The sequence below is a fragment of the Ceratotherium simum genome, chromosome 6 (genome assembly GCF_057802395.1).
Source record: "Ceratotherium simum simum isolate JZ-2026a chromosome 6, ASM5780239v1, whole genome shotgun sequence".
Taxonomy (NCBI): domain Eukaryota; kingdom Metazoa; phylum Chordata; class Mammalia; order Perissodactyla; family Rhinocerotidae; genus Ceratotherium; species Ceratotherium simum.
Genome location: NC_141905.1, coordinates 7433253 through 7658335, shown reverse-complemented (window position 1 = coordinate 7658335; position 225083 = coordinate 7433253). Strand labels below are relative to the sequence as shown.

Genomic DNA, 225083 nt, shown 5'->3' with positions numbered 1-225083 from the left:
CACCACAAGGATCTCACCTGTGCTACCCCTTTACGATCACACCCACCTGCTGCCTGCTTGATCCCTAACCCCTGGCAACCACTAATCTGCTTTCCACATATACAATCTTATCACTTTGAGAAAGTTATATAAATAGAATCATACAGTTTCTGACCTTTTGAGATTGGCTTTTTTCTCTCAGCATAATACCCTTGAGATCCAGCTATGCTGTCACATGTATCAATAGTCTGTCCCTTTTTATCGCTGAGTAGGATTCCACAACATGGATGTACCACAGTCTGTTTAACTCTTCAACTGTTTAGCCACTTTGAATGCTTTCTGTTTGAGGCTATTACAAATATAGCTGCTTTAGGGAACCTCCCTTCACCCATTTTCACTCCACAGGGGTTGGTTGGAGTTGATTCCACCTCTTGGCAGCGGGATGGACACATGACCAAGGTCCTTCAGGTAGAATTACTCTCTGCCCTGGCCACAGTGATGTGTGCAGGACTGTGCGTGTGGCCCACAGTGGTCCAGTCAGAGACCGTCTCAAGTGTTTTGCTGGAACCATTAGGTTCATGTTCTTATAATGAAAAATGCCTTGAAAAATACACTCTGTCTCTCTGGGCATCATGGTCATCAGCTATGAAATAAGGATTTAAAAAATCCCTATGATGACAGGTTAGTATGTATTTGTTCATTCAACAAACTAAAAGTATTTATTAAGAGAGAATTTTAAAAAGAGGGAAAATCAGGTGCAAAGGCCCTGGGGCAGGAAAGGAGTTAAGTGACCAGAATGCCCAGAGCATGGTGCTGGAAGGTGGAGGAGAGTGGGGACAGGATGAAGTGGAGAAACAGGCAAGGACCCCTCAGTGAGGACCGTCTAAGATCTGGAGGGCAGTTTGGACTTGAGACTTGCATGATGGGAAGTCATTGAAATGTTTTAAGCAGGGAAATGGCATGCTCCAATTTACCTTTCACTGCTCAGGGAGAATGACATGAGGAAAATGGAGCATGTGTGGAAGCCAGTGAGGAAGTTCCTGTATAAGGCCAGGCAAGAATCGGTGGCCTGTCTAGGGTGATAATAGTGGGGATGGAGAGAAAAGGATGGATTTGGGATATATCTTGGAAATAAAAGTAATTGTAAGACTTACTCATGGAATGGGTCAGAAGGTAAAATCAAAAGTGACCTTTAGGTTTTTTGCTTAAAGTTAGTGTGGGCAGTAATATTTACGACATGGAGAAGAGGAACATGGAGAAGCTTGGGACAGCTTGGGGCACCAGTTTGGGACATGTTATGTTGGAGATGCCAACCAGTGAGGGTAAGGGGCAGTCAGAAAAGGAAGCCTGTAGCTTAGGGGCGAGACCCAGTCTGAAGATACCAATTTGGGACTCATCAGATGACATTTAAAAACTGCAGAAATGGATAAGGTGACCTGGAAGAGTGTGCACGAGAGAAAGGGCTCAGGCCCAAGCCCTAGAGACCTCCAGCACTTAGAAATCTGAATAGAGCACAGAGAACCCATTTCTCTGAGCCCCTTCAAAGTCGAACCTGGAAGAAAAAATAACCATCGTCACAAGCGACCTTTTCCTTAACTTCTTCAGCTGATGCTCAGTTAATGAGTTTTCAACCATTTTTGTTTCCCAGTGTACACATTTAACACCGTAAATCCTTTGAGGCACTGTGTTAGCTGTCTTTGGGAAGTTTTGAAATGTGTTCTTTGTGTTGCATTCAATTCTAAATATTTTGTCATTTCCATTCCAGTATCTCGAGACATAAATTAACAATGTTTTTCAGTGTTTAAATGTATGTCCTTTATTTTTAGCTATCTTTTCTGCTATTGATGTCTAATTTTACTGCGTTAAGATTAGAGAACCTTGAACACTATCGATTCTTTACCATTCATTGGTTGCATCCTCCTTTCTGACACTTCGTGCTCACGATACGTGCTCAGTTTCTATGAACATTCCATGGGCAAAGGTTTCTATGTCCATCTATTATACCAAGCTCACTCATTGTGTTGTTTAAAATCTTTGTTTCTCTACTAATTTTTTCTTGTTGTTTTGCTTGTTCTATCAGTTTCTGAGAGTGTTATAAAATTTTCACTAAAATTGTGAATTTATCTTCTCATTATGTCACAGGTTTGTGTTTGCTTGTTTTCTTCTTTTCAAGCTTTGTTATTAGGTGTTTATAGGTTCAAGACTTTTTTTCTCTGTGAAGTGTTCCTTTTATCATCTTGTAACAACAATCTTTATCCTCAATAAAGCTTTTTCCTCAGTCTATCTGATCTCATATTAATATTATGACACTACGCCAGTTTTATTTTAGCTGCTATTTGGCTGGTACATTTTTCCAGTCACTTGTTTTCAATATTTCCATGATGTTATGTTTTACATATATCTCTTGGCAAACAGCTATAATTTGATTTTTTTAAAAACTCAACCTAAGTGACTCTCTATCTGTTAATATGTGAGCTTAATCTGTTTATATTTACTATGATTACGGATATATTTATACCTATTTGTACCTTCTTCTTTTGTGTTTCTGTTTACCATGATTTTTCTTTTATGTTTTTCCCTTCTTTTCTTCCTTCTGTTGAATTTATCAAGTATTTTTTTGGTCTTTATCTTCCCCTACTGGTTTGGAAGTTATGCATTCTACTTCTCTTCTTTACTTGTTACTCTTACATTTTTAACACGAGCGCTTGACTGTAAAAAGTCTGGTGCTGCTCTGTGCGATACAGCAGGGCCACTGGCCATGCATGAGCATTTGAAATGGGATGAGCTGAACAATTACATTTTTTATTTTAATTAATTTTAATTTAAAAATTGATATGCAATACAGTTATTGAAAAGCTTTTACATAAGTTTGGAACAATTCGGGTCAGTGAATCTTCTTTTCCAACTCTAAATTTTGTGAAATCTAAATATAGATCAAATATTTCCAATGGAAATTTAGCATACAAGTTGAGAGGTACTGTAAATGTAAAATACACACCAGATTTGAAACATAAAAAGAATATGAAATGCTTTGATAATAATATTTATATTGATTGTATGTTGAAATGATAATATTTTGCATACATTGAGTTAAATAAAATATATTATTAAACTAATTTCACTTGCTTCTTTTTTAATGTGGCAACTGGGGACATTTTCATTGCGTGTGTGGCTCACGTCGTGTCTCCACTGGAGCATGCTCACCTAGCGTTGACGCCCCAAACACCCGGAGTCTGAGGCTCTGTTCTCCGCCCTTCTCGTCCACGTTGCTGTCTTATTAGCTACCCCACCGTCTGCAGCGGCAGGTCCCCCTTGTTCTTCCCGCCCCCACCTTAGCCGTTACTCCATCTCTTTTATACACAGTGACGACTAGATTTACCAAAATGGGTGCCGATGCTCCATCCGCCGCACTCGCCTCCCACACCTTCGTCACAGTCCGCTCCCCTCCCCCGGCTTCCCGCCGCGCCGCCGCTGCTGGCTGGCTCGGCGTCCCCAGCGTCACCGGGCCCAGGCCGCGGGTGGAGACGCCGGGCCGCCCCCTCCCCGCGGCAGGCCGCCGAGCCCGGGCCGCAGACGCGAGGGGCTCCGGGCGGGCCTCTGCTCGGCTCCCACGCCTGCCGCCTCCATGCGCCCGGCCGCCACATTCATGCCACCCTCTGGCATTGGGGCGGGGTGGCCGCTGGTCCATTCCTCTGCATCGCCTCCCGGAAGGGACATCGGATTATTCTGGCCGCACCCTCTGGAGCAGACTGAAGGCCTCAGTGCCCCTGCTAGGTGGGCCCTACCTGACCAGGGCCCTGGTCGAAGCATCTTCCTCTCTCCTAAGGCCTCAGGGGCCATTCCCGGTGCCCACGCCGCTCCGCACAGACACATCCAGCCCAGGAGCCCAGGCCCGGACTAGGGGGAGGCAAGCCAGGCACTCATTGCCTCTTTAAAATTTGCACCCTAGATGCCTCATCCCAGCCCTGAACCCCCCAGAAGTATGCGTTTCCCATGAGTGCCACGCAGGCGATCCCCCTGAGCCTCCTGAGGCCAACAGAGCTCGCTCTTCCCCTCCCCTTCGTCCTCCTCCTCGGAAGGGCCTCCTCAGACTGGAGACAGCGCAGGGCTGGAAAAACCCATTGACACCGTAAGCAGTGTGCTGAGAGCGCCGTCTTGTGGCCATAATTGCCAATTACAGTCAGGACTGCTCTGTACCACTGTTAATTAGTTCAGCGTTTCTTCTACCCAATGATGGGACGCTCTTTTCAAAAGAAGGGGGAACAATCCCTGGCTCCAGCACCGACCTACGTATTTACACACATAAAACAATATATAGCCTTCCAATACTTGTAACCTATAAGAGCTAGGAAAAACAAAACGACTTTGCTAGGTAAAAACAAAGAGTCCCCTAAGAATGCTTGATTAAGTGTGATCACAGTGTGGTCCCAGCTGAGTTTGTGGGTGCTGGGGTTCAGTGGCTCCTTGAGCAGAGGCCTCCAGAGGATCCTTGTGACCACCCTGACTTCTGGGGGCTTCCAGGCTCCCTGAGCTCTTACACAGGACCCTAATTTCACGGAAGCCAGTCGACCCACTGATGGCCACAGATTCTGGCTAAGGATGTGGGGCCCCACCCAGTCACCTGGGAGGCCCCAGAACAGGCTCCCAACAGGCAGCCATAATCTTGCTGCTGGCTCTCCCGGAGACCCACCTCACCAGGGCCCAACGTCCTAACATTACAGACAGATATGTTCTCTGCCACTTGCTGCCAATTCGATTTTACACACAAACGCAAACTCAGGCAGTGAAATCGGCTGGGAGTGATTATAAGGTGGTAATCCCCCCTTATAAAAATGGCCTGATTTTTATTTATCATGTAAATTAAAACACAGAATTTATTAAATTGTGCAGGAAACCCAGTCTGAGAACCAAACACTGCCTTAGCTAGCGCTGCTGACGATGGAAAAGGTAGAGGGAAGGGGCACTGATGGGGCCCCTGTGGAGTGCCACAGCATCGTGGCCAAGAAGACAAGCACGGGGCACTAAGCTGAGTTCTCTGCATGAGGTACCTCACTCAGTCCTCGCGTCAGACCACGTGCTGGGGTCAGCAGAATTATTATCCTCATTTTACAGGCGGGGAGTGGGGCTCAGAGTGGTGGTGTAACTTACCTAGTGACCCAGCTGAGAAGAGTGCAGAGCAGGAGTCAGACTCGCCTCTGCCTGACCCAACACTCTCATTCTTCCCACCGCAGCTCCCCCACCCTCCCAGCAGCCCTGCATGCACAGGGGAGGCCTGGTACACTGTTTTCCAGTCGACTCCCCACTAGCAGTGGGGACAGACAGGGTCCAAAAACACGACACTCCGCCTGGCTCCTGGGAAGCCCTGAGCTCTGGCCTTGCAGCAGGCCCTGGGCCTCCTCACCTGTGCCAGCAACTCCCCCCACCACAGCCCGCCCTGCCCTGCCCCACGCCTAGAGGCCTCCGAGAGCTGGAGGGAGGTTACCACCCACCCATTTAGGGTGGGTGACCGCCTGCCTCCCGGTCATCACCTCCCTGAGGCTGGACTGACTGAGCCTCTGTCCCAGCCCAGCTCTGCCCAGATGCCGTTCAGGCTTTCCAAGGCTACTGGTCGTTCCACGGTCAGGAAGGACAAGAGCGAGGGGCCACCTGAGCCCAGGTGAGGGGAGGCCGGCCCGCCCCTGGAGAAGGGAATTCTCTGCCCTCCAGAGCCCCACTGGAAGGCCAGGTCAGTGAAGGCCGCCTGCCTGCTTCTCTCCTTGGCCTTGGCTTTCAAGAGGTCTTGAATTAGCTGGCCTTGATTTCAGATCTCAGCAATGCCATTTATAATCCGTCCCCTTGGGAAATTCGCTGAACTTTTCTGACCTCAGTTTCCCAATCCATAAAGTGGGGAGATCCGAGTGATGCTGGATCCTTGCGAAGTGGCTCAGATCCCCCCTCTGCAACGTGAGGGCTCCTCCTCTGCTAAGGATTCCTCCAGCCCCAACTCCCTCCCGCATACTGACGACACGGGACTGGGCCAGCTGTGCAGAATTCGGCTGCTCTGAGGAAGACTCAGTGTAGAAAGCTCCACACACCGTGCCGGCCTCGCGTGACCCCAGGGAAGGTGACACCTTCCAGGTGAGGGTGGGGCGAGTCGGAGGTCAGGGATCCAGAGGCTGGGAGGGATGCGGAGATGCGGCAGCGGAAGCAGTGGGCCAGGGACGTGGGCAGTGGTCCTGCTGGTGCCCGCCAGGGGGCGCTCTGCACCAAGTCACCCCACCCCCCCCCAGGCCGGCGTCCGCGAGCCGCCCTGCCCCAGCCCTTCCTGGCAGAGGTCAGCCTCACCCGGGAAACGTTTCCCGAGCCCAGGCTGCTGCAGCCTCTGAGCAGGCCAAGGTCGGCCGTCAGCGCACCATCGCCGGAGGCGCCGAGGAGCCAGGGAGCCTGGAAATGACTGACGATGTTCAGCCGGGCAGCTTCCTCCTGTCCTGCCCACCCCCTGCCCGCTCAGTCACATGGCGGGCCGGGAGCAGGGCCAAGGCCACGGCAGGGCCACAGGGTGAGAGGAAGGGGCGGGGAGCCCGAGCGCGCCCCCAAGGCGGTGCCCTGTGGAAGGACCCCGGCGGGCTCCGGGCGGCGGAGACGGAGGTGTCGGGCTCCCAGGACCAGGTGAGCAGGCCCGGCGAGGCGACACCCGGGCAGCTTTCCTGGAAGCCTGGCCCACCCCTGCCTGCCGGGGCCCAGAGGCCCGCCGGGCCCCCACGCTCGCCGCCGGGCCCCGGGGAGATGAAGGAGGAGCCGTGGGTCAGCGCTGTGGCTGCCGGTCCAGGACAAGCGCGCCGTGTGTCCACACTGGAGGGGTGGGGCGGCAGAGCAGCCTGGGTTTGAATTCCCCCGCCTCGGCCGTGTTCACCTGCGTGCCTTAGGGGGACTCACGATTCCCCTGTACTGCTCACCCCACGGTGCTGCCAGGGTACTGTGTGGTCCACAGTTGGTGCCTAAGTGCTGGCTGTCATTGTTAACAATGCCTGCGGGGGTGATGCCCAGTGCATACTGGCCCGAGCCCGGGGAGACCTGGTGTCCCCAGCGCCGCCCGCACGGGAGCAGTTTGCTGAGTGGCTGGTGCCGGAGCTGCTCCCGGCTGAGTCATCCCCCAGCTGGCTCCCCACGGCTGCCCTTCACGGGGCTGCTCGGCCGACCCCGTACAGGTGACCCACCGGCCGAGCTCAGCTGCGGTGGGGCCTGCTGATGAGCACCCATGCCAGGAAAGCTGCGTGAGGCGAGGCAGGGCTGGGCGGGTGACTGGAGAACAGTCCTGTGCCCTCTGCCCTGAGCCCACTCTCCCGGGGCAGGCAAACAGAGCCCACCATACCTGCCCTCCCACCCGTGTCCTCCACAAGGCAGATGCCCACGCCCTGGGGCCTTGTGGTCTCCACTGCCTGCCGAGATCAGCGAAGGTCACTCCTTCAACCAGAGCCCTCCTGCCACAGTCATGCACCCCTACACACACACACACACACACACACACACACGTACAGATACAGCCCCCATGATGTAGACCAGGGCCAGTGAGGGCAGAGACCTGCCCACGGCACATGGCACGGCCAGGACAGAGGCGCAGCCAGCTGTCTCCCTTGGGCGCCTCTTTGCTTCGTGATAGCAGAGTTGAGGTTGGGTCATGACCTGGCCAGGAGCAGGGTAGGGGCTGGAAGAAGCTGGGAAAGAAAGGGCCATCAACGTGTCCAGGGGGGAGAACTAACCTTGTCACACACACCCCCAGGGGTCATTATATTAACCTTAGAGTGCCGTGCAGTGGGCATTGTATTTTCAAAACTCTTCTCCCCTCCCCTGGGGCACAGTGCCATGGCATCTAGTCTAGCATCTCCCTCTTTCCTATACCAGCCCAGGTGCCTTGTGGAAGCCAGCTCCACCCAGCTGCTGGGATAAGGCCAGGTTGCTTTAGCCAATCAGCACATCTCATTCCCCAGCCATCAGGACTGGTTCAAGGAGGGATTGGTGGCCCAATCAAAAGGCAATCATGAGGCAAGAGGAGATATTTGGGAGAGTAGGGAGGAGAAGCTGCCCAGCACTTCTGAGAAAGATACTGGAAGATAATGCTCTTTCTTCCTGTTAGATATGAAGGAGGAAGTATTAGCTCCTGAAGCTGGTGTCCAGAATTTTTAATAATAAGGCAACCTTGCTGAAGATGAAGCAGACACTTCAGGAAGCAAACAGGAGAACCAGAAAAAAAAAAAAGAAAGAAAGAAACAGACTTGGTTGGCATTGTCAAGCTGCTGGATCCAGCCATGCCTGAAGTCCATATTATAAGGATTTTCCCACTAAAGGAGCCAATAATTCCCCCCCTTATGTTTTAAGACAACTTTGTCTTTTTTGTTTCTAGCACCTGAAAGATTCTTACTTGATTATCCTCTTTTAACCAAAGACAAAATGGATACTCAGAAGGTATAAGTATAAGGTTGCCAGATAAAACACAAGACATTTAATTAAACCTGAATTTCAGATCAACAATGAATACCTTTTTAGTTGATGTTATGTCTCAGGCAATATTTGGAACACATTTAAACAAAAGAAGATAACTGATCATCGTGTATTTTTATTTGCTAAATCTGGTAACCCTATTTCAGGAGAATGTCCAAATTCACACCAATGGAAAAAGGAGAAACCTGGACACGGACCAAGAGCTTTTAATTCTAACGCCGCTATTACACCAGGTGATGGAATGGGCTGCTTCTTCTCACTCCCCAGTCCCCTCCGTCACCCTCCCAGTCCCATGTACTTAGAGAATACAGAGAAATGTCACTCTGGGTCCCTAAGGGATTCCGAGGTCTATCCCAGCTCCAAGGTTCTCGGGCTTGACGGTCTGCTCCCCCAGCTCCTTGGCTCTGGCTCCTTCTCTGCCTCTACTTCGGGACTCCATCTCTCTCCTCACTCTGCTCTTTGCACTGGCTTCCCTTTGCAAGCCCAGCCCCTGCTCGCTTGGGCCCGAGGACATGCCGACATCTCTGGTTCAGCCTTGCTGTGCTCTTCAAGCAGTTTAGCTCTCCCCGCTGGTTCCTTCTGCTCCCGGCTACCCCAGGTCACTCCCCAGAGGCCCAGCTTGGCCCCTCTGCTCCCTCGGAGCACACCAGCAGCAGGAGCTGTCCACAGGTCCCCAAGGCACGGAGCAAGATGACACTGCCCCAGTGCAGCCCACCGAGTGCCGGCTGCCTGAATCCCTGCTTCCCAGCAGCCCGGGGGCAGAAGGGATGCGCCCATGCTGAGCGTTGGCTATGCTTGTTTTATCTGTGTGACAGCGACTGGTTCTGTAACCACAACACGATTCAAGCTCCATACAGCAGAGGCAGGGGGCAAAGGAAACAGGAGGGATGGTGGGAAGGACACTCTGGTGCGTGTCCCCCGAGGAGTCACTCCTCTGCCTACGTGACCTCCGTATGTATTTAAATAAGATAACGCTGGGCCTGCCCCTTGCAGCTGACTTCCTCGTAGATTGCCAGGACCTCTAGTCAACGATGTTGTTGGCTGCATAAGTGTCACTTGGATGTTTCACCATCGAGATTTTTCTTTTTGATTTCCCACAACTGTAAATTATGCTATAATGTTGCTAAATGTCCAGAAATGGAACAGGAAGCCGCGCCGTTAGCAGCCAGAGCACCGGGTGAGAGTCTGCCACTGGGTCCTCCTGGGGCCTTGTCTATCCATCTGGGGGTGGGGAGCGTGTCCCCAGTCTCCCCACTACAGGACTGTTATGTGCACCAGATGAGGGTCAGAAGTAGCATCCTGGGAGTCAAGCTGCTCATTGGCACGTTGTTGTTTGTAGCTGTTTTTGAGGCTTTCTGGAAAACACAGCGCCTTTTAAATCCAAGTCAGCTGATTAAAAGATCACACATGGCATATGACCCATGTGGGGGGCTTTGCACCATCTCATTGATCCTCCGTTCTCCCAGAGGGGTGGTTGTCTTCATGGATCCCATTTCACAGACTTGAGGAACCAATACCTAGAGTCCCTGACTTTCCCAAGGCCATTCCAGGACCCCTGGGGACATTTGCATTTAAGGGACTAATTCCTCACAGTCAGCTTCTCGTTTGAAATCCAAGAAAACACGAGATAAAGGGCATTCTAAATATATTTCTTTTCTATAGACGCGGATCTCCTGTTGCTGGAAAACAGGAATTAGCTTGTCTGCTTGAGGATGTGGTTGGTTCTTTATAAAAAGGATGTACAAGAAATTTGCACATAGACTGCCGGCTTCATTATGCTGCCGACAGCTCCCAGCAAGAGGAGAACGTTTGCAGCCAGATATTTTGGTAAGAATTCTATTTTATTCTATGTGGAGTATGATTACCTTTACCCTTGGTTTCGTGCTGGACAGAGGGGGTCACCCAAGGCCATCCAAAGGAGCTGTCTTGGTCTCGTGGGCTGAGAGCACCTAGGGACGTCTGTGGTCGGGGCCCGGGCCCTGGCCGACGGCACGGCCCTCGCCCTGAGCTAGGCGCTGTCCCGCGTCTGCCTGGGAGACGGAGCCTTCAGCGTGCCCACGATCATCGGGGGCCTGGACCCCAGGGCCTCAGGGCTCTGACACATTCAGTCTGTGAGGACCGCTGTGTCCCCAGACTACGGGTGCACGAGGCAAGTCCTTCATGGGGAAGGCTGTGCATCCTGAGGCTGCCCTGCGTCCTGTTGGGAAAAAATTCAACCAAGCAGTTAATTCAGAAACAGTGAGGACGGCTCAGGAGCTCCCAGTTGAGTGTCCAGGAGCTGCCTTAGACGAAGTGGGATGCCCTCTGAATGGGCCACATGCAGGTGCTGTGTGGGTGGTTGTGCAGATGCTTGTGGGGTCACAGGTGCTGGCCGGGGGGTCTCAGGTGCTGGCCGGGGGGGGTGGTCACAGGTACTGGCTGGGGGGGTGGTCACAGGTGCTGGCTGGGGGGTCACAGGTGCTGGCTGGGGGCGGGTCACAGGTGCTGGCTGGGGGGTCACAGGTGCTGGCTGGGGGGTCACACAGGTGCTGGCTGGGAGGTTGTACAAGGAAACATTTTGTGTTCTCTGGACCTGGGAGCCTTCAGATGATGGCTGAAGCCCCAGACACCAGTGGGAGAAACGCAGTCAGTGGTCCTCAACCTGGCTGGATGTTAGAATCATGAGGGAGCTTTTAAAAATCCCCAGGTATTTTTAAACACTGGAGATTCGGGTTTAATTGGTCTGAGGTAGGTCCCAGACATCAGTATATTTTTTAATTCCCAGGTGAACCTAGTGTGCAGCCAGGGTCAGGAACCACCAGGCGGAGCCCAGGAGCCTCAGACTGCACACAGCAGCCTTCGCTGTGGTCTGAGCGGGCATCTGTAGGGATGAGGGGTCAAACTCTGTGTTCACAAAGCCGGGACTCCGGACCCGACTCTGGACTGCACCTGGGCTGCGGGACCCTTCTCGTGATGTTAACCCTCTGGTCTCCCTGTCTACAACGGGGTGGGGAGCGGCTGAGACTGGCCTTTCACTCTGGTCAGTCCTAATGCCTTGGGGGTCTGTAAAGTCTCTAGATGTTTTCCTCTGAGCTGGGTTTACATCATCATTTGGTTTGAAAGGAAAAGTCACCTGCTTTTGTGGAAGGTTCCAGCCATCAGATTTCCATGTCCCCCGGCTTCAGAGTATAGATGCTAATCCTTTGAGAAAAGGACAAATGAAATTTTGTGTGAGACGCCTGAGTTTAAAGAATTTGATGGGCTTAATTTTTATTGCAGTGAAATTCACGTAACGAAATCAACCATTTTAAAGTGAATAATTAATTCAGTAACAGTTCATACATTCACAATGCTGTGCAACCACCACCTCTTTCCAGTTCCAAATGTTTTCATGACCCAAGAGAAAACCCCATACCCGTTAAGCAGCTGCTCCCCACCTCCCGCAGCCCCAGCATCGCTAACCTTTCTGCCTTTATGGACTTACCTGTTCCGTGTAAGTGGAATCACACAACGTGTCCTTTTGTGACTGGCTTCTTTGACTTGGAGTAATATCCTTGAGGTTCCTCCACACTGTAGCGTGCATCAGCACTTCATCACTTTAGATTGAATTGATTTTTAATTCATTATCTGACCACAGACTGCGTGGTAGCTTTGTGAAAAAGGACCAGCAATGCCATTCTATGGAAGGCTTCAGAAAGGAAAGGAGAGTCCCCCAGCACAAGGGAAGCGATTTCTGCCCCTATCCTCGGTCTCTCGGGGTCGGCCCTTCTGTCTCTCCCCCCCTCTCTATTTCTCTCTCTCTGTGTCTCTGTCTGTCTCTGTCTGTCTTCTCTCCCCCACGTTCCCTCGCCTCTTACCCTGTGCCCTCTTCTTCTTCTTCCCTTTTCTCTCTCTCTCTCTCCCTATAGATTCTGAAGAAGGTTATTGGGGAACTGGAGCTTGCTTTCAACTGAAATTTTCAGGAAATTGGAGCAAATGAAAGATTCTTCAGGGTTAAGTTGTGCTGCTGCACTTCAGGTCTTCCCTTTGCCCGCAGTTTTGCTGAGCCAAGGACCTGCCGTGCAGCAGGAAGCCAGAGGCCGGCCGGTCCAGGTCTGGCTGTCTCATTCAGGGCCCTGTGCTAAAACTCTCACCCAGCCGTGGGCAGCACCCTGGGCTCTGCTGCTTGTAGGCTTTTCCTGTGGCACCATCCTTCCGGTTCAGACCAGCTGCGGCCTCCTTGCTCACCAGCTTCCCAGACTTCTGCTCACTAGCCTGCCTGGTTCTCTCCCAGGGACTAGTGGCTTCTCCCTGTAGCCAACCCTCCTGGGCATTCCCCACCAGGAGTAGCCACTGCACATCTGAATCATAGTGGGAAGAAAGATGGTGACCTCTGCCCATACTGGGCCGGGGAATCTAGAAAGGAGGAGGCAGCTCTGAATCCAGTCATCCTTCAGGTCCCCAGCTCCCTAACCCACAAGCTAACCTTCAGGACCAAGGCCAGGGGGCAGCTTGGAATGGGCATCCTCCATCACACCCCTCCCCGTGTCTTCCCAACTCTGTGGCTTTGCTCACTTGGCCTATCTCCGGAGCATACCCTCTCCCTGCCCTGCTGTGGATGGCAGGGATGTGAGGGGACCACGAGAAGCTAGGTAGGGAGACAAGAGTGTGTCCTGGGAGAAGAGGGGACTCAGAGAGAGGGGAACTGAAGTCATAGGAAGGGGAGTGGTGGGTGATAAGAGAGGAAAAGTAGGTTGATGTCATCTTGAGAAACTTGGACTCTTCTCTCGTGGGCAATAGGGAGCTATTGAAAGTCGTAAGCATAGGACTGATCTGGTCAGAATTGCTTATAGAAAGAATGACGTGGCAGCAGGATGTGAAGTCAGCTGTCACCTGGATTCTCACAAAGGCCTCCTCACTGGTCTTCCTGATTCTACCCATGGCCCTTCCATCACTTCTCAAAATCGCAGCTGGAGTAAGGCTCTTAACCCCTAAATCTGATGAGATCTGTCACTCACTCAACACACCCCAATGGATTCCCATGTCACTCCTCCACCTGGGCCACCGTTACCCACCACGTCATCTCCTCCTACATCATCCATGTGCTCAGCACCAGCAACACCGGCCTCCTTGCTATTCCTCAGACGTGCCAGGTCTTTGCATGTGCTCTACACTATCTCCGGAACACCCTTCCCCCTAAATATCCACATGGCTCACAAATTCACCTCCTTCAGACTTCTACCCACTGTCACCTTCTTTTGAGGCTTTCACTGGCTGCCTGCGTGTGTTGCAGCGGGACAGGTTATGTAGTAACTGGGTCATGGGTCACCTGCCCATCACTGTGACTCAAAGACCCAGGCTGATGGAACAACCGTTGTCTCAAGTGATGCTGCTTGCCAGGCCAGAGGGCAAAGGGAGAGACTGAGCTGTAGAAGGGTCTCGTGTCAGCAATGACATCCTCAGCCTGGAAGTCACACATGTCGCCCTCCACTCACAACTCATTGCCCCAGCTACCCACAAGGGCTCCAGGAAGTACAGTCCTACCACGTGCCTAGAAGGGGAGGATTGGAAGTACTGGGAAAACTGCACTAATGACTGTACAAACCGCAACCTCACCCTGACATTCCTATCCTTCCCTGCTTTATTTTTCTTTGTAGCATTGATCACTATCTCATAGATTTACGTATTTTAACAGCTTTATTAAGGTGTACGTTACATGTGATAAAATTCAAGTGTTCTAAGTGTGAAAGTCAAGAATTTTTAGTAAATTTGTAGAGTTGTACAAGCACCGCCATAATCCAGTTTTAGGACATTTCTATCACCCAGAAAATTTCCCTTGTGCCCATTTGCAATTAATCTCCCCTTCCATCCCTAGACCGAGGAAACCATTGATCTGCCTTCTGTCTATATAAATTTGCCTTTTCTAGACATTTTATGTAAGTGTAATAATATATTATGTAGTCTTTTGCATCAGGCTTCTTTCATTTAGTGTAAGATTTCTGAGGTTCGTTCATGTTCTTGTGTATCAGTAGTTTGTTCCTTTTTAGCTAAATAATACTCCATTGTATGGATGTGCATTTTGTTTATGCAGTCACCAGCTGATTTGTTGTTTTATGGCCTGGCATATGGTCTATCCCCATAAAGTTCTGGATGTACATGAAAATAGTGTATATTCTGCGGTCTCTGTGAGGAGTGTCCTATGCATATCAATTGGGTCAAATTGGTTGATAGTGTTTTCCAAGGCTTCTATATCATTGCTGATATTCTGTCTAGATATTCTATCAATTATTGAGATTGGCATATGGAAATCTCCAACTCTTACTATTCATTTGTCTGCTGCCAGTTTTTTCTTCGTGTATTTTAAGGCTCTCTTGTTAACTCTGTATATATTTATAATTGTTATAGCTTCCTGATGTATTCACCCTTTTATCATTGTGAAATGTGTCTCTTTGTTGTAATGTTTCTTGTGTAAAGTCTATTTTATCTTATACTGACATAGCCAGTTCCAGCTGTCTTATGGTTACTGTTACATGGCATATCTTTTTCCATCTTTTTACTTTCAACCAGTTTGTGTCATTGAATCTACAGTGTGTCTCTTATAGATAGCATATAATTGGATCTTGCTGTTTCACGAAGACAATCTTTGCCCTTTGACTGGGATATTTAGACCATTCACATTTAATGTAATTATTAATATGGTTAGACTTACATTTGCCGTTTTGTAATTTGTTTTTTATATGTCTTCTCTATTTTCATTCCTCTGTTCCTCCTTTACCACCTCCTTTGTATTAGATAGATATTTTCTAGTATACTCTTTAATTTTTTTTCCTTTTTGCTGAGGAAGATTAGCCCTGAGCTAACATCTGTGCCAGTCTTCCTCCACTTTATATATGGGTTGCCACCGCAGCATGGCTGACAAGTGGTGTAGGTCCATGCCCAGGATGCAAACCCGCAAACTCGGGCCACTGAAGTGGAGCACACTTAAGTTAACCACTATGCCATGGGGCTGGCCCCCCTGTTTAATTTTTTTATTGATTGTTTTTACTATATTTTTGTGTTATTTTCTTAGTGTTTTCTTTGGGATTACAATATGCATTTTACCTTAATCTACTTCAGATTATATTTCATTCCAGTTAAATATTTAAATTTTGCTCCAAGGTAGTTTCATTTCCTTCCTCCTCCTTTGTGTTATTATTGTCATGTATATATTACACCTATATATTATAAGCCCCAAAATATAGTGTTAGAATTATTGCTTTACACACTCTTATGTCTTTAAAAGATGTGAAGAGAAGAAATGAGAAAAAATAGATTTATAGAATATTCCATATTAAGCCACATATTTACCATTTCCTGTGTGCTTCATTTCTTCCTGCAGACCCAGGTTACTGCCTGGTGTCATTTCCTTTCAGCCTGAAGAACTTCCTTTACTGTTTCTTATAAGGCAGGTCTGCCAGCAAGGAATTCTCTCAGTCTTTGTTTATCTAGCAATGCCTTCACTTAGCTATTTGGATATAGAATTCTTGGTTAACAGTTTTTATTTTTCTTTCAGCACTGTGACTATGTGGTTACACTTCTAGCCTCCATTGTTTCAGGTGAGAAGTCAGCTGTTAATCATATTGATACTCCCCCTCCGTGTGATGAGTCATTTTTCTCTTACTGCTTTCAGGATTTTCTCTTTGTCTTTCAACAGTTTGACTGTAATGTGTTGAAGTGTAGATCTCTTTGTATTTTCCTATGGGGGATTTTTTGCGCTTGTTATATGTGACCACTAATATTTTACATCAAATTTCAGAAGTTTTCAGTCACTATTTTTCTCAAATGATTTTTCTCTCCCTTTCTCTCGGTCTCCTTCCAGGACTTGTGTTACACATATATTGGTATGCTTAATGTTGGTTTACAGGTCTCTGAGAGTCTGTTCTTTTTTCTTCAAGTGTTTTGTTCTATGTCTCTCTATGTTCTTCAGATTGGATCATTTCTATAGCTCTGTCTTCAAGATCACGTATTCTTTCTTCTACCATCTTAAATCTTCTGTTGAGCCCCTATAGTGAATTTTTCATTTCAGTTATAGAACTTTCAACTCAAGAAATTCCATTTGTTTTTTTATATTTTCTATATCATTGAGATTCTCTATTTGTTGCTTCATTATTGTCATATGTCCCTTTAATTCTTTAAACATGTTTCCTTTGGTGAGGAAGATTAGCCCTGAGCTAACAGCTGTTGCCAATCCTCCTCTTTTTGCTGAGGAAGATTGGCCCTGGGCTAAGATCCATGCCCATCTTCCTCCACTTTACATGTGGAATACCTGCCACAGTGTGGCTTGAGAAACAGTGCACAGGTCTGTGCCCAGGATCTGAACCCACAAACCCTGGGCCGCCAAAGCTGAGCACACAAACTTAACCACTACGCCATCAGACCGGCCCCCATAGTTTTTATTTTAAGTATTTGTCTGCTAAGTAAAAAATCTGGGAACACTCAGAGAGTTTCTGTTGACTTTTCTCCTGAGCGTGAATCACACTTTCCTTTTCCTTTGTACATCTCATAACTTTTTTGTTAAAAACTGGGCATTTTATATAACGTATTGTAGGAACTCTGGATTCTGATTTACCTATATAAATAACGTTGTTGTTATTGAATTATTTGTTTGGTAACTTGCGTGGGATAAATCTGTTAAATCTGTCCCCCAACACACACTATGCAGCCACTAATATCTCTGCTTATATTTGTTTTTTATTCTTCCTTCTGTTTTTAAGCCTGGCTTCCTAGGGGTCACCCCTGTTTCTGTGTAATTCAGTGATCAGCCAATGATTGGACAGATGTTATGCTCAAACCTTGAGCCAGTAAAGCTTCCATTCTCTGCCAACAGATCTGTGTGAAGTAGGGAAATGCTCTCAAAGTTCACGCTGTCTACCCTGGCTTCTACTTTCTGCTGGGCCCTTCACATTACCTCTGCACATGCCCACAGTCTTAGGGTTGGCAGGAGTGTGTGGAGACCCTGAGCCCTCTCTGGTATCCACTGCACATGCTGCAGCCTAAGCCAGCAACATGTTTGCCCCAACAATGACTGCACCCTCAGAGCATTGGTCCTCCCCATTCACCTGCTCCCAAGATTGTCTGTTCCACTGACAATGCTTCTGGGTGTGGGCATTGCCCACCACTCAAAGTTGAATGAAGCACTTTTGACTTCTTTATCAGCAAAGTTGCAGGTCCCCAAGATGTACCCCACCCTGGCAGAACCTCTGTGAGGACTGAGCTGGGGAAAGTGGCATAGGAGCAACCCTAGGCAAGAACACCACAGACTCCCACTGTTCTTACCTAAAGAGCAGCAGTTTTTCAAGCATTAAATGCTTACGAGATTGTTGCATGCCTTTGGTCAATTTCCAGAGTATGGAAATGGTTGTTTTTGTCAATTTTGCTCAGATTTACAGTTACATTTTGGAAAGGAGATTTGCTGACCTCATCAAAGTCTTGCCTCCTCCTTATTTATTTCATCTATTATCTATCTCCCCTCTCCTGTTAAGATATAGGCTCTATGTTGCAGGCTTTATTGCTGCCACCCCTTTGGTCACTGTTCAAACACCACTTAGAATAAGGAGAGGAAGGGGGAAGGTTAAGGTTAGAGCTGTTTTCACAGTGCCTAGAATGACGCCTGACACATAATATATCTTTAGTAACTGTTTGTTAAGTGAATGAATGAATGAATGCATAGCATAGAGAGAGGACTGATGGAGGCCAGGTAGCCTTCCTGAGGACTTGAGTCAATAAGAATATAGAGAGGACAGTACGTTCAAGAGATACTGGGGAGAAAAGATAGACAATGCTTGGCAGTGCTGGACAAGGGAGGCATTGAGGATGTCTCGGGTTTCCAGCCGGGTAAGCCTCCCAAGGAGGCTCCATGGGAAGGTGGGGCGATGGCAGGCCCAACTGCTGCTTCATACTGATGAAGTGAACCAGCTTATCAGCAACAATGTGTGTGTGCAGCAAAATGGCTGCTTCTTCCTTTCTGTTTCCCAAGAATCTCCCTGTGGCCCAGCCTAAAGGGAAACATACAAGAAAGGGAATCCTGGGAAGTTTCCTTCAGCCCAGCCAAACTCTGTTACAAAGCCATCATAGGTCCTTATTCTCTGGTTTTAGTTATGGGACCCAATGGAAGACGTAAGGCCATTTTGAGATTCCAGCAGAATGGCTCTGGGAGGGCTAGCTGACACACAGGGGGAGAACAGGCCGGGATAGGGAGAGCCATAAGGTAGGAGGCCATTTCAATAGTCCAGGGAAGGGCTGATAAGAAGCTAGGCCAAGATCGTGGTGGTGGAGACAGAACAGTCTAAGAAAGTGGGATGCACAATGCTTGGTGGCTGGCTGCAAGTGGAAGGGGTGGGAGGAAGGAGGAAAGTCGAGGCCTAGCCTTCTGGCTTGGGCAGGTGGGAGAGTAGAGGTGCCACTGTTGGGAGGGGTGCAGAGGGAGGGACAGGTACAGGAAGGACTGCTTGGTGCCCTTTCTGACCTGCCCTTCCAGCATACTCTGTTCTTTCATTATCCCATCTCACCAACACCAACGTCACCCACCCACCCACCCATGCGCCCTACGTCCCCTGTGGGCTGCTCTGGGCTGCAGCTCTGTGAGTGAAGAGTGAAACCCTGCCCAGCTTCACACAGCAACTGTCCGTGGCCCCTGACCCCCGCCCAACACCACAGACACTGCACTGGGGCCTGCCTGCACCTGCAGCCTCACAACTCCTGGGTGCCCAGGGCAGGGCCCTCTTGGCAGCATTCATCCAGAGACCAGATTGGCTTCTGGGGGGATCAGCTTCTTTGGAACTGATCTGATAGGGATGGTGGCAAAGTGTGTGTAGAGGGCAGCTTTTCTGACTGTCCTGCCCACCTGCTCGGGCCCTTTACGCTGGAGGAGCTCTCAGAATTAAGAGAAAGTCCCAGCCAACATGAGGCAGCCCCTTAGACCCCTGCCCACTGACACTCCATCCCGGCTCGTTGCCTTTAACCTTCACGTCCTGACTCTACCAGCAGCTCCATCCCTGGACCCCTGCTCCTGCCCCTTCTGACTTCCCTCCCAGCACTCTGGTATTGGCGTGCCAGCCACGGTTGACTTTGCCTGCCCACTCCACTGGCCTCTTGGCAGTTACCTCAAGTGACCACTCCCTGCTTGCCTCCCACTGTCCCACCAGGCGTGACCTAGCCAGAGGTCTACAAATGTTTATTGAGCCTGTACTATTGGCTGGCAGTCACTGTTCTAGATTCTTGAACATACATGTAGAAATACAGCCCCTTCTTTCAAGGAGATGTTGGTCTGCAGAAGGACAGGGCTCTGGTGGAGGCTGTACAAGGAGAGCAGGAGCAAGGAGGGGGGTCTTCATGCTGCCAGGGGGGTCAGGGTTGGGTCCCAGAGCAGGAAGCAGCTGAGTCAGCCCTTGGAGTGTGGGCGGGAGAGGCCAGGTAGGCAGACCACAGCGGTCATTCCTGGAAGAGAGCCAGGGCTGCACCAGGCGCTCTGAGGCCTCCACCCTGCTCATCCCAGGCTCCCTGCTCAAGCACCAAGCCCAGCCTGTGACATGCAGGCACACAGACAGCACCAACACGGGCTGGGCTGGGAAGACCCAGCCACCCCGGTGTCTCCTCCACACAGCGTCCTCTCAGTGACTTTATAGAAGCCCGCTGATAAACGCTGAAGCTGTTTGGGGAAGGCGGGGGAGAAGCAGTGTCAACCCCTTAGCGCCCGTTCCTCCCCAAGATGTTCACCTGCACCTGGCAGCAGAGGGCCCCTGGGAATGAGATGGCAGGTTGGGTTTTCTTCCTTTTTTTTTTTTTTTTTAAATGAAAAGAGCAATGAGGAAGGACCTAGTACTACCACCCAACTAAAAATAATAACAAGTAGTAGCATTGAGATCACCTGGCACAGTTTACAACTCACTTCAACACGGCGGTCTCATTTAACTCCTCGACCAGCCTGTGAGATATTTATGTTCCTATTTTGCAGATGAGGAAAGTGAAGTCGTTCCGTCCTGCTCCCCTAGCCAGGAAGTGGTAAAGCTATGTCCAAGTTTGGGTTCCCCAAAAGCAGAGCCTAAGACAAGGGCTTGGGTGCAGGCAGTTTATTTGGGAGGTGTTGCTAGGAAGCAGGAATGAGGGGCGGGGAGAGTGAGACAGGGAAGGAGGGAAGGCCAGCCAGCATAAGGGGCATTATCGTTATCAAGGCCGCTGCTGTCAACAACAGACTGACTTCCGCAGGAACTCTGGGGAGAGTGCGGAATGCCTCCGGCATGGTCCTGGAAAGATAGAGGCTCGCAAAGTATCCTGCTTCCTTTCTCTCTCACCTGAAGGCTGCCCCCAGGGCTGTGGAAGCCCAGCACTGCTGGACTTCGTTCACTTGCACAGGAGCTTTAAAGGAGGCACCTGAGGCTGAGAGCCCGGCGTGGGAACCCATCATCACACCTGTCACTGGAATCAGAGCTGCCACAGGGAAGAGACGTGGGCCCCCAAAGCTGTGCTACAAGCTGCAGCCTGTGCCCCCAGTAATTCTCTCTTCCCAAGCTGGGGGAGCGTGTGAGCTGCACGGGCCTGGGGAGACATGGAGTTGGGGTCCTGGGAGACCCAGCGCAGAGGTGCAGGGGTCCGGGTGGGGGCAATAAGAGACAGAGGGGCCAGGAACAAGATGAAGTGTCCTATTTCATGGTGGTCCCAGAGGGGTCCCTGCTTCCTAGGGCCCCCAGGGGAGCTGGAATTCTCTCCCTCGCGGTGAGGAGGAAGGGCAGGTGTGTCAGTCTGCTGGGGCTGCCATAACAGAGTTCCACAGGCTGGGGGGCTTAAACAACAGAAATTTATTTCCTCATAATTCTGGAGGCTTGAAGTCTAGGATCAAGGTGTTGGCAGGGTTGGTCTCTTCTGAGTCCTCCCTTGGCTTATAGACAGCCGTCTTCTCCCTGTGTCCTCACATGGTCTTCCCTCTGTGAGCTCCTGTGTCCAAATCTCTTCTTCTAAGGACACCAGTCATATTGGATTAGGACCCACCTTAGTAGCCTCATTTTAACTTAATCACCTCTTTAAAGACCCTGTGTCCAAATACAGTCACATTCTGAGGTACTAGGGGTCAGGACTGCAACATATGAATTTGGGGGGACACAATCCAGCCCATGACACCAGGGGAGAGCCTCTTGCTTTCCTGGGCTCTGAGCTGTCTGCCGTAAGCGACAGTGAGGTGTCTGTGCCCTGAGAACAAGGAGGCGGGGCAGAGCCCTCAGCGAGCATCTAGACAGAAGTGCTGCCAGACACACTGCCCTCCGGGGAGCGAAGCGGAAGCCCACACTCACCCACCCGCAGCGACCTAGCCAAAGAGGGGCTGATTCAGGGGTTTTCCTTAGGGAACCATCCTACGCTGATTTCTGTTCCTGCGCATCTGGGAGAAATGACTTGACCCTGAGAATGATTGCGAAATCGCAGCCGCAGTGAGGGCTCACAGTAGCTCTGCGTTCTGCAGCTCAGCCTCCCATGTGGTCTCATTTAACACTGTCCCAGCTCTGTGGGGGCGGAGTGGCCTCCCTGTGACCAGACAAGGAAGCTGAGACTCGGGAAGTTTACTGACTCCCAAGGGCACACAGCTAGTGTGCGGCAGAGGCAGGACTCAACCCAGACCTGAGCTGAGCCATCTCTACTGTGCATTCGTCACTGCACTTCTGCCTTTAGGGACATCAGCTGCACCCTTGGCCATAGCTGTGACATCTCCACCAAGGTCTGGAGTGTGTACCCATCTGGCTCCCCATGGCATGACTGGGTTAGTGGTACAAACAGGCATCTCTCAACATGTCAGACGACTGGCAGGTAAGAACACCAGCCAGTTACCATAGAAACAAGGATGGGAGGAAGCGGCATCCTGCTGGCCTAGGAGGAAGGTGAGGATGAACAGAGGGACATAGAAGCCATGGCATTGACTTTCAGATACCTGGCCTAAATGCCATCTAAGAGTCAGGGCATCCTGAAGCCCAGCTCAGCCCAGTGCTACGTTAGGAAAGGCTCCTCCCTCCTCTCCCCAGACCTCTGCTCCCTCCTCCTCTTGATCCAGTTCCTGTTAACTTTCCAGTGCACAGGGAAAGTCAACCCTCCCACTCTGCTGCTAACATCATTTTACCAGTTCTGAAAAGATAAAAATAGCCTTTAGAGAAATCCAGGTCTCCATGTAGATCCTAGTTCCACCACTTACTCCGTGGTCTTATTCAAGTGATATGATCTCTCCACTTGGGTTTCTCACTATAATAGGGAGATCATGATAAGCCATCTCTCACAGAACTGTTATAAGGATTATATATCTAATAAAAAACAGAGTTCAAGGAAGGACACAGGGTAATTCCTGAATGAATAGGAATTCCCTTCCAGACAAACCATTGGATCCTACTGTTAATCTCTGGCTGTGAACTGTTACCTTGGGGAATTTTTTTAAAAGAAAGTGGAATCCTGGGCTTGCTCCTGATGGAGCCTCTGTGTAGGGACACAGGGACCCTGTACTTGGAGCCAGGCACCCAGTCTTACTTCTCCAGTGTTCAGGGAATGCAAACCCAAGACCAGTCACCTGAGGGTCCCAGAGTGGACAGTCATAGAGATGAGAGCTAGCTGGGGCCATTAAAGGTGGCCAGGCCTGGGAATTTGACTCAGTGGTTCCCTAATGAAGGGTTAATGATTTATTCAGTCACTCAGCACACATTTGTTATGCCAGGCACTATTCAAGGCACTAGGTATATAGCAGATAACAAAACTGATAAAAATCCCTGCTTCCTGGCGTTCAGCTTCGTCACTTGTCATAACTTAATGGAGGGATCTGAAGGAAGTTGTTCTCTGAAGTCTTCCATGTGGGTCATGGGCCTCTGGGGGGTGAATCAGGATCTTCCAGGGGCTGGTGGGGCGCGAGGTGCAGTAGAAGATGTTCAAAAAAGAATAGTCTTAGGCAGCAGCTATAAAAATTTAAAAACCCCAGTTTCTAGTTTCATCTTTGACATGTAAAAAGCTTAGAAATTGTCGCTCCCAACGGTACAAAAAGAAAAAACATAAACAAACTTAAAATCTATGACTTTTCTTAGACCCATCAGAGAATTGAGGTCACAGGGCAAACCAACACCCCAAATCTAGAGACATAGGGAAATTCAGAAAATAACAGCCAAGATCAGCTTACCTGAGCAGAAGCCACTGGCACCATAAACTGGTAAAGACACTTAAATGGTAAATTTGACTAATTGCTGGAGGCTGAGTGCAGATTGGCTTGAGAGTGAGAACCCCCAGGGCTCAGTATTGCAGAGGAAGCCCCCACGCTTTCATGGGCTTTTCCCCCCAGGAACTCCACCAGATTCTCAAGATGAAGAATCAAGAAAAATCCCCATGTGTTTTGAGCAGAGGGAAGGGAAAATTAACCATTCTGGAATATGATCAGAGTGTTCTCCATAACAAAGGCCTGCCCCCCAAGTAAAGCAACTTATCAGAGCCTTAACTACCTGGCAGAAGGGAGTTAGCCAACTCCAGCTTCCTCTAGACTTCTCTCCCACCTAAGGAAAGGGAAAAAAAGGCTACTTCTGAGGGACCAGGGACTCAGGCCTAGAAAAAGACTGGTAATTGATTATAAGACTGTAAAATGCTTCCCCTCCTCATACCTTACCACCCCATCAGCAGGGCTATAGCAGCGGATTGCAACTGAAAGAGCTGTGAGGCACAGACTCTATTTAAGAAGGAGTCCTTAGGGAAACCCCAAGACAACAGAGGAGAAAAAAACAAGGATACTAGAGAACACTGAAGCCTCTGGCACCTACAGGCACAATAAACATTAAACACAGCATAGCTCCTAGCTGGATTAACATAAAACCTCAAACTAAGACCTATTTACCTCAGTTCCTATGACCTGATACATTATATATGGCTTCCAAAAAAGAATTATAAAACATGCTAAAAGGCAATAAAAAACACAGCCTGAAGAGATAAGCTAAGCATTAGACAGTTCTACTTATAAGGAGCTTGGAAGTCACCACTCCATCCTAACAACAAGTACAAAGCTGAGCAGACTGAAAAATCAACAACTCTTCTAAGATCCATGAGAGAGGGGGGGACACAGGGTAACTCAGTGCCCCCAAGATTGGAGGCAGACACGCACGTACAGGGTGTCACGACTCACTGGGGCAGACTCATGAGTGGGAACTACTGTGGGAACCAGTGCCGGGGAGGGAAATGTGAACTGTAGTTGACAGATTCCTGGAGGCTCAGTGTGGACAGCTCAGTCATGGGAGGCCCCCACAATATAGTGAGATTTATCTCCAGAAGCTCAACCATGTTCCCACAGTAAATATCAGAGAAAAATCCCCTCATGCTTCCAGCAGGAGGAGGGGAAAAGGAACCATTTTGAAATAAATCAGAGCACTCTGTTCTTCTTAACACGGCCTGCCCTCAGGGGAAACTAGTTAACCAGAGCCTAACCTGCTGGAGTATTGTCAGAGCCTAACTGACCTGGGGGAAGGGAAATACCCAACTCCAGCCTACTCTAGCCAAGCATCAGAACCAGGCTCAGTTTGGCAGAGATTTTGGAATTATCAGATAGAGAATCTAAACTAGCTGAGATTAGTATGTTAAAGACTCTGATAGAAAAAGTAAACAATATGCAAGAACAGATGGCTAATGTAAGCAGAGAGATGGAAACTCTAAGAAAGAATCAAAAGGAAATGCTAGAAATCAAAACTGGGAAGAATGGCTTTGATGGGCTCATCTGTAGACTGAACACAGCCGAGGAAAGAACCAGTGAACTTGAAGATATGTCAATAAAAAATTCCAAACTGAAATGCAAAGAGAAAAAACAACAAAAAAGCAGAACAGAAGAACTAAGAACTGTGGAATAATTTCAAAAGGTATAATAAACACATAATTGGAATACCAGAAGGAGGAGAAAGAGAGAAAAGAACTGAAGACATATTTGAAATAATAATAGCCAAGAATTTTCCAAAATTAGTGACTGTGAAGTAGAGAATTTAATCTTGCCCAGAAAGAGGGCTGGACTTTGCTCTTGGCTTCCAGGAGGTAATCTCTGTCATATCTGATAGAAGTGTCTTCATTCAGGGGAAGGGTTGGCTACATCAGATCTAGTGTTGCTAGAGTGTTGCTAACCGTGCCTGATAGTCTTGGAGTAGAGGCTGCCCAAGCCGGAAAGACCAACTGTATGATTTAAGATGGAAGCTTTAAGTCATGTAGTATCAGTCAACCTGGAGGCTGAGATGAACCAGGTGAACAATCAATCAATCAATCAAGCATGCCTATGTAATGGAGCCTAAATAAAAACTCTGAAAACTGAGGCTCCAGTGAGCAATTCCTGGTTGGGAATACTCTGTGCATATTGTCACACGTTGATGCTGGGTGGGTAATATGTCTTGACTCCATGGGAGAGGACAATGGAACCCTCCCAGACTCTGCCCTATGCATCTCTTCCTTGGCTGATTTTAATTTGTATCCTTTCCCTGTAATACACCATAACTGTGAGTATAATGGCTTTCAGTGAGTTCTATGAGTCCTTCTAGCAAATTATTGAGCCTGAGGGTGATTTTGGGTACACCTCCAAACTTGTGGTTGGTGTCAGAAGTGAGGGTGGTCTTGTGGAGGATTGTGTGCCCTCAAACTTGATAGCTGACTCTAAACTTTGCAGTTTGGCCAACTCCTGACAGGAAGCTCAGAGAACGCCATCTAGGATAAAATTGTGTGTGTGTGTGTGTGTATACATATGGCATATCATATTCATATATATGACATATCATATTCAAACTGCAGAAAGCAAAAGACAGAGAAAATCTTGAAAGAAACTGGGGGTGGGAGGGACCACCTTATCTTTAGAGGAACAGGGATAAGAATTACATCAGACTTCTCATCAGAAACATGTAAGCAGGAAGAGATTGGAGTGAAATATTTGAAGTGTTGGAAGAAAAATGCCCACCAATAAAGGATTCAATATCTAGTGAAATTATTCTTCAAAAGTGAAGGCTAGATAAAGACTTTCTTAGACAAACAAAAACTGAGGTTATTCATCACCAGTAGACCTGTCCAGCAAGAAATGTTAAAAGAAGTTCTTCAAAAAGAAAGAAAATGGTATAGGTCAGAAACTCAGATCTACATAAAGAAAGACTATCAGAGAAGGAATAAGTGAAGGTAAAATAAAACCTTTTCTTTTTCTTATTCTTAACTGATCTAGTAGATAACTGCTCAGGGTAGTAATAGTAACAATGTATTGGGTGATTATAGTATATGGATAGCTGAAATGAATGACAGCAATGTCAGAAAGAACAGAAAAGAGGAATTGTTATAAGGAACATGCACTATTTGTGAAGCAGTATAGTGTTATTTGAGAGTGGACTTAGATTAGCTATAAACAGATATTGCAAACTCTAGGGTAACCACAAAAAAGAATTTTTTAAGAAGTATAATTGATATACCAAGGAGAAATAGGTAATTTGAATAGGCCTATAACTATTAAAGAAGTTGAATCAATAATTAACAATTTTCAAGAAAACAAAGCACCAGGCCCATGGTTTCACTGATATATTCTATCACACATTTAAGGAAAAAATGATACCAATTCTCTACAATCTTTTCCAGAAAATAGAAGTAGAGGGAACACTTCCTAACTTATTCTATAAGGCTAGCATTACCCTTGGGGTACCCTAATACCCAAACCAGATAAAAACAAGAAAGGAAAGCTACAGACCAGTATCTTCTATGAACATAGATGCAAAAGCCCTCAACAAAGTATTAGCAAAATGAATCCAACAATGTATAAAAAGAATTATATACCACAGCCAAGTAGGACTTACTCTAGATGTGCAAGGATAGTTTAACATTCAAAAAACTATTAATGTAACCCACCACATCAACAGGCTAAAGAAGAAAAATCATATGATCAAATGGATTGATACAGAAAAAACATTTGACAAAAATTCAACACATATTCATAATAAAAACTATCAGCAAACTAAGAATAGAAGGAGACATCCTCAACTTGAAAAAGAACGTCTACAAAAAGCCTGCAGCTAGCATTATATTTAATGGTGAGAAGCTAGATATGTTCCCCCTATGTTGGGAACAAGGCAAAAATGTTCCCTCTCACCACTCCTATTCAGCATTGTACTAGAAGTCCTGGCTAATACAATAAGACAAGAAACGGAAATAAAAGTTATACAGATTGGGAAGAAAGAAACAAAACTGACTTTTTTCACAGATGACAGGATTGGCTATGCAGAAAATCCCAAGGAATCAACCAAAAAAAAAAAAGTCCTGGAACTAATAGGCAATTATCACAAAGTCACAGGATACAAGGTTAATATATAAAAGTCAGTTGCTTTCCTTTGTAATTGTTTAAAGTGAACAAGTGGAATTTGAAAATAAAAACACAATACTATTTTATTAGAATAAAAAATGAAATGCATATGTATAAATCTAACAAAATATATATAGGATAGATATGCAGAAAACTACAAAAGTCTAATGAAAGAAATCAAAGAGGATCTAAATAAATGGAAAAATATTCTGTGTTCATGGGTTGGAAGACTCGATATTGTTAAGATGTCAATTCTTCTCGACTTGATCTATAGATATAACACAATCTCAATCAAAATCCTGGCAAGTTATTTTATGGGTATCAACACACTGATTCTAAAGTTTATATGGAAAGGTAAATGACCTAGAGTAGCCAACACAGAACTGAAGAAGAACAACGTAGTTGGAGGAATCACACTTCCAAATTCAAGACTTACTTTAAAGTTATAGTAACAAAGATAGTGTGGTATTGGCAAAAGGATAGACACATAGATGATAGAATCAAATCGAGAGCCCAGAGGTGGACCTACACAAATACAGTCAACTGATCTTTGACAAAGAAGCAAAGGTAATTCAATGGAGAAAGGATAGTGCTTCTAACAACTGTTGCTGGAACAGCTTTATGTCCACATGTGAAAAAACATGAGCCTTGACGCAGACTTTGTCCCTTCAGCAAAAATTAACTCAAAGTGGATGATAAACCTAAATGTAAAACACAAAATATAATATTTATAGAAGAAAATCTAGGTGACCTTGGGTTAGCAATGAGTTTTTAGATCCAACACCAAAAGGATGTTCCATGAAAAAAAATAACTTTACTGAAATTCAAAATTTGTGCTCTGAGAAGGTCACTGTTAAGAGAATGAAAAGTCATGCTACAGACTGGGAGAAAATATTTGCAAAGAACATTTTTATTTTTGAGTTGTAGAGTTCTTTGTATATTCTAGACACAAGTCACTTATCAGATGTATGATTTGCACAAATTTTCTCTCATTCAGTAGATTGTCTTTTCACTTTCTTGAAAGTGTCATTTGAAGCATAGAAGTTTTTCATTTGATTATATCCAGTTTATCTATATTTTTTCTTATGCTGCTCATGCTTTTGATGCCCTATCTCAGAAACCATTGCCTAGTCCAAGGTTATGAAGATTTACGCCTATGTTTTCTTGTAAGAATTTTATAGCTTTAGCACTTTACATTTAGGTCTTTGATACATTTGAATTAATTTTTGTATCTGGTATGAAGGAGGGGCTCCAACTTCATTCTTTTGCAGATGGATATCGAGTTGTCCCAGTATCAGTTGTTGAAAGGACTGTTCTTCCCCCATTGAATTGTCTTCGCACCCTTGTTTGAAATCAGTTGATCATAAATGTGAGTGTTTATTTCTGAACTCTTGATTCTATTCCAGTCCTGAGGGGTTCCTCAGGGTGCAGGACTTTTGGTGCTAAAACCAGGATAATCTCAGGCAAACTAGAACCTTGGTCACCCTGCAGCTGGACAGGGCTTGACCACCAACCACTGCTCGTATTCCTCTCTCTAATTCTCCTAATTCTACATTTCACTGCTTCCCAACCCCTCAATTACTGGATCTGTGCTTCTTTTGAATTATCACTATAGAAGTTATTGCATGCTCAGGGGAAAAATTCAAACAGCGTAGAAAAGTGCAAAGCAGAAAGCAAAGGACTCCAAACTTCCATTCTCACTCTGCAGAGACAACCACTGTTATCTCCAAAAAATTTTGACACATATATGCATCTTTCCTTTTGATAAGAACACAGGTGGAACTGGAGCATGCACACAGTTTAACAACCAGCTCTTAAAGCTGTATAATGTCCACTATATGATTATAGCATCAGTTATTTCATAATACCCCATAGATCAGCCTTTAAGTGTGTTGAAGGCCGGGTCCCCTGGGAAGCTGACTCTGAAATGGAGATCTGCATGCAGTAAATTTACCAGGGAGAGAGCCCTGTGGGGAGTCAGGAAGCAGGACTGAGCAAAGGGAGAAGTTGGACGGTGATGCAGGCACAACGATGGCCTCCATCGGCTGCACACTCCGCTGAGACTGGGGTGGGCCTTCAGGGCTTTGCCAAGTTGGCAAAAAGCCCAGGCCTCTTTACCCCACAATGACCAGCCATTGCTGGAAGCTGTGCCCAAGAAGGGAGTGTACCTTGTGTGAGGAAATTTCCAGCAGAGGCAAAGGCTGAGGGCTACATGTCAGCAGCTGGGGGACTAGAACCTTCAGGCCTGGGGGCATCTGGGTGGCACAGCAGAGCCCACTGCAGATCATCTCTAGATTTTTACTGTTACAAACAAGGCTATGAATGCACCTTTCTCAGCAAGATGATGTATCTGCAAGATACGCCCCTGACTTGTTTGGTCGGGGGTGTGCACTGCGCTCCTCCCTCAGTCGTGGTAGTAGCCACCCCATCACCAGGCCGTGGCTGCCTCTGGAGGGTGGCATTCCTCTCTCTGCTCAGACCCCCTGGGTTGATGGATGGGAAGGCAAGCTGTATCCCTTCCCTGTAAAATTGCCCCACGTCCCACCTGCACCAAAGAAGGTAACTCCGAGGGCCCACGTGGAGAATGGGAAAGGGTTTAGGCCCGTTTTGTGATGAAATCTTGTTGGTTATGAATGTGCTTTAATATATATTACTGAGACCATGACTTGATGACTTTCAAAAAGTCCTTAGCCTTTAAGTTTGCTGACGGAGGCCACCAGGAGGAATCAAATGCCTTGAAAGCAAATTTCTAGGCCTATCAGTGATTTGGGGGTCTCGGGGATGGAAGGGTTAGCCGACAGAACAGGTAGGTCAGCTCCATCACGCAGGTACCATATGGTAGACACCTGTGCCCACGTCCTTGCTTTGGAAATGGACAGGAGCCACCTGCGGTAACACACCCCAGCAGGCTGAGGTTGAGATGCCAGCTTAGTCCCGCTAGCTGGTGACCTGGCACACATCACTCCCCACCTCTAAGCCTCACTTTCCTCTTAAAACAGGAATTACGGAAGCATCTTTGGGTGGTGATGTGTGTGAACCATGACGATGGGGCCTGGCACGTGGTGTATCTCAGCAAACGGTAACTGCTAAAGGCATGGTTGTAACAGCTACACTAAGGGAAGACACTGCCACCAGGGCACAGTGTGCTCCTTGCCACGTCAGGGCTGGTTCTGAGACCGTGTGAGTGCAGGGCTGGGAGAGCCAGGCCATCCTGAACAGAGAGGTGGCTGGTCAGGCAGCCTGGGGAGCTCCAAGGCCTGATTCACATGCCCACTGCAAGGAAGAGAAATAGGCCTGATATCAGTCCCCATGCTGGCACTTCTGGCCATTGCCCCCCTTTCTTTGAACCCTAGAGTACCGTGTTCTGGCCTTCGCCTTAGGACTGATTCTCCAGGCAACTCACAGTGCAGGGCCACAGCCCTGATTCTAGTGCCTCTCTGCAAATGACAAAGGTGCCCCTTCTTCCAGGCTGAGCCAGCCCCAGGCCCAGACCCTACAGCTTGTTGAACAGTGCACTGCCTGAATGAGGGCCCCCACGCCTCTTCAGTCAGCCACACTGTCGGCAGGGACCAAAATGCCCAGCCCCACCCAGGGTCCCTCACAGTCTGTGCCCAAACTGGGTTGAGATCTTTTGTAATATCCCATTTGGGATGTGGTGGAGACTAAAATTCAAAATTGAAAATTTGGAAAGAAGAGTAAGATGCCATGGGCACAGGACTGAGCTGTTCCCCAGTGCCCTGCCCTGGGACAGACTAGGGACCCTGCACAAACCCCTGTTCCCTGCCCTCTCCCAGACCCCCCTGGACATAGGCCCAGAAGGGAATACAACAGGCCCTGCTCTTGAGGGCTCACACCTAGAGTAGGGCAGACAGCCTTGGACATCTGTCTTACCCTCTCTGATCCTGTGACGCCAACTGGGTGCCCAACAATTCAATTCAATTCAGTTGTGACACCGGCCATCCAGAATTAAGGCAGACTCCACAGCTTAAGGGCTCAGTCTCACAGGGCTGCCCCCACTTCAGACACTAGTTCCAGCCCTCCTATCATGCCTCGCTCCTTCTGTACGCCAGCCCTCACCCTGAAGCTCTCCAGGGGCCTGCCAAGAGTCACCTCACTAGCACAGACTCAGCTACAACTGAAAGGGGCTTGTTATGAATAACTTAAGTAAAGACATTCCTACCACTCAGGAAATTCCAAGAGTTTTGGGAGCTCTGTGCCAGCAACCAGGGACAGAGACCAAATGTCTATTTCCCATTACACACACCCTCCGTGCGAGTGTCCTAGAGATGAGGACCGTGTCTCTCCCAGGTTGGACCCTTCCACAGAGCTCAGCCCTGGGCTTTGTGTAGCACTGGTTATTAAGACACATGTACAGAGAGGAAAGGATGGAATATCCGCCACTTTCCATGAAGGCCCGGTGACGTTGCCTTGGTTTGGAACAGAGCTTCAGTTCTGAAGGCAAAAACCTAACAAATGTCAATGTAGCAATTCCTAGCAGCCACCACTTATTGAAAACCTACTCAATTTCAGTACCACTTAGAAGCTTCCTCTATTTTTGACAAGTCTTCACAATGGCCCTGAGGTAGATATCGTTAGTCCTGATAAGGCTCTGAGAGGCTGAGATTCTGAGGGGGCATCAGGATTCAATCCCAACCTGTTACTTGCCAACACCCTGTGGGGTCTCCCTGCTGGGTTCCTGGGCTGAAATCAGGACGTGAGAAAGACAGAACCGAGAAGGCCTGGCTGGGTGAGTCTCTGGTATAACCGGATAGGATTTGGGGGTGGGGTGGGGTTGGCTATTGCAGGATAACAAACCACCTTAAAACTCAGCGGCTTCGAGTAGTCAGCTTGTTCTTGCCAGTGAGTCAGGCTCTCCTGGGCTCACACAGCCTTCTGTGCTTGGCTGGCGCATCCATGGGGGCTAGAGAGGAGGGTCTCACTCACGTTTATGATGGTTGCTAGGGCAAAAACTGGGTTGATGGAGCCACATGTCTCTCATGGATGCAGAGAGGGGTGAGGGATTCGGGAGATTTTTGCAACCGGTCTACCACAGGAGGGACACAACTGCTTTTAAGAATTGGAGGCTCCTTTGCCCAGGTCTCTCTTGGAGCTGGATTTCCTGGTGGTGAGCTAAGCTTTTGGGGAAGCACTTTCTGTTCTAGGTGACACGCTGTGCGTGTATGAATCCACTCCTTTACTGGGACCTGGGGTGGCTGAGTGGGGATGGGTGTGGAGCGGAGACTATCTCCGGGGAACCTCGAGGCTGAGACACCATCAGATCTTCCCTCCCCCTGGTTTGGCCTGGGCTGGAAGGGAAGCCCAGCAAAGCAGGTGTGTAAATGTGAGTGTTGGGGGGAAGCCCCTCCTTTGCAGAGAGGGGCAATTTGAGCACCATCTGGTCTAGTTCCTGCTAGAATCAACCGTCTTCAAGCTGAAGGAAAGTTAGGAAAGCACTTCGCTGTGGAAATGCGAGATAACAGCACTTGGAAGGAATGGCCCTTAACTGAGCATATTGTAAATATCAAGTGCATGTTTTTGAAGCCATTTCGTGCATTGCAGTGTGTCCTGGAGCAGTGTCGTGTTATGATTAGGATGTAAGTCCTGGAGACAAACGGACCTGAATTCAATTCCCAGCCCTGCCCTGACTCCCCCGTGACCTCCGTGAGGCTGCACGCCAGCCCCTCAGCCACATAGGAGGTCCTGATCACATCTAACTCAGAGATGTTTGAGCTAAATGACTTACAAGAGTGCCTGCTCCACAGTGTGTGTTCAATAAATGTGATTTGATAACAGCATAAATCTTCTTCCCTGCTGTTGAGAATGAGTCATGGGAAAGGAGCTCATTAGTAGGGACTTCCTCCATGACCCCTAACTTCCCAACAGCCCTGCGCGAATTGTGGTCCCCACTTTACATATGAGGGGGCTAGGCTCAGAAACAAGCCACTTCCCAAGTTCCCAGAGCTACACAGAGGCTGGCGAAGGATTTGAACTCAAGTCTCATGGGCCCCAGTGTCTAAGTGCCCTCCACGCGCCCCCCCAGACCTCTCTGGACTGACTCTCTCTAAAAGGCCCCCGGTCACCAGATACCAGAGGAGCATATGTCGCAAGGCATCACCATGTGCTTTGTGTAGATATTTCAACTACTCTGCACTCAACATTGTGGCTTAAGTGTCATTATCTAGAGAATCAACATTATTTTCAGAGAAGTGACAACTGTTGTGAGGAACAGGGCCTCCTGCTAGGGTTGGAACGTGGTGGAATCCCTTCACCCTAGCCAAGCTGCTCAACGTGCTTCTTTCTCGGTGACATAAGAACTCGTCTTTCTCAGAGTTGGCTCAAAATAGCTCTCTTTCTGTTGACCCAGTCATGTTCTCTCAGATCTGAAAAACGCCATGGAAGTTACCTTGTCCTATTCCCACATTTTCCAAAAAAGAAGCTGTTCTATAGAGGGGAAGTATCCTGGCTGGGTGGGACTCAGAACACTGGGACGGGGCCGAAATTTCAGGGACCAGGTATTTAACGCCTACATTTTCCTGGACTACCCAAAGAGGTGTGCGTACATCCTCTCTTTCAGTCCTCGCAACAATCCTTGTCAGATGTCCCCATTTTAAAGAAGAGGAAGCAGAGGCGTGGCGAGATTACCTGATTTGTCCAGGGTCAAGCTCCTCGTCAGTGGCCAAGCCGTGTGTGACTGCGGAGGCTGATGCCAGACGAGTAACTGAGAAATACACACACCGACCCCAGTATGAAAGAATTTTATTTCACATGGAGAAAAAAAGATTCTAACCACTAGTAATTTCAGGAAGTGGTAATTTGCCATCAATTTGACTTCCTGTTGAGAAATGTGAGAGCAAATGAGTCACAGTGCCCCTCTATGCCAGGTTCCTCTTTTTAGGATGTGCCCCCAAAACATTCTCGCTGTGGTAGTTTTGGTGTCAGCCCCAGGCCCTCCCTGGAGGTTGGACTTGGGCTCCTCTGAACCAGGAACTTGGTGATGGGTCCAGGTTTCTTTTGCAGCTGAGTCACTCCTTTGTTCCAAAGAGTTCTGAAGGATAGAGGTGTCCCCGGACCTGGACAAGTGAGGGACCTGGTGGGCTCTCTGTCATTCAGTCCACTTTATTGTGTTTGGGGCAGAAGTGACACACCTTCTCTCCACAACCACTCCCAATCCCAACTTTCAACCAAGGCACTGTTGCAGATGTGCCTAGACGGCCCAATCCTTCATTCCACAGATAGTTTTTAAGGTCCCTCAAGACAGAAAGCTGTACAAAGGATGATGTGTTTTCTGGAAGAACCAGTGGGAGAGTTAAGACATACTCACGGAGCTACAATCAAAACTGCTGTCATGCAGCCTTCCCTCACGTTGCCACACAGAGACCCCGGAATACTCTGGCCAGTGCTGGGTGACCAGCTGGGGCAGTAGAGAGCAGTGGGCACTTCTTGGGCCCCTGAGCAAAGAAGTGGCCAGGGCAGTCCACTGCAGGCTGGTTGAAGGCAGGAGGGGACGGCAGAGCTCGTCGTAGGAGGACCAGACAGACAGGACAGTTCCCAGAGGTGGCCAGGCTAGGTCGCCAGGCTGGTGGTCACGGGGGGGCCACAGAGGCACATTTTGTGAATGGCCACCCTAGGACCAGAGGCTTGTGCTCTTAAAGAGGAGGCTGACATGTTGACTAGACTTTACTATTGACCAGAGAAAAATATTATGAGAATAAATGTTGAGTATGAGGAGGAGCAGAGAGATGTGCCGCCCGGTGGTGCTGAGGGGCCCACCCCCCGTCGGCACAGCTCCCCACGTCGGGCAGCAGCAGACGGTGGCCGGGGAGTGGGGCTCATGGACAGCAGGGCTGGAGTGATTTCCCAGCCTTCATGGCCTGCCACTCTGTGACGGTGGGCATGTGTGTGTGAGGGCGAGCCTGTGAGTGTGTGTCAAACTTCACAGACACATGCATGTGTGGGTGGTGGAGCCACGTTCATGGGGGAATGTGAGCCCGTGTCTGAATCTGAGTGTGATCATGTGCCTGAGAAGGGCATGTGTGTGTGTGCTCGTGTGTCTGCCTCTCCTCTCTCACTAGATTATGGGCTCTTAAAAGCAGCAGCCCTGCTTCTCTGGTTTTCTGTTTAATAACTGGCTTAAAGGAAGGCACAGACCTGTGTTTTGTGGAAGGTCAAATATGTACCAAGCATCTTGCCATATGCGTTAAATTCCTGATTTCATTTAATCTCCACAGCAACCCTGGGAGGTGGCTATGACTGCCCCCATTCTACAGCTGGGGTGACTGAGGCACCAAGTGGTTTGTCCAATCCATTTCACCAGTGCATGGTGGTGCCAGATTTTGATCCCAGGCCTGTCTGATTCTAAAGCCCAGGCTCTGTGCATGCTATGACACTGCCTCCCATAATACAGCAAACAGAAACCAAGACAGACAAAAAGTTAATTAGATGGTAGAAGCTAATCAGAGCGTTTGGGTCTGCAGAGGTTGAGGGGAGGTGTGAGCCCTAGGCCTAACCTGCAACGGCTGCACATTGTGAGCAGCGGCACAGTGAGTGTGCCGCCATCTCACTTCCTCTGAAGTCACCTCCCACCTCTGCTCCCCGTTGTATTCACACCAAGAGACTGCCTGGTGAGTTACGCAAAGCTGTAAACAGAGAAGCAACGTTTGGAAAGGAATGAAATCATTGGCCAAAATAGAAGCCTCATGTGCCAAAGAGGACAGAGTTGCAAGCTAGGGAGCAGACGCTTCTGATGTGCATGCAACTGAGTCTTACCTTTATTGGTAAGGACACAGATTGCTTTACAGCTGTTCCTGAGGATGTGTAATACTGCAGAAATATCTCTTTACCTACTGGTATAACAGTACAGCTTTGTGGCCCAAAATCTTGGGAAAGAATGAACCAGTCGTGGTACTTCCCAGAGTTTATCAGGTGTCAGTGCACAGCGGGCTCCTGCTCCTCCTGAGCCGCGGAGTTGCATGCTTATCCACACTCTTGTACGTGTCCTTATATAGTGTTTGGCAGTTTGCAAAGAGCTTTCACATCCACAGCCTTCCCACCTTTGTGCCGCCCATTTGGGATAGGTAGGAGAGAAATTATCATCTCCAGTTGATGGATGGAGGAACAGGCTCAGAGGTGTTAGGGGACTTGCTCAAGGTAACTCAGATCAAGACTGGTGGAGCCAGGAGGCAGACTCAGGTCTCTTGCTCTTCATCCACTCAGCTTCCCACTGTGCAGTGCTCCAGAGCTGTTTTCACCTGGCCGTGGAAATCATTTCCATTTTGCTTCAGTTGGGGTCTCAATCATCTCTTGCCTAGACCATCCCAACCCTGCCATTCAATTCTCAGCCTCCAATACACCCGACAGAGCCACCTTGCACTGCTCAGGAGCCATGCTGGGGCATGAGCTGGGCTCTGGGATAGGAAGATGGATGAGCCCAGAGGCTGTGGGTGGAGAGAAGGAGTGTTGGTTCTCTCACGGAGGTAAAGAACAAAGTGGGTAGGGTGCAGAGTAGGGAGCCACCCCTCTGCCTACAGACAAAGACATTTAGGATCAAGTGTCATGTTGAAGTCAACATCCATGACAAGGCAGCTCCCAGTGCTCTGGCCAAAATCACCACTGTGCTGGGGCTTGATGTCCCAGGCTACATATTTTGGCTATTCTGGGTCCTTTGCAATTCCATATAAATTTTAAAATCAGCTTGTCAATTTATACAAACAAGTCATCTGGGATTCTGTTAGGGATTCTGTTAAATCTGTACATCATTGTGCGCAGTATTGCCATCTTAATGTTAAATGAACGTAGGATGTTTTGGCATTTATTTAGATCTTTTTAAATTTCTTTCAACAATGTTTTGTAGTTTTTAGAATATAAGTTTTACACTTGTTTTATTAAATTTATTCCTGTATATTTTATTCTATTTAATGCTATTGTGAATGGAATTGTTTCCTTTTTGATTTCATTTTCAGATTGTTCATAGCAAGTATGTAAAAATACAAATGATTTTTGTATAGTGATCTTGTACCCTGCACCTTGCTGAACTCATTTATTAATTCTAAAAGTTTTTGAGTGGATTCCTTAGAATTCTCTATATAGAAGATCATGTTGTCTGTGCACAGAGGTAGTTTTACTTTCCAATCTGGATGCCTTTATTTCTTTTTCTTGCCTAGTTGCCCTGGCTGGAACCTCCAGCACAATGTTGACTAGAAGTGATGGAGCAGATATCCTTTTAAATCTACTGAGACTTGTTTTGTGCCCTAGCATTTGGTCTGTCCTGGCGTGTGTTCATGTGCACTTGAGAAGAATATATGTTCTGCTCTTGTTAGGCAAAGTGTTCCGTAGCTGTCTGTTAGATCTAGTTGGTTTGTAGTATTGTACAAGTCCTCTATTTCCTTATTGATGTTCTATCCATTATTGAAAGTGGGATATTGAAGTTTCCATTACTATTGTTGCACTATTTCTCTCTCAAGTCTGTCTGTTTTTGTTTCATGGACTTTGGTGCTCTACTGTTAGGTAAATATGTTTATAATTGCTATATCTTGTTGACAGATTGACCCTTTTATTAATATATATTGTCCTTCTTTATCTCTTGTAATAATTTTGGTCTCAAAGTGTATTTTGTCTGATTTTAGTATAGCCACTCCAGCTCTCTCTTGATTACTGTTTACATGCAATATCATTTTTTGATCCTTTCACTTTCAATCTACCTGTGTCTTTGAATCTCAAGTAAGTCTCTTTAGACAGTGTATTGTTTTTATCCATTCAGCCCACCTCTGCCTTTTAATTGGAGAGTTTAATCCATTTACATTTAATGTAATTACTGATAACGAAGAACTTCTGCTGTTTTTCTATTTTTTTCTATGTGTCATATATCCTTTTTGTTCCTCAAATCTTCAATTACAGACTTCTTTTGTGTTAAATAGATATTTCCTGGAGTACTTTTTTCATTCCCTTGTCATTTCTTTTATTGTATATTTTTGGGTTATTTTCTTAGTGGTTGCCTTGGGGATTAATTTATAACAACCTAGTCTGGATTAATACCAACTTAATGTCAATAGTATATAAAAATTTTTCTTATATATCTGCATCCCTCCCAACTTATGTTGTTAACATCACCCATTACATCTTTATACACTGTGTGCTCCTCAACATAGATTTATCATTGTTGTTTTATGTAGTTATCTTTTAAATCAGATAAGAAAAAAGAAAAGTTACAAAGAAAAATACATTAATACTGTCTTAAATATATACCTAGATTGTTCCTTTTACTGGTGTTCTTTATTTCCTCATGTGGATTTGATTTACTGTCTCGTGTTCTTTCATTTTGGCCTGAAGGACTCCCTTTAACATTTCCTGTAGGGCAGATATGCCAGCAATTAACCGTCTCAATTTTTGTTTAACTGAGAATGTGTTAATTGCTCCTTCCTTTTTGAAGAATAGTTTTGCCAGATATTGACTTCTTGTTTGACAGTTTCTCTTCCAGCACTTTGAGTATGTCATCCCACTGCAGGCTGAAGTGAGGCAGTAAGTGTGCACTGGATTCTCACAAAGGGCAGCGGGGTACACCCAGACAGGAGCTGGACTTTGAAACAGATGAGGATAAAATAAAGACTGGAAGGAAAGAAGGGTTTGCCAGAGAGGGAGGGCCTTCTGGGTGAGCTGAGATTATTGTCCGTCGTGACCAACAAGAGCCTTACCCAGGAACTGTGATGACAGGCTGTGGAAGGCTGGAGCCATGGTCTGGAAGGGTCGCCTATAGTTTCTAGTCTGAGACCTGCAGGGATTACCTTAGAGGCATAACTGGGGAAATAGGAAGGAGATGCCATCTGTGAGAGAATGGACAAGTGGGAGACTGCACCATCTGTGCTGAGTTAGGAAGATTAGAAAATGAGAGAGAAGAGGAGTGTGAAACCATGGGCCAAGAGGCATGACATGGGCATCGGTCAGAATTCTGTGGGTTGCAAGTCACAGAAAGGCAACTCAAACCAGCTGAAGCCAGAAAAGGGAATTTAGTGGAAATATATCAGAGATTTACAAAATCTTTTGGGAGCTGGAGAACCAGGCTTGGAAAATAGACAAGAATGATAGTCGTTCCAGAGAACCTAAAAGCAAGAAGCACGAAGATCATCTTTTCGCAGGAATAGCGTGGTCAGGACACCCCCGCAGGGCACCTCCACTGTGTTGGAAGGCACTATGCTCGTGGCAGGACATTGCCACTGGCACCAATGCTGGGAAGTCCATTCTAACCATCCTTCAGTCTTTTCAGGACACACTTAAGATTAGATCAAACGCAAGCAGGGGCATCTGATGGGCAGAGCCTAGGTCACATCCGACTGCCTGCAGGGATAGAGCAGATCTCCTCATTGTGGCTTCCACAGAGGGAGATGGTGGGAAGTCCCTCCAAAACAGGAAGGGGCTAGATGTTGTAAAGCCAGAAACAAGTTCCATTCCACTACAACAAATGAGGTGAAGGGAGGGGGTAATTCTGAGAGGAGGGGAGACATGAGTGTGTCTGTCAACTTGGAGAAGAGAGCCAGTGATGGGGGGGAAGGATTAAAGATGCAAAGAGAGGGAAAATGATTGGAAGAGCAGATGGAGGTTGTGTGCCCAGGGGGGGACTGGTCGAGCAGGGGTGGAATCTTGACCTTGGGGAGAGGTGTGAGTTGAGAGAGAAGGTGAGAAGGTGTCTGGGAAAGTTCCGTTCTTTCTGTCTGCTCCAATCCCTGCCTTTCCACAACAAGCAGGTGTTTTCACGAGGGAGCAGACTTGTTTTTCAATAATGCAAAACCGACCAAGGTGGAGAGTCATCATTTTCTGAAATCTGACTCTTTGGGGAGGGGGAATCATGTCAGCATGGCTTCCTTGTTGGACCCGGGTGAGGACAGCAGTTGCCATTCGAGCCTGGGCAGGCTGATGCTGGCCATCACCCCACCGCAGGGTCCCCCGCCCCTGCTTCAGGGGAAGGGTGATAGCTCCTTGGAACCTCGGGACAGCGTGTTTCCAGGACCCAGAACCCCACTAGGGAAGTCACACTTCCCTCTTCCTCTCAGCCTCTGACGGCCAGAAGCAGGAACTCAGCAGGGGACACTGCCTGGCCCAGGGTGTCAGGCCCCGTGGGCTGGGGTTCTTCCTGCACCCCCCACAGTGCCCAGAGCCAACCCCACATGCTCACAGCAGGGCCTGGACCACTGTTGGCTCCACACACTTTCTAATAGAAGCTTTCCCTCCTGAGAAACCCAGTGAGACTGCAGCTGAATAGAATCTTTATCTGCAAGCCGCCCGATTAAATGGGGTCCTCACACAGTTGACCAAGTGGAGCAAGGGATCTTAGGTGAGTAGTATTTATCTGAATGTGTTTGCAGAGGCTTAAAAATGAGGTCTGCGAGCTCCATGGAACCCCCATGCGATAGACACAGCTGAGCTGTTTAGATTCCCCTTCGAGAAAGGACATTGCCCAGCTGCAGGAGTGGAGTCAGCTGACAGCCACCAGCTGTTAGCTCTTTTAGGGTCAGCCTCAGCCCTCGAGCCGACTTCATGCTCTTCTTGGGTGGCCCCCAGCCAATGACTGTGCAGTGGTGGCCGAGGTCACGCTCTTCTTGAGGAGGCCCCCAGCCAGTGAGTGCGAGAGGAAAAGTACACAGGCCTAACCACCTCCACCCAAAGCCAGACCCCTCTTCTGGGCCATCTGCTGGAGAACTCCCAGGGGGGCTGGCAGAGACACTGTCAGGTTTGCACACCCTCTGACACTCCCTCCTACCCGGGTCCTGCTTCCCCCTCTTTCCTGAGCAGGTGTTAATCCCTAATGAAACTCATCTCAGCATCTGCCACCAGAGAAGCCAGCTGGTACACCACTCCTTCATCCACTCAACACGCACTAGGCACCCTGGACATCAGCTACCTGGACATTAGCTGCTGCAAAGTTAAAGGTGATGTGTGACAAGTGCCTCAGTGGAGGTTGGAACAAAAGGTTGTGGTGTCCGAACCAATTCGATACCACTAAGCCACCTCTCTCCCCAGACCAGGGCTGCAAGACTCAAGAAAACACTCCTGAGGCTACAGGTCACGACTAAGGGGCTTTCCAAGCAAAGCCTCCCTGTTGTGGTCTAGCCTGGTGTGTGGGTGGTTCTCCAGTGCCCAATCCTGGATTCTGCATCTTTGTCCGTCTGACTCTTTGCCCAGGATCCCAGGACACCAAAGACCAAGAAAAGTAGGAGTCCAGGACTCTAGACCCCTCCTAGGGGCCTGGCTACGTATGGACGGGTGCACTATAGACTGCAGTGCGTGGACAGGACTGAAGTTAAAAAGGCAAGCTGAGTGTCTGGAGGAGGCATTGGGCCAAAAGGCGGAGACAGACTTTAGGCCTAAAGCAACAGGATTGAGGCCGGGGACAGCGGGCCAGGAGAGAGGCCCTCCCTGTGGGACAGAGCAGCCCACAGCACTCAGATGCCCCAAGGCAAAACCACGGATATGCTCAGGGTACCAGCAAAGCAGGGCCACCAACGTGGCAGAAAAGTTCACCTTTGATGAATCCCACACAATTTTGCAATTAAAATATCTGAAAAGAATATTTTTAATTCAGCATACTATAAGTTTTGTTTATAGTTTATATTTAAATTATGGGTTATAATATTTAAATTATGGGTTAATTCTTAAATTATGAGTTAATTATGGGTAATTTCAATTTTATATATTTAAATTACGGATGAGGTCTTAATCAGGTCTGGCAGGAGGCCTTTTAGAAGGTTCCTGTGGCCTCGGGCATGCGCAATGAGGGAGATAGTAAAGGTACTGACCTCTAACCCTGGGGGCCTGAGCCAGGAGGTGACACTGGGACAAGGTGTAGAAGGATGCATCAAAGTCTGGAAGGCAAAGGAGGGCAAGCAGAGTGCGTATCCAGTGGGACGGTTGGCTCTAGTAACAAAGAGGACCAACTGTGTAATGGCCCTTGCTCTCATGCTCGTGCGAGATGTTTCCAGGTTGACAGTGTGGGCTCTGCTCCAGTCAGTCATTCAGGGACCCAGACTGTGGGGCCTCTGCCGTCTTCTCCATGGGACTTCCAGGGTGGCCCCAGAAAAGGGGGATAAGCACAGAGGACTGTTGGGGAGGAGACCTGTGGGCCAGGCCTACAAGTGGCCACATTGAATCTGCTCATAGACGACGGCCAGGACACGGTCACACGGAACTGCAAGGAGGCTGGGAAATGCAGAGCATCTGAGTGTTCCCCGGGAAGGAGGGGAGAACAGATCTGGGTGGAGAGCGGGCAGTCACGGTGACTGGGGCACGCAGAGTGAACGTGCTCGGGGGTGACCAGAGGCGTGCTGGCAAAGGCCTAACAACCAGCTCTCCTGAAGGAAAAAAATTTTAATCATGACTGATAGCATCTGCTGCTTTTCTGGGTGTAAATACGCCTACCACCATCAGTTTCAAACTACCAGCATGATCACTGAACAAGGAGTTGGGAAGAGATGAGCGGTAGCAGCCTAATATATACTTATGTTAGGGTTCTTCAGGGAAACACAACCAATAGGAGATATATATATATCTATCAAGGATATATAAATCTCTTGATATAGATCTATATCAAGAGATTAAAATAAGGGATTGGCTTGCACGATTATTGAGGCTGAGGAATCCCAAGATCCGCCGGCAGCAAGCTGGAGACCCAGGAGAGCTGCTGGAGTTCTAGCTGGAAGGCCAGCAGGCTCGAGACCCAGGAAGAGCCAGTTTTCAGTTCTAGTCCAAAGGCAGGAAGAAACCAATGTCCCAGCTCAAGGCAGTCAGGCAGGAGGAGTTCCCTTCTACCTGTCAAGGAATAAGAGGCATAAACCACAAAAGAGGCAACACATTTATTTGGGATCTTAAGAATTGCAATTTGAGAGACACAGATTCAAGTAGAAACTCAAATGTGCTCCAGTTACAGAAGGGCTCAGGGTTTTTACGGGAAAAGGAAGATAAGTTGTATTGAAGAAGAGTTCATTGGAGCTGGATGAGGTGAGGCTAGGCTTGTACTTCATAGACTGGCTGGAGATTTGGTCATCAGGCAGCAGGCTAGACTCGTGCTTCATTGGTTGGTTAGCGATTCAGTCGTTAGCAAATTCCAATTTCATCAGTCCTTATGAACAGGATATTCTCGTTCTCACTGACGTCTTGGAATGTCGGTGGCGGACATGGTATACATGCATGAGCCCCACTTCCTTAATGGCCTCCCAGCCCCATTTTGGAAGACTTGACAGTTGGAAGACTCCATTTTGTTGTTGCTGTCCACGTACTCATGGGAGGGTCAGCCTTTTTGTTCTATTCAGGTCCCCAACTGACTGGATGAGGCACACCCACACCAGGAAGGGCAAGATGCCTTATTCAGTCTACTGATTCAAATGTCCATTTCATCCAGAAACACGGAAACACTCAGAATAATGCTTGACCAAACGTCTGGGCACCCCCTGGCCCAGTCAAGATGACATACAAAATCAACCATCACAACAGTATTCTCACCATATAGATCCCATAGAAGTAAACAACCTTAAGAATGTAGACAATAGTAAAATAATTAGGAAGCGATGTGTGTTGAGAATATATTACCTTTGTTTTTAATATAATTTACTTAATTGTAAGTTTATGTAATTTAATTTCTAATGATGTCTGTGTTAACGTTGCACAATTCTTGAAAATTTAACAAAACAATCAGCTCTCACGGCTGCTGGCGCCAGCCGGCTAGTCCAGCCACCACTGGGACGGACAGAAGCGACATGCTGGGGAGCTGGAGCATCAGCTGCCTGGCGACAGGGACAGAGAGCACTGGAAGCAGGAAGTCGGGGACACGGGTGCTGGTGACCACTGCGCAGGCACCTCAGACTCAGGGTCGCGTGTTTCCCTCCTTTCCTCTGGAACAGCACACTTTGTCCCTCCTGCAGCTTCTAGAATAGGAGAGCAGGGCTCTGTTATGACATCATAAAAATTAGAGAAAGGTTCACCTTCCTGGTGGCAGATTCCTCTCTCCGTGCTAGAACACATGGCTTTGCCAGCAGGGCTCAAGCCCAGCCCCACTCCCCCCTCTACTGGACACCTGTGTGCAGTGCACAGGCTATACAGCAGTACCTGTGACTGCGTGGAATGGAGCTGTCTCCTGTTGAGGCTTGGGATAGAGGTGCTTTTCCTCTTTCTGACTGGCAGCCTGATTGGCAAATGTGCCCCTCCCTGAGAATAAGCCTCCCTTGGGGTGACAGCAGGCGAAGACTACCTGTGGTGGCCCCAGGCTCAAGGACATGCAGTCATCTTCTATAGTGGTGGTTCTCAACCCTGGTTGCACGCTGGATCACTGGAGGAACTTGTACGTCTCTCCATGACCAGCATACATGCCAGACCAGTAAATCGGAGCCGCTGGGGGTGGAATGCAGGAATTAGTTTTCAAAGCTCCCCAGTGTGCAGCCAAGGTTGAGAACGACGACTTGAAGCCATTCTGGCTCTGGGCCCATGGTGCTCGTGGGTGACCATCCCACCAAGATGTGTGTTTCAGCAGATGCCTTCTGGAGAGTTCGTCCCTCTCAGTCCTCTCCACCCACCCTTCAGCGCCTCGCGGTGCCTGGCGCAGAGCAACCCTTATAAAGTGGTGAAATGATGCAAGGCAGGAAACCGGTGAGGGACCTAGGACCACTGCAGGGAGGGGTGGGCTGTGCGGGCAGGCACCGGGCAGTGGGAAAGGAGCCATCTCTGTCTCCACTGCTAAGTGAGCCCTGTGTCTCCCCTCCTTGGTCTCGGTCTCCCACCTGTAAGTGAGGGGAGTGGGGCTTTTTTTTCAGATAAAACCATCGTGTTAATAGACCCCCTCATCCTGCTCTTGTCTGCACCTCCCCCCTCGCCGCAGCCCCAGAGGGACCTGGAGGACTCCCAGGGCCCTGCGGTGCAGGCTTTGTAAACTTCAGGAAGGAGGGGGCGCTCATGTCCCTTCCAGCTGGACCCCCTGGATCCCTTCATCCAGAGAGGTACTGGGAACACGGTCTGAGGGCAGAGAGAGGGAAAGCGCTCCTTTGCCCCCCCACCCCCCACCATTCTTGGGTGCAGAGTCTGGACTAGCTCCCGCCCTCTCCCCAGCTTAGCTCTGGGTTGGAGCCCAGAGCCTCTGTGGTTTTGTCCAATTCCAACGCTGATCCCCGGAAAAGCAGGCGGTGAACGCAGTGACTTAATGTCATTGGGGGAAACAGCTGCACAGGAAAAATGCCCGGGGGTGATTTCTTAATCAAAACAAGTGTGAGTGGACCCAAACTAAGTCCTCAGGGCATTTTCCTGCCTCTGGTTGGAGGAAGTGGTCCAGGCTGCATTACTCAGAGGGCTTCGTGATTGCTCAAGACGTTGTCACTGGCCACGGGACTCGCTCCATGACCCTGATGTCAACATGAGATTTTCCAGCTCTGTATCCTCCCACCCCCTCCTGGGTGGCCTCTGTCCCAGCCTGACCCGGCCTCTACCTGGCCCGAAAGGGAAAGGAGGGTGATTCTGTCGTTCAGTGGTGTGGCTTGGATCTGCCCATCAAGTCAATATTCCTCATGGGCTTCCTGGCCTGAGGCCACCCGGAGGCTCAGGGTTGGGAGTGCAGGAGGGGCACTGGGCAGTTTAAGGGACACAGATAAGAGCCTGGGAAAGTGCTTAGTGGCTCCTTCTGGTGGTAGAATCAGGACATTTTACAGGGGACTTGCTCAGAATGATCACGCTTGTGTAGCTGAAACACTTATGGGAAAGGGCATTCCAGAGATAGGGAACTGCTCTTGGAAAGACATGGGAGCACACAGGAGCAGGAGCTGCACGTGCAAAGACACAGAGGCACACTGGAGCAGAGGTTGCACGTGCAAAGGCATAGAGGCACACTGGAGCAGGGGCCGCACGTGCAAAGACACAGAGGCACACTGGAGCAGAGGTTGCACGTGCAAAGGCACAGAGGCACACTGGAGCAGGGGCTGCACATGCAAAGGCACAGAGGCACACTGGAGCAGGGGCTGCACATGCAAAGGCACAGAGGCACACAGGAGCAGGGGCTGCACGTGCAAAGGCACAGAGGCACACAGGAGCAGGCAGTGCACGCGCATATGGTTGTGTGTAGCAACAGCACAAGATAGATTACAGAGGAAGGCATGGACAGTACCATGAAAGGCCTTGAATATTATATCAAAATACTTATTCATCCCTTTTGAGGAGTGGCTGAGGGCCAGAATAAGTGACTTGATGCTGAGTAAGACAGCTTTGTCTCTATGGACAATGCTGTCTCCCTTCATCCTGGCCATTTGACCCACCACATTCTGGTGATCCTTTTCCTCTCCAACCCTCCCCTCCTCTCCAGAATCTAGACCCCATCATCTCAGGCGGGGACTGCTGCAGTCGGCTCCCAGTGGACCAGCAGCCTCTGGACCCTGTCCCCTTCCAGCTGCTGGAGTGGTTTACACGTCACTGTGGTGTTTGGGGATCATTGGACACAGAGGCACGATAAGGATTAGGGAGGGAGCGTGTCTGTTCAAAGCAGAGAGGTCATTGTTCAAATCCCTCATCTTCCAACTAGTCTTCCAGCTGTGAAGAGGATCGCACTGTCCCCAGGCTGGGGAACCCAGCCTAGGCGCAAGTGCCTAACAGGGCCTGTGCGGTGATCTCAGGGGCACAAAAGCAGATCCGAACCTCGGTTCCCGGAGGGCTCTCACGCTGGGAACGGTCCACAGAAAGTGGTTGGAATTTGGAGGGACTGGTACCATGGAAAAGCGTGAGCTGTAGAGACAGCCCTGGGTTCAGATCCCAGCCTGACAGGACTTACTGGGTGACTCTGGGCAAGCTCTTTAACATTTCTGTGCCTTATTTTCTTCATCTGGAAAGCCATGATAATAGCACCTGCCTCGGGGAATTTGAGAACTAAATGAGATATTGAATATAAAGCACCAATCTCAAGCACACATAGTAGGCGCCTAATAAATGAGAGCTATTACTGTGATTGCATTTCTCGGCAACTTTTAGGATCTTGAGGCTGAAACCCCCAGAAGCCCCAAAAGCCCCACTATCCACTCTCTAGTATTATGCTAATGTTACAGAGAAACATGGCAATTAGCAGAGATTCACTACTCAGTGCAAGGTTTTTGAGATCTGACCACGTGCCGGCCCTGAACTAAGTGCGTCACGTGCATCCGTATTCCTGTCATCTTACTAAGGCGGCAGAAAGAGCTAACATCCCTAACGGGCATCTCCCTGCGGGTCCGGTCCCCTGAGGAGCTGAGGACTGCAGGCTGCAGGCTCCTTCCAAGACACACCTGTCTTTCTACAGCTGGAACCGTGCGCTCCTAACCCGCCTCCCGGGCCCTCCTGGCAGGAAAGAGCCGGCAGAGCGGGTCCCATTGGACGGGTCGTCGGCCACCCTCTCACGGAGAGCGCTCTCCCCCGGGGCCTCGGCGTGTTTCCGGCGGCCTCTCGTGGTCTCCGGCCGGCGGCGCGCACCCTGACCGGCCCTCCCCGCGCGGAGGACGGATCCGCCCCCGGGACCGTCCGGCCGCCCCGCCCTCCGCCCGGCCCCGCCCGGCCGCCCTGCCGCTCGCGCGGGGATGGACAGTGCCGCGTGCTCCCCGGCCAGACGGAGGGACAGCCGGGCCGCCCCGCCCTGGCTCGGTGATTGATCAGCAGCCGTTACCGAGCCTCTTAATGGTTCGCTTGGATGGGAATTCCTTCTGGGATGGATGAATAATGCATTGAGGTTCATGTAGTCCAAGGCAAGCCGTCAGTCGGGAGCCCGGAGAGGGAGCCGACTGAGCCTGCCGGCGACGCCAGCGGCCATGGGGGCCCGGGCGGGGCATGAGGGGCAACTGAGCCAGAAGAGAAAGGAGAAGTGGATGACAGCATGACCGGCCCAGTGACTCTGGCCGAGCGGCGGCTGGAACATGCTGAGCCCAAAGATCAGGCAAGCCAGGAGGGGTAAGTCCAACTCCCTGGGGCGGATCTGGGCGCAGTGTGCGTCTCCTGGCGAACTGCGGGGACACTTAGCCGGCTGCCACGCTGGGGGTCAGAGGCGGCCCGTGTTCTGGGGCATCCTGGTGACTGACGCCCCTTTCAGCGAGGCTCCTCCGGAGTCGGTGGGGGTCAGACCTGAGACTGCAGAAGGGCGATGGCTGGCTTAGTGCCCAGTGGGTTTGCAGGCTTTACCCCATATTCCGTGTTTCAAAGAGTCCCTGGATTGCTCAAAGTGGCCAGGTGACAACTTTGGGAAAACTTTGTTCCTTTACTGACGGAGAAATGCTCCAGGCTCAAGATTTGCCCCAGCAGCCCAGACAAAAGTGGCCCTCTAGGAAGGGCGATGCCCTGGCTTATCAGACAGCGGGGTCCAAGTGAGGATCCTCACTCCTGCTGCGCTTCCCGGGAGGCTGCTCTGCAGGACCTGCAGGAGCTACCACAGCTGGGCTGCAGGAAGTGATTCCTCAGGCAGGGCAGAGGCAGGCAGGCTCTCCCCGAGAGTACTCCTAGGAAGCTGTAGGGCCTGGAGATGGCGGTGTGGGAGCAGATCCAGCGACAAGTAAGAGATAGGGGGTCCATAGAACCTGGCAGGGAGAACCTGGTTAGCGCCCCAGCCAGCCTGTGTCCCTGCAGAGTGGCCGGGAGACTCAGGACAGCATTCCCCTAGACAGCAACTTCTTGGCCAGGGAAAGTGTCATTTTAGATATCATCTGTCTTTTAAGAAAACAGAACGTGTCTTTTCAGATGGCCAGTGTCTGTGGAGGGCTGAGCCTCCCTTGTGAGCCATGAGCATGAGGACGGGTGGTTTGGTGGTGGCTGGAGCATCTGCCTGGGGAGCTGGGAAACAGTGCGAGTCTCACCCGGCGTGTGTGGCAGGACCCTCCAGCCTCCTGTGAGCTCACAGGCGGCACACCCATCTCATCAGCACTCCTCGGGCACTTGGATGGCTTTCCTGGGCGGGGCAGCCCTCAGAGTGTGATCAGAGCCATCAGGACCCCTCTGTGGGGTGCTCCAGATAGACTGTCAAGGGGGCAAAGGAGGGCTGGGCATGGCTCTTCTCAGGGAGGGGGTGTAGTCTGGTGACCACCCCAGGGGTGGACCATGCCAAGCCCTTTAAGAGAGCTTCATCCACCCTCCCACTCTGGTAACATGCCAGCCACTGGCCACACGTGGCTGTTGAGCACTTGACATGTGGCTAGTCCAAACTGAGGAAAATACACACAAAATTTTGACTTGGCACACACACAGATGATGACTTGGCAGGAAAAAAAAGAATGTAAAATATCTCCTTAATAATTATTTTATATTGATTACATGCTAAAATGACAATATTTGGGTATATTAGGTTAAATAAAATATATTATTAAAATTAATTTTACCTGTTTTTTCTTTTACTTTCTTTTTTTTTTTTTTTTGGTGAGGAAGATTGGCCCTGAGCTAACATCTGTTGCCAATCCTCCTCATTTTGCTGAGGAAGACTGGCCATGAGCTAACATCTGTGCCCATCTTCCTCTGCTTTATATGTGGGATACCTGCCACAGGATGGCTGGACAAGTGGTACGTGGGTCTGCATCCAGGATCTGAACCTGTGGACCCTGGGCCGCTGAAGTGGAGCGCATGAACCCAACCACTACGCCACTGGGCCGGCCCCTCTTTTACTCCAGCTACTAGAACATTTACAATTACGTACGTGGCTCGCATTACATTTCTGTTGCATGGTGCTGGTCTAGAAAGTGACCACTGCTTCGGCAAAGGGGCTCTCAGGAAGCCTGCCTTTGAAATCCCAAACTTCTTACAAACGGTTGTTCTAGGTCAGTGGTTCTCAACCAGGAGCAATTTTGCCCCCCAGGGGACATTTGGCATTGTCTGGAGACATTTTTGGTTGTTCCAGCTGAGGGGTGCTGCTGGCATCTAGTGGGTAGAGACCAGGGATGCTGCTCAACATCCCACAGTGCAGAGGACAGGCCCCACAACAAAGAATTGTCTGGCCCCAAATGTCGATAGAGCTAAGGTTGAGAAAGCCTCTACTAGATGATATTATCTGGTAAGATATGTTAAAAGTTGAAGGTTATGGTGCTGTTCATCAAATATTAATAAGATAATCACCCACACAAAGGTATGATCATAAACCGTGACGAGAGCATAGACGACAAATGATGCGTCCAGAGGAGTCAGTGGTGCTTGAGCTATAGAATGGCGGGGAGCTGCTAGGCAAAGGGTGGTGGAGGGAGGAGGCCAAGTTCCAGGCAAGGAACGGCGTGGGCACGTGCCACGGGAGGGGAGGGGTGCACAGGGCCACAGGCTGGAGCTGGGGGCAGGACGGGGCAGCAGGCATAGCGCGAGGCTGGAGACCAGGTGAGGAATTGGCTCACACAGGGCCAGGCTTGCAGCTTGTTAAGGAATAACTCTCCCTAGGGTTATCACATTTCTGGAGAAACACAGACCAAAATTATATATTCGTGCCTTAAAGAAGTGGGGCTTTGGTAAAGAGAAGAACTTCCATCAAAATGCATCGCACACTGAGCATTTTAGGAGCTGGGCAGGATACGTGTTATAAACGCAGCAAGTCATAGTATGCAAATCACAGCCCCCATATCCAGACTCTGCCTTGTCCACATGGCTCCAGACTGTGCATATTCCGGACACACTTCCAGACTACACCGCTATGCAGATGCACTGGGCTGCATGAAAAAAACTGTGATAGTTAATAAGATCAGCCTCAGTCAGCCAGCTTAGAAGCCTCTGGGGTCCTGCCAAAAGGCCACTCTGCAGATAGGGGCTTCCCAGACACCCTTCCCCGGGTCACGTTGGCTGTTAGCTTCCTGGAAGGTCCCCATCCAGGCCAGCCCTGAGAGAGCGGCCAGAGGCTGCCATCACATCCTTGTGTCTCCTTCCCAGGAAGGGGGAGATCCAGGATTGAGGATCTCCTGGAGAAAACCCTACTGTCACTTCCCTGGGATAGAACTAAGTTTGGTCAACTGTCGTGTCCTGGCTGAGCTCAACTTCCAAGAGGTAGTTAGAGGCAGATGCTGTCAACACACACACGCACGCACACGCTCTCACATACACACGGGAGGACAGTACTTCAAAAGAGTAGGGAGGCATCCAGACCAGCTTGAAATGGCTCAGAATAGGCCAGTAAACTCAAACAATGTGCTTGGTTTTAAGTGCATCACACAATTCAAACTGATTTCAGGAAAGTGGTCCACATTGGTTCAAACCAGTGTGTAGTAGTTCGGCCAGGTCAAACTGGTCTTTAGTGCTGTGATTCTGGCTTGCCATTGCCTCTTTGGGACCAGTTCACACTCATCCCAGCTCATCATGGCCTGTTGAAGCCAGGCCAGGCCATTTGGAACCAGGTGTGGCTGGCCCTGCCCCACTCAGCTCCCAAGGGTCCCTTCCAGGGAGCCTTTCCTGACACCGTGCCCCCTGCAAGCTCTTCCTTCACTGAGCCTCGTTACCATATTCCCAGAGCAGGAATGGATGAGACAGCTCTCACCCCTGCCAGTTTTCCCAGAAGAAAAATAGGATAAATTCACTAAAACTCCATGAATTTATTACATATACAGTGGAGAGAGTCACAAGTCTTTGTGCTCTGTGACAGTCTGAAAATTGCAATTTGTTTTTCAAGATCATAAGTAAAAACATAGGATAGGTACCATCTCTCCTGGGTGTGACGTGGGCGGTGTTCCAGGGGGAGGAAGGGCAGCGGAGCCCCAGGCCGTACCCTCGCGCCCACCACCACATTCTGCCCTTGCTCTGCCCTCCATGTGCCCTCCTCTGCTCACACGGCCCCCAGGGGCACTGGTTAGAAGTGAGTCTGGTTCATCTCCGTCTCTCCAGGCCACAGTCAGTACAGAGCCCCAGAATACTTGACCTTGATGCCATTCCAGCTGGCCGGGATTGCTCCCCTCTCTGAAATCCCGCTGTCACAGGGCTTATTTCTTCAAAGATTGTTTATTCCCCCAATCTTGACAGAGGCCTCCTCCATGCCCATTAGCACTGCCAGCATAAAAGTTTATTGCTCTGGCCTTGGCCTGTTCCCTGAGGAGGAGGTATGGGAGGCAGCCCTTTTGTTTTACCTACAAGGAGCTCTTGACTCTGCCTGTTTCACTCATCCTCATGTCCTCGTCCTCCGCCAGCCATTGTCATCTCTAACCTGGACTATGGCAGTAATGCTCTGCCCACCTGCCCCCCCCCATCCATTCTCCACTCCAAAACCAGCGCCATCTTTTTGAATGTGAATCCAGCCACGCACCCACCTCCAGCCTCCTCCTCCAGCCTCAACTTGGAATTCTTCAGTGGCTTCCGCATTGCTCTTCAGGTTAAAATCCAAAGCCCTTACCATAGTCCACAAGGTCTCCATACAGTCCAGCCACTGCCAAACCTCCAGCCTCCTCACACTCTCCAGGCTCCAGGCGCACTGGCCTTCTTCCCCGTCCTCAACTGTTCCGTGGGCTGCTACCACAGGGCCTTGGCACACCCTGTTTCCCTGCCTGGAATGCCTCTCTCTCTCTCACACACGCGCGCGCGCGCACACACACACACACGCACACACATATACTCCTTAACTCCTGCTCACCCTCCAGCTCCCGGCTCAAGTGTCACCAGCTGGGGAAATCCTCCCACACAACCCAGTCTGAGCTGGACCCTCTGCTCCAGGATCTCCTTTTCTTAACAGCATTTACCTTGGATTAATTATAGTTGTACACTCCTAAGTGGGATTATCTGGTGAATATCTGTCACTCCACTGGACTATGAGCTCCATGGGGGCAGGGACCATTTCTGGTTTTTAACATCATTATGCTTCAATGCCAGGCACCTGGTGGGCATTCAGTACGTATATGGTGAATGAATGAATGAATGAATGAATGAATAGTGGGGAAAGCATTAGCCTGGGAGGCTGAAGTGCTGCCTCTGCCCTAACTAGTCCAGGCCCTTAGGAAAGTCGCCTCTCCCTTGACTGACTTATATGTTGCAAATAATTTCCCAATTTGTTGCTTGCTTTTAATTTTTATATTAGGGTTTTTTCCCCCAGATGTACATAAGTTTTTAATTTTTATATCATCAATCTATCAATATTTTCCTTTAGAATTTCTGCCTTTATTTAGAATACATATTTCAAAATAAAATTGATGTTGCTATTGAGGAGGCTCCTTCTTTTAGAGGAAATCATTAGACTGATGAGCAAAGCTACAGCAGCGTTCGCTGTCTTACTCAAAAGGAGTGTCAGTGTCTTGGAAGCTTTGATGGATGTGCAGAGCCTGGTCAATACTTTGGGGATGGAGAGAGAAAGCTCTCTGAGTAAGATGAAGTACTTTCAGTGTCTTTATTGTTCTTGATTTTCCCACATGAAAGTAAACCAATATTTATTCTGTGCCCTCCATGCTCTGGGCATTTCCATTGTACTTATTTAATTCTCATAACTACACTGTGATGAGGCATCCGTATTCACATTTTAACAGATGTAGATGGAGAAACACGGGTGCCCTGCCAACAAGTGGTGGACTTCATATTCACGTCTGTCCAGTGCTGAGGCCTCTGACCTCTCTCCCTAACCCAATGCAGGGATTCACACTATCCAAAGACCACTGCCAGTGGCCCTGCATGTCTCCAGGAGGAGATTTTTTTAAGTAATAAGATGCAGTGATATTTTTAAGAAGATACCCACTGCATATGAACATGAGGAGATTAGATTTAGACAACTGTTGGAATATTTAAGGTTGAAGTATTAATATGTAATAGAAAACTAAGCAAATGAAAAAATGAGGCAATTATAAACTCCAGGGAAAGCAAAAAGTGATGTATGAGAGGAAAAATTACTATAGTATACTATATAGCTCAACTGGGACGAGCAATAGTACTAATAGTGCAAATTCTGCATACTGGTCAAACCAAAATTACAATATAACTGTATTGGGAGGATGAGGTGGGTGCTTATGTGTGGTAGGGGCAGGGGAGTAAAAGAAATAAAATCCTTATTTTAATAGTGATAAATCAACAGATAATACTTAAAAGGGAAAAATCAGGCAGTGATTTGGCATAAAAAACAGACACATAGATCCATAGAACAGGATAGAGACAGCCCAGAAATAAACCCATGCATATATGGTCAGTTAATTTACAACAAAGGAATCAAGAATACACAATGGGGAAAGGACAGTCTCTTCCATAAATGGTGTTGGGAAACTGGACGGCCACACGCAAAAAAATGAAACTGGACCCCTATTTTATACCATACACAAAAATCAACTCAAAATGGATTGAAGACTTGAATGTAAGACCTGAAACTATAAAACTCCCAGAAGAAAACGTAGAGGGTAAGCTCCTTGACATTGGTCTTGATGATGATTTTTTGAATTTGACACCAAAAGCAAAAATAAACATGTGGGACTACGTCAAACTAAAAGCTTCTGCACAGCAAAGGAAACCATCAACAAAATGAAAAGACAACCTACTGAAGGGGAGAAGATATTTGCAAATCATATATATGATAAGGGGTTAATCTCCAAAATGTATAAAAAACTCACACAACTTAGTAGCAAAAAAAAATCTGATTTAAAAATGGGCAGAGGAACTGAATAGACATTTTTCCAAAGAATACATGCATATGGCCAACAGACACATGAAGAGGAGATCAGCATCGCTCATCATCAAGAAATGCGAATCAAAACCACAATGAGATATCTCCTCACACCTGTTAGAATGGCCATCAACAAGAAGACAAGAGATAACAAGTGTTGGAGAGAATGAGGAGAAAAGGGAACCCTTGTACCCTGCTGGTGGTAATGTAAATTGGTGCAGCCACTATGGAAAACAGTAAGGAGGATCCTCAAAAAATTAAAAACAGACTACCATATGATCCAGCTATCCCATTTCTGGGTCTGTATCCAAAGGAAATGAGAACGGGATATCAAAGGGATCTATGCACCCCTGTGTTCGTTGCAGCGTTATTCACAATAGCCAAGATATGGAAACAACCTAAGTTGTATCCATTCATCGACAGATGAATGGATAAAGAAGGTGTGAGAGATATATATAGTGGAATATTATTCAGCCATAGGGAAGAAGGAAATCCTGCCATTTGAAACAACATGGATGGACCTTGAGGGCGTTATGCTAAGAGAAATAAGCCAGACAAAGACAAATACTGCATAGTATCACTTGTATGTGGACTCTGAAAAAAAACGGCAAACTCTTAGAAACAGAGAGTATAAAACTGGCTGCCAGGGGCTGGGGGTGGGGGAAATAGGGAAAGGCTGGTAAAAGGGTACAAACTTTCAGTTATGAGATGAATAAGGTCTGAGGATCTAATGTATAACATGGTGACTATAGTTGATAACATTGTATTATATAATTGAGATTTGCTAAGAGAGTAGAACTTAATGTTCTCACCAAAAAAAAAAAATGATAAATATGTGAGGTGATGGATGTGTTAATTAACTAGACAAGAGGAAACGGAAAAAAAGAAGTGGCAATAAACGAGTACTATTTAGAAATATGGAGGTAAATTCCAAAGGAACCAACTAACAAGGTTGAAAGTGGCTCCCCTCCGGGGTGGGGAGTGGAAGGGGGTGGGAGGACAGGAGACTGCTGGGTTTCACCCCAAGGCTTGCAGGACTCCTTGAGGTGTGGCTGAGGAGTGGTTCAAACTGGAGGACTGTTCAGAGGGAAATCTTTGCTCTTAAGAGGTGGCCCTAGGGTTCACAGGCCTCCTCTGACTGCTCCGTTCTGAATGGTGTGGCCTTCCAGGATATGCCCATGGTGACTCTGTGCTGCCTCCTGCCCAGGCTTGTCAGGTACTCTGAAGGCTCCCTAAGACAGACCCTGAGAATGAGACAGCAAAGGGACAGTAACCCCATCAGGTGATTGGGCGTCTAGCTTTGCCAGAGATTCAGAGAGAGGACCAAGGGCTAGCAGTGCCAAGGAGGCGGTATATGAGAGCAGTTCTTGGAGGGTGCACCTCAGGTCTGGGCCAGAGCTCGGTCAGGGACTGGAGCCTGCGGTGGAGAAGGAGGGCCACAGGAGACTCACCCAGTGACCTCCTTATTCCGGGCCAGGCCCTGGCACCGCTGCTCAGAGCTGATACCTTCCCAGAGGGTTCCGGTGGCCAAGCCTGGACGTCCTCCACCGCTGGCCGGGCCTCTACGCCACACAGAGGATGGAGCTCTCTCCTATCTGTCCCTCCCAGAAGTTCGCTCAGAACCAAAATGAAATTGCAGAGGCCCTCAGAGCACCAAAAGATTTAGGACAAGTCCAGGGACCTGATTAGAGGAAATAAAAATTCCTAATTTGGGATCTTTGAACAACAGAGGCCTCAAAGTTACATTGCAGCCTGACTTTTTGAATACTGTTTATTCTAGGATTTTCGCTGTTCATTTCTAGTATTTTTTCCTTGTTTTTTAAATTGAGGCATAATGTGCAAACAGTAAAATGCACAAATTATAAGTGTCCAGCTCAATGACCACCACTCAGATCAAGATATAGAGTATTTCCTTTAACCCCAGAAAGTTCCCTCACATCTCTCCCCAGTCCCTCCTCACAACCAGACTGACACTCCTGATTCCTATCACCGTCGAGTGGTTTTACCTATTCTTAAATTTCACATAAACGGAATCATAGGGTATGACTCTGTCGTTACCAACACGTTGAAGGTACAGGTAGTCCTTCCACCAGCTTCTTTAGGGAAGGAAGGAAAGTGAGGAAGTATCTGTGGACTGTTTAGGATGTGCCTTGTACCAACCCTATGAGTCCAGGGAGAAAATGGCGGCAGAATAATTTAAGGGAAATGCTCAAAATCACGCCACTAATAAGATCAGAAGCAGCTTAAACATAGGATTCTGAGACCCAAGAAGCCCTCCTCCTCGAATATAGCCCCATCCAGAGGCCAGTGGAGGCCAGACGGCGTTGCTGAGCAGCTTAGGCCCCGGTGATGCGGGATGTCTGACCTCACGAGCACCTGTTCCCGTGGGCAGGTATTCACAGTGCTATCGCCAGGGTGCAGGGGCAAAAGCAAAGGGTGAGGTCGTGGCAGCTGCTGTGTCCTGGCCCATCTCAGATTTGTTCAGCTGAAAGGCAGCCTGGCCGAGCAGCAGGCTAGTGGGAAACGGGTGGGAGTGGGGATTAGATGGGATAGGAGGGTGGGCATCGTGTGGAGGTGCCCTCACTAAGGGGTGCCAGCAGTGCAGGCCGTGGGTGCAAAGGTGTGTGTTGGGCTCAGGCGGGCCCGGCCCCAGCCACCAGGTGAGGCTCAGGAGTCCCAGCTCTACCGGCTTGCTATTTTATTTCAACTTGCCCTATTTCTGATAAAATTAGCCAGCTCAAATACTGTAGACTCAGATACCTTCACCTCCCTGCTTGCATTAGGAGTCAGATACATATTTAATCACTCATGCACTGACCAAATATTTAATAATAATAATAACCAGTGCTCATGTCTATTGAACTTATGTAACCATGCTGTAGAACCATCACAGCTCACAAGAAGCTACTTTATTTGTGCCCTCTACTGTCCCAGGGGGACCAGGCCTTCCCCCGTCCCTGCCTGGCTAGGCCGTGTGACAACTCCGGGCACTCCTGGATAATGAAATGCCCTAGAGTCGCTTTCATTTGCAAATACAAGACCGGTTTGATATTTCCAAGCGTCCTGTCCCAGGGCCGCGTGACTGATTTCACCCTCCTGTTTGGGAGTGTGCTTCTTAGTCTGGCCCTCACTTGAGAAAGTCACGTTTCTTGTGTCTTGGTGCCCTGTTGGAGATTTCATTTTAATGTCCTGTTATACTTACCATGTGTGTAATCTCCTTTAATCCTCAAAAGACCCCTATTGAGAAAGAGGCCACTGTTGCCCCATTTTTCAGATGAGGAAACTGAGTCCCAGAGAGATTAAAGAACTTGCCAGCCAGGACGGGTACCCAGCCAGGAGTGGCAGTGTTGGGATTCGAAACCCGAAGACCCTTGAACACCATGGTGCGCTCTCTTATTTATGCACCAGGCCCTATCCAGGCAGCAGGAGAGGAGAGCCGTCCTGGGTGGAGAAAGCCTCGCGTGTCAAGACACAGAGGCACATGTGCTGAGCAAATTGTGAGCCCCTGGGTGCGGCTGCGATGCAGGACAGCAGTAGAGGGAGGAGGTGATGTGACCAGGGGAATAGACTTGTCCCACACCCAGGTAGGGCTTTAAACGGGGGAGTGGTGTGGCTGGACAGAGCATTAGACAATGATGCTGGCTGCAGTGTGGGCAGTGAGTCTGCGGGAAGTGACCCTGAGGGCAGGGAGAAAGTGGATGTCCAGTAAATGCTGTGGGAGTGATGGTGTTTCCCATCCACCATCTGCAGAGGGCATGAGGGAACAAGAGTGTCATTGTCAGAGCCCATCTTCTGAGAGCACTCAGCTGCTGCCAGTCAGGTTCCTCTGCTTCTGAACACTCCCCGGCTCCCAGACTGCCAGTCTGTCTGCTGCAGCCTGAGGCCCACATGCCAGGAGTTGAAGGTGGCAGTCGTGTCCCGGAGAGATGCACTACGAACCCTCCCTCCCCTCCTCCTGCCTCTCCTCCCAGATACCAGCTGGTGGGAAGACTGAGGATGCCCAGAGTTCATAACACCAGCACTCTTAGGCACTGGGGACAGAAGGCACTACTAGATGCTGGGCCAGGGGAGCTCCAGGCTGGACTCTGACCCCAGAGAACTGGAGAATTGGCTGTACCTTACTGTTTGAAGGTGGGAATAAATGATTTATTTGCAACAGCCGTGAACTGGGTTAGGCCTGGGCCGGGAGGCTGCCTTAGGTTCCCCCACCAAGACAGCCAGAGACCTGTCCTACCTCTGCCGAAATCATCAACAACCTCAATGAGTACTTAACCAAGGGTGGAGAAAGTATTGATCTAAGCTAATGGCTCATAGGCAAGCAGAAAATGAAATTTATAATCGATATTGAATTACATCAACTCCACCAATCCCAGGCTTCTGGTGAATGGCCTGCTAATCTGAACGGGAGCGGAGGCAGCAAGCCCAGGGCCAGCTGCTCTGGGACAAGGTTCAGAAGAGGGAGAGAGGCTTCCGAGGGGCTCGGCCTGCGGCAACAAGACACAATACTAACCACTGTTCACTCAGCACTGCTCTGTGTACAAAGCACTTTCAAAACGTCCTTCGTTTCGTCCTCACCACAGTCTGGCAAGTGGGCAGGATTTAGAGTTTGCTCCCATTTTATAGATGGAACCCTGGGGCTCCAAGAGGCTAAAGGCCTGGGCCTCGGAATCCTGTGCGCCTTCTGTGACCTCACGCATCTACCACCAAAGTAGGAAACGCAGGAAAACTGAGTTCTGTGTTTCGACTCTCCTGCTTGCCGCTTCTCTGATCACGGGGCTGGAATCAGTCATCTCCTGCCCTTTAACCTTTTCATCGTGTGCAAAGAGGCCATGGGTAGGAGAAATCCTGTGGGCAGATTTCTTCCACACCAGGAAGATCATCTCCAGAGGCACAAGGTCTCTTAGATTTGATCTTTCCCATCTTCCTTGAACTTGAGGCTCCCTGTCTCGTGTTCATCCATTCATGCAACAAGCATTTATTGAGAGGCTCTGTACGACAGTCTAGGGACTCAAGCACGAGGAGGGCACCTTCCTTGGCCAGGAGAAACTCACAGATCAAGACTGCATAGAGGGGTACGTGTCTGACCAGAGGCGTGGGCCAGTTACGGGGCGGCATAATGGACGGCAATAACCCCTCTGCTCTGGGAACCTGCTAGAGGAGTCTTCACACCACAGGAGACAGCCGCACTGACACGTCAAGCGTGAGTCAGGGCCCCTCAGACTGACAGGCACAGAGGGGCAGGGGTATGGCACAAAATGGCCCCTGCGGGGACCTGTTGTTGGTTTGGAAAGAGTGAGGTGTGTGGCACAAGTGGGGGGTGAAGCTGGGGACGCGGCTGCGCACCGGCTCACAGAGGCCTTCTCGTCCTCGACCTCACCCCCATGTCAATGACGGCCAAAGTGTCTCCGCCCTGAAAGGGGGCACAGCCTCTTCAAAGGAGATGCAGCAAGAGGGACCCCACCAAAGGGATGATGTTGGAGGTCAAGCCTGTGGACGGGAGTTAGAAGAGGTCCATCAGGCTTGCCTTCCTCAGAGGAAGGCATTTTTCATTAGCCTTGGTGGGGAGGGTTTGGGGTATGGCCTATTCTAGGGCAGGGACAAGGGTCCTGTGTGAGTCCGGGTTAAGAGTCTGGGAGTCAGACTTCCCGGGTTTGACCCCGTGCTCTCTTACCCTGCAGGTCTTCCTGTGCCCCCTGCTGAGCACACCTCTTCTCCTCCCAGCCTTCCATAGTGTAGGGGAGGAAAAACTTTTCCTCTACCCTCTTAAATTCTGAACCTGAGGCCTGCTAATTAAACTGATAAATGAGAGATTAACAGAAGGAAAGGCATATAAATTTTATGGATAGTTTTACCCATGTGTGAGAGGGGGCCTTAATAGAAAAGAGGTGAAAACCCAAAGAGGCAGTTAAATCCAGGGGCACTAATTGTGGGAAGGTGACTAGGAAGTGTGTGGTAGATAAGGGTTGTGTAAAAAGGTTTGTTATGCAGACTCCAGTCCCCTCTGAGGATAAGAACCTCACTCTCCTCTTCCTGGTACAGGAGCGGGGACACTCCGTTCCAGAGGGAAACCGATGCTCTGCTTTTGGGCAGCAAGGGGGAGGGAAGAGAGCTCCTCTGTGTTTGCTGTTTCCCAGTTAACTTCAGCTCAAAATCATCAGTATGCCAAAGTGGCATATTCTGGGTTGGCATACCTGATCCCCTCTTGTTGCTCACTCCGTTCTTTCATCCAGTTTCAGCCTCACCACCAGCCTCCCAGCCTCGCAGCCTGACTTCCTCACCGCTGTCTTCGCGCTCCCGTTTCCCCTGTACGCACTGCGACAACAGCGAGACCTTGCCTTTGGGAGTCCCTGTCCCCCTTTACCTCTGCCAGGGCAGGTGCGGGCCTCCCGTCTCCGGACCCCAGGGCTAGCATGGGGCAGACTGCCAGGGCAGGCGCGGGCCTCCCATCTCCGGACCCCAGGGCTAGCATGGGGCAGACGCACAGGAGGCCCCATAAACTCCGTGAATGGGTGAATGAACGCTAGATCCGGCTGAATCTGGGGGTGCACACTGCGGGGAAGTCAGGTCAAGCAGTCTGGGTGTCGGCCTGCCTCCTGCACCCCTTGCTGAGGACCGGCACCCGCTGAGCCAGGAGGTAGACCCAGGAAGAGCCAATAAAAATAACTCTGAAGAATGTGATCTTTTATATTGATGTTTTGAAATCATTCAAATAATCATTATGAAAAAAATCCGAACTGTCTAGACTACCTCAGTGCTATTTTAGAATTCATCCTTCTCACTGATGGGGGTTAGGTCATGTCTCTTGCTGTCTTTTGTCCTCCAGGCCCTGAAGTGAGACCCTTTAGGAAGGCCTGGCTGGTTCTCTAGACCCCTCAGATGGGGGACCTAGCAAAGAACAGATGACCAGATGGAGCCCAGAAAGAAGCTAAGTAACAAGTTAAAAAAAATACATAAACAAAGGTAGGGGCACTCAGGAACCATCACGCAATAAATCATCTGAGGCCCGTGCAGTATTCCCAGGACAGCATGGGAACCTGCCGCGGCCCCCTGGCCCTGGGCTGCAAATTGCATTAACTTGATGAAACCGTCTTGCCCGGCCCCTCCAGAGTGCCCCTTCCATTCCTTCACCTCTCTCTTCTCAATCTTTCAGCCGCAATACTTACCCTTGAAATCAATTCAGCTCTGAGAGCCATCTTGCTATTTCCCCAGCCCGACTTTAAAATCCCATTGACTTGTATAAATCAATTGGGTTTTAGTCATGCATAGCCACTCCTCCGTGCTCTGGGGCTGCGCTTACAGAGCTGCAGATGGAAAAACACCCCTGGCCCGCTGCAGGGCGCCTAACCCAGAGAGCACCGTCTAGGGCCGGATACCCCAACCGCAGCCCAAGGCCGCTGCTGCCGCCGGCCTATTCTAAAGGCCCTGAAAACAGGCAGGTGTGTTATGCGGGGTTCTCCTACACGGACTCTGAGACGAGGATTTTCATGCAGTAATTTCTTAAAGAGGTGCCCCCAAGGGACACTACTGCGTGGGTGGAGGAACAGGACGGGGAAGAGAGAGCCAAGCTGGGGTGCACAGCCAGTAAAGCGAGGTCTCAGCCTGAGCCCCAGGGGAACTTGGAATGTGAATTACACCTCTTCCCGCTCTGAGTGGTTTCCAGCTAGATACAAAGCTGCAGGGTCATTCAGGCTCCCACAACCAGGAGACTTTGGCAAGGGCTAGTGGGTAGGGAAGGATGTAAATTCCGAGACACTTCCAGTTCTCCCCATGCCTGCTCAAAACGGGTTCCAGTGGCCCAAGGGTAGTCTTCCAAAACAGCCAGCAGTCCTGAAAAAAGTCCTGAAAAACCGGGGGTAAGCTGTTGGGAGTAAAGAGTGGGGTAGGAAGGGGCATAAAAACAGGAAAAAGGGATCCAGGGGAATTGGGGCGGAGCCCTGACGTGACCCCCCGTGTAAGGTATCTTTGATGTGTTCTCAGCAATTTCTAAGCTGCAGCAGCCGCCAGGTCCTCTTGTTGCACCGCTGGGTGGTGAACGACCCGCACACCCTCACTGAGCCCCTGCTTACACGAGATGGGGTGGAGCGACAGTCTAGGGTGGACCCAGGCCCACCAGAGAGGCTCACCTGCAGAGATGGGCCCCCTGACCTTCCCCTGGAAGGGCTGCTGATGGGCATGGGCCGTGCTTGCACGAAGCATCGTCTGTTCAGCCTGGAAGCTCCAAGCAGGCAGAGAGAGGCTAGGCCTCACTTGTTGGTGTTGTGGTCCACAGCCAAGTGTGGTGCTGGTTGCAGACAAATACTCAAACATTTATCAAATTCCTGATATTTTGATATTTTAATCTCCTAAGGGGATCCAGCTGCATTCCAAAAGAGCTCTTTCATTTTAAAGTTTTTATTTTAATTTATGTAAGCAACACACACGTTCCTTCCCCGAGTAGAATGCACATACAACAGCTCCGTCCTCCCCTTCACGAACATAATCACTGATACTGGTGCCATGCATTCCTTCTATGCAAATATACGTACCCACCGAAAATCCATTGTGATGTCTTTTGTTTGGGGGTTGTGTTTTTCTTCCCTTTTTAAATAGTTTTGTTTGTTTTATAGTTTGTATTGTTCTGCCATTTGCTTTCTTCCACTGCTATAATAGAATTTAAGTAAATGTTAACATGAAGCAGAAAAGGGCAGGTGGGAGGTTGGAGACACATTTGTAACAGGTGGTCAGGCAAGGCCTCCTGGAGAAAATGGCATTTGGGTAAAGAACACAGGGGCTGAGAGGAAGCACTGCAGGGACGGGGACGGCAGGTGCAGAGCCAGGCGGCAGGTGCACAGCTGGCCTGTGTGAGGAACAGCAGAGGCTAGCGTGGCCAGGACTGGGGAAGCGGGAGGAGGTCCGAGAGGTCACGTAGCCAGGTCCTGAGGACCCTTACAGGCTGTGGTGATGGCTCTGACTTTTACTCTGAGTGAGAGGAGGCGTCCTGCAGGGTTTTCCTAGGGAGCAACATGATCTAACTCCCATCTTTAAAAACTCTGGCTGCCCTATTAAGAGACTACAGAGGGGGATGGCAGAGCGTGAGACTGGATGAGAGGCTATAGCAGTAATTCAGGTGAGAGATGATGGCAGCTGGGAACAGGCAGGCCTGAGGATGGTGTTTCCACTGACAGGGATGGGGGAGACTATGGGAGGAGTAGGCTTCGGGGCGGAAAAGACCAGAGGTTCAGCTTTGGACATGTGACATTGGAGGTGTCAGGTGGACAGAGTGACAGGCTCATGGGTCTCAGATTCAGGAGGAGATCACCAAGACAGTGAGTGTGGATAGAAACCGGGTCCAAGGACTAGCCCTGGGCACTGGACACCAAGAGGTGGGGAAGATGAGGGGACTGAGAAGGAGGGGAAGAGGCAGGAGAGTGTGGTCTTGGAACCCAAGGGCAGAAATGGTCCCAGAGGAGGGAGGGCCCACCTGGGTCAAACGCTGTTAGGGGATGGATAGACTGACTTGACCCTTGGGTTGAGCAACGTGAGGGTCATTGGTGGCCTTGATAAGAGCAGTTTGGGTGGGACAGAAGTAGAGGAAGCCTGACTGAGTGAAGTCAGAAGAGAACAGACAGCAGCTGGGGATGAAGAAAAGACAGATGGATGGATGGAGATGAACAATGGTGATGGTTACACAGCAGTGTGAATGCACTTAATGCCACTGACTTGCACACTTAAAAATGGTTAAAATGAGGTGCTGGCCCTGTGGCGTAGCAGTTAAGTGCGTGCGCTCCGCTACGGTAGCCCGGGGTTCACAGGTTCGGATACCCAGCGCGCATCGATGCACCGCTTGTCAAGCCATGCTGTGGCAGCGTCACGTATAAAGTAGAAGAAGATGGGCAAGGATGTTAGCCCAGGGCCAATCTTCCTCAGCAAAAAGAGGAGGATTGCCATTGGATGTTAGCTCAAGGCTAGTCTTTCTCACAGAAAAAAAAAAAAATGGTTAAAATGGTAAATTTCATGTTAAGTATATTTTACTACAATAAAGAAAGAGAATAGGAGAGAAACTAGGAAAGGGAGCGACGACACCTCTTCTGAGGTGTTTGTTAAAAAGGGGAACTAACCATGTTAGCCCATACACATTCATCCCATTCTTTGTAACCTCTGCAATGCATGCTACAATGAGAATATCGCCCAGTCTATTTGGCTGTTTTCCCATTGTTGGGCCTTTGGGTTTTTCGTTTTTAGGGGTCACACAGAGTGCTTGAGGCATCCTTGTGTGTCACTACCTATGCACTGCAGTCCTTTCTGCAGGGAGAGGCGAGAAGCAGAATTACTGAGTTGTAGACTAGGCATTTTTTAACTTTAATAAATACAGCCCAATTGCCCTCTATACAGTGGCTTATAATTGCTCACAACCTCACCAACACATGACGTTATGAAACGTTAAAAATTGACCTGCCTACTGGATACACAGCACTGTGTCATGTTATGGTTATAATTTGTATTTCCCCGATTACTGTTGAAGTTCAGCATCTCTACGCATCTTTACTGGCATCTGTATTTTCTCTTCTGTACGTTGTCTCTTCACTTCTTTAATTTCTTCAACTCTGAGAAACGAAAGACCTCCACCTCCTTGATAGGAGAACAGCATGAGTCAGTGCCTGGTCTGCTGGCCCCACACCTCGTGTTGCCCCAGCAACGCCTGGATGCTGCCCAGCCCTCTGGCCTTCTCTCATAATGGACGAGCCCTTGGGTACTTGAATTCCATTTCTTCCACCCAGGGTTCTGAGCTCATGAGTTTGAGTTGACTGGTGTTCTCAATCCCAGCAGCCCCTGGGCAGACAGAAACCCTGGCCATAGTCTTGCCGACACTTGAGCACTCTGCAGGGTAGGCTGCCTTTCCCTCTCCCTCTCTGGCGGCTCTGCTCTGAAGCACTTAGGGCCTGCTCAGGCTCGGTTCTGCTTGGGCAGAATTGTAGCATCCGTAGTGACCAGGACCAACCGGGCTTTGAATCCTGGCTCTGCCACGTAACAACAGTGTTGTGTGACCTTGAGTAAGCTGCTTCCTTCCTCTGAGTCTCAGTCAGAACGTGTGAGAAATCAGGGTTCTTCTGAGGAGTCAGTGAAATGACTCATGTCAGCCGTCTGGCCCTGACTCCTACCTCTGGCCTTTGCATGCCATTGTGCATGTCCATCCCTTCCACTGCCCACCAGCCCAGCCCTGTCCACACATCGTGTTTCTTCTTTGTCCCATATCAGCCCATCCCAGGCCAGCTTTTCTAGGAAGGCTGGACCAGTGCTAACACCACCAGGGCCAAGTCTACCAACACTCGGTGGCTGAGAAATCTCGCAGCACCACATCATCTCTCACCAGGCCACATGGCAAAGCTCAGAATGACCAGCACAGTCTGGGCCAGGGCACCTAGAGGGTTTACGGGCACCCTGACACAGGTGCAGCTCAGAGCGGCAGCAGCACGGAGGGGCGGGAGGTGGGGGGCACAGTCAGGGCCGAGCGCAAAGAGGACCGTGGGGCACAGGTAGGCTCTCTAACGGTAGCAGATAGGTCCCCGCTGGCCAGGTGCCCCAGAGCAGGGGAAAAGCCTTATCACCACTGCAGGACCCCTGTGCACGTTCATCCATGCCCCCTGCCTCCTGCCACAGCCTGGATGGTGTCTTGCCGTCCCAGGCCTGCTCCCTCCCCCCACCGAGCCCAAATTCCACATCTGTCACCTCCTCGACCCTGCAGCTTCCTCTCTGGCTCATCTCCCCACCCATCTTCTGCCCATGCCTCTCCTCTCCCAGTCAAAAGCCGCGCCCATCAGCTTTTCAACAGGCTCCGGTGCCTCCTGTCCTGATAAGGGGCACCCTGCCCTCCACTCCACGGTCCCCTCCAGAGACCTTCCTCCTTCTCTCCCCTCCTTTAGCTGCACACCTCTCTCCCCACTCACCCCTTGACCCTCTCACTGTACCTGGTTCTTGCCCCCAGCCCTCCACCCGAGACCCCCAGACCTTAACTCTTTCTTTGCCGTTGGCATGCTTGACCCACTTCTTACCACCCTCTCTGGCTCTCGGAAGACCCGCTCTCCCTGGTTGTTCCCCCATCCCTCTGGCGGCTCCTCTCAGCGTCCTTCAGAGCCGTTCTGCCTCCTCCCATCCTCAACCCCGAATTCTGAGTTCCTGGGGACTCTGGCCTCAGTGCTCCTCTTTCCTCGCCCTGGGGGCCTCCTGACGGAGCTCGTGGATGCTGTGCCAGTTTCTTGGAGGGTTAAGTGCACAGGCCTGAAGGGAGGCGCGTTCAGAGTCGAGTGCACTTGCTAGCCTGGGTGGCCTCGGGCAGCTTCCTTAGCACTCCAGACCTCAGCTTGCACATCTCTAAAACCAAAGTAATGACACTTGTTGAAACGGTTAAATAAATCGTTCACAGAGAGCATTTAGTCCAGCGCAGAGCATATAGTGTCCAAGCCTTCGGTGAGCAGTAACTCGTATTACTATAGTCACTGAGATTCAGCAAATCATTACTGAGCGCCTCCTGTGTGCCCGGCTCTGATCTGCGGACACCTCTCTCCTGAGCCCTGCTCTCTCGCCCACACTCCAGAGTCCACACCCGACCTCCTCCTGGACATATCCTCTTGGATGTCAAAGAGACTGCAAAAATCCGACGTGCTAGCTGAACTCGCCACTGCCCTGCACTGTCCTGCTCCTGCTCCTCGACCACTGGCTTGTCCCCATCCTGCTCCCACACACACACCAGTCATCAACCCCTCCTCCTAAATGTCTCTCGGAGTGGCCCCTTCTCTCCACCCAACAAGAGACGCACCCCCAGCCTCTACCTTCTCCTCTGCTCCCCTGGCTTAGTCCCCAGTTTACCAACAGCCTGGCTGCCGTGTGAGGATCCCAGGCCTCCAGAGCTTCTGGACGAGTCTGCAGGTCCTGGGCTCAGGGTCTCCCTCCTGGGAGAGTTTGTCCTCTCCTGATACCGCTCTGATGGAAACCCAGCAGTCTGGTTCCGGTTGACTGCCTGGAGCAAGAGCCCAGATTCCAAACTTAGGATTGCTCCAAACAGGTGCACACGTGCAGGTGCACACACATGCACTCATGCACACACTCACACACATACATACAAGCATACCCTCTCATACTTGTGCATTCACAATCACTTGCACACTCACGCATGCATACCTACACTCTCACACACATTCACAAACATACACACACCTGTAAACTCACACTGATGCATACACACTCTGGCAAACAGACATCCTCACACACATGAACATTCACACGCATGCACGCTCACATACACATGTATACACTCTCTTAAACACACACTCACACATGCATGCACACACACCCGTATGCACACACATGCAGAGTTCCCCAGGAGGGAGTGGGGTCCCCTGGCTCTCCCTGGTCGTGAGTCTTGGGGAGAGGTAGATACATGCACTGCATGGCAACACCATTATATGCTGGGCTATTATTCATGCTTTAAAGGTGAAATTAGAGTGAAAAGAAAAAGACTCATTTCAGTGGAGTGGCCCTGGGAGGGACATGGAGGAAGTGAAGCTGGACCCGCTTGAATGGAAGGTAGGACTCTGGCAGTGAGGATGAGTGAAAGGGCATCACGAAGGGACGTTGTTGTGTGACCAGAGCCCTGGGCAGTGATTATCAGAATCACCTGCACTGCTTCACAGTCCAGATTCCCGGTCTTTCCCCAGAAGCTGTGATTCGGCAGATCTGGAAATGGGTACTACTGAGGCCCCCAGAAAGGTGTAATGTGCAGATGCCTTCAGCAGCCATTAGCCTGGGCGGATGAGGAGGCGCGTGGTTAAGCTGGGGTGGCACTGTCCCATGAGAGGATGGTGACTGCCAGGCTGGGGTGCATTTCACTCGGTGCATAGTTGGTAAACACCATGACTACTTTTGAGAAGAGGAGTAAAATGATTAATCTGTGTTTAGAAGGATTTCCTCGGCAGCTGGATATCTCTTTTGGAGACTCCTGTGGAGGGCAGGAGGTGAGAGGAAGGAGTCCAGGCAAGGATGATAAGAATTTGAATTGATTCAGTAAAAGGGAAATGAAAAGGAAGAGTGCAGAGAGAATCTTAAGAATTTGGAAACTACTTGACTGTAGGGCCTGAAGGGGAAGGATTTTTCCAAACAACTCCAAGCTGACAAGTCTGGGGTCCTGAGCCCTGAGGGGGTGGGAGGGAGCAGGTTCGGGAGAGATGAGCAAGCTGTGAATTTGGGCATGGGCTTGGGTGATCATGAACCATCCTATGGAGATGTCCCGCAGATGGTTTGGCATGTGAGCCTGAAGGTCTGGAGTAAGATCAGGCAGAAATAAGGACCTGGGACTCAGGATGGAATGGAGGGCGACTGGGCAGCCCTGGGTCACAGCAGGACTTTCAAGGACAATAGAGGAAGTGGAGGCCAGAACAGGCTGAGCAGGTGGTGAGGGACCTGGGTGTAGACACAGGCTGTTGGGTTCTGCAGAGCGAGAGGAAGGAAGAGCTTCAGGAAGAGGAGAGTGATCAACAGTGTCTGCGCACCAAGGGTCTCAGATGTCGAGACCCAGAACCAGACTGGATTGGATTTAATCAGAGCGGTATCAGGAGAAGACAAAATCTCCAAATGCAAGGGGTTGGCAGGGACTGGGGAGTGAGGGAGGAGAGGCTGGGAGTATGGGCCACCCTCTCAAGAGATGCTTGTCAGCGAGAGGAGGTCCGCGTTCACCCGGCATGTGCACAGATTTGAGCCGAGAGGTAGCGAATGCCACACTTGTTCTTTCCTCCCAAATCGGAGCCCCACCTCCCCTGAGAGAGGCCCAAATTCTGGTCACCCTTCAAGGCCCCGCTTGGGTGCTCACTCCTCCAGGGGGTTCTGCAGATGTCTATAGCAGGAAGGTCTGCACCTTCATGTAAGCGTCTGCAGCCTTTCTTGTCCACGGGGCTGTGGCTCTGTCATCTCTGTGTGGTTGCTCTTCGTGATTTATTTCTCCTGCCAGATAGGGGCTCCCGGGGGAACACGAACAACTCAGAGTTCTGCACTGTACCTGGAGCAGTGCAGTGGGTTTGGAAGGCAGGAATGAATGAGTGAGTGAATGAATGAATGATTGTGCTTTTGAGCAGAAGAGCCCGACTTTGAGGAGGGTGAAGGGTACCCTCCTCCTCCCTGGGTCACGAGCCTGCCCTGGGCCTGCTCCTGGGCCCTCTCCAGAGACTCCCATCAGTTCTGGAAGCTTAGAGTATCAAAGCTATTTGACCTGAAACCTTGGCTTAAATATTTCCAGAACTGAAAAAGTTGATTCAAGGAAGTGCTGAGGACAGGAACAGCGGATATTAATAAATCATAACAATGATTATTTTCCTTTCAAGACACTCAGTTGGCCTTATAAGCAATATCTGTGTGATTGATCAGCTGGGGAGAACCTGGGCTGGTTTGGCAGCGTAAGTAGCATCCGCAGGCAGTGCCTCCCTGGTGACCTGTGGGGAGCAGAAGCTGGCCTTTCCTCTCCTCTGCAGAGCCAGGGCAGGGCAGGTGGGATGCTCACATCTGCTGAGACTAAGACCAGCCATAGCTTCCCGCCCCAGGTCGGGCCCAGCCTCCTTGCCCTGGTGAATGAGGCTCCCCCTTGCCTGCTCCCTCCATACCTGCAGCCCTCAGGAGGGCGGTCTCCAGGGCTTGGGGATCAGGGCAGAAAATGCCCGTTTCTTTGCCTTGCCACAGTGAGGGAACTCTGGGCCCATCACCACCGTGGTTATCTGTTTATTGCACAAGTGTGCTGGGCGTCTGCTCTCTGCTAGGCTCAGCGTCCGGGGTCCTATGCTGCCCTCGGACAGTGCCTGGACAGAGAGCACCTCTGCAGACATCGCCCAGCGCAGAGCCAAGGGCCCTGCACTCATCAGTGTCAAGATGCACTAATGAGTCACCGAGTTTTTGTCAAGGCCCTACTGTATCCTGGCCCTGCACAGGATGCTGCAAGGGATATGGAAGGAAGGGCAGGCGCAGCCCCGGTCCTAGCAGCGCTATGATCTTGTCAAATGAGACAGCTTCAGGCCCTGTTGTAATAGAAGACAAGAGACAGAACCAGGGATGTGGTGCTAGAACATTCCATGAAGCTGAAGAGGGTCTGTGGAAAGATGGGTGGTTCCAAGCAGCTCTTGCAGATTCCCTGAGAAGATGAGAATAAACAGTGGAGGCCTGAGCCAGTCCACTGACTCCAGAGATTCGTCACCCACTGGGGCCCAGCTCCTGCCAAGGCTCATGTTAGAAATCTCAGGTAATTAAAAAACAAAAGCCTAGGCCCTGGTGACTTAATTTTACTCTCGATTCTTGACCCATTAAAGGAATTTTAGAGATGGGAAAACTGAGACCCAGACAAGAAAACTTGGTTACTGAACCAAGGGGACACACCTGTCCCCTCTCCCTCCTCAGTCCTCCGTCAGACTCCCCCAGAATACTGGGGTCATGGTAACCCTCATCTCCATGTCCCCAGGGCCCAACACAGCCCCAGACCCTGGATGAGGATCAGTGAGTGTCTGTTAATCCAGCCCTGCTCCAGCCCCTCGACAGCTTGAGATGGGAGGAGAGACAGAGAAGCTCCTAGAAGTGGCAAGGCCCCTCCTGATGCCTTTGCACCACATTGGGCAGAGCCCCCACCTGCCTGCCAGTGGCTCAGCCCAGCCTCCCCCAGGCAGGGCATTTACCCCTTCATGGCAGGCTGTTGAGGTTGCAGAGCAGTAGGGCCATGGGCACCTGGAGATGAAAAGGCAGCCTTTCCAGGGCTGCAGGAAGATTTCTAGGGAAGGGCTGAGGCTCATGGGAGAAAGGGAAGAGGACTCAAGTGACCCATGGACCTGCAGGGACCCCAGCCACTTCCCCCTGTCCTGCTCCTAGCCAGCCTTTCCCACCAGGGGCAGTCAGTTAAGTGGACAAAGGGAGCAAGCAGATGCTTCATACTGTTAATAGAAGCCCATGCAAAGATGTTCCCTGGTAAGTAATCCAAAAACACGGTGAGCTAAGACAATAGCTATCATTTTATACCTACTAAATTATGGAGTAGGAATATTCAGATTATGATAGTTCATGTTGTTGGCTATGAAGACAGTGGCCCCTAGTGTAATTTTGTGGTGTAATATATCCACACACCATTTTTAGAAGGAACACCTAAGGAGCTAAAGGCCATAGGAAGGTCCGTGCCTTCTGCCCCGTGAGCTCACCTAGGAAGCAGTCTTCAGGAAATAGATCTGCATGGAGACGTCCACTGCATTTCCATTATCATAATCATTGTTGCCATGGTAACAGTTACTGGGCACCTTGTAGGTGCCAAGCACTCTGCCAGGCGTGGCCATCTCTCCTTCTCCAAGTAGCCTGGCTGGGTTTGGTACTGTCATCCCACGTGGGCCCAGCTTGCTGATCAGCAGACTGAGGCACAGAGAGTTCACAGAGCTGGCAATGACCTGAGCCCAAGTCTGCATTTCTTCAACTGGACCCCCTTGCCTCTCCAGTTAAATAACTGACGTTGGAAGGAATCCAAGCACCCAGCAATGAGGGAATCTTTAGGTAATTCACAGGGAGAGTAAAGAGCCATAGAAATAGAGAAGAGAAGTACACTTTCATCTGGTCCACATCAATATGCATGGGGACCAGGACCAGCAGAAAGATGGGGAGCAAAGATGTAGATCGGCTGGTAAGAGCAAGAACAAGTGATGCTCAGCCTCGGGTGCTGGGCTCTGCGGGGCTTCAGAGGCAGGCCACTTTCCTGGAAGAGGAGCTGGGCCGTGCCACCCAGACTTGACTCCTCTGATTTGCCTTCTCTTCAGTCTCTAGAAAAAAACCCGCTGCCTTCAGGGATTGCCGATCCCCCTTCCGTGCGCTGGGGAGGGCCTGGAAACATCCCACTTCCTCTCTGGGCCAAAGCACAGCCAAGACAAGGCTGGAACATTCAACACCGGCCTCACCACAGCCGAGGGATGGCAACAGGGAGTCCAGGCGGGGCGGACAAGGACCTACATGGGCTGACGTGCGAGGCTGACGGTACCCATGGAGCCGTCACGGCTGGTCAGAGTGCTGGAGAGAAGAGACGATGCCCCCCCTTAATCCTCCTGCCATCAGTGAGCTGACCCCTTATAGAGCAGGGCCCACAGGATGGCCTTGTTATTTTTTGCTGTTGTAAAAGTGATAGATTCAGGATTATATACCAGGCCATATAACGCTGGAGGCAAAACTGGGAACCACCAGGCCACGGGGTCTCCTTGGATACCAGCCAAGAGTCATGTTACATTCAATGTCATGTTAATACACAGACATGTCTAGCAATAAGGGCAAGCCTAAGTAGCCTGTGAAATGTGGCAATAATGACTTACATCCATCGCCTGCCTGGCACGCTGCTGAGGGCCACACAGTTAGAACTGGATAAGTCATCCTGTCCTCCCATCCCTACCCCTCAGTCTAGAGGGACTGAAAGGCAACCACACAGGTAATTGCCAGCTACAGACACATGTCCTGGTAGGGGTTGGAATGGCTGCAGGAGATTTAGAAGGAAGGTTCTGCGGAGTTGGATCTTGAAGGATGAATAGAAGCTCACCATGCAGCCAAAGCCAGGGGTTGAGTGGGAAAGGGACGGAAGGAAGATCCAGGTTAGTGGGACAGCATGGACAGAGTGTAGGCCAGGCTTAGGGAACTGCAGTCACCAGTGTAACAGGAGGAGCTCACACACACACACGCACACACAGAATCACTGGTACAATGCAACAACTGTGGGTTGCAGGGACCATGTGTTCCGATCAGAAGTTAGGATCCGTGGTCTGAGATTGACAAATGTGGTTACATTAGGACTCAGAATTGTTGCTCCCAAGTCCATGATGGCCCTCCTAGTGACCACTGCAGCAATATCCCTGATACTGCCCAGAGAGAGGAGAGGAGCTCCCCCTGGGACGGAGGAGAGGGAGGGAGGGGAAAGGCTGGGAGGGCCAGGAGGGAACAAGAACTCAGTCACCACAGTGAAGGGCCGTACCAACCCTGGCCGAGCGCTGGTCAGTGGTGTCAGCTGGGGAGAAGAAGGGGCCCGCAGGGACAGAAGGGCTCACGGGATCTCAGAGGCAGGAAAGACAGCCCCTTTGCCCTGCCAATGAGCCATCGACAGGTCACAACAAAGAGTTGCAGCAGACGCCCAGCGGTCCAGGCTCACCCTGCCAGGATGGTCCCAGGGAAGCAGCAGGTGGCTTTGGGGGGTCTGGGCAATGTGCTCAGGTCTGATGCCTCCAGAGGAGGGGTGCCATGCAGAAACCACGGAGAGGCTCTGGATGGGGCCAGCTCCCTCAGGGCCTGAATAACAGGAATGCTGCTAGAACATGAGCTCCAGCAGAATCCAGATTTTTATGTTTTTTGTTTCACTGCTTTATCCCCGGCACCTAGAACAACGACTGGCATATAGTAAGTACCCAATAAATAGTTGCTGAATGAATAAATAAATGAACCATTGAACAAGTGGAAGGATGGATGGATCCATGGACAGATGCATGGGTGGATGAATAAACCTGGGGAAATGGAGAACCTAGGACCCCAGAGACACAGCAGAAACTCAGCAGGCAGGCAGGCTGTGTACCTACATCAGGTGGATAACTTTGGGCTGCTGCTGCTGAGTTGCTCCAGCCCATGCCCCTTCCAGCCCGTGGGGGAAGTAGGCTGAGCATGATCATGCCCTGCTGAACTAAGCTCCCATGCCCTGGTGGCAGGGCAGCTGGGATGCCAGGATGGGGCAAGGACTGACAACAGGCACGCCATCCTTCACACTCACTGTGTGTGTTCTTGGCTTCCAGCCCGCTCCAAAAGCCTGGTGATGGGGGAGCAGAGCCGGATCCCTGGACGGCCGCCTTGCCCCCACAGGCTGGGCCCCGTGCTGAAGGCGGGCTGGCTGAAGAAGCAGAGGAGCATCATGAAGAACTGGCAGAAGCGCTGGTTCGTGCTGCGCGGGGACCAGCTCTTCTACTACAAGGACAAAGACGAGACCAAGCCCCAGGTGAGAAGCACATGTCCTGTGTCCAGTGGGCATCATGGGGGGGCTCCAAGGGAGGGTTACCTCTGCCCGGGAGAGGGGGGGAAGGCAGAGAGACCCTCCTGTCAGGTCCTCCACCCCTCAAGCACCCAAGCCACTGGCTCCACTCAGTGTGCCATTTCACTGGGATTTCCAAAGTGATTTTTAGCCCCCGTGTTCCTGGTATCACAGCTTGTTTTACTGAAGCGCATCCACGGCCTCAGTACTGAAAATGTTTCCTTACAGTGTTGATAGAGAGCGTCTCTGCACAGCTTAAGGAAACAACTCTTCCCTAAGTTCTTTTCAGCCTCTTAGTGCTTCTAAGGAGGACACAAGTGCACACATTGCATTACTTCCCCTGTCCAGGGAAATGGTAGCCAGACAAATCTAACCTCAAACTGCAATCTGGTCCTTGTGAAACCCTTGTGTTGGATGCCTCTGCCTCTCATTGGCTGCCTCTGCCTCTCATTGGCTGCTTCTGTTTCCCACCAACGCTGCGAGATACACCCGGGGTGCTTACCACATCTGCCTTTCTATCCAAATTGCACTAAGTTCACTCACTCAGAGCGACTAGTGGCCTCATCCCACGGTGGTGTGGCCTGGTCACGGTTGGACCGTGCAAACGTAATAATGAAGTGGCCCGTGTGCTGCCGTGCAAGGCAGCTGGGCTTGCAGGGCTTGGGCAATCCAATCCTTGTTGTGGGATTCAGAGAGAGAAAGGACATCTGGGAGATCCCCTCATTTCTCTTGGGAAAAATGGGGAAAGGAACTTAAAGGACTTGTCCCAAAGGATGTGCTCCTGGTCATTGCTCCAAGTTGGAAAGAAAAGGGAGATCCCCTTGTTGGAGGTCAGAAGTCACAGAGTCTCGCTTGGCAGGCAGGAGCTGTGCACGTCTCAGCAGTTCCTCCAGTGTGCTCAGGGGCCTGGGTGGCAGCGAGGGTGCTCAGCGATGGGCCGGGGTGAGGAGGTACCTGGGCACAGCACAGGGTCACATCGACATCACGGTGAGATAATGACTGTTTCACCCCTCTTTCAATTCTTCTGAGTATATCAAGGAGGACATGTCATATCTTCAATACTTCTCCAACACTTGGGATCCTCCCTTAAGAAAAAATGGAGCTCTGGGGTGGGAAGGAGCAGGCCTCAGCTCAGAGACTTCAGTGGCACAGTAACTGGCTGCAACTTAATAACTTTCTGCCTTCACTGTGTTTATTCTGATGGTTAACTTCTGTTTACGGAGAGTAATACTGGTTTCCATTCATGATATCACGTTTTCCTTTCTAAAACATATCTAAGCTAAAAACAAGAAGTGTTGCACCGCGACGTGACTGGACTTAATGCCACTGAACTATACACTTAAAAGTGGTTAAAATGGTAAATTATGTTATGTATATTTTACCACAACAAAAAAAATACATAACACGTGAGACCACTTAAGGAAAACTTTTACATAAATAATAGTACAGATGGGAAGTGGGTGTGACAAAAATCCTGAAGGTGGATCTAAACCAAAGTTTGGGGAACCCGGGTCTTATCCAGCCTCCCTGGTTTTATAAGGAAAGAAAACAGCCCCCAGAGAGGTTGGGTGCAACATATAGGAACGTTGGAGTTAAACAGATCTGAATTTGATCTGATTTAGGTCTAGCATGCCAGCTGTATGACTTGGGACAAGTCACTTAAATTTTTTTTCTTTCAGTTTTATTATTGCTCAAAAGGAGACATCATTACCTATGTCACAGAGACGTGCTAAGGATTAATGTAGACATGTACATGACTGAATGCAAATCCTAGCACAGGGGGCACTGAAGTCCAGGTACCCTCACACTCCCTCCGCCTTGTTTTTGCCTTGCTCCCCCCTCTCCCGGCCTTGCCCCTGAGCCTGCTGCCCAGATCGGGCACCACACCTCTGGCTTGCCCACTTCTTTCCTGGCTGACCTTTTGGTGACATGTCACTCTGATGACTGTGACCAGAGTTGCCAGGGTCCTCAGCCACTCAGAGTCCTGCCTGTAGCCCCTACTGTCACGACCACCCCCCTCCCCCAGGCCCAGCCCACACCACCATCTCCTGGGAGAACTGCATCATGATGCTAGGTGAGCCCAGTGGACTAAAGTAACACATCAAGGTCACCTAGGCTATGTGTGGACCCCTGCCGCAGGCTTCCCCACATATTCCTCGTGGCAAGCCCTGGGTGGTCGTCAGCCACCAGCTGCAACTCCATAAGGAACCTCCATCTCCCCGATTTCCTGAACCAGACATTCCTCTTCCTTGCCTGCCACTGTTTCCAGACTTCAATGGCTTCTAGTGGAAACAGCTAATAAAATGGAGGCATTAACATACCCAGTCACCAGCCAGGACATAGGAGGAGCCCTCAGGCCCAACCCAAACTAAATCAGGGCTTTCATTGCTAGGGAGCCATTGGATCCCAGAAAGGAGCCAGCATCTCCCAAGAGATGCCAGCATCACATCCAGGGCTCCTCTTTCAGCCTCTCTGAGCCTGGCTGACACTCCCAAATCCTCCTGGGACATTGTTCCTTGCCATAATTCTCCCTCCCCAACGAAGCCTAACTGCTCTGGCGGCCGCATTGCACAGGTTCCCAATCTCAAGAAGGCAATTGGTCAGATTTGACTCAGTTAGCTTATACAGTATGATCTCAAACCTGCATGCTTGCCAGCAAAATAGCCCACACATTTCCACTTAATTGCACGAACTACATGTAATGGACTAATTCTCAATATCTGGTTCCTGGAGACATGCGCCCTGCTGACGGTTTACAGTGACAGAAGTGCCCAGGCAGCGAGCACCCTCCTGACAGGTGGCCTATCATCTGTCTAGGGGACGTAACTGTCGAGAGGAGGGATGTCCAGCTCCCCTTGATGCTGCCCAGAGCACATAACGCTTGATGAGGATCACTCTCAACCCACATTCTTGTTCTCTCTCTGGAGCCCTATCTCTTCCCCTCTCCCCTTCACACGTGCAAGAAGGTCAGCAGAGGACAGAGAGCCTAGAGATGGGGAAGATTGGTGGAAGACGGAGGAAGAGGAAGTGGCTTGCTCAAGCTCAGATGGAAAGACTAGGCAAAGGCACTTTAAAACAGAACCCAAAAGTGTGCCCCTGTCCCTCCAGCTTTCCCCAATACAAGTCCCTGGTAGTTTCCAGCAGACAGGCCCTACAGTTTCACTAATAGAAGATTCCAGGTTTTTTCATCCTAATGTTTTAGCTTCTGCTTGAAATGTTTCTTGAACCATGAAAACTCCTGCCACATCCTTTGTCAATCAGCCTGGTCATTTCCGCTGTTTGAGGACTCACTTTCAGTCTAGTTATCCTGGTCCTTTGCTTGTGGGTTTCCTGGCTTTGAATAGAAGCAGAATAGAACAGAAATGGAAAGTATAACTTCCAAGACATGAGAGGGAAAAAATGTAACAAAGTAAATGTAATCAGTTCAACAAATAGGCAGAAAATGAGGGAAAAGGGGAAAAAAACAAGAAAGAAAGGTAATAGAAAACTAGAAATAAATAAGATGGCAAAGAATAGGTGCAAACATTTCAGTTGTCATAATAAATGTGAGTAGGTCAGATTCGTCTGTCTGTTAGATGATGGAAAGTGGAAGATTGGCTTTAAAAAAGAGAGCAATAAACAAAAAGGTTGAAAAACAAAACAATGGAAATAAGATAAGCCAGCAAATGTGAGCAAAAAGAAAGCAGATTTAGCCACATCAAAATCAAATAAAATAGAATTCAAGGTGATAAGAGTAAAAGGGAACAAAGAGAAATATTTCACAATAATATAAATAACATCCCACCAAGAAAATAGAGGAGCTGTGAACTTTTATGTTCTGAATGACATAGCTCTGAAGGAGACATAAACAAAAAAAACAAACAATACTCATTGTTTGTCACTTTTTTCAAAAAATTAAATCATAGAGACACATTCATTGACAATAGCACAAAGAAAATAAAACTTAGAAATTAAGGACAAAATGATAGTGAATGAGGGTGTGTATGCGAGAGAGATCTACACATGCGGAAATAAAATACTCACACTTCATAATACCTCCCAAATTAATAAGAAAATCTAAACTTAAATTCTAACTGCTAGTTAAAGATGACATTTAAAAACCCCAAAGCTCCAGTAAAGAGCACTGAAGGCGTGCTTTGGAAGGTGTAAACGCACGTAGATGGAAAGGACGGGAGGGAGACGGCAGCGGCAGCGTTCGGATGCCTGAAAGCAGATGGGCGATAGAGGCAGCTGACTTAGCAGACCCGAGAGAGCAGAATTCCAAGCCAGCACCAGGGAGAGCACAAAAATCTGCCTGGTTTGCAAAGCAGTACCCTGTCACCCCCACCAAAGACTCGGGAACTGGCGAGACCACATATCTCCGGAAATGAGGGCAAAAGAGGAACTAAAAACAGGAGAACTGGTGCGAAATCAGTTACTAAAGAGCAATTAGATCCCAGATCTCCTGAACAACCTAATGCAGAGCCATGACTGCCCTCCCCACCTCGGGCGAACACTGGAGTTTATTCTCTGGGAAGGTTGAGAGAGAGGCACTTCATAGTGAGGACCTGGCCCAGTCGTTGGTGGGAGGACCACACTGAGAACAGGAGGGTTAGACAGAAGTTGATTTGCAGGCCAGTTACTTGGCCCTTCCCATCTTCATCGCACATTTGGCTCCCAGGCCCCTACAGCCAGGAATAGCCCTCAGGAAGGAAATGAAGAATTCTCATTGGAGACTCTGACAGGCCAAGAAGAAGAAGTACTGAGAGCAGGGTTTCCCCAGGGAAACAGCCCAGGCAGATCGCTCTCTCTTGTCTGCCATGTGAACGGTTCCCCGCCTCCCTCATACAACTTCCAGTCAGCTGCTGAGAGCACCGCTAGGTAGGAGCAAAGAGCTCTGGGTCATTAGACATCAAGGAAGGACAGATGCAATCACAGGAAAGAAAAACAAGCACGTTGGAGGCAACCAATCTATGCAGGGGGAAGAAATCTTTTACGTAAAACAACCTTTAGCATCCTCAGAGAGACTATAAAATGGGCAGTCAGAGAACAAACACTCTCCCAGAATTCAGAAATAAGATATCAGAAACAAAACCTCAAAGGAAGGGTTGGAGGAAGACCTTGACACAATCTCCCAGAAAGAAGAGAAGAGCAACAGAGTGTGAAAGAGGAGAGACAACCCAACGTCTGAATAGAAGGAGTCCTAGAAAGCGGTAAGTTCTAGGAAGTGGTAATCTAGAAAGAGAGAAGAAAGGAATCCTTAGAGAAATGCTTCAATTACATTAAATTTCCCAGAATGGGAGTAAAGACACTGAGTCCTGACTGATATAACCAGAGTTACCATGGTCGCCACGGAGGTTCAGGAAGGCACATAAGGAGTGGGGGAGGGGCACACGGCCCAAAATCTCGGCCTTCCATGCCGGGAATGCCTTAGATGATGCCTCAAATTTTAAATCAAGACATAGTAATATAAGCATTATTATTTAGAAATAAACATAAGAACCAAAAAAAAAAAAAAAAACCTCATCTATAAGAGCTGAAAGTGGTGACTGAGATTCGGGCGATGGTTGAAGAGGAAGAATTGCTGCCTTGTAGAACTATTCGATTCTTTAAACTCTGCTGAGGTATAACTTTTAAAAAATAAACGAGGGGTGGCCCAGTGGGGTAGTGATTAGGTTCATGCACTCAGCTTCGGCAGCCCGGGGTTTGCGGGTTTGGATCCTGGGCACAGACATACGCACCACTCATCAAGCCGTGCTGTGGCGGCGTCCTACATACAAAACAGAGGAAGATGGGCACGGATGTTAGCTCAGTGACAGTCCTCCTCACCAAAATAAATAAATAAATAAATGAAAAATAAAAAAATTTGTCACTAAAAAATAAGTGAAATAAAACTGAAATAATTTATTTCTGGAATTTTCAGAATATGTCTACTACAATTCAGATCTGTAGGGTAGGGCTGTGAGGGGCATGGAGAGTGAGGTGGTGATCAGAAAACTTGAGATTTATCTGTATCCTTTTAATTTCTCACAGTGAGACTATATTCGTTTAAGTCCATATTTTAAAATCTTTTTAATTTAAACAAGAAAAGAAAAACTAAAACCAAAAGAGGAAAGCGACATGGATACAGTTCTAGAGAGTTCTTCAGGTAACCAGAAAGGGGATCAGGTGAGGGGTCAGACAAAGGGCTCCCTCTTCTAGACAGAGCCAGCCACCGAGCCCAGCGGCAGCTGCAGAGCTGGCCGTGGCACACTGGAGGTGCTCAGAAAATATGTTTAAAATAAACTTTGGGGGGACCTCTGTGTCTGGCAGCTCCCACCCGAGGAGGAGCCCAGAGTCTCCGAAGTATAAGTGTGGGGCACATCGTATAGGCAGGAACACAAACTGCAGACGTGGCCAGAAGCTGGACGTGGAGGGGCTTGGGTGCCCCACCCAGGAGCTGGGTCCTCATTCTGTCGGCAGTGTTGGGGGGCTGTGAAGGTTTGGGGCTCAGACTTGGTCTTAAAAACTGCAAGAGGGAAGTCTTCCTGCAACAGTACAGGCAGGGGTTGGGAGGGGGCCAGGCTGGAGGCAGAAAGACTATTCAGAGGGGGGCTGTGGTCCTAACATCCCTTGTAGCCTAGAAAATCTCCACAGGCTGGAGCAAGGAGGTGGGAGCCTTGGGAGCAGCAGAGGAAAAAGCGGGAGAGGTGACGCCTGCAGTCTCAGATCTGCGCCCCTGTGGCTGATGCAGCTGTGGCTTCTAGCAGAGGCGATTTGAAAATCACTTTGAGGTCAGGCTGGGTTTTGTTTTGTTTTTTTCCAGGAGGAGAAGTGATGGGAAGCTTGGCAGTGGGAGAGAAGATTGATTTCAAGTTTGATTTAATTTAGAGTAAAAGCTTGGAATTGGGAGGAGGAAGGACAAGATGGATGGGAAAGCAGATGCACTTCTAGGAGTGAACATTAATATTGGACAATCAGAAACCAGAGATCTTTAAGAAATAGGAAACCTCAGGGGAGGAGAGAGAGGCCATGTGACCCTGGAGCTTGAAGGTCACAGGAAACGTTCCAGCCTGCAGCCAATCATCCCTTTTCTTTGGCTGTTGTTTACCAAACGTGTACATCAAAGAAAAGACGGTGCTGTCAAGAGCTGGTTCCTTGGGTCCTTGCCCCTGAAGAAGGTGCCTGGATTGTCTCTGTTTTTAGGATGAGGGAACTGGGGGGCTGGCGTCAGGCCTAGGTTAATGGGCGCGCTCCCCCAGCGCCTGAAGTCTGGCAGAGTGCAGGGATGCGGCTGGGAAGCAGCCCTTTGCTGTGCTGCTTCGTGTCTGCCTGCAGAACCTCGCGACCTTGGCTGTGTGAGACTCTGCCCACCTTATCTCAGCACTGTCTGGGGCACAATTAAGATGCTGTCGGGCTGGTCAGAGCCCATCCCAGGCTCACAGGAAGTCACAAGGCAGCCTACGTGTCAGACATTCTTTCATACCTAGACCTCATAAATCCCACTCAGCTGGAGTTGATTTAGCAAACGGTAACTGAGCATCCTTCATAAGTTGTAAACTGTTACTCAGACCAGCCAAGAGGTCATCATCATCATTATTATTACTGCTGTTGTTGATATTCTTACTGTTATTTTATAGCGCTTCCTTCCTTTAATGCCTGTTCTTTGTCCTAGACTGTAGACTTCATTCAAGCAGGGCCTCAGTCTGTCTCATCGCTTCTCTTTCCCCCCACCCAGCACAGTGCCTGACACGTCATTAATGCTCAGTAATTTTTGATGCTTACATGAATAATTGAATGAATGAGTGAATGAAGAAATAAATAAATTAAATGAACGAAGGAACGCTCTGACCCAGCCTTATGTCAGACCCTGGGTGGGAAATATTTCGTTGTCTTTATAAAGTGCCTGATGGTTGGCAAGGAGTTTATTGGACTGCCTGCCACTATTAGAATTGTAAGCTCACCAAGGTCGGGATTTTGTCTGTTTTATTTACCTCTGTGTCCTCAGTGTCCAGAGCAGTGTCCGACACATAGAAGAAACCCAATAAATACTTGTTGAATAAACATTCACAGTTTCCTTTGAGCCTCACAGTAAACTTACAAGGGCAGATACAATTAATTTCCACTGTACAGATGGAGAAAGTGATGTTCAGAAAGGTGGAATGGAAGCTTTCATATTATAATGGAAAGAAAAGAATATTTGGAATCAGAGAATCTGAGTTCAAATCCCATGTGTACCACCTACGAGCAGATCGTTGAAGCCCCTCTTGCTCCACTTTTGGTGTGGTGTTCTGGGGCTCCGGCTGCACGAAGGTTTCGACAAATGAAAGTTGTTGGCGGTGCTGTTGTCAATGCTGCCTAAACACTCAGTCAAGATTCATATAATCCTCAGAATGGGATCTAAAATGGAAGACCTCCAAGAAGCGTAGGAAGGCTTCTAAAATGAAATGTGAAAAGCAGGTGACAGATCCAGAAAGCAGGGATCGCCCGAACCGACAGGCTCCCTGTGAGCTGCCCTGAGCATGGTCTGCATTGCCTTTTTCAATTAGGAGTCCAGGCCAGTGGGTGTCAGGACTGCCGTGGACACCCGGTGTCTGGCCTCAGCAAATTGTTTTACGGAATCCTGCATGATAGAAAAGAATGACAGATTTCCAGATTTTGGCTTCACTGCTTACCAGCTAGTAACTAGAGAAGGTATTTCTCTCTCTGAGCCTCAGTTTCCTCTTTGTGAGACGAAAATAACCACACCTACCTCATAGGGCTGCCGTAAGAGTAGGATTCAATATATAGGAAATACCCTAGTGGTGGGCTTCTCCCCTGGGTGGAACTGTACCCAGCGAAGATTAGCAAATTGTCCAACTCAATCAAACAAGAGGAGTCCAGTGGCATGCAGTACGGCCCTGATCTTGGCTCTGCCTTCCTTCATGGGTTTGACTCTAAATAAAGCTAACACACATGCATTGTGGACCAGGCATGGTTCTAAGTGCTTGGCATGTATTACCTTGCTTTAATTCTCACAGCAACTCTACAAGATATGTGGTAGATAGTCTCCAAGGATGGCCGCCACCCATTCCTCCCCTCCCTACATGCATGCCCCACCTCCCAACAAGAAATGGAGTCTATTTCCCCTCCTCTGCACCTGAGCTGCCCTTGTGACTATTTAACCAATAGAATGAGGCAGAAGTGATGATGTGCAGGTTCTAGGTTCAGCCCTTGAGATGCCAAGCTTTTTTCTGCTTTTGCTGCGGGAAGCTGCCGCCATGCTGTAAGGATGCCTGAGTGGACCACAGAATGATGAGGAAGCATGTGGAGGAGGGAGACCACCTGGCCCAGGCAGATGCGTGAGGCCATCTTGGACCTTCTAGCTCATTCCAACCACCAGCTGAATGTAGCCGAGTGAGTGACTCTGGACCGTGCCAGGTGGAGCAGAAGAACTGTCAGCTGAGCCCTACCTGAATTCCTGGGCCACAGAATCATGAGGAATAATGAAAAAAAAATCACTGTTTTTTAAGCACTAAGTTTTGGAGTGGTTTGTTATGCACCAATAGATGACTGAAACAATTTAGGAATGATTATTTGCCCCACTTTCCAGATAAGGAAACTGAGGCACAGAGAGGTTAAGTGACTTGCTTGAGATCACATAAAGCTAGTAAGTGCTAGGGCCAAGACCCAAAACTCAACAATCGACCTCAGAATCCACTCTCTTAATCATTAGGCTACTGTGTATTGTTTTTGATGACATTAAAAATCCAAAATCACACGTAGTGAATTCACGGAGCTGGGAGGAACAGCAAAGGTAGAAAAGAGCATTGAGATTCAAAATAATCTTGACAGGGTGGTTTCATGGGAAATTAAAATTTCCCATGAAATTTTAAAATATTAAAATATTAATTAAAATAATTAAAATATTAAAATAAAATATAAAGTCCTCCCTTTGGTTCAAAAAATCACTTGATTTCACAGAATGGAGAGACCTAGATTTAAGAATAGGTTGAATGAGACACAGTTAAAGTTTGCATTACTGGAAAGCTCAATATAGACTAACAGTGAAATGTGGTTGCCCGAAATCTGCTGAGGACCCTGGGTTGTACTGAGATGCGTAGAAATTAGAACAAGAGAGGGGACGCCCACTGAGCACTGCCATGGTCAGACCAGGTCACAACTGGAGAATGATGGTCCCCTCAAGGCACCCTATTTTCAGCATGTCAGGGACAGGGCAACCAGGATGGTGAGGGGTCTGAACTCCTGCCCATATGAGGGACAAACTGAATAAATCATCTAGAGAAGAGAAATCTTGGGAAGGGCACTGGATCAGGCACCGCATCCTCATGTGAACAAGACTATATTTATTCTGTGAACCTCCAGAAGCAGTAGGAAGAACAAATGGAAGTGCCTAGAGGCCACCATATGTGAAGAACACTCCGTTCCAGTGGAGTGGTCTGCTGGGCAGGGATGAGCTCCAGTCCCAGGTGCTGGGTAAGCCGAAACCAGACTGTCACCTAACTAAGCAGCTTCAAGGAGAGTGGATCGTTGGGTGGGAAGTTGACCAGAGATGATCTCCTTATACCCTTTCAACTCTCAAAGCCAAGAGGTCAGTGGAGACCTCATAAAGCCAGGAAGAATGGAGGAACAATAACTTGAGTCAGCCAAACCATAGGGGTTTTCAGAAGTCCTACCCTAGACGAGCAAAGAATGAGGCCAAAGAAGCAGGCGAGCTCTGGGGGTCTGGCCAGAGCTGGCCAATTACCCAGAATTCCTACTGTTGGTGCCACTTGAGGACTTTGGCGGCCATTTTGTGCAGAACTCAGCGTTGGCACCTGGCAAAGGTCTTTGTAGAGACACGATTGGCGGCAAGAGGACTGATGGATTCAGACCTCAGTGCCATGGAACCTTTGCAGCTGGTATCTCCAACCAGTCACGTTTGGCCTGGTGAACTTGCCCCTGACTTCCTGAAATCCCAGAGAGCCTGGCTCCACTTCCTCCTTCATTCTTTCCACCTGCAAATCTCCGTCCACAGAACAGGCAGCTGATTACCTCCCTAGCTGCTTCCATGGATCTTGGCACAGCAGATTCCAGTCGATCCAGCTGTGCTCAGAAGGAACAGGTGTGAGCGTGAGGGAAGGCGCCGAGGCACCACACAAGCCCTGCTCGCCGCCCCAGGACAGCTCAGCAGCCCTTGAGCAAATGTCCTCACAGCACAGCAGAAACCACTGTGAGCTCATTCACGTCGATGGTCACAGTGTCACTAGTGCTGCAGAAGAAAAAGTTAATAAATGTTTTCTTGTTTAAAATGCCCTTGAGGACAACTTCAAATGCTTCTTTTGTGAAGAATTACTCACTGGAGTCTTATAAAAAGAGAGTCGTCACTGATTTAGGTTCAAATATCAAAATGTGTGGCTTTTGTTTAGGGGATCCTTTATATTTTTGCAGCTCTTCGAGAAATATAACTCCCCACTATTAAACAGATGAAAATGAAAATTCTAGTCAAACAAAAATTATTGTAAATCAAATAGGAATTCATTTACTAAATTCCAATTGGCAGTAGCAGCCAACTTGTTTTTAAACAATATTTAAACAATGTTGAGTTAAAACAATTTTTCTGCATGTGGCATGTCAAGGAAAAATGTAAGACTGAAGTCATCATCCCAAAACATGTGTTTTAAAGTTTATCTTGCAAAATACTGCAGTGGTTCTCAATGTGGGCCCTCAGAACAGCAACATCAGCAATACCTTATGAGTGCCTATGACTAATAATTATCTGGCAATATTTTGCCACTGTTGTAGGGAAAGAAAACCAAATTGCTAAGAGACCTGATGACACACTCAAGAGTGTATAAAGACCAAGTGACAAGTGTCTCAGTTGCCTCCAAATTCTTTTGCATCCAGAGTGACGCGGCCTACAAAACGGATGTTCACTTTCTAAAACGGACTTCTGTGTTTCCTCCAGTATTACTGGCTGCTCGTGTAAATGTAGTGAGCTTCTCTCAGAGTCTGCTAATTTAAGTCAGCATGGATATTAGCTTACAGTATTTAAACATCTTCCACTTATAATAGATCAATTCTTTGGCTTTCAATTGAACCCAGTTAATTTACATAATAGCTGGAAGACTGATGGGTAAATTACTAGTTTTGTCAATTACTAGGCAGAAAAATGAATCAGATGCCATTGAAGCAGCATGGAAAACATATTTTATTCATTGTTTAGATGAGCATAACTTAACTTTTAATTATATTTGGGGCATTCTAACTCCTTAGTACATTAGGAGAAGATTGAGTTACCGTTTATGAGCAAAATGGAGGTGATGTGGGATGGCTACGGTGGGACCGCTGCCTTTCCTGGTCTGCTGAGGATGCTGGTACGTTTCCTGAAGGAACTACAGCCTTTGCAGAGGATCTGGATGAGGTGTGCCTTCCCCACAGAACTCAGCACATGCCCCTTGGCAGCAGTCAGCTCAGCAGGTGAGCCTGGCACAGGTCATTGCAAAAGAGTCTAGACCGTGTTTCTCAGACTAACCTATTCTCAGCTAAACAGCATAGTGGCCCCTCTCCCAGAGGCACCATGTGCCCCACGCATGGCACTAGTTGCAGGGCCTCGCAGCAATAAGACAGAACCAAACCATTTCCAGGCAAGGGAGGGCCCCTCCCATCTAAGGCGAGCCTCTGGACCCAGCATCAACGTGTCAATAGGGTGTATTCCAAGCAGAAACAAACTTCCGAGGGACCGTGCTCTGAGGCTCGGGGCCAGCCTGAGCAGGCAGGGTCAGCCTCTGGGACAGCCTGTTTGTCATGGGAGGAGAAGGCTGGAAGCTGCGCAGCCCCAGAAACGTGCAGGGGTAGAAGAGTAGGCCTATGGTTCAGTGCCACAGACTCCTGGCTAAGGAGAAGCCTGTGTCCCCCTGGGCTCCTCACTGCATAGGGTGGAGGCCAGGCAGCACAGCCTGCCAAGGGCTCCCAGGTCTGAAGGAACAGCATAGGCTTTTCAAACTCTGACCCTTTGGATGGGTGGGCTCTGAAGGGCCGAGGGCAAGGTGAGCATCAAAGTGGGGCAGAAATCGACACCAACATCTACCTGAGTCCTGGGTTAGAGACAATACCAGAAAGAAGTGGGTGGCCAGTGAAGATCGCCTCCCCTCTAGGAAGCTCAGAGCACATGCACCCTGATGGCTAGTTCCCTTCTGAATTCACCTGCCCTCAACTGTACTGACTGACATGCTGCCTAATGGCACGGGCACCAGAGAGGTTGAGCTTATCTCAGTTTCTCCCTTAACGCGTCCACCTGGAACACCAGGTATTTTAAGGAGACAAGGAGACCCACTGCTCGGTCCAGTGAGCCAAAAAGAAAAGGGAGGCATTTTCACACTCCCAGGACCTCCCACTGCCCAGGGGAGATCCTTCACGGGCTGGGCATAGGCCAAGGACCAGTGTGGGAGCCATGACTCCTCTCAGATCCCTGTCCTTGCAAGATCTAGTGCTCCATCCGAAGGGTCAGGCAAGAGGTGGGTAGTACACAGCCACTGCATCTCAAGGCCAGAACCCAGACCTTCTGCCATGCCCTGCTCAGCACTTTAGACCTTGAGAGCCTCCTTCACGCCCCCAACACCGTACCACAAGTAGATGGACCTGACCTCTCATTGCTTTTCCCTCCCAAATGCCAATCAGAGGAGCAAGAGAATCATCATTAGTAGTTCAATGGCTTTACATGCATAGAAACACAATGTTTAAATAGTACTATGATTTTAAAACTTTTTATTTTTCTGTAGCCATGTGAGCAGTTTGGAATAAAATTATCTAGAATTTATTCTCTCAAAGTAACATCTAATTAGTTAAAATAAGCAATGCTAAATGTTCCTGAAATCCTAGCACCTAAACACAATAAGAGTTCATCTCTTGCTGCGGCAAGTCTGCTGTGGACCAGATGGCAGCCTCATCTGTCTCTCGTGGCCTCCAGGGTTGACCCAGTGAGGGAGGGAGGAGAGAAGCCTGGAGGTCACAGCAGTTTCTAAAGGACCGGGCCTAGAAGTAGATGGCATCACTCCCACCCAGGCCCACTGGCCAGAGCTTTGTCACCACTAGAGGATTCAGGAAACCCCCCATGTAAGCATTCTGGTCCACTGGTCACAAGCATTAGTTCCCTTGTATCCCTAGTAAACTCCTCAGCACCCCAGCACTGGGCCTGCCACAGTGACACGGTGAGGCCAGGACACTAAATCTAGTGAGCACTGGCTCCACACACTTTCCAACATGGCATCACATCTCGTTCTCAGGAACGTGATGGTAGGCGTTAGAATGCCTGCATTAATGACGAGGGCACAGGGCTGAGAGAGGCTGAGCCCTAGGCGACCGTGCTGGGACCCCTGGCCGGGGTGGAGCCGAGGTTTCACAGTGCTAGGACCACTGGCCTTCTGTGAGGCCCAGGAATCCAGTGAGATGGGGCCGCCCAAAGGAATAGCCCCCAGGAATGACTCAGGGTGAGTCAGGGGTACACAATTTGGGGCAGAGTGTAGATCAAGATCCTGGAGAGGGACAGACTAACTGCAGGGAAAACCAGGACCTGGGGAAGAGAACTCCCCACCCTGGAAAGGGCACTCCCTTGGGGGCTAGGGGAGGGCTATTAGCTCTGAGGCCAGAGGGTTCCTGAGGGCTTCACCCAGACCCCAGGCCTAGAGCTGCAAGTCTGTCCCAGGCAGCAGGTCTCAGGCTCACCCTTGAATCCCAGATGGACTTTCATGGGCTAAGGGTCAGGCTGGGCAGCCCTGCAGGTGAGGACTTCAGGGACTGGCCGCCTGGGGAGGTGTGGGAAGGTGCAGGGAGCTGATGCTCAGACCCCAAAGCCCCTGCTTTCTGCAGAGCACTGGACTGTCCTCTGACACTCTGCCCCAGAGGCAGGCCTCACATGCTGACAGGTTCTCTAGACAGACCAGGTGTAGCCCGGGACACAGGGGTGAAGCAGGTCGTGGAACTCGTGGGGCACACCAAGTGCGTTTGGAGTGCCCGGGAGGCAGCATCAGTCTAGAATCTGTTGGGAGAAGCGTCAAGACAAGGTCCTGAGCAAAGAATGAGGCTGAACAAGTGACTCATCTCAACTCCTTAGGGAAGGGAAGTGCCTCAGCCAGGGAGCAATTTGTCTCCGACTTTTAGGTTGCCTTTTTAAATATCTGCATTTTGGATGGTAGTGGACCGTGGTTACAGGCTTGTGTGATAAGGGAGAGGAAGGATGTTTCCCTACTTGGCACCGAACTTCATTCTGATCTGTGTGAGTTAAAATTTGGAGTGGTTCAGTTCCTGGTCGAGTGTCAGAGGCTAAAGCTTTTTAAGATTGATCTGAGGCCACAGTCACAATTACAGGAGATAAGGAACCCTGAGTGATTGCTTTTTAAAATGTGTCTGCAATTTTCCAAGATGCTGCTGGTGGAAAATCTTATCATGCAGCTTGCTAAGAAGCATTTCAGAAGTTGGTTCTTCAGCCAGTCTCCCTCTAGACAAGGTGAAAAATGAAAACTTCCCAGAGAGCCAGCCTTTGATCCGGTTGGAGAGAGAACTGAATTAGAGCAGGAAGATCTCAGAACTATCTCAAACCCCAAAACTCAGACCAGTGGGAGACGTGCAGACATCCCAGGCCCTGCAGGAGGTCCCCACAGGGCTGTCATCACAAACTATGAAGGAGGAACCCCGCTCCTCACCATCCTGAGACTCCTGAATCTACATTATACCTTATTTTGTAGCACAAGCAATGGTCTTATTGGGGGGAGGGATTGTTCCTAGAAACAAACCAAATAAACAGATATAGTGGCCAAAATAGGTTTTAAAATAATAATTATGACAAGTACTCATATTCATTCAGCCTTTAGTGCTTACAAAGCACTAGCTCAGGCAGGCTAGTGAGGAGGGAAGGACAGAGGTTAATATCCTCACTTTTACAAGTAAGAAAACCAGGCCTCAGCCCTGGACCTGCTTGGGTCCCACCTAAGTGGTAATGTCACAATAATTACAAACCCCTATAATTATTTTTAAATGTTCATATATATTCCACCTCCTGTAAAATGGTCATAAGTGGACTCTACTCCTTGGTTATAGAATAGTTCACAAGTCACAACAACAGCACTTACTCTCAGCAGGCCCTGAACCTGGTACTGATGAGGCATTAGCTCATGAAATCCTCAAAACACACTACATTACAGAGGAGGAAACTGAGGCTCATCCGGGTGCACAGACATTGGCTGTGGAGGCCCAGTCTGAGCCTGAGCCCCAGTCATAAGCTCTCACTAATGATGCCTCCACCATGCTGCCTTCCTGGCTGCCTGCCCAGCCCCATTCTAGGTCCTCTGCTCACTCCATCACATTTGCTTCCCAGAGAACACCATTGAACAGAGAGGGAAACTGAGGCTGGGTGAGGCAAACTTGTCCAAGCTTACCATCAAAAAGCAATAGTGTCAAGTGACATCAGCATCCTGGCAGAGTGAGCTCTCCTCTTATACTCTCCCCCCAAGATACAATGAAAATGACATTCATATACCAATAGAGGACATTGACACAACACAAAAGATGTCTGAGAAACCCACACAGCCATACGTCTGAAGGTAGAGGTGCTGGACCCCCTGGAGGAAGTGGGAGGAGATAAGGAGATCTCCTCTCCCTCTCGAACGGCAGTGACCCTAGGATCCAGACCACATGTGGCTCTGAGAGGAGAGGGGGGAGGGGCGGCCCTCTGCGGGAACACCTTCACTCTCCAAGTTCCCTCGCAGAGGTGAATAAGCTATAGCGGGGGTGTCCTTATCAAGCGAGCACCCCAGGAGAGCAGATAGCGAGGGCAGAGCAAGAATGCCCCCAGGATTGTGCAGGTGAAAGAAAGCGCCCCTCGCCCTGCCTAGCACTCCAGCTCAGCTGGTCAGCCAGAGAAACCACGCAAAGGATAGAAAACCAGCAGCTAGAAGCAAGTGAGCCAGGGTCGCGGCAGGCTCAGAATACACAGATCTTGACCCCCACCAAATGGCAGCAGGTGGAAGCTGCGACCAGATATTATCACTATGCAGAGGCACAAATCTACACCGTCAAACAGTATGAAAAAATATATTAAATCTCCAGACCAGAAGGAAAATGACAAGCACCCCAGAAATCAATCCTGAAGGCACAGAAATTTCTAATCTGAATGACAGAGAATTCAAAATAGCTATGATAAAAAAACTCAATGAGTTACAAGAAAATACAGATAGACAGTTCAATGAAATCACGAACTTCTTCACAAAAGAGATTGAAACTATAAAGAAAAAACAATCAGAATTGTTAGAGATGAAAAACACAATGGATGAGATAAGTAAAAATCTGGAATCCCTGAACAACAGAGCTGATATTATGGAGAATAGAATTAGAAGCTTGGAGAACAGAAATATAGAAATGCTTCAGATGGAGGAGGAGAGAGAACTAAGACTAAACAGAAATAAAGAAATTCTCCAAAAAATACCAGACTCAATTAGGAAATGCAACATAAGGATTATAGGTATTCCAGAGGGAGAAGAAAAGGAGAATGGAACAGAAAGCTTGTTCAAAGAAATAATAGCTGAGAACTGCCTAAACTTGGGGAAGGAGCTGGAAATACAAGTGGAAGAAGCCAACAGAACTCCTAAATACATCAATGTAAAAAGACCTTCTACAAGGCATATAGTAGTAAAGCTGGCAAAAGTCAATGACAAAGAAAAAATATTAAGGGCAACAAGGCAGAAGAAAATAACTTACAAAGGAACTCCTATCAGGCTTTCAGCAGATTTCTCAGCAGAAACCGTACAGGCTAGGAGAGAATGGAATGACATATTCAAAATTCTGAAACACAAAAACTTTCAGCCAAGAATACTCTATCCAGCGAAAATATCCTTCAGATATGATGGAGAAATAATAACTTTCCCAGATAAACAAAAGCTAAGGGAGTTCAGCGCCACAAGACCCCACACACACAAGAAATGCTTAAGAGGGCCCTCATACCTGAAAAAAAAAAAAAAAAAGAAAGGGGCCACAAAGCCTTGAGCAAGGAGAGAAATAGGTAGACAAAACCAGAAAATTGCAGCTCTCTATCAGAACAGGTTAGCAAACACTTAATTATAAAATTAAAGATAAAGGGAATGAAAACATCAAAAATAAATATAATCTCATCATTTTAACCACAAACTCACAACACAAGATGGAATAAGATGTGACAATAATAACTTAGCAGGGGAAGAGGAGAGGGATGGGATCGGCTTAGTCTAAGGAAGCAAGAGGCTATCAGAAGATGGACTATCTCATCTATGAGATTTTTTATACAAACCTCATGGTAACCACTGCACAAATAATCAGAACAGATACACAGATGATAAATAAAGAGAAAACTAAGAAAACCATCATAGAGAACTACCAAACTGAATTGGTAGTCTGAAATACACGAGACGAGAAACAAAGGAAATGCAGAAGAACCGGAAAACGAGTGATAAAATCGCAGCATTAACCCCTCATATATCAATAATCACGCTAAATGTAAATGGATCGAATTCTCTAATCAAAAGACAGAGAGTGGAGGAATGGATTAAAAAACAAGACCCAACAATATGCTGCCTCCAGGAAACACATCTCAGCTCTAAAGACAAACCATAGAGACAGAGTGAAGGGATGGAAGATGATACTCCAAACTAATGGCAAACAAAAGAAAGCAGGTGTTACCATACTTATATCAGACAAAGTAGACTTCAAGATAAACAGATAATGAGAGACAAAGAGGAGCAGTATATAATGATGAAAGGGACACTCCACAAAGAAGACATAACACTTATAAATACATATGCAGGGCCGGCCCCGTGGCTTAGCGGTTAAGTGCGCGCGCTCTGATGCTGGCGGCCCGGGTTCGGATCCGGGGCGCTCACTGACGCACCACATCTCTGGCCATGCTGAGGCCATGTCCCACATACAGCAACTAGAAGGATGTGCAGCTATGACATACAACTATCTACTGGGGCTTTGGGGGGAAAAATAAATAAATAAATAAAATCTTTAAAAAAAAAAAATACATATGCATCCAACACAGGAGCACCAAAGTACCAAAAGCAACTATTAACAAACCTAAAAGGAGATATTAACAGCAGCACAATAAGAGTAGGGGACCTTAACACCCCACTTACATCAATGGATAGATCATCTAGACAGAAATTCAACAAGGAATAGTGGATTTAAATGAAAAACTAGACCAGATAGACTTAATAGATATATATAGAACACTCCATCCAAAAACAGCAAAATACACATTCTTCTCAGGTGCACATGGAACATTCTCAATGATAGACTATATGTTGGGGAACAGGGCAACCTCAATAAATTTAAGAAGATTGAAATCATATCAAGCATCTTTTCCGACCATAATGCTATGAAACTAGAAATCATATACAAGAAAAAGCTGGGAAATGACAAAGATGTGGAGACTAAACAACATGCTACTGAACAACCCATGGATCACTGAAGAAATTAAAGGAGAAATCAAAAAATATCTGGAGACAAATGAAAATGAAAATACACCATATCAACTCATATGGGATGTAGCAAAAGCAGTCCTAAGAGGGAAATTCATAGCAATACAGGCCCACTTTAACAAACAAGAAAAATCTCAAATAATCAATCTTAACTACGCCTAACAGAATTAGAAAAAAGAAGAACAAACAAAGCCCAAAGTCAGCAGAAAGAGGGAAATGATAAAAATCAGAGCAGAAATAAATGAAATTGAAAAAAAAATTCAGTGGAAAGGATCAATGAAACAAAGAGCTTGTTCTTTGAGAAGATAAACAAAATTGACAAACCCTTAGCCAGACTCACTAAGAAAAAAAGAGAGAAGGCCCAAATAGATAAAATTAGAAGTGAAAGAGGAGAAATTACAATGGATACCACAGAAATACAAAGGACTATAAGAGAATACCATGAAAAACTATATGCCAAAAAATTGGACAATTTAGAAGAAATGGATAAATTCTTAGACTCAAACAACCTCCCAAAACTGAATCAAGAAGAAATAGAGAATCTGAATAGACCAATTACAAACAAAAGAGATTGAAACAGTAATTGAAAACCTCCCAAAAAATAAAAGTCCAGGACCAGATGGCTTCTCTGGAGAATTCTACCAAACAGTCAAAGAAGATTTAACACCTATCCTTCTCAAACTATTCCAAAAAATCGAGGAAGATGGAACACTTCCCAACACATTCTTACGAAACCAACATCACCCTGATCCCAAAGCCAGACAAAGACAACACAAACAAGGAAAATTACAGGCCAATATTGCTGATGAACGTAGATGCAAAAATCCTCAATTAAATATTAGCAAACCGAATACAGCAGTGCATTAAAAAGATCATACACCATGATCAAGTGGGATTTATACCAGGGATGCAGAGATGATTCAACATCCACAAATCAATCAATGAGATACACCACATTAACAAAATGAGGAACAAAAATCACGTGATCATCTCAATAGATGCAGGGAAAGCATTTGACAAGATCCAACATCCATTTATGATAAAAACTCTCCATAAAATGGGTAAAGAAAGAAAGTACTTTAACATAATAAAGGCCATTTATGACAAACCCACAGCCAACATCATACTCAATGGGGAAAGACTGAAAGCGATTGCTCTGAGAACAGGAACAAGACAAGGATGCCCACTCCTGCCACTCTTATTCAGCACAGTACTGGAGGTTTTGGCCAGAGCAATTATGCAAGAAAAAGAAATAAAAGGACTCCAAATCGGTAATGAAGAAGTGAAACTCCCACTGTTTGCAGATGACATGATTTTATATATAGAAAACCCTAAAGAATCCATCAGAAAACTATTAGAAATAATCAACATCTACAGCAAAGTTGCAAGGTACAAAATCAACTCACAAAAATCAGTTGCATATCTATACTCTAATAATGATCTAACAGAAAGAGAACTCAAGAATATAGTCCCATTTACAGTTGCAGCAAAATGAATAAAATATCTAGGAATAGATTTAACCAATGAGGTGAAAGACCTATACAATGAAAACTATAAGACATTATTGAAAGAAATCGATGATGACATAAAGAAATGGAAAGATGTTCCGTGCACATGGATTGGAAGAATAAACATAGTTAAAATGTCCATACTACCTAAAGCAATCTACATATTCAATGCAATCCCAATCAGAATGCCAATGTCACTCTTCATGGAAATAGAACAAAGAACCATAAAATTCATATGGGGCAACAAAAGACCCCGAATAGCTAAAGCAATCTTGAAAAAAAAGAACAAAGCTGGAGGCATCACAATCCCTGACTTCAAAATATACTACAAAGCTATAGTAATCACAACAGCATGATACTGGCACAAAAACAGACACACGGATCAATGGAACAGAATTGAAAGCCCAGAATTAAAACCACACATCTACAGCTAATCTTTGATAGCTAATCTTCGACAAAGGAGCTAAGAACATACAATGGAGAAAGGAAAGTCTCTTCAATAAATAGTGTTGGGAAAACTGGACAGCCATATGCAAAAGAGTGAAAGTAGACCATTATCTTTTGCCATACACAAAAATTAACTCAAAATGGATCAAAGACTTGAAGGTAAGACCCGAAACCAAAACTCCTAGAATAAAATATAGGCAGTACACTCTTTGACATCGGTCTTAGAAGGATCTTTTTGAATACCATGTCTACTTGGACAAGGGAAACAAAAGAAAAAATAAACAACTGGGACTTCATCAGACTAAAGAGCTTCTGCAAGGCAAGTGAAACCAGGATCAAAATGATTAGGGAACCCACCAGCTGGGAGAAAATATTTGCAAGTCATATATCGGACAAGTGGTTAATCTCTATAATATATAAAGAACTCACACAACTGAACAACAAAAAAACAAACACCTGATCAAAAAACGGGCAGAGGATATGAACAGACATTTTTCCAAAGAAGATATACAGATGGCCAATAGGCACATGAAAAGATGTTCAACATCACTAGTCATCAGGGAAATGCAAATCAAAACTACACTAGGATATCACCTTATACCTGTTAGAATGGCTATAATCACCAAGACAAAAAATAAAAAATGTTGGAGAGGTTGTGGCGAAAACGGAAACCCTCATACACTGCTGGTGGGAATGCAAATTGGCACAGCCACTATGGAAAACAGTGTGGAGATTTCTCAAAAAATTACAAATAGAAATACCATATGATCCAGCTATCCCACTACTGGGTATTTATCCAAAGAACTTGAAATCAACAATTCAAAGAGATTTATGCACCCCTATGTTCATTGCAGCATTATTCACTATAGCCAAGAAGTGGAAGCAACCCAAGTGCCCATCAACTGATGACTGGATAAAGAAGATGTGGTGTATATATACCATGGAATACTACTCAGCCATAAAAAAAAGACAAAATCGTCCCATTTGCAACAACATGGATGGACCTTGAGAGTATTATGTTAAGTGAAATAAGCCAGACAGAGAAAGACAAACGCCATATGATTTCACTCATATGTGGAAGATAAACTAACACACGGATAGACATAATAGTTTAGTGGTTACCAGAGGGAAGGGGGTTGGGTGGTGGGCACAAGGGGTGAAGGGGAGCATTTATATGGTTACCAACAAATAATAATGTACAACTGAAATTTCACAATGTTATAAACAATTATGACCTCAGTAAAAAAAATAATAATAATAATAAAATGGAGTCCTCCAGAAAAAAAAAGCAGTAGTGTCAGGATGACACCAGATCTGTCTGAGACTAACACCTGTGAGGTTTCCATGACTGTCCCACACCATCTCAGATTTAAAATGTAATTGTTGCTTATCTTTTCACTACTTGGGTAAGTTCTGGGCATGAGACATCTGAATAGAGACAGGGAAACAGAAATCTTCGTCACTGTTACTGTTGTCACTCTAATTCATTCTCCTGGATGGAGCTGAGGCCTTGGGACCATGGGCTGCCCTGGGAGCTGTTCCCAAGAGAGAGAGGGATGGTTCACTGCCAGACAAGCTCTGGCAGCCCCCCGGGGGCGCTGGGGCTTGTGCGGACTCTGGTTGGAAGACTTGGAGAGTAACTGTCACTAGAGTTTAGTCCAAGGGAAGTTGAGAGGCCTGCCACCCCAAATGTTTCCAGAAGGGAGGAGAAGGGACAGTCCGTCTCCTTTGCCTGCGAATGAGAGATGGACATTCCAGGCTGTAGAAATGCGGGGCGGGCTGGCCCAGCCCTTGACATGTGAAGTAGGGGAGCGTTCAGTCGGGGTGTGACAGTGCAAAGATGGCAACAGCCCATTTCTCAGGCGTGGACGGCACCTCCTGAATTATCTGACTACTCTCTTTTTTTTTTTACTTTTATGTTAAATCTTTTCATTTTGATGCACACATTACAGGGCAAAACATAAAAGCTGCCTCACCACTCCCACCACTCCCTCTCAAAGTGTAAGTTTTCTGTGTCATTTCTGTATCTTGTAACTTGTGAGTTCTTGAGAGGGGGCAGTAACAGAAATTGGGATGGGATGGTACTAAATTATTTTTCTAGCACTCCTTTTTTAAATTTAGCAATTCAGCTGAGAAGCCTTTTGTATTTACCTCATTCTGATATGGCTGTACCTGAAATTATTTAACCACTCTCCCATTGACGGACAGGTAAGTTGTTTCCTATTTTTCCTGGTAGAGAAAACGCTACAGTGAGCATTATTATATATATATCTTTCTGCATTTGTCTTTCCTTGGAACAAGTTCTCAAAATTTAACACTAGGTTAAAGGATATTTCATTTTCAAATTATTTTAGACATTGCAAAATTGCTTTCAAAAAGGCTTTCTCTAATTACCATCCCATCAGGTGTATGAGAATGCCTGTTCCTCATGCTCTCCCAACATTAGGTATTAGCAATCCTTTTAAATTATGGATCTTATGACATGTTTATTGACTATTTGTATTCTCCTATTAATTTCTTAATACACTTTGCCCATTTTTCTATTGGGTTCTTTGCCTTTTAATAATACATTTTACTTAACCCTAAGTATCCCAAAATTATCATTTCAATATGTAATCAATCTAAAATTATTAATGAGATATTTTACATTCTTATTTTCTGTCATGTCTTTGAAATCCACTTACAGCATATCTCAATTCGGAAACTAAGTTTTCATCAAAAATACTTGGTCTGCATTTAGATTTCACAGAATTTACCTTTGCAGAAGTAGTTTCACATTCTCAAATTGTTCCATATATACTGTGGTAGGCAGAATAATAGTCCCCAAATGATGTCCATGTCCTGGGAACCTGTGAACATGTTATGTTCTGTGTCAAGGAGGAATTAAGGTTGCTGATGGGATCAAGGTTGCTAATCAGCTGACCGTAACATAAAGAAATCCTCATCCTGGATTATCCAGGGACCCAGTGTAATCACAAGAGCACTTTACAGTGGAGCGAGGCAGGAGAAGAGGGCGGAGTCAGAGGGCAATTCCAAGATGCAATGCTGCTGGGTTTGAAGATGGAGGAGGGGCCAGGACCCAAAGAATGCAGCCAACCTCTAGAAGGGAAAAAGCAGGGAAACGGATTCTCCCCTGAGCCTCCAGAGGAGCACAGCCCTGCCAGCCCTGGATTGTAGCCCAGTAAGGCCCCTTTCAGACTTGTGACCTCCAGAACTGTAAGAAAATAAGTTTTTGTTGTTTTAAGTCACAAAACTTGTGGTAATCTGTTACAAAACTAATACATCCACATACTTAAAATTTTTCCAGTAACTGAATTGTGTCAATTTTTCTTAATAGCTTTATTGAGATATAACTTTCATGTGATAAACTGCACATATTTAACATGTACAATTTGATAAATTTTAATATATGTATACACCTGTGAAATCGTCACTACAATCAAGATAAATAAAACTATTACCCCCAAAAGTTTCCTTGTATCCCTTTGTAATTCCCTCCCTTACTCCCCCCTCTTCTGCCCCTGCTGACTCCTGACCCCAGGCAACCACTGATCTGCTTAGTATGCATTTTCTAGAATTTACATAAATGGAATAATACAGTACATACTCTGGCTTCTTTCACTCAGTATAATTATTTAGAGATTCATCCATGTTGTAAGCCTGCATTTTTATTCATTTTTATTGCTGTGTATTATTCCGTTGTATGGCCATTCCACAACTTGTTTATCCATTCACCTGTTGATGGCCATCTGGGTTGTATCCAGTTTTTGGATATTAAAAATAAAGCTGCAGGAGCATTATTCACTATAGCCAAGAAGTGGAAGCAACCTAAGTGTCCCTCGACTGATTATTGGATCAAGAAGATGTGGTATATATATACAATGGACTACTACTCAGCCATAAAAAAAGACAAAATCGTCCCATTTGCAACAACATGGGTGGGCCTGGAGGGTATTATGTTAAGTGAAATAAGCCAGAAAGAGAAAGAAAAACACTCTCTCTATGATCTCACTCATATGTGGAATATAAACCAACACATGGACAGAGAAATCTGTATTGTGGTTACCAGGGGCAATGGGGGTAGGGGGTGGGCACAAGGGGTGAAGGGAGACATATATATGGTGACGGACAAACAAAAACGTACAACCCAAAATTTCACAATGTTATAAACTATTAAAACACCAATTAAAAAAAAAATCGCAAAAAAAAAAATAAATAAATAAATAAAAAATAAAGCTGCCAGGGCCGGCCTTGTGGCGCAGCAGTTAAGTGTGCACGCTCTGCTTTGGAGGCCCAGGGTTCACAGGTTCGGATCCTGGGCGTGCACCGACACACCGCTTGTCAAGACATGCTGTGGTGGCATCCGATATAAAGTAGAGGAAGATGGACATGGATGTTAGCCCAGGGCCAGTCTTCCTCAGCAAAAAGAGGAGGATTGGGATCGGACGTTAGCTCAGGGCTGGTCTTCCTCACACAAAAAATAAATAAATGAATAAAAAATAAATGAAAATAAAGCTGCTATGGGGCCGACTCGGTGGCGTAGCAGTTAAGTTCGCGCCATCCGCTTTGGCAACCCGGGGTTCACCGGTTTGGATCCTGGGTGCGGACCTACGCACTGCTCATCAAGCCATGCTGAGGCGGCATCCAACATAGAGCAACTGGAAGGATGTACAACTGTGACATACAACTATCTACTGGGGCTTTGGGAAGAAAAAAGGGAAAAAAAAAAAAAAGGAGGAAGATTGGCAACAGATGTCAGCTCAGGGCCAGTCTTCCTCAAAAAATAAGAGAAAGAAAGCTGCTATGAACACTCATGTACAAATCTCTGTATGGAAATATGCTTTTCTTTCTCTTGGATAAATACATAGGAGAGGAATGGGTGGATCATATCCTAGGTCTATGTTTAACATTTCAAGCAACTGCTGAACTGTTTTCTGAATTGGTTGCACCATTTTACATTCCCACCAGCAGGTATGCAAGTTCCAGGTCCTCCACACTCACACCAACACTCAGTGTGGTCAGCCTTTTAAATTTTATCTGTTCTGACAGATATGTAGCGGTATGACGTTGCAGTTTTAATTCGCATTTCCCTAACGACAAATGATGTGGAGGATCTTTTCGCGAGCTTATTTGCCATCCCTGTATCTTCTATAGTAAACTATCTGTTCAAGTCTTTTGCCTATTTTTTTAGTTGGGTTGTTTCCTTATTACTAAATTTTAAGAGTGCTCTATATATTTCGGGTTCAAGTTCTTTGCCAGATAAATGATTTTCAAATATCTTCTCCCAGTATGTAACACGTATTTTCATTCTCAATCATATCTTTTGGAGAGTAGGGTTTTTTAATATAAATAAGTCAAATTATCAGTTAGTTTGTTTATAAATTGTGCTTCTGATGTTGTATCTAAGAAATATTTGCCTAATCCAAAGTTATAAATGTTTTCTACCAGAAGTTTGATAGTCTTAGATTTTACATTTAGGTATATGATTCATTTGAGTATATTTTTGTATATGATGTCAGGCATGGATCAAATTTATTTTTTTGGCACATGATTATGTAATTGTTCCACCACCATTTCCTGAAAACACTATCCTTCTTCCACTGAGTTGCCTTTGCACTTTTGTCGAACATTAGTTATCCATATATATAGGTCTATTCTCAACTTCCTATTCTGTTTCATTAATCTATATGTCTATTGTGGTGCTAATATCACAGTGTTTTGATTACTGTAGTTTTATAGTAGGTCTTGAAATCTGGCAGTAGTAGATCTCCACCTTTGTTATTCTGTTTCAAACTTGTCTGGCTATTGTAGGTTCTTTACATTTCTATATGAATTTTAGTCAGCTGGTCAATTTCTACAAAACACCTACTGGGATTCTGATTGGGATTGCATGGAATCTATAGACCAACGTGGAAGAACTGACATCTTAACAACAGTAAGTCTTCTGACCACCAAGCACAGTGTATCTCTCCATTTACTTACGTCTTCTTTCATTTCTCCCAGCAATGACTTATAGTTTTCAGTGCACAGATTTTGAACATCTTTTGTCATATTTATCCCTAAGTATTTCATTTTTTGATGCAATTAAAAATGGTTTTGATTTTCAATTTCCAACTGGAAATTCGTTGCTAGTACATGGAGATATGACTTAGTTTTGTGCATTTATCTTGTACCCTGCAACCTCGCCAAACTCATTTATTAGTTCTAGTAGCTTTTTTTGTAGGGTTTCACCAGATTTTCTGCATAGATGATTATGTTTCTGTGAAAGCACTTTTACTTCTACTTTCCAATCTGGACAACTTTTATTTCTTTTTCTTGCCTTTTTACAGCAGCTTAGGACTCCAGTACAATGTTTAATAGAAGTGATGAGAATAAACATCATTGTCTTGATCCTGGTCTCAGGGGCAAAGCTTTTAGTATGATAATAGCTTTTAGTTTTTCATAGATACCCTGTATCAAGTTGAGGAAGTTCACTTCTATCCCTAGTTTGCTGAGAACTTTTTTCAAGAATGGTTGTTGAATTTTGTCAAGTGCTTTTTCTGCATCTATTGAGATGATCATATCTTTTCTTTTTTTGGTTTATTGATATGGTGAATTACATTGATTTTGGAATGTGAAACCAACCTTGCATACTAGGGATAAACCTCAGTTGGTCATTATGTATTTTCCTTTTTATATATTGTTAAATTCAATTTGCTAAAATTTTGCTGAAAATTTTTGCATCTATGTTCCTGAGGGATATTGGTCTGTAGTGTCCTTTTCTTTAATGTCTTTGGCTGGTTTTATATCAAGATAATGCTGGCCTCATAAAATGCATTGGAAAGTATGCCCTCTTTTTCAATTTTCAAGAAGAGTCTGTGTAGTAATGGTATTATTTCTTTCTTAAATACTTGGTAGAATTCATCAGTGATGCCGTCTGAGCCTGGAGTTTTCTTTGTGGGAAGATTTTTAGCTACAAATTCCATTTCTTGACTAGATATAGGGCTATTTAGCTATTTCTTCTTGAGTGAACTTCAATAGTTTGTGTCTTTTTGTCCATTTCTTCTAAGTTGCCAAATTTACTAGCATGTTATTCTTAACATTACCTTATTATCCTTTTAATATCTGGAGAATCTGTAACAATGTCACCTCTCTCATTCCTGATATTGGTAATTTATCTTCTCTCTTTTTTTCCTGATTAGTCTGGCTAGGGGCTTATCAATTTTATTGATCACCTCAAAGAAGAGGGTTTTATTGATTTTCACTATTTTCCATTTCATTTATAGCCACTCTGATCTCTTTTTTCTTTCTTTGTTTTACTTTGGGTTTCATTTGCTCTTCTTTATGTTGTTTCTTTATTTTTTTTGTGTGAGGAAGATCAGCCCTGAGCTAACATCCATGCCAATCCTCCTCTTTTTGCTGAGGAAGACTGGCCCTGGGCTAACATCCGTGCCCATCTTCCTCCACTTTATATGGGACGCCGCCACAGCATGGCTTGACGAGTGGTGCATGGGTGTGCGCCCGGGATCCGAACCTGTGAACCCTGGGCCGCCGCAGCTTAATCCTGGAGCACGCGCACTTAACCGCTACGCCTCGGAGCCGGCCCCCTTTATGTAGTTTCTTGAGGTGGAAGCTGGGGTCATGGATTTGAGGCCTTTCTTCTTTTCTAATGTCGGCACTGAGTGCCATAGTTTACCCCCAAACTACTCATTTAGAAGTGTCTCACAAACTTTTATATGTTGTGCTTTCATTTCTATCCAGTTCAAAGTACTGTCTAATTTTTCTTTTTGATTTCTTCTTTGACCTATGAATTATTTAGAAGTGTATTAATTGGTTTCCGAATATTTGGGGATTTTCCAGAAATCTTTGTTATTGATTTCTAACTTAATTCCACTGTGGTCAGAGAACATATGTTGTAGTTGAATTCTTTTCCATCTATTAAGACTTGTTTATGGCCATCTTAGTAAAGGTCTCATGTGCATTTGAAAAGACTGTCTATTCTGCTGTTGCAAGAGGCAGCAATTAGGTCAAGTTGATTGAGTGTTTCTTCAGGTCATCTATATCCTTACTGATTTTTTGTCTACTTATTTGATCAGTTATTGATAAAGAGATATTGAAAATTTTTTACTATAATTTTCTATTTTCTATTTCTCCTTGAAGTTCTATCAGTTTTTGCTTCATGTATTTTGGAGCTCTGTTATTAAGTGCATAAACTTTTAAGATCATTGTGTTCTTTTAATTAATTAATCCTTTTATTGTTATGAAATGACCATCTTTATCACTGGTAATATTCTTTGGTCTAAAATCTCTTTTGTCTGATATTAATATAACCACTCCAGCTTTAGTTTTTTTGTTCAATATGGCAATCTCTGCCTTTTAATTGACGGTATTTATACAATTTTCATTTAATATGATTGTTGATATGATTAAATTTAAATCATCTTGCTATTTGTTTCCTATTTGTCTTATTACCTTTTTCTGCCTTCTTATGGATTAATTGAAATTTTTTTAATTCTGTTTTATCTTATTTGCTGGCTTGTCAGCTTTAACATTTTATTTCATTATTTTAGTGGTTGCTTTAGGGTTTTAGTATACAACTAACTTTTCATGGTCTACCTTCAAATGAGATTATATCTTCTCATATATAGTATAAGCAACTTACAACAGCATACTTACATTTATCCCTTCCCGTCCTTTGTGCTGTTGTTGAGACACAGATTGCTTTTACATATGTTATTAGCTTCACACTATACTACTATTCTTTTCACTTAAACAGTCAATTATTTTTGAAAGACACTTAAATAATAAGAAAAAATTTTTTCCACATTTATTCTTATAGTTACCATTTCAAGTAATCTTCATTCTTTTGAGTAAATCCTTATTTCCATCTAACCTCATTTTCCTTCTGCCTGATTGTCTTTGACAATTCTTGTAGTGTGTGTCTGCTGCTGATGTGTTATTTCAGCTTGTGTATATCTTAAAAGAGCTCTCCTTAGCCCTTCATTCTTGACGAATATTTTCACTGGATTCAGAATACTAGGTTGACAGATTTTTCTTCCAATACTTTAAAGATGTCGCTCCATCAATTTCTCGCTAGCGTTGTTTCTGACAAGATATCTTCTGTCATCCTTACCTTTGCTCCTTTGTACATATTGTATCATTTTCCTCTGGCTACTTTTAAGAGTTTGTTTCCATAGTTGGGTGTGAGCCATTTGATTACAGGATGCCTGCGTGGACTTTTCTTCATGTTTCTTGTGCTTGGGGCTCATTGGACTTCTGGGATCTGTGAGTTTTTTTATGTTCATACATTTGGAAAAGTTTCAGCCATTATTTCCTCAAATATTTTTCAGTCCCCCGCCCTTTTTCAGGGACTCCAATTACACATATATTAGCTGCATGAAGTTGTCCCACATCTCACTGATGCTCTGTTCGTTTTTTTTAATTCCCTTTTCTCTGTGTGCTTCATTTTGAATCATTTCTATGACTATATTTTCAAACTCTCTAATCTTTTCATCTGCAATGTCGAATCTGCTGTTAATCCCATCCATTGTATTTTTCATTCAGCACATTGTGCTTTTCATCTCTAGAAGTTTGAGTCTTTTTTTATATCCTCCATTGAGGGAGCCATCTTGGGAGCGTATCCCCTGGCCTCACTCAAACCGTCAGATATCTGTAGCCCCCTCAACATCTTGACTGTCACTTCATAAAAGACCCCAAGATAGAAACACTTAGCTAAGCTACTCCAAAATTCCTGACCTACAGAAGAAACCCTGTAAGAGAATAAATGTTTATTGTTGTTTTAAGCCACTAAATTTGGGGCTAATTTGTTATGTAGCAGTAGGTAACTTACACATACAGAATCTGACCTAGAGGCTTTCTGGATTCTGAGCATCTTCACCAGCCTCTGGGGGTTGCACCACATCCTGAGATCCCCATCGCTGGACTTAGACAAATGAGACGGAGCAAGGCTAATCACTAGGCTGCTTCCCCTCTGCCTGCAGCATTCCTGGAGCTTGCATTTTTAATATGCTGTAGAAATGATGCATTTTGAATAACTTCTAATTTGACACTAATATAAGAAATATGCTGTCTCCCGAAGGCCCTTCTGCTGGGTGTGCCTTACCCATTTCCCAGAGGTTGCTTTCTGAGCAAAGGAGTTTCTGGAGTGTGGGGCTGGGGCCTCCGCCTGCTGCCCTAGGACCCCTGAGGCTGGCACATTCACAGAGGTCAGGCAGGGAGCTGTGGTGAGACTGCGGCAGGCCCTGGAGGGGAGCCCTGCTGCATGCAGACAGAATGGCACGTCCTTTGCCCACCAGTGGACTGCATTGGTGTGGAGCTAGAGATGAATTAAGTCAGCTGCAGCCTCTCAAGACAAACTGGGATATGCAGCCTGAGTAAATAGCAAAGCAGAGCAGATGCACAGAGCTCAGACACAGGGGGCAGGGGAGAGGGGACTGACCTTTGTGAGAAGCTGTTGTGTGCCTGGAGTCTGCACTCTCTTTCTGCACCCAGGGGCCCATCTGTGCAGCTCTAGGTGCAAACGGTGTGCCTGGTCCCTCCCCAAGCACTGCAGGCAGGAGGCTGGCTGGCCCCCTCCAGAGTGCTAACACTCACTTTGGGCTCCTCAGGGAAATCCCAGACCCCTCTGGTCTAGGGCACCATCTGAGGGGCTGGAGGCGGATACTCCTCATCCTTGTGACCTGCAAGCATCCAAGGCGCAGCAGCTCAGCCGAGATCCGGCTCTCCAAAGCCAGCAGGCAGGTGTGGAATCGGTCAGTCCTCATACCAGCCTCATGAGGTAGCTACTGTTATTATCCTCATTTTACACATGAGGAAACTGAGGTGTAAGTTCATGGAAAAGGCACTCTCCTTTGCCTCCTTTCTCTAAGTGCCCCTAGACCAGTGGTTCTCAAAGTGTATTCCCCAGGGCCAGCAGCATCAGAAAACTGGCTAGAAATGCAGATTCTCCTACTTTCTCCAGACCAGTCAATCGGAAACCCCAGGGTGGGTCCAATGCTAGGCTTGCCAGCAATTGTTAAACACGTCCATTATTGGAAATTAAATCATACGAACCTACAATTAAATAAATTATATTAAAAACAAAGGTAATAAGCACTCAAAATGTATCATTCCCTAATTGATTGTCTTCACGTACCTATGCTCTTGAGGTTATTGACCTCTACCGTATCTATGTGGTGGGAACACGATGGTGCATCTTCCTGGCTCCACGTTCAGTGGTGTTATGAAATCAGCCACGGGGGTATTCATGTCACAGAAGTTTGCAAACACGACAAACCAGGTAGCCTTACGTTTTCACGGATCCTGTTGTTACATCTTTACTACCACACCACCAGACCCAGGGCTCTGTGTTTGAACAGCCCTGGGGTGATTCTGATGCCCACTCGAGATTGAGACCTACTCTGAGTGTTTCAGCTGGATGCTTCAGACTGACTCCTCACATGTCTTTTCATCACAGACGTAACAAGTGCCACGTGGAGAATGGGAGAGCAGACTCCCTCTGCTCCCCTGCCCCCTCCCGCTCGTCTCTCTCCCACTCCCTGGACACCCCCAATGCTGTGCCTGAGCAAAATGCTGGCATCAAAGCTGTGCTCTTGACCCGTGGGATGCAGGAGGGATCTGGGCAGCCGAAAGCCAGTTCTGAGGGCCCCCTGCAGTGGTGGGGGCCACACTGGGATTCCCCTGAGTGAGAGGGGAGCCATGGGCCCAAAGTCAGAGCCTGGCGCTCCATGGCGGCTTCTTGCACACCATGCCTGCTGGCGGCTGCTGTCACACACGTTACGGGGCAAAGTGCTCCAGCATCAGGCACACCTGGGTGAACATCCCAGCTTCCCTTGTGAGCAGTGGGCCAAGGGGGCTGGTGGCTTCACCTCTCTGACCTCCATCTGCTCACCCAGGAAGATGGGAATAGTAGTACCTACTCCCATGGGGCCTCTAGAAAGATTAAATCCAATAATTTAGACAAAGGAAGGAATATAGTACAAGCTCCGTAAACAGTAGCTCTTACTGCTTTTCCATTTCGCTGGAGTAGAAAGTATGACAATGTCGATATCATTACTCCCACTTTATGGATGACAGATATTGAGGCACAGAGGAAAACAAGCAAAGTACCCAGAATTACACAGAGAAGTTACTGGAGGGGTCGGCCCCGTGGCTTAGCGGTTGGGTGCTCGTGCTCTGCTGCTGGCAGCCCGGGTTGGGATCCCGGGCGTGCACCAACACACCGCTTCTCCGGCCATGCTGAGGCCACATCCCACATACAGCAACTAGAAGGATGTGCAGCTATGACATACAACTATCTACTGGGGCTTTGGGGTAAAAAAATAAATAAATAAAATCTTTAAACAAAAAAAAAGAAGTTACTGGAACAGCAAACACCAGAGACCCCTCCCATTAGCCAGTGATGGATCTCATCCACACCTCTAATGAGCACGTTTCCCCATCCCACGGCTGCCATCCTAATTTATCCCCGTAGCTCCAGGTTCCCTAGAGAGAACATCACCATTAATTCAGCTATAACAATTACCAGCTGGTTCCCTGGTTTATTGCTGTAATTTCTCTCAAGCGAGCATCTGTGGGTAAAGGCGTCGTTCTGCCTTATGGACGTTGCTTAAGTGAGAAGAGGCGTTTCCGTGGTCCTTGCGGCACAGGACTGCAGCAGCCACGTGGAGGCTCCAGGCACCCGGTTAAAGCTAGGAATTGCCTGGAAAAGATGCGGGTGGGGAGAGGAGAGCTGTGTGAGCATGCGGGGGATGGGGGGCTGGAGGTGACATGGATAAAGCAGATGACCACGCCCCTCACCTGGGCCAGTGCAGAAGCAGGAATGCTGTTCCCCCACCCAGCATCAAGACTTGACACACAATAATAATTGGAGTATATTTAGGAAACACACATTTCATTATGTACCAGGCACTGCTCTAAGGACTTCCCAAGTACTAATTCATTTAATGCTCACAAGAGCCCTACAAAATACTATTATTGTTCCTATTTCACAGATAAGGAAATCAGGAGGTTGCACAGAGAGGTTAAGCAATTTGCCTGAGGTCACACAGCCAGCAAGTAGCTGAGCCAGAATTTGAACCCGAGCGGTTAGGCTGTAGGGATGGAGTTTTAATATGGGCTTCCCATGCAGAAAACCAAAAATGTGCAGTCAGAGCCACATACAGTCTTAAGCTGAGGAGATCAGAGCATGAATGAAATGAAGAAAGGCCTCAGCAGAGATCAGTCACTAACATTGAGAAGGGGACAAAAGAGGCCCTGCCTAGCCTGGTGGGTGGGGACAGGGTGAGTCAAGGTGGTTATGACAGCCCCTCATCTACAGTAGGACCTCCTGAACAGGAATCTGGCATCTCAATTTACTGTCCCATTGTACGGATGTGGAAACCGAGGTTCAGAGACGTTAAGTGGTTTTCCTAAGGTCACACAGCCCAGAAGTACAAGGCTGGGACTCAAACCCAGCTTACCCGTCCTTACACTCCATGCTCTTTCCCTGCACCTTTTAGCCTGGCTACCAGATTTCAGCATTACGGAGCAAGGTGGGGTCCCCCCGTAACGTACACACGCCGGTATACCAGGCACATGGCACTATCCGTGCTGGATCCCTTCCGTGTGGTAGCTGACCCACGTTTAACAGGGAGAGAAGTGAAATCCTACCCAGCCAGGAGGGGGCAGGACTGGACTCACACAGATCTTCGGATTTTCTCCCCCGTGTCACCTAGGGACAGTCACACACAAGAAGCCAGCCCCCATGTGCCAGCCTCCCTCTCCCTGACGGTCTACAGCCAGAAGTCCTGCCCCAGCAAGGCTGCGGATGGGCGCATTGGAACAGGGGGGTCCCCGAATGATGGGAGCCTACCCCCCTGCTCCAGACCTGCATTGCCACGCCTTAACCAGGATGGTGACAACTCAGGTGGTCCTGGCACCGCCTGTGGGGGGAGCTCCTCCAACTGTGCGTGCACACCATGGTGCTGCCCCCTCCACCAGGAACCCCTGCAGGGTCTCGTCTGCGCCTGGTCCCTGCTGTGGACAGGAGGCCTGTGTGGCCCCCGGCACCCACCCTGCCCGGCCACGGCCTGGAGGGCTGGGCCCCTGACCCTGCGGCCCCACCCTCCGTTCTCCAGGCGCCCCGACGCCAGGAGCCCTCTCCTAGCCATCTCACGGCCCCTGTGTTTGTGTTTGTTTCTCCACTTTAGGGGTTTATTTCTCTACAAGGGACCCAGGTGACAGAACTCCTTCCCGGCCCCGAGGACCCAGGGAAGCACCGCTTTGAGATCAGCCCAGGTAGGCCGAGCACCAGTCAGCCCTGGGGTTGGCCCCGGTGGCCCTAGTGCAGGAGTCGCGGCGCCTGGGGCCTGGGCAGGGCAGGTCTCCTTCACCAAACTCCTCCCTGCGTGAACGCCAGTGCTGGCTCTAAGCACAACTCGGAAATTTGGGCCAAATCTAGAGGATATGGCAAACTTGGGGGGAAATTTAGAAAATCCAGTCAGTTATCTGGATAGTTAGCTTTTTGGTGAGAGGCAAACGTGGGTATTTAAATTCACAATAACATAAGGAAGAAGCCAATCAATGGGGACACCTTGGGGTGAAGGTCCAAACACAAGATCTGGCTCATATGCAGATGTGTCCAGAGAAGACCACAGATTCAGAGCTTAAAATCAGCCTTATCATGAACCCCAAAACTGAGAACTGCAGTGTGGTGGGAGGAAGGGAAATAATTTAACCGAAAGAATCGCTGTCATGTTAGCAGTTACAAAACAATTTTTACAGTTCCCAGTTTTCAAATGTGATTGTCATTGAACTAAGTGAATGTGCCTTACGCGGATGAGCCGGTCCGTGTACAGAAAGGCCGGCTTCTGCAGTCAGGTGGTGTCTTATAAGCTTGGCCTTCCCCAGAAGCAGAGCCTGAGACCAGGATCTGAGCAGTTTGTACAGATGGAGGAGATTCCCGAGCAGCATGGGGAGGGGAGGAGAGCCAGTCGGTGTGCTAGAGTGGGCTGCTGCTGCGGACTCTGGGGCTCCTTCCCAGTGGGGACTTCTGGAGACTGTGGGGAACAGGCCTCAGAGGTGTCTACCCAAGGAGTGAGGAGGCTGGGGGGACACCCACCAACTCCCAGCAGCCAGTAATTGAGAACTGCTCCCCGGGAGCTGACTCTGGCATTTCTGGCCTGCCCTGTGCATGGCCAATCGCCCTGCAGACAGAGATGGCCTCCAGGAAGATGTGCAGGTGCTGGAGGAAAGAGGCCGCTGGTGTGAATGAGAACAGTGAGTGCCCAGGGGTCTGGGCAGGGCCCCAGGAGTGTCGGCTGCAGGCAGCCAGTTGTCATGTCCTGCCAGTGTGCCGTCCACATGTAGACTTCCTGACGGGGAGTGGTGGCTGTGAACTGAGTGTGCTAGGGCCTCCCTGGGGTCTGGGAGCCAGCAGGTTTACAGTTTCAGATGATGTGATGATGAGGTGAGCTGGCTGTTCACTGAGGCACAGGCCAGCCCAGGCTCAGGCCAGCAAGCAGCGGCCCATTGGGAGCAGGAGTGAGCAAATCCACCGGGGCCGGGGCATGTTCACTTCTGCTCTGTCCACACCGGGAATTCCAGGAGGCCCAGGCTGCAGGTGAAGTGCAGGGAGACCCTCCCAACTGCACGCCCCATGTGCAAAATGCAAGTTCCCATGGCTTCATTTGGGTGTTTCCTACTTGGCTATTTCATCTACTGCAAGAACCTTGGTACTAAAAGTGCACATTAGAAGGTGGCCCCAGAGGGATCACAGGGTGTAGAGGGGACCATAGAGCCTTGGTTGACAATGCAGAGGAGTAAAGGCTTCTGCGAAGAAGATAGAGAAGAAACGAAGGAGGGCAGTGAGGCAGACAGGGCCCTGCCATCTGGGGGACGGGGGAGCTGGGCAAGCGGAGGAGAGCTGGGGGAGAGGCGGGGCCCCGGCCCTGGGAGTCGGGGAGGAGTGAGGTGAGGCCAGAACTGAGGGTGGGGGTCAACACACCCCAGCCATAAACCCAGAAAGGCTCTGAGGGCCTGCCTCAAGGACCCAACGGGGAAAAGCACCTGTGTGCATGCTCTGGCTGGGGGTCAGAGCTCTTTACAAGGATTTCTTGACTCTGGGGGAAGAAGACCCATGTAAGATAGCATCTTCGCAGGTTTGGGGATTAGGACGTGCACATCTTTGTGGGGCCATTATTCTGCCCTCTAAGGTAGGGGGTGCTTTTATGCCTGTTTTATAAAAAAGTTCACTGGGGGTTAGAAAGGATAGGTGACTTGTCTAAAGACACACAGCTAGACAGTAGTGGGGTCAGGGCCTGTACCCAGGCAGTCTGACTTCCACAGCCACACACTTCAGCTGCCCTCCGACAGGGCACCTCGTACAGGTTCTAGCATCTTCCCACCTGGGCCCGGGAGGGCTAGGAGTGCAGTTACAGGAAGGAAAGCTCCCTGCACCCTTTATCCCAAGCCCAGCAGTGGTCTGAGCACCGGATCCTGCAGATCCTGACAGCCGTCATCTCTGTCCTCTTCCTTTGCACACACGTGCAGCCACTCCTGAAGGCCTTGGGGGCAGGGAATGGGGGACCGGCAGCTGTGAGTCTGCTCAGGGAAAGTGGGTCGGGTGTGAGCAGTGAGGGGTTCAGTCAGCCTTTGGGGAGCGCAGAGGAGGAAAGACTCAATGGCCTCCCCTGGACGCATCATTCTGGCCCAGGAGGCCCGGGGGGTGTGTGGGGGGGGAGTGTCTGCCACACCCAATACCCCAGGGGGGATACTTGACAACTCCCGGAAATGTGATAGAAACCCACGTATGATAATGCATAAGATCAACGACATTAATTTTAAGTCATAGTTCTGGTTGTGCTGTTCAGCAGTAGGAAAAAAATCACCATTTTTCACCAAGGTAGGATTAAAACCATGAGGAAGAATTCTACTGTGGGTGCCATCTAGTGGAGGGACCTGCCAATTCCACGACAGGCCGTGCTGCCCTCCTGCCCGCCCCCAGCTGTTGCAGCCAGGCCACACCTATGATTCTTGGGGCTCCCACAGTCACTAAGTAGGGGGGCTGCAGCTTGAGCCAGCTCCAGCCCCAGAGCCCCGCTCTCCACCCACACTCTGAGGCTAGCTCGCGGGTCAGGCCGGAAGGAGCCAGGCCCGAGGAGGGGGCTGGGACTCAAGGACACTGGGTCTCCTTGCCACCTGGGCCTCTTCTGCCAGGGCAGTTAGCTGCCTGGTGTGATATTGTGATTTGTAATAAGAAATATGTATTTGGTCTTTGTCCCAATTCCCTGCCCAGAGCTTCTAAAACCCTTGGAATTTCCTAAGTGTTAAGAGCAATCGAGGTGTCCTTTGTTATGTTGATGAATGACTTTTGGACTGCTCCTGAGGATGGGGGCTGGTTGCCAGTGGAGCCCACCCTGTGATTGGAGGGTTGGAACTTTCAGTCCCACCCTCGGACCCCTGGGGAGGGGAGAGGGGCTGGAGGGTGAGTCGTTTGCCGATGGCCAATGATTTAACCAAACGTGCCTATGTGATGAAACCTCCATAAAAAACCTAAAAGAGCAGGGTATGGAGAGCTTCTGGGTTGGTGAACATGTGAAGATTTGGGGAGAGTGTCATGCTCAGAGAGGGCGTGGAAGTTCCGAGGACCCTTCCCACATACCTTGCCTTATGCATCTCTTCCATCGGGCTGTTCCTGAGTTATGTCCTTTTATAATAAATCGGTAATCTAGAAAGTAAAGTATTTCCTTGAGTTCTGTGAGATTCTCTAGCAAATTACCAAAGCAGGGAGAGGTGGTCATTGGAACCCCTGATCTATAGCAGTTGGTCAGAAGCACAGGTGACAACCTGGTCTTCTGATTGGCATCTTGTTAACTCAGGTGAAAGGGAAATTGGCTAGAGGCTATGGGGCCACACAGAATCATCTGGAAGCTGGAGAGCTGCGTGTGGGAGGGGCAGGCAGTAGGGCTGCTCAGGGGTCCCAGAACCAGCAGCAGAGAGTGGGTCAGTGCTCTGTGCTAGGGGCGTTGAATCCCTGTGGACTCTTTAGTCCTGGCGTCGCTCGCTCAAGTCTGAAGTCTCGGGGGCTGTGTTTAGGCCTCTGGCGACACTGGGGTGTTGAGGAAAGGCCTGTCCACTCCAGCACCTGGACAGACCCTCTCACCAAGGCTCAGACAGTGGGAGCAAGGAGCCCCTGCAGGAAGGGAGGGAGGTGACAGGTGGCAGTCTCCATCAAACGTGCACCACACCAGACACAGTCCATGGTTCTGTCTTTGTGGGGCCGGGTGCCACATCGCTGGCCTTGGCCCTTTCCACAGAGCCACACCAGGGCCCAGAACAGGGTGCCCTTCCAGGCGCATTTCCTCCTGGGAGTACAAGGAGCCCAGTGTTCAGCGCTTTCAGCCCTGAGTGAGACATGAACAGCCCCCCTGAATCTGAGGGAGGAGAAGGGCAGGGAAGTGCTGTCTTCTTGAGCAGGAGGAAGACATGAAGAGTATAAACGGCTGCTCTAAAGTCTGGGCCCGGTTCCCATCACAGGAGCCTGTCTGCTTTGGGCCCCGCAGACCGTATTTCTCAAGATGAAGTGCTGGAGACTCCGGTGGAAGCCACCCAGTCCCGAGGCCTGGCAGGCGCTCTGCTCTCCCAGGCCGCCTCCCTCCCACTCCCCAAACACTGGGTGGGCACCTGTGGGCAGTGGGCCTGGGTGCGCGATGGCTTGGAGGTCTTGGGCTTTCCGCTCCAACCAGGAGATGAGGGCTGGGGTACGAGCAGTGGCACCCCATGGAACTCAGGGACACGGGGCCAGTTGTCCCAAGTGTGCCAGGGGTGCAGATGCTCCCCAGAGGCGGGCAGTGTCCCACACAGAGAGGAAGGTTCCAGGGCCGGCCGGTGGCGCAAGTGGTTGAGTGTGCGCACTCCGCTGTGGCAGCCCGGGGTTCGCCGGTTCAGATCCTGGGCGCGCACCGACACACTGCTTGTCAAAACCGTGCTGTCGTGGCGTCACATATAAAGTGGAGGGAGATGGGCATGGATGTTAGCCCAGGGCCAGTCTTCCTCAGCAAAAAGAGGAGGATTGGCAGATGTTAGCTCAGGGCCAGTCTTCCTCACACACAAAAGAAAAAAGTAAAAAAAAAAAAAAAATTAGAGAGGAAGCTTCCGGAGGAGAGTCGGGAGTCCCAGCCAGGTGCTGTCTCCCTTTTGCACCTGTCTTCTGCACTCTCCCAGCAGGGCATGCCCTCCGGAAACATCCAGCACTAGCTGGTGTCCTACTGCCTGTCTCTCCAAGAGTCAGGGAGACCCCAACAGAAGCCCAGCCCTGCCACCTAGGACCTGCGTGGTACTGGACAAGTCACTGAATGTCGCTGTCCCTCTGTTGTGTCACTTGTGAATCGGGGCCGGTAATGGAGCCCCGTACCTGGGGTTTGGTGAGGATGCTGTGAGGTCCCAGTGCCTGGCTCAGAGTCGGGGCCTTATGCCTTTATATTCTTCCCTCCTCCCTGCCATCGCTCTGTTTACAATTACTAATAATAACAACACGGTTACTGCTTAGCTAGTACCTGTAAGTAAACAATCCCAATACTGGGTGATCAGTGCTCTGACAGAGGCGTCCGCAGGGCCCAGAGCCCAGAGTGGGAAGAGGGGTGACTTGCCTTGGTGGTTAGGGGAGGTTTCCACAGACGAACATTCCCAGAATGGTCCAGGAAGGGGGACAGAGTTCCCAAAAGGCACAGAGGCCTGGAGAAGTGTGGTGTACGGAGACCCAGGGAGTAGAGGACCAAGGTGGAAAGGTGGGCAGGAGCCGGGTCCCAGAGGGCCTCAGAGAGGCTTGGACTTCAGCCGCTGAAAGTCTTCCACTGGCAGGAGGGATGCTGAAAACCAAAACCGTACGTTAGAAAGAGCACTGGGGGTAGTGATGGGGGATAGCAAGGACCAGGCAGGAGGTGAGGGGGAGCTGTCACTCATCTTCACCACCCCCCCCCCCCGCCTTGCCCTGACCAGTGTCCACAGACAAGACCCTCTGCCACAGGAGGAACGGGACGAGAGGCCTTGCCAAAGTGCTCTCAGGGAGGCAGCTCAGAAGCCTGGCCGCTCAAAGCCAAGCCCTGATTCTTTCTGTGCAGTTACAAGCTCGTGTGCCAAGTTCTCAAGCAAGGGGCCCTAATCAGGCACATCTCTACCTTTGGGGCCTGTTCCAGTGGGTTCCAGACCCAACTCAGCCCCTGACTCGCTGGGGGAACCGGATCAAGTTTCCTCCCTTCTCTGGGTCTCAGTTTCCCAGTCTGTAAGAGGGCGGGCCTTGGTGGCCTCTGAGGCATCACCAGAAAGAATGGGTTCCAGCAGTTTCTTGTGGCTACGCTGGGTCTTTGCAGCCACGCTCGGGCATTGAGCTCGTAGCTGCCTCTCCTTATCCGCCTGCAGCTGGGAGCAGATAGAACTGCTGCCTGCTATCTCTGAGGCCTGACCTTGAAACGCAGCCAGCACACACAGATTACTCTGTGGAAGCAGACTGACACCGTGCTCCTGACATCCACAGAGCATCGCTCATCTCATTAGCCGCCTCCTGGGCGGGATGCTGATCTCGGCCTGTCTCGGCACCTGGTACCGGCCAGCCTGCCTATCAGCCTGACCTCAAGTGGCCCCGCTGAGTTTGCCTGCAGAGCACCAGACGATGGGGAATGACTGGAAATGATATCCGACAAGAAGTTCACCAGAGGTCCCCATCGGAGAGTGGGAGAATCAGCAAGTACGAGGGTGGCTCGGCCACTTGTACCTCCCTGCTTTGCGGCCTGGCCCTCCTGTTGTGACCTCACCTTTCTCAACTAAACCCAGGACCAGGTGTGGGAAACTCCCACTGTGTCCCAGGAAATAGATGCCCTTGAAGAAGAGCGTGCAGTTCATTCCTTTGCCCAAAATCACATTCTAGAGCAGCTCTGTTCAATAGAAATATAATGCAGGACACATTTGAGATGAAATGAATGATTCCAGTGCTCAGTTACCCCGGCCACAATCCGAGTGCCCGGCAGCACTTGGGCAGGTGCACGGATCCAGACTCCAGGCTTCCTGCTGCTCATCCTCATCCCTGCTGTCTCCCACCTGGGGCGTTCTCATTCGAACCTGCACTTGCTTCTGTGATTGCACCTTTCACACGCTATTGCAAGTGCCTCTTGGTTTTTCACTTTCTTTTCTTCTGGGGGGCAGTTATGTTGCTCTTGTCAGACTTAGGGCTTCTCAAAGGCAGGGTCCGTGTCTGATTCATATCTACAGCTTCAGCCTGGTGCTCAGTGCCTGGCCTGGAGGAGGAGCACAGGAAGAGTTGCTCACAGTTGTGCAAATATCCTGGGGCATGAGGCAGTTTGACTGAACCATTCGGTGTGGCACTGCACATGCAGTGTCAGGTGGAAGGGGAATGTGGCTGGTTAGCTGGAGAGTCAGCCAGGGTCAGACCCCAAAGCGCCTTGTGTATCAGGCTCAGGCATCTGGACAATCTTACAGGCAATGAGGAGCCACTGAAGGCTCCTCAACAGGGGAGAGGTATGATCATATTTAGCAATAATGAGAAGATCAGATTGGGCGTGGGGTCATGAAGGGGGCCCAGGGAGCAATTGGGGGGCTGCTTTAATAGAGCAGCAGGCACTGGATGCTGACAAGCCGGATCCAAGCAGGGGCCAGGAGGACAGGGGCTAGCTGAGAGGCAGAATGGCCAGACCCCGTGAGGGAGCGGATGCTGGAGGTGGAGCCCAGGATGACTGCCAGGTTGCTGGGCAGCTAAGAAAGGACATACAGGAGGAGAAGCAGTTTGGGGATAAAGATGACTGGGTTACCATGAGATCACAGAAGCCCAGGCTAGCAGCAGTGCAACCTGGATTGATGTCTCTGATGATGGTGCAGTTAAGTATCTTGACTGTGGTGATGGTTTCACGAAGCTACACATATGATAAAATTGCATAGATTCCCCCACTGTACCCACACACACACAGGAGTCCCTGTAGAACTGGTGAAATCTGAATCAGCCCTGTGGATGGTACCGAGGTCAGTTTCCTGGTTTTGCTGATGTGCGATAGCTGTGTGAGACGTTAACGCTAAGGGAGGCTGGGGGAAGGGTGCGTGGGACCTCACTGTACATCTCACTGTACAACTTCGTGTGAATCTGGAATTATTTCAAAATAAAAACTTTTTTAAATTTTATTTATTATTATTATTATTATTTTTCTCTGTAAGGAAGATTAGCCCTGAGCTAACATCCGATGCCAATCCTCCTCTTTTTGCTGAGGAAGACTGGCCCTGGGCTAACATCCGTGCCCATCTTCCTCTACTTTACGTAGGATGCCACCACAGCACGGCTCAACAAGCGGTGCATCGGTGCACACCCTGGATCCGAACCGGTGAACCCCGGGCCACTGAAGTGTAGCGCACTCACTCAACTGCTGTGCCACCGGGCCAGCCTCTATTTTTTATTATTTTATTGAGGTCATAATGGTTTATAACATTGTGTAATTTCAGGTGTACATTATTATTTATCAGTTTCTGTATAGACTGCATCGTGCTCACCACCAATTGTCTAATTTTTATCCGTCACTGTACATATGTGCCCCTTTACCCCTTTCACCCAACCCCCAGCCCCCTTCTGCTCTAGTAACCACTAATCAATTCTCTTTATCCATGTGTTTGTTTATCTTCCACATATGAGTGAAATCACATGGTGTTTGCCTGTCTCTGTCTGTCTTATTTCGCTTAACATAATACCTTCAAGGTCCATCCATGTTGTCCCAAATGGGACGATTTTGTCTTTTATTATGGCTGAGTAGTATTCCATTGTGTATACATACCACATCTTCTATATCCATTCATAAAAACTTTTTTAAAAGTACCTACCCCATAGTGTTGTGGTGAAATGATGCACCTATATCTTAGGGCAATACCTGGCCTGTGTTAAGTATGCAATAAAGTTAGCAAGTAGTGTAACAGGTTGTCTGCAAATGCGAGAAACAGGGCAAACGTATTTTTATAGAGTGTGTTAGTAACCTTGTCAAACAATATGCTCAGTGTGCTTTTCTTCAACCTCCAGACACTTTTTCGGATAAAGTGCCTCTGAATTTAAAGCAATGGGTCCAGTTGTTTATCTTTTAAAAAGTAAAAGAAATACAGTACTTTCTCTGAATTTTGTGACTTTTTGAACACTCTCTGGTGTATTTATTGATTGACAACTGGGCCCATTGTTTCTTAGAAGTGTTTCACTTGAAAACACATTGAGAACATTATTTAAAAATTTGGCAAACGTGCTATTTAACAGTTGACTTCACATTTCCTGACTTTGCAGACAGCTGTGTGTGCGCTCACCTACCTATGATGACTGTTGTCCGTCTGCCGCCTTCTGTATGGCTGGCCCCTCTCACTTCGCATATCCTGCCCCAGGGACAGGTATATGTTTGCTGACTGACAGAATGAAAAGCCACTCACCAAGGGAAACCTGCTAATTCCTCCAAGAGCAATTGGCCACGTTCCTGGGTCAGCAGTAGAAATGAGTTCCCGATATTAACATTTTCTGCAAGACACAAACAGCATGAGATTCTTCAAGTCATTTGTTGAGTTTCTTTTTTAGAAAAGGAAGTGGGAAGGGGACCCTACACTGTATCGGCTCAATCTTCCTGACACCACGGTGAGTGGACGTTACACCTTGTTCTACAGATGTGGAAACTGAGGCACAGAGGGGTAACTTGTCCAAAGTCACATGATTAGTACAAGGTGGAGTCCAGACTCCAGGGTCTCACTCTTAGCAGGCTGCCAATAGGAGCCCAGGCAGGTGCTGGGCACCTCGGCCCTGAGACACAGAGAGGCACGGACAGAAATTCCTCAGTTAGAGATATGCACACCAGATAGGGAAGAGGCGATGTGCTGGAGGAGGCACGCTCAGTGCCAGCTCAGAACAGAGATGTAGATAAAATGCTTCACAAGTGATCTCTGTTAGACTAAATCTAGATAAATTAGGATATGGGGAGGAATGTGGCAGGGATTAGCGGGTAGGGGGTTGATGACCCAGGTTACTTCTGGGAAGCCAAGCCCAGGTACAGAGGAGAGCCTTCAGCTTAGGAACTTGCTTACACACAAGGCTATTCTTTAGTCCAGCTCCTTCCTACTCAAGCTGTGGTCCATGGGCCAGCTGCATCCGCATCACCTGGAAGCTTGTTGCAAATACAGCCTCTGGGGCCCCACTTGGAACTACTGCAACAGAATCTGTGTTATAGCAATCTGTCCTGGGTGACTGGTGTGCATATTCAAATGCGAGAAGTGCTGCTCTGGAGAGAAACAACATCAGTGCTACCCAGCCCTGAACTCTGAGATCCTGAGGGAGGAGACTCCATCTGTGCACTCAGAGCCTGGTGCCTGCCTCTAAAGGTGCTTGATAAACTAAATCAGTGAAGGAGTAATAACTCAAAATCAGGAAGAGATCTGAAAGTGATGGTAGAGAGAGGCAAACAATAACAAGAAATTGAGTCTAGTCCTCAGGCTGCAAACCAAGGCTGATTACCCATGGGCTGATTCTGGCCCATAAACATATTTTGTTTGGGTCATGAAATACTTTTAAAAGCAAAATATTTTACTCATAAAAAATATAGATTTCTATACAATAAATTTGGGCCTGCTTTCTCCATATAAACAATTGGCAGGAGCTCAGTAACAGCTGCCCCTTTTAGACAGAGCATTCTCCAGTTGGCCAGAATCCCCACCACTCTCTATTGCCCCCCACACCTGTTTTTTCAGTTCTGATCTCTCTATAAGGGTTTGACTCTATGAGCCCTAGTGTAGATAAAAAACTCAAAATCAAAGCCAGCTAGAAAATGATAGTTATTGTACATTGGCTAAATCATTTGACACCCCCAGGTATTTGTCAGGTGGGGTTGTGGTTAAGGGTAATGTGCTCAGTCACACTGTCTGAGTTTCAGGTCTGGCTCAGCTTCTCCCCAGGTCTGGGGTCCAGAGCAAGTCACATAACCCCAAACTTCAGGCTCTTCCTCTGTAAAATGGCCTCAATCGATAAAAGCAGCTCCGTGTGGAGCATGAAGCTCTGTGCCTGGCACATGGCTGGCAGGAGCTAATTAGGAAGACATAGCTAATTGCAGTTGCCACAGCAAAATAACACACAGGAAGGCAGCTATTCATTCCCCCTATTTCTAAAATATCAATATTTATTTATTTATTTATTTTTGTGAGGAAGATCAGCCCTGAGCTAACATCAGTGCTCATCCTCCTCTTTTTGCTGAGGAAGACCGGCTCTGAGCTAACATCTATTGCCAATCCTCCTCCTTTTTTTCCCCAAAGCGGTGCGTCAGTGCGCGCCCGGGATCCGAACCCGGGCCGCCAGTAGCGGAGCGCACGCACTTAACTGCTAAGCCACGGGGCCGGCCCTAAAATATCAATATCTTCCATAAAATGGTATACAGAATACATAAAATTTTAAAATTCAGTGAAGCTAAATATTTTATACATTACTAGAGTAAGGACTTACTGGTTCTCTTCCTCCTCTGTTGATTATGGAGGAATAGAAAACCACTTTCAAAACAAGTTTTCCTTTACTGGATCCAAACTTCTACTGCAGCATATCCCTGAGTGTAAATGATGCCGATTTTTTTAAAATATGTCACAAAAACACCTGTAGTTCAGCATTTTTTAAAAGCACATTATTCTGGAGTACCAGAATGTTAAAAAGTGGGGTTACGATCACTAAAAAACACCAGATTTGGAAGTTCTTCTGAAGGTCTGTGACCCCTTCCTGGGTTCTGAGCACACGGCTGTCCCCGCTGCTCTCCTGCATGCTTGACGGGGAGGAAACAGAGCTGGGGAGGCTGAGCTGGGAAAGGGTCCTTGTTATCCCTCCAAAATCACGTCCACCGGAAACCTCGGAACGTGACCTTATTTGGAAATAGGTTCTTTGCCAATGCAGTTTGTTAAGATGAGGTCATATTGGAGTAGGCTGGGCCCTAAATTCGATGACTGATGTCCTTATAGGAAGAGGGAAATTTGTCAGCTCTAAGTTGAATAAGTTCTGAGGATGTAATGTACAGCATGGGACTATAGTTGATAACACTGTATTGTATAATTGAAATTTGCTAAGAGAGTAGAACTTAAATTTCCTCACCAAAAAAAAAAAAAAGATAACTATGTGAGGTGATGGATGTGTTAATTAACTCGATGAGGGGAATCCTTTCACAACGTATACTTATATCAAATCACCACGATGTACACTTTAAATATCTTAGAATTTTATTTGTCCATTATACCTCAATAAAGCTGAAAAAAGAAGAAGACAGAAGTTTGGGCCCACAGACACACAAGGGTGAGGTGGTGTGAAGACAGAGACAGAGAGTGCAGTGATGCACCCACGAGGCAAGGAACGCCAAGGATTGCCGGGCACACCAGAAGCTAGGAGAGAGGCATGAAAAGACCCTTCCTCGAGCCTTTGGAGGGAGCACGGCCCTGCCAACACTTGATTTTGGACTTTAAGTCTCTAGAACTCTGAGAGAACGAATTCCTGTTGTTTTAAGGCACCCAGTTTGCGGTAATTTGCCACGGGAGCCCTAGGAAACTCCTAGAGTCAGGAAGTTGGAAGTGAAGCTGCCAGAGCGAGTGGCCCTTCTCAGCAGGACCCTGCCTTCGCTGAGCTTAGGAATCCAGCCCGTACTTTTAGGAGCCGAAACCCAGAAGACCCGGCTCATCTTCCTACCCTCCTCCCCTGGCGGGTCACCCGTCTTCCTGCACCCCCCCGTGTCCAGCCCCTCCGTGATGGTGGATGCCGCTCCTGCTGTGCACGTCATTCGCTGGGCCTGCAGCACCGCCTGGTGACGTCCAGGTGCTGCCTGTGGTTGGGTGGGAAGAGCAGAGCTGCAGGAGTCCGAGAGACCCAGGAAAGAACCGGCTTTTCCTGGCTGTGAGCACCGCCTAGGAAAGTCCCCTCATCTCCCTGAGCCCCACGGGATGGTGGTAATACTGACCTTGATGGGCCCTGGCAGGGATGGTGGGATACAGCAGTGCCTGGTACACAGCAGGTGCTCAATACATGTGAGAACCTCCCCTCCCCCCGCCGTGTAAGACTAGTGGAGAATCCCAGCATCCTGGAGAGCCAGGCCTCTCCCGGCAGGCTCGGGCAAGCTGGAGCAGGTGGGGCCGGGGCCGGAACACACGTGCAGTGGGCAGCGGCTTCCCCTGGGAGGAAGAGGCCTGGAGAGGAAGGTGGGGGCTGCTGGTCCTCATCAAACACACGAGGGCCTGGGCTGAGAAGGGGCATCGGGGGCAAGGGGTCGGGTCTGGTTTCCCGTGTCGGGCACAGAGTGGCGCTCCACAAATAACTGTGGAAGGAATAATGTTGGAGAAGGGAAGAACGGTCCACCAGGCGTGTCCAAGTGCTGTCAGACCAGCCCACCTGCAGGAGCCGGCACTGAAGGAATGTGCAGAGCAGAGGGTTCTTTTCTGTTCTGTTCTGTTCTTTAAATTGAGAGAAGCTGATCTTCTTTGTTCTGTGAAGGGTCACTTAAGTGGCCCTCTTGGGTATGCAAATAACAGACAACTCAGCAGCCAGCGTCCTGGGGGCAGTTTGGAACAGGACCTTTTGTGGCTGTTGGTGGTGGGTTCTAGTCTTTATTTTTGAGTGGCTTGGCCAGGATCGTGCCCTTCTTTGGCGTGCAGCAGACGAGGGTCTGTCAGGAGAGTTGAAGGAAGAGGAGAAATTTGTGGACTAATTTGTACAAAGATCCCAAGGTTTCTGGAAGGAGTGAGGTGGATACACCAACATAGTGTTTTCACAGTTCTTTGACAATGAGAAATAAACATGACGTGGCACCCCAGGCCCAGCACACATGAGGCAAGGGCATCAGGAAGCAGTACAGTTCCCACATGCAGTGCCCCTGGCATTGTCTGTTCTGTGGGGTTCTACCTCGCTTTAAAAAATACTGGTCCAGACCCACTGAGTTGATTTCGTGACCCCTGAATGGATGGTCTGTAGTCTGAGAAATGCTTCTTGGGATTGGCGTTCAGGGGATCTGTGGGGTGGACCAAGGCCTGGCTGCAGGAGGGGTGCGGAGGCCGGGGAAGTAGAGGCTTTAAGGGTGAGCGAGCCCCGAGTCTGAGTAACTAGGGCGGGGAGGAATACTGGTCGTGGGAGTTATCAGATGCTAGAACTGGGTCTAACCTAGCCATCTGAGGCCAACTCGCCCCTGGAAATTGTGTATGTCTGTGCGCATGTGTGTGTGTGTGTGTGTGTGTGTGTGTGATCTGACAGAGGAGGGCTCTAGGAGCTTGTGAACCCTCTCCCCGAGCAGCAGGTCCTGTGCCAGAGGTCCTGTGTGTCCCTGGAGAGACTTGGCAGGCCTCTTCCTCCCATGGGGCATCTCTGTGGAGCCCAGCAGCACATCCCCATCCAGCTGGAATCTCAGTGCCACCACCAAGGCCAGCCTGGGAGGGGCCTGCCCCGTGCCCACCATCCCGGGGCAGCCCGGCGTCCTGTGGGAGTGACCGGGTACACCCCAGGGGCCCTGCCTCATCTGGCAGGGAGCCGTCCAGATGGAGCAGAATGTTGTGGCCTGGGCAGAACACCCTGGAGGAGTTGATGCTTCCACAGCAAAATCCTGGGGAATGGGGACTGCGCCCATCCCAGCATCTATGTGTTGGATACAGGGCCAAGACCAGCTTCTGCTCAGCCGCCTGCTGAGCATGGAGATGGGGCGGAAGTGGCCTCGACACTTGCCCTCCAGAACCAGCAACGGGAAGCCTGGTTGTCCTGTGCTTTCTCCTTTCACAACTAGGTGGCAGCAGCAAGCACACGTGCTTGAACCCCTTCCTGGGGATGTGGCCATCCCCACCTCTGTCCCGGGGGCTGAACTTCGCCAGCCCAGCCCTCCCCCTGCCCAGCACCCCTGGCTGCAGCCCCGCTGAGAAGGGAAGGCTGCTGGACGTCTACTGTGTGTCAAGCTCTTTTCTTAGCGTCCCAGTTCATCCTCACAGCGCTCAGGACCCTCAGCCCCATTCACTGCCTGGTAGAAGGACGGACGGAGGGTCTTTCAAGATGTTGGAAACTGGAATTCAGTTCAGACAGCTGGGGGGTCAGCTCCAGTCAAGGCAGCATGGTGGCAAAACACAAGCTTGGGCGTCAAGTGGCCCGACAGCCCCTCACAGCACCTCACCCCTCTGAAGCCATGGGGGCAGCCAGACCAGGTTCCTTTTCCTACAGCCAGCCCTGTGGACAGACTCTGCTTCCCAGCCTCCCCCGCAGAAAGACGGTCCCGTGACTGAACCCTGGACAATGGAATGTGAGTGGGAGTGCGACATAGGCCGCTCTCAGCCCCTAAAATCCCCTGAGCTCCCTGCTCCCGCTTCCCTCCTCTGACAAGCAGACGGAAAGGATCCAGAGGAGGACCCTGAGGTCCTAGAAGGGGCCTGAGTCCCCAAGAGAGGACATGGAGCAGAGCCCCCTCCCCCATCCCTTTTATGCTGACTCACAAGAGATGGTTACCTGAGCAGGAAAGAGTGTGTATAGGGTTAAGCCACTGAGATTTTGCAGTTTGTTATGGCAGCAAGCATCAATCAGCTGATTAATGTGCCAGTTTCCTTATCTGTGACATGGGGTTATCAACACTCGGTCTCAGGGTTGTTGTGTTAATGACATGTAGTGCGTGTAAATCGCCAAGCCTGGGGGCTGGCACTTTGCAAACTCTCAAAGACTCCCCCGTAGTGAGGTCCCTCCCTCGCACCCATCAGCAGCTGCAGCAGCCATGGTGATAACACACGGAGGACAGGCCCACCCCCGGTTCACAGTGCTGTGCCCCCAGCTACGCGGACCAGGCACGGTGGGCCTGGCTCACTGCGGAGGGTCTCGGCTTCTGTGGCACACAGGGCTGCTGGGCGCCTTCACAGGGCAGGCCTCTCCACGCAAACGCTTTGTCCCCTGGAGTGCTGCTCTAACTGTGGAGACACGCCCTGAGGGCAAGAGCTGTGAATTGGGAGGCTGAGCTGAGGTCACATACTGAAAGTGAGAGCTGAGAGTCCCGCTGGAGCCAGACTCCACGGTCCAAGTCCTGGCTCTTCCACTTACTAGCTGCGGGACCCCAGGTAAGTCACTTGGCAGCTCTGTGCCTCAGTTTCCCCAGCAGTGAAATGGGGATGGTAACGGTTCTTGTGGAGATTGAGTTAACGCATGTAGCATGCTCAGAACAGTGCTGGGCATACAGCTGGTGCTCAGTGTGTTGCTCTTTTTCCTGAAGCAAGTATCCCACTTGGTGACTCCCGGTCAAGCAGCCAAGACTGCCCCCACTCCCCTAGCCCATGGAAAGGCCTGCTGTCACCACAGCCGCAGGGAGTGCCCTGCCCCCCTCCAGGGAGCTGCCGCAGCCACAGAGTCCGGGGCAGGGAGCAGACGCCCTCCTGGCCGCGGCTGTGGCCGCCTGCCTTTCCCAGGCTGCACTTCTCCTGGGGGTGGGAGAGGAAAGCAAGACAGAGAGAGCAGGTGGGAGCAGCGATGGGGGTGAGGCTTCGGGAAAGGACAATGGGCTTTGTAAAATCCCTCTCTGGGCAGTCTGGCCAAGTTCAATGGCTTCAGGCCACGCGAACAGCAAGAAAAATGTGGCCCAGGAATTTCTCCCCAACGATTCCCCTTGTCTTTCTCTGTGGGAATTTGGAACTGCAGACACATTCCTTCCATGAACAGCGTCCACGGCAGCCGCAGGCCCATTGGCCCGAGTCAGGGCACTGCCGGCCTGCACCCCTAGGCCGCCCCAGCACCCCCTCCCTGAGGAGTGGGCGTGGCAAGTGGCAGGAGAAGAGGCTCTCGCTGCAGACTTCAGAGCCTGCGCTGGCCGGGACTGACCCCCCGGCGCTGCCTGCCCCTCGAGAGCCAGCTGTCCAGACAGCGCGTGCAGCTGCTCACCCCACCTATCACCAGAAGTGGAAACCAGACATCTTGGGCAGAACTCCCACCTCTTAGACATGGAAAGTCACTTTTTTCCTACGCCAAGTACTTCCCAGCTTAGAGGAAACAACTTCCCAGTGCTCTAAATTTCTTTTAAAACAGAGAGAGGGGGCCGGCCCCGTGGCTTAGCAGTTAAGTGCGCGCGCTCCGCTACTGGCGGCCCAGGTTCGGATCCTGGGCGCGCACAGACGCACCGCTCGTCCGGCCATGCTGAGGCAGCGTCCCACATACAGCAGCTAGAAGGATGTGCAGCTGTGGCATGCAACTATCTACTGGGGCTTTGGGAAAAAAAAAGGAGGAGGACTGGCAGTGGATGTTGGCTCGGAGCCGGTCTTCCTCAGCAAAAAAAAGAGGAGGATTAGCATAGATGTTAGCTCAGGGCTGATCTTCCTCACAAAAAAAAAAAAAAAAAAAACCACAGAGAGAGGGCTCCAAACTATAGAAAGCCTGCAGGCCCAGTCTGGCTCACCACCTGCTTTTGTAAATAAAGTTTTATTGAAGTGCAGCCACACCCATTCCTTTAGGTATTGTCTATGGCTGGTTTCATGCTACAAGGGCAGAGTTGAGTAGTTGCTACGGAGACCATATGGCATGCAAAGCTTAAATATGTTTATGATCTGTTCCTTAGAAAAAGTTTACTGATTCCTGGTTTAAAGAGAACGTGTTACATTCACTTATTAACTTATACTCCTGTGTTATTCCACAAAGGATTTGAAATGGCTTCTAATGAGATCACTTAGAATAAAATAAAGGTAACCCAATAGAAATAAGTTTTTAATTTTATTTATTTATTTATTCCCCCAAAGCCCCAGTAGACAGTTGTATGTCATAGCTGCACATCCTTCTAGTTGCTGTATGTGGGACGCGGCCTCAGCATGGCCAGAGAAGCGGTGCGTCGGTGCGCGCCCGGGATCCGAACCCGGGCCGCCAGCAGCGGAGCGCGCCCACTTAACCGCTAAGCCACGGGGCCGGCCCAGAAATAAGTTTTTAAATTTTAATTTTTTTAATTTAAAATTTTGATTGTTTAAGGACCTCAGAAAATGCAAGAAAAGTAGAAAAGCAAAATTAGGAAACAAAAGCAGAAAAGTGAAGGACTACTTTAGGGCCTTCATACTTGCCAAAGCCAAACTTTAAATTTTTCCTGAGCTTCCTGGCAGCCAAAGGAAAAAGAGAAATGAGACTTAAGTCTCATTAAGAGAAAGGACAAAGCACACCAGTCCTCATGGAATCCACAGCCTTTTCTAGCACAAAGCAGTGTGGGCTTGCTTCAAACAGAATCTACCTTCACCAGAGTCATATACTTTATTTTAAAAAAAGAAACCAGAACAATGAGTCTGTAAAGTGAATAACAACAGCAATGCTGTTGATGAGGGCTAATGTGGGCAGAGGGGTGCTAGTTAACATGTTTAACCAGATATCTAAATCCAAATTAGTTGGCTTCTGTGCTCCGTGGTACAAGTGCACAAGACATATTTTGAGAGACAGGGTGCGAGAGCCCTCCTTTCTGCTTCTTGTTTCTGTAGATGTTTGTTTCAGAGCAGAAACTGAAGGTGATGGGGGTAGCCCCAACTTGTCACTAACTCACCTTTCAGTGCCTGGCACGTAGTAGGCCCTCAAGAAACGCTTGCTGTGAAGTGGATCTAGCCTCTCCGGGCCTCAGATTTCCATGAAAAATGAGGAGACTGTATTAAAACGGAAAGTCCCTTCCAAGTCCAGAATGTCTGTGAGCTACGGTGTTGTCCACGTGGTGCGTGCACACGGGATTTTGGCCGAACTCCTAACACAGATCAGAACAGTGATGGGAGGAGAGGATGAGGGGGAAGCAGGCCCAGGTGGAGACCCTCACTTCCAGGGCCAGGGGGCAGGGGGCTGGTCAGACTGCTCAATCCAAGTGCAGGCTCCCGCGTGCCAGCTGTGTGACTGAGAGCTCACACCATGGGCAGGTGTCCCCATTCTCGCCTGTGAAATGAGTGTAATGGCGTATTGCCGTCATGGGGCCACTGTGGAGACTGAGTGAGATCCTGCCTGTGCGATACTAGCACCAGCACGACGCAGGCTTGTAACAAGGGGTCCACGAAGTGCCCTCATCTTCAAGCAGCCCCCTCCACCAGGCACCAGGGCTGCCAGGAAGCAGACAGCGCTCTGAAAGCTACCAGGGCACTGAGCTCACGGCTCTCCTGCAGATGCCACCAGCACTCCACAGGGGCTGCTTTTGTACCACAAATCTTACCTGCGGATGTGCCTTAGACCCCTGGGGCGTTGAATTCATCACCGAGTGCTGTGCCTTCTCCCTCCGAAACATCCACCAGACAGTCATGAAGAGCACGGACGCCGAAGCAAGACAGGCTGGGTTCCAGTCTGAGCTCAGCCAATAATCAGCTGTGTGACTTTGTGCAACTCCTTCACCTCTCTGTGCCTCGGTGTCCTCCTTTTAAAGTGGAAATGATAATGGTACGGAACACACAGGATTGATCTGAATTCAAACGGAACGTCAAGCCCTTAGCCGGGCCCGCCGTCAGGGCCAGGCAGCGTGAGCTGTTAGTGTTAGGTCTTAGTCCCCATGTTTCAGTTGTGACCACAGAACACACTACCCCAAAGCTTGGTGACTTGACCGTTTTCTTTGCCCACTGTTCTGCAGTGTGGGCTGGGCTTGGCAGGGACAGCTCGTCTCTGCTGTCATGTATCAGCCGGAGGACCCACTTCCAGGGTGGCCTCGCTCACATGGCCGGAAGAAGCAGTTGCTGGGCCGACCTCAGTTCTCCATGCGGCCTCTGCACGTTGCTGGTCGGCCTTCCCGGAGCACGGTGGGCTCAGGAGGGTCTCACTGCTCACGAGGACAGCAGCAGAAGCTGCCATGCCTTCTTAGGACTTAGGCCCAGAAGTGGCCCAGAGTCCCTTGTCACCTTCTGTTGGTTAAAGTGGGTCACAGGGCAGCCCAGATTCAAGGGGACAGGACCACAGAGGGTGTGACAACTGGGAGGTGGGGGTCGCTGGCCCCCCTGCTAGCATGCAGCCCGCCTGGTCTCCATCTCTGACCTGCTGTGTTCGGGCCCTGCGTCTCCCACCCGGCTTATGCCTTTTGCTTCTTGGCTTTCTCCCTGCTCCTGCTCGCCCCCTTCCAGAGCCTCCTTCACTCCAGCGCCAGGAATTCACTCGGAATCGCAGGCTGCATCATATTCCCCTGCCCTAAGTGCCCTGCCCCGCTCTTCCCGACGCCAGAACCAAGCTCCTTGACACGCTGACCCTGCCCACCAGAGGACGTTCCTACACCATTCTCTGAGGTGCTGGACTCCTCACGTCTCAACTCGCACCTCAAAGACCTCTCCTCTGTAGAGCTTTTCCTCACCACCCTCAGCAGACTGGGTCACTGTCCCCCTCGAGCTGCCAGGGCGCCCTCCCGACCTCCCCAGAGCTCAGGCCCAGGTGTGTGGTTGTGTTCAGTCATCGTTGGCACATGGATGAATAAATGAATGAATGATCATTATAGCCCCCCAAAGCTACACCTGGAACTAAGATGCCATGTCTCCACTTCTTTTTTTTTTTTCTTTTTTTTTTTTTGTGAGAAAGACCAGCCCTGAGCTAATATCCAATGCCACTCCTCCTCTTTTTGCTGAGGAAGATTGGCCCTGAGCTAACATCTGTGCCCATCTTCCTCTACTTTATATGGGACACCGCCACAGCATGGCTTGACAAGCGGTGCGTCGGTGCGCACCCGGGATCCGAACTGGTGAACCCCGGGCCACTGAAGCGGAGCGCGCGCACTTAACCGCTTGTGCCACTGGGCCGGCCCCCATGTCCCCACTTCTACCCCTCCCCTGAGCTGCCCAGGGCTGAGCTCTTACCTTGAGATGGTACCAGGATGGGGTATGTCAGAGGAGCAACCAGACTCCTGCAGAGGGGTATGAAGGCCAGGTCTGAGTCTCCTAAGCCAATCCCTGAATGGCCTGGGGCACATCTGGAACCAGGGGCTTAGGCTGCATGGGGCCAGGGTCCCAGCAGCAGGATCCCTAGAAACAACCCCATATCCTCACTACCAAGCTTTAGGTCTCCCAGAGAAGTGGAACAAAGCAGCAGAAGGTAGAACCCTGGGTGGATGGGGGGAGCCCATCCAGCCCCCCAGAGCCTTTGTCCTCTAAAGCTGTATCCAACCTCCTCCCAGAGCCCATTGTACTCACTGGAGACTCACCCCCTGGTTCTGGCTCTGCTTCCTGTGATGTGTGAGATGTTGGCTTCCCAGCTCAGGAATATGTCTCAGAGGCCCTACCTCCCTGCTCACTCTTCTGGAGTGGGGTGGCTTGAGCTCAGCTAGAGCCTTGCAGCACTGAGTGATCCTGACATTGTGCCTCAATTCAAGATGGTATGGGGTCATGATCAATTCAAGGGGCAGAGCTAGGTTCAGGGAGTTTGATTTTCCAGGCAAATTCCATGCTTAGTATGTGCTTTTCCAGTTGCAGCCCACAACTCCACACCTAACTGGGGAAATGCCATATATCCGTCTATCTATTCATCCACCCACCCACCCATCCATCCACCCACCCACCCACCTATCCACCCACCCATCCATCCACCCACCCACACATCCACTCATCCATCCACGCCCTCACTCATCCACCCATCCATCCATCCATCTTGGCCCTGCCACTTACCACTTCACAGGTCTTGGGCAAGTCTCTTCACCTCCCTGAACTTTAGCTTCTTCCTCTGTAAATTGAATCCAATGGCATCTGCCTCGTGGGGTTGACCTGTGGTTAACTGAGATAATAGCACTTGTGTATTGCCTGGCTCATGGTGGGAAGGACAGAGTGAATGTTATTTTCTTTCCTTCTTGAGGTATAGACACACAACTAGAAAACCATAAAAAGACAATGTATAATCAGGAATTAAAGCATGTGAAACCAAAGGCAATCATACTAGAAGCTCTTGCCTTGCTTTCTGTCTCCTAAACTGCTCTGGGAGTTGATATTTAAAGCCACTTTGAAAAGTCTGGTATCCCAAAATATATTTGAACTGTTCAATGGGGATGCTGACCCTCTATAATAGGCTCATTTGAAACGATCCTGCTTTGCTACTTCCTCTTAGAAAGATAAACAAGCAGCCCACAATGGCCGCTGTGATGTTTTCTTTTAAATCTTGCTTTCCAAATGTAGGACTTGGCCGTTGGACAATCACCCGGGGGCTCGCTCCCCACACATGCTCTCCCTGAATGCAGGGAGCTCCAGCTTGGAATTCCTGGGGCCTCATTAAGCCCGCTGTGACTAAGTGATCTTGCTTGGTGCTAAAACTGTTTAAAATGACTTGGCAGCAACCAGAAGTCAGGTCTTTCTGTTTTTTCTCAGTTACTCCCGCTTTGTAACCCCCGCCTACATGTCATGAAGGGAAAACATCTTTCTTTCCGGATCTGGTGCAGGACAACCCTCCTCCCTCCGCGAAGAAGCCTCACCCTGCTCTCTCCGGAGAGTTAAAGGAGAGGGAGGCAGAGATCTGGCCCACTGTTGTTAATCTCTCCTTTGAATAAGACTTAACTCCTGGGAAAACCTCTTCCCTCCTCTGTCATTCTTTCCTCCTTCTCCCCCAGCCCCCCATTTAACTCTTCTGCTCCAGGCCACGGGCAGCTCTGCCTCTGGCCTGGCCTGGCCTCTGCTCTCCTTCTGGACCACCTCTGTTCTCCCAAGACGGGAGTGGGGTGGGTGAAAGGAAGAAAATCCCAGTCAGGCCAAAGCCATCAGAGGTTGACCACAGCCGTTTCAGGGGCAGGAACAGATCCTGGGAACTGAAGGGGTGTGAGAGAGCCTGGTATTAAGAACTCTACACTGTGCCAGACACTTGAAATAATTTCTCTCATTTTATTGTTTAATTACACAATATGTAAATATGCCTTCCTTTTAAGAAATTAGACCACTATAAAAACACTAACTGGGGGCCGGCCCGGTGGCACAAGCGGTTGAGTGTGCACTCTCCGCTTCGGCGGCCCGGGGTTCGCAGGTTCGGATCCCGGGCGAGCACCGCTTGGTAAGCCACGCTGTGGCGGCGTCCCATATAAAAAGTAGAGGAAGATGGGCACAGATGTTAGCTCAGGGCCACTCTTCCTCAAGAAAAAAGGGGAGGATTGGCATCGGATGTTAGCTCAGGGCTAGTCCTCCTCACAAAAAAAAACAAACAAAAAAACCGCTAAATTCTCTTGACACCAACTTTCAATCTAATCTTGTCACTCACCCTCTCCCCAGAGGGAACCACTCTTGGTTTTCTGTCTCCCTCCGGTGTCTTCTTCCAGGCCCGCGCCCAAGCAATGGCCGCAAAGGAGCACTACAGGAAGGCTCTGTGGGTGTGTGTTACATAAGTGCTGTGAATCCACCGGTCTCGACCATTTGGTTCCAGCTCCTCGTTTGATATCGTATTTCATTTTATGAAAATGCCAGTGTACTTGATAACCCCTTTACCAGCGAACATGTTGTTGTTTCCAGTTTTTTGCGATTACAAACGAGGCTGCAGGGAATAGCCCTGTCCAGGTTTTCCTGGGCGTGTGGGCAAGCATTTCTGTGGGGTGCATACTGAGAAATGGAATTGTGTGGCCCCGGGGAATTAGCATTTTTAGTTTTAATAAGCAGCTCACATGTTACTTTCCAAAATGATTGCACCAATACACCCTCATGGCAAAAGGATCTGTTTGCCCAAATCCTCACCAACACTTGATGGCGATGATAGTTCACGCTTACAAAGCACTTAGCAACACGCCAGTTGTGTTCTAAGTTACATATATGTATATATCTCTACCTCAACGCATTTAATCCTCAGAAGGATCCAGGGAAGCAGTTCTGTTTGTCTCTCCATCTTACAGACGCGGAAACCGAGCACGAAGTGTTTAAATAACTTGACACCATCAAACCTTTAATTTGTGCTAAATGATATCTACAGTGATGTGGTTTCCTTCACTTTTCAGGTGAAGAAAGTCTCAGAGGGGAAGTGACTTACCCAAAATCACACAGTCCATAGGTAGCGCAGCCAGGTTTGGGGGTAGCCCGGGCAATCCCTCTTTTCCCTCTACTGACCAGCTGTAGCCTTCAGGGGAGCTGGGAAGATGAGAGGCGGGTGGCCCTGCTAGCGCCCCCCAAGTCGCTCATGAGGTGACTGCTTAGAGGATGCTAGGGGAGAGGAAGCGCCACCCTTGCACAGCGAGGGCACCTTTCCTCCCGGTCTGCGCCGCCCAGAGGTCAGGCCAGGGTCGCCCCCACCCCTCCTCGGCTCCCCAGGGGCGGGGAAGGGAGCCTGCGACGGCGCCGGCTCGCACAGCGCCCCCTGGCGGCCCCTGGCGAGGGCGCAGCTGGCGCCCCGGGAGAGTAACGGGTCGCGGGGAGGGCGCCCGCGAGGGCAGGGAGCCGGCGCGGGGCCGCCCCGGCGCGCGGAGATAAAAGCGGGCTGGAGGCGCGGCCGGCGCGATCTGCGCGTTCTCCTATTGATTAGCAGGGTCTGCCCAGAGGCCGGGATGCCCGCGGCGCGGGGCCGGGACCGAGCGTGAGGGCGAGGGAGCAGCCGGGCCGGCGGCCCCGCGCGCAGCCCCGCGCACGGCTGGGCGCTCACTGCCCGCGGGCCGGGCCTCGGCCGCGCCGCCCGGGGGTGCCAGCAGCAGGCGGCGCGGCAGGCAGCGGAGCCGAGCGGCGGCCGCGGCGGCTGCCATGGGGCTGTGCTGCTGCAAGGACTGGAGGGGACACCTGCCAGCGCCCAAAGGTAACTCTCGAGCGCGCACGTGCGCCGCGGGCTCGGGACCTCTGCGCTCCGGCGCTGGGCGCGCGCCGCCGGCTCCCTCCAGCTGCTGCTGGGGGCTGCCCGCTCCGCCTCGGGGACTTGGCCGCCAGTTCTCCAGGGCCGTCCGCCGCGGTCCTCAGCCTTGGAAATGGCTCAGGTGTGGCTGCAACTCCCCCAGAGTCTCGGAACTTTGGAGCGCGCGTCCAGGGGCTCCTGTTGCTCCGCCGAGCCCGGCTCGGGGCTGGGGTCGGGCCGCAGGGCGGGAGGGGAGCAGAGCGGAGGGGGAGCACGGACCGTGGGCGCGGGCGCAGGTCCGGCCAGTGCACGGCCCCGCCCGCAGGTCCTCTGCAGAGAAAGCCCCGCCAGCGCCCGGCGCCGCCTCTGCGGCTTAACCGCCCGGGAGGGAGAAGGGCCATTCATTCTCCTCGTCCGCCTCTGTCACAAACTTGGACCCAGGGGCCCTGACTCGAGTTTTCCAAAAGTCGCGGCGGCACTTGCGAGGGGAGCTGCTTGTGGAATGCCGCGGGCTTGGAGAGGGCTCCCAGCTGAGAAACGCGCTGAGGACGTTGGCGGCCGCCTGAGGTCAGGCCTCCTTCGGGCAGTGGCCCTTCCGACTTAACCCTTGACGGACTGAAACGATCCCTGTTGATTGTCGGAAACATAGTGTGCGTCCCTTAACGGCAGCGCTTCCCAAACTCACCTGACCCTAAAACTCACCTGCCCCCGCGTATTAAACGTGCAGATGCGCGGGCCCCACCCTGACCTGCTGGATAGGCTCTGGGGAGGGGCCTGCGAAGCTCTGTGTGTGAGGACTTGCCCGGGTGACTGCCCTGACCGGGTGAGTTGGGAAGCCTTGCCTGTAAACCGGAAGGTAGTCAGGCTTCACCAGAGTGGGCGCCAGGTCCTGGCTCCTTGAAAAGTATATTCACATCCAGATAAAGAAAAGGTATGAATGTGTCAAGCGGCTTGAAGGTCTCTTGTCCAGGTGATGACAATGATGCCACAAATGTACAGGTTTGTTTCACCAAGGGTTTGAAGTAGATTATAACATGTATAACAAATAAATATAAAAAAACTACACAAGACTCTGCATTTAAACAGGTCGTAGAGAAGAGCCCAGTTACTCCCGCCATCAGATACTGTCTGTGTTTGAGCCTTTTTGCAGCCCAAACAAAAAAGGAAATGTGAATTGTTGCATGGTTCTCATTGGCCCAGTTGCATGGTTCTCATTGGCCCAGAGCAACAGTTTTCTTAGCATTTGATTTAAAAAAGAAAAAAGAATTTTGCATGTGGGGCTTCGTGTTTGGAGGGAGCAGACTGCAAGGGAGCATGTCTTGGTGGTTCCAGTGGCCAGGGCAGCAGGAGGACTCAGAGGGCAGGGTTTGGCTGTGTGCTGGCTGCTGGCAGGTCAGAGCCCAGAGCAGAGCAGGAAGGATGTCACTGGGGGCTGGCAGGGCTGGAGCAGCTTTGGTCTTTCCTGACCCTTCCTCAGTAAACATGGCAGGGAGCCTGAGTCCCAGAAGCCAGGGTGAATTTGCAAGGCGTTGCTTAGGGAGGGTAGATACTCAACTAGCAGCCTCAGAATGGAGCCTGGGGCATCTCCTGCTAGCTTTGTCCTCTGGGGCTGTGGACACCCAGGCTACACCGATCCGGGTGAGGAACAGGCCTGGTGTAGTAGTGTTTCCCAGCTTGCCTCCACCTTCCCATCCACCCCAAGGCGTGGCTGGCCACAGCAGCCTGGGAGCAGGGACCCAGTCTGAAGGGCCCAGAAGGTCCTGCAGCCCATGTTAATTGCAAAGCTGGCCAAGTCTGGGGGAGGTGGTGGGAAGCACTGTGAAGCCAGAGTGCACCTGCCCTGTCCAGAGTGGGCAGCCGGCCGCTGCCAGGCAGCAAGGATCATCTGTGGTTCAAGGAAGGCGGACATTTGGTTTCTTAATGTAATATCTCCAAATGTTTAAAAATTGTTGCCTCATTTAACAAATTTGAACCTTTGTAGCCAATCTAGCTAGGCGAGGGACAGTCTGGACCACTGTTCACAATGAGTTCTGCCATAAACAGTGTGGAAGGGGTTCCTTCGTCAAATAACCTTAGAAATCATGTGTTATCAAAGTTTGGAAAGTTTTTCACTGCAGGACTTCTCAGAGCCTTTACCATAGTGGTGTGACTGTGCATCTCCAAGTCAGGTGGACTGTAGGTCAGTCTCCAGACCTCTGCCCAGGGAACCTGCATTTAACAGAACAGCTCGTGGCACCCATATCTTTGGACACACTTTGAGAAATGCTGCTTTAGACATTAAACTGATTTCAGTTGTCATGGCAATGACGCAGTATATCTGTTCCCAAGGTGGGTGTGGGTGTGTGTTTAGCTGTTGTAAGATACCTGTGTAAGAAGCTTTCTGACTTTTCAGACTAGAAATGTGTGTATTTTATTTAAGAAAAGATCAAAAGAGAGTTCATTAGTCACTGATATGACTTAAATTTTTTCAAAATAACAGCTGTTGTTGTGAATTTCATTCTTGGATATTTCTGAATCAAAACTTTTACAACAGAATATTTGACCATGTTACCCCTATGTAAAAGTGTACTTGGTAAAGCCGAAAAGCTCAAATAATAGATCTCATGAAGAAAACAGCAAAAATACGTCGCATGCCAGAGTCCCCATGGTGGACCCGGTCATCATGCCTTTAACCTCCAAAACCTGGCGCTTTCTCCAGGAGACACCTGCTCCCCTGCTACTTGCACAGAGCTGGAGATGGCAGTGTGGACCTGGGGAGGGATTGGTACAGGTGCTGTCTGGGGCACGATCTGCTGGGATATTAGTCACACTTACTGTCGTACACAAGACAGATGGCTGCAAATGGAGCCTCCTGGGTCCCGGTGCCCCTGAGGAAGCCAACAGGCCAGTGAGCAGGATCCGAGGTGTGGAGAAGGATCACGGTCTCCTGGAAGCAGAGGGCAGACGTACTCGCTCTGAACTCTGAGGACACTGTCTGATTTCATTGTTTCTAGGTGATGTCTCCACATCCTTCTGCTATGTAGAGTTCTGTGGTGGGTCTGTTCAATGGCAGATTTCATTTTCTTCAACTTTGCATGGAGGTCTGAGGTGGAGACTTGGAGGAAGAAGTGGTACAGGGGTGCAGCATCGGGGCAGCTTGTGTTCAGGCCAGGGAGGGGGCGGGGCAGACTGGTGGGCCCCTAAGACCCTTGAGGTGTGCCAGGCCCTGCTGCTGCTTCATCCCAGATGCCTCTGGGGCTCCTAGGCCCCCATGCTTCCTCCTGGTCTCAGCATCAGGAGCCCTCCCCTGTCATCCAGAATCTTGCCCCACCATCCTGTTCCCTCTCTCCCCAACACCCTCATCCTCCCTTCTGCTGGCTCCTTGTCGGGCTACAAACCTGTCTGAGTTGCTCATCAGACATTTTTTCAAAGCGAGTCTCTTGCTCCTGTGCTCCACCAGCCCTGCCCGTCTCTCCTTCCCTCATCGCCAGCTCCCCAGGAGCAGTCTGCTGGTCGCTGCCTCCCTGTTATCCTGCTCCTGCACTTCTCCCTGTCACCGTGCTGGACCTGGCGAACAGTCCTGGTGCTCTGAGTACCTGAGAGCCCGCCCCAGCCCTGCCCAGCCCTTCTCCCTTCTGCCCCTCTTGCCCCTTTGATACACCGAGTTGTCTGTGAATTCTCTTTGTTTTACCTTCTGAGCTCTGTCTGTAAGTCTCCCCCAGGCATCTCACCCAGGGCCCTGATAATTGTGATCGCCTCTAAGCAAACAGCCCCCAAACCCTCTGCCCCGCACCTCTGCAGTGCCCAGCAAATCCAGCCTGCAGATGCAGAACTCCGGCTGGAGTCCTGCACTCCACCTGCCCCTTCTCACGTGTCCTGGCTCTCAGCCCTGCCCAGTGCTCCATTTCCCACGACCAAAGGCTGACAGCTCCTGTGATCCTGCCCGGGGCAGTGTCCCCATTCCTGCCCCCAAGGCCACTGCGATGCCCATGCAGACCTTCATCTTGACTGCACTGGCTTCCCGCCTGGTCATCCCAAGTGCATCTTTGCCTCTTCCAGTCCACTGCCGGGCAAGCAGCCTGTGCACAGCTCCCATCCCATGATGTCCCTCCTCAAACTCTGCCTGGGCCCCAGAGTGCCTACAGAAGAAAGCCCAGCTCCTTAGCCTTGCTGGCATTGCATGTTCCTCCCCGGACCCTCCCGACTTCCCGCCACCATGCAGCCTGGACCTCTCTGGTCCCTGCACACACCGCGCCCTCTCACAGTGCCATCTTCAGTGGGGCCTGAGAGGGGTCAAGGCCCGGGGAAGGTGGCCTGCATCTGGAGCCGTCTCTGGGCCCTTGCCCACAGGCCCAGTTCATTTCATTCTCTCCAGGGCCTGGTTGGTCTGGGTCTCTCGCCCCTAGCTGACAGTTGTTTGGTCACCTCTGGGATGTGGCACCATGCTCAGCAGAGAATCCGTGCTCAGTGAACACTCAGTGAGAGAGCAGTGTGTGGAGCAGAGACAAGGGAGAGAGTCCTGCTCACCTTCGCCTGTTCATGTCGCCCGACTCCCAGGGAAGCCCAGTGGCAGCCCGGTCTGGAGAGTCCAGCCCCACTCCGTGCACCGCTCCACTGCGATAGACTGAGGCACTGGGCCTGGACTCTGTGCACCTTTCCTGATGGACAAAGGTCTTGTCGGGGTGCCCGGCAGCCAGGGGGCAGGGCCGGTGGGCCGGGCAGGGCAGTGCTGCTGCTGCTGGGCACAGTGTAAGCTGGGCAGACAGGCGCCCCTCTGTCCTGGAGGGAGATGGACAGAGGCCTGGCCGTCACTGGGTGGAGGTGACAGAACTGATTCTACTGTGTAAACTCCCGGACAGCCCCTGAGCCCACCTTCTGGAGAAGGTGCCATTTTCCACGAAGTCTTCTGAGATTGCAGATGGGCAGCTGCCATCCAGGCTTCTGTCCTGTCATTTAATGGTCATTTGTGGGGCACCCACTCTACGCCAGGCCTCACGCCCAGCTCGAGGATGAAGAACTGGGGAGGATGGAGTGTCTGTCCCGACTGTGCTCACAGCTGGGCCAAGTGGAGACCCAGGAAACAGACAGTGACACTGCAGGCTGAGAAGAAGTGCAGGGAGAGCGGCAAGCCTGGGTGCTCTGGCTGGGCGGTGGCTGGGGTCCCACCCAGCCCGGAGGTTCAGAGAAGGCCCAGACCTGCTGGTGCCCAAGCTGGGTCCTATAAAAGGAGCAGCCAGCCCAGTAGAGAACATAGGGAAGGGCTTTCCAGGGCTGCAGACGTGTGCCAGGGCCGAGGCGTGTGGGTAGTGGCAGCCTGTGGGCCAGCCCGGGGCTCATCCCTCCGCACAGGGCCTGCTGTGCCACCTGCTGCACAAGCAGATGCTCCTCGGGCTTGCTTCTGCCCCTGCCCACTTGGCCCTCATGCTAGCAGACTCTTCAGAGTCACTAGCCTTTTCCCCAGTCCAGGCCCTGCTCTGAGCACCAGACCCTCTGATGCCTCAATGGGGTGTCTCCTGGACTAGAGAGTGGCCAAAGCTAGTCGGGCTAAATCTGAACTCTTGATTGTGTCCTGCTGCTCCAATTTGCCGTCACCTACTCCTGCCAGTTCTATTTCCAGATTGCATGTGAATCCCATTGCTTGTCTCCATCCCAGGCCAGCACACTGGGCCCAGCCACCAGCATGTTGCCTGGACTGCTGCAGTAGCCTCCTGACTTGGACCCTCCCCCACTCTAGTCCATCCTCCAGCAGCAGCCAGGGACCGTTCAGGTTGCCTGCAGGATCTCACTGCTCCCTGCTCACGAACACTGGCTGATCCAGTGGCCTTCACAGTGAACTCAGTGCCACCACAGGGCCTGGTGTGGTCACCAGCCTCCCGCTCACCAGCCTCCACTCACCCCAGCCTGCTTTCACGCCCCTCACACCCCCGGTTCTGTCCCACCTCTGTGTCCCCCATGCTCTTCTCTCTGCCTGGAGTCCCCTTGCCCCTGCTCTTGACCTGGAGACCCTAACATTTGTCTGGGCCGAAGCGTCAGTCTTTCCTGAAAGGCTGTCCCTGACCCTGTTACTTGCTCACTTGGCATCCTGTACTTTCCCTTTAACACATATCATAATGCGTAAATATAAACATGTCAGTTTGCAAAATCTGTTCCTTCTCCAGATGAGAAGCTCCCTGAAGGCGAGGCAGGCTGTCTTTTGCTCGTCACTGGGAAGTCTGGCAGAAGCCAGGCCGTGTGGGAGCACATCTGTCTACTCAACCTCAAAGCCAGTGAAGAGCTGACAGGGACAGCCCTGCGGCTGGAAGGACGTGTTGGAATGTTAGAGCCCCGTGCTCAGGGGCTGTGCTCATGGGCTGGAGCCCCAGGGCGTCCGGCCTGCAGCTCTGAGTTTGCCTGGGTCCCACTCTGTTTCTGAGAAGTGTCCCTCTGTTACCTCTTCCTTATTCACTTGTCCTGGGCAGCAGTCCTGTGGGTTTTTCGAAAAGGGAACCAGCCTCAGGGAGAGGGTTTGGTTCCATTTCCTAGCCAGGGGACCGCAGGCTACCCTTCACCTCTCGAGCCTCTACATCCCCACCTGTAAATGGGGACAGGCATGCCGACCTCACAGGTTGTCAGAAGGCCCGGTGATAGTCCTAGCTCTGCCTCTTTCTAGCTGGGTTACCACTCAGAACCTCAGTTTCCTCATCTGTAAAGAGGGAAGCAGGCAAGAGTAGATGATCTCTGAGGTCCCTGTCAGCTTGAACTTCAGACAGTTCTCTGAGGAAACTCAGAACCACCCTGTGCTCCTAGCAGTGGGGCATTAGAAGGCCAAATGCCTTTTCCCGCCTGCTCAGAGAGGGGCTCAGCCAGCGGTCATCTGGCTGAGGGGGGTGTGAGGCAGCAAGGATAGGACAGCAGTCCCCCTTGGCCAAAGTTCATCAGCAGGTCTGTTTAACCAGCACATAGCCACGGTCAACACTGCTGGCCCCTGGGGTTTGGGGTGGGGGGTAGACCTAAGGCCTTAGAAAGGATGAGTCCTGGGGACCCCTGAAGTCCCTGACCTGGGCCATTAGGGCAGCAAGCCTCTCAGAGAGCTCAAGAGTCCTGAAGTCCTGAAGAGAGGGGAAAGAAGATGCCTGGTCGTGTGTTTTCTCATCTTTAGTCTGTGGTCCTTGTGAGGGGTCTCTCCTTTAGGAATCCTGGGGCCAAAATGGGGAACATCTAAATGAAGTGAACCCCTGAAATAGTTCCCCTTATCCTGCCTGCCCCCACTTGGCTCTGCAGCTAATGCACATCCTGCCTGAACTACAGCTTTTGCTGGGTTCTTCCCCCAGACATCCCACCACCACACTTTTAAACAGCTTTATTGAGATATATTTCACATAACATAGAATTCATCCACTTAGACTATACAATTCAGTGGTTTTTAGTATATTCACAGAATTATGAATTACCATAATCTAATTTTAGAACATTTTCATTACCCCAAAAAGAAACCTCATGCCCATTAGCAGTCACTTCCCATTCCCAAGACGTCCCTTTCCCCTTGTCCTGCAGCCCCAGGCGACCACTAAACTACTTTCATACAATCTGTGGCCTTTTGTGATTGTCTTCTTTGACTTAGTATAATGTTTTCATCCGTGTAGTAGCATGTGTCAGGACTGCATTGCTTTTTATGGCTTTAGTATGGCTTTATAGTGTGAGTCTACCACATTTTGTGTATCCTGTGTGTATTCATAAGGGATGTGGTCTGTGATTTTCTTGCAGTGCCTCTGTTTTGTCATCAGGGGAATACTGGCTGCACAGGTGTTGGGAACCGGTCCCTCCTCTTATATTTTTTGGAAGAGTTTGTGAACAATTGGTGTATAAATGTTTGGTAGAATTCACCAGTGAAACTCTCTGGTTATTAATTCTTCTTTAAATGATTGGTCGAAGTCATCAATGAAACATTTTGGGGAATGTTTAAGTTATTAATTTGGTCTCTTATTAAAGGTTTATTTAGATTTTCTGTTTCTTCTTGAGTCTAGTTTTAGTAATTTATGTCTTTCTAGGAATTTGTCTATTTCGTCTAAGTTATCTAATTTGTTGACATGCAGTTTTTTATATTATTCCCTTATAATCCTTATTATTTCTGTAAGGATGGCAGTGATGTCCCCTCTTTCATTCCTGATTTTAGTAACTTGACTCTTCTCTTTTTCTCTTGGTCAGTCTAGCTAAAGTTTGTCAAATGTGGTGATCTTTTCAAAGAACCAACTTTTGTTTTTATTGATTTTTCTCTATTGTTTTTCTAGTCTTTATTTTATTTATTTCCACTCTAATCTTAATTGTTTCCTTCCATCTGTTTGATTTGGGTTTGGTTTGTTCTTTTTCTAGTTTCTTAAAGTGTAGGGTTAGGTTATTGATTTGAGATCTTTCTTCTTTTATAATGTGGGCATTTACAGCTATAAGTTTCCCTCTAAGCATGCTGCATCCCTTAAGTTTTGATATGTTGGGTTTTCATTTTCATTCATCTCAAAGTGTTTTTTAAATTTCTGTTGTGATTTCTTCTTTGGTTATTTAGGACTGAGTTAATTTTCCCATATTTATGAATTCTCCCAATTTCCTTTTCAAGTTTCAGTCCTCTGTAGTCAGTGAATATACTTTCACATTTTGTTTTATTCAATCCTTTTAAATGTTTAAGGCTTGCTTTATGATCTAGCATATGGTCTATCCTGGAGAATGTTCCATGTCCACTTGGGAAGAATGTGCATTCTGCTGTTATTGGGTGGAGTGTTCTATAGATGTATGTTAGGCCTACTTGCTTCCTTGTATTGTTTAAGTCTTCTGTTTCCTTATTGATTTTCTGCCTAATTGTTCTATCCATTATTGAAAGTGGAATACTGAAGTCTCTAGCTATTGTTTTTGAATCTCACTTCAATTCTGTCCATTTTTCCTTCATGAATTACAGAGCTCTGTTGTTAGGGGCATATATGTTTATAATTGTTATATCTTCCTGTTGATTGACTCTATTATCATTATAATATGTTCATCTTTGTCTTCAGTAGCATTTTTGTTTTAAAGTCTACTTTGATAGCTGTATATCCACTCTAGCTGTCTTTTGGGTATTGTTTGCATGGTATATCTTTTTCCATCATTTCACTTTCAAGCTATTTGTTTTTAAATCTAAATATGTCTTTTCTGGACAGGATTTAGTTTGTTTTTTAAATCCATTTTGTCATTCTTTGCCTTTTTGTTGGAGTATTTAATCTATTTACATTTAATGTAATTACTGATAAGGTAGATTTATGTCAGCCATTTTACTATTTGTTTTCTATTCGTCTCATGTCTTTTCTCATTCTTCCCTACTGCTTCCTTTTTGTTAGATAGATATTTTCTATTGTACCATTTTAATTTTCTTATTATTTCTTTATAGTATTTTTTTAGCTACTTTCTTAGTTGTTGTTCTTGGGATTATAATTCGCCTCTTAATTTAAAACAATCTAGTTCAGATTAATAGTACCTTAACTTCAGTAGTATACAGAAACTTCTCTCCAATATACCTCTGTTCCCCAACTCTGCTTTGTGCCATTATTGCCATACTCATTATATCTTTATTCATTACAAGCCCATTAACACAATTCTGTAGGTATTGCTTTACGCAGTTGTCTTTTAAATCAGATAGAAGAAAAGAGCTACAAAAAATACATTTATGCTGTCTTTTATATTTAACTGTATTGTTACCTTTATCTGTGCTCTTTATTTCTTCACATAGATTCTAGTGACCATCTAATATCTTTCATTTCGCCTTAAGGACTCTTTTTAGAAATTCTTGTAGGGGGCCGGCCCCGGAGCTTAGCGGTTAACTGCGCGCACTCTGCTACTGGCGGCCCGGGTTCGGATCCCGGGCGCGCACCGACGCACTGCTTCTCCGGCCATGCTGAGGCCGTGTCCCGCATACAGCAACTAGAAGGATGTGCAACTATGACATACAACTATCTACTGGGGCTTTGAGGGGGGGGGGAAGGAGGAGGATTGGCAATAGATGTTAGCTCAGGGCTGATCTTCCTCACAAAAAAAAAAAAAAGAATTTCTTATAGTATAGATCTGCTAGGACAAAGAACTGAATTCTCTCAGTATTTGTTTATCTGGTAATGTCTTAATTCTTCTTTGTTTTTGAAGGATAGTTTTGCTGGATATAGAATTCTTGGTTGGCAGTCTTTTTCTTTCAACATTTAGAAAATGTCATTCCCCCTGCCTCTGGCTTCCATGGTTTCTGATGAAAGTCACCTGATAATTATATTGAGAATCCCTTCTGTATGATGAATCATTTTTCTTTTGCTTCTTTCAAGATTCTCTGTCTTTGGACAGTTTGACTATGATGTGTCTAGGTGTGAATCTCTTTGAGTTTATCATATTTGGAGTTCATTCAGATTCTTGGATTTATAATGTTTTTCAACCAATTTGGGAAGTTTTCAACCATTATTCCTTCAGATATTCTTTCCACCTTTTTTTTCCTCTCTCCTCTCCCCTCTCCTAGGACTTCCATTATGTGTATGAAGGCACACTTGATAGTGTCTCACTCAGATGGTCTCTGAGGCTCTGTTCATTTTTATTCATTCTTTTTTTCTTTCTGCTCCCCAGACTGGAGAATCTCAGTTGACCTATCTTCAAGTTTACTATTCTTTCTTCTGCCAGCTCAGATCTGCTAGTGAGTCCTTATAGTGAATTTTTCATTTAGTTATTGTACTTTTAAACTCCAAAATTTCTATTTCATTCTTTTTATAATTTCTATCCCTTTATTAATATTTTCCATTTGTTGAGATGTCATTGTCGTACTTACCTTTAATTCCTTAGACGTGGTTTTCCTTGGTTCTTTGAACATATTTATAATAGCTGATTTGAAGCCCTTGTCTAGTAAGTCGAACGTGTAGATCAAGACAGCTTCTATTGACTGCTTTTTTCCTGTCTATGGACCATACTTTTTTTCTCTGTGTGTCTTGTCATTTTTTGTTGAAAAGTGGACATTGTAGATAATATAATGTGGCAAGTCTGCAAATCAGATTCTCCTTCCTTCCCCAGGTTTTGCTGTTGCTGTAGCTGTTTAGTGACTTTCCTGGACTAAATATGTAAAATCTGTAGTATGCAGCCACTGAAGTCTTTCCTTGATTACTTTAGTGGTCAGCTAATGATTTGCCAGAGATATCATTAAATGCCTTGAACCAAGAAGTCTTCTACCCTTGCTGAGTGTGTGTGTGTGTTGGAGCACACCTGTAACACTTAGGTAGTTTATAACTGCACCTTAGTCTTCACTTCCTGCTTGTGCAGGGACTCAGAGTCAGCCAGAGGTGAGAGATTGGGGACTTCTAGGTCTTTCCTGCTCATGGGCACAGCTCTACACGTGTACATGGCCTTCTAGATCCCCAGAAATATGTCAGAGCTTTTCAAAGCCCCCAGTAGATTTCTCCTAACTCAGACCTTCCTTTAGGCCAGCTGTTGTTTGCCCCAATTAGTATCACAGCTTTAGGCAGCTGTAATGTTAAAGAATTACCCTTGATTGTTTTTGACAGATGCCCTGGAGGTAGGGCTTTTCCATAGAGTGAGTCAGGTCAAATAATGACAATACTCTGTAAATGGGGCTTTTCTAGGAAGCTACAAGACAGGTCAAATGATCACAGTGTCCTGGGGATGGGACTTTCTGAGATGCTAATTCATACCAAGGTATGTGGGCGGGTACTTAGGTCTTCTCTGGTCGGGCCTTGTCCTTTTTACCTAAACTTGATCTAAATGCTGCGTGGTAGGGCCGGCCCCGTGGCTTGGTGGTTAAGTGCGTGCGCTCTGCTGCCGGCAGCCCGGGTTCGGATCCCGGGTGCGCACCGAGGCACCACTCCTCCAGCCATGCTGAGGCCGCATCCCACATACAGCAACTAGAAGGATGTGCAGCTATGACAGACAACTATGTACTGGGGCTTTGGGGAAAAATAAATAAATAAAATCTTTAAATGCTGCGTGGTGACTTGGAGGTGAGTTAAGGTGCCTAAGGGCTTGGTCTCAAGGAGGCACTGTGAAATGTTGGAAGATCATGAAGCTTTGAGTTGGGCAGACCCAGTTCTGAATTCTGGCTCTGCCACCTGCTGTCTGTGCAGCCTTTGGGACAAGTTACTCCTCTAAGCCAAAGGGGAATACCTTCATCTGTACACTGGGATACCAACAACCTCACTACGTTGTGTCAAGGGAAGAATTAAATTGGCCTCTGTGTATAAGGTTGCTGGCACACAGAAAAATGCCTAATAAGGGAAATGATTATTATTTGGCTTGAGGCTTAGGGTAAGACTCTAAAAAATAATGAGGCTAGTGTTATTTTGTTGAAATAAAAGCATTTATAACACTCACTATGTGCCAAGCCCTGTCCTAAGCACTTTATGTATAGGAATTCATTTAATCCTCACAATAACCCTAAAGTGGATTCTCTTAGTCCCATTTTAGAGATGAGGAAACTGAGGCATAGAATTTCCTACCCAAGGCCACTCAGAACTGGGATTCCCACCTGGGCTGTCTCCCACCAGAGTGCACACTCCTAACCTACACTCTCTGTTTATTTCATTTTAATACCACAAGTCTTAACGCCAGGTGTCCTCTGACAGCTAGCCGTGGAGACCACAAATAAAACGAAATGTAGCATTTGCCCTTTACTAATGAAACTTGGAACAGAAGGACGGGACCCTCTCTAGTCACATCCAATTTGGAAGGAGTCAAAGGTCAGTTGCAAGCCAAACCAGCAGCTTCTCCTTTGTGGCTTCGGCCAGGCCAAGTTCCTCTCTGGGGATCAGTCACACACAGGACCTGTCCCCTCTCAGAGTTCCTCTTGGGGCACGGAGAGCCAGGTGCGGCCCCCTGGGGTTGGGCACTGCCCTCGGCACTGCCCCTCCCTGAGCCTGCTTAGACTGGCACACAGACTGAGGGCCAGTGGGGGGCGCTATGCTTCACCCCTCCAAGTCAGCACCCCACGTGGAGGCCAGGAACCCATAGCACCAGCGGGGGGGGGGGGGTGTTTGATCACTTGGCGCTCACCTTGACACACCAGGGCCATGCAGGAGCGGGCACTCCCATGGTTTCAGTTCAGTCTTCTATGACTCAAATGGGCCCTGTCACAATCAGTGATGTCACAGCGGCTGCTGTCTGTCTCTGCAAGTGCGGAGCATGAGCTATGGATCAAGAGCTGGCACGGGGTCCCCTGCACCTGCTTTCCAGCCTCCCTCTCAGACCTCCCCAGAGGAGGGCCCTAACACTGCAGGCTCTCGAATACCTTCCTGCCCAGGAGGTCTGCAGCCACGACAGGTATTCAGGTGGTGCTCACTAGAATAGGTAGGAGGTCTGTAAAACGCCGAAATACTTCTGGACCGGTTAGCAAACTGTCAGTGCCCCCAGCCTTCCCAGGGCCTGCAGCCTCCCCACTCTCTAGTGCTTGAAGCTTCATGCCTGTCCAGGAGGGCCACCTAGGACTGGGGACGGGCTACGGCCCGCTTCTGTTCTGAGGGGGCTGCAGGGCCGGTCTGAGCCTTTCAATACCACCCAGTCTGCATCAGCAGCTTCCAGAGGCGGAGAGCCCTGAACTTGGGAGTAAGGAGAGCTCCCTGAGACTGGATAGTGTCCATGTCCCCGGTTTACTAATGACGAGAGGCAGACGGAGAGAGGCCCGTGTCGCTCTCCAAGGACACACGGCTCGTTTGGACAGAGCATGAGCCTCTTGTAGGTTGAGGATGCAGATGAGGGGACAGCGTGAATGGCCTTGGAGTGAGGCCGCCCTGGGTTCCAGTCCTGACCCCCGCTTTGCCCTGCTGTGCCTCTGGGTGTGCACTGGGCTCGGGCCTCGGTCTCACACGGCCGGGAGAGCATGTCTCACTGGGCCGCCGTGAGGCAGTGTGGGTGTGGAGCAGGAGGACTTGTGTAGGATGAGTGCCCACCAGCCCCAAACTCTGTCCTCCCCGTGACAGACAGGGCTGCAGAGACACCGGCACCTTCTAACTTAGCGAGGCCCCAGCAGCCAAGTCCAGGGCCACCTGCCTGCACACAGGACACTACCTACCTCGCCCCAATCCTTGTGGGGAACAAGCAAGCTCTTTCCCAGTGAAGGCCTCCCAGGGGAGAGTTAAGGAAATCGTCCACCATTCCAACTCTGAATTCTGGCTTGTTAATGTTCAGTTGTTGGTACTTATAGATGTGACACATGGGCTCGGAGGGGGTGAGCTGAGGGGTCCTTGGAGACCACCTAGCCCAACCTTCTCATTTTCCAGGTGAGTTTTTTAAAAAGCTCAAAAGAGAGGAAGTGACTTGCCTAAGGCCACACAGCATGTCCATGGTTCAGCTGGGACTCCACTCACGGACCCTTGAGTCTGGGGCCCCTGTGCTCTTGGCTCTGAACGTGGCTACCTAACGTCATTCTAGTTTAGTCCACATGAACCAAGGGCAATTTCTGTGCACAGAGACAGAGCGCGTATCGCCTTCCTGACTCCAAAGGTTTAAGGGGGGTAGTTACTCAAGGGCAAGGGTGAGGGTTGGGGGGAGGCAGCCACTGGGGCTGGAGGAACCGCCCTGTCGTGCCACCTCTGATAGCTGGAGGGGCACAGTCAGCCCCTTGGCCATGTGTGGCCCCTGCTCAGAAAGTGCTGGAGAGTCGGAGCAGTTCCATCAAAATAATCCTTCCTCTCTCGTCTCAAGACATTTCCAAGAAGCAGAAGGGACAAAGTGGGCTCAGACTTCAGCCTCTCCACTTTGCCACAGGCCCTGGCCCTCTCTCTTGTCCTGCCTTGTTCATTTGCACTGACTCCACAGCCCTGATGTCCTTGTAGATTCACAGGGTCAAGAGGGGTTCCCTTTATGCTGCCATGTTTGTCAGCCACAGTTCAGGAACAGTTTATACATGGAACGTACTCATGCATTAAATAAATGGTCTTTCATGTGGGAAGGCAGAGAGGCTCCCCTTTGCTGAGTGTTTACTGTGCCAAGCGCAGCGCCCGCAGGGCCTCTGATTCCTCAGACCTCCCCACGTGAGGGGTATGATACTGTTGGTTTTAGAGATGAAGACATCGAGGCTCTGAGAGGTACGTACCTTGCCCCAGGCCACCCAGATGTCGCTGTTCAAGCTAAGTTTGGACCCAGCTCTGAATGACTCCAAAATCTGCGTTCTTTTCTGTTCTCTCAGCTGTCTTTCAAGTCTCAAGAATGGACTGTTCTGGAAAGATTCCAGTTAATAGTCCTTGGCTGCTGGGACTATGGGTCTTGGAGGTTTCTCTGGCTACCTAATAAAGTGATCTCTGATGAAAACCTGAGGACATACTTCCTTCCTGTGCCCCTCCTCCGTGACCCACAGGATGTCCTCAGAGCTTGGAAATCCCTGGAAATCCAGGAGTAGCAGGCGCCAAAAGGATGTCGCAGCCCCCTCCCTTTATTCAGAGAGGCTGGGGAGACGCTCCTTCCCAATAAACTCCTGGGAAGCCACTTACAAGGACTGGGCGAAGGGAGGGAGGTGAGTCTGGGGGAAATGAGGCCACAGAGCCCCAGAAAAGGCCCGGGTCACCCAACATCCTGCCCTGTCTCCCCTGTGAGGCCCTATTGTCCTGGCTCGAGCTCCCAGGCTGGCCCGCCTTTGCCACTGCAGCATTCATGAGCTGGCTCTAAGGCCCATTCTGAGTGAGTTAGTGCTATTTGTAGAATCTTCTTAAAATACCACAACAGTGCCATTCACGGAGCGTCTGCACAGCGATCGATGGTGGAGGCCGGAACAAAGCTCTCCTGTGCTCGGCATCCCACTCTGGCCTCTGCCTGAGGGCGCCCCCTCCGCCCCACTGACGGGGGTGCTGGCGCTCTCCCTGTCCTGGGTGCTCCCGAGCGAGGCCCCATGGGGTCCAGCACAGCCTCTGGTCCCCCCATGCTGGCCTGGAGCGCGCCCCGGCTCAGGCTGGCCAGCAAAGGGAGTACGGGATGGTGCTCAGCTCTCCGTAAATGAGAGGAGGCCCTGCACGTGGCCACCCGACTAGGTGCAGAGCTCCTTCATCTTCCTACTATCTGCCCCGTCATCAGGCCGCACACGGGCTTGCTCAGTTACAGCTGGATGGAAGGAGGAGAGCAAGGAATCAGTAAGTGGTCATCAGGGAGGGACCCAGGAGGATAAGCCTATCTCGTCCAGAATCAAACACTCTGGCTCCTCGTTTCCTCGTTGGCAGGTGCACAGTTTCATCGCGGTCCTCAGTAGTGGCCTCACCAACTGTATCGCTCTTCCCCACCTCAGCAGGCCCCACAGTGCGTTCTCAGGAACACTCCCTCCTGGGATGTTGAGAGGAGTCACCATTAGCAAAGTGTTTTGTGGTACCTGGGAGGAGCTGAGCAGACTTGAGTGTTTTCCTGCTGTTGGCCCTTTACCATGCTAATGGGCCCTGCCCTGGGCAGGGATTCTGCACAGAGCTGCCTGGCTGGGCAGTGATGCTCTAGCCGGACCTTCCTGTGTCCTCTTCAGGATATGGGTGTGGCTGGAGCCCAGGCCATGTACCCATCTGTTCAAAGGGTTTGATGACTTCCCAATTTTTGTCTTTCCCCATTGGTACCCGACCATGTATTACAGAGACAATCAGGCATTCCTCCAAAAGGAGGGAGCTCAGCTGTCCCAGCCTGTGCCTGCGGCCAAGAGCCCGTAGTGGGCCTTGCTGTGTGACTGCGAGTGGCTGGCAGGACCCCCCTCACTACCTGGCAGCCTGGAACCAGCAGCTCCATCACTGAGCAGCTGTGCCAGCCAGGACTGATGTCTAGGCCCCCATGGTGGGTTTTTAAACTTCAGCAGGTCCCCAACAAGTCCCTGGTAACAGCTAGTCATAAAGGACCCTGGGCCACTCCCTGACCCGTGGTGGGGTCATTACACACACCGCAGCACAAGGTGTGGTCCCCGACCAGGGCCGTGCCCCGCAGTGCAAACCTGTCTGGGGTGAGGGCCAGGTGAGCACCCCAAGGATGGTTCTGGCATTCTCGAAGCACTACCATGTAAAGAACAACACCCCCTCAGTGTGGACAGTGGTCGCCCTGACAGTTGAAGTGGAGTCGGAGCATCCTGGTGGAAGGTGGGACAGCCCCCGGGAGCCGGCCCTCTCTGCGACACGAGGCCCATGTCACTCACCAGCTGCAGGACGTCGGGCAGAGGACTTGGCACTTATGCGCCTTGGTTCCCCGTGAGTGAAGTGGGATCTGTAAGGCCTAGGCTAGGGATTGCTGTGGGGATGAGGGGGGCCGAGCCGAGGAGGGCCTCGTTGCTGGCAGCATCCTATCTGTGGTGAATTACCAGAGAAGGGAGGTTTCGCGGTTTCTGTGGGCTGCTCTCACCCCCACTGAGGCTCTGAGCTCCCTGAGGACGGGAATGGCCTGCTTGTCATCCTGCTGTCCTCAGCACGTGACACCTGCACGGATGGCTGTCCTAGAAAGAGATGGGGGAAGCTGGTCAGATGCTGCTGTGCAAGGAGGGTCTTGCACACCAAGGGCCGGAGAGGAGGGGACTGACTTCATTATGTGCGTGTTTGAACAGTTGATTTTGTTGATGTTGTTCGCCCTTTGCCCCAGAACACTGATCTTTCAGGACTCTGAATTTTCGTGTCCTCTGTTTCTTCTCTTGCCGCCGCCTGTGACTTCCTGATGCCGTCAGGATGGCGGCCTGTGTCAGCTCTTCCGACCCTTTTTAACCACCTGGTCTAATCCACTGGGTACCACGGAGCCAGTGAGACGTGCATGTTAGAAATGTGTGTAAAGGAAGAGCAGGCGAGCCCCGAGTAAGGGCCCGGGGAGCCAGCGCTGTGGCTCTTGCTGTCTTGAAGCCTGTTTTGGCCTCGCATTCATTGTTTTACTTGTCTTGGACTCTAGACAGATGAGGTTGCCAGATGAGTGATTTCTGGACACACGAGGTGTCTTTGTAATGCCCTAGGTGTGGGAGGGATGGGCAAGTCACCCTGGGGGTGGCTATTTTTCTGGCTGTGCAAGTTGACTCTTCACCCGAGGAAGGCTAAGGTAGCAAAGACCCCAGCAAACAAGGGGTTTCCCAAGGACCCTCCTGCAGGTGAGACTGAGGAGGCAGGAGGCGCTGAGAGGCTGGAGGAGTTGGGGTTTTGCTCCCCAGCCCTACCAGCTCTGCTGAGGGGGAAAGCACTGGATGTCAGAGAGATGAGGCGTAAAATCTGAGCTCTGGCCCTCTGGCTGAGAGACCTTGAGCAGTTTTCTTCTGTAGAAAATGGAAAGACAAGCCCTTCCTCGAGGTTGTCTTGAGCTTCGTGAGAACACTTAGGCCGCCATGTTGTTTTAACTCTGGGAGGAGAGGATTCACATAAGCTATGGTGTGAACTGGTGCCTCCAGAGGGCGCTATTCATTTAGACTACAATGAGAATGGCTGCCTGGGGTGGGGCAGGCACTTAGACTGCAATGTGAGTATCAGCCTCCAGGAGTGCCATTTATTAAAACTGTAAGGTGAACGGCTGCCTCCGGAGGGTTCCATGCACTTAGATGCTATGTCCTGGAGTTGCACTGGGAAGTGGTGCTGGTTAACAGTGAACGTGTTACCTTCCATCCTGGCACCAGCAAGACTTTACTTGTCTGGTTGTTCATACGTGGCCTCCAGAAAGGAGGCAGCTTATAAAAATCGTATGTTGTTTTGTTAAGAACCTTAAGAATTTGGGTGAAAAAGAGTGTGGGGAGGACGTTAGCTAAAGCTCTGAGTTCTCCACACCTGCTGGTGGTCGGCCCATGTTCAGCTTGACCTCACCAGAACTGTGCAGAGAGGAACAGAGCATCAGTGAGAGACCCATGGCGTCTGTATCCAGTGAAGGGAATTTCTTCTGTGCCCAACATAGATTTGGTGCTCGACAAACTTCCCCGTGACCGGCTGGAGGAGGCAGAAAGGCCCTGGGGAGGGGGGCTGCAGCGTTGGCTGTGTAGGCACGGGCATGGACTCCCACGGGCCCCTGGCACTGCTCTGCCATTGGGCAAGTCACCTGCCTCAGCCTCTGCACCCAGAGCCTCAGTCGGTGCACTCAGCCCTCTCTCCAGCCAGAGAGAGGCCTTACAGGCCTTTGCCTATGTCTGCTGCCTGCCGCCTTCATGAAGCCCTCCAGATGCCTCTCTCTTCATCCTGGCCTCAGGGAGGAGGCCAAACTCCTGAGAGAGGTAGAAATCATTTACACCAAGGAATTCCCCCTCCGCCACTCCTCCAAGCTGCTGCCACCAGGGTTCCCCCTCCCCACCCCGGAGAGTTCCTGTGATGCTGAGGTTTTGTGATGCAGAACTGGGGAGGGGGTTATGACCATCTCCATCATAAAGAGCCGAGAGGCAGAGGAGGCACCGCCAGCCTCCACGCCTACATCCTCCCAGACCGTGGAGTCAAGAGCAGATGTCTTTGTTGTGGCTAATTTGGCTTCTTGGGTAGCCGCCCAGTCTGCGGCTGACCCCACGCGCCCTTGGCTCCCTGAGGACTAGGGCCATGTCTGCTTCATTTTTGTGTCCCCATTTCCTAGCATGGCGTCTGGCGGGACTTGGAGCTCGTGAGATGATAGGATCAGAGAATGTCCTTCAGGGCAGTGGTTCTCAAACAGCTACCACCTGGGGGCAAACAAGCACTTCCTTCCAGTCACGGGAGAAACAGAGATATAGGTCAGGGGCGGGCTGGCCGGCACCTCCGGGTGTTGGTAGGAATCTAGACAGGTCCTTGGGTGATGGTCAGCCCCTGTCCCGTGCCCCAGGCCTTCCCCTGTGATGCCAAGCTTGGGAGGGGGAGGATGGAGCCACCAGCCAGGAAAAGGGAATCCGGGCAGAGGTCCCTGGTCTGCTTTTCAACCAGTTGGGCTTGAGCCCAAGGTGGGGACCATTGGGAGGGGGGTGAGAGGGGACACCACCAGCATTTTTTAAATCAATGCTTACAATTACACAGTGACTTTTATTTATTATATTTAGTCTCAAATGTGCCCTTTCTGGAGACAGTGAGCTGGACGTGGTGGGGCTTGGGACACCCCCTCCTCCCCCCAGTGAGGGGGGAGGGGCGGGCAGCACTAGTGAAGACAGCAGCTGTGGTCTTGTTACCTCTGCAGCTGACGCTGTAACACTGTAGAAGTCCCTGCTCAGTCACTGGGGAGGCTGACTCTGACCCTTTGTAAGGAAGCTGCGCTGAGTAGGTGCTTCATCAATGTGAGTTCCCTTTCCCTTCCTTAGAATTGTGAATGAAGCCATATTCCCTCCAGGTCACTCAGCATAAATCAGATTTTTTTCGATTCTAAGGGCCAGACCCCCCTCCCCCCCCCACTCTTGAACAGTCCAGAACCTGCTCTTCATCTGACAATTGGCATATTCCATCTTAATATATTGCTATTTTTAACTTATTTTTTTCTACACAAAGTTATTTTTAAATTGTGGGGGGCAGGGGGCTGGCCTTACAGTCAGTGGTCTTTTCCGATCTGGGCCGTGCGGTGTTCCTGCTGGGCCTGGCTTCCTGGCTTCTCTGACGCCAGGCCTAGGGCCCGAGGTGCCCCTGCAGACGCAGTTGTCACAGAGTGGTCTCAGCCCCACTCCGCAGACCTTGGGAATCCCTCCTAGCGCTGGAGTTGCAGTTTTGCATTAGTTTGTGATCCCAGGTCAGGCCTGTCTCCCCTCCAGGCCTCTTCCTCCGGGAGGCAGGGACTCTTGGTTTAGTCACTGCTGTGTCCCAGCTAGTGGCACAGTGCCCGGCACGTGGTAGACCCTCAGTAGGTATTTGTGGAAGGGGGAATGGGATAAGGAAAACTGGGAGCGGGTGAGGGGACAGTCAGGGAAGGTGAAGGAGAAGTGGGGATATTGGAGCTGGGTCTTAATGAATGAGTAGGAGTTTACCAGGTGGACAAAGTGGGAAAGGCGTCCCAAGAAAAGGGAACAGCATGTGCAAAGACAGCGAGGCATGAAGTGCATGGTATATCCCAGGAACAGGAAGTAGGGCAGAGAGCCTGGAGTGTCCAATGAGATGGGGGAGTAGCTGCCTGGGCTGAAAGGTACTCTCAGCTGACCACAGAGGAGCCCCAGCAGGCAGCAGTGAACCATGACGTGTCCTGAAGGCAGAGGAGAGAGGCTGTGGTGTGGAATTCTTACCCAGAAGGAAGAGACCTGACTTGCGTTTCAGGGAGGACCTCTGGCCAAGCCCAGGCATTCCCCAGCAGGCCCACGTTCTTCCCTCACTTCTGCAATTGTCCCTGTGAGGAAAACGGTGGCCCCACTTCTCCCACGGGCGCTGCGTGGGGCAGGGTCAACTCAAACATCCCCAGAACCGCAAAGGATTTTCCATGAAAATGCTGGTTTTGAGAAATGAAACTCTGCTAGAGGGATCGCCTGGCAGAAGGGGAAGTCGAAGCTCAAACCATTTGGAGGACATTGGGGGCATTTTCCTCAATTAAAAGTACTCAAAGCGCTGGGCAGGTCTAACTTCTCCAGGGCCAAACCCAGGAGCTACCACCCGTCTCAACAATGAAAAGAAACAAGCGTTTTCTCCACAAGACAGTAATCTATGCCCTTGATGACACACCCACACACACTTCAAGAGTCTATAGCGAGAGGTAAGCCTCTTGTGGGCCTGAGCCTGCCGCCACCTCTCCGAAGCGAGCCCAGGTCCCCGGGGGCTGCTTGTCCTTTCAGAAATAGGCAGCCGCGGCCGTGCGTTCACGCCACTCGGACACAAATGGCAGCATATCCTTCACGCTGTAGTTTGCTTTTTCCATGTAATGTGTTATCCCATATCACATAGTTCCACCACCTTCCCTTTTGGGATGTACATAATTTACTGAACCAGGATATTATTTATTTAACTTGAGGGACAGTTAAGTTGTTCCCAGTTTATTCTTCCTGCCTCCTTATGCACGTGTAAATTTATCTGCAGGGTAAATTCCACAGGAAGAGATTGCTGGGTCCGTTAAAATTTTGATAGATATCGTGAAATTCTTCCCCAAAGAGGTTGTGCAAAAATCTACTTCTACCAACATGGTAAGGGTCTGCCTGCTTTCGTCACTGCCTCCCTCAGGTTGGTACCTCCAGCTGCGAGCCCCTCCCACGCCCTGGTGAGCTGGTCACCCTACTCCCTCTAAGTGACTCCCAGGCGCCAGTATGCCCACCACGGCTGGTTCACCACTGAGTGCGCAGCCTGCAGCCACCTCACTGCCCTCACCGCCCACATGTGATGTGACGAGGTTGATGTCACTTGTCACTTTATACTAAATTCTATTTTCATTTAGTTTTTAAAATAGGAACGTGGTTCAAATATCAAAAGGCAAAAAGCCAACCTCCTTGCACCCTTTTCCTCCAGCCACCCACTTCCCTCCCCAGAAGAACCGCTGCTCCCAGCGTCTTCTGTCTCCTCCCAGGAATGTTTTGCACATATTCAAACAAATAAGTACGTCTCCTGTTCTTCCTCCTTCTCTGCCTTTGCAAAAGCTATAGCATATCATTGCGTTTTTTGCTTAACGGTATCTAGCAGAGAACATTGCAAATCTGGGCAGAAAGTGCATCCTCATTCTTTTTAATACCTGCAAAGCATCACGTTTTATGAATGTATATCCCTCTCCTCTCCTTCCGTCGTTTGTCTTTTCACTTTCTTTTCTTTGCCATGCAAATGTTTTTAACTTTTGTGTGGTGAAATTTTCTTTTTGTGGTCTCTGGTGTTTTGTCATTCAGAGAGGCCTTTCCCACCTCGAGATGATGAGAAATTTCCCCCACGATTGATTCTGGGACTTTTGTGGTTTCATTTTTCATCTTTAAATCTTTGATCCCTCATGAATTTTTATTTTGTTATAAGGTGTGACATAAGGATTCAACTTGATAGTTTTTCTCCAGTTGTCCCTGTTCCATTTATAAAACAATTCGTTTTGTACTCACCCATTTGAAGTAACTCCTTAATTTTGTTGAGACTGCTCGAGTGTGTTAGAGTCTCTCTGTTCTTGCTGTGCAGTACCGCGCTGCTTTCATATTGTAGCTGTGTGCTCTGCTCTGTTTTCATCATCGGTAGGGCTGGTCTGACTTCGTTATTCTTTTTTTCAAAACTGCATTTGCTATTTTTGCTTATGAACTTTAGAATCAACTTGTCTAATGTAAAAAGAAATGCTATTAGCATTTTATTGTCTTAAATTTACAGACTAAATTAGGGGAACTTGTCATCTCTGTTATGTTGAGTTTTCCTATTTTTATGATTTCTGTTTCTTCTAATTTATAAATAGACTGTGATTTCTGTGTATTAATTTTGTGTCTGGCTACCTTGCTGAATTCTCTTATTGCTTGTAACATTTTTTCAGTTCGTTGACTTAGGTTTTCCGCATATATAAATAATAACAGCAATAATAATACCACCACATCCTCCCCCGCCCTCTGGCTTTTATAGTTTTATGGTCTTTCTCTGATCTAATTGCACTGGCGAATACTTCCAGGAAAATGTGATGTCACGGTGTGCTGGTGGCTGTGTTTGTGTTGTCCCTGGCTTTGAGGGGAATGCCTCTAGTGTCTCTCCACTAAACATAATGTTGAGGAAGGATCCATCTATTCCCATTTAACGTAGAATTTTTATCAAAATGGATGTTAAAGGTTGTCAAGTGCCTTCGAGGTTCCTCCTCAGACCTCAGCCGTGGGTCCACTGGTGTGCCCTGCTGGCCCTGAGACCTGCCTGCCCTGGCAGCCCCTGGAGGAGCTGATCAAGGAATGAGGGGCTGCCTGGTGGCTCTCATGGTCTCTGTGCCAGGCTGCTTTCAGCTGCAAGAAGCAGAAAAGCTCACTTAACTGGGTTACATTAAAGAAGATGTGTTATTCTCACAGACCCACACACCCAGCGGTGGGCAGCTCCTGGGGTAGTGATTCGGGGGCTCAGCAAAGTCAGCAAGGGCTTGGGCTCCCCCTCTGCCCTCTTTGGCCTGTTGGCTTTGCTCACTGGTCAGTGTGGTCATAAGATGACCACCAAGAGTCCCACAGGCAGGACATGCCCCCTTGATGAAGCGGGGTGTCTTGATGGGGTCCTGACTTCTAGGAAGCCTTTCTCCGAAGCCCCTCCGAGGACCTCCCCTGTCTCTCAGAGGCTGTGTCTCCAGTCTTAGGAGGGCCTGTAAAATGTAACTGGTTTTCATTTCTTTAAAAATCATATTTAATGTCTCATAAGTGCTCATTTTTAACGGCTACATGTGATCCCGTCACGGTTATGTACCTCACTTTACCAAGCCTCGCCCCTGTTTTGGACATTACATTGCTTCTAATATTTTACAGGAGTTTGTTGTTGCTTCCTTGTTTGGGCGTTTTTGGGATCTGAAACAGTGTGCACTCTGTGGCCACTGCCTTTCTCAGGCAAACAAGAATTTCACTTTTGCTTCCAGCTCATCAGAGGTGCAATGGAAAGCTAGAGGGGGTGCGAGAACCCCACAAACAACGGGGGGCCCACTGCACGCTGCTTGGGGCACAGAGGGCTCTAACTCTCTGCCTGGGACTTGGGGGGTGTTGGGACATGCTTTTTTAATATGTCCGTGATTTCCGTGACGTCCTGGCCCTGGGGGAAGGGGGCCAGTGAGGGCCTTGATGGGGAATGTCTAGAGGCCCTGAGGACAGATGGGCGGGCGCCTGGCACACCCTGTTCACTACTTGAGATCAAAGAAGTCTTCTCGGCCAGCACACCCCAAGGAGGAGAGGGGCCGACATGAGGTTTCCACGTCCCCCACTGTAGTGACACTGGGTACAGTCTGTGCGGGGACAGGGGACCCCACTCCTCCCCATCCTGCTCCGCCGGCTTTCTCCTTTCTTCACAGGATCCTGTCTTCCCTCTCAGAAAACAGAGCACCCGCCGCCCTAGGTGGATGTCACATGCATGGAGCTTTGTGAAGGCTGATGCCCTCAGGGCTGCATCCTCTTTCCTCTGGGTCCACGTACAGCGACCCTAGGGGACAGATTCAAGAGAGCCTTAAAGGAACCTTGGGGACCTGAAGTCTCTGCTTCTCTCCACCCAACGCCTCCCCTCCTGACATTCTGCCCTCCGCCTCCACCTCCCCTGGGAGAGTCCCTGGGAGGGCAACCTTTTCCCCAGTGACAGAGGGTGACAGAGCTAGGGCACCTTGGGCCCACTGCATTGCTGCCCTGGGGATGGAGCAGGGTGGGGAGGGAGAGCATCTAGGAGCCCCTGGGCTCTGCGGTTGCCTGTGTGGTTAGTTGGGGAGGAGGATCCATCAGGCGGCCAGCTGACAGGAGACACCAGGCTGCCTTGCTTCATTCCCGTGTCTTGGAGAGTTCCCTGCCTCTTACTTCCGTTTTTCCGTGGGGTTCCTTCTTTCCCTACCTGTTCAGACTTATTTGGGGCACATATTTAGGTCACAAGACAACCTTTTACCTACTTACTTCCAGGCCCCAGCGACAGATGACAGCCCAGCACTCGCTCTTGCACTCAGCGTCCTCTTTCCTCCTTCCCCTCCACCTCCCCAAGTCTCTTTTTTTTCTGTGCATTTATGACAATAATAAGGCTTTCTAGAAACTCAGAGGTGGGTGGATTGTCAGCCTCCTCATGTCCCTGGCTGAGGGCTGCTGCTCACAGTAGCCCTAAGAAGGGACGCGGAAAGCAGAAGGCCCGGCTCCCCCTAAGACCCTGCCCCGTTACTGACCTGGGCAGCCAGCACCTTAGTGGCCCTGAGGCCGTCTGACCTGGGGAGCCAGCACCTCTTAGTGGCCCTGAGGCCCGCACGGGGGAGACAGTCGGCATCCTGCTGCCCTCCTGAAGTGGGGCCTCAGTTTTTCAGCTGAAAGAGCACACCTTGTCTTTTTGCTAATTTCTGTCTGGGAGGGCCCAGGCCTGTATGTGCAGGCAGCTCAGGTCCCATGATCACCCCCCACAAGGTTGGGTCTAAGGTGGCCAACACCCTAGGAGACTGGCTGGCATGTAGTTTCTCCCGACCACCTAGGGCCAGCTGGAGAGCTCACCCAGCCCCAGGTACTAAGACACAGCCAGCTCTCTCTGAGCTGGGACCTGGAGACCACTAAGTGTGAGCAGCTTTACAGTTCATATGAGCCACGTTGATTCTCCCAACCCCCATCCCCAGAGGTGCACTACACAGCTGCAGCCCCCTCCCCAACACCTTTGTAAACTCCTCAGATCAGGGCACAGGTAGAAACCCCCCCCCCCCATTATTGCACTGAACTGGGAGAGAGAATCCATAAAGTAGCAACCCCAACACTTCAGGACAGGTTGCCTTACCTAGTGATCTTAATTGTCTTCTTGCAAAGATTCTGGCTGGCACCAGGTGAGAGTTCAGGGGTCAGGTACAGAGATGGAGAAGGAGGCCAGGTCCCAGCAGCTAAGGTGGAAAGAGTGGCCAGAACAGGCAGCCCTGGAGGCAGCAGCTCTAGGCTGGGAATTCAGGCCTCCTCACTTCTTACCTGTGTGACGTGGGCAAAGGATTCCATCTCTCTGAGCCTCAGTTTCTTTACCTGTAAAACGAGGATCATAACACCTATCACACAAGTTATGGAGAAGATAAAACGCCGTAGTGTATATAACTACCTGGCACATAGTAGGCGGCTGCTGCTTCCATTATTATTATTATTATCATCATTATTATTGAAAGAGATGTGAGGGTACATAATGCCAGATCCCCACTGTCCAGGCCTGCTGAGGCAGCAGACCACAGGGGGCAAGGTTGTACTTCAGACTGTGTTTTCACAACATGGGGGTTGTTTTCATTATCTATTGCTGTATAACAAATTACCCCAAAACTTAGTGCCTTAAAATACAAACATGTATCATTGCACAGTGTCTGTGGCTCAGGAATCGGGGCATGGCTCAGCTGGGTCCTCTGGCTCAGGGTCTCTCCCAGGCTGCATCCAGGTGTTGATGGGGCTGTGGTCTCATCTGAAGGCCTGACTGAGGGAGGAGCTGCTTCAAGCTCACTCATATGGATACTGGTAAGGGAAGGTTCCTTGAGGGCTGTTGAACTGAGGGTCACAGTCCCTTGCTGGCTATTGGCCAGAGGCTTCTCTTGGTTCCTTGCCACTTGGGCCTTCCCATAGGGCAGCTGACAGCATGGCAGCCAGCTTCCATCAGAGCACGTAAGCGAGAGAGCAATGGGGGCTGCACAAGACGTGAGCCAGTCTTTTTGTGATGTAATCTCAGAAGTGACATCCTGTCACTTTTTGCCATGTTCTATTCATTAAAAGCAAGTTGCTAGGTCCAGCCCACATTCAAGGGGGTGATTATGCAAGGGTGTGAATACCAGGAAGCAGGGTTCATTGGGAGCCATCTTAGAGGCCACCCACCACAGAGATGGAGCCAGGAGCACAAATTCTGCAGCCACACTGCCTGAGTTCAGATCCTCAGCCCTCAAGAGTGGGTTGGGAGTGGCCAGTGCTTTAGGAGACCAATTAGCAAATAATCTCCCCTTGCTGACCAGGGCCAGTTGGGAAGCTCCACTCTAACTAGTCATGTGACCTCAGACAAATTACTCAACCTCCCTCAGACTCTGTTTTCTCATCTGTAGAATGGGTATCATCATTGTACCACCTTATACAGCTGTTGTGAGGATACTGAGCTAAAGTATGCAAAGCTCTTAGAGAGTGTGAGGGCAGGAGGGATAGTTACTTGACAAAGGTTCTCACCCACGAAAATTTAGCTGACATTTGAGCTGAGGTCTAAAGATGAGAGGGAACGGCCTGCAAGGGGCTGGAAGAACCAAGCTCCTTTGGGAGCACCTGAAAGTACCAGGGTTCTAGTTGGAAGAGGGTGAGCTTAAGGAAGAGACAGGGGGCCAAAATGGCTGATGGCAGTAAGGGAGGGCACGTGGAAGGAGATGTGGTCAGGGACCTGGAGGCCCAAGGTCACATCAGGGTTGGATTTTACTCCAAGAATGGGACGCCCTCCGAAGAGATTTAAGCAGATGTGCTTTGCTGTTAATTGGCTGCTTCTCTTTGTGGAAGGGATGGATGGATGGGTGGACACATGGGGAGATGGGAAATAAACGGGTGGCATCACCACAAGCACAGCCTCTCGCCCTGTACACTCTCAACAGAGTTTGGCGCCCGCTGCCAGCCCTAGCCCTTTCGGAAATATCTTTTTTTTTTTTTTTTTTTAAAGATTTTATTTATTCAGTTTTTTCCCCCCAAAGCCCCAGTAGATAGTTGTATGTCATAGGTTCACATCCTTCTAGTTGCTGTACGTGGGACTCGGCCTCACGTTGGACGGAGAAGTGGTGCCTCAGGGCGCTCCCGGGATCCGAACCCCGGCCGCCAGCATCAGAGCGCGCGCACTTAACCGCTAAGCCACGGAGCCGGCCCTCTTTCGGAAATATCTTTAGGGCTGCCCATGGGCCAGGCTCCTGACCCCGTGTCCTGGGAGGAGTGAGTGATGCTGGAGGAGAGGGGGCCAGGCTGGGCAAGGGGTCTGGCTCCGGCTCTCTCTGTCGCAGGGGTGAGGGAGACACCATAAGGGTGGCAGCTGATTTCATGGAAAGAATCCCAAACAGCTAAGTACAAGTCCTGGCTCTGCCATTTCCCAGCCGGGTGGCCCTGGGCCACTGGAAGTTCAAGAGCTGCGGCTTCCCTGTGTGTAAGGAGGGACGGCAATGACTAGAGACAGTACGGTGGCACTTATGACGCTCACGCAGGCGTCGTGCCCGCTCCTGGCTTCCTTGTCTCATTCAGTCCTCACCAGAACCTCACAAGGGGGGTCCACTTATTGGCCTCATTTTGCTGGTGAAGAAATGGAAACATAGAAAGATTATGTAGCCGGTGAGCACTTACATTTCTCAGGCTTCTCCCAGGTGTCCATTTCATCTCCCCCAGCTCTCTGGGTCTCCATTTGGAGAGGAGGACCCTGCGGCACAAGGCTGGTGGGGCTGGGGGTCAAGCCCTGTGTTCTCAGGCCCTCCCATGCTGGGGGAACGGGATGGACCACACGGCCCCAAGGCTGCCCTTACTGTGCTCTCCCTCTGAGAATGCAGGGGAGGGAGCGCCCGAGGTGGCAAGCGCGGGACGGGCCCTGGGATTTCCGCTGTAGGAAACCCGGGCGGAGCATGCATCAGCGGGAGGGCCCCGCGGGGATCCTGGCTCTTGGCTCCTCACCCTGCCCGGGCAGTCCCGGCCCTAAGGCGCTGAGAAGTGCAGAAGTTCCCCAGGAGAGACAAAAAGGGCCTGGCCCAGCGCCCACGGGCAGAGCGCACAGGCGGCCGCAGCCACTGCCGCGAGCGCTCCGAAGCAGCGCGCCCGCCGGCCGTGCGCCTGGCATCGGTTCCCGGCCCGGCCTGCCGCGCCTGGCAGCCGATCCTCCCATCACAGCCCCCCGCCTCCGCACCATGCCCTTCTGCCTGGCCAGGCATCCGAAGAAGAGCAGGCGTCTGCCCAGCGGTAAGTGGGCAGCCAGGGTCAAGAGCAGGGTGCAGGGACACCAGGTCGGGGGATGATTAACCCTTGAAGGGCAAGTGGGGTGTGGAGGCTCCAAGCGGTCAAGACAAATGAGTGAAGACAGAGGACCAGGGACATGCCTGCGACATGGACCCCTGCTCCGGTTCAGCCTAGTGTAGCCTGATAGGGATGGGCTGGGAAGGCAGACCCTGGAGATGCTGCAGAAAAGCCCAGCTGGCTCCTAGGCATTGCCCATAGCTGGCCATATGTGCACGCGCACACACACGTGAGCACACACACAGGGGCAGTCTCAGGAAGTCTGAGGGTGCTGAGTCCTCCCCTCCAGCCACAGCCTAGGCTTCTAAAAGTTGTCCAATCCTGTAGCCACCAGCCCACAGAGCACCTGAAATGTGCCTAGTCCGGGTGTGCTCTTAGTACAAAATACACACTAGATTCCAAAGACTTAGTACAAAAAATATATATAAAATATCTCAATAATTTCTGATTACACATTGAAATGAAGGATACTATTTTGGATGTATTAGGATAAATAAAATATATTATTCAAAATAATTTCACCTGCTTCTTTTTACTTTTTTAGTGTAGCTACTAAAACATTTAAAATTGTACATGTGGCTCACCTTATGTCCCATTGGACTACATTGCTCCAAACAGCTGTATCCCCACACTTGGCCTGCACCCCTGGGAATCCAGCTGTTGGTACCCCTGGGGCTCCTTGCTCCCCTGGGCAGCCAATGAAATGACAGTGGGTCTGTGACATACATTGCAGCTGCTAGCACCTTCAAATAATGACTTTTTATTTTTTAAATATTTGCCATAATTCCTGGGCTAATTAAGATATCATTTGATTAATTACATCAGAATGACAGCTTTTTCACCTGAACGTCATAGAATGAGTCCCATGGGCTAGTTGGTTTACAGAATGCTTTCACAAATATCATTTACTCTTTTTCCTTTTTATTATGAAAACTTTTATACAGAAAAGTTGAAAGATAGGAGTTCTTGTCCTGGACCCCCTGCCAGGATCTGCTGCCTTGTAGAGTCACCTCCTCTCCCCCGAAGCCTCTCGTGTGGGTGGAGAGAGAGATGCAGGCACAAAGGAAGTCCTTAAATTCAGGAGCTCAGAGGGGAAGAAAGCCCAGCTGGGAACAAGAAAAGGTGGGCTGGGGTCCTGGCTGATCACCTGGGGGCCGGTCCCCTTGAACAAGCCATAGCTGAAGTAGTGAGCAGAGTGCTGTTGGAGTTGGGAGCCAGACTGTCTGGGGTCACAGTTCACTAATTTTGTAGCTTGCACACGTTTCTAAACATCTCTGGGGCTCAGTTTCCTTTCCTTTAAGATAGGGATAATGATACCACTTCCCTTGTGAGTGTTCAAACTTCTAATGCTCATCAGTTCATTACCATCACGCCTACCTTAGAGGGAGTGCTTTGTGTGTGCCGCCATCTTGGTTCTGCTGCTGTAATTAATCTTCCATTCCTCACACATTCTGTGCATGCCCTCCCCATGCCAGGCACTACTTGGTGTTCTGGAGTTGCTGATAAAGCAGACAAAGTGGGAGTGGGCTGAGAATGAACAGTATAAATAAGCATGTCATGTAAACACATAAAATTTATGTGTACTGATTGTAATAAGTGCTATGGAAAGATTAAGGCCTGGAAGGGGCCTGGGTTACGGTAGGTGATGCAAGGTGAAGTTTAAATGGGGTGGTCAGGAAAGATTCCCCAAGAAGGCGACATTTGGGGAAAGACCAGAAGGAGGTGTGGGACCAAGTCGTGCCCATTTCTGGGCAGAAGGACTGCACGTACAAAAACCTGAACGCTGGGGCACGCCTGGTTGTGGGAGGGATGGCAAAGAACAAAGCAGAGAGCATCCGCGAAGTTGGAGGAGTAGTGGGCGAGAGGCCTGGAAGACCATCGCAAGGACTTTGCCAAGAGGGGGCCACTGCAGGATTTTGAGCAGAGGCCCGTGAGCTGGTTTGGGTCTTAGCTGGGTCACTGTGGCTGCCATGTTGAGAATAGACTGTAGAGGGAAGAGAGAGAACCCTGAGACCATGCCGGTAATCCGGATGAGAAATGATGGTGGCTGGGACCATGTGGAATGGTGAAAAGTTGTCAGATTTTGAATATATTTGGAAGAGGAGCCATTCCTACTGCTGGTAGGAATGGATATGAGATGTGAGAGACAGTGGAGCTGAGGATGTGTCTGGTTTCCACTGAGTAACTAGAAGGTGGACTTGTGCTCGCCCGAGAAGGGGGAGGTGTGGCAGATCTGGAGATGGATTTCATGTTTGGTAAATGGGAGATGCCTGGAGACATCTCAGTGGAGCTCTTGGGTGGGCAGTGAACAGATGGGTCTGGAGGGCAGGGGGATAGTGAATTTAGAAATCGTCAGTCTGGGGATGGCAGTTAAAGCCTGGAGACTGGATGAGCTCACCAGAGGAGAGTGTGGGTCAATGTGGGGACGCAGGGAAGGAAAAGGCCGGGTGACTCCCAACTTTCTGTCTTGGGCCCCTAGTTGCCTGGCACTGGGATGGGAACACAGGAGGAAGCTGGTATGATAGACAGGTAGTGATGGTTTTCAGATGAGCCATGTTGTGCCTGTGGGACATGACACAGCTATAGATTGTAAAAGTCATTTAGACTCGTGGGCAGTGTAGATGTGGTTATTTTGTATCAATGGTTCTCAACTGAGGGCAGTTGTGCCCCCCAAGGGACTTTTGGCAATGTATGGAGACATTTTTGGTTGTCAAAACCTGGGAGGGAGAGACAGGCTGCTACTGGCATCTAGTGGGTAGAGGCCAGGGATGCTACTAAACATCCTACTATGCACAAGACGGCACCCCCCCACCCCAGTGAAGAATTATCTGGCCCACAATGTCGATAGTGCTGACGTTGAGGAACTCTGCTCTCTATTGTGTTTAATAGAGTGGGATAATAAAAGTGAACATTGAGAGAGTGCTTGCAAGATGCCAGGTGCTGAGCTAAGGGAATATTTCATTTCATTCTCCAAAAAAGGTAGGTTCCTTCGTTTTCTTCACCCTAAGGTGTGTGACTCGGACATTTGGGGAAGTTAAGTTACTGTGCTCCACCTGGTAGGCTGAGGATTGACTCCAGGTTGGGCCCTAAGCACTGTTCAAGAGGACCTCCAATGCCTGTAATATGTGGCGGATGGGACGGAAGCCCAGTGGCCACACAGTCTGGTTAAAAAAAGAAAAGGGAAAAAACCAGAAACAGTAGCAAGAGAACTTCATCTTTCATGATGAATTTCTTCCTGAAATAGTTGCTATCATTTTTTTCTTTAACTGAAGCTAATACTAATCTTTCCTAAGTAACAGAGAAAAAGGTAAGCATAAACAATTGAATGCTGTAGAAAATCCCAAAGTTTGTTTTAATGACCTAATTTATCTTCCTTGCATTCCCCTCCTCTGCCACAGGGGAGGTTTTATATTGCACAAAGAGAACGAGTTTAGAGTTGAACAAACCCAGGTTTGAATCCTGGCACCTCCACTTGTTGGTTTGTGAGCTAAATTTTTACCTTCTCTAAGCCTCAGTTTCTTCATCTGTAGAATGGGGTGGGTGACATTCCTTCCTGGACTGTTTATGAGGACTAAATGTGACTGCATGTTAAGCATCTTGCACAGTGTTTCACATACAGTAGGCCCTTAGAATTGGTAGGAGGACTTTCGCTTCTGGACAAGATGGAGCAACAGAGACCAAGTTACTTTCCCACCTGAAACAGGCAAAAAAAAAAAAAGGACAAATAATATGAAACAGTGTTTTTCAAGATACTGAACATTAGGCAATGAGGAAATGTGACCCTCAAGAGATGGGAAATAAATGAGATGGGCCCTACACATGCCCCAGCTTATTGCCTTGAGAAAGTTTGCAGGCTGTGATGTAGGACGGGGAAACCCAGGTGGAGCCCGTTGGACTCCATGAGTTAAGGAGACAGAGCTTAGAGATGGGGAGACCAAAGCATCTAGGGTTTTCAGGATAGAATACTAAGGAGGAAAGAGCAGCTTGGAAAAACTCCCTTGAGAACTCTTCATCATGTGCATGTGAGGAAATTCCCTGAGGCTGAGGAAAGTATCACTAGAAAGGATTAGAGGCAGCAGTGCCCACTGTAACCCAGGGCTACAGTGTTCCCACCTGCCAGAAGGAAGACCTTCCCCATGAGGAAAACCTCACGACTCATAGGACATTGCAAAGAATGCACAGAGGGGGAATAATTAGCTCTCTTCTGAGCACTCTGGACCACCTAATAAATCTTAGAAGCAAAATCTATAAGGATCAAACTCTTTCCAAGTAACCTAACTTCATCCTAGAAGATGGCTCAAGAAAATTTATAGGATTACAAAACTATCCAGCACCCAACAATTTAAAAATCACAATGTCTGGCACCTAATCAAAAATATCAGGAATGCAAAGAAGCAGGAAAATATGACCCATAAGATGGAGAAAAATCAATCAACTAAAACCAAGCCAGAAATGACACAGATGTTAGAATTAGTAGATGGAGACATTAAAACAGTTTTATAACTGTATTCCATGTGTTCAAAAAGTTAAGTAGAGACATAAAAGATAAAAAAAAAAGGACCCAAATCAAACTTCTAGCAATCACATCTATAATGGATGAGATGAAAAATACACTGGATAGGATTAATGGCAAATGAGACAGAGAAGATGAAAAGATTAGTAAACTTGAAGATGTAGCGATAAAAACTGTCTGTTAGTTTTCTATTGCTGCTCTAACACATTACCACAAACCTAGTGGCTTGAACAACACAAATTTATTATCCTATTGTTCTGTAGGTTAGAAGTCTGACACAGGTCTCACTGGGCTCACATCAAGGTGTCAGCAGGGCTAAGTTCCTTTCTAGAGGCTCTAAGGGAGAATCCATTTTCTTGACTTTTCCAGCATCCAGAGGCTGCCTGCCTTCCTCAGTTGCTGGCCCCCTTCATCCATCTTCAAAGCCAAAAATGGCAGATCAAGTCTTTTTCCCTCTGAATCACTCTCGCCTTCTACAGTCACGTTTCTCTCTGACTCTCATTCTCCGCTCTGACTTTCCTTCCTCTATTTTAAAAACTCTTGTGATTACACTGGGCCCATCTGGATAATCCAGGATAATCTCCCTGTCTTCAGAGCAAAGAATGTTACTACTGATAAAGAGGTCATTCATAATAAAGGGGTCAATTCATCAAGAGGACATAACAATCCTAAATATTTGCACTCCTAATAACAGGGCTTCAAACTAGGTGAAGCAAAAACTGATAGAAATGCAAGGAGAAATAGACAAATCTACAATTATAGTTGGCAATTTCAATAATCCTCTCTCAATATTTGATAGAACAAGTGGACAGAAAATAAGTAAGAATGTAGAAGATTTGGACAAAACTGTCAACAACTAGACCTAATTTATAGACTCCTCCTCCTAACCAAAGCAGAATAATTTTTCTCAGTGCACACAGAACACTTACCAAGATAGACCATATCCTAGGCCCAAAACAAGTCTTAATGAATTTAAAAGGATTCAAATCATACGACGTGTGTTTTCTGACCACAGTGGAATTAAATTAGAAATCAGTAACAGAAAGATTTTTGGCAAATCCTCCCAAGTTTGGAAACTGACAATTCTAAATAACCCATAGGTCAAAGGAGAAATCCAGAGTGAAATTAGAAGATATTTTGAGCTGAATTAAAATGAAAACACAACATACCAAAATATGGGGGATGCCTCTAAAGCAGCACTTAGGGGGACAATTATAGACTAAACACTTTAAGAAACTGGAAAAAGAAGACCAAATTAAACCCAAAGTAAGCAGATGAAAAGAAATAAGATCAGAGTGGAAATCGATGAAATAGAACACGAGTTCCAAACTACAGCCTGTGGGCTGGCCCCCTTCGTAAATAAAGTTTCACACAAACACAGCCATGCTCTTTCATTTACGTATCGTCTCTGGCTGCTCTTTAAGCTGCAACAGCAGAGTGGGTAGTTGTGGCAGAGACCACATGGCTTGAAAACCTAAAATATTTAGTCTCTAGCCCTTTAAAAAAAATTGCTGATCAGAAAAACAATAGGCAAAGTCAGTAAAACAAAAAGCTGTTTTCTTGAGATCAGTAAAATCAGTAAGCCTCTAGCAAGGACAGATCAGGGAAAGAAGAGAGAAGACACAAATTACTAACAGCCGAAATGAGAGAGGTGACATCGCTATAGATTCTTCATATATTAGAAGGATAATAAGAAACAACTTTATGAACAACTTTACGAACAACTTTACGCCAATAAATAAATCAAAAGTTACACCAATAAATTTGACGAGATGAAACAGACAAATTCCTTGAAAGACACAAATTACCAAATCTTAGTCAAGAAGAAATAGATGTATATATTAAAGAAATTTGAATTTGTTATTAAAAACCTTCCTACAAAGAAAACTCCAGGCCTACATGGATTCACTGGTGAATCCTACCAAATATTGAAGGAAGAAATAATAGCAACTCTACATAAACTCTTCCAAAAATATTGAAAAGGAAGGAATACTTACCAGCTTATTCTGTGAGGCCAGCATTACCCTGATACCAAGACCAGACAAAGACATTATAGAAAGAGAAAACTGCAGACCAATATCCTTCATGAATATAAATGAAAAATTCTCAACAAAATTTTAGGAAATTGAGTCCCACAATACATAAAAAGGATAATACATCATAACCAAGTGGGATTTATCCAAGGAATGCAAAGTTAGTTTAATATTTGAAAATCCATCAACATAATTCATCATATTAACAAACTAAAAAAAAAATCATGTGATATCTCAATAGATGCAGAAAAAGCATTTGACAAAATCCAACATCCATTTCTGATAAAAACCCTCAGCAAACTGGGAATAGAAGAGAACTTCTTCAACCCGAGAAAGGACATCTACAAAAAACCAACAGCAGATATACTTTTTAGATTTTATATCTTTCCACCCAAAGCCCCAGTAGATTGTTGTACGTCATAGCTGCACATCCTTCTACTTGCTGTATGTGGGACACGGCCTCAGCATGGCCGGAGAAGCAGTGCGTCGGTGCGCGCCCGGGATCCGAACCTAGGCCGCCAGCAGCGGAGCGCACGCACTTAACCACTAAGCCACGGGGCCGGCCCCAACAGGAGATATACTTAATGGTGAAAAACTGGATGCTTTCGCCCTAACGTCAAGATCAAGACAAGGATGTCCTCTCTCACCACTTCTATCCAACATTGTATTTGAGGCTCTAGTCCGTGCAATTGATGAGAAAAGGAATAAAAGTCACCCAGTTTGGAAAGGAAGAAGTAAAACTGTCTTTATTTGCAGATGGCACGATCGCCTGTGTAGGGGCACCAGCAAGTCAATGGAGAAAAGATAGTCTGTTCAACAAATGGTGCTGGAATAACTGGGCATCCATATGCAAAAGGATGAACTTCAGTCCATACCTTGCACCATATACAAAAACTAACTCATAGACCTAAATGTCAATCCCCCAACTATGAAACTTCTAAAAGAAAATCTAGGAGAAAACTTTTATGACTTTGGGTTAAGCAAAGATTTCTTAGATATAATACTAGAAGCACATCAATAAAAGAAAAAAATAGATAAATTGGGCTTCATCAAGATTAAAAACTTATGGAAACAGTGTATTTCCACTGTTAAGAGAATGAAAAGAAAAGGCATAGACTAGGAGAAATATTTGCAAAGCATATATCTGATAAAGGGCTTATGTCCAGAACATGTGAAAAACTCTCAAAACTCAATGTGAAAAAATGAACAACTCATTTCAAAAATGAACAAAAGGTTTCAATAGCTATTTCACCAAGAAGACACACAGAGGGCAATTAAGTACATAAAAAGATGTCCAACATCAGTAGTCATTTGGGAAATGCAAATTCAAACACAATGCTATACCCCTACTCACCCGTTAAAATAACTAAAAGTGAAAAGACTGACCACACCACGTGCTGTAGAGGAAGGGGAGGAACTGGAGCTCTCCTGCGCTGCTGGTGGGGATGTAAAGTGTTGCAGACACTTTGGAAAACGGTTTGTGGCAATTTCTTAAAAAGTTCAACGTACATGTATAAAAATATACATAAATAAACACACATACATGAAAATATGTAAAAAGTTAAAACATACAGGCTCAGAGCACCAGGAGGGCAGGACTAGGCAGAGGCACAGCTGGACATGAGAGCCTCTGCCAACCTCTGGGCAGGGTGGATCCAAGTTTTGTGGGAAACTTATATGAAGCTTATATGACTTGAGTGGCCCTCTTTAGAAAAAAGAATTTAAAAGTGAGAAATCTGTACTAGGTACAAAAGTGAGTATTTAGGACAAACAAGTAACCACAACAAATTCTTGGGGCCAAGGATTGCTGAGTCCTTTTCTTCTGAGTCGTCTTGAGACACTTTTCCAGAAAAGCTTCCTGGTGGCACCTGGCTTCCCCTCCCCCCCTGGAGCACTCATCCATCCCAACCTGATAGCCCATGTGGTGTGGGGCCCTAAAGATGCAGAGCCGCAGTCCCCGCCTCGGTGGTAGTGCCCACCCCCCTGTGAATGACCACAGCAGCCGAGGCAGCCTCTGCTCTCAGCAGGCCCACACCCCCTCTTCCGGCTCTGCTGTCTCTGCATCCCGCTCCCTTTCTCTCCACCTCCACAGCTCTCTGCCCAGTGGCTGCGGGGTCCTAAAGGAGCAGGGCTGTGTGTGTGGTGAGGGCCTCCAGAAGGCACCCTAGCGCCCTGGCAGTCTTGTCTCCTTGTTCCCCATGCCCTATCCCTCCGAGCAGCCTCCTCAGTTTCCCTATCCTCAGCGGCCTTGCTGTGACCATTGTCAGACAGACGAGCGTTGTTTGAGAGGGGTGACGGGAGCCTGGGGTGGGTCAGAGCCCAGAGCTAGGGACTCTGAATCCCTGGCTCTACCACGTATTAGCTGTGTGAGTTCGGACAAGTTCCTTAATCACTCTGTGCCTCAGTTTCCTCATCTATAAAATGCAGATAGTAACACTACCTCCCTTCCACAGTCACTGTGAAGATGAAAGACTCCTAGGAGGGCAGGTGTGTCTGTCAGCTTTGTTCATTTAAGCATCAGCAGCTTCTAGAAGAGTCCCAGGCAGGTACCAAGCACTCAGTAAGCACTTGCTCTTGCCTGGTCTCCATCCCTGGGCTGCAGGCTCCCGCAAGGAATGGCCTGGGTCTCACAGTTCTCCCTCACTGCCATCCCACTCCCTTGGGAATACGGGTCCCTGGGCCCACAGCCCACCAGCAGACGGTCCTGGTTTGGGTCTGAGGCTATAGGACCTTAGGCAAGGACATAGGTGAGTTACATATTATGGGATGTTGCAAGGAGTGCATAAAGACACGATCATTCTTGAAAATCCCTTAAATTGCCTATAAAGTTCAGTATAAATGGTTTTAGGTACATCCCAAAGATTAATTCATTTACACATGAAAACGTGAGAACCACTGGAGCGACTGTAGGGAAAAGGCAGTTGCTAAGCAGCTGTCTGAGCTTCCCCATCCTTCTGCCTCTAGATAAGGACCCAGTCTCTAGCTGTGAGTGGGGACAGGTGAGAATTCTGGAACATTTGCTCCATCCTGGTTTAACGTCAAGCCTCTGTAACGTTAATACATATGGAGAATTGGCTCGTCTCTTCAGGCTGGGGACAGCAGGCTGCAATGTCAGAGTCGAAGTTAAAAGCGCCTGGTGACATTGACCTGTACACTTACGATGTGTTGATTTAAAACAAAACACAGAGAGAGGCTACTCTGGGTACCAGACTTTTCCGAGCTGGCCTCACATCTGCATGCCATTTTTCTCATAGTGCCCTGGGATGCTTTTAATGATTTCTGTTTTGACACAGAAAAAATAAAGACTAAGGGAGAAAAGAGAAAACCAGAAAGGACCCCAAAGACAGACATATGCAGTGTGAAGGGATGGGCTGCAAAGATAGACCAAAAAGCAGGCTGTTGCTGAGGGGTTTTGGAGAGGCGGCCTCGGCCTTCTCACACCCCAGGGGGAAAGCTGACAGTGTTGGGGCCGACGAGAGAGCCGTGGGGGCGCCCGGTGTCCGCACAGGGACCCCTGCAGTAAGCCTGTGTCTCCCTGTCTTGCAGGTGGTGCCGGGGAGCGGGAGAAGGTGCCGGCCAACCCCGAGGCGCTCCTGCTCGTGGCCAGCTCCCAGCGTGACATGGAGGACTGGGTGCAGGCCATCCGCCGGGTCATCTGGGCCCCGTTTGGCGGAGGTACTGCCCGTAGCTCGCATGCTCACCCTCTAGAACCCTTGCCTCCAGGTAATCATGCCCCTCTGCCCCCCACTGAGCTTGCAAGACCCCTGTCGCTCAAGACCCACTGGGTGTGTCCCATGCTGCTTACAGCAGGCTGCAGTGTCGTCCTCTTCTGCTGCCGGCTCTCCAAGTCACCAAGCAGGCCCTGAGGGGGGAATCAGAGCCACTTTTCAAAAACACGCGCTCCTCCTACCAGAGTCTTATGGCTTTTGTATACTTGTGTCCCTGCGTCCAGACCCCTGCTGGACGCTAGGTGTGTGTGAGGTGGTTTGCATATACGCGAAAAGCAGGCCGCATGCTCTGGAGGGGTCATATCAGATGCCTAGGGACACCGTGCCTCAGCCCCACGGGGCCCCGCACTGCGCACAGAACCTGCGCCCTGTCCCTGATCTGAAAGAGCGGTTGCCATTTGCTCCCTTCCTGCTTTGTTCACAGCACTTGCTGGGTGCCTACAATATCCCAGGCTGTACTCCAGGCACTCGGAATTCAGTGGGAAACAAAGTCGAGGATGCCTCTGGCCCCCCTCCCCTCGATTGTCCTCTGGGAAACACGATAGGCAAATGAACGTGTCACATGATGTCCAGTAGTGAGAAACCAGTAGTGGGAGCCGGGGAAATGCCGGGGGAAGAGCACGCAGGCAGAGGGACCAGCGAGTGCAAAGGCCCTGAGGTGGGAATGAGCGATGGGAACACGAGGAATCTCAGGAAGGCCAGTGCGTCTGAGGGAGTGAGGACGGGAGAGTGGAGGACGTGAGGTGACAGTGGTCGCTGAGGCCTTGGGGACATGGTGGGATTTCAGATTTTTTTCTAAATTTGTGGAGTACCAGGGAGGACTGAGCAGGAGACAGACACAACCTGACTTAGATTTATAGAAAGAGCCCTCTGGCCTCCATGTGAGGGGTGGACCATAGAGAGACAAGAGTGGACGCAGCAAGGCTGGGACAGTCATCTGACCAGAGGTGATGGGGTGTTTGCTGGTGTGGGAGTGAAGAGTGGGCAGCGCAGCTGTGTTCTGCAGGTGGAGCTGCTGGGTTTTGCTGGTGGGCTGGACATGGGTGCTAGAGAAAGGAGAGGTGACTCCCAGCTGTGCAGTTGCCATCTCTGTAGGTTGGTGTCCGTATGAAGTCATCATGGAAAGAGCTTTTAGAAGGGGTCACCGTGCTGGATGGGCCAGGGCCACCAACTCCCTGCTGATAGTGGACACCAGGAACCTTCAGACTGGCCGTGGACGTCCTCCCTCCCCACTCAGTGTGTGATTGGTGTATCTTCCAGGCAGGGGAAGACCTGCAGCTGTGGGGGCTCAGAGCCCATCTCCGGATCCTGCGTTCCCCGTAGGCTGGCCCCTTCCTCCACTCATCCCCTCGCCAGCCCCCTCTCCCGTTCCTGGCTGCGGCCTGCCTGACGACCTTTCACAGAACCATAAATCCCTCGTGTAGAAGAGTCAATATCACTTTGGAAGTCACCGTTTTTCTCCTGGGCTTCCTAAAAGGCCTCACACTGTTAGCCGTGGCCTCTCTGCCCCTCGATTGCAGCAAATTTGACACACAGCCCCAGTTTAATGGCCTGGGAAGACCCAAGCCCACCCAGGGATTTCTGCAGCCTCCAAGGCCTCCCTTTGGTGGAAGTGTTTGAAAGGGAACCGACGGAACAGAACGGAGCCCAGAAGCAGACTCCCAGGCAGCTGGACTTTGGTTTATGACAGGTGGCACCTTTGAGCGCTGGGGAATGGAGAACGTCGGCATGATCTTGGGGTACAGAAAGATTTTTTAAACAAGTTACAGAAAGCACTAATCTTTTAGGAAAAGATTGATAAAATTGTACTACATAAAATGAAGAGCATCTGTTCTTTAAAAGGTATATTAAGAAATGAAAAGACAAGCTATAGATTGGGAGAAGGTATTTGAAATACATATAACCATCAAACGACTTACTCCTCAAACTCCTGCACATCATTCAGGCAAAGACAGACAAACCAGGAAAAACACGGGCAAGAGACTTGAACAGGCACTTTGCCCAAGAAGAAATCCTCAGTGAGCAAGGGAATGGTGTTCAACATCATTAGTAATCAGGGAAATGCAAATTAAATCACAATGCAATACTTCTATTCACCCACTAGAATGACTGAATGAAAAAGACATATGGTTCCAAGTGGTGACGAGGATAGAGAACTACAGACACTTGCATATACTGCTCGGAAAGTTGTTTGGCGGTATCTGCACAAGTTGACACCGTGCACACCTGTGTCCCAGCAGTTCCGCTGCTAGGCCCTTCCCGGATAGAAATGCGTGCACAGGTACGCCAGGAGACTCATTCCTCTCCGATGTTCACAGCAGCCTTGTTTATGATGGCCTGACACTAACCAAGTGTTCAGCAACAATACAATGGATAAATAAATACGATTCATTCTTGCAACAGAACACTCTACAACAGTGAGAATGAATTACCCACAGCTCCGCCCAACAGCATGCGGGAATCCCAAAAACACTGTGGGGCTAGGGAAGCCTAATAAAATGCTGTATGATTGCATCGATATACAGCTGAAAAACAGGCGGAAGGAAATTATATTCCTTATGGATAGATAATTAAGCAGCAAAAATAAAAGAAAAGCAAAGAAATGAATGCCATAAGTCAGGATGTAGTCATAGTTACGCAGGTGTTCATTGTACAATAATGCGTCAATCTGTACATACGTGCCTGAAGGACTTTTCTGGCTGTGTGCATATTTCACTATATAAAAGATAATAAATAAGAGAAAGAAGAGAAACTAAAGGTCAAAGAAGCGAAGTAATTTGCCCAAGATAACACAGCTAGTCAGGGAGCTGAGCTGAGAAACAAAGGTGGATGTTCTGATCCCAAAGGATCAGATCATGCTTTGTCCCAGCCCATGCAGGGCACTGTCACATGCGGTCTACCTCCACTCAGTGTGCTGGCTCCCCGGCCCACACGTCCATCTCTCTCTCCCCCTCTTCCTCTCTCTGTGCTTCCTCAGAATGAGGACCGTTTGCAGAAGCCCACATAGAACTCAGCTTCGCCCCTCCCGCAGGCCCCCCCAGCGTTTACTGAACTTCTCAGGCTGTGTGCTGTGTGCTGAAGAACATGCAAGAATTGAAACAGGAACCGTCATCAAAGGCAAAAGGCACTTAGCTCCCTTCTCCCAGAAGTCTAGAGGAAACGCAGAAATCCCAGGGGTTAGCAATGGCAGACGTGTCTGGGCAGGCACGGGCCCTCACAGGTGGGCTCCCACAGCCTCTGCAGGTTTCCTGGCAAAGCTGTTATTAGCCTGGGTTCCCCTGGAAAGGAGGCTTAGAGGATCAGTCCTTCGTTCACTGTTTAATAACGGAGACTGTGAGCCCTTTCAGACTTGTTTGTTCTGGCAGAGAGCAGGCCCCCTCTGACAGACACTACTGGGCAGCGTGCCTGCTGCAGTCAGGGGTGAGCCCGGCCGTCCCCACAGAGAAAACTGGCGCCAGGCCAGCGGGTCAGGGGAGCCTGCTACTGCTGACGGCCTGCCCAGGGGTGGCCCTGGCTGGAGTGCCTCTTGTCTGGGTATTCATTCATTCATTCATGCAGCCAGTCAGTCGTTCACTCAAGAATGTGTTCTAGGGGCTGGGGATGCAGTGGTGAGCAGGACAGACAAGGTTGCTGCCCTCAGGGAGTGCACATTCTACTGGAGGAGACGAATAACAGACAAGATTAGTAAGCCCATTGTAGGTTAGATGGTGATGAGCTCAGTGGAGAAAGAGGAGGTGGGGAGGGCAAGCGGGAGTGATGGGGGGGTCAGAGTTGAGTGACACTTGAGCAAAGGAGATGAAAGGGTGAATTACACAGGCATCTGGGCAGAGAGCTTTGGAGGCAGAGGCAGGAGTGTCCATGTTGGAAGAACAGCAAGGAGGCCGGTGTGGCTGGAGCAGAGCAGTCTGTGAAGGTCGGAGAGGGCGAGACAGGTCAGAAAGGTGAGGGGCTGTGGAGGGATAGGGCCTAGTTGTGTTGGTGATGACTCTGGCTTTTCCGCTGAGTGAGGTGGTACTATTGGCGGGTTGAATAGAGCAGCAGAGCCTGACTCCAGTTCTAACAGGACCCCTCTGGCTGCCATGTTGAGAACAGATGAAAGAAGGCAAGACAGAAACAGAGACCAGTTAGGAGCTCAATACACAATAATGCAGGTGAGACATGAGGGTGGCTTGGCCCAGGATGGTATTGGTGATGAGAAGTAATTGAATTCTTGATCTATTTTGAAGATAGAGCCAGTAGTATTTCCCTGCTGGTGTGGAAGAAAAGTGTAATAGAATGAGAGAAGTCGAAGGTAATTCCAAGATGTTTGAGCTAAGCAACTGGAAGGATGGATTAGCCATTAACTAACATGAGAAGGACCACAAGAAGTGCAATTGCTGGGAAAGGAAGACTGAGAGTTCACTCTGGGGCTTAGTCTGAGATACCTGTTAGAGGCTCAAGTTTAGATGTCAAACAGCCAGTTAGACATTGCAGTCCAGAGATTAGGGAGAGGACTGGGTTGGAGGGAGAATTTGGGGGCCATCGACACATAGATGGGGTTGAAGCCACGAGGCTGGATGAGGCACCACAGAGCAAGTGCAGGGACAGCAGAGGACCAGGGCAGAGCCCTGAGCTGCTCCCAGGTAAGTGTCGGGGAGCAGAGGAGGAGCCAGCAGAGGGGGCTGAGAAGGAGAGCCAGTGGTGGAGGGGAGCCAGGACAAGTGGGGCCTCTGAGCCGAGTGAAGAGAGCTGCTAAAGAGGAAGGAGCAGTGATCAGCTGCACATGCGCTGCCAATGGGTCAACCAGAGGACAACGGACGCTGAGCACAGTTCACTGGTGACTGGGACAGGCTGGTTTTGGTGGAGAGCTGGGGGGAAAGCCTGATAATAGTGGACATGAGGACACATAAGAGGAGGGGAACTGGAGTGTGGGCATGGCCAACTCTTTCCAGAAGTTTGCTGTAAAGGGAAAGAGAGAAATGGGACAGTAGCTGGAGGGGGCAGTTGGGTAAAGAGAGGGTGTTGGGTTTTTTTTAAGTTGGGAGACAAAACAGCAATGCAAAAGATTGATGGTGCAGGAGAGAAAGAGAAGAATTGCTGAAGTACTAATATCTCTTGTGGATATAGATGCAAAAATTCTCAACAAAATACTGACAAATTGAATCCATCAATATATAAAAGCATTATAGCCTTGACCAAATGAGATTTATCCAAGGAATGCAAGGGTGGTTGGTTTAACATCTGAAAATCAATTAATGTAATACAACAACAAAATAGAGGACAAAAACCACATGATCATCTCGATAGACTCAGAAAAGGCATTTGATAAAATCTGCACCCTTTCATGATAAAAACACTCAACAGTCTAGGAATAGAAAGAAACTTCCTTAATCTGCTACGGGGCATCTACAAAAAACCGAGAGATGACATCACACTAATAGAGAAAAACTGGGTGCTCTTCCTCCAAGATCAGGAACAAGGCAAGGATTCTCACGTTCACCACTTCTATTCAACATTGTACTGGAGGTTCTAGCCAGAGCAATTAGACAAGAAAATGAAATAAATGCATCCAGATTGGAAAGGAAGAAAGAAGTACTAGTATCTCTATTTGCAGATGACAGGATCTCGTATATAGAATATCTTAAGAAATCCACTAGAAAACTATTAGAACTAATTCTAATAAAAAATTCAGCAAGATTGCAGGATACAAGGTCAATATACACAAACAGTTGTGTTTCTGTGCAATGAGCAAACTGAAAATGAAATTAAGCAAACTTCATTTAGCATAGCATCCAAAAGAATAAAATGCTTGGGAATGAATTTAACAAAAGAAGTACAAAACTTAATAGTCTGAAAATTGGCAAAACATTTTTGAAAGAAATTTCAAAAGACCTAAATAAATGGAAAGACATCCCATGTTCATGGACCAGAAGACTTGATACTGTGAAGAAGGCAACACTCCCCACTGGGTCTCTGGACTCCTGTGCCCTGCTCCAGGACCGCAGCCCCAGGAGGCCCCGTCGCAGCACCTCCTAGCCAGCTCTCTGTGAGCGAAAAGAGAAGGGAGTCACAGGGTACCCAGGGCTGCCCGGCATCTGGTGGGTGCTGGCATGGTTATCTGGAGAGAGGCTGCAAGCCCTTGAAGGTGGGTCTTATGTGCCCAAGGAGGTGCGTACTAGCAAAGCCAATTGCATTGAAGTGTGAGGGGAGGCAGAGTGCATGGGTTTTGCATTGGGCTGTGGTCTGGGTGTGATCTGTCTCTGCCCCTTGCTTGCTGTGTGACTCTGGGCACATTACTTACCCTCTCTGTGTCCTTGTTTGCAAAATGGGAATATGAATATCTTCTTTGCAGGATTGTTATGAGAATTAGGAAAGAAAAATGTATGCAAAGTGCTCAGCCTTCTCTCAGTACTAAATAGTCCTCATTCAGGGGCCGGCCTGGTAATGTAGCGGTTAAGTTCATGTGCTCCACTTTGGCGGCCCAGGGTTCATGGGTTCGGATCCTGGGCGCAGACCTATGCACCGCTCATCAAGTCATGCTGAGGCAGCGTCACATATAAAGTAGAGGAAGATGGGCACAGATGTTAGCCCAGGGCCAATCTTCCTTGGTAAAAAGAGGATTGGCATCGGATGTTAGCTCAGGGCTAATCTTCCTCACAAAAAAATAAAATAAAATAAAATAAATGGTCCTCATTCATTCAACAAACATTATGGAGCATCAGCCATGTGCAGGCAGGGCACGCGGCAGGGAAGAAAAGAGAACGGCCGGAGCTTCCGTCCTGCTGCCCAGGACAGACAACAGGGAAAGTACAGCACGAGGCACGGAGCAGTGGTCAGCATCACTGGAGTGGTCAGCATCACAGTGGGGCGTCCGCATCACCTGGAGGATGGCTGGTGAGAAGAGGCGGCCGGCCCCACGGCGGGCTCCCGGCTCACTCAGATGGGGCCCTGGGGTTTGATTTCTCACAAGTTCCCAGGTGCTGCTGCTGCCGCTGCTGGGCTGGACCTTCATTCTGAGAACTCCGGTGTTTCAGAAGGGCGGGGGCTGCTGTGGAAAGAAAAAAATAGAGCAGTTGTGAATACAGTGGTGAGGGCAGGCCTAGTGAGAGAGGGACGTTCGAGCAAAGTCTTGAAGAAGGGGAGAAAGTGAGCCAGGAGGAGGCCTAGGGGCCGTGCCAGACCCGGCAGAAGAGGAGAACGTCTGATGTGGTCTGCAGGCGGCACTGAGGCAGGTGGGCCGGAGGCAGTGAGGGACGGGGCCAGGTGGGAAGGAGGCTGACGGCAGAGGCCTTGAGGCCCCGTCGAGACATCGAGTTTTGCTCCTCAGTGAACAGGGAGGGGCGCTGGAGGACTTTGAGCCGAGAAAGGACGTGATCTGATATGTGCTGCCCCGAGAGGGACGGGGGAGCCGGGAGACGCATCTGCAGTAATCCAGATGAGGCACAGGGCGCTTTCACCATGGGAGGGGGTGGTGAAAGTGATCAGATTCCAACTCTGTTTTGAAAATAGGACCGATGAGGTTCTTGGACGTGGGGGTGAGAGAAAGGGAGCAGTGAAGGGGGACTCAAGCAGGTCTGGCTGGGTGGAGGAGGATGGAGTTGTCATCTACCAGGAGGGAAGACTCAGCATAGAGCGGGTTGGGAGGCTGTGGCAAGACCACAGCTCTGTCTGAACACGTTTGGGTTTGAGACGCCTCTTAGTAAACCAGCGGAGATGCTGAGTGGGCAGTTGGGTGCAGGAGTCCGGGGGGCCGGGTTAGCGCTCAGTGACTAGTAGCACGGTAACCACCCTCCTACGAACCAGCAGCACTGTCGAGCAAGCCCAGAGACTGTTTGTGCCAATCTCACAGGCAGCAGCACAGAGCCGCAGTCCTGGGGTGAGGAGCCTGACCTGGGATGGTGTCCCTGCCCAGAGTGAGCCCTCTGTGCTGGGGAGGAACATGAAGGGCCAGGCAGCAGGCCTACCGTGGTCATCAGAGCCTTGTTGCCCCAGTCCTGCTGTGTGTGGCTCTCACAGGCTTCTGAGGACTTTCCTCTGACCCCCCAGAGCCAACTCCCCTGCCCTCAGGTTCCTCTGAAATCATGGGGGGAAGATAGGAGAGGGCACAGATGCAGCTCCCAGAGGCCACAGGGCAGGACATTGACATGGAGAAAATCCCAGCCTCAGGACAGCTTGGAGGACCACAGAGCAACCTTGTTAGCCCAGCTGGCAGCAGTCATTATTTGTTGGAGTGACATCTCCCAATGGAAGCCCTCAAGGCACAATCAGGATCAGAATGAAAGGTCACTGGCCCCAGCCAAGGCTGCCAGTGGTGGAGCCCCAGATCCTAGTGGACCACTTCTTCCCAGCGCTGCTTGCTCCATATCCCAGCTCTTCTGGGAGATTCAAGAAAAGAGACTTATTTCCAGTTCCCCTGAAAGTCGACCTGCCTGGCCAGCAGGCCTAGGCTTTTCCCCGTGGCCCTTCCAAAAGAGGAGAGAAGGGACTGGTGCTGACCGGGGCTGGGCTTTGGCCACTAAGCCAGCAGAAGAGGCGCTTGAGCCTGATTCTGGTGCCCTTGGCCCATTTGCGTGGGCCCTGAGGGGCCACATGCAGGTGGAGGAGGAGATGCCCCCACAGGCCTGGGACCTTGTCTGGGCCCCAGGCTCACAGAGGGCAGATCTGGCCTCTTTGGGACATAGGGGTTGGTTCATAGCACCCCTGGGCCTCCTTCCCCTGTGGCCCTCAAGGCTTCTCCCTGGAGGGCCCCAGGAGCCTGGAGCTTGGATCTCCAGGGTGAGGGAAATAGCCCCCAGCCACAGACCCACTGAGGAGGGCCTGGGGCTGTTTACCCCAGGAGAACAGAAGCGAGGAGCAGCTGCCTTATCTTGGAGAGCCCGGCAAGCCAGCGAGGGTGGCTTACAGGGGCTGCTCGCCGCTGCTTCCTGCAAAACTCAGGCCACTACTGACTGTTCAGCTGCCTCTTACGCCCATCGCTGGGTCCTTCAGCCCTTCCCTCCCGGCAGCTGTGGTGAGAAGTGCGCCACAGTGTGGCCGGCCTGGCTTCAGTCTTTGCTAAGCGGAGCTCAGATCACAGGACCGGAAGAGCTAGTCCTGGTCACTGCTCAGATGCGGCCAGTGGAGGGTGTGTGCCAGCAACACTGTGCGATGCCCCGTGACCCCAGCCACAAGGGGAGAGTTGGGCAGAGGTAGCCACTCGCCAGGACAGCTAACATCTACTCGGCGTGTCCCCATGCTGGGCTCTGTGTGCCGACTGACCCTCACAATATGAGATCAGTCCCGCCACAGCCCCTTTCAGGTGAGGAGACTGGGCAGCAGGAGGCTCAGGTGATCTGTCCAGGTCACAGAGAAGTACGCAGGAAGCCAGCACTCTCCCCCAGGTCCGCCGGAGCTCAGAGCTCCAGTGCTGGCTGCCGGAGGCCTCCGGGGGTCCTACAGTCAGGCTATCTGGCTCTCTGCTTCTTCCAGGCCGCCTTGGTCCTCCACATCAGTCTGAGGGCAGAGGGAGGGATCCCATGCTTGCCGTGTGGTACTCTTGCCAGGGGTTTGTTGTATCAAAATTATATTGTAGAGGGGGACAGAGAGGCCCAGAGAGGTTCAGCAACTTGTCTAACAGCACACAGCAGGGCTGGAAGCAGAGGCAGCCTGCCTCCATGGTGAACCCATCTGAGGATGCTGTTGCCAGGCAAGCATCAGAGCATCAGAGCCTCTGGATCTGAGTTATCTTAATGGGGTTGAGGAGAGGTAAGACTGGGGACAGAGGCAGTCCCTGAGGTCCTGGACCCAGCTGCAGCCCAGGGCCTGTCCAGCCCAGGACACACAGCTCAGAGACAAGGGCTGTGCCAGCTGAAGAGCTCACTTGTCACCAGGTGCTCATGTGAGAGGGCGGACCCTCAGCCTCTCAGCTCCCTGGCCCTGCCCCAAGAGGGCAGTTTCATGGCTGCCTCTGCACACCCACCCTCAACAGGCCCCACAAAAACAACCCCCAAGGTGGGCTGGGTGTCAGTCTGCCCAGGGCTTAACCTAGAGCTCATTATGGCAGTGCCACCAGAGCCCAGAGCCTGCGGAATCGGGCAGCTGCAGACTTCTGTCTGTCCGGGGAATCTGGGTGGGGTGGAAGGATTCCCTAGAGACAAGCAGGTCTAACTTGGTGACCACACAGGTGGGGAAACTGAGGCTCGGAGAGGAGAAAGCAAGTCAGCAGCAGAGCTCACCTGCCCGCCTGGGAGGGTCCCACCTGCCCCCAGAGTAGGTGGCTCGACTGAGCCCTCGACCCTTCTCTTGAACTTGGACCAAGTTGCTCAGACCCTGGGGGCTCCAGGCTTTTCTGGCAGGTTTAGGGCAGGGCATTTCTTGCCTGTGGCGCCCCCAGCACCATGAACTGCCCTTCCCACCTTCATGTTGACCTGAACTCTGAGAAGGGGGAACACTGAGCCCCCCTACCCCACACACACACCCCGGGGCTGGGACTAAGGGAGCCTCGCTGGCTCACTCACTCATTTAAGGGGGCACCCAAAAACTCAGGAATCAAGGTGCATATTTTATTGTAATTTTTTTTAATGAAAAAATTTCCACTGCTGCTCTAACAAGCTGCCACAAACTTAGTGGCTTAAAACAACACAGATTTATTCACTCACAGTTCTGGAGGGTGGGTGTCAGGACTGAGCCTTACGAGGCTGAGGTCGAGGTGTCGGCAGGCTGATTCCTGCTGCGGCCTCCAGGGGAGGACGTGTTCTTCCCTCTCCCAGCTTCTAGAGGCTGCCCACGTCCTTGGGTGTGGCCTCATCACACCTGACCCTGCTTCCCTTCTTACACAGTAGCCTCTTCTGTAGTCAGACTTCCCTCTGCCCCCCTCTTATAAAGCCCGCTAGGATAATCCCATATATAATCTCTCCACCCTTCATCTCACCACATCTGCAGAGGCCCTTTTACTCAGTAAGGGAACATAGTCACAGTTCCCAGGGATTGGGACCGGGACATCTTCAGGAGCCATTATTCAGTGTCCCACATCCGTGATCAACGAAATAGCAAACTTGTAAATAAAGACAGGATCCCCCGGTGGCAGGAGGGTAAGGCGGTGAGGCAGTCACTCTCAGGGGCTGTGCAAGTGCAGGGTTGGACCCTGTCTTTAAAATTGATAGTTTGTTCATCATGGTGTTTTTGCATTAATTCGTATTTTTTTTAATATTGCAATAAAATATTTATCTTGATTACTGAAGTTTGGGGCACCCCCTTAAATTTTGCACCTGTGGTGAGTGATTTCCTTGCCTTGCTTAGGAAGACCTGCCCTGCACACTCCGCTCTCAGATGAGCCCCCCACCAGCCCCAGGGCTCCCCTCAGCCCCTCCCTTACGGAATTCTGCCCAAAGACTCCTGGGGACCTCCATCCCCCTCCAGCTGTGCTTCTCTGTCTGCCTGCCCTCCTGGTGTATGCCTAAGGCTGTGTACCATCCCCGTCCCCCGCCCCACTAAGGTCTTCATGCTTTGGAACCATAGGATTGTGAGTTCTTTGCACTGGGACAGAATCCTACCCTGGGAAGAACAGAGACTTTGCAGAAATATCATTTAGGTTTGATTTGAAGACCTGTCACTTACCAGTTGTGTGATCTTAGGCAAGTTACATAACCTCTCTGAGCCTCAGCTGCTTTGCCTGTAAAATGGGGACATTAATACTCACTTCTGGGCCAGCCCTGTGGCTTAGCGATTAAGTGTGCACGCTCCGCTGCCAGCAGCCCGGGTTCTGATCCCGGGCGCGCACCGACGCACCGCTTCTCCGGCCATGCTGAGGCCGCGTCCCACATACAGCAACTAGAAGGATGTGCAGCTATGACATACAATTATCTACTGGGGCTTTGGGGGGAAAAATAAATAAATAAATAAAATTATAAAAAAAAAATACTCACTTCTCAGGGCTGCACAAGACACCCTGTGAGTCCTAACCACATTCTGGCACCAGGGCGCTGGCCCCCCGCAGGGCAGAGGCCTGGAGCCCTGAGCAACGGCTCTGAAGCTGGCAGCCCAGCTTTAGATCCGGGCTTGGCACTCTCTTGGCTGGGTGACCCAGACGGAGAATCCTGACCTTCCTGAGCCTCCATCGCCCCACCTGGAACACCTGCCTCCCGGTCTGCGGGCCGAAAGGGAGCTCCTAAAGCGAGTCTCTGGCAAAGCGGAAGGGACCCTGCTTTGGGAGTAGGTGGTATTCCTGCGGTGCTTAATAACGTCGAGCATCAGGGAAAAGGGGGTCAGTTGCTGGAAACGGGAGGGCTTCCGCGGGGCCCACACCAGGCGTGGCGTTTCAGGAACTCGCGAGGCCCGGGCCCCCCTCCCTCCCTCCGGGGTCCGGGCCCGGGGCGGGCGCGCGGGCGGCGGGCAAGACGCTACCTGCGCGCGTGCCGGGCATTCCTGGCGCCGCCGCCCGCCCGCCCGGGCGCGCCATGGGCCTGATGCCGGCCGCGCGGGCCTCCTCCGGCTGCCGCGCCTGCCCGCGGCCCTGCCGCCTGCCCGCCTGCTGCGCGCCCGCAGCCCCAGGTAGGGCGGGCTGGGGGCTCCGGGGAACGGCCTCTCCGGCCGAGAGCGCGCTCGAACCCGGGCCCAGGCGGAGGGCAGGGGGAGCCGGGGGAGTGTCGGAGTGCCAGCCAGACCGTTCGCCGGGCTGGGGGAGCGGGGCGCGCGCGTGTGCGGGGAGAGCCAGACGCCGGGTCGCCTCCTGCAATCTCCTGCCCCCGCGGTGGGCGGCCCGCGTGCAGAGATGAGGAAACAGTCTGGCAGGGACGCGGGGCCTTGCAAAGGATCACCCCACCACCGCCGCTGCTGAGGGGACCAAGCGGGATGCGAGCCCCGGGCTGTCGACCCCAACCCCAGTGCTTGCCCCACGCTTGCCTCCCCGGGCCTCAGGAAGGCCGCCGTGCACGGGCTTGGGGCTGGCCACCACCGGGAGAGCAGGGATCCTCTCTGCCCTGGGGCCCAGCTCGCCCTGGGCACGACCCCCCACCCCTGCCGCCCACGACGGTGGTTTTCTCTCTCTGTGTTTCTCTCTCCTGTGCCGACTTCAGCCTGTTGGTTGAGGGCGGCTCAGGCTGTCCAGTACCTAAAGCAGGACCCAGCACACGGAGTGCTGGAAGGGTGGGTTTACAACCGTGGGGTGGATGCATGGAGGATGGCGGGTGCCCCAGGGAGGGGAGCTGGAGCAGGAAGGGATTACCCAAAGTCTGTGAATCCCTGGAGTGAATTTAATTATTATTTTCCTCACTGGGTTTCTCCCGATTGTGGTCCCTCTCTCCCACAACTGGACCGAGTCCTTGTGTGGCCAGAGCAGGCCGGAAGTCGCCACTCAGGGAGCAGCCCCAGAGGGAGTCCCAGCTGCCTCCCTTTCCTGCTGGGGCCCTGGGGGCTGCAGAGCCCACCCCCCTGGCTGGCCCCCTGGGTCAGGAGGAGGCCACATCTATTAAGCACCTGTGTCCGTGTGCCTGGTGTGCTGGGTTCGCCCAGGGCTGCTCATAGCCCGTGAAGTGGCAGGGACCCAGGCTCAGAGAGGTTGAGGACTGTGCCCAAGGTCACCCAGGGCAGGGATCTGAGCCAGCTGACCACTTGGCATGACTTCCTGCTCCTGCAGGGGATTCTGGGGAGAGGGGAGTGAGGGCCGGGCTTTGCCAGGGAGCAGCTGGCAGGGGAGCAGGCGGGCCCAGCTCTGAGCCCGTCAGCAGGTTCATCCAGAGGAAAGCAGCCTCTGCCAGTTTCCTCTCTGGTGGCAGAGCCGGTACTTTGTGAAGAGCGTGGGCTGGGACCTCGAGGAACCACACACTGGCTGGGTTTCCAGGCATCTGACAAACCTACTGGAACTGGTTCTTGGCAAGGCTCCCCCTCTGAGTCGTGCCAGGAGGGCTGAGGGAGTTCAGCGTGGATGTTCCAGGCCCTGCCAGGCTCTGCAGAAGAGACTGGAGCAAGAGGAGTGATGGGCAAGGGCCCCTGGGGAGGGAGGCCTGGCCCTGTAGCCTGAGTGTGGGGGGATCCAGCAGGAGGACCACTGGGGAGGAGGAAGCTCTGCGAGGCTGAGCTGGAAAGAGGGGCTCTTCGCCGCGTCTCCCCTCAGGAGGTGGTGAGGGCAGCCTGCACCTGCAGCCTGCACAAGATCTCATGCAAGGCTCCACACAGCCGTGCTGGGCATGTGGGCTCAGTCCTGGGGCCTGGTGTACCTGGGGGCAGGGCCTCGGGGCAGCCTCTCGAGATAAGTGTGATCATCCCCATTTTGTAGGTGGAGAAACTGAGGCCCAGGAAAGGGAGCCACTCCTCCCCTCAAGGGCTTAGCCAGGATGTACACCAGACCAGTGCACGTGCAGGCTCAGAACCTTTGTCTTGATGGCTTTCGGCCTTGACCGTCATCTGTGGCCTGTGTCCTGACCCCCACCCCCGGCCCAGCCCTCTCACCCGGCTCAGCACTTGGAGGGCCTCTGGGGGAGTCTGGTCATTTCCCAAAGCCCCTGAGCGACACCTAGGGTCAGTGCTCGCCATGGCCCAGGGCAGGGTGGTGCTGTGCTCCGCCTCTTCAGCCATGCTCTCTCATGCCCACCCTCCAACCCCCGGGGTCCTCTCAGACCCCCACCCAAGGCTGCTGTGGGGCATCTGCTCACACACCCCTCCCCTGCCCGCCTGCACCTCCTGCTGACTTTTAGCCTCCAGTTCCGATGCCACCTCCTCCAGAAGTCACCTCTGTCTAGAAGCGCCCATGGCCCTGCGGACTTCCCTTTCCTGATTCTCACAGCCCTGTTTAGGGGGCGCCGTGAGGAAGGCTTCCTGGAGGAGGCAGAGGTTCTGCTGAGGTTGGGAGGGGACCGTCAGAGATGTGGGTGCTGTGGTGACAGTGGGGCTGGCCCTAAAGCAGCTGCCCTCTGCCTGGCCCCAGTGCTACACTCGAGATGCCAGGGGAGGGAGGTGGGCAGGGCCTTGGCTGGCTGCCAGCTTTGGATTTTAACCCCGGCAGGGAGGGGGCAGTGGGGGTTTTCAGCTGAGTGGGCCGGGGCAGGATTTACACATTCATAGCCCTCGGGGCAGCCCTGAAGCTGGCTAACACCTGGAACAGGGTGAGGCACAAATGCCAGAGTGATAGAAGAGGGGATGGACACAGGGATGGATAGATGGACAACAAATATCCTAGGGACAAGAGATGGGAGAGCAGGAAGGGCTGGACCAAGAGGAGCCTGGGTGGAACTACCCAAGCTTTGTGGCTCTCTAGAGAGAAGTTGAGAATTCTTTTCCTGTCCCTTCCCTGACTGTGGCCTTCAGTCACCCGTGCGCCGAGGGTGCATTAACTCCGATAGGAGACTGTCCTGGACTGAGTGTTCGCCCTCCTTCTCTCAGTGCTTCTCGACCTCTGCTGAGTCCAGCATTGGCTTGGGACTGGGGAGGGAGGTGGCTCCCCGTGAGAAACCAGGCAGGGTCAAGTGTCTTCACACCATCAGCAATAGAGGGCCAGGAGAGAGAGAGCGTGCCTCTGGTCATGCTAAAGGGAAGATCTGGGGCAGCTCGTGGAGGAGGGGACATCTCAGCTGTTCCCAGAGCTAATAAGAAATTTGCACAGACCGATGAGGAAAGAGTCCTCCAGGTGGAGGACTGCCCGTGCACAGGCCTGGTGGCATAAAAGCAGATGTATTCAGGATGCTCAGGTGGTGGGTAAAGCCAAAGGGAAAGGGCCATTTGTGTGATGGGGGGGGGGGAGGCAGGCCCTGAGGGCACAAAGCTCCTCAAGCCCCTCCCCTCTTGGGCACTTCCCCCTCTGTGGCCTCTGCCTGCTTATTTGAGGTCCTAGCCGATGCCTCTGCTCGTGACAGACATGGTTTTTCATTTCTACCCTCTGTTGGCCAAGACACCTTCCCTGCTTCATCCTGACCCCAGTGCCCTTGGGGGAAGTCTGTGCCATGGTGCTTGAAGCAAAAGAGGTAAGTACCTGGCAAGGCCGCATGAGTGAAGTGGGCTGGGTGTGAGGCAACAGGGAGTGGTGGGGACTGTGGAGAATTAGCAGGTGCGTGGGCAAAAGGGCACAGATGCCACTGAACTCCGCCAACATTGCCTTTTGGGAATTTGGGCCTGGTGCTCCCAGATCTGTGGATTTTCAAGAGAAGCTGGGAATCCAGATTTTATATAAAATCTCTTGATTTTATTTTATTTTATTTATTTATTTATTGTGAGGAAGATCAGCCCTAAGCTAACATCCATTGCCAATCCTCCTCTTTTTGCTGAGGAAGATTGGCCCTGGGCTAACATCTGTGTCCATCTTCCTCTACTTTATATGGGATGCCACCACAGCATGGCATGATGAGTGGTGCGTCGGTACGCGCCCGGGATCTGAACCTGCGACCCCAGGCTGCCGAAGCAGAGCACATGCACTTAACCGCTATGCCACCAGGCTGGCCCCCAAATCTCTTGATTTTAAATAACTAATTTAAAAGTGTTTCCAACATCATACTAGCTAAACAAGAGCATCCTGGACCCATGTGGCCCAGAGCTGAGCATAAGTGATTGAGTGCTGGGTGAGGTTGGAGGGAACAGTGGCTCCCGGGACCAGCACAGGCCACTCTCAGGCTAGGCAGAGAGGCCAGGACACTGATAGTGGTGGGCCCTGGGGACCCCTTGGACAGGCTTCTTCTCAGAGCTGCCTCAGGCAGCCACCGTGCTGATCTTGGAGCAGCGTCACCCCTATGCTCAAGGCTGTCGACTGGCCTGTCAGCCCTACCCCTGTGGGCGGGGACCACTGGGCTCCCCCACCAAGTCCCGGAAGGTGCGCAGTTTTTCCCTTGTCAGTACCGCAGCCTCTGCTCTCCTCTGCCTGATGCCCCAATGCCCACATCTTCCGGAACTGCTGGTGACGGGAGACAGGAGGAAACAGGAAGCAAGGCTGGTGGGGGGAGAGCATTACACAGGAGCAGAGTGTGGCCTAGAACATTCTCTGGACCTGGAGCCAGACAGCCTGGGTTTGAACCTTGACCCTGCCACATGCTGGTGAACTTGGGCATGCTCATAAACCCCTCTGCCTCTCATTTGTTCATCCTAAAAGTGGGGATGAGGATGGCGATGATGACAATAATAATAATGTCCCTAACTTATCAAGCTGCATGAGGATTAAATGTGTTAATGTACATAAGGCGCTTAGAACAGCACCTGGCAACACAGGTGCCATGTGGGAGCTATTTCAGCACACTTTCCATGTATACACACATGCACACACGTGTGCACCCACATATGCATACACAAGTACACATGTACGTGCATGCGTGCACACACATAAGCCCACACGCAAGTGCACACACACGAGTCCACACGCATCCGTATGCACAGACACCCCTAAAGCGTTGGTGGCCTCATTGGGTGCACCCCCTGTGGGCGTGTTCTCTAGAAGGGAGAAGTCCTCATCCCCCAGGTTCTGTGTCCTTTGTCTTCGGGTCGAGCAGGGTGAGAGGGAACCCTCACTGAGTCCTGCTCTGTGCCAGCCTCTGTATTAGGGCCTGAGGTAGCTTATTTCAAAAGAGCTGTTGTGCCTGGGGAGCTAAGGGACTCCCGGAGTCCCGCCACCGCTGAGTGGCAGGGGAGGGGTTGGCCCTCCACCTGGCTGAGTCACCGTCCGGTTCTCGGGAAGCCACGTGGCCGGGCTGCGTCCGCGGGGACCGCAAACTGACTGGACAGATTGGAGCTCTGACGTCGTGCCCCTGGTGCGCCAGGAGCCACAGCCCCGTTGTCCACATCGTGCTCCCAGGGTTCTCAGTCAGCCACTCCTCTGCCTCCTTCCTCTCTCCCTCTTCCTCGTCCCTCATTTGCTTTCTTGTCCTTTGTTAAATGTTTTGGATCTTTTGCTTCCTGATTTTTTTTGCAAATGGTATTGACATGTAGCATACAAAAAAGTGTACAAATCACAAGTGTACAGTTCAGTGAATTTTCTCAAAGTGAACACAGCTGGGGAAGCAATCCCAGCACCCCAGAGGCCTGCAGGCCCTTCCGGTCACTGGTCCGCCAACGCAACGTGCCCTGACCTGGTTTTGCACTTCACGTAAATGGAGTCACGCAGTGTGTTCTCTGGGTCTGGCTTCTGCTCACGATTATGGGGTTTTTTATGTTTTTTTTTTTTTGAATTTTTAAAAATTACAATAGACCTAACATAAAATTTAACATCTTAACTATTTTTAAGCGTACAGTTCAGTGGCATTAAGTACATTCATAATGCGCAGCCTTCCAACCATCCACTTCCAGAACTCTGTCCGTCTTGTGAAACTGAAACTCTGTGCCCACTGACACTAACTCTCCATTCCCCCGTCCTCTGGCCCCTGGCAACCACCACTCTGCTTCCTACCTCTATGATTTTGACCAGGAGTAGTCGAAACTTAAGTACCTCATGTAAGTGGAATCATTCGGTATTTGTCTTTTTGCGACTGGCTTATTTCACTGGGCATAGTGTCCTCAAGGTTCATCCATACTGTAGCATGTCTCAGAATTTCCTTCCTTTTTAAGACTGGATAATATTCCATTGTATGGATATGCCACATTTTGTGTATCCAATCATCCATCGATGGTGGGTAGCTTCCGCATTTTGACTATAGTGGATAGTGCTGCTATGAACACGAGGGTACTGATGCCTCTCCGACACCCTGCTTTCAGTTCCTTTGGCTGTATACACAGAAGTGGAATTGCTGGGTCATATGGTAATTCTGTTTTATTTTATTTATTTATTTATTTTTTTGAGGAAGATTGGCCCTGCACTAACAACTGTTGCCAATCTTCCTCTTTTTCTTTTTTCTCCCCAAAGCCCCAGTACATAGTTGTGTATCATAGTTGTAGAGTTGTAGCTTTTCTATGTGGAACGCCACCTCAGGATGGCTTGATGAGCGGTGAGTAGGTCCGTGCCCAGGATCCAAACCTGCGAACCCTGCGCCGCCAAAGTGGAGCGCACGAACTTGACCACTACACCACTGGGCCAGCCCCTGTTTTAAACTTTTTGGGAGGTCTCCGTACTGTTTTCCACAGTGGCCGCACCATTTTACATTCTGACCAACAGCGCACAAGGGTTCCAATCTCTCCGCATCCTCGCCAACGCTTGTTTATTGTTTTTTGGTAGTAGCCATCCTGATGGGTGTGAGGTGGGACCTCGTTGTGCTTTCGGCTTGCATTTCCCTGATGACTAGTGATGTTGTCGTGATTACGTTTTCACATCAGTATGTCGTCTGTCTTGTTGTGTGAGCTGTGCCTCCGCAGTTCTGCTGTCTGGTGCTCCACGGTGTGAGGAGACTTCACAGTATCCACTGTTTTACTGTCGATGGGCTTTGGGTGGTTTCCCATTAGGAGGAAGTGCAAGGAGTGCTGTTAAGAACCTTCTAGGGCACGTCTTTTGGTGGACATAGTCCTGGGTTTTTAAATGTAAGCCCCTCCAGTTTGGAGGTTAGTGTTGTGTAAATACACTGATCAATATAATGCATCGTGCATGCTCCCTGAGGGCCCTGTAAAGGCTCCTCAGGCTGCGACAAGCTCCATCGGACACGGCAGGCTGCCTGCCCATTGCGCCCTCCTGCCCCCTGTCCCAGGAGCCCGGTGTCCAGCCATCTGCTCTGTGCCCCCCAGTTTCTCATTTGCTCCTTCGGGAGGAGCCACCTTTGGCCCTGACCACGCCCCCTGCCCTTCGTTGTCCCAGTGCCCACCTGCCCCCACCACTGAGCTGGGTGACTGAGGGAGTGACTGGCTCCTCTCTGTGCCCAGGGATCTTCGGGCAGCGCCTGGAGGACACAGTCCACCACGAGCGGAAGTATGGCCCCCGCCTGGCGCCCCTGCTGGTGGAGCAGTGTGTGGACTTCATCCGGGAGCGCGGGCTCACCGAGGAGGGGCTCTTCCGCATGCCAGGCCAGGCCAACCTGGTGAGGGACCTGCAGGATTCCTTCGACTGTGGGGAGAAGCCTCTGTTTGACAGGTGAGCTCCTGGGGGTGCAGATGGGGCCTCCTGCCCCTTCTTCCTGCAGGGGCTCCTGTCAGGAGTCAGCTCCAGTGGGCAGGGCGGGGCCATGCCTGGGAAGCCTGGTGGCAGGACGGTGGGCTTCTGCCCAGACCCATCACCGCAACGAGGAGAGTCTGTCAGTTGCTTTCGTTAGATGTGGAGCCTGGGAGTGACCGCCATTCCCCAGAAGAGGTCTACCCAGGAGGGCACAGGAGTCCCTCATCTGGAGCCTTCATGAAGCTCCACTCCAATGCTCTGAGCTTGTGGTCCAGTATTTACAGTCCCAGTGAGCTTGTGGTCCATTCTGAACCTCTTTCAGCCAGGCCTCTTCCATCCTGTGTTTATGTGGCCCAGGGTTGGAGATTGCTTGAAATAATGCCCCTTCTCTGGTTTCTGGAAACTCATCTTTGACATTGGGGCTTTTCAGAGAAGGGACCAGGGCCCTGGTTGCCACTGACCCCCCTCCCTGAGTGTTCCCCTGCCTGTGGGTGACCACAGCCTCTCCTTTCTCTACTTGTCTTTCACCAAGAAGGTGCTGAGGAGCCCGAGTATGGAGTGCTGGTGGAAAATCAAAAGGAGGTGATCAGTAACCAGTGGGACCCTCAGATCCAGAACCCAGGGGAGGATTCGGGGGGCAGGTGTGCGGTTGGGTGTCGTCTGTTTGACAGGGCGACAATAGGGTGTGGGGCATGTGAGCGCACCTGGGAGAGCATGAGGAAAAAGGGGGGCAAGACTGAGAAGCCCCCTTGAAGGATACACCCAGAGGGGATCCCAGGCAGAGCTGTAGAGGTGGCCAGAGAGGGAGCCGGGAGACAGGAGAGCACGTCCGGGACACCGGGGAGGCCGGAGTCAGCTCTGTGAGATGCGGCATCTGATGGGCTCTGGGGCCGTCAGCTGCCTCTCCCGGGGATGTTCAACAGGCGGCCAGGAGGGGAAGGAGCCAGGCCAAGGACTCCAGGAGCCGCAGCGTGGGAGAGAGGCTGTGCCGCGGTGGAGACCAGGCAGAGAGAGGCACGGGTGCCCCGGCCACTCCAGGGAGCTGGGTTTGGTCCTGAGGCCTGGGAGCCTGGCAGAGTTTGAGTAGGGAGGTGGGAAATCTGATCTGTGTTTGCAGAAATCCCCCAGGGGGCAACAGGCAGTGCATCTGGATGCTGGAGAACTTCTAAAAAGTCCAGGTTCCCAGGCCTTTCCCTGCATCTTGTGGAATCAGACTCCAGGGGTGAGGAGCGGGAATCTGCGTGTTGAAAAGCCCCCAGTGAGTCTGCTTAGCGACCAGGTGTGGGAGTCAGTGGCCTAGGGGCAGCCCCTCCTCCCTGGGTGGGGGCAGGTCCAGGCTCCCTCTGCCCTCCCCAGTGTCCCTCCGCTTGCTTCCCCCTGCTCTCCCTCCCCACCCCCTCCCCCCACCCGCACACTGGCCCTAAGCCCCTGCCCCCGTCTGGAGCACCCTCACTAGACCCTGCCCTCAGTGTGTTTACAGGTGTTTTCTTAAATGGTCACATGTCCATTTTCTGGATTAGGACCCGAGGCTGGGAGACCCCCTGTAACTCAGCCAAGATGCCCAGAGGTGGGCTTTGCCCAGCTGGAATCCTGGCCTGTTTCCTAGAGCCCCTTCCCTTCTACCTACACCCCCTCCAGAAAAGTCCCTCCCTCAGCCTGCTGCCCGCTCGGGAACCAGCCGTCCTATTTCTCCCTCCTGTCATTGTATAGCCTCGCACACAGGGGCCTCCCCCTCTACCACACTCACCCTTGCTGGCCTCCTGGCCTCAGGCCCAGGGGTCTAGGCTCCTTCCCAGGGCCCTGCTCAGCAGTGCTCCCCACACTGCCCTGGGCTCTGGGTGTTCTCCCCTCTGGAAACTCCTCCCTGGGGCATGTGACACCATCTCTCCCACTTTCCCCCAACTCCATGGTGGTCCTCTGGCTCTGCAGCAGTGTCCACCCCCTGACATGGGGGTCCCAGGGCTCCTTCCCTCACCCGCCTGCCGACAGAGGCATTTCAGGGTAGAGCTCACTCACTCCCAAGACCGCACTCTGCACCACGACGAAGTCTGGCCCCAGGTCCTGGGTCCCCTCCTCCATAAAGAGCCCCATTGGGCGTGGAAGCCTGTCACTAGAGCTGTCCCATATGTGTCCTTCCCACAACCCTGGCCCCTGGGCTGGAGCAGCCCTCCCAGCCCTGTCCACGTGGTAGCCGAGCATCCAGGAGGGTCTCCTCTGGGCCAGACCCTGGCAACTCTGGGGACTCTCGCCACAGCCCTGTCTTCCTTCCCCCAGCACCCCTCCATTGACTGAGAGCACTCGGTAGGCATGGGGGTGCGGCTGTGAACAGGACAGACAAGGTCCTGCCTGGGGCGGATGACAAACAGGTCACCACACTTAGGGAAGCAGTGCTGGCTCCCGCTCCAGCCTATAGCCCAGAGTGGGCGTGCTCCTGGCTCCCAGAAAAGGCCAAGGAGGCAGGCGGCCTGGGAGGTGGGCCTGGTGCTGGGAAGCCTTCAGAGGGTCTGGGGTGGGAAATGTGGGCCAGCTGCTGCGTGGAACATGGACTGCAGGGCAGTGAGGTGTGTAGGGGACAGGCAGGATATACGGCCGTGTTCTGGACTGGACAACGCTGGTGTTGGCATGGGCGAGAGGGGGAAGGAAGAGATGCCAAGGAATGGAAACGTATCAGATCCACCCTGCAGATGGAGAAACTGAGGCTCCGGGGTCATCAGGGCACGGCTGGGTCACCCTGACAGTGAGGGCAGAAGCTGATTTGAAGCCCAGGGTGATCACCTTGTCTCCGGCTGTTGCCCTCCCTTTGTGCACCCGGCCCCCTCCGCCTCTCTCTGTGAGCCTGGTCCTGGGGGAGGGAGAGGGGCGGCTGGAGGCGCTCACAGGCTGGCGGGTACCCGTGGTGCTGTGGGGTGCGAAATGCTCTCCTTGGCTGCTGGGGGCGTGGCGCTGGATTCAGGGCAGGTGTTGTGTGTGGGAGGGGAGGGGTGAGGGGAATTCAGGAACAAGTACCAAGAAAAAACCTAGAGCAAGCTGTTAAAGGAGAAGGCTCTGCAGTGAGCGGGGAAGGTGGGAGAGGGTGAGAAAGTGCGTTTCCAGGGAGGGGGGAAGGAAGTGAGGCTCCATGGACCAGAGTGGGCAGGGGAGCTGGGCACGGCGGAGCAGCAGGGACCTGTGGGGCAGGGGGCTGTGAACTGCGGCTGCCCCACGAGGCGGGGGCTGGGCCTCCCAGGCCCAGGAGCGCTGCATCCTGTGGGCAATGAGGAGGTGCCAGGCTGGGGCCTCAGGCAGGGATGCAGCTGATGGGGTCTGCAGAGTGGAAGGGCCTCTCTGCGTCCACTTGCGAGGACAGAAATGCTTCCACCTCCCCCGCTGGGGGAAACATCATGGCTGGCCCTTGTCCGCACTTCTTTGCTTTCGCTGCCCAAGTCCTTCCAAAGAGCAAGGTTGCTGGTCCTCCTTGCTTCCCGTCCCCCCTGCCATCCTCCTGGGGCTCTGGTTTGTGCAGAGGCCACCACTGAACCCACGGGGCTCCAGTCGGGAGAGGCCATTGAGCTCAAGCCCACTGGGGCTTTAAACCCCTAGGCAGTGGAGGGCGTGGGCAGAGGGGTGGCCCCGGAGAAGGCAGTGGAGGGCGTGGGCAGCAGCCTGCCTGGCTGGAGAGGGAGGTGGGGGCAGTGACAGGGGCTGCTCTGTTGGCAGGCCAAGAGCCACCAGGCCCAAGGCAGGGAGGGGCTGCGATTATGTGGGTTTGAGGTGCCTCTGGGCATACGGAACCCCAGAATCTCAAATGCCAGGGCCAGAAGGGACCCCAGGGCTTATCTCAGTGATACCAGCCTTGGACAGCCAGGGCCGGGTGGCACCTTAATGGCACAGCCACATTCTCCTGGCCCCAGGCCTTCTTTCCTGAGAGCCTCCCATGATGGAAATGCAGGTCCAGGTTTAAATCCGTGGCCCTAGAAAAGCAGAGGAAACACCGGGGCTCAGGCCTGGCCTGGAAGGCGAGCTTGGAGGAGGCGCCAGGACTGCAGTCCGGGACCTGAACCCAGAGCCTGCACAGGCCTGGGGCCTCTGCCCTCCCCTGCAGCCTGGGCAGCTCCGAGCTGGGAGCAGGAGACTGAGGACTGGGAGTGGACCCACGGGGTCCACGGGGTGCTGGGGCACTGGAAATGGGGTGATAAGCATGGAAGCTCAGGTGTCAGTAGTGTGACTAGGAGCCCAGAGGCCAGGGTAAGGGCGTAACCTCTGACCTGCCTTGCCCCGGGGGGGTGTGGCAAGTTCAGGCTGCACCGCTGGCTCCCCCACTGTGCCCCAGGGGTGGGAGTAGCTCCCACATCACCCTGCAGAAGACCCTGGGGCGGCCACTAGGCCCGCAGAAGGGGACCTTGCACTCCCACCGGTTCCCTGGCCGCTGTCACAGGCACCTCGCTGTGTGAGCCGGATGGGTCATGTGTGCTTCCTCCCCCAGAGTAGCCTCTCTGGGGGAGCTGTCGCGCCCGGCAGGGCCCGGTGGCTGCTGCAGCAGTGGCGTGAACATTAGCCCCATGAGTCCCACACTGTTTGTGAGGGAGACACTGCCGTCCCGGGGCCTGACCCAGACATGAGGCGCAGCGGTTCTGAGCAGGCGCCGGGCTGATGGGCCGCCCCTGAGCTGGCACTCTGGTGCAGCCCACTCCAGCGCCCTGCGCACTGCTCCTGGAAGCAACCTGGGCCTGTCCTTGCCCAGGGGCAGTGGGTGCAGATGCAGCCCTCCTCTCTGCCTGCCCTTGCACGTGCGGGGTGCACACACACGCACACGTGGCAAGGGTGAGAGCAGAGGCTGCCACTGGGGCGGGCGGGGCGATGTGCTGGTCACTCCTGCAGTTCCCTGGCGCCAGGCCTCACGGGTGTCTCCCCGCCGGCAGCACAACGGACGTGCACACGGTGGCCTCCCTGCTGAAGCTCTACCTGCGGGAGCTGCCTGAGCCCGTGGTCCCCTTCGCCAGGTACGAGGACTTCCTCAGCTGCGCCCAGCTGCTCACCAAGGACGAGGGGGAGGTTAGTGGATCTGGGAACCCAGCCTGGGAGGAGGGCCTGTTAGGTGGTTGCAGGGGATGTGTGTGGAGTCAGGGCACAAACTCTGATATTTCATGACTTTTCATGGCACGTAGGTCCTGGCCTGCAGCCTACTCTGTATGTGTGTTGTGGGGGCAGGGGGCCTGGAGCATCCTGCTTATGTTGGGGAGGAGCTAGAGCATTCTGCTCTGTGTGTGGCGGGGTGAGTCCTGGAGCATCCTCCTCTGCTATGCTGACCGGCCTTCTGCTCTGGGAGGTTGGGGGCATCTTGCTGTGTATGAGGGCCTGGAGCATCCCCTCTCTGTGGAGGGCCCTCCTGTGTGCAGGTCTCCGTCTCAGGGCCGGCAGGGACCTCCTAAAGCAGGCCCTGTCCAGTCACTGCCCAAGTGCAGGGTGCCCAGTCCCGGGCCACCACACAGTAGGTCCTCCTCCTCCTCCTGCTCCCACACCCACCTCAGGCTACCCAGGCCGCTATGGGGTTCAGAAACAACCAGACCTTTCACCTATTTATATCCTGCCTCCTCCCAAAAGAATTTGAGACCATTCCCAGGACAGAGGGCCCCTGCCTCCTCACCCCGCAGGTGCCTGCCTGCAGCCCTGGGCTGGCTCCCAGCTGCGGAAGGACTGTTTGCCCTCCCTGTGGCTGTGTGGGAGATGAGGGTCTTTATCTGGCAAATATTTGTGTCTCGATAAGTGAGCTGAGCGCTGGCCCTGACATTCCTCTGTGGCCCTGCAGAGGCACATCCCTCACACCAGCTCCCCAAAAGTGAATCTGCTTCCCCCGAAGGCTGCCAGCCTGGCCTGGCCACTCCTTGGAGGGAGATGGATGTGATGGTACCCTCTGGTCACCTGGGGCCGGGCCATCTGGGTCATGGCTGGAGGTCTGGCCTCTGGTTCCTTTTACCTACCCAGCCCACCTCCCTCCTCCTCTCTCCTACCCCTCCCTCAGTAAGGAAAGGGCCCCCACCTCTTTACTGGTCTTTGAAATGTTGTTTTTCTCTTTCAATCCCAAGGGGACTCTCGAGTTGGCTAAACAAGTGAGCAGCCTTCCCCTGGCCAATTACAACCTGCTCAGATATATCTGCAAGTAAGTGGCTGGGGGCGTGCTGGGTCAGTCTCCCACCCCGTACTCCCCCCGAGTGCCAGTTGAGCCAGTGGGGACTGTAAGAGAACACAGTCCCTGTGCTCACACAGCCCCTGTGCTCACACAGCTTCCTGTCCCCGTGGGAGCAGGCAATGTTAAAGAGTCCTGTGTGGATCATTCCTGAAGGAAAGGGACACACCTTCTGTCCCTTCTGCCTCCTCTGGGTGCCTCTCACCGTCCCATTCCCCAGGGCTCTGCCTCCCGATCACGACCGAAGCCCGGGCACTGGGAAAGGGCATGTAGGGCAGCCTCACCCAGCCCTGTGCCTGGGGGGTCTGGGCCTTCCCCGGCATCTGTCCCCACTGCGCACAGGAGGCATGTGTCCTTCTTCCACACTGATGACGGGCCTGTGTCCACTGGCCTCTGCTCCTGCTGGCCCTCTTGGACCCCAGGGGGAAGCTCCGCCCTCTTCTGAGCCTGGCAGGGGCAGCCAGCTGTGCCCGGCAGCCGTGGAATCATGGGGGCATGGCTGGGCAGGGGGCCAGGAGCTCCCAGCAGATCTGGCATCAGGATTTCCTTCTCCTGCCACTGCCTCTTTGTTACGTTGCAGGTTTCTGGATGAAGTTCAGTCCCACTCAAATGTCAACAAGATGAGCGTCCAGAACCTGGCAACTGTTTTTGGACCTAATATACTCCGGCCACAGAGAGAAGACCCAGTGACGATCATGGAAGGTAACGGTGGAGGCTCCGCGGCGGGGCTGGGTGCTGCTGGGGTCTGGGCTCACGGTGGTCTTGGGCAGGTCCTCAGAACCATCATGCCAGGCTGGCTGGATGGGTGGTTCCATCCCTGGGGACACGGCAGAAGCCTCTCTAAATCCTCCCCAACCATGGAGTCCAGCTATAAAGGGAAAAGGACCTTTGCCCCGTGGATGGTAACAGGACATCACTGGGTGCAGTTAGAATGACGGGAGAGGCCGGAGGGATGGAAGGCCAGCGTCCTGGCCCTGAATACACACAGATGTTTTTGCTTTACTCAAGTAATTTTCTATTGAGTAGCTGTCACAGGCTTCTGGATGCCAGAGCTTTGCAAACCATAGGGAATTTTTGTACTATAGTAAATAATAATAATAAAATGATAAAAATAGCAGCTGCTTTCAATATACCAGGGCCTCTACTAAGTGCTTACTTGTATCCTCTCATTGTACTCTTCACAAGTCACCCTTGCTGTGGTTACTGCCCCCATTTTACAGATGAGGAAACAGGCCAGGAGAGGCGAGGTAACTTTCCGTCAGCCAGACTTACCGAAAGGCACAGGTGCAGGCTGGCATGGAAACGAGAGCCCACGCTCGGGGCCCCATGGAAGACTGCCCCGGAGGGGTCAGTGTGAGTCCTGCTGCTCACAGACGGGAGCCCACAGCCTGTGCTGGCTGAGGAGGGCGGAGGCTGAGCAGGACTCACACGGTCACAAAGCCAGCTGGAGCCGCTGCCCTGGTACTGGGAGAGCTGAGGGCAGAGTTGCCATTCCTTGCTGAGTGTGACCTGGGGGAGGTGTGGGGAGTCTGAGGGTGGGCTGTGGAGCTGTTCTCTTCCCCCTGAGCCGAGAGGGTGGCCCTTGGGGCTGGCTCTCTTGCTCGGGTCCCCTCTTTGGGCTGCCTGGCTGGGTCTCCCGCCCAGGGCCCCAGGCTCCCGCCTGCCAGGTTCCATGAACGCCTGGAGGGAACGCTCGCCCCTCTACTTCGCGAGTTCCTGCTTCCCCCAGTTTTCTGGTCTAAGGATTCCTCACTTTATTCTTCCCAGGGTTCTTAGTTACCTCTAGCAGGAGGGCCCGACCAAGCACTCCACCTTCCTTATCACCTGGGAGCCTCCCCAGTCTGCTCTGTGTTTGGTTGAGGGTGACAGCAGGGAACGAGGGGATACCATGGTCCCTCCGCACCGCCCCCCTCTGCCACCGCCTCCCGCCCCCAGCCTCAGGAACCGAGTCCCCCACAGACGCCACAGGCTGCACCTCAGGGGCTGTGGCTGGAGAAGGGGGATTGTGTGTGTGTGTGTGTGTGTGTGTGTGTGTGTGTGTGTGGAGTTGTGCATGTTGGGGGTGCTGTGTGCATTTGTGTGGGTGTGCGTGTACCTGCGTGCACCTGTAAGACATCTCTATTCCCTGTCCCAGAGCCGTGTGCCACCCAGAGTGTGACAGTGGGACACACCATCATCGGCAGCACAGGGGAGTGACATGGGGCAGCGAGAGGACTCTGATGTCCAGGTCCTGGTTTCCAGCCCCAGCCTGCCACTCGCTCACCCCACAGCCTTAACCATCGTGCCGGCTCTCTCCCCACGCAGCTGGATGGAGTGGGCTCCGAGGAACAGTGCCTCCTCTGGGCTCCAGGCCCCACGTCTGCCCGAGGAGGGGGATTCTTGGGCAGGATCCTTCTGTCCGTGCCTAGATTTGGAGGGTGTGGTGGCCGTCCTTCGGGGCAGCTGATGGCAAGCTCTTGTTGCATCCTCTCTTGAGGGGCAGCCTGGTTCTCGGCTGCAGGCAGGGCCAGGCACCCTAGGTCCAAGCTGCAGCACCCGCCGACTGGTCTGGAGAGCCCAGACTGGGAGACATTGACAGCCAGGCCTTTCTCCTTCCATCTTCTTGGCAGGCACTTCCCTGGTCCAGCACCTGATGACCGTCCTGATCCGCAAACACAGCCAGCTCTTCACTGCGAGGGCCACAGAAGGGCCAGCCACCCCACGTGGGGGCCCACCGTGCATGGTGGGATGGGGCTCCGAGGAGGTCACGAAGGACAGCCAGGCAGAGCCCAGCCGCCCCAGTGCCCCTGGCCTGCCCTCACATAGGACTTCATCTCTGGACGGGGCCACCGTGGCGGCGCTTTCTAGAACCTCTCCCAAGGGCCTGGGTAGCCCTGCTGCCACCAGCCCTGGAAAGAGGGTGCAGACTCTCCCCCACTGGAAGTCTTCCTTCTGGCAGCCGGGGTCCCGGTCAGGGAGCCCGAAGGTGGGCAGCTCGTCCCTGGAGGTGCCTGTCACCTCCTCCAGCGGGAACTGGCTCGTGAATGGGCTGTCCTCCCTGCGCGGCCACCGCCAGGCCTCATCGGGAGACCGGCTCAAGGACTCAGGCTCCGCGCAGAGACTCTCCACTTACGACAACGTGCCCCCGCCCAGCCTCTGTCCCAGCACTCCCAGCGTGGCCAGCACAGCATGGTCTGGGGCCTCCTCCTGTGAGGCCTCCGCCAGGGGCTCGCTCAGCAGCTGCACAGCCTGCCGGGCCAGCGACTCATCCGCCTGTAGCTCCCTGCACACTGAGGGGGCCCTCGAGCCCTCCCCCCTCCCCAGCAGCAGCGAGGACCACAGATGCCCGGACCTGGGCCACGGCCTGGACGAGGTGGGCACCTGCATCAGCAGCAGCGAGCCCAGCGACCCAGGCAGCCCCACCCAGGACCGTGCCCGCCGCTCCGAGGCTCTCCAGGGCCTGGTCACGGAGCTGCGGGCGGAGCTGTGCCGGCAGAGGACTGACTACGAGACGAGTGTGAAAAGGTAAAGGGCTGCAGCCGCGGGGCCAGTGCGAGGCAGGCCCTGCTCCTGCCGGGCAGAGCCCTAGTGGCCAGTTGCTCACTGGGCACTGCCCCGATAGTCAGCCTCTGGCCTCATGGCCTCTGGCTCTGAAAGAAAGCCTCCTGGAGGCAGAGCTCAGAGCAGCAGCCCCTAGAAGCTGCCTTTCTGCAAGAATGCCTCCAGGACAGGGTTGGGAATGGAGGGGTGGGGTCCTGTGTCTGGGAAAGCTTAGGAGTTGTGCGGCCTGGCATGCAGTCGGAGCTCCATAAATGCCTGCTGAACAGGTGAGTGAGCCAGAATCTCAGCCTGAGCTGCTCAGAGTGCCTTTGATAGAGGGGCTCAGAGGGGGCGTCCCTGTGTGGCCCTCAGTCAGGGAGGGGACAGACCCCCTAAGATGTGTGCATGGGCTTGAGGAAGTGCCCACGTGCAGTGAAGGCCCCAGGCCAGCCTGGCTGGCTGACCGTGGTCGGGCCTGCCATGGAAGGAGGACTCTTTCCAGCATCAGATTTTGCTTGCCCCTGAGAGGAAGGTGGCCCACCCTGCCCTAGTCACAGGAGGAGGTCGTGTGCATATTCTGAGCCTTGCGGGCTTGCTCATAGATGAGCCCTAGTTCAGTCCTCCCAGCCTCCCTGTGAGGACGGTGTTTTCCAGCTCTGGGAGCCTGAGTTCTCCGATTAAGTCCCCAGGAGAGCCTGCACTGGACAGTGCACAGTGCTCCCGTCAGCATCTCAGGCCCCCTAGCCCTCTCTCCCCAGGCCCTGGGCCAGCTGTCTGACCTGCGAACCCAGGCCCCATCCACTGGCAGAGGCTGGCGGCAGGTTCTGAGGGCCTCCTCTTCCCATCAGAGACAGTGCAGGTGGAGGGGACTCCTCCTCCTAATTCTGAGCCTGGGATTTCCACAGGGAGCTGGATTGGCAGCGTTTGGCCCTTCTGTTCTGCTGGCAGCCATCTCCTGGGCACCCGAGTGTGTCAGGTGTGTGCAGGTGCTGTGTCCTCAGTGGGGAGAGGACAGAGAAGGGCTTTGGGGGCAGAGGCCCTGCCGTGAGGGAAGTCAGGGAGGGTCACAGCAGGCGGTGACTGAGCCGGGCCTTGACCAATAGGATCGAGCTGAGGGAGGAGGAGAAAGGACATGGCAGGAGTAGAACCCCAGGGTATAGAACTGTGAGGAAACCCCACAGATGTGAGCATGGGTTGGACTTTACCAGGCAAAGGTAAACAGAGGAGGCACCCCACAGAGACACGGAGGAAGATGATTACTGCTGAAGAGGAGCTCGCAGACTATAGAATATACGGGAAGGATTACCCCTGGAGAGGAGGTCAGAATCAACTTCTCACCTCCTTGGCTGTTTGTGGAGCCAACTTGAGCTTCTAGTTCTCTCACCTTCTCAGACACTTGGTTTCTCAGGGGAAAATGCAGTATTGTTCTGTGGTGAGCTCTGGGTCGGACTGCCCTACTGTGTGTTGGCTGAGTGTCCCAGGCAGGCTCTCTGGCCCCAGTGTGTGTTGGCTGAGTGTTGGTCTGGGCCTGGGTGACCTCACCCCTTTGTCATGAGGATGAGGTGACAGGGTGGACGGGAGTGCTCAGCACGGAGCCTGCGCACCCTGAGTGCTGGGGAAGCCTTCACTGCTCGCACTGCCTCCTGCTGGGTGGGTTGGAGGGAAGATAAGGCTCCCGGAGGCAAAGGGCAGCGGCGGCGGCCCTGTGGTGCCCCTACTAGCAGAGCAGAGCCGTCCAGGCTGTGGTCCTGGTTGGAGGGGTGGTCAAGAGTGAGGAAGGTCTCTGAGCACAGGACGGAACGGCCCCGTCGAGCAGCCTTTGGGGACTATGTCTGCACATGTGGACTCGGCACTGGGTCTGGCCTGGGGGGTGCAGGGGAGACGGGCTTTGCGCCCTGCTTCCTAGATGCTCACCCCTCCCCTGCACCCTGATGCCTGTATTCCCGAAAGAGAATACGCTGAGTGTCTGCGACGTGCCACGCACTGTGCTGGGTGCTGGGGACACAGCGATGACCAAAACTGATCAAAATCTCTGCCCTCATTCGTATTTGGTGAGGGTGGGAGGGGACAGAGAGATGATAAACGAGAGATATTTGAAAATATATGGTATGTTAGAAGGGAAGATAGAGGAGGAGAACAATAACAGAGGTGGGAAGGGGAGCAAGGGGGCAGAGGGGTGGAAGGCACTGCCGGGAGGAAGGGAGAGCTCCGAGTGGGAGTCTGTGTTGCAGGCAGAGGGAAGAGCCAGGTGCAGAAGCCAAAAGCCCCGGGGCCAGAGAGGCAGGAGTGGGGTTGGGGGCGGGGCAGAGGGTGAGAAGGGGGCGGGGCAGGGCCTTTGAGCGGAGTGTTGCTCTGGACTTTGCTCGCAGTGAGATGAGAAGTGGCTGCAGGGCCTTGAGTACTCTGACCACTGTGATCGGCGCACCCGGCTGCTGCGCTGTGGAGAGCGCGAGCAGTTAGGCCACAGGGGTCCGGGCCAGACTTGCAAGTGGCCTGGACCTAAGGGGCAGCAGTCGAGGTGGGGAGAAGCAGCCAGATTCTGAACATATTTGGGAGAGTTTTGCTAGTTGATCAGACATGAGAGTGAGAAAAAGGACTGACTTAGGGACAACATGTTTGTTCTGGCTGAGCAGCTGGAGAAAGGTGTTCCCTGCGGGGGAGACTGGGGTCACAGGAGGAGTGCTTTGGGGAGGGAGGGTCAGGAGCTCAGCTGGAAAGTTGCTGCGTGGAGTCGAGGGAGATGCAGGTTGAAGGGTCGTCAGCATGTAGATGGTGCTTTGAGTCTGAACGCTGGACAGGGTCGCTCAAGGAGTAGCAGAGAGAGGAAGAGGGGAGGCCCAGGCCTGAGCTCAAGAGCACCAGGGGGCAAGGAGAAACCAGCAAAGAGGGGCCCAGGACTGGAGGAGAGGCAGTGAGGGGGTTCGTGGGGGCCCCGCTGCCACTCACCTTAGGGGGGTCTTCTTGCCCCGGCCAATGTGCCCTGTGCTCCCCAGAGGGAGGGCTGGGGTGGAGGGGGTTCTCTCACTTCTCCGTGCTGTGTGCTCAGCGGTTGAGGGTGGAGGTCGGCCTGGTCTTGGAGGGGGCGGGGAACTGAATTCGCTCCACACGCACCGTGTACCGGGCGTTGTGCTGAGCACACATGGTCTTCTTTGCCCGTTATAGCTATCGTGCTGGGGGGAAGGTTGTCCCCTGCAGTTTTCAGAAGAGGACCCCAGGGATCAGTGCAGTTGTGTCCTGCCCACAGTCACTGTCTCATGAGTAACCAGGCTGGGGCTCAAACTCCAGTGAGTGGGTTCCCAGGGGCCGGGCTTAGCGCGTCCCTCAGGCCGTACAGGAGTTGGTCGTCTGGTCAGAAAGACCCATGTGCCGACCTTTGTGCAGCGCGGGTCAGCCTCCACAGAAGCACGTGGTGTGGCTCTGTGGTAGGAACAGTAATGTGGCCTGCTGGGGACGATCAAGAGAAGCTTCACTGAGGGTGAGACATTTGAGCTGGGGTGTGAAGGACGAGGAGGAATGGAAGTGACAACCCAAACGGGGTTTCCTGCCAGTCACTGTTTCTGGCTGGAGCATGGGGAGGCCTGGGGGTTAGGGGGCCGCAGGAGGGAGGCCAGAGCTCAAGGGGCCTAGTAGACGAGCAAAGGCGAGGGAACAGTTTCCTGCTCCCCTCTCTGTGCAGGAACCGCTCCTGCTCTCTGCCAGCCAGCAGTCCATCCCTCAGCGGACGGTTGGCTGGGCCGAAGGGTGAGTGGTCTCTGTGTTTTAGTGAGGACTCAGGGAGGCCCCAGCCTCGAGGGCTCAAGGGTCAGATCCTCACAGCGGCATTTCTGGATCCCCGGTGAGGGGAGGTCCTCCGGGGCTGAGGCCCATGGGCTCCCGGGTGAAGTCCTAGGGTCTTGTGTGGAGCAGATGAGGTTGGGGGCCTCGCTCAGAGCCAGGTCTGAGCCCCCCAGAGCTGGGCCCGACCAGCCCCTCTCCCCCATCGTGAGTGCACGCAGACACGAGCCTGCCCCAGATGGAGCTCACAGGGCACACCCAGTGAGCCAGAGTCTAAAACAGTGTTTTTCTTCTTGATTTTTAAGACTCGAAGAAGGTAGTGCTGACCTGAGGAAACGAATGTCACGGCTAGAAGAAGAACTAGACCAGGAAAAGAAAAAGTACACCATGCTGGAAATCAAGCTGAGGAACTCGGAGCGGGCGCGGGAAGACGCGGAGAAGAGGAACCAGCTGCTGCAGAAGGAAATGGAGGAGTTCTTCTCCACCCTGGGAAGCCTGACAGTTGGGGCAAAAGGCGCCAGAGCCCCCAAGTAGAGGGGTAGGAATAGCTCCCTTCTGCCGTGTTGCTCGCCCGCTCCCAGCAGACACGGCCGCCGGCCTCGTGAGGAGCCCAGAGCCCCTGCAGCCTGGACCTGGGCCTCGGTGGTGCCGGGAGCCCCAGAGCCAGCTGGAGAGAGAAGTCCTGACACCTGGGGTCCTGCTGGGAGCCTGAGCCCCACACCGGATCTGGATGTCCCTCTGACTGTGCAGGCCCTGGCGGGTGTCAGAGGGGACAGTCCCATGGCCACCAAAACAGACGGCACCCAGGATCCGAGTAGCCCAGCAGGAGCGTTTTGCATTCTTCATTAAATTTGCTCTGAAAGCATGATGCCTGGGTGCCTGCCTCCTCCTTTATGGTCATGCAAAATGGGGGTCACCAAGTGACCCCTACTGTTTCTGTCAGGGCTGGGAGTCCCCAAGGTGTCCCATGGGTGAAATGGCAGGGGGCCTTCAGAAGCGGGGTATGAAGCTCCCTGAGGAACACCCGGCATTGTCACGGTCACTGGAGATGGATATCGCAAATCTGTGTGCTTGCTGCGCCATCAGCCCTGTGCTCCAGGCAGGACGATTTTCCTCTCTCCTTCCTCCTCCTCTGGGCCCCCGGGGCCTCTGCAGCTGATGTCTGTCCTGGACTTCCGCTCGGGCCTCCCACCATAACCTGCTTGCTTGGCTTGGCCCCAGCTCTGCCCCAGGGCTGGGGCCTGTGAGTCAGCGCCCAGCAGGGGTGCTGCACTGAATGCTGCTGCACTGCGTGTCTGAAGAGGTGATAGGGAGTGCCCATTCTCTGTCCTCCAGGTGCACTCCTCAGGCTGCGCCCTGTCCCTTCCAGACTCCCCTCGAGCTGCTGTTCATCCCCCTCCCTTCCAGGCCCATTCCCCTTCCTCCTCCAATTCATCCTCAAACTTAAAGACTCCGTTAAGGGCAACTCCCTCGAGAAAGCCTTTACCTGGCCGCCACCACACACAGCCCAGGGCCGGGTGAGAGCTCCTCGGGATGGGCCTTAGGGGGCACCAAAGAAGCCGCGTCTGAGCCGAGGGTCCTGGCCTTTGGGGCACAGGCAGTGCCCGCACCAGTGTCCCTTCGCTTGCTCCTGCTCAGTGTCCTTCTACCCTGAGCAGCAACCTGCAATAGGTTTTTGGAGAGTGGGGGTCATCAAAGTGCCCCGGTTTCTGACCACTCTCTCTGGAGAAGTCACCCAGGCCCAACCACCCATCTGCCCAGAGTCAGAGATAAACTATTGTGCCAGTGCTGTGAGTGCCAGGGTCTCGGTACGCCCAGGAAGTGCTGGCCACACACCATGAGGCACAAGCCCACAGGCCCAAGCTGGCTGCGTCACTCCCGCAGTGGGAAGGCAGGCTGACCACTGGCTGTCCTCTGGGATGCTGACGGCCTCAACAATCAGGAGGCCGGGTACCTGCCGAGGGCCCTCAGCAGCATCAGCAATCAAAAGTTGTGTTGGGGAGCCTGAGGAGGGGGGGTCAGTGGAGAGCAACCCCTGCATCTGCTCTCAGGACCCCTGCCATCACAGCAGGCAGTCTGGGCGACCAGCTTTCCCAGAAGGTGCCCTCCTCTCTATTGCCCTCCTCTCTATTCAAGGAGAAAGAGAAAAGAATATAAGTGACCGAATCCTCACAACCACCGGGTAGGATAGGAATTGGCCCCACACTCCCCACTTAGAGGAGAAACAGGCTCGGAGAAGATAGGTGGACACACCAGGGTATTCTTATGGTCCTGAGCTCCCTCCCCACAGTCCTGGAATTCTGCCGACGTTGACCTGGAGAGAAAATGCCACCAGGCTATCAAAGGAGCAGCAAAGACCAAAGGGGTTTCACGTGATGGAGTCTGTCCTCTCTCAGCCGGTAATATTGGTGAAGGCTCAGCTTCCCGCGAAGTCTTTGGCCAAAACCAGATCCTGAGCCTCATCTGCCACCCGCTGGCAAAACTAAGATCTGCAAGTGCGATTTTTCCCTGAAAATTACTTGGCAATATTCAGTGCGAGTTCTGTCCTCCAATTTCCATGTAAGCAGCACTGTCCATTCTGTCTGTAAAACATCCTGACTGCTGCCTGTGGAGCAGCCGAGCACCGAGGCCAGCACCCCGTCCCCATGCATTTCGGGTCTCCCCAGTTGAGTCACATTCACGGAACCTGTAACCAAACCTGAGGATTCAAGTTGTACCTTTTATTATAATGACATCATTTAATATTAAGTTAAACCAATGAATTATGAATATGAAAAGATAGGGAATGAATTTTTCAAAAACGTAACTGAATGCTTTAGAAAGACTCAGTAAAGGCAAGTTGCTAAAAAAATTTGTCAAATTATGGATGAATCAACCATGCAATAATGGAAAATGGGTAAAAATCTAGGATTCTGCTCTCAGATTACTCCAGAAGTGTTTTAAAATTGGTATTTGACTTTAAAAAAAAAACTGGAAATTGTAAGTCTCTCAGTGAAAAACAAAAAAAGGAGTTGACTTATTTTAAAAGACTGACAAATGTCCATTTTTTGAGAGGTTAGACTACAATTTTAAGAATATTTGTGTGCGGGCCGGCCCTGTGGCTTGGTGGTTAAGTGCACGCGCTCCGATGCTGGTGGCCCGGGTTTGGATCCCGGGCGCGCACCGAGGCACCACTTCTCCGTCCATCCTGAGGCCGAGTCCCACATACAGCAACTAGAAGGATGTGCAGCTATGACATACAACTATCTACTGGGGCTTTGGGGGGAAAAGATAAATAAATAAAAATCTTAAAAAAAAAAAAAAAAAAAAGAATATTTGTGTGTATGGGCAAGACAGAGACAGAGAGATTCCTGTTTTACCCGGCTGTTGAACAGTGGACCGGGCACGAACCGTGTTCATGCCTCACTGTAAAAGGGCTTCAGAGTGGAGTCCACGCAGCCATGTGCCCTGGCCTCTGGGTACTAAATGGAGTCGGTAACAATAACAACACGTTTCACTGACTCCCCCTCCTTTTGGTGCAGGGCCCCAGCCCCCTGGAGAGTCCCCCTAATATCCTACGTTGTTTTGTCACAAAGAGACAGTGTCTCGCATATACACGCTCGCAGCTACAGAGATGTGACACCCCCCACCATGCTGCTGCCTCTCTCTACGCTTGGATCCACCAAGAACCACCACCTTCGCCAGAAGTCTCTGCCCTTCCTACTGAGCACATCACTACTCCTTCCATGCCCCACCAAGCCCTGCGGCAGCTGAACCTGTGAGGTGTCAGAATTGTGTTGTGGTCTGTGGGGAAGCAGGGAGATAAAGCCAGGGGAAGCCTTTTGACGCAGAGCAGAGCGTGGGCTAGTTCTGCCACAGCTGTCGGGCCTTGGAGAAGTTAAGCTCTGTGGGTCCTGGTTCCCTCATGTCTAGAACGAGGATTGTTCACAGAGTGGCGGTTGTGCCAAAGGGTCTGAGCACCCTGCATGTGTATCTCATGTCGTCCTCAGGGTGCAAGGGACGTTCTGCACTTTACAGCCCAGGACTTGGAAGCACAGGGAAGTTAAGGACCTGGTCACAAACACAAGTCAGTGGAGGTGTCAGGCTTCCATCCCAGGGAGTCAGTTTCAGAACCTGTATTCTCAACTACTAGTCCGCATTGAAAAGACGCTGGCTTGATACTTTTAAAACATCACCCCAGTCCTGCTTTAATGGAGGTTGTGCACAGGGTGCAAAATGAGTGCTTTATATAAAAGAGAACTTGAAATCAGCAGAGGGCAGGGGCCGGGGAAGGCTCTCCGACAGATGTGACACCTGAACTCAGTTTCGTGTGCTGATGTGTGTAGCTACAGCAAAAGGGGTGTGAGAGAGAGAGAGAGAGGAGATGGAGGCCAGAGCGGGCAGCAAGGCCCCAGTCATGAAGGGTGGGATATGCTACTAACCTTCATGCTTTAGGACAGGCTTTCCCCACCGCGCGTTATATCCACTGTCCAGATTCACAGCTCTCCATTCATGTGATGATAGAGGAAACGAGACCACAGGACACGGCTTGTACAGAACCCACATTCTAGTGGAGTAAAAAAGACCATAAAGCGGTGTTAAAACAAGACAATAGGCCCAAAATGGAGTTGCTTATGCTAAGCCCCATGTCACCAAACCGAGGCTTAATTACAGTTTCTGCTCTCCCAGAAATGGAATCTTAAACCAATCAGTCAGGAATCTCCTAATCAGCACTAGTTAGGTGCAGGCATACTTCACAGATACTGCATTTGGTTCCAGACCATGGCAATAAAGTGAATATTGCAAAAAGCAAATCACACAAAATTTTTGGTTTCCCAGTGCATATAAAAGTTATGTTTACACTATATTGTAGACTATTAAGCATGCAATTGCATTATGTCTAAAAAAGCAATGTATATACATTAATTAAATGCTTAATTGCTAAAAAATGCTAACCATCATCTGAGCCTTCAGCGAGTTGTAACCTTTTTGCTGGTGGAGGGTCTTGCCTCGATGTTGATGGCTGCTGACTGACACGGTGGTGGCTGCTGCAGGTTCGGGGGCTATGGCAATTTTTTAAAATAAGACAACAGTGGAGTTTGCAGCATCAATGGACTCTTCCGTTCATTCATCAACGATTTCTCTGTAGCATGTGATGCTGTCTAATAGCATTTTACCCACAATAGAACTTCCTTCAAAATTGGAGTCAATCCTCTCAAACCCTGCTGCTGTTTTATCAACTAAGTTTATATAATATTCTAAATCCTCTATTGCCATTTCAACAATCTTCACAGAATCTTCACCAGGAGTAGATTCCATCTCAAGAAACCACTTTCTTTGCTCATCCGTAAGAAGCAATTCCTCATTTGTTAAAGTTTTATCATGAGATTGCAGCAATTCAGTCACATCTTCAGGCTCCACTTCTAATTCTAATTCTCTTGCTCTTTCCACCACATCTGCAATTTTTTCCTCCACAGAAGTCTTGAACCCTTCCAAGTCATCTATAAGGGATGGAATCAACTTCTTCCACACTCCTGTTAATGTTGATATTTTGACCTCTCCCCATAAATCACGAATATTCTTAATAGCATCTAGAATGATGAATCCTTTCCAGAAGGTTTTCAATTTACTTTGACCAGATCCATCAAAAGAATCACTATCTATGGCAGCTATAGCCTTATGAGATGTATTTCTTAAATAATAAGACTTGAAAGTTGAGATTACTCCTTGATCCATGGGCTGCAAAATGGATGTGTTAGCAGGCATGAAAACAATGTTAATCTCATTGTACATCTCCATCAGACCTCTTGAGTGACCAGGTGTATTGTCAACGAGCAGTAATATTTTGAAAGGAATCTTTTTTCTGAGCAGTAGGTCTCAAGAGTGGGCTTAAAATACAAATTAAAATGTTGTAAATAGATGTGCTGTCATCCAGACTTTGTTGTTCCATTTACAGAGCACAGGCAGAGTAGATTTAGCATAATTCTTAAGCACCTAGGATTTTTGGAATGGTAAATGAGCATTGGCTTCAACTGAAAGTCACCAGCTGCATTAGCCCCTAACACGAGAGTCAGCCTGTCCTTTGAAGCTTTGAAGCCAGGCATTGACTTCTCTCTAGCTATGAAAGTCCTAGATGGCATCTTCTTCCAATAGAAGGCTGTTTCATCTACCTTGAAAATCTGTTCTTTAGTGTAGCCGGCTTCATTAATTATCTTAGCTAGATCTTCTGGAGAACTTGCTGCAGCTTCTACATCAGCACTTGCTGCTTCACTTTGTGCCTTTATGTTGTGGAGATGGCTTCTTTCCTTAAACCTCATGAACCAACCTCTCCTAGCTTCCAGCTTTGCTTCTGCAGCTTCCTCACCTCTCTCAGCCTTCACAGAATTGAAGAGAGTTAGGGCCTTGCTCTGGATTAGGCTTTGGCTTAAGGGAATGTTGTGGCTGGTTTGATCTTCTCTTCAGAACACTAAAGCTTTTTCCACATCAGCAGTAAGGCTGTTTTGCTTTCTTATCATTCGTGCGTTCACTGGAGCAGCACTTTTCATTTCCTTCAAGAACTTTTCCTTTGCATCCACAACTTGGCTAACTGGCGCAAGAGCCCTAGTTTTTGGCCTATCTTGGCCTTTGACATGCCTCCCTCACTAAGCTTAATCATTTCTAGCTTTTGATTTAATTATTTATTTTTTAATTTATTTTTTTCCCCCAAAGCCCCAGCAGACAGCCGTATGTGATAGCTGAACATCCTTCCAGTTGCTGCATGTGGGACGCGGCCCCAGCATGGCCGGAGAAGCGGTGCGTCGGTGCGCGCCCGGGATCCAAACCTGGGCCACCAGCAGCAGAGCGCACGCACCTAACCGCTAAGCCACGGGGCGGCCCTAGCTTTTGATTTAAAGTGAGAGACAGGTGACTCTTCCTTTCACCTGAACACTTAGAGGCCATCGTAGGGTTATTAATTGGCCTAATTTCACTGTTGTTGTGTCTCAGGGAATAGGGAGGCCCGAAGAGTGGGAGAGAGACTGGGGAATGTCTGGTTGGCGGAGCAGTCAGAACACACACCACATTTATCGATTAAGTTGGCCATCTTACATGGGCGCGGTTCGTAGCACCCCAAAACAATAACATAGTAACATCGAAGATCACTGATCACAGAGCACCATAACAAATATAATAATAATGATACCATTTGAAATATTGCAAGAATTACCAAAACGTGACACTAAGTGAGCAAATGCTGTTGGAAAAATGGTGCCGATAAACTTGCTCAATGCAGGGTTGCCACAAACTTTCAATTTCTAAAAAACACAGTATCTGCAACACGCAATAAAGTGCAGTGCAGTAAAACGAGGTATGCCTGTCATCTGCCTGGGAGACCCCTGCCATGCCCTAAAGGAAAGTACCCTTGCGATAACCGACCTGCTTCCGGCCTAGTATAGCTTCCTTGTTCTGCTCCCTCCTGCCTATAAGTTTTCACTTTGTACAGCTCCTCGGAACTCCTTTCTATCTGTGACATTGGATGCTGCCCAATTCATGAATTGTTGAATAAAGCCAATGAGATCTTTAAAATTTACTCACTTGGGGGCCGGCTCCGTGGCTTGGCGGTTAAGTGCGCGCGCTCTGATGCTGGCGGCCCGGGTTCGGATCCCAGGCGCGCCCCGAGGCACCACTTCTCCGTCCAGCGCGAGGCCGAGTCCCACGTACAGCAACTAGAAGGATGTGAACCTATGACATACAACTATCTACTGGGGCTTTGGGGGGAAAAAAATGAATAAATAAAATCTTTAAAAAATAAAATAAAATTTACTCACTTGTGGGGACCGGCCCCGTGGCGTAGCGGTTAAGTGCGTGCGCTCCGATGCTGGGGACCCGGGTTCGGATCCCAGGCGCGCACCGACGCACCGCTTGGCAAGCCATGCAGTGGCGGCGTCCCATATAAAGTAGAGGCAGATGGGCACGGATGTTAGCCCGGGGCCAGCCTTCCTCAGCAAAAAGAGGAGGATTGGCATGGATGTTAGCTCAGGGCCGATCTTCCTCACCAAAAAAAAAAAATTTACTCAGTTGTGTTTTTTAACAGAAGTAAACATAAACAAGATACATTCAGATTGTAACAAGTGCTCTGAAAAAGGTGATCCCAGGGAGCGTATTTTAGACGAGTTGGTCAGGAAGTCCTGAGGAGGTGACATTTAAACTGAGACTGGAGGACAAGATGGGACAGCCATGCAACCAGACAGCTGCAGGCAGAAAGGGAAGAGCTACGGACATATGTGAGTGCCAGTGCCGCATGGGCGTGCTGGGAGAGGGACAGGGCTTGAGCCAGGGAGGGGCCGGGCACTGTAGGGCCCTGTCACGTGAGGTAGAGAGTTAGTTTTATTCTAAGGGAGACAGGAAAGCATTTGAGGACTTGAATCAACGGACATGAATTGGCTTGCATTTCAACAAGACTCCTTTGGCCACTGGTGGAGGGTGGATGAACTGGACGAACTGCGCGGGGGTGGGAGAAGGACGGCGGCGACGACAAAGTGGCTGTAGGGAAACTAGTCAGGGCTACCCCTGTGGTCCACGCCAAGTGTAGTAGAGTGACAGGCCAGAAGCCAGACAGGACTAGGCTGAAGACTTACGAGAGGCAGAGAAAGAAAGACATGGTGCCCAGATCAATCTTTCCCGAAGTCTCGATGTGAATGGGAGCAGAGAAAATAGGATGATAAAGTGAAAGGGGGCAAGGGAAGAGCTTTTTATAAAGATGGGAATTACTAGAAAATGTTCGTATGCTGTTAAGAATGATCCAGTAGAGAGGGAGAGACTGGTGATGAAGAAAAGAGAGCAATAATGAGGAGAGGGGAAGTCCGAAAAAAGACAAGGAAAAGTGGAAGGGTTGGCTCCAGAGGGATGAGGTGGGAAGACAGCACACGGGGACACAGTTGTGGATCGGTTTATGGAAACGCATACCAACTTTGAGAAGTCCTGAAAAATGATGAACATGCTTACCTTTAAGGAGCCCCCAACTTTATTTGAACACAAACCCATTTATCCACATAAAACTTCTCAGGCAACAGAGCAGTGGGTACCAAGTGAAGACTGGAGCCAGGCCTCCCAGATCAGATCCCGGCCCCACTGCGAGTTGGTCATGTAGCCCTGAGCAAGTTACTCAGCTTCTCTGTGCCTCAGGCTGATGACATGAGGGGAGAGTAACAGTTCTTACCTCATCAAGTTGTCGGGAAGGCTCTGTGAGCTCATCCAGTAAAGCACTTAGTGTCTGGCACAGAGTGAGCTCTCAATGAATGCTCTTACTTATTCAACGTAGAACTAGTGTTCTGTGCAACGAACTTGGGGAACTGCTCCTAGGTATTGAGTCTTTGAAGCGTGAGGGCATGGGAATCACTTTGTCTGCACCATATGCCCCTCCTGCAAGTCCTCCTCCCTTTCCAGCCTCCGTTAGCGGGTCTCCCGGGGTCTACCTGGTCCTCTTCTCTCTTAGTAACAAGTGGAGCTTGGCCTACCTCATTCTTTGCTGTACCTTGCCCCCATTCGTCACTGCTCCCAGAGTTGGGTATTTAACTCTTTAAGGCAGCTGATAACGGATGGAGGAGGCATATTAGAATCATCTTGGGAAGCTTGTAAGAAAACCAGCCCCCACATGCTTCTAATTCTGTGTCAGAATCACCTTCTCCCTCTCTTTCTAAGAAAACAGAGCCATGGAGAGTTTGGACAACTTGCTGTATAGGTGGGGCAACTTGTGTGAAGCCAGGATCCTACTCTAGGTCTCTGGTACCAGAGCTCATGCTCACAGGACTACGATCATTTCACAGTGCTATATGCAGTTCCCTTATCCCACATTTGGAAGGCAGTGAATACTGCATTTTAGAGGATAGTAACGGTGTAGAGGACAGGTCCTAGTCGTTAGCTCACCCAGCCCAACATTTATTGACTGTCTCCTTTCCAGGCATTGTTAACGAGGAGTAAGACAGGTTCTTCCATCCGAGGGGTTCCGGAGTGAAGCATCAGTAGAAGATAAGCACACAAGATGCGCTCACGGAACATGAAAAGGCATACAACACGCATCTGTGTTACACAAAGTGGGGAGTGAGTGAACAAATGAACCAAGGGAGTAAGCAAGCATGTAGTGGGTATATGAAAGAAAAAGGCACTGGAGAGGTTTAGCAGGGGAGGAATTATTTGAGCTGGGCCTGAAGCAATGAGGACTTAAAATAGGCAAATACAGGAATAAACAACCAAAGCACGTGCACAAAGATGTAAAGTACGTGCCATGGAGGAGGTTTGGCTAGAACGGGCTGAATGGGGGGAATGATATATGAAATAGAACCAAAACAAAATATTTAACTGTTCTAATTCTCAAAAAAAGTTCAATACTGGTTTTGAGGCATTTCTCTCAAATGAAGAATTATTCTTACCAACTACATGAAGATTGGAACTACTGGGAATGGAGAAGATCACTTGGGGGTTGGGGTGTACAGTTGTTCTCAGATGTGAGACCACACATAATTCCTCCCTTTCTCTTCAACATTTCTCCCTATCTTAAACCATTTCTATTCTTTTCCAAGGCTCAAGTCAGCAATTACATTTGCTTTACATTGATTATTTTTATAAAAGTACATGAAATCAATCATTACAGCAGCCCTGTGAGACTATCGCCCATCCCCACGTGACAGATGAAGCAGCTCCAGGCTCAGCAAAGTTGAGACTTGTCCAAGATGACCCAAACTCTCCATCTTTTTTTTTTTTTTTGAGAAAGATCAGCCATGAGCTAACATCCAATGCCAATCCTTTTTTTTTTTTTTTTTTTTTTTATGGGACGCCGCCACAGCATGGCTTGACAAGTGGTGCGTCAGTGTGCGCCCGGGATCCGAACCTGCGAACCCTAGGCCGCCGAAGCGGAGCTCGCGCACTTAACTGCTTGGGCCACCGGGTCGGCCCCCCAAACTCTCCATCTTGAGCTCAGGCTAACCTGCAGCCAGAGGATCCAGTAGATCCCACCCTCTCCGGGACCTTGTCTTGCCAAGGCACTTGTGCTTTTAGTTTCTCCCTTTTAACCTGTTCTGACCCCGTCTCCCCCTTTTTTCTCCCAAGACATTGTCATGATTTTTTATATTTCCTGTCAACTTTTCGAAAGTACTTTTCACTACTGCTTCACCACTCATTCAATCCTTAGCCGTCAGAACTATGCCCTCACCTGTCCAGGTAATTCTAAGTCTTACATATGTTACATCCAACAGGAATTCCCTATCTTTTTCCTGTCCACAAAATGACACTAAGGAAAATGGTGCAAGGGCCATACAAGCAGATGATGTAGACCGCCTGAGGGAGGAGACAACAACACTAGAGAGGGCTACAGGCAGTTAGGGAGCAATTATGCCTTTCCTCCCACCCCTGAAACATTAAGTGACAAGCTGATGCCATACCTGACGTGTTCTGTCACAGACTCATCAAACTGGAACGTACAAACTGAAAAATACATTGGATGTACTTTACCTGCACAACTTCTTGTGTGCTGCCCAATAATTACGGCTTAAAACCCTCCCTCAGCCCCAAATGGCAACTTGGCAACTTCACCTACGTAATGGCAAGTTCGCCTATGTAACAGCAACTTGAGTCCTCTCTTTTCCATTCTCACCATGCAAAAATGACCTCAGTTCTCTCAACTGAGTATCTTTGGCTTCCCAAAGTCACCAATCTCCACACCTCCAGTCTAACCAGACTTGCTCCCACTGTCAGTGACCCTCCTAAATCAAAGGTCTGGTCATATTACTCCTCTTCTTCACAAACTATGAGGTCCTACTGCCTTTAAAAAGAAGACAATTCTGGCACGTTTCAATTCTGATCCTCTACTTTTCAGTGGTCTCCCATCATATTCTCTTTATATACCCACACCCATGCCAGGCCATTCCTCATTCCTTGCCCATGAATACACTTTTGAACCTCCTTGCCTTTCCCTTACCCTGGGAACACTCTTCCTCTCCAAAGCTTCTTATACCAAGGCTCGAAAAATGCCTCCTCTGCAAAACCCTCCTCACTTCCCATCAGTCCCTCCTGTGTCCCGACAGCATGGTCCTTGCTCTTCTACACAACACTTACTTCAATCAGGCTGACTAGACTCTGAGTGTCATCCATTTTTGTCTCTCTCCTCACTCCCAGCTTTCAACACAGCATCTTAGACATATATACATTCATTAATTGATGAAATTGAATGAAATACATTAGACAAATGCCTAACATTTACAAGGCATATTTGAAGTATCTTTCAGTTTCTTTTTTTGTGTGTGAGGAAGATCAGCCCCGAGCTAACATCTGCCAATCCTTTTTTTTTTGCTGAGGAAGACTGGCCCTGAGCTAACATCCATGCCCATCTTCCTCTACTTTATATGGGACGCCGCCACAGCATGGCCTGACAAGCGGCGCGTCGGTGCGCGCCCGGAATCCGAACCGGCGAACCCCGGGCCGCTGCAGCGGAGCGCGCGTACTTAACCGCTTGCGCCACCGGGCCAGCCCCAATATCTTTCAGTTTCAATTGAAGTCCAAAGACACATTGTTGTATTAGGTAAAAAAGCTAAAAAAAATTTTTTAAACCACAAAATCAGTACAAATAAATTTTCATTTACATAAAGTCATAAAGGACCTTTTAAGGAATAATACTGAAATAAGTGCAATATCTAGATTAACAAGAACGAATTACTCCATTTTATTTGGTATCACTGGGGTATTACGACTGGGTGGAAATTAAATTAACTCAACACTCTGATGTCTGCTCTTGCCACCCAGTCTCTCCCTGGAGGCCTCTCCAATACTAAGGTGGAGCAAAATGCAGCAGGTCAGCAACCACGTGGGCTGATGGAGCAGCAGTGGTCAGGTGAAGACCCGCCCCAGTCCTGTCCTTTCCTAGAGCAGGCAAGTGTGAGTGCAGGCCAGGGTGGGCACAGCGTGGATATCAGGGTATCTGGAGCAAGAGCCAAGCAAAATGGAGGAGTGTCATCATACAGAGGCTGGACACATGTAGCGAGTGACCCTGACACCACCAGAAGAGCCTGCCCACTATAGGCAGAGACTACATGCATGGCAAAAGCCAGGAACATGCTCAAAGCCGAAATCCCCACTGTGTTTTGAAACAGATCCTTTTTAAGTACTTCTTTTTGCCAAGTGGCCGTGACAGCTGCTCTCTCATATGGTTACCAAGAACTAGGTTACGGGCACCAAAGCAAATTCCCTTTTTTAGATAAAGTTTCTGCAGTGATTTCAAACACCAGAAAAGCAAGACTAGATAAACCAGAAAACCAGGGCAATAGTTTAGGCTCTTCACAATTTGTATAAAACCCAAACCTAAGAAACCTGCCCTAGTTCTGCCCCTTTTTTCCCAATCCACATGAAATCTTAAAAATGCCTGGAAAATTTTTTCATCACAAATTTATATTTTGTTTTCAATAAAAAACTCAATTTCATACTTTTTTTTATTTAAAATATTATAACCAATGAACATACTAGATAACATTGTTTACATTCCAGTGGTGCATGTTTAATGACGAGGGCATGAATGATTTAAAACTACAATAATTATCTCAGCATTCCCTACAAAGTGCCCCATTTTGTTTTGTCTAGAGAGAGGGAATGGAACACAGGGAAGGGAGAGGGATGAAGAAGGAACGGCGTCAGACAGGGAGAAAAGCACATGTCAATTCTCATACTTAGGTTTTCAGGTTTTAAAACCTGTGGAACAGGATAAACTGTAATGAGAAAATAGATGTCACAGTCCAGGTAGACAGCTAGTTCAGTTTAACTTCATCATTCGGCTAAAAGATTAAGAGCTTCTCAAAAATATACCAAATATCGGGCCTACAAAAGTAATTTATTTCTTCGTAAAATTTACTAAGATTTATTCCTTTTGTAAAATGTAAATAATGGACTGATATCATGAGCAGGTTTCTACTTACAAAAACAGACAATAATAATGTCCAACGAGCACATCTAGCACAATTTTCCAAGATATACAGTGAAAGATTTTACATGTGAGTCTCTCTTACTGATGCAAGGTATTTATTTTACATACTTACTGGTATTGTGTCGACAGTGGCTATAAAGTATTTAACATACATTTATAATTCACACTCAGTAAAGATCTAACAGTAAGGGCAACAGCTTACTTGGGAAAGCATAGAAAATTAGTGTGAGGTAGTTCAATAAAAACCTAGTTTAATTTGTAAGTTACTGTGAGAATAGAACATTGTGCAAAACTAATCCACAGGTAATATTTCTCAAAAGTTTCAGTAACGAAGAGAATCTAAACCAGAAATGGCCAGAAACTGTTACTCTTACTAGACTCTCCTTAAGAGCACTTAACTAAGAGCAGTTAGTTTGAAATTAGTTAGGACTTTTGTTTTCCTTAAGAGTTTTCTAATCACACCCCAAACTACACATTTCCGCTTTGATGCCCTTTACCTCTTCATCTTTCTTGCTATTAAGGATAAATTAGTTTCCTCTGACTCAGGAAAAACCTAAGAGAGATCAGTAGAAACACAACGCATACTAAAATGTAAAGGATACGGAGGCAACATTTAGGAGGGCTGCTAACGACAGAACGGTGGCGTTTGGTTTTTCTACCGGTAAGAGAAGTTTACTGGGGTCATGGGGCTTCATGCATTCACTCTACAGCTAATGAGTGACTCACGGACAACACTCACAAACAAGCTACAACAGTACTTTTGAAAACAGACTATGCTTTTACCTCAAAATGTTGTGCGGGCTTGTGCCTAGGCAACACTGAGTAGTGAAGTCTTCATATGTGTAGCACATACTGGCCGATAGTGTAAACCAAGTCTTATCTGTAACCCCGAAACAGCTTCATTGCCTGCTGCTGATTTCACTATCAGACAGTGATGTCCTCTTCACCTTCATCTTTTTAGACAACACAGCAGGACTGGCATGGAAGAGAATAACAAAAAGGCTTTCCCGTAGGAAAAAAAACTTTCCCGTAGGAAAGTTTGCTGCTTTACATACTATTACGCTTCTCTGTCTTGTTAAGGGGGCGGTGTGGTAGCCTTCTCATTTAAGAGGCTGGCATTTCTCTTAGGAAGTCTGGTGTGAATGCACTGTGCCTTTACCAACTTGGAAGAGTGCATGCTAGGAACAATCAGCAGCTGAGGGTGTGCAACAAAATGAGAACTGTTCAGCAAACAGTATGAAAGAGTTGAGATGCTCTACTTATGTATATTAGAATTAAGCAATCCCAACAACACAATCATTTTACAAATGGTCAGTACACACTATAGGGTAACAGAATAGTAACTAGGAAGAAATATGTATAAAGAATTAGTGTCTCTTTCCTAATCTATAAAGTTGAATAATAAATTTTGGTCAAAGTAATCTTCTAACAGTAAAACAATGGGCATATTAAGTATATAAAGTTGAAAAATCAAAGTTATAAGATAAGCAAGGTGGCTTTACATAAGTACTGCTTGACAGAAATCTTACTTGTAATTTGTTTAAAAAAAACACAAACGTTTAAGATGTTTTAAAGGTACAAAAAACTTCTAGTAAATAAAAAGAACCAGTACATCTTTAGCTTAACAGATTTAAGAGAAGAGGGAAAGCTGTACTTAGATACTGCATTTTAACAGCCTAGGGCACACAACGTTTAACAGACAGACTTTGTTTTCAGAATATAATCTGTTAAGTATTTTAGTGTACATTAATAAGAGTTCGTTTTATCTGAATCAACTGAAACATGCTGGTTGGCAAGTGGGAGCTGGCATTTACAACAAATGATACAGTAAGAACATCTGTTTTCCTTGCTTAACTAAAATCTGTATCAATAGAGATGGCTTATCAGCAATCAAACAGAAAATACGGGAATCTTCTGAAAGCACGTCAGTTGTTAAAGTGCAATAGTGAAATAATCTATCCTAGAGAAAATAAAGTTAACTAACTGTCAAACTAATATAAACTAAGAACACACTCACGCTCAAATTTCTGGTGAAATCATAAATCCAATCTTGTTTTTTACAACTCGAGAGGCGTTACAGTCTCAAAACAATAATTTGCCTAATAAAATTAATGCATCATGTTGTATGAGTAGAAAAGGGATTGATAAAAAGGCTGACAACTTCAAAAGAGGCTAGAAATCATGACTTTAAACCATTAAAAACAAACTTGCTATTTCAAAGCATATAAAAAGGTTAATGTGTTTTAATCCTAAATATTGCACATTAACAATGACCTAAAATACCTTAATTAAAAGGAATTTTGCATTAAATATACGAAGAACATGCCAAGCAAACTTTCAGACACTGCATGTTGAGCTGCACCAGCAGTTCTCGCTCCTGTTGGTCACTGATTCCAATGGGCTCTCTGCCTAGAACCTTGTCGCTTATTATTTAAGCATGCATTTCCCAGTTCATTACATGAAATCCCTCTTGTTCCAAAAATAACAAAAGGTGCCTGGGGCATAACAGACAATGTATTTCAGAGATAATGAGACTTCAATGACATTTTACTTAAGAAAGATTCAGTTATAGAGGAATAATTCTGCAGATATAAAATGTAAACAGTTAACATACACTTGTCAGGAGCAGCACCATTCTTACACTACTCAACATCCACATTGTGTGTTTTATCGAAAATCAGATATAAAAACCAAAGACTCAGACTAAATAACCACCACTTATGCCTG

The 225083-nt window shown here is 50.1% G+C and overlaps 1 protein-coding gene and 1 long non-coding RNA gene across 6 annotated transcripts; one reads left to right on the top strand and one right to left on the bottom strand.

Annotated features, from left to right (window-relative positions):
• Positions 1–10517: 10517 nt before the first annotated feature.
• LOC147916754 (uncharacterized) lies at positions 10518–34479 on the bottom strand. Of its 2 annotated transcripts, none has more exons than XR_015552553.1 (3): positions 34391–34479; positions 11570–11637; positions 10518–10654 (listed from the first exon to the last, which is right to left on the bottom strand). It is a non-coding gene; the product is annotated as an uncharacterized LOC147916754 (long non-coding RNA). The 2 variants fall into 2 exon arrangements; XR_015552554.1 differs by lacking the exon at positions 34391–34479 and adding an exon at positions 11921–12001.
• Positions 34480–48344: 13865 nt separating this feature from the next.
• Positions 48345–209303, top strand: ARHGAP22 (Rho GTPase activating protein 22). 4 transcript variants are annotated; one of them, XM_087431820.1, is made up of 10 exons: positions 48345–48670; positions 75083–75282; positions 110902–110989; positions 174859–174987; positions 194751–194958; positions 199878–200010; positions 201042–201115; positions 201723–201844; positions 203752–204646; positions 208741–209303. In XM_087431820.1, the coding sequence occupies exons 1-10, from the start codon at positions 48637–48639 to the stop codon at positions 208967–208969; spliced, it is 2112 nt and encodes a 703-aa protein (XP_087287946.1). In that variant the 5' UTR covers positions 48345–48636; the 3' UTR covers positions 208970–209303. The 4 variants fall into 4 exon arrangements, with proteins under 4 accessions (XP_087287946.1, XP_087287945.1, XP_087287947.1 ...); XM_087431819.1 differs by having other exon boundaries at positions 174859–175035; XM_087431821.1 differs by lacking the exons at positions 48345–48670; positions 75083–75282; positions 110902–110989 and adding an exon at positions 135028–135365 and having other exon boundaries at positions 174859–175035.
• Positions 209304–225083: the final 15780 nt, after the last annotated feature.

What these genes read in the sequence shown, in the direction of transcription:
- ARHGAP22 (XM_087431819.1), top strand. Translation starts at nt 48,637, where the DNA reads ATGCTGAGCCCAAAGATCAGGCAAGCCAGGAGGG. An exon ending in AAGACGAGACCAAGCCCCAG is followed by an intron (nt 75,283 to 110,901) that starts GTGAGAAGCACA and finishes TCTCCACTTTAG; the next exon opens with GGGTTTATTTCTCTACAAGG. An exon ending in CCCAGTGACGATCATGGAAG is followed by an intron (nt 201,845 to 203,751) that starts GTAACGGTGGAG and finishes TCTTCTTGGCAG; the next exon opens with GCACTTCCCTGGTCCAGCAC.